This window comes from Microcaecilia unicolor, chromosome 2 (genome assembly GCF_901765095.1).
Source record: "Microcaecilia unicolor chromosome 2, aMicUni1.1, whole genome shotgun sequence".
Taxonomy (NCBI): domain Eukaryota; kingdom Metazoa; phylum Chordata; class Amphibia; order Gymnophiona; family Siphonopidae; genus Microcaecilia; species Microcaecilia unicolor.
The window spans coordinates 121,513,159-121,757,538 of record NC_044032.1 but is presented as its reverse complement, the minus strand read 5'-3'; the positions used below and the strand labels follow the sequence as shown (position 1 = coordinate 121,757,538).

Here is a 244,380-nt window from a genome sequence, read left to right as displayed (position 1 = left end):
GATCAAAACTCGAAATGGCGAAAAACTCGAAGCGCACCGCAAAAATAGGGGGAAGAAAAACTTCGACCGAGGCCTAAATAGGGCCTACCCCGACGACGAAAGAAAACTTACCGGGCAAAGACTGGAAGTAAGGGAAGGGAGAAAACCATAAAGGTCTCCTTCCAACACCTTTTTTTTTTTTTTTTTTTAAGAACGAAGTCGATAAACGACGCACGAGGTCAACTTTGGGGCACGAACGGCGAAACACGACCGTACCGAGCGCAGACAAAAGAAGACTGGCCGGCACGAGCCGGTTTCGGGCGGGAAGACGGCCGCGCATGTGCGGTGCGCTTCGGCGCGCGAGGACTAGCAAAGGACTTTGCTAGGAAGTGTTCCGATTGGAGGGGCTGCCGTGGACGTCACCCATCAGTGAGAACAAGCAGCCTGCTTGTTCTTGGAGAATGTACAATTATGTATATTTTGTCAGCCACCTTGGCTCAAGTAGTATATGAATAAAATGACCATTAAACCATTCAAAAATAGATTCACTTAAACAAGGTTATTGTGGTATGAGATTACAATTATACTTGGGGGTTCACAAACTTTTTCTAAGCACTAGCTGCTAATAAGACACTTCTAAGATGCTTTAAGTAGTACACAGAAAAGATTCCCACTGAAAATCATAGAGATATGTAGAACTCAATGTCATCTGCAGAAGTGGCTTCCTTTTCTGCTGAAATTTAAAAGGTATATAATTTAAAAAAAAATATTCCTAGTGGTAAGTGGGGCTATGTTTTTTCTACATTGACAGTGTAAAATGATGTTTCCAACCTACGAAGGATATCTTTTAATAAGTAATACTAAGACTGAAAACAAAGAACAAGTTGTAATATAATAGAATGCTTTAAAATATATTTTTTGCAAATCATTTGTACCTCTTTAAAGTCACAAATTGCTTTTCTTTAGCTTTACTTAAGAACCACAGAATCAAATGCAGTCATTATTTATATCAGAAGGCAGAAAAAAAAGATTACATTTGAGTGCCATTCTTTGACACATCATTACCTGTGACGGTGCCTCAATGAATGATGAACATTGAGTAAGCTTGATATGAATGCTTAGTTAACCGAGTTTTGAAGGCAGCAAATAGGAGATAGTAAAGGCTACTGTAGTAGGGAGCAGAGTTTTTCCTTGCATTCCCACACTGTACATTGTTGCTTTAACCCCATTCTACAGCTCTAATCTATATGTTCAAATTGCATAAGCTGTTGTCCAGGATCTGTTACACTGATATCTCTGAACAGTAGCTAAACATTCAAAGGATACAAATAAGAATTTTTGTAACAACATAGTAGCATTAGTATGTAATCATTTTGCCTTACATTGCTCTATTTTTTAGGGGGGGGGGGGGAGATAGGAACTAGAGACTGAGGGAAGGCCGACAGTCACTCAAAAGCGCATGGTTTGGAATAAGGTATCTTTCAAAGATATCACCAAAACAGGGAAGATAGGGTATCCAGATACTGAGGTTGCAAAAGAGACCATAGTAGATCAGGTGTCTTTAAATAAAAAATCAGATAAAAGATTGCAAATTAATACTGTCAAGTACTAAGCATGATGATGTAAATAGGAACAACAAACATAGTTTGAAATGTCTATATGCAAATGCCAGAAGCCTAAGAAATAAGATGGGAGCGTTAGAATACACTGCACTAAATGAAAAAATTAGATATAATAGGCTTCTCTGAGACCTGGTGAAAGGATAACCAGTGGGACACTATCATACCGGGGTACAAATTATATTGTAGTGATAGGGTGGATCAAATTGGAGGAGGGGGGTAGCACTGTATGTTAAGGAGGGTGTTGAATCAGACTGAAAATTTTGCAGGAAACAAAACACATCTTGGAATTCTATGTGTAAAGAGGAAAAGGATAGTGATAGAAGTGTACTACCATCTGCCTGGCCAGGATGAACAGACGGCTGTAGAAATTTTAAAGGAAATTAGAGACGCTAAACTGGGCAACACAATAATAATGGGTGAGTTCAATTACCCTGATATTGACTGGATAAATGTAACATCAGGGCATGCTAGGGAGGTAAATTTCCTTGATGAAATCAAGGACTGCTTTATGGAGCAGCTGGTACAGGAGCCGACCAGAGAAGGAAAAATTCTAGACCTAGTCCTTAGTGGAGCGCATGATCTGGTGCAGGAGGTAATGGTGCTGGGGCCGCTTGATAAGTGATCATAATATGATCAGATTTGATATTAGCTTTGGAGTAAGTATACACAGGAAATCCAATATGTTAGCATTTAACTTTCAAAAGTGAGACTATGATAAAATGAGAACGGTGAAAAAAAAAACTAGAGGAGTGACTTACATCACGCGTGGATGCTGTTCAAAATACCATACTGGAAGCCCAGGCCAAATATATTCCACATATTATAAAAGGAGGACGGAAGACCAAACGACAGCCGGCATGGTTAAAAAGTGAGGTGAAGGAAGCTAATAGAGCTAAAAGAAAATCCTTCAGAAAATAATAACAGCATAAGGAATGTCAAGGCTTAATGCCTTTTAGTAAGAGTCCCCCTGACTTTTATCTTGTCCCTCAGCAAGTAGATCGCTGATGTGCATCTGCCAGCAAGTTCTCTAGTGTTCCTACATTTCCATTTTATAAATTCACAAAACGACATGGCAGAATGATTTGTATAACTATTTTACACATGTACATGATTGAATTCATCAAATTTGTGAAATCATGTAGTGGAATAATTTTTCTTTTTGTTAAAGGGACAGTTTTCTATGCATGTCAATATAGTACCATCCTGAACTGGAAACACCCCCCCCCCTAGCGCTACTCTCCCACCCAAAATTCATCAGATGGGAACCTAATTATTTGATATTCCGGAAATACCTTAAAGCCTCTCTGTTTAATCAATTTCTCATGGATCATCATAATTAATTTAAACCCCCAATTGTACAATTATTCCAATTTCTCAGTTCCATTCCAATTGTTATACATGGATGACTATAAATTGTTACCTTTTTGCATCTAGTATTCTTTTCCATATTACATATTGTAATTACTCAAACCTCATTTATTTTTACTCAAACCTCATTTATTACTGCTTAATGTATGCTATCCCACATCACTTTTTGTACTGTTAATCATAATAACTTGTTAGCCACATTGAACCTGACCTATTGGGATAATGTGGGATATAAATGAAATAAATAACCAGGATGATGTAAAAATGGCTCAATTTATTTTCCAAAAATAAAAATCATAAACCCTCTTCTAGGAACAATATAAAGTATCAGTAAATGCAACAGTGGTGTACAAAAGGTACTTCAAGATGAAGAAAACCAAACCCTGCACAGTTTCAGCAATAATTTGCCTTCTGCAGGGGTCCTTATGGAATAAAACATAAATATAAGGTAAAAATGTATATATACCAGGAGATAGAATAAAACAGACAAGTGAGAAGAATAGTGATATAAAAGAAATGCAATAAAAAATTCATGTCATACCAGGTTATAACTTAGCAACTCTAGCTTCAGTATCCTTAAACTTTGAAACAACTTGTTTAGTGAAATCACAGAGCTGAGATACTGGACCCTTCAGGTGATCTTGCACCCCACAATCCAACTTTCAGATATCCACCAAAGCATTTCCTTAGAAGAGAGGTATCAACAGCTTCCCTAATTTCCAAAGTTATCAACTTTGATAGTGAAGCTGACAAACTTTTAGGCAGGAGAGGGATATAAGAGTGCTGAATGACACTCTCCCCCCCCCCCCCCCCCAAACAGTGAGACTGGAGAATCAACTTGGGAAACCTCCAGACACACTGGACTCAAAAATGACAAAAGGGTGGGGATGTCCACACAATGCTCTTAAGGAAAATTTGCTAATTTCAAGACAATGGGGGCTCATTTTCAAAGCACTTAGACAAATAACGTGCAATGGTTCTTTGTATGACTGCTTTGAAAATGAGTCCCAATATATTTATTTAACAAGCCAGACACCACCACAGAGTTATGACTGCCATTTTTAACTTTTAGCCTTGTGTTTGCCCATCTTGTAGTAAACAGCTGAGGTCCAAAGATGGTAATATCCTGTCTCAGGCTCCAAAGGGACTTGATGTACCTTCTTCAGGCATATACCACACACCACAGGAAGGACACATTCTTATGTAGTAAAGCCAGCCTCACTGTGTCCCACTGTTGCACTAAAAAGGTTTCTCTTCCTGAGCTGAGACATTCCTCCAAACAGTCAAAAGACCATAAACTATTCCTTGAGGAAATAAAAGATAATTGGTAATAAACTGCTAGGAAATTAGGTATAAAAAGTGTCATTTCTATTTTAGATGATCAGAAATACAATAACTTTCTGTTATGATAGGTAACATAGAAATAAAACAAGTTCTGAGAGAAGAGGACATTTCTTTGGTAAGTGACCACTATTTTGCTTTGTGCTTTGGGAACTTCAAGATTGGGGATCAAAGAAGGAATTATAGGTACGATTAAGGTATCTTTCAAAGATATCACCAAAAACAGGGAAGATAGGTTATCCTGATAGTGAGGTTGCAAAAGAGACTATACTAGATCAGGTGTCCTTAAATAAAAAAGAGACAAAAGATTGCAAACTAATACTGTCAAGTACTGAGAATGATCTCATTACCTCTCGCCTGGACTACTGCAACTTACTCCTCACCGGCCTCCCACTTAGCCATCTATCCCCCCTTCAATCTGTTCAGAACTCTGCTGCACGTCTCATATTCCGCCAGAACCGATATCACCCCTCTCCTCAGGTCACTTCACTGGCTTCCGATCAGATACCGCATTCAATTCAAGCTTCTCCTTCTTACCTACAAATGCACTCAGTCTGCTGCCCCTCACTATCTTTCTACCCTCATCTCTCCTTACGTTCCCGCCCGTAACCTCCGTTCACAGGATAAATCCCTCCTCTCAGTACCCTTCTCCACCACCGCCAATTCCAGGCTCCGCTCACTCTGCCTCGCCTCACCCTATGCTTGGAACAACCTTCCTGAACCCTTACGCTAAGCCCCCTCCCTGCCCGTCTTCAAGTCTTTGCTTAAAGCCCACCTCTTCAATGCTGCGTTCGGCACCTAACCCTTACCGTTCAGTGAATCCAGACTGCCTCAATTTGACTGCCCCTATCGGACCGACCGTTCACTTGTCTATTAGATTGTAAGCTCTTTGAGCAGGGACTGTCTCTCTTTGTTAAATTGTACAGCGCTGCGTAACCCTAGTAGCGCTCTAGAAATGTTAAGTAGTAGTAGTAGTAAATAGGAACAACAAACATAGTTTGAAATGTCTATATGCGAATGCCAGGAGCCTAAGAAATAAGATGGGAGAGTTAGAATATATTGCACTAAATGAAAAATTAGATATAATAGGCATCTCTGAGATCTGGTGGAAGGAGGATAACCAGTGGGACACTGTTATACCAGGGTACAAATTATATTGTAGCGACAGGGTGGATCGAATTGGTGGAGGGGTAGCATTGTATATTAACAAGAGCATTGAATCAAATAGATTGAAAATTCTGCAGGAAAGAAAACACTTCTTGGAATCACTATGGATTGAAATTCCATGTGTAAAGGGGAAAAGGATAGTGACAGGAGAGTACTACCGTCTGCCTGGTCAGGATGAACAGACGGATACAGAAATGTTAAAGGAAATTAGGGAAGCAAACAAACTGGACAACACAATAATAATGGGTGATTTCAATTACCCTGATATTGACTGGGTAAATGTAACATCGGGGCATGCTAGGAAGGTAAAATTCCTTGATGAAATCAAGGACTGCTTTATGGAGCCGACGAGAGAATGAAAAATTCTAGACCTAGTCCTTAGTGGAGCGCATGATCTGGTGCGGGAGGTAATGGTGCTGGGGCCGCTTGACAACAGTGATCATAATATGATAGGATTTGATATTAGCTTTGAAGTACACATAGGAAATCAAATACGTTAGCGTCTAACTTTAAAAAAGGAGATTATGATAAAATAAGAATGGTGAAAAAAAACTTAGAGGAGCGTATTAAAAAAGGAGGATGGAAGACCAAATGACAGCCGGCATGGTTAAAAAGTGAGGTGAAGGAAGCTATTAGAGCTAAAAGAAAATCCAGAAAATGGAAGAAGGAACCAACTAAAAATAATAAGAAACAGTATAAGGAATGTCAAGTGAAATGCAAAGCGCTGATAAGGAATGCTAAGAGGGACTTTGAAAAAAAGATTGCGTTGGAGGTAAAAACACATAGTAAAAATACTAGGACTAGGGGACATGCGATGAAGCTACAATGTAGTAAATTTAAAATGAATCGGCAAATATTTTTCTTCACTCAACGTGTAATTAAACTCAGGAATTCATTGCCAGAGAATGTGGTAAAGGCGGTTAGCTTAGTGGAGTTTAAAAAAGGTTTGGACGGCTTCCTAAAGAAAAAGTCCATAGACCATTATTAAATGGACTTGGGGAAAATCCACTATTTCTGGGCTAAGCAGTATAGAATGTTTTGTACTTTTTTGGGATCTTGCCAGGTATTTGTGACCTGGATTGGCCACTGTTGGAAACAGGATGCTTGGCTTGATGGACCTTTGGTCTTTCCCAGTATGGCAATACTTATGTAAGATGATACCTTTTTTTATTGAACCAACTTAATACATTGAGTAGATTTCGAAGGTACTTCTTCTTAAGGGTTACCTTCGAAAGCTAATCAAACAATATATTAAGTTAGTCCAATAAAAAAAGTTATCTTATTTTTCTCTCTGTTTGTTTTATTTGTATACGTTATCTTTAAAAGTAGACTAACACAGTTACCACACCATTTGACTATTATGATAGGAAATTGGCTTTATGACTTTCCCAAACTAGAATTTTTTTAAGCTCTTGCTTTAAATACTGCATATTTTTTGTTGACTGTGCTTTGAGAGAGTATCAGTTAGGTTACCAGATAGCCCCACATCATGAGTGTCAGGCTAAGCCAGTCCTAATTTTAAATCCATTAAATGCAATTGAAGTAAAACTAGACCTATCTCAACCTGTCCCTGATGCCCTCGTGCCATCTGATAATGCTAGCATTAGAGCAAAGTTGATTAAAAAAAGGGTGAAATTTCAATTTTATTTGCAATTTGTTAGAAAACAAGGACAGATATCAATGATTCTTAAAAACTGTTATACTTACAATTTTTCACTCATAACTCCACTTTTTTTTTTTTTTATTGTTCATTAAGGTAACTGAAAATAAATGATTTCCTTTCACTTAAAACTTAGCTGCTCACCTACAATATCGGGGTGTGGGGTATTATGCAAATGGCTTAGTTACGAACATACCATGACGTATGACAAGGAATATACTATTAACAGGATACTACAATTTCAGGTGAGAAATTCAAAAGAGACAACTCATTTACAAAAATAAAAAATCCTCAAAAAAGTCACTCTTTATTAGGTTAAAAAAAATCGACCAAAAAATAAAATCTTTAGTAGTTTATCAAAAGTATAATCTGTAGACATTCAAAAGATACTTAAAAAAGTACAAATCTCACAAAATTCTATAAGCACAATACTTTGATGACAATTGGAGTGCAACAAGAAACTAATGAGTTTCTCATTCTTGAATCAAATTTATTTCAGTAATTCTAACTTCTGATAGAGTACACAATGAGAGATTTTCACTGAAAAGCCATCATGCATTTAAAAAAATACAAATAGACAAATGGTAAAATCTTTGTATTTATAAAACTCTTGGTAGAATCTTCTGAGTGAAGAAAGCAAATGTCTAAAATAATAATTTAGTCAACAACTTTTATGGACTGAACACTGTGCACATTTTGACTTCTTCCACTTGGAACCGAAATTCTCCCGTTGACTGATGTTATCATTATAGATCTGGGATATTTTGCTGCAGTTGCTTGTGATATTGTTTGCTGAAAAAAATATACATAAAATTAACACACATTTTTTATGCAAATATATTAAAAATAGTGGGGCAAATATTCAGCTAGCAGCTTTATGCCCAGATAGTTAATGCCAGGCCATGTCTGAGCACCAGTATTAAATAGCTTGGTATGTGCAGCTGGCCGGCACTTAACCTTCCAATCCCAACAATAGCTGAGTTCTAGTACCTCAAGGAATCCTAATCCACCCTGTTAAAATGTCCAGGAATACAAAATACAACCCATTCTGTATGCCCTAGCAGGGGAGAAATATGCCCTATGAAGCATTATGATTTTTTAAAAATCTGTAGATGAATAAGTCAACAATCTCAGGATTCAGTCTAGCTTCTCCTGTCTTCCACAGTGCTTCCTGCAATAGAAGATGTCTTCTTAGAAGATGTGCTGGTAGCTTGAATGTATAGGATCTCCCATGTAAATTTTGCTAGCTATGGCCAGCAAGTTTGCTTGTTTTTCCAAAAAAATCAAAATATTGTTGTCTGCATCACTCAAATATAAATAACAGCCCAGTTCATTAACAGGCTTCAAAGTAGAAAATGACACAGGGACAAAGTTTGTCCCCATCCCCATGGGCTCTGTCCCCACAGTTACTGCGAGTCCTCATCCTGGTGTCATTCTCTATGGGGGAGCTCCTGTAGTTTTAAGTCTCATGAGCCTTGAAACTGCAGGACTAACCCGAACTTCCTGAACAGTGCAGCTTTTACAGAGAGCCAAGTTGCTGCGGGGAAACAGGGCAGATACAGGGGCCCTTTTACTAAGCCGTGTAAACATCTATGTACGCCCGAGTGCCCAAATGGAGTTACCTCATGGCTCTTGCGGTAATTTCATTTTTTATTTTGTGCCGCGTGTATCAGACTCACACCAAGTGGAATTTGGCACGCGTAGGTCATTACTGCCCGGTTACTGAGTGAGACTTTACCACCATGTCAATGGCTGGCAGTAAAGTCTCAGACCCAAAATGGACACACAGCAATTTTCATTTCGCTGCACGTCCATTTTCGTCAAAAATTAAAAAAAGGCATTTTTTTGTAGTTGCGCTGAAAAATAATTCTGTGCACACCCAAAACACGTCTACATTACCGCAGGCCATTTTTCAGCACACCTTAGTAAAAGGGGGGGGGGGGGGGGGGGGGGGGGGGGGAGGGGTACTTATGAGAGAGAGAGCGAGAGAGAGAGAATAAAGGCTAGGTAAAATCTTTTTTGGGGGGGGGGGTGTAACATGAGAGAGACTGGATAAAGGTGGGGAGAGAGAGACACAGAGAAACTAGATAAAGGCTGGGGGGGGGGGGGGGGGAGAGAGAGACTGGATAAAGGCCCCACTTGGAGTATTGTATTCAGTTTTGGAGACCGTATCTTGCTAAAGATGTAAAAAGACTAAGCGGTGCAAAGAAAAGCTACAAAAATTGTATGGGATTTGCGCTGCAAACCTTACAAGGAGAGACTTGCTGACCTAAACATGTATACCTTGGAGGAAAGGAGAAACAGGGGTGACATGATACAGACGTTCAAATATTTGAAAGGTATTAATCTGCAAACAAACCTTTTCCAGAGACGGGAAGGCGGTAGAACTAGAGGACATGAATTGAGGTTGAAGGGGGGCAGACTCAGGAGTAATGTCAGGAAGTATTTTTTCACAGAAATGGTGGTAGATATGTGGAATGTCCTCCCGCGGGAGATGGTGGAGATAAAAACGGTAATGGAATTCAAACAAGTGTGGGAAACACAAAGGAATCCTGTTTAGAAGGAATGGATCTACAGAATCTTAGCAGAGATTGGGTGGAAACGCCCGGAACTGGGAAGCAAAACCAGTGCTGAGCAAACTTCTATGGTCTAAGCAGTGATCATAACTGAATAGATATGGATGGGATGGAGTGTAAATTTTAAGGGGCTTTGACATTAGCTTCAGAACTTTTAGTAGAAGAACAGTGCTGGGCAGACTTCTACAGTCTGTGGCCTGAAAATGGCAAGGCCAAATCAAACTCAGGTATACATATAAAGTATCACATACCATGTAAAATGAGTTTATCTTGTTGGGCAGACTGGATGGACTGTTCAGGTCTATCTGCCGTCATTTACTATGTAAAGGCTGGTGGGGGGCACATGAGACAGGAAGGGACTGGATAAAGGCAGAGGGGTACATGAGGGAGACTGGATAAAGGCTGGGGGGGTACATGAAGGAGAGACTGGATAAAGGCTGGGGGGGGGGGTACATGAAGGAGAGACTGGATAAAGGCTGGGGGGGTACATGAAGGAGAGACTGGATAAAGGTTGGGGGGTACATGAGGGAGGGGGAGAGAATGAGTAAAAGCTGGGGGGGTACATGAGGGGGAAGAGAGAGACTGGATAAAGACTGGGGCGGTACATAAAGGAGGGTGACATTACAGCTGAGGGAGGGTACATGAGTGAGTACCCTATTTCAGTTGGTATTTCTTCAGGAACCAATGGGCACATCCATCAGCTCCTGAAATAGAAACAAACAAAACGGAGGTGCTCTGAACTGCAGATTTCTGCAAACAGGTAAGTTCTTTGAAAAAAACTATTGTGAAATTGGGAGAATTTATTGTTTGTTGCATGAGACTGCTGGTCTAATTAATAATTATATTAATTGTATACTATCCTTGAAGTATCATATGTGAGATTCATAAATTATATATACATTTTGATACTGGATTGATAGTGTGCTTATTTAAATTCACATAGGTGCTTCATTTCAAACACTGGAAAAAGTTTATGATAGTTATTGAGTACTAGTAAAAAAGGCCCGTTTCTGACACAAATGAAACGGGCGCTAGCAATGTTTTCCTCGGAGTGTGTATGTTTGGGAGAGTGTATGTGAGAGTGACTGTTTGAGAGTCAGAGTGAAAGTGTGAGTGTGTGAGAGAGAGAGTGAGTGTGGGTGTGAGTGTGTTTGTGACAGAGTGTGTGTGTGAGAATGAGAGTGTGTGCAAGTGTGTATGTGAGACAGTGTGAGAGAGAGTGTGTGTGTGGGCGAGAGAGAGAGTGTGTGTGAGACACAGATTCTCTGTGAAAGTGAGTGTATGAGACCAAGCGAGTGTGTGAGTGAGTGTGTGGCACATAGAGAGTGAATGTGATACAGTGTGAGATACAGTGTGTGAGAGTGAGAGTCAGAAAGACATTGTATATGAGAGAGAGAGTGTGAGCCCTGCCCTCCCAATCCATGCCCATCTGTGCCCTGCCCCCTCCATTCATCCTTTTCCAGCAATTCCCCTCTCTCCCTGAGCCCTGCCCTCCCAATCCATGCCCATCCATGTTCCTCTGTCACCTGCCCCCTCCATTCATCCCTATCCAGCAATTCCCATCTGTCCCTGAGGCCTGCCCTGCAATCCATATCCATCCATGCCCATCTGTCCCCCTCCATTCATCCCTATCCAGCAATTCCCCTCTCCCTGAGTCCTGCCCTTCCAATCCATGCTCCTCTGTCACCTGGCCCCTCCATTCATCCCTATCCAGCAATTCCCCTCTCTGCCTGAGGCCTGCCTGCAATCCATATGCATCCATGCCCATCTGTGCCCTCCATTCATCCCTATCCAGCAATTCCCCTCTTCCTGAGTCCTGCCCTTCCAATCCATGCTCCTCTGTCACCTGGCCCCTCCATTCATCCCTATCCAAAGCAATTCCCCTCTCTGCCTGAGGCCTGCCCTGCAATCCATATGCATCCATGCCCATCTGTGCCCTCCATTCATCCCTATCCAGCAATTCCCCTCTTCCTGAGTCCTGCCCTTCCAATACATGCCCATCCATGCTCCTTTGTCACCTGGCCCCTCCATTCATCCCTATCCAGCAATTCCCCTCTCTCCTTGAGGCCTGCCCTGCAATCCATATCCATCAATGCCCATCTGTCCCCTCCATTTATCCCTTTCCAGCAATTCCCCTCTCTTCCTGAGTCCTGCCCTTCCAATCCATGCCCATCCATGCTCCTTTGTCACCTGGCCCCTCCATTCATCCCTATCCAGCAATTCCCCTCTCTCCTTGAGGCCTTCCCTGCCATCCATATCCATCCATGCCCATCTGTCCCCTCCATTTATCCCTTTCCAGCAATTCCCCTCTCTCCCTGAGCCCTGCCCTCCCATGCTCCTCTGTCCCCTGCCCCAATCCATTCATCCCTTTCCAGCAATTCCCCTCTCTCCCCTGAGCCCTCCCCCTCCCAATCCATGCCATCCATGCTCCTCTGTCCCCTGCCGCCTGCAATTCATCCTTTTCGAGCAAGTCCCCTCTCTCCCTCCAGACCCCCCCCCTCGCATCCATGCTCTCTCTCTCCCATGTCCCAGCCTGGCCCGCCCTCTTCTCCCCCCCCCTGTCGCATCCATGCTGTCGTTATCTCCCCTGCCCTCCCCGCTCCCATTGTTGTACTTAGTGGCCACCCTCTTCTCTCCCCCCAACATGGGTGTTTTTTTTTTTTTTGTTGTTTTTAAATTTACTCCGTGGCGGTTCGGCAACGAAGCGTCAGGGAAGGAGGCGGCGCTCTCGACGTCTAGGTTTCCCTTCGCTGTGTTCCGCCTTCTTTTTGACGTCATCCTTGACGTAGAAGAAGGCGGAACACAGCGAAGGGAAGGCTAGACGTCGAGAGCGCCGCCTCCTTCCCTGACGCTTCGCTGCCGAGCGATGCGATTGGTTGAGTGTCATTGCTCCACCCTCGACGTCATCACGTTTGACGCGTGGGCGGGGCAGACACAATGCGATCTCACCCCCTTCACTTAGAATATTGGCTAACAGAGGCTTCATTAGAACGTTGGAGGTGCGTTTTATATAGAGAGATTATTATAAGAACGCTGTGTGAGCAGAAAAAGTTCATCAATATGGTTCTGTGAATCAGGGACAAATTATGGTCAAGGTTCTTCATCTGAGACTTTCCAGTTAAAAATATTAGAAATAAAATATAAAACAAAATAAATATATAAAATTGTACCATAGAGAGGTGTGATCCATTCACAGTTCATTTTCATGAACTCCTCCAACATTTTATAATTACTGGTAGATAGTTTTTAACCTTACGTTAGTTGGTGTCAACAGTATGCAATTTTCTACTCTTTTGTTAAACTACTACAAAAATGTAAAACAAAACTTTGAACATAGCAAATATAATTAAAAACAAACTCAAAGGTTAGCACTTTATACTTTAATTATTTTATTTTGAAATATTTTTCTTCTAGGTGAAATGGCCGCTTTAAATAGAAAAGCTAATATCTATATAGAATTACTAATGAATATTTTGGCACATGAATATATTCACATAAGAAATAAGCTCTAATTTTTTTTTGCATTCTTTAAACACATTTTGTGAAAAAGAAAATGCATTTATGTTTTCTGTTTGTCGTGACACTTGTTGTCAAAGGCGAGAATCAATGGTGCCAGTTGTACACTGCAGCTGTGAACAATGGACAGGCAGAAAATGTGGTAATGTAAATGTGTCAGAGCAGGTGGAGCGTGAAGCTGGCAGGGCTTCCAGGGACATTCAAAAGAGCAGGAGGAACTAGAAGCTAGAAAAGCAGACCTGGCAGAGTTTCTAAAGACCTGCTAGATGAAGAATACCTCTTCCCCCCCTCCCCCCCCCCAAATTAATTATTCTGTTTCTGGCTCCAGTGGCCCGATAGAATACATCCTGCTGGGTTGATGAAGCATGGCAACCACCACCAGGGTGTGAGGGACTATTGCTACCCATTATTCCACTCAGGGAGTGAAAGATCAACTACTGTTTGAACTGGCTGGCATGTGGGATTCTGGTCAATGATCTTCATTTACTTCAACCTGCTCTAGTCCAAAACAATGCAGGACAAAGTTCCTCACCTGAAGCAGATGTTCTCAAAGCACTGCAGGAGAAAGCGTTTCTCCAGCAATGTTCGCCTTACATTGCCTGCCCTGCTTCCCCTCACGTTACACATGCTCGATTTTAATAGATCCATTTGTGGCTTCCTGTACTACGCCACAGATCCCCACACCCAAAGCATTGAGGCCTGAAACATTTTCCTCCCAATGGAATCCATTGTCCTGCCTCCCTGCCTCAGCTGAGATACTGCCTCAGCTCCGCAACCAGCCTTGCCGAAGAAACCCCGCTGCGGACACCAGCCCCACTTCTTCCACCTCCCCGGAACACCCCAGGTAAAAAAATTAATGATATAACCTGGCTAGCGCCCATTTCCTTTAAAGAGAAACGGCCTTTTTACGAGTAATAATAAATCGGTCCATTTCTCTTCTGTCTGTGAAGGAGCCTGTATATCCCAATGTAAATACATTTTCCATTCTCTCTTTCCAAAGTGACCCACAGTGCCTCTTCCTTACCCTGCAGGTCATGCAATTGTGTGGCTTTAATATAAGGCTGTCACAAAAGAGAGGGTAATACAGCATACAAGCATACACCACAAACACAAAAAGCAACACTGGGCCATCAAGAAAGAGATAAATGCTGCCCTTTATTGTGAACAAGACCTGACACGGGCCGTGCAGGGGTCAGAGTGTATCTTCACAAGCTAGATGATAAGACATTCAGTCTAGATAAAATACCAAAGACTGCTCATTACCTGTTACGTCAAGATATGAAGCAGTCGGTGGTATTTATCTAGACTGAATGTCTTTATTCATCTAGATTGTGAAGATACACTCTGACCCCTCAAGCCGAAACACGGCCCGTGTCGGGTCTTGTTCACAATAAAAGACAGCATTTATCTCTTTCTTGAAGGCCCAGTGTTGCTTTTTGTGTTTCTTTAATATGAGGCTGCCAACTGGATCCAGTTTCACAGGACAGGGTTCCTGCAGTCCTGGTTTACCCCGTTGCATGCAGGAATTGTAGTTCTGATTTCCCCATTGCATTCCCTAAGAAAAGCAAGACTACAAGTCCCAGCATGCACCGGAGTAAACTCAAGACTGGATCAATCCTGATCAAGTTGGCAGCCTTACTTTAATATTATCTTTAACATATAATGCCACGTCCCCTCCTTTTCTTCCTACCCTGTATTTCCTGAACAGATTATAGCCTAATACAACTATAGAAACATGACAGCAGATAAGGGCCGTATGGCCCAACCATCTGCCCATCCTCAGTAATTACTACTCCTCCTTTGATAAGGCCACATGGCCCATTCAGTCTGCCCATCCTCAATAACCCTAACTCCTCCTTTTCCTGAGAGATCCACGTGTCTATCCCATGCCTTCTTAAACTCTGACACAGTCTTTGTCTTCATGACCTCCACTGGGAGACCATTTCATGCATCACCACCCTTTCCTTGAAAGAGTATTTCCTCACATTCATCCTAAGCCTATTTCTCTTAACTTTATCTTATGCCCTCTCATTCCAGAGGTTCCTTCATTTGAAAAAGGCTCACCTCCTGTATATTAATGCCACCGAGATAGTTAACGTCTATCATATCCCCCCTCTCCTGCCCCTCTCTTCCAGCGTATACATGTTGAGGTTCATGAGCCTGTCACCATATGTTTTATGACAGAGACTATTTACCAATTTTGTAGCCGCCCTCTGTACATCCTATTTATATCTTTCCGTGAGTGTGGTTTCCAGAATTGCACACAGTATTGTAAATGGGGCCTCACCAGAGACTTGTACAAAGGCACTATCACCTGTTTTTTCCTGCTGGTCATCCCTCTCCTTATGCACCCGAGCATCCTTCTGATTGTGAACGTCACCTTTTCTACCTGTTTGGCCACCTTAAGGTCATCAGACACAATCACCTCCAAGTCCCGCTCTTCTTTCGTAAACAGAAACTATTCACCTCATAAACTGTACCTTTCCCTTGGGTTTTTGTGACCCAGTCATGGAGAGGTGACATTCTTCTGGATCACTTAAGTCATATCGAACCTCTGTATGCTTGAAGTCTGTGTAATATCTCAAATCTATGATCTCTATGTGGTTGAAATAACTATTTTCCACTGTGTTGATACTTTTGCCAATTGTTTTTTTTCTTGTTTGCTGGTCTGAGATCTTTTTTCTTGTTTTTGATGTGCAAATTCTGTTGCTTGTTCCCCACATTTCTGAACCAATTAGAACAGCAAGTTCCGCTTAGTAATGAAATAATTTTATAAATAAAAAGAACTAATAGATTCTCACTTATCGTATTTGACCGACTGTTTGTCTAAGTTTAAAAATGGAGACTGCTTATGACTGATTAGTTCCATACTTTAGCATTTTTTTCACATCTCAATCTCCTATACTGTTAAGCATGCCTGAAGGTATAACGCAATAGCATTACATGTTTGATAACATAGATGTTCATTCATTTTTTGGGATCTACATTCTCAGCATATATTAATTCTCATAGAATACCTGGTCGGTATTAATGGTGTTTTCTTGTTCTCAGTCTAGCTGACTGCAACCTTTCTGGGGCCACTCCACATTTCTAAAGCTGTATGAAAGTGAGGGACTTGCAAGTCCTGTTATGGTTACTTCTGCTCATGTGTAGTAGATTTCAGCTTTTTAAACTATTTTTTTTTCACTTTATACTAAAAGCATCACACTTGCCATGAAAAGTAAACATTTGAACTATATCTCCCAACTATTTTGCACATTTTCAGACAGAGCCCTATGTTTCCAAAACATTCTACTCTATTCGTGACCATTACTATTTCTGCATCTTATCATAGTAACGTAGTAGACAATGGCAGATAAAGACCTATATGGTACCATCTAGTTTACCCAACAAGATAAACTCATAGTACAAGGTATGTTGTGCTACTATATACATATACTGATCTTCATTTGTCCTTGCCATTTTCGGGGAACAGACCGTAGAAGTCTGCCCGGCACTGGCCTTGTTCTCCAGTTAGTGAAGCTGAATCTGTCCCAGCCATGATCAGGCACAGACCATAGAAGTCTGCCCAGCACTGGCTTTGCTTCCCAATTACTAGCATTGCCATATAATTACCGATAGTTTGTTTGGTTCCATGCTTTTTATACAGGATTCCTTGTGTTTATCCCACATATTTTGAATTCAGTTATCGTTTTTCATCTCCACCACCTCCTGCAGAAGGGCATTCCAGGTATTTTTTTTATTTATTTGTGGCATTTATATCCAGCTCTTTCCCCGCTCAATAGCAGGTTCAGTGCGGCTTACAAAGTGTGGTACAAAGTATCACAGAGATAATACAGGTATCTACCACCCTCTCAGTGAAAAAGTACTTCCCCTGATATTATTCCCCAGTCAGTCCCCCTGCAACCTCAGTTCACGTCCTCTAGTTCTACCACCTTCCTGTCTCTTGAAAAGGTTTGTTTGTAAATTAATATCTTTCAAATATCTCATAAATATCCCACCATATGAAATAGGAGAAATATCTGTACATTGTATTGCTTAATATCTTTGACCTTAGTAAGTGGTACATGACTAAAATTGTGGTTCCATTTTAGAAACCCGATTATGTATTTAAGATTTTCATACAAATAATAATTTGACTCACCTGAGTGACTGGATGATGCTTTTCTACAACCCACTGAACTCATTGGTGGGAAACTGCCATTGTATTTAAAGTACTACCAATTCTACTAACCTCTTTGCCCCACATCTGATTTTCCTGTGATCCGGGCTGTTATTGTTTTTTCCTGCCTTCTGTTGAGCTGATGTTACAACCCTCGTCAAAGGCTTCACATAAAATAAAAAAAGAAAACAAATTATTTAATTCTAGAAACAGATATAAGTAATGCATATATACAAATAGTTGCTTTTGTTTATTATGTACCTGATTTAATGGAACATACTTGTAAATCTGGAATCCATCTAGCCAATAATTAAAACTATTTAACTGGCCAGGAAGCTAGAGTAGCAAACTTAGAGGAGCTGAGGGAGAGAGGTACATAGAGGTGGCCTACAGGGACGATGTAGAGAAGTCCCACCTCCAGTCTGGCAGACTGTGTGTTACCTTCGAGGAGGGAGGTCTCCTAAAAGGATAGCATCAACCTGATGAAGCTAGAAGTAATTCTGTAGCCAGGACCAGCCCACCAAGGGATGCAATATCCTCTTGCACCGAGAATGTCTTTCTAGGAGTTTCTGCCCAGGAATAAACTTCCTGAGCCCCTACGTCTTGCCCCATCCTTGGCCACCTTTAAATCTAGACTGAAAGCCCACCTCTTTAACATTGCTTTTGACTCGTAACCACTTGTAACCATTCGCCTCCACCTACCCTCCTCTCCTCCTTCCTGTACACATTAATTGATTTACTTTATTTTTTGTCTATTACATTGTAAGCTCTTTGAGCAGGGACTGTCTTTCTTCTATGTTTGTGCAGCGCTGCGTACACCTTGTAGCGCTATAGAAATGCTAAATAGTAGTAGTAGTAGTAGGTTAGGATGCTGTTGTAGTTGGTGATTCGATATTAGGTAATGTATATAGCTGGGTGGCTGGTGGGTGTGAGGATCACCTGCCTGATGCAAAGGTGGCAGATCTCACGCGTCACCAAATAGGATTTTAGATAGTGCTAGGGAGAATCGGCTTTCTTGGTACATGTGGGTACTAATGACATAGGAAATGTGGGAGGGAGGCCTATGAAGCCAAATTTAAGCTTTTAGGTAGAAAGCTAAAATCCAGAACTTCTAGGGTAACATTTTCAGAAGTGCTCCCCATTCACTCGCAGGGCCCAAGAGGACAGGCAGAGCTCTGGAGTTTCAGTGCGTGGATGAGATGATGGTGCAGGGAGGAGGGTTTTAGATTTGTTAGGGAGTGGACAACATTCTGGGGAAGGGGGAGCCTATTTCTGGAAATCTTTTCCTGCTTCTGGAATTTGGCAACCCTATCACACACCCAGATCCTGAACCTGTCCTCCTCTTTAATGGACTCCTAGGGAAATGGAGGGTAGAATAGTGAGTGTGAGTCTCACTCCTACCCTCTCACCTGCCTACCATTCCCACTCCTATGTTTCTATAAGGCTCTCTAAGGGAGTGAAGGGAGAATAGATGGCAGGTGGGTGGTGAGACTGGATAGGCCATATGGTCTTTATCTGCCTACATTTTTCTGTTTCCCTCCTCTCCTACTAATCCCCACCCTACAATCCTCTCTTCACTGATCTCCTTTCCCCCCCGCTCACAGTTCCCTTCCCGACCCCTCTCTTGTCCTCTGCAGCATTCCTTCTCTGTGGTCCAACTGACTACTCTATGGTCTGCTCTTTTGTGGTCTGCCTTTTATGCATCATGCTTTCTGCAGTTTTATAGATAATGCCACTTGGTAAGCACTGCAGTACTGGCTGCAACACAGCATGGGTCTTCCTCATCTGCTGGTGTGGGTTGAGAATCCCACCAGTATAACAGTATTTGCTGCCATATGCGTAACAGGCTATGTGACAAACATTTTACTGTGTGACCATAAATCATGCACAAGCACTGCATGGTCCCTGTCTGATGATGCTGACTACACAGATGCGTGTCTAGGCTGCAGCTGCTTCAAAAAAGAATTTGTCTGTGTGAAATGAATGTGCCCTAATATATATGGCCAGGTGTGTGAGGGTGAGAAAAATGCCCTCCGATGAGTCCGTTTTGGAACCTGAGTCAGTGTTTAGGATCTGAACGAGCTCCAGCAGAAACATGTAGACTTTAATGTCTGAGCTAAATAAATCGTATTTAAAACCTGCTTCCTTAGATATACTGCCAGGTTCTTATTACTCCTCTCTAGAAGCTTACATTTAAAAAAAAAAAAATGTATAAGCCAGACTGTAAAATGGTGACAACATCCCAGCCAACTAAACTTATGGAATGGGGCATTTCAATGGGATTAATACCCAGGTTTCATTAAGAGTATCTGGAATAAAACTGAACATTCTTATTGTAAATTATACACTTTTATTCTTTCCAATTCAATGGAATGTTGGAAAGAAATTATACGTAAGGCGTTGAGAATGTCAGTGGGCTGGGGGACTGTTAGGAGGAGGTGGAGATGAAAACGGTAACAGAATTCAAGGATGTAAGGGATAAGCACACAGGATTCCTAAATGGAAAGAAAATGAAATCAAAACAACTTAGCTGTGCTAAACTGGCAAATCCAGTAGTTTGGGAAGGCTAGTGCTGGGCAGACTTCTATGGTCTGTGCCCCAATTACAGAGAGATAGATCTGACTGGGCTGGAGTGGGGCTTCAAAGGCAACTCCAGTAAGTTGAAAATGAAGCCAGTGCTGGGCAGACTTCTATAGTCTGTGCCCTGGAAATGGCACGGACAGCTCAAGGCTATGTATGCATATGTTGGGCAGACTGGATGAACCATACAGGTCTTTATCTGCCATTATCTACTATGTTACTATGACAAACTAACTCGGGATGGCCGCTGTCGAGATCAGAGTGCTGGGCTTGATGGACCTTTGGTCTTTTCCCAGCGTGGCAATGCTTATGTGCTTAATAGAATGAGACCAAATTTGATGGTGAGAGAAAAACCAGGGAAAAGCATATTGGAGCAAAAAATGGGACAGAAATGACATTGAGTTCCAGAAAAATAAAGCCCTCCATTCCCCCCCTGCCCCCCCAAAAAATAGTCCAACACATTTCGATGGGAGAGGACATTTCCTGCTCTGGAAGATTCTGTGCAACTGCATACTGTAGAATTCCCCTGGGCCATCTCAAGATGGGAGGTGGAGCCCTGGTTAAAACCCATTGGGTACTGCGGCCTTCCTATACAGTGAAGATACTTACTTGTAGCAGTTATTCTCCGACCAGGTTTCATATCCTCACAAGTGGGTAGACGCCGTCCCTGCGTTGCCTGGTTCGACAATATGCCATACAAAAAAACAAGAGCTTTATGTAGCGCGAGCAGCGCTCCAGTGTGCACGTGTGAATACCTTCCCAACGGCAGTGTGAACGCGCTGGCTCAGTTTAATACAAAAGCAAAATACTAAATAAAATAAAAAACAAAAAACAACTCCAAGGGGAGGTGGGTGGGATTGTAAGAATATGAAGCCTGCTGTCCTCGGAGAATACCTGCTAAAGGTAAGTATCTTCTCTTTCTCCGAGGACAAGCAGGCTTACAGTTCTCACAAGTGGGGAATCCCTAGCATCCAGGCTCACCCAAAACAAACATTGGTCAATTGGGCCTCACAATGGTGAGGACTGAATGCACGTTAAACTGAAACTATATACAACTAGTTGAGAGTGCAGCCTGGAACAGAATAAAATGGGCCTAGGAGGGTAGAGTTGGATTCTAGATCTCAAACAGAGTTTGCAGCCCTGACTGCCCAAACCGACTGTCACGTTGGGTATCCTGCTCAAGGCAGCAGTGAGATGTGAATGTGTGGACTGAAGACCATGTTGCAGCCTTGCAAATCTCTTCAATGGAGGCTGACTTCAAGTGGGCTACTGATGCGGCCTTGGCTCTAACATTATGACCCGTGACATGACCCTCCAAAGTCAGCCTAGCCTGGGCATAAGCGAAGGAAATGCATTCTAATAGCCAATTGGAGATTGTGCGTTTTCCGATGGTGACCCCCATCCTGTTGGGATCAAAAGAAACAAACAACTGGGCGGACTGTCTGTGAGGCTTTGGTCCCGCTCCATGTAAAGGCTAATGCTCTCTTGCAGACCTAGGTATGCAAGCTGCTTTTGCCAGGATGGGCATGAGGTCGGGGAAAGAATGCTGCAAGACAATAGACTGGGTCAGAGGAAATCAGACACCACCTTTGGTAGGAACTTAGGGTGAGTGCGGAGGGCTACTCGTTTTATTTGATGAAACTTAGTAAAATGTGCATCCACTACTAGGCCTGAAGCTCACTGACCCTACGAGCTAAAGTAACAGCCCCTGAGAAAATGACCTTCCAGGTCAAGTACTTCAGATGGCAGGAATTCAGTGGCTCAAAAGGAGCTTTCATCAGCTGCGTGAGAACAACGTTGAGATCCCATAACACTTGCAGATGTTTGACAGGGGGCTTTGACAAAAGCAAACTGCTCATGAAGCAAACAACTAGATGCTGTCCAGAGGTAGGCTTACCTTCTACACGTTGATGATAAGCACTAATTGCACTAAGGTGAACCCTACGGAGTTGGTCTTGACACCAGACTCTGATAACTGTATAAGGTATTCAAGTAGAGTCTGTTTAGGACAAGAAAGGGAATCTTTGGCCTTGCAGTCACACCAGATGGCAAGACTCCTCCATTTAAAAGAATAACACCTTAGTGGATCTGTCCTGGAAGCCAGCAAGACTTGGGAGACACCCTCCGAAAGACCCAAGAAAGTGAATTCTAGGCTCTCAACATCCAGGCCGTGAGAGCTAGAGACTGGAGATTGGGATGTAGAAGTGACCCCTCATTCTGAGTGAAGAGGGTCGGAAAACACTCCAATCTCCATGGTTCTTTGGAGGACAATTCCAGAAGAAGAGGGAACCAAATCTGTCACGGCCCAGTAGGGCAAGATCAGAATCATGTTCCGAGGTCTTGCTTGAGTTCGACAAAGTCCTTTCCCACTAGAGGAATCAAAGGATATGCATACAGAAAGCCTGTCCCCCAATGAAGAAAGAAGGCATCTGATGCTAGTCTGTCGTGGGCCTGAAGTCTGGAACTGAGTGGCAAAAAGATCTTGCGGGCTGCGCCCATATTTAGACCATTCATGCGGTTGCATTATCCTGCTCAGCCTGTCGGCCAGGTCATTGTTTATGCCTGCCAGATAAGTGGCTTGGAGAAACATGCTGTGTTGGCGAGCCCAATGCCACATCTGGATGGCTTCCTGACACAGAGGGCGAGATCCGGTGCCCTCCTGCTTGTTAGTGTAATACATTGCACCCTGATTGTCTGTTTGAATTGGAATAATTTGGTGGAACAGCTGATCTCTGAAAGCATTTAGAGCATTCCACATCACTCGGAGTTCCAGGGGATTGATCTGAAGATTCATTTCCTGGAGGGAACATGCTCCTTGAGTGTGAAGCCCATCTACATGAGCTCCCCATCCCAGGAGAGATGCATCCATAGTCAGCACCTTTTGCGGCTGAAGAATTTGGAATGGAAATCCCAAGGTCAATTGGACCGAATTGTCCACCACTGAAGGGAGTGTATCGGCTCTGAGGACACTTTGATGACATCCTCTAGATTCCAAATGGCTTGGTACCACTGAGAAGCTAGGGTCCATTGAGTAGATCTCATCTGAAGGTGTGCCATGGGTGTAGCATGCACTGTGGAAACCATGTGGCCCAACATCCTCAACATCTGCCGAGCTGTGACCTGCTGCAATGTCCGAACCTTTGGTTGCTAGGGAGACAAGATTGTCTGCCCGCATCTCTGGGAGGTAGGCTCAAACAGTCCTCGTATCGAGCAGGGCTCCTATGAACTCCAATTGCTGAACAGGATGGAGATGGGGCTTGGGGTAGTTGATAATGAACCCTAGTAGCTCCAGCACCCGAATAGTCATCTGCATGGACTCCCATGCACCGTCCACGGAAGTGCCCTTCACCAGCCAATCGTCAAGATAAGGGAACGCTAACTCCCAGTCTGCGTAGTGATGATGCGACTACCGCTAGACACTTGGTAAGACCCTGGGAGCTGACGTGAAGCCAAAAGGCAACACACGGTATTGAAAATGATGTGTTCCCAGCCGAAACCGAAGATACTTCCGGTGGGTTGGAAGTATCAGGATGTGTGTATTGTACAGCGCTGCGTAACCCTAGTAGCGCTCTAGAAATGTTAAGTAGTAGTAGTAGTAGTGTGTATATGCATCCTTCAAGTGCAGAGAGCATAACCAATCGTTTTCCTGAATCATGGGAAGAAGGGTTGTCCAGGGAAACCATCCAGAACCTTTCTTGGATTAGGAATTTGTTCAGGACCCTTAGGTCTAGGATGGGATGCATCCCCCCTGTCTTTTTCTATACAAGGAAGTACCTGGAATAGAATCCCTGCCCTTCTTCCCCTGGTGGAACGGGTTCAACCACATGGGCCTTGAGAAAAAGAGTTCCTCTGCAAGTACCTGCTTGCGTTGAAAGCTGAAAGAATGGGCTCTCAGTGGACAATTTGGAGTTTGGAAAGCAAATTGAAGGAGTATCCGGGCCAGACTATTTGAAGAACTCACTGGTCGGAGGTTATAACAGGTCATCTTTGGTGAAAAACCATTAACCTTCCCCCAACCAGCAAGTCGCCTGGGATGGACACCGACTGTGGCTACACTCTGCTGCAGCTAGTCAAAAGCTTGTCCCTTGCTTTTGGCTGGAGAGCAGCTGGGGCCTTGGGTGCACGCTGTTGATGAAAACGAGCACGCTGGGGCCCAGCAGCTGACGAGCCACAGGAGTGTACCTTTGCCTAGAGTAGAAATAGGGAGCACTCCGCGACCTACCAAAATACCTCCTGGATGAGGAGGCAGTTGCAGAAGATGCCCAGCGGGAGAGAGAAGACTAGCATCAGTATGCTTCTTGATTTGGTCAGCGACCTCCTTGACCTTCTCTCCAAAAAGATTATCCCCCTACGCAAGGGGCAATCCACCTACCTCTGCTGAACAGAATGTTTTCCAGGTCACAAACACGTAGCCATGAGAGTCTGCGTATTGCTATAACCTTGGGTAGAGATCCTGGATGTCACATCAAAAGTGTTGTAAGTGCCCCTGGCCAAGACTTGCGACACACCTTCTGCTGGCAAAACAGGCTCAGCCTGCTCCGGAGGGAGTGTATCGACCAAAGTCTGACAGCTGCCGCACCGAGTTCCGCAATGAAGAGCTGGTATGACTGGATATGTGCGATGAGCTTAGAGCCAGATACATCTTTCTCTCAAAAGAGTCCAGGTTCTGGCTTCTCTGCTTGGGGGAGCTGAGGCATAGTCCCTAGTATTCCTGGCTTTTTTGAGAGTGGCATCCACCACTGTGGAGTCGTGGGGTAACTAAGACCTCACCAAACCGGGTTCCCCATGGATCTGATACTGTGGTCGATCTTTTTGGGATCACAGGAACAATAGAGGGGACACCAGTTCCTGATAAAACTGCCTTGAGTACCTCGTGGAGAGGAGCCGTCACTGCCATCCTTAGGAGGGGAGGTTAGGTCCCAGGACCTCTAGCATCTTGGCCCTGGGCACATCCTCCTACGGGGAATGGAATGTCATCAGCCATTTCCCGTACAAAGGAGGTGAAAGAGGTTCTCAGGTGGAGACATTCTCCTCTCAGGTGGTGGGGAGGGCTCAGAAGGAATCCCATAAGACTCATTGGAGGAAAAGTAGTTGGGATCTTCTTCTGATGCCCATGAGCACTCCTCCTCGGTGTCAGATAACAGTTCTCGGTGTCAGATAACAGTTCTCTAAGGGATGTCTGAGACCGGGCCCTGCCTCGATGCCAAGGACCCATGTCCTCAAGAGCGATGTCACGAAACTGGCTCCCGCCTCAACTCCGGTGAAGCTTCCTCCACTGACGTAGAGGGGGTGCCGGCCTAGGTGGCTGTCGACACTGGTGCCGCAAGTGGCGCCAGCTTCGGAGACCGTACCACAGGATAAGGGCCAGGCGGGGCTGCAGCGGGCGGTATGGCAGGTGCAAGCACCCCCGATACCGACGAACATTGCTGCATTAGGCCATCCAGTAGCTCAGGGAGCAAGGCCCAGATGCGCTCATCGAGGGCTGCCATTGGGAAAGACTGTGGTGCCGGCTGAGGCGCAGGCTGCAGAATCACTGGGGCCGGTGCAGGAGCAGGATCTCAGCTGCCTGGAGACACTTGCGTTGGCACCTCCTGGATAGAGGGGGAGTGGCCCTCCCGGCATCATTTCTCGAATGCTGACCCCTCGGGAGTCCTGCAGCTCCTGACACCATGCATTGAAGGAGATTGGTGTTGGTGCTTCTTGGCTTTCACCCGATGCACGTCACCCACGCTCCTCGGTGCCGACGTTGAATACTCCAGTCACCTCGGGGTTGGGTCTGACAATGGATGGTCCTGGGGAGCCTGCATAGCAGGAGGCCTCGAGACAGGTGGAGAACCACTCGATGCCTCACTACTCCCTGTGTCACAGGGCCTCGAAGCAGCCATCCCTACCTTGGCTCTTGATGTCGGTGTGACACTCGACGTCAGTGCCAACGCCTCCGACCTTGATGCAGGCATTGAGGGACTCGACTGGGCTCCAAAACTCTTGGTGCATTGAGCCTCTCAGGAAACCAGAGTCCTCTTTTTCATACGAAGGCAGAGGACACAGTTGGCTGGGGTATGGTCGGGCCCAGGCACTGAAGACACCAAGAATGGGTGTCGTTCCCCAAGATGGTCCGGTTGCACAGAGTACAATGCTTGAAGCCACTTGGAGTCTTTGTGGACTTGGCAGGAAAAACCATAGCGGCCAAATTAAAAGACGTAATGGTGCCTGAAAAGGGGGCCAAAGGCACAAAGAAAACAGCATAAAAGCGGCTCGTGTCGAAAAATAAAGGAAACACATGCAGGCCAAAAGAGAACTAAGAAATAAGGGAAAACCCTTTTTTTAAAACAAAAGAAAACAAAAGAAAAACCGCTAAAGACACTCGAAAAAGCACAAAACGCTCTAACCGGGCTTGTGAGGAGCCACTACCGAAAGCAGCTGCTCCTTACAATATGGCGGTGAATATAGCTGATTAAGGGGTAGAGAAGGTTTAAATAAGGGTCATAGCCCTGAAGCCCCCCAAATGTCAACCCCTTGCAAGGCAAGGGCTCTTCAGTTTGGAGAAAAGAGAGGTAAGGGGAGATATGATAGAGGTCTATAAAATAATGAGTGGAGTGGAAAGGGTAGACGTGAAGCGTCTGTTTACTCATTCCAAAAATACTAGGACTAGGGGGCATTCAATGAAGCTACAAAGTAGTAAATTTAAAACGAATCAGAAAAAAAATCTTTCTTCACTCAACGTGTAATTAGACTCTGGAATTTGTTGCCAGAGAACGTGGTAAAGGCAGTTAGCTTAGCAGGGTTTAAAAAAAGGTTTGGACAGCTTCCTAAAGGAAAAGTCCATAGACCATTATTAAAATGGATTTGGGGAAAATCCACTGCTTATTTCTGGGATAACCAGCATAAAATGTTTTCTACTTTTTTGGGATCTTGCCAGGTATTTGTGAACTGGATTGGCCACTGTTGGAAACAGGATGCTGGGCTTGATGGACCTTTGGTCTGTCCCAGTATGGCAATACTTCTGTAAATTAAAAAAATTCTAATACAAATCCATTACCACCATGTGTTGAGCTGATGTACTACTTGATCCTGCAACTGGAGCAGAGGCTGTAACTGAAGTCATTAGTTCATCTGCTTTGGACTCTGAAGATGTTGTAGGATAAAATGTAGAAGAGAACTGAAAATAAAACAATAAAAAATAATGTGAATTACTTAAGTGAAATGGCAGTGGATGCAATTTTGTGAGGAAGAACTTTGGAAATTAACCCCTGACACAGCATTCGCGAAACGGGGGCTCCCTGTCAGGTCATGAAGTGAGAAGTGTCGCCCAGAGAAGGACACTATAGCGATAATATAGAGCTAAGTGGTTTTGGGTGATACCCTCTTGAAAGACTTGTTAGATTTGCATTCAACAGGATTTGGGTCGCTTTAATAGTTCCACTAAGAGGATACAGTACATTGATAGAAGTTATAGTGGACACACAATAGTAGACAGCAGATCACATAATAGAATTGGTGATTTGTTATTTAACACACAGTTAATAGTGGAGTTTTTTTTTTGAAGCTACATGATGGCACACTGAGCTCATGCCTTATAGTCCGCTGAGGGGGACTGGCTGGGCGGCGATTCTGAGGCTTTTTTTCTCCACGTTTAAAATATTCGATTAAGCTGATTACTGAGTGGGAGTTCCACGATATATTTGCACAAGGAGTATAACCCTGCCAGGATTCAATGTGTGCATCACAGGGCTTAATCTGCCCAAGCCTGAATCACAGGCCAAAGCTATTAAACTCCCTATGTCAGAGACATTCACTGCTGTCAAGCAGCCAAGAATAAAGACTGTTATCCTGAACCTGGAACACTGACTCAGTTACTTGCCACCCAGATAATTCTATACAACCTGGGGAAAAAGGGGAATTCTAACCTATATCGGAATATCTGAGGCCGATGTAATCCAACTTCCTGGCCAATGTCTATCCAGGGAGCTAGTGGGCCATGAAGGACATGACTGAAAGAAATTGCATATAGAGCTGTGGAAGGGTTGTGCTATCTCCATTATCCATCTTTGAGTTTCATCGCCTGCTACAGGACCTGTTCCAGCTGCCATCAAGAAGTGGAGGACTTCAACAACATTTGCCTGTCATATATATTTTAAGTGCTGTGATCACACTGGGTAGCTACCGTATTTTTCAGACTATAAGACGCACTTTTTCCCCCCCCCCCCCCCCAAATTTGGAAGGAAAATGGGGGGTGCGTCTTATAGTCCGAATGTAGTTTTAAAAGCACTGTAATTCCGTTTTGCAAGGTCCCTCCCTCCCTCGCTTCATTTTGCAAGGTCCCCCCTCGTTCCCTCCAAATTTTAAAAGAAGTTTTACCTGGTCGTGGTTGCAGCAGCAGCAGCAAAAAGATGCACGCTGGGCGCGTCAGTCTTCCGTTCTGACGTCTCTCTCAGCTCTGCCTCAAGGGGCGGACCAGAGCAGAGAGAGTACAGAGACGTCAGAACGGAAGACTGACGCACCCAGCGTGCATGCTTTTTGCTGCCTTGCCCACGACCAGGTAAAACTTTTAAAATTGGAGGGAGCGAGGAGGGACCTTGCAAAATGGAGCGAGGGAGGGAGGACCTTGCAAAACGGAGCGAGGGAGGGAGGACCTTGCAAAACGGAGCGAGAGAGGGAGGGGGGACCTTGGAAAACGGAGGGAGGGATGGAGGGAGGGGGGCCCCCTGGAAAACGGAGAGATCGGGGGCCCTGCATTCGGACAAGATGCACCGGACCATAAAACGCACCTAGGTTTTAGAGGAGGGAAAAAGTGTGTCTTATAGTCCGAAAAATTTTTTTTCCCCCATTTCCCTCCTCTAAAACCTAGGTGCGTCTTATGGTCCGGTGCGTCTTATAGTCTGAAAAATACGGTAGTTGGTTATTATAAGAGTTGGAGCGTGTGCTTAAATCAGAAGGCATTGCTTGCTTATGTTAATCATAGGTATTAGTATTAGGAATTGTAAAATAATTATAGGAATTAGTGTTAGGGATTCTTAGAGTTAGGGATTCTTAGAAGCTGTTTTGGAAATTTTTACTTTTTTATTTTTATCTGTTGCTGTGCTGAATACACATTGAGGGGAATAATCGAACGTCGCCAGCGAAATAGGTCGCTGGCGATCTATTTGGCGGCGGCGCAACAGCTGGCCGGAACCGTATTTTCAAAAAACGATGGCCGGCCATCTTTTTTTTCGATAATACGGTGTGGCCCGGCGAAATGCCTTGGATTTCGCCGGGTTTGAGATCGCCACTTTTGTTTTTTCCTGCGATAATGGAAAAAACTGCCGGCGATCTCAAACCCGGCAAAATCCAAAGCATTTGGCCGTGGGAGGAGCCAGCATTTGTAGTGCAATGGTCCCCCTCACATGCCAGGACACCAACCGGGCACCCTAGGGGGCACTTCAAACATCTTTATAAACAACAAATTAGCTTCCAGGTGCATAGCACCCTTCCCTTGTGTGCTGAGTCCCCCCAAATCCCCCTCAAAACCCACTGCCCACAAGTGTGCACCATTACCCTAGCCCTAAGGGCTGAAAGGGGGGCACCTACATGTGGGTACAGTGGGTTTTTGGGGGGTTTGGGAGTGGCTCAACATTACCCCCACAAGTGGAACAGGTAGGGGGGGATGGCCTGGCTCTGCCTTTCTGCAGTCCACTGCAACCAACAACAACTGTTCCAGGGACCTGCATACTGCTGTCAGGGTGCTGGGTATGACATTTGAGGCTGGCATGGAACAGGCTGGCAAAAAAGGTTTGTATTTTAATAATCTAGTGTGGGAGGGGGTTGGCGACCACTGGGGGAATAAGGGGAGGTTCATCCCCATTCCCTCCGGCTGGTCATCTGGTCAGTTGGGGCACCTTTTTGAGGCTTGGTCGTGAAAATAAAGGACCAAGTAAACCCAGCGAAATACTGCTTATCGCTGGGTTTTATTTTTCCATTATCCGCGAAAGCCGGCCATCTGGTAGCCACGCCCAAGCCTGCCCATGTCCCGCCTTCGCTTCGCCGCCAACACGCCCCTTTGAACTTTCGCCGGCGAGGCGAAGGGAAAACGGCGAAGCTATCACAAATGTAGCTTTCGATTATAAGCTGGATTGCCTTTTATATACTTTATGTGGTCAATACTTCCTATCAGTAGATACTGGGGAACTTTGGGCTTGGGACCAATAATTAAATTTGTACTACAGAAAATTGTTTTTTTCTTAATCTTCTACTTTGTTTCTTGTAAACACTTGCTTTTAAGAGTGATTATACAAAGCCCAGTTCACTAATGTTTTTCTGCTATTTGATGAAACTCTTTTGTTGAAGCGGCAATGTCTTCTATACACTGTAAATTTCAAATCTCCATAATGTAGTCTTCTTGAATAATTGCAAGGTCTTCCTGTGAGGGAAACAGTGATGCAACAGCTGTGTGCAAACAGGTATACAAATAACGGTACTAGTTCTAGAGGATAAAACACCTGATTATACTACAAGTGATGCAACAGCTGTGTGCAAACAGGTATACAAATAACAGTACTAGTTCTAGAGGATAAAAACACCTGATTATACTACAATACTTACAAATGGCTCTGAAGTAACAGCTGTCATTTGAGGAGTGGGAGCATCAGAGTTTAAAGGAACAGAGGTAGTTGCTTGTGACTGGAAAGGAACTGAGGAACTAGGACCAGATTCCTTCCTTCTATGTGAATGATCTAAATAAAGAGAGGCACATTGGTTTAAGAAAAAGAACACATCAATCTACTCCAAGAATCAGAAAATATTATTTCCAGAACTTCCCATTTCCCTTGATTTTGGAAGCCACAAACATGACCCATGCCCCAGAATTGGCCAATCCTTGTACAGTAGCTGCAGAACTGCAGGGACCAGGGTGAAGCAGAGGTAACAGCTGGGGAATGTTTCTCTTGTTGAATCATGCTGGTCTCAGCTTGGTGCAAGTGGCAGCATGGTATCTCAAGCTGCATTGTCCTGCTTTGTTGCTTATGGTCAGAGTGTAGCAATATAAACCAATAGAACACTATTGTTGCATGGTTCACACGTCTCCAAGAAACAGAAGAGGACAGGACCTAAGGTACTGTGCTGCCACTGAACCTCCTCCTATCACCAAACCATGATCATAAAGGGATTAAAGTAAGGGGTCATGGCGTGAGAGAAAACAAAATTATTACCCTGGTTTACCTCAGGTGTACAAGATTCACAAATTTAACATTTGATATATCACGTATCGCTCAAATAAATAAGTGGTTTACAAAGTGAAAAGGTCAATAAAACAAAATCTGCCCTCCCATAGGAGGTATTGAAGAAAACAGTAACAAAACATGCGTGGGATAAACACAAAGGATTCCTATACGGAAAGAGAATTGAAGTTAAACATTGCAACTCAAGTCATTTGGAAATAAGGTCGGACTTTTATGGTCTGTGCCCTGATTATACGTAGCTAAATAGATCTGGATGGGCTGGAGTGGGTCTTCCATGGCAACTCCAGTAGTTGGGGAATAGGACACGTCACGGGCAGATTTCTAAGATCTGTGCCTCAAAAATGGCAAGGGCAAAATCGAGATCAAGCATGCATATGTGTATCACATCATACCATATGCTATGAGTTTATCTTGTTACGCAGACTAGATGGACCATGTAGGTCTTTATCTGCTGTCATCTACTACGGAGAAATTAGTATTACCTGATAATTTTCTTTCCTTTAGTCCTTCCTCCTAGTCCATAACCTGTGAGATAGTTGTGTCCATGAGATACAGAACTGAAAACTGAATCTCTTTCTTGGCATCCAGTTCAGCTCCCCATTATTTAAGAATACAAGCAGTATGGATAATACTCAGATTAACATAACAGTGGAAGAGCAGGCAAGCTATTTGAGGAAGGAGAGGCTTCTAGAACCAGAGTGTTCTAGAACAGGTCTTTAGAACAGAACAAGAAATCCTGCAGCAACAGACTGGAACCTACACCAAACTGACTTTAGGATTCGAAAACAAGCAACAAAGCAAGCATCAACCCCTTGCGACCCAATACAAGGAAATGCACACCACAAGAATCCTAGTAGGCCTTTTTATCCTAACCCTGTTAACTAACACAGGAGCCCTCATACCAAGAGACAATAACAAAATACCAATACTTTACACTTCAAATCACACAACAAAACACACCATCCCTCAACAAGACAGAACACCCTCAAACAGACGGATTAACCCAACTACATACACAGCTGAACAGACGACACACCCAACAACCACCCAAGTACAACAAACAGCAAAGAAGGGAATCAACAAAAACCAGAAATCCAACCAAGTGTCAACTACTGAAAATCAATCAAACCACAACAGAGACTTCTATCTTCCAATACCGTGGGATACATCTATGTCAGATCAGCATCAACAAGACTGAATTGATCAAACACTGGAAATCGGATGAAGACCTTGGACTGTATTTCTTAATGAACACTTGGATACATGATAAAGAAGACCTATAATCCTAGACCTTTTTACTCCAGGTACAAATCTACACTGGACCAGAAATTGGAAAAAAAAGGAGGGGGCACTGATTTACAATCCTTCTTCACAGTGGAACCCATTTGAGGAATCCATAACAACGCAGCTGGAAAATCGCCTCGATCAGAATAAGAGACAATACCTTACACAGCCACCTATGCTTTATACTATTATATAGGCCATATATATATAGTAGAAGGAAAGCAGCCCAACCAACTTTATGCACTTCGTCTCAAACACCTGCTTAGCTACACCTAACACATTGATATAGTGACATCAATTTACACCTAAAAGACCAGAGTAAGAAACACTGAAGATAGTGCACTGACTTTCTTAAACTCTGGGAATTCAGAGACCATCAGTGACCTCAACACATGTTAAGACCTTCTAACATATAGATTTTCACCAAAACAAGAATTCACAATACACAATCCAAGATGGACGGAAACCTCCTGGTCAGATCACTTCAGATTAAACATGATCCTCTACTGGAAAGAGTGAGGGACTCACCCAATACAACATGACCACTTACAAATTGTGAGGGAAAATTGATGCAATTAAATTCTGGTCCACAATGTACGAAGATCAACAGTCCCGCATATGGACTCCACAGACTTCTTAAAAGAGTGGAACAACAGATGCACTATCGTACTGGATGAAATAGCTCCCATATCAACCAAACTAACACAAAAAAGAAAAACAATACCATGGTACAATGAGGACCTGAAAGAACTCAAAGCTCAATGCAGAAGGCATGACGAGTATTGAGAAAAACACAAATGAACACACCAAAAATCACATGGACAGAAGCACGGAATAAACACAAGAACAAAATATGACAGGGAAAAAGAATTTCTACAAAAAAAGTAGGGTCAGACTACAAGGACATGAAGAAACTTTACAAGCATACAGACAAACCTCCTAACCACAAAACCTCTGATAATCAGTGAAGATGAACCCCCCACAGCACAAGAGAAGATCCTCAACCTACGAAATAGCCTACCACAGAACGACACAAACTTAGAAACTTTAATAGACGAACTAGACAACCCCCAAGATGAACTACCAGTAGACAGGATATGGACAACTGTAGCCCAACTCACCACCGCAACAGTAGTACAAGCGATAAGAAAATTTTCCACTGCATACTGCACACATGCCCCAATGACATTATGAAAACACCCCCTATCAGCTTCATCGACCAACTCACCGCAAAACTTCATGTTCCGAGAAGGCCGATTCTCAATAGAAAAAGGCAACATATTGTTCACCCCAATGCCAAAAGACATCAAGAAAAACATTAAAGATACATCGAATTACAGACCAATAGCATCCAAACCGCTAACAACCAAAATAATGGAAGACATTGTAGCCAATCAACTAACAGACTTTATAAACAAATTTTCCATACTACATGAACCACAACCAGGATTTAGATCTCATAATAGCACGGAAACAGTACTGACTCTTAGCTAAATTCAAACAACATATCTTGGAAGGCAAAAACATCCTCCTACTACATTTTGACATGTCTAGTGCATTTGACATGGTTGATCACACTATCTTGCAAAGAATAATGGATAAAACAGGAATTGGAGAAAAAGTGCTAGAATGGTTCAGGGGATTTCTGACTTCCAGACCTTACCAAGACAAATTCAATGTGGGAAGCGGAATGTGGAGCCCCCAAAGCTCCCCACTATCACCAATACTCTTCAATCTTATGATGGCTCCACTAGCATGGTCACTATCCAAACAGGGTTTCAACCCCTTCATCTACACCGACGATGTAACAATCTTTATTTCCTTTAAAAACGATCCATCTAAAATCACCACCAAAATCGTGGACAGTTGCATCAGCCTTCAATCTGAAACTGAATAGGGAAAAAACACAATGCCTGACAATACCAAACGATTCACCACTATAAATGCCGGGGGAACAAACCTCCCCATAGCAGAATACTTAAAGTTCCTAGGAATAACGATAAACCGTGAGCTATCACTTGACAAAAGTAGCAACAACCACAAAGATGATGTTCCACACCATGTGGAAACTCAAGAGCATCAAGAAAATAAAAAGCTATTTCCCAGGGGAAATCTTCTGCACACTAGTACAAACCGTGGTCCTAGCCCATGCAGACCATTGCAATGCAATTTATGCAGGATGCAAGGAACAAACCCTCAAAAAACTACAGACACCAGAAAACACAACGGCAAGACTCATCTATGGCAAATATTGCTTCAAAAGTGCAAAACCACAGCTCCAAAACCTACATTGGCTACCCATCAAAGCACGAATATCCTTCAAGATCTGCACACTGACTTACCAAATAATATTCTGACTTTCACTGGAATACATGCATGACCTAACACTGTGAAATGCTTCCAGGAAAGCAATGTCGTATCTTACCTTCCTCTTTCCCAGCTGTCAAGGACTGAAATACAAAACAACACATACAACCTGCTTCACTTACATCTGCACCAAACTCTGGAACAATCTACCTAAAGACCTGAAAACACCTGAAAGCCCACTTTTTTAGTTCGTCCTATCCAGACAAACCTTCGTAGTTCAATCAAATAACCCACTAACACCTCATAAACATGAACTCGACCTAATCAGAACCTGTTCCATTACCACACAAGGCCCTATATCATCTTCTACCACAAATCTCATGGCAGTAATCTGCCTTCAACATAAACCCTGACTTTCCTAAGTAACCTGTAATGCTGACTTAACCCTAATTCTATAACCTGCTTTGCTATATAACCTGTAAGCCACATTGAACCTACTCCAGGTGGAAAAATGTGGGGTACAAATTCAATAAATAAATAACAACCTTAAACAACTCGCTAACCTAACACTAACCAGACGAGCAATCATGTGTGGGACCTCTCATCTTTGGAGTGATATGGAGGCATTATAATATTCTTGGTCTTATTTTCTATTCCTTCCTAATAATTCCTAGCATCCTGTTTGCTTTTTTGGCTGTTGCCACACACTGGGAAGAAGATTTCAGCATATTGTCTACATTGACACCTACATTTTTCCTTGCATGCTGACTCCTAATTTGGACCCTAGCATCAGGTAACTATGATTCGGTTTATTCTTTCCAATGTGCATCACTTTGTATTTGTCCACATTAAATTTCATCTGCCATTTGGATGCCCAGTCTTTCAGTTTCCTAAGGTCTTACTGCAATTTTTCACAGTCCGCATGGATTTTGGTAATTTGGAATACTTTTGTGTCATCTGCAAATTTAATTACCTCACTTGTCGTCCTGATTTCCAGATCATTTATAAGTATGTTAAATAGCATCAGTACCAATACAGATCCCTGCAACATTCCACTATTCACCCTCCTCCATTCAGAAAAATGGTCATTTAACCATACCCTCTGTTTTCTGTCCAATAACCAATTCCTAATCCACAGGAGGACATTGCCTCCTATCCCATGACTTTTTAATGTTCTCAGGAGTAACTTTCTCAAAACCTTTCTGAAAGCTACATTAACCAGCTCACCATTATCCACCTGGATATTCACGTCTTCAAAGAAATGAAGCAAATTGGTGAGGCAAGACTTCCCTTGGTTGAATCCATGCTGACTCTGTCCCATTAAACCATGTTTGTCTATGTGTTCCATGATTTTAATAGTTTCCACTATTTTGTCCGTCACTGATGTCAGGCTTACCGATCTGTAATTTCCCGGATCGTCCCTAGAACCCATTTACATTTAAAAAAAATAATCTATATATCTATATCTATTATATACGTCTGCCACCTTTCAATCTTCCAAACGATTTTAATGACAGGTTAAAGTTCACTAACAGCAGATCAGCAATTTCATGTTTGAGTTCTTTCAGTACCCTGAGGTGTATACCATATGGTCCAGGTGATTTATCACTTTAACTTGTTAATTTGGCTTAGTACATATTTCTGGTTCACTGAGATTTCTTTCAGTTCCTCTGCATCGTCACTCTTAAGAACCATTTCTGGTACATGTAGATCTCTTACATCTTCTTCCGTAAAGACTGAAGCAAAGAACTCATTCAATCTCTCCGCTATTGCCGTATCCTCCTTGAGTGTCCCTTTCTGCTTCTGATATACCTGAAAAAGGTGTTACTATGAGTTTTTGTCTCTGTGGCAAGTTTTTCTTTATATTCTCTTTTCACCTTTATCAGTGCTTTGCATCTAGCTTGACAGTGCTTATGTTGCTTCTTATTTTCTTCATTCGGACCTTTTTTCTGTTCTTTGAAGGATGCTCTTTTGGCACTAATAGCCTCTTTCACTAGTTTTCACATGGTTTCACCGGTTTTGTTTTTTTTGAAACAGAGTTAAGCAAGATCTTCCTTTGTGTTGATCTGTTTCTTACCATAGTGAAAAGTAATCATCCAATAGACCCCATTTAGGAAAGTTTCCACAACTTAATTCAATTTCTAGAAGTTTTTTCTGAGACTCATCACATACTGTATGTACTGCATTACATGGGACCTCCTTAGTTTATATTAAACTTACAGAATGTAACTCTTATTGGAGGTAGGTGAATATGTGATGACTTGTATCCTGCTGTCCATGGAAAACACTAGTTACAGGTTAACTTGCGATATTGCTTGTCCTCCGAGAAATCCAAGTCCTCACATCTGGGACTCCCTAGCTACAGGTTGCCTTTAACACAAAAAGTGAACGTAAGATCCTTTAAACAGGCAGAAAATAAATATTTTTTTGTTAACAGGCTTTTTCTTTTTTGGTACGCATGCCTGCATTAACTAATTAATTAAGCAGCATAAAATGTATTGCACTTTTTTGGGATCTTGCCCTTGCGACCTGGATTGGCCACTGTTAGAAACAGGATACTGGGCTTGATGGACCTTCGGTCTGTCCCAACATGGCAATACTTGTGTAGTAAGGCAACATAGGGAAAAAAATGCACCCTGAAAAGGAATTGGGGAGCTGGATTCTAAACATCAACAAGATTTCAGAGGGTAGATTGAACAAACCTATTGTCATGTCAGGAATCTTTTTTTCAAACAGTAATGAGACATGAATGCAGACAGACATCCATGTTGAAGCTCTGCAGATCTCCCAAGAGGCTGACCTTTGGTAGGCTACTAACACAGTTTGGCCATTATGAACCATATGATCTTCTATCAGACCTGCTTTGGCATACGTGAAAATGCAGTTTGCTAGTCATCTAGATAACAAATGTTTGGCAATGGCAGTCCTAGGCTTACTGGAGTCAAAAACAAGACAAAACACTGGTGGACTTTCTAAGGGCTTCGGTTCACTGCAACTAGAAGGCCAAGATCTGTTTGCAATCCTGTGCAAGACATGTTCACTATTGTGGGCTTAGGGGAAAAAACACTGAAAGGATATTTAATTGGTTAAGGTGGAAATCAGACAGCACCTTAGGAAGGAACTTTGGATGAGTGAATAGAATCACACTGAAAAAGTTTGCACAGGTCAGACTGTATTGATGTTTCCTGATGTTGCCAGGCCTACTCAGTTGAAGCGTAAAGATTCCTGAAACTGAGATCTAGGGTCTTAGCTTGGGGAGGGTTTTTTTCCCCCCCTTAAGTTTCCCTGTAAATGCCTGGTAACACATGGTGGTAATTCCTATATATTTTTGGACCCACTATATTTGGATAATTGTTTTAGTTTCAAAGGAAGGTTTTAGCACTGTTCCTTCTAAGCTAAAGGTGGGTTTATACGCAGTGGAGTTTTTTTCTATGTATTTGCCTCTCCTGTAGTATCTTTAAATTTCCTTTGTTAGATCTGATAATTTTATGTTAGCCTTCATACTGCTCTTACAATTTCCCGTGATGTGGACTTGTATGCTAAGTGCAATTATGTTGGAAGGTTCTTTATTACTATTATAATTTGTTTGCATTTTTCATGATAATTACTTTGTAATTATTAAAAATTTTTGAATAAAAAAAATTGCCCAGGGTGCATCAATCACTAAGGCCTGGAACACAATAGCCATGTGTTGAAGTAACCACCACAAAAATAAAACCTTCTATGTCATCTACTAGGAGCTTTCATTGGCTGGGTTAGAACAATGCTGAGATCCCAAGACATAGTGGGTAGTATGATGGGAAGCTTCAAAAGAAGAAAGCCCCACATATATCAAATTAAAGGCTATAACAGAGATGGGTTTCCCTTTTATATGGTGATAAAACACCAACTGCAATAAGGTAAATTCTGTTAGAGTTGGTCTTTAACCTGATTCAGAAAGATGTAGACAGTACTCAAAGCAGTTCCTGTCACACCACACTGCAACCTTCTCCACTTAAAACCCCTAAGACTGCCTAGTAAAGTTTCTCCTAGAAGATATGATAAAGTGATACACTATCAGGCAGATTCAGGGTGACTACTGTTACCCTCTCAATATCCAGGCTGTCAGGAAGAGGGACCTGATTTTGAGGTGCAAAATTGTCCTCCGAGTTTAGCTGATCACAGTGAACATAGTGATTTATTTGATTCAATGCCCTTGCTAGGACAAATCTTCCATCAACTTAGGCACTAGGTGACATGGGAAAAAAAAGGGAAGGAACCTTTAGTGGAACACTATCTCTATTAACACCAATTCAGTGAGTTGTGATGCATGGTGTTAGATTGCATTCCACTGAATATACGACGTGGGGATGCCAGAAGGCAGTTAAGACTGTGAACAGTACTGGATTTTCAAACTTCAGACCATGAAACAAAGGGGATTAAATATGAACATTGAATGGCATGCATTTTATTAATTATTGAAGAGCTAATGGACATAAGATACATTTACAACAATGAGTTTTCTGACTGGTCTGTTTGAATATGATGGTTATTTAAAATCATATAATTATGTATAGAACCCACACATACACTTCTTATGAAACAGATCTTCAGACGCTGTGCTCAGCACATCAACTTTCACTGGCTTAACATTCACTTCTTCACTGATCCATTTTCTAAATAGTTTTTACTTTTTACATTTGTCCCCAACTGTTAAATTTAACTTTGTTTAAATAACACTCATCTTAATTATGATCACTCTATCACTGCAGGGGCTTGGTTTCCACAGATTGCTGATTAATACCCTTGTTGCTTCCACTGTAGTATAGGAAGTCCACTTTCTGGCTTGGTGTACTTGCAGCACAGCTGGATATTGCAAGGTAAATCTGACTTGCTTAGCAACAAGTTCCACATATAAACAGCTTGCATTTAGCTACTAGTCTAGCAGAAAAATCTTGGAATATATGCACTGGACATCCCTCATAACTGATATCTCTTGTCTCTATTTATATCAGAGCTCATTCTTATGGGCATAATTAAAAAAAAAAAAACAAGAAATGAACACTCAGGGCTTGTTCATGTCAGGTTGTGGCCCCAGCCTATGTGCTCGTTCTATTATGAACTTTCAGCTAAAGTGAATTCCTGTGTGAGCCACTGAGCCAGCACCCCTGCCAGCTTATATTGTGCTATTGCCTCTGGTATGCCCATGAAACGCAAATTGTTGCGATGGGGCCTTTTCTCCAGGTCCTCTAATTTATCATTATGAGCCCAGAGGATTGTGCACAAATCTGCTACTGTAGATGTAACTCTCTGGAGATCTTCCACCATCCCCACATGAATCTCCAGTTCCCCCCACATGTTTGGAATACTCACCAAAAGTTTGTTATATGACATCTAGCCAGTGGTGTGCTGGAGCCGGCTCGCACCGGCTCGCAAGAGCCGTTTGTTAAATTTTCTGGTATCTTGCGAGCCGGTTGTTGGCCCGTGCGAGCCGGCTCGCCTCCGCTCCCCCACCCCGCAAATCCATCTTCCGTCTTCGCATCATGGCTCCGCCCTTGCGCAAACAGGAAATACATCAGGCAAGGGCGGAGCCATGATGCGAAGAAACGGAACGAAGGCAGGAACCGAGTTGAGCCTGCTGCCTTCGCTTCAACGCTGGCGTGCCTCGAGGGAAAATTAATTTTTTAAAGGCAGGACGGCAGCGGCAGCGCAGAAAGGAAACCAGCAGGGCAACTATCGGGGAGCAGAGGGCAGACGGAAGATGGATGACCAGGGGAGCGGAGAGGGCTGGAAGATGGCGGAGAGGAGGGCAGGGGGGAGACGAGGACTGCTGGACATGGGTGGGTGGATGGAGGGCAGGGGAGAGGAGGGTTGCTGGACATGGGTGGGTGGATGGATGGAGAGGAGGGCAGGGGGGAGAGGAGGGTTGCTGGACATTGGTGGATGGAGGGGAGAGGAGGGTTGCTGGACATGGGTGGGTGGATGGAGGGCAGGGAAGAGGAGGGTTGCTGGACATTGGTGGATGGAGGGGAGAGGAGGGTTGCTGGACATGGTTGCATGGAGGGGAGAGGAGGGTTGCTGGACATGGGTGGAGGAGAGGGAAGGGAGAGAGAAGAAATGCTGGATATGGGTAGAGGGGAGGGAAGAGTGAGGAATGAGATGAGAAGAGGGAAAAGGAAGAGAGGAGAATAACTGCAAATGGATGGAGAAAATAGGCAGAAGCTGAGGACCAGAAATGAAGAAGAAAGGAGGAAAGAAATAAATGGAAAGGAAGCCCTGGAAACAGAGTTAAGAGGACAGATTGCAGCAGAATCGGATACTGGGCCAGCATGAGCAGAAAAACAGTCACCAGACAACAAAGGTAGAAAAAAACTCATTTTATTTTCATTATAGTGTTTGGAATATGTTCACCTTGAGAATCAGGTGCTCAACATTAAAAGTTTATATTTATTTACTTATTTATGGCATTTTATCCCACATTAAACATGAATTAGTTTGGAACCTGGGATCATTTAATAGTTTTTTCCTGGAGAGAGTAATGCATTGCCCCCCCCCCCCCGGCTATAGCCAGCTCTGCAATTTGGGGGGGGGGGGGTGCAGAGGTGGATGGGGGGCCGCAGAGGTGGACGGGGGGCACTGAGGTGGACGGGGGGCGCTGAGGTGGACCGGGGAGAGAGCCTGTTGTTAAAAATTTACCAGCACACCACTGCATCTAGCCGTTCAAACATTTTGTCTAATCCAGAGCCCAGGGCTTTTACTACTACTTGTGTCAAGTCTGCCACCAATACTTCTTCTGACAGGTTAAGTAAGTCCAAAGAGACCCTCTCCGCCATCTTGTCATCATGTGGCTTACCCTTTTCCTTCTCATTCTTTGTTTAGATGACATATCCATAGCAGTTCCCTTCACATACTTGTCCATGCATCAAGTATGGATGGACAAGTATGTGAAGGGAACTGCTGACACAGAACTACTTGCTGGGATGTATCTCATTATTTTCCACACAACAAGGATGGCTGGAGCAGTGGGGCCCATGAGCAGTACAGAAACAAGTTGTACCCTGCTCACAGCATCACATGATCTCCCTTACTTATAATGGTAAGAATGAGTAAAGAATTTTTCAAAAACTTTAGGTACGGATATTTTCCTGTAAAAAAAAATTAAATCAGAACAAAGGAGGATTTTAATGACTGATGTACAGTGGGGGAAATAAGTATTTGATCCCTTGCTGATTTTGTAAGTTTGCCCACTGACAAAGACATGAGCAGCCCATAATTGAAGGGTAGGTTATTGGTAACAGTGAGAGATAGCACATCACAAATTAAATCCGGAAAATCACATTGTGGAAAGTATATGAATTTATTTGCATTCTGCAGAGGGAAATAAGTATTTAATCCCTCTGGCAAACAAGACCTAATACTTGGTGGCAAAACCCTTGTTGGCAAGCACAGCGGTCAGACGTCTTCTGTAGTTGATGATGAGGTTTGCACACATGTCAGGAGGAATTTTGGTCCACTCCTCTTTGCAGATCATCTCTAAATCATTAAGAGTTCTGGGCTGTCGCTTGGCAACTCGCATCTTCAGCTCCCTCCATAAGTTTTCAATGGGATTAAGGTCTGGTGACTGGCTAGGCCACTCCATGACCCTAATGTGCTTCTTCCTGAGCCACTCCTTTGTTGCCTTGGCTGTATGTTTTGGGTCATTGTCGTGCTGGAAGACCCAGCCACGACCCATTTTTAAGGCCTTGGCGGAGGGAAGGAGGTTGTCACTCAGAATTGTACGGTACATGGCCCCATCCATTCTCCCATTGATGCGGTGAAGTAGTCCTGTGCCCTTAGCAGAGAAACACCCCCAAAACATAACATTTCCACCTCCATGCTTGACAGTGGGGACGGTGTTTCTTTGGGTCATAGGCAGCATTTCTCTTCCTCCAAACACGGCGAGTTGAGTTTATGCAAAGAGCTCAATTTTTGTCTCATCTGACCACAGCACCTTCTCCCAATCACTCTCGGCATCATCCAGGTGTTCACTGGCAAACTTCAGACGGGCCGTCACATGTGCCCTTCCGGAGCAGGGGGACCTTGCGGGCACTGCAGGATTGCAATCCGTTATGTCGTAATGTGTTACCAATGGTTTTCGTGGTGACAGTGGTCCCAGCTGCCTTGAGATCATTGACAAGTTCCCCCTTGTAGTTGTAGGCTGATTTCTAACCTTCCTCATGATCAAGGATACCCACGAGGTGAGATTTTGCGTGGAGCCCCAGATCTTTGTCGATTGACAGTCATTTTGTACTTCTTCCATTTTCTTACTATGGCACCAACAGTTGTCTCCTTCTCGCCCAGCGTCTTACTGATGGTTTTGTAGCCCATTCCAGCCTTGTGCAGGTGTATGATCTTGTCCTGACATCCTTAGACAGCTCCTTGCTCTTGGCCATTTTGTAGAGGTTAGAGTCTGACTGATTCACTGAGTCTGTGGACAGGTGTCTTTCATACAGGTGACCATTGCCGACAGCTGTCTGTCATGCAGGTAACGAGTTGATTTGGAGCATCTACCTGGTCTGTAGGGGCCAGATCTCTTACTGGTTGGTGGGGGATCAAATACTTATTTCCCTCTGCAGAATGCAAATAAATTCATATACTTTCCACAATGTGATTTTCCGGATTTAATTTGTGATGTGCTATCTCTCACTGTTACCAATAACCTACCCTTCAATTATGGGCTGCTCATGTCTTTGTCAGGTGGGCAAACTTACAAAATCAGCAAGGGATCAAATACTTATTTCCCCCACTGTATTTGTCAACTGAATTGTTTAAGTACATGATGATAACACTGCTACTTTAAATGTAAATTACTACATAAAAGGAACCTATTCAAATCTCTGTATTATGGCGGCACCTTGTGGCAGTTTTCCACAACACATCTGAAAGATCAGAAAACAATGTGACAATCCTTAAAATTTGTAAGCATGATCTGTTACTACTTGAATATAAAAATACGTTTGCATCATTATACTCACCATGATCTGTGCCACTTTCTCTACTTTGAAACACACTCATTGCTTCCATATTTAAAGCACACACACCACGCATAAACGCTTTCTTCATGGAGCCTTCAAACTGCTCTCTCTCACTATGCAATCTCCGAATCTCTGCTCTCATCTCTTCTAAAGCACGGTTTAACTAGAAGACAAAATACAGAATATTTTCTCTAATTGAGAATTTAAAGGAACATCTTCAGGCAGACCTGAAAATTGTCTAGAGTTGAACCATTAATCATAATGATAGAAAATTATTTTCTTGAAAGAGAAATACAGGTTCAGTTTCAGTATATCATCAGACTGGTCAATATGAGTTGGTGGTATCAGTGTTTCTGTAAACTCTGGCTACTGCCATCTTAGACCCAGGCATGGGGTCTTGAATATTTGGCTTTCAGATACAGGCAACGATCAGTGCCATACCTGCACAGCTAACTGGGTATAGTTAGGACTGCCTTTTGTGCGGTCTTACATACCTGGTTAACTATGTCGGTACCGGCAATGAATATTGTCCATGTAATTCCCAGTTCCTCCCTGCACTATCCTGGAACTAACCAGCAGATCTCATGGCAGTCAGAGCATGGTCTGGTTAAGTGCTGCTAAATACTGCTTCCTGGTCCACTCAGAACGATTTAACCAGGTAGGAGTTGTGAAGGAGGCCATATGCTCCCATTAGATGGTCAATTTATTTGTTTTTTTCCCCCCAACAATTCTTTATTGAATTTTACTTAAGTATTGTTATACTGGGACAGACTGAAGGTTCTATCAAGCCCAGCATCCTGTTTCTAACAGTGGCCAATCCAGCTCACAAGTACCTGGCAAGATCCCAAAAAAGTACAATACATTTTAAGCTGGTTATCTTAGAAATAAGCAGTGGATTTTCCCCAAGTCCATTTTAATAATGGTCTATGGACTTTCCCTTTAGGAAGCCATCCAAACCTTATTTAATCCCCGCTAAGCTAACGGCAATGAATTCCAGAGTTTAATTACACGTCGAGTGAAGAAAAATTTTCTCCGATGTTTTAAATTTACTACTTTGTAGCTTCATCGCGGGACCCCTAGTCCTAGCATTTTTGGAAAGAGTAAACAAGTGATTCACATCTACCCGTTCCACTCCACTCAGTATTTTATAGACCTCTATCATATCTTCCCTCAGTCGTCTTTTCTCCAAGCTCAAGAGCCCTAGCCACTTCAGCCTTTCCTCATAGGGAATTCTTCCCATCCCCTTTATCATTTTTGTCGCCCTTCTCCGTACCTTTTCTAATTTACTATAATGTTTTCAGATGAGGCGACCAGAATTTGAGGTGCGGTCGCAACATGGAGCAATACAAAGGCATTAAAACGTCCTCATTTTTATTTTCCATTCCTTTTCTAATAATACCTAACATTCTATTTGCTTTCTTAGACATCGCCGCCGCACACTAAGCAGAGGGTTTCAACGCATCATCAATGACGACGCCTAGATCCCTTTCCAGGTCGGTGACTCTTAATGTGGAACCTTGCATTAATGTAGCTATAATTCAGGTTCCTCTTTCCCACATGCATCACTTTGCAGTTGTTCACATTAAATGTCATCTGTCATTTAGATACCCAGTCTCCCAGTCTCGTAAGGTCCTCTTGTAATTTATCACAATCCTCTCGCGATTTAACAACTTTGAATAACTTTGTGGCATCAGCAAATTTAATTACCTCACTAGTTACTCCCATCTCTAGATCGTTTATAAATACAATAAAAAGCAGCAGTCCCAGCACAGACCCCTGGGGAACCCCACTATCCTTCTCCATTGAGAACACTGACCATAAAAGAATTACAAAAGTTAAAACAGCATACAAGCTTTTATGTAACAGAACGCTAACAAAGAAAAAATACTGCAGTAACTGCTATGCATACAGCTAGTTGGTGACATTGCTGGGGAAAAAGAATTCTCTATTTATGGCTTTTCTTGGAAGGAAATGTATTATATCATTTATTTATGGTGCTAATATTCAGCTATGGTCCTGTCTTATTGAAAAGAATGCAATCTTTATTAGAATAATTTCGTAGTTGAATGAATGCTCAAACTTCAATATACAATGACATGACAAGAGATCTCATTCCTAGATATCCTTGCCAGAAAGGAAAACATATGTCAAGTCCAGAGTGCAATGTTTGCTTAAAAATATTGTTTTCCTTTCTATCTTTAAAGGGTAAATTTTGGAAGAAAATGATTGATTCTTTATTAGCTTAACAAGCTGCTAAATTGGGAAAAGATATTTCTCTTTTAATAATGAAAGCTTCAAGCTATTCATTTTAAACATTTGTTAAAGACATATTTGTGTCAGTTTTACTAAGAATTGATTGTCATAGGTATATTTTGTTATTTGTATAATATTGCATTTCCTGGATTGTTCAGGCTCTTTTCTTTTGTAACCTGCATCGAACCACGAGGTATTGCGGGCTACAAGAACAAATGTTAGTTATAGTATGCTACATTACAATGTCAATACAATATGCAATAAAGCATTTAATAGACAACATAGTGTGTAAGCAAAGATAGAACATATAGATAGATAAATAGATAATAAAGAGACTAATTTAAAGAACGTTGCACATGAGGTCAGAAAGGTGCTTGAATATTATCTTAGCTAGGGTAGGAGTGGATAAACATGTCCTCCTATATAGTATATGCAGCCAGTGTCACTCCTTGTGTGACCAGCAAATTAGTTATTTCTTCCATTAAAGGCTTAGGTAAAGAGCCAAGCTTTCACCTGCTTCATGAAGTAGAGATAGTCTTGTGTTAAATGAAGCCTTTCAGGGGGTGGATTCCAGAGTGCAGGAGGTGTGTAGAGGGAGATCCTGTACTTCAAATACTTTGGGCCATTTCCTTTAAGGGGTTTGAAGATCAAAAAGTATTAAATTTAGCTCTGTATTGTACTTGTAGCCAGGAAAGTTTTCACAAAAATGGTGATGTGGTCACATCACTTACAACCTTCTATTAGCCTTGCTGCAGCATTCTGATTCAACTGGAACTGGTGCAGACCCTTTGTAGTCAGACCAGTGTAGAGTGCTTTACAGTAGTCCAGTCTTAATGTTATCATTGTATGCACAACTGTGACAAGACTCCGCCTTCTCAATGTAAGGAGAGAGGCAGAGTAGCTGTCGTAAATAATAGAAGCAGATCTTGAAGGTTGCTTGGATTTGGGGGAATCAGCGTAAGTGTCGAGTCTAGCTGTATTCCAAGGTTCCCAACTTGTGATTTGAAGGGGAGTTCGTATTACCTAAAAGAGAAATTTTGATGTCAGGTACAGTGGGGGAAATAAGTATTTGATCCCTTGCTGATTTTGTAAGTTTGCCCACTGACAAAGACATGAGCAGCCCATAATTGAAGGGTAGGTTATTGGTAACAGTGAGAGATAGCACATCACAAATTAAATCCGGAAAATCACATTGTGGAAAGTATATGAATTTATTTGCATTCTGCAGAGGGAAATAAGTATTTAATCCCTCTGGCAAACAAGACCTAATACTTGGTGGCAAAACCCTTGTTGGCAAGCACAGCGGTCAGACGTCTTCTGTAGTTGATGATGAGGTTTGCACACATGTCAGGAGGAATTTTGGTCCACTCCTCTTGCAGATCATCTCTAAATCATTAAGAGTTCTGGGCTGTCGCTTGGCAACTCGCAGCTTCAGCTCCCTCCATAAGTTTTCAATGGGATTAAGGTCTGGTGACTGGCTAGGCCACTCCATGACCCTAATGTGCTTCTTCCTGAGCCACTCCTTTGTTGCCTTGGCTGTATGTTTTGGGTCATTGTCGTGCTGGAAGACCCAGCCACGACCCATTTTAAGGCCCTGGCGGAGGGAAGGAGGTTGTCACTCAGAATTGTACGGTACATGGCCCCATCCATTCTCCCATTGATGCGGTGAAGTAGTCCTGTGCCCTTAGCAGAGAAACACCCCCAAAACATAACATTTCCACCTCCATGCTTGACAGTGGGGACGGTGTTCTTTGGGTCATAGGCAGCATTTCTCTTCCTCCAAACACGGCGAGTTGAGTTCATGCCAAAGAGCTCAATTTTTGTCTCATCTGACCACAGCACCTTCTCCCAATCACTCTCGGCATCATCCAGGTGTTCACTGGCAAACTTCAGACGGGCCGTCACATGTGCCTTCCGGAGGCAGGGGGACCTTGCGGGCACTGCAGGATTGCAATCCGTTATGTCGTAATGTGTTACCAATGGTTTTCGTGGTGACAGTGGTCCCAGCTGCCTTGAGATCATTGACAAGTTCCCCCCTTGTAGTTGTAGGCTGATTTCTAACCTTCCTCATGATCAAGGATACCCCACGAGGTGAGATTTTGCGTGGAGCCCCAGATCTTTGTCGATTGACAGTCATTTTGTACTTCTTCCATTTTCTTACTATGGCACCAACAGTTGTCTCCTTCTCGCCCAGCGTCTTACTGATGGTTTTGTAGCCCATTCCAGCCTTGTGCAGGTGTATGATCTTGTCCCTGACATCCTTAGACAGCTCCTTGCTCTTGGCCATTTTGTAGAGGTTAGAGTCTGACTGATTCACTGAGTCTGTGGACAGGTGTCTTTCATACAGGTGACCATTGCCGACAGCTGTCTGTCATGCAGGTAACGAGTTGATTTGGAGCATCTACCTGGTTTGTAGGGGCCAGATCTCTTACTGGTTGGTGGGGGATCAAATACTTATTTCCCTCTGCAGAATGCAAATAAATTCATATACTTTCCACAATGTGATTTTCCGGATTTAATTTGTGATGTGCTATCTCTCACTGTTACCAATAACCTACCCTTCAATTATGGGCTGCTCATGTCTTTGTCAGTGGGCAAACTTACAAAATCAGCAAGGGATCAAATACTTATTTCCCCCACTGTATGTACCTACTTGTATTAGGGACCCACAGGAGCTCTGTTTTATTTGGGTTCAGGCAAAGTCTTTTGTTTTTAGCCCATTCTTGAACTGATAGACAGGTCATCCATTTATTTGGGGCTGTGGTTAAGGCAGGTTCAACGGGTATGAGTAGCTGCACATCATCCACGTAGATGTAGAACTGAGTGTCCATCGACCGAATCAGCTCAGCTAGTGGCTTAAGGTAGACATTGAACAGAATAGGTGACAGTATTGATCCTTGTGCTACCCCACAGGTCACTGCCTATGGTGGCAATAAGGTGCTTCAGAATTGTAAGGACTGTTGCCTGTCTTATAGATAGGATTTGAACCAAGCAAGTATTGTTCCATTGATACTGGTTCTTGTCAAGTCATGCTAGCATGATATCGTGATCCACAGTGTCAAAAGCTGCTGAGAAATCTAGAAGTACTAACACCGAGGCAAATTACGTGTCTCGGTTTCTGTGAAGATCATCTACTAGAGAAACGAGGACCATTTCTGTTCCATAACCAGGTCTGAATTCAGGTTGACATGGATCTAGTTTCTCTTCTAACCAAATCATTGAGTTGAACCCAGACTGTTTTGTTCTATACGTTTTCCTAGAAATGGGATGATAGATATTGACTGGTAACTTTCAAGTTCAAACTACACATAAGCACCGCCATACTGGGAAAAGACCAAGGGTCCATCAAGCCCAGCATCCTGTCTCCGACAGCGGCCAATCCAGGCTTCAAGAACCTGGCAACCCCTCCCCCCCCAAAACAAAAATATATATCTAATATAATAAAACGCACCGTGAACATTCTGAGGACAAAGATTCTGAAGTCACAGCACATGATAAAGGGTTCATGGTTTCATGGTGGTGAAGCCATCCGACATAACACGGACCTATCAGAAGGGACCTAGCAGAAGGGCTTGCCCACTAACAAAGCAGAACTGTTACCAGGCAACGGAATGCAACATAGAACTCACCTATCAGAAGAAAAAAAACGGGAGGAGCATTCAGCTGTAGATTGCCTCATTGTCTGAGCAGCACAGAGAGCAGACGAACGCCGCTGGAAACAGAGAATACCCCAGCACTGGGTATGTACACAAAGCGAATGCTACATACCTGTAGAAGGTATTCTCCGAGGACAGCAGGCTGATTGTTCTCACTGATGGGTGACGTCCTCGGCAGCCCCTCCAATCGGAATCTTCCTAGCAAAGTCCTTTGCTAGCTCTCGCGCGCCCGCGCGCACCGCGCATGCGCGGCCGTCTTCCCGCCCGAAACCGGCACGAGCCGGCCAGTCCAGTATGTAGCAAGACAATACACTTCAAGGGAAGACACAACTCCAAAGGGGAGGCGGGCGGGTTTGTGAGAACAATCAGCCTGCTGTCCTCGGAGAATACCTTCTACAGGTATGTAGCATTCGCTTTCTCCGAGGACAAGCAGGCTGCTTGTTCTCACTGATGGGGTATCCCTAGCCCCCAGGCTCACTCAAACAAACAACCATGGTCAATTGGGCCTCGCAACGGCGAGGACATAACTGAGATTGACCTAAAAAATTTACCAACTAACTGAGAGTGCAGCCTGGAACAGAACAAACAGGGCCCTCGGGGGGTGGAGTTGGATCCTAAAGCCCAAACAGGTTCTGAAGAACTGACTGCCCGAACCGACTGTCGCGTCGGGTATCCTGCTGCAGGCAGTAATGAGATGTGAATGTGTGGACAGATGACCACGTCGCAGCTTTGCAAATTTCTTCAATAGAGGCTGACTTCAAGTGGGCTACCGACGCAGCCATGGCTCTAACATTATGAGCCGTGACATGACCCTCAAGAGCCAGCCCCGCCTGGGCGTAAGTGAAGGAAATGCAATCTGCTAGCCAATTGGATATGGTGCGTTTCCCTACAGCCACTCCCCTCCTATTGGGATCAAAAGAAACAAACAATTGGGCGGACTGTCTGTGGGGCTGTGTCCGCTCCAGATAGAAGGCCAATGCTCTCTTGCAGTCCAATGTGTGCAGCTGACGTTCAGCAGGGCAGGAATGAGGACGGGGAAAGAATGTTGGCAAGACAATTGACTGGTTCAGATGGAACTCCGACACGACCTTTGGCAAGAACTTAGGGTGAGTGCGGAGGACTACTCTGTTATGATGAAATTTGGTGTAAGGGGCCTGGGCTACCAGGGCCTGAAGCTCACTGACTCTACGAGCTGAAGTAACTGCCACCAAGAAAATGACCTTCCAGGTCAAGTACTTCAGATGGCAGGAATTCAGTGGCTCAAAAGGAGGTTTCATCAGCTGGGTGAGAACGACATTGAGATCCCATGACACTGTAGGAGGCTTGACAGGGGGCTTTGACAAAAGCAAACCTCTCATGAAGCGAACAACTAAAGGCTGTCCTGAGATCGGCTTACCTTCCACATGGTAATGGTATGCACTGATTGCGCTAAGGTGAACTCTTACAGAGTTGGTCTTGAGACCAGACTCAGACAAGTGCAGAAGGTATTCAAGCAGGGTCTGTGTAGGACAAGAGCGAGGAGCTAGGGCCTTGCTGTCACACCAGACGGCAAACCTCCTCCACAGAAAGAAGTAACTCCTCTTAGTGGAATCTTTCCTGGAAGCAAGCAAGACGCGGGAGACACCCTCTGACAGACCCAAAGAGGCAAAGTCTACGCTCTCAACATCCAGGCCGTGAGAGCCAGGGACCGGAGGCTGGGATGCAGAAGAGCCCCTTCGTCCTGCGTGATGAGGGTCGGAAAACACTCCAATCTCCACGGTTCTTCGGAGGATAACTCCAGAAGAAGAGGGAACCAGATCTGACGCGGCCAAAAGGAGCAATCAGAATCATGGTGCCTCGGTCTTGCTTGAGTTTCAACAAAGTCTTCCCCACCAGAGGAATGGGAGGATAAGCATACAGCAGGCCCTCCCCCCAGTCCAGGAGGAAGGCATCCGATGCCAGTCTGCCGTGGGCCTGAAGCCTGGAACAGAACTGAGGGACTTTGTGGTTCACTCGAGATGCGAAGAGATCCACCAAGGGGGTGCCCCACGCTTGGAAGATCTGACGCACCACTCTGGAGTTGAGCGACCACTCGTGAGGTTGCATAATCCTGCTCAGTCTGTCGGCCAGACTGTTGTTTACGCCTGCCAGATATGTGGCTTGGAGCACCATGCCGAGACGGCGAGCCCAGAGCCACATGCTGACGGCTTCCTGACACAGGGGGCGGGATCCGGTGCCCCCCTGCTTGTTGACGTAGTACATGGCAACCTGGTTGTCTGTCTGAATTTGGATAATTTGATGGGACAGCCGATCTCTGAAAGCCTTCAGAGCGTTCCAGATCGCTCGCAACTCCAGGAGATTGATCTGTAGACCGCGTTCCTGGAGGGACCAGCTTCCTTGGGTGTGAAGCCCATCGACATGAGCTCCCCATCCCAGGAGAGACGCATCCGTTGTCAGCACTTTTTGTGGCTGAGGAATTTGGAAAGGACGTCCCAGAGTCAAATTGGACCAGATTGTCCACCAATAGAGGGATTCGAGAAAACTCGTGGACAGGTGGATCACGTCTTCTAGACCCCCAGCAGCCTGATACCACTGGGAGGCTAGGGTCCATTGAGCAGATCTCATGTGAAGACGGGCCATGGGAGTCACATGAACTGTGGAGGCCATGTGGCCCAGCAATCTCAACATCTGCCGAGCTGTGATCTGCTGGGACGCTCGCACCCGCGACACGAGGGACAACAAGTTGGTGGCCCTCGCCTCTGGGAGATAGGCGCGAGCCGTCCGAGAATCCAGCAGAGCTCCTATGAATTCGAGTTTCTGCACTGGGAGAAGATGGGACTTTGGATAATTTATCACAAACCCCAGTAGCTCCAGGAGGCGAATAGTCATCTGCATGGACTGCAGGGCTCCTGCCTCGGATGTGTTCTTCACCAGCCAATCGTCGAGATATGGGAACACATGCACTCCCAGCCTGCGAAGTGCCGCTGCTACTACAGCTAGGCACTTTGTGAACACCCTGGGCGCAGAGGCGAGCCCAAAGGGTAGCACACAGTACTGGAAGTGACGTGTGCCCAACTGAAATCGCAGATACTGTCTGTGAGCTGGCAGTATCGGGATGTGTGTGTAGGCATCCTTCAAGTCCAGAGAGCATAGCCAATCGTTTTGCTGAATCATGGGGAGAAGGGTGCCCAGGGAAAGCATCCTGAACTTTTCTTTTACGAGATATTTGTTCAGGGCCCTTAGGTCTAGGATGGGACGCATCCCCCCTGTTTTCTTTTCCACAAGGAAGTACCTGGAATAGAATCCCAGCCCTTCTTGCCCGGATGGCACGGGCTCGACCGCATTGGTGCTGAGAAGGGCGGAGAGTTCCTCTGCAAGTACCTGCTTGTGTTGGAAGCTGTAAGACTGAGCTCCCGGCGGACAATTTGGAGGTTTGGAGGCCAAATTGAGGGTGTATCCTTGCCGGACTATTTGCAGAACCCACTGATCGGAGGTTATGAGAGGCCACCTTTGGTGAAAAGCTTTTAACCTCCCTCCGACTGGCAGGTCGCCCGGCACTGACACTTGGATGTCGGCTATGCTCTGCTGGAGCCAGTCAAAAGCTCGCCCCTTGCTTTTGCTGGGGAGCCGCGGGGCCTTGCTGAGTCGCACGCTGCTGACGAGAGCGAGCGCACTGGGGCTTAGCCTGGGCCGCAGGCTGTCGGGAAGGAGGATTGTACCTACGCTTACCAGAAGTATAGGGAACAGTCTTCCTTCCCCCGAAAAATCGTTTACCTGTAGAGGTAGAAGCTGAAGGCTGCCGGCGGGAGAACTTGTCGAATGCGGTGTCCCGCTGGTGGAGAGACTCTACCACCTGTTCGACTTTCTCTCCAAAAATATTGTCCGCACGGCAAGGCGAGTCCGCAATCCGCTGCTGGAGTCTATTCTCCAGGTCGGCGGCACGCAGCCATGAGAGCCTGCGCATCACCACACCTTGAGCAGCGGCCCTGGACGCAACATCAAAAGTGTCATACACTCCTCTGGCCAGGAATTTTCTGCACGCCTTCAGCTGCCTGACCACCTCCTGAAAAGGCTTGGCTTGCTCGGGGGGAAGAGCATCAACCAAGCCCGCCAACTGCCGCACATTATTCCGCATGTGTATGCTCGTGTAGAGCTGGTAAGACTGAATCTTGGCCACGAGCATAGAAGAATGGTAGGCCTTCCTCCCAAAGGAGTCTAAGGTTCTAGAGTCTTTGCCCGGGGGCGCCGAAGCATGCTCCCTAGAACTCTTAGCCTTCTTTAGGGCCAGATCCACAACTCCAGAGTTGTGAGGCAACTGGGTGCGCATCAGCTCTGGGTCCCCATGGATCCGGTACTGGGACTCGATCTTCTTGGGGATGTGGGGATTACTTAGTGGCTTGGTCCAGTTCGCAAGCAATGTCTTTTTCAGGACATGGTGCAAGGGAACAGTGGACGCTTCCTTAGGTGGAGAAGGATAGTCCAGGAGCTCAAACATTTCAGCCCTGGGCTCGTCCTCCACAACCACCGGGAAGGGGATGGCCGTAGACATCTCCCGGACAAAGGAAGCAAAAGACAGACTCTCGGGAGGAGAAAGCTGTCTTTCAGGAGAGGGAGTGGGATCAGAAGGAAGACCCTCAGACTCCTCGTCAGAGAAATATCTGGGGTCTTCTTCTTCTTCCCACGAGGCCTCACCCTCGGTGTCAGACACAAGTTCACGGACCTGCGTCTGCAACCGCGCCCGGCTCGACTCTGTGGAGCCACGTCCACGATGGGGGCGTCGAGAGGTAGACTCCCTCGCCCGCATCGGCGAAGCTCCCTCCGCCGACGTAGTCGGGGAGCCCTCCTGGGAGGTGGCCGCAGTCGGCACCGCACGCGGTACCGACGTCGGGGACCTCACCCCGGGCGATGGGCCAGCCGGCGCCACGCTCGACGGTACCGGAGGCGCAAGCACCGCCGGTACCGGAGGGGTAGGGCGCAACAGCTCTCCCAGAATCTCTGGGAGAACGGCCCGGAGGCTCTCGTTCAGAGCGGCTGCAGAGAAAGGCATGGAGGTCGATGCAGGCGTCGACGTCAGAACCTGTTCCGGGCGTGGAGGCTGTTCCGGGCTGTCCAGAGTGGAGCGCATCGACACCTCCTGAACAGAGGGTGAGCGGTCCTCTCGGTGCCGATGCCTGCTGGGTGCAGACTCCCTCGGCGACCCAGAGCTCTCGGTGCCGACACGGGGAGGGGACCGGTGTCGATGCTTCTTCGACTTCTTCCGAAGCATGTCACCGGAGCTCCCCGGCACCGACGAGGAGGACGTAGAATCCATCCGTCGCTTCCTCGGGGCCGAGACCGAAGAGGGTCGATCTCGGGGGGGCTGTACCGCAGGAGCCCTCAGGGTAGGGGGAGACCCACCCGAGGGCTCACCGCCACCAGCAGGGGAATGGACAGCCCTCACCTGCACTCCACTCGATGCACCACCATCCGACGACATCAGGAGACGAGGTCCCGGTACCACCGACGTCGATGCAGCTATCCGATGTCTCGGCGCCGATGCAGAGGGCCGATGCCTCGATGCACTCGATGCACTGGCAGCCAAGGATGAAGGTCTGGACGCTGATGACGTCGATGCACACGATGACCCCGGTGCCGATGCCGACGAAGAGCCCGAGAACAAAACGTTCCACTGGGCTAATCTCGCTACTTGAGTCCGCCTTTGTAACAGGGAACAGAGACTGCAGTTCTGGGGACGGTGCTCGGCCCCCAGACACTGAAGACACGAAGAGTGCCTATCAGTGAGCGAGATTACCCGGGCGCACTGGGTGCACTTCTTGAAGCCGCTGGAAGGCTTCGATGTCATGAGCGGAAAAATCGCGCCGGCGAAGTCAAAATCCGAAATGACGAATTTGGAGCACCAAAACTTTAAGGGAGAAAAATCTCGACCGAGGCCGAAAGAAGGCCTACCCCGACGACGAAAGAAAACTTACCGGGGCAAAAACTGGAAATACGGGAAGGGAAAACGAGACCCAAGGGGGTTTTCGGAGCACTTCCCGACAAATTTACAGAACTTTTCCGAAGAAAAACACGTCAATATAAAACGGACGCACGAGGTCGACTCTCCGGGGCTCGACACGACAAAAAACACAGCCGTACCGAGTGCGGACGAAAGAAGACTGGCCGGCTCGTGCCGGTTTCGGGCGGGAAGACGGTCGCGCATGCGCGGTGCGCGCGGGCGCGCAAGAGCTAGCAAAGGACTTTGCTAGGAAGATTCCGATTGGAGGGGCTGCCGAGGACGTCACCCATCAGTGAGAACAAGCAGCCTGCTTGTCCTCGGAGAAATATTGTTGTTGGACCCGGGGAAACAGGAGTACAGCGTGCCCCTCGCCATCTGCAACGTGCGCCGCCACCTGCAAAAATTAAACCCGACCTAACCTGCATCACAGACTGACCCAGGTGGAGGGAGGAGTAGGGAAACTTCCCTACTCCTCCCCAGCCTAGGATTCGGTAGAGACTGGCTGGCAAACTGCTTGAATATACAAAACCACTAATTCCTTCAATATACCAGAGGCAAAAACCGGAGGCAACAAAGAAAAAAAAAAAAAGAAGCGTGCCCCTCGCCATCTGCGACGTGTGCCGCCACCTGCAAAAATTAAACCCGACCTAGCCTGCATTACAGACTGACCCAGGCAGGGGGAGGAGTAGGGAATCACTCGGAGCGTGTTTCCCTACTCCTCTCCAGCCTAGGATTCGGTACAGACTGACTGGCAAACTGCTTGAATATACAAAACCGCTAACTCCTTCAATATACAAAACCGTAGGCAACAAAGAAAAAAAAAACATTATCACGCACATGCACATAACTCCCTCCCCCCCCTTCACCTTCTCACGAACCAAGCAACCCAGGACGGGCAAAACCATCCCCCGCCTCAAAAAACCTGTCACCCACCTCGAGGATGCATACACCGCGCTGCTTCCCGCTGCGCATTCGTCCTGCATTCCTCCTGCATCGTTCCTACGCTGCTGCCCTATAACAAACCGAAAGAGTGGCGTATTCTCCCTTCCGCAAACCACACCACCCAAAACAAGACGCCGCTGCTTGCCACAAGGACCAAAAATACCGTTAAAGCCGACGGCCCCAGACAGTGCTGCTCTCCCGCCAATCAACAAAAAACATCCCTGACATAAGGCAACCCCTAACCCACCTCAAGGATTCCCCGACTTCAATCACCCCGGGAAAAGACAGCGCCGCTTCATACAGTGCTTTTCTCTTCAAAGGAAAAACTAAAAAACTACATGCTAGCGCCCGTTTCATTTGTTTCGGAAACGGGCCTTTTTTACTAGTATTTAATAATGTTCAATGGACTTTTCCTTCAGGAATCTGTCTAAACCCCCCTTAAACTCCGTAAGGCCAGCTGCTGTCACTGGTAAAGGTTGTTGCTCTTTAGCGAAGAATGCATCACTGCCCCCTTTCAATGTTGTTGGTATTTGCCCATTAGAAAGAGAGGAGTTCACAATTTTTGTGGCACCTTCTATGAGGCCCGTTTGCCTGCTGTTTTATCTTTAATGGGCAGGGATAGCGAGAACAGATAGTTGGTCTATCAGGACTCAAGGAAAGGATATTAGCAGGCAAGAACAAATTTCATCTCTATTATCACCCTGCTAGACCAGTCCAGACAATGTTGACGTATTACATCTTTAAGGACCCTGGGAGGAAGAGGAAAACACAAAACCCACTGTCATCAGAAAGTGAAAAATCTCTTTAACCTTCAGAATCCTCCCCAGGACAGTTAAATAAGGAAGCAATGACACTTAAGAAAAAAAATTGCTCCAGTAACTTGCAATGCCACTCAGGGACTCTGCAGAAATGCTCTCACATTACCAACGAGGTAGGCCAAAACCATCAAATCCCTCGAGTGAAACCTGATAGGCCATGGACTTGGAATGACTGTATTCCTCTGCTGGACACCATGCAGGCAACTTCTGGAACTGCCCAGAGATTGAATAAGAACTTGGCTACAACCAAAGGTGAGGCAACTAGAGTTAGGCATAACTTTATTGAAACAGACACAAGGAGCAAGCAAAGCACTGTAAAGAAAGAATCTCAAATTCGAGGAACTTTGGACTGAACCACCGACGCTACCAGATGAAGTATCACAAAAGTTGGGGATATCCTGCGTGCACCAATTGCACCCAGCCATGAACTTACTGTGTGGAAATGTAATAGGGGAGAAGCCATACAGGTTGTCCAACAACATGCTCATGAACGAGGAATCTTCAAAACAGCAGCAACAAGCAACAAAATTCCAGAAGGCAGCATGTCCTGGCCAAGCACTGAGCCAGCTTATTGCAGATTCTTTTCTCCTAAGAGGACAACAGCCTTCAGCGAATGGTAAGACTGAAACCAGTAGAAAAAAAACAAACCTAAGACTTGGCATAGTACCAGACTAAATGCTATTCAAAGCTAGAGAGAAATAGGACCACAAATCTATGAACTCAAGATGGCGACTGCAGCATAGTGTGGTGCTCATCCGCTATTCATTATGGTGAAAAAGAAGGGGAAAGGTGAGGGTCTTTTCCTCAGAACCCCAACCACATCCATATTTGGATCAATGGATACTTACATTTGGCGTGAAGGGCTGATCCCCCCAGGATTTGGAGAGTTGCTGGCTGCTTCAACGCTGCTGCCAGGAGGAACAGTATCAAGCTTTGGCTCGGATATATCTTTGATACCCGACACGTGGACCACCAATCCCACCCCGCCTCAGCCTGCTGAATCCTGTGGTTGATGATCAATGTGTATCACTGGAATTGTCTGCGGCATGGGGGAAAGCCCCTGGAACGATAGAATAAGTGTATCAACTACCCCCGGGTCAACTAACCTTGAATACAGTGCCAAGAGAGACAGACAGACAGACAGTGGAAAGAAAGACTGGCTAAATAAAAATTAGATCTTACCTGCTAATTTTCTTTCCTTTAGTCCCAACACATCAATCCAGAATCCTGCCTAACAGGCCAGTAAGTATTTTGATAACACAGAAGGAACACTAAGAAATTGGAAGGAAAGTCTCCTGCCTCTAACATAAGCATTAACAACGAACAATAGTACAGATCATTTCACACATTTCATTCTTCTTTACTTACTTGATTTTTTTTTTTACGTGCATCTACAAATAAAGAAAATTTAAGAGCATCCTTCATATACATAAGCATAGAGCCAGAAGACAACAACAAATAAGGGCAGGTTTCTGGACTGAACTGCTGGGACTAAAAGAAAGAAAATTAACAGGTTAAGATCTAATTTCTTCTTCCTTATTGTCCGCAGAGACTAATCCAGAACTTGTTGGATGTAGAAAAGCAGTTCTCAAGTTGGGAGGGAGATGCCCCCTCAGAAAGAACCAAAGCCCCAAATGAAACTTCACTCCTGGCTAAAATGTCTAGTTGATAATGCTTCACAAGGTATGACAGGAGGACCAGGTTGCAGATTCCGTCAATGGAAACAGATTATAACTCAGGGAAAGAGGAAGCCAGTGCCCTAGTAGAATGGACCTTAAGATTCAAGGGAGGCCTGTTTCTCTTTAAGAATGTAAGCTGATGAAATGGAATCCTTTAATCAATGAGCAATAGTGGCTTTGGAAGCTTGCATCCCTCTCTTAGGGTCAGAAGAAAAATACATAAATAAAAGAGAACAAAAAGATAGTCAGAGCACCTGAAGTCATTAATGACTTCAAAGTATTGTAAAATAACTCTCTGAACATCAAGAAGTCTTAAAGAATTGTAATCTACTTCATAGTCTTCTCTGTGAAAAGGTAAACTAGCTGGATGAGGTAGAAAGCCAAGACCTCCTTTGGGAGGAACGACAGAACCATCCTGATCGACATTCCTGATTCACAGAAATGAAAAACTGTATCCCTGCAAGACAGGGCTTGGAGATCGGAAACTCTTGTAGCTGAAGTAATTGCTACCAGAAAGACCGTTTAAGAGTGAGATCTTTCAAAGCGGCCTTCTTAAATGGCTCGAAGGGAGCCTTTTGCAAGGCTTGAAGGACAAAGTTCAAATTCCAGTTGGGGCAAACTGTATATCTCAGAGGCTGAAACGGATTGACTCCCTTAAGGAAATGAACAACATCCAATTGTGCCGCTAATAAAGAATTCCAAAGGCGACCCTGAAAACATGGAAGGGCTGCAACTTGCACTTTGAATGCGTTTAAGACTAAACCCTTTTTGAGACCTTACTGCCAAAAGGTGAGAATATGGGTAGAGAGGATTGAAAGGGTTGAATATTCTGTTTTGAATCCCTGAAGGCAAAGGTTCTTCAAACTGTAGCACAAACCACGGAAGTTGACCTTTTCTTGGCCTGTAAAAGGATAGAAACAATTTCAGGATACCTCTTCTTTCTTAACCTCGGCCTTTCAAAAGCCAGGCTGCATGACCAAAGGGAGACTGATCTTTCATTTGAATTGGGCCTTGGATCAACAGACACGAGAGAAGGTAGCCAAATTGGACTGTTGACCTGGAGGCGAGTGAAGTCCACGTACCAAAATCTCCTTAGCTAACTGGGAGCGACGAGGACCACCTACCATAACTTAAAAGCGTAATTGCAGACTTACTATAAGTAAGTTGTAACCTATTATTAAAATCATCTACAATACCTGAAAACTAGAGAAAGGCCTTTGTAAGACAAAATTTTTAAGAGTTTCAGGGATGATCTTGGAAACCACAGACCAGTGAGTCTTATACCAGTATCCCACAAAATGGTATAAATGATTATGATTAAATTACTGAACATATAGTCATGGTGTAGAGTAAAGGAAAGAGATCTGGCATTGTGTGGATACAGATATATTTTGATGTACTACATATTTAGTAGCTTTCTTTAAGATGCATTGATCAGAATTGCAAACTATAGCAGAATTAGAAATAGGTAAAGGATGGGTGAGGGGATGGAATGACACTTCTCTGGGGAAAGGCTAAAGAAGTTAGGGTTCTTCAACTCGGAAAAGAGATGTCTGAAGTGAGATATGGTAGAAGTCTATAAAATGATGACTGGAATGGAATGGGCAAACACAAACTGATTGTTTACTCTTTTCAAAAGTATAAAAGACTAGGGGACACAGCATGAAGTTAAGTGGTACATTAAAAACAATTGCAAAAAAAGATTTCTTTGGTGAACACTCAGTTAAGCTCTGGAATTCATTGCAGGATGAAGAAATATGTTAGCCTTGCTAGCTCTTGCTCTCAGTGAAATACAGGTCAATGGCTCATAATAAGAGCTAGGCTTCTTAAAATCAAAATCACCTCTGATACAAAAGAGAGCTAGGCCTGTAAGAATCAGCGGTTACCTTTGACACAGTTACATTTCACTGTAGCAAGTGCTGAGCTGGCAAGGGAGGGGGTTTTTGCTCTTGGAAACATTCCTGGGACTGGCACCTGTGAGAAGTTATGAGCAAAGCTGTTAGGGCTAATGTACGTCATTAGAAGGTTGGATGCAAGGGGGGTAACCACACCAAGGGAGGAGGTGGAGCGGAAGAGGGCAATATGTCCTGTGAGATCATCTCACAGATGGGCTCTCAAGCGATTTTGTTTATACTTAGGGCTTGAGAAAATGTGAAGTCATTTTAATTAAACTGATAAGGGCTAGGAGCCCTGTTGAGACAGCTGGGGTCCATTGAAATGAATAGGGCCAAAATCGTATATAAGCAGCAGTTTGAGGGGTATTAGATCAGACGAGAGGAGAAGAAGAACAGAGAAGGAAGACTCCAGAAGGCTAGAGAAAGAGAGGACGTACCATGATATGCGGTTCGGGTGGATGTGAAGCGACTGTTCACGCTATCCAAAAATACTAGGACTAGAGGGCATGAGTTGAAGCTACAGTGTGGTAAATTTAAAACGAATCGGAGAAAATTTTTCTTCACCCAACGTGTAATTAGACTCTGGAATTCATTACCGGAGAACGTGGTACGGGCGGTTAGCTTGACGGAGTTTAAAAAGGGGTTAGATAGATTCCTAAAGGACAAGTCCATAGACCGCTATTAAATGGACTTGGAAAAATTCCGCATTTTTAGGTATAACTTGTCTGGAATGTTTTTACGTTTGGGGAGCGTGCCAGGTGCCCTTGACCTGGATTGGCCACTGTCGGTGACAGGATGCTGGGCTAGATGGACCTTTGGTCTTTCCCAGTATGGCACTACTTATGTACTTATTATGTGAATGCCTGACTTGCCTGTACTGCTATTGGTAAGATTATAATAAACTATCTTATTATATCTATTGAATACTGGGTTCCTTTCTAATTGCAGACCTAGCTACAGCCTGGTCTATGCAGACCTGCCATGCGCAGATACAGGATTAGGGTAATTAAGCATCTAGAGGGGATTTGCAGTGCTCTCTAGGATAGTACAGAGAGCCCATGGCTTCCGCTGCCCAAATGGGTGAGGCAGATCTAATTATATACAAGGAGGATGCAGTAAAAACAGTTAGCTTAGCCAACTTAAAAAAAGGGTTGGACAAGCTCCTAGAGGAAAACTGTTACTAAGGCAGACTTGGAGAAAAACATGCTGCTTAAACCAGGAATAAGATCCCAGGGATAAGCAGCATGGTCTATCTACTTTTTGGGATTCTGCCATGTACTTGTGACCTGGATTAGCCAGTGTTGGAAACAGGATACTAGGCTTGATGCACCTTTTGTCTGATCCAGTATGGTAATTCTTATGTTGCATACAACTCCCTTCAATTCCACTCCTTCCTCCTGATGACTCTCCTGGTCAGCCCATCACTGCTGAAGCTCCTCCTTTAACTCGTCCTCACTTTCCTTTTTTTAAATATATTTTATTTTGTATTAATAAACATCACATAACAAATCAAGCTTATGACATACTATGGATACTACAAGCACAATAAGAACCCCAACCTTATCCCCCCCCCAACTCTTGCACCATTTCCACTATTTACTCTGGCTTTTCTCCTGTTGCTCTCCCACTGCTCAAGGCCCTCTCTGCCCTTTGAACCTACACTTGCCTCTGCCCCTACCTAACACACCTTTCTTTCCATTTTTTGTCTCCGCTTCCCCACTCCCATGGACACAGCCTCTGCCGAACCCTCATGTCCTTCTCTATCCTTCGTACCTCATCACCACAAATTTCCTGTTCCCCCTCCAAAAATTGCCCCCACTCTGGAAACTGATTTGATCTACTCCTCTCCCTTTCTCCACTCCTCATCCCATTAAGCCACAGACACTGTACCTCCCCTAATACTTAACCCCCTCCCCCGACTCCTTTCCTGAGACCTCATTCATAGCAGCTGTATCTCCAAAGTAACATTTTCCTAAACTACCCCTTTCAAGCCCCTCAATCTCTTTCAACCTGTCACATTAACCACAACTCACATAGCTCCAAATTGCCTCTTCTGATGCCTCCCAGTCCTGCTGCTTCACAAAGCTCAACTTACATTTCATGCCCTCCCCACCCTCTCATCCACTTATCCTATATTAGCTCTCAGTCCCACTCCTCTCACCTTATCCTTGGCATGTCTATCTCATTCCACCATTTAATATCCCCTCTTCTGTGATCCTTATACAGCCTAACCACCTCCTTGCTTCATCTTTCTCTCCCCAGAGATGTTTCCATAACCTCACTCTGACCGACCTACCCCATGTGGTTCCAACATCGTTATACTATTCACTTTTTCCCACTTAGGTCTTAACTTTTTTGCACTTTCCATTTCACACAGTAGCTCCATTTGCTCCCCTCTCCTTCCTACAACTAACTTAAAAAGAAAACAAAAAAACTTCATCAACTCTCTCTTGGTGTTGATGTTTTTCTTCTCCTTCCCATGCTCATCCCTCATAGTGCGAACAGTTCTCCTCCTACACCCTGCCCCTCCATCCCTTTTCTTGATGCTAACATTCTTCCATACTGCTATTAAATTATTCACCAATTTTTGAAACTGAATTGTGATTCCTCTACTCAGAGAGGTGAACTTGCTACCAATTTGATACAGCATGAAGCTTAAGATCTTAATCCTGGCAAACAGAGCGTATTATACTGGAAATTTATTTACATAGTCTTTTGATCCCTTACACCCCACTAGAGAGCCATGCTCTCATGATTTACCTCATCTTTGCCAGCTACTATGCTGGATTTTTGCCAGGTGTTCAGTCTTTTTTTTAACCTTGCTCCTGCCCTTTGAGATACTCTTCTCTCTTTTCTTCAAACAGAAACCAACTTTGAGAAATTTAAGACCAATTTATTCAGTGGCTTTTCCCGAGAACTAAACTGTGGGGAGGACAGGCAGTGGGTAGCTATCACTGTAAAGTTTAACCTTTGACCTTTAATCTTCCAGTTCTTCTGTTTTATTTTTTGTTCGGTCTATTCTTTTCTTTTTTATGTTTCAACTTTTTTTATTGATATTATATACATATTATCACATCTATAATCCAGGTTCGACAACATATTCTTTTCTTTTTTAAGGTTGTAAACCGCTTTAACTTATTTCAAGAGGAGTGGTATAGCAAGATTTCAAATAAACATACCTTCCTGAAAATTTGCAACACCCAGGGTAAGCACTTTAGTTGCATGTTCATTGCTAGCTAAAAGAAAAAAAAAGTTTTTGAAATTTACCTCTGATGTTCTTGCTTCATAATCATTATAAAGTTGTATGCAGACTTCTTCAGCACGAGCACGACAAGCTTCCTCTGCTCTGCTTTTCCAGCTGGATTTAACAACAGAGTGCCAAACTCTCCAAACTTTCTGCTTCAGAGCCATGGTGTAATGTTTAACTGCCAAGTTATTTATATAGGCCTTGAAAAATGAAATATCACTGTTAGTTATTTTTGTACTGTAATATCTCTCATATGATTGAGACACCTCTGTAAACTGTTCCAAAGTGTTCACAGGAAGACTTGGTATTTACATTTAATATTTAAACTTACATCCCACTTCTTTCAGCCTTCTGATGTGTACAGAACAGAAATAATTAAATAATATCTTAATTGCATCTCAGGAAGCACTAGTTAGCATAATTGTGATCCATATTTAATTTATTTACTAACTAAATGTAGTACATTACATTCCTACTAATGTGTCATTTTAAGTATATTTATTGAACTACAAAAGAAAATCACAACCCAGGAATTATATATGGATTGAACTACAAAAGAAAATCACAACCCAGGAATTATATATGGATGGGGATGGGACTTGATAAATTATATACAAGTACTTATTTTGTACCTGGGGCAATGATAGAAGACAAACTTGCTATTAAGATCACTGGAAAGTTTTAAAAGATAAATACTGAAAAAAAAAAAGAAAACCAGAAATACCTCTTCAGTTAAAGGAAAGGGAGGCCTAAAAAGCACGAGAGATGGCCAAAAAAGCACATTCATTTGTACAACGTTCTTTTCTTTTATTCATTTCTGCATCTATTATGTCAAATTTTACTTTTCAAACCAACCTAACTAGGACTTGAGGTGAGAAACATTTTTTTTTTTTTTTTTTTTTAGTCATATCACAATAACTGTCTTGTTTCTTCTTTTGACTGCTACAATAGCTTTCGTGACTTCCAGAGTTTAAAGTTTATCTGTATCATATCGCCCATTTTCCCCCACATACCTCCTGTCTGGCATCTGCATTCTCCAATCGCCAGTGTGTAAATGTTCTCATCAACTCTGTCCTGTCCTTCTGTCGTTCTAATGCTTGTGTCAAGTTAGTGATTACCTGAGAAAAACAGTTATTTTTATTTTATCCATAGTATGTTCCTGTATTTTTCTTTCCCTATAGAATTTAATCCTCCTTATACCAATCAAAGTTATTTATCTGAAACACAAGTTCCCAGATAAAAAGGTAAATCAGACACACAAGTGGGTAATACTATTTAACTGTATCAACATGAACTAGCTTGCTAGAAACTCAGAGGTTTTTCTGAACATGGGCAGGAGTTCTTTTGCAACTGCTACCTCACAAGTCCCTCAAAGAGCTTAGGATTCAATTTCCAGGTAAGGTGGATGGGTAGGTGTGCCTGATGTATCCTGCTGCCTACGGAGAATTTCCACTACAAGAAATCAATTTTGCTTTTTCCACTTACAAGTGGGACGAATCAGCACAAATGGGATGAACTCCATAGCTGTGGCTAAATTCTTTGAACCTTTGTCACAAGCTTGTTAATGTGTCAGACTTGCATGCATTTGAGATATAAGACTTTTTCCCCTACACATAAACAGGACTACACTGTGCACATTTCATGGAAAAAAATGTTTTATTGGGGGACAAAATGTATACCTAATTTGATAGCTTCAGTGTTGGGAATAGGTCTGCACCAAATCAGATATGTCAATATTTTCTCGGAGTGTGTATGTTTGAGAGAGTGTGTGTGTGAGAGTGACTGTGTGACAGAGAGAGAGAGAGAGAGAGAGAGTTTCACATAGATACAGTGTGGGAGAGAGAGAGTGTGTGTGTTTCACACAGATACAGTGTATGTGAGAGAGAGCATGTTTCACACAGATACAGTGTGTGTGAGAGAGAGTGAGTGAGAGAGTATGTGTGCGATACACAGACTCTGTGAGACTGAGAGAGTATGAGACCGAGAGTTTGCAGAACCCCCTCCCCCTCTTCTTCCCCCTTCACCCGCCCCCTTCTTCCCATCCCCCCTCGCCCTCTCTGTCCGAGTTCCAGGACCCCCTCCCCCTTCTTCCCATCCCCCCCCGCTCCCCCCCTGATCCAGGACCCCCCTCCCCTTCCAGTTCCAGGACCTGCCCCTCCCCTTCCAGTGGAGTTCCAGGAATCCCCTCCCCCCCGTGTCATTTCAGGACCCCCTCCCCCATGTCGTTCAAGACCCCCTCCCCACCCCTGTCGTTTCAGGACCCCCCTCCCCCTCGAAAGAGCCGGCTGTTTAAAAGTTTTTACCTCCTGCACGCAGGGACACCGCTTCAGACAGCCTTTTCTTAAGCTTGTGTTTCAGCTGTTCCAGTGGTCCCGCCATCATTTCCTGTTTGCGGAAGGGCAGGACCACAGCAACAACTGCATCAGAAGCGAAAGAAAAGGCTGTCGGAAGCGGCGTCCCTGCGTGCAGGAGGTAAAAACTTTTAAACAGCCGGCTCTTACGAAGGGGAGGGAGGTCCTGAAATGACAAGGGGGGGGGGGGGGGCCTGTGGAGCAGGAGGGGGGGTGGAGGGAGGGAGCAGTGGCTGCTGCGATCTGGGGTGGGAGGTGGAAGCAAGGAGCAGTGGCTGCAGCGACCTCGGGGGGGGGGGGGGTGGAGGGGTGAGCAGCATCGGCGGCGACCTTGGGGGGGGGCGTGGCGTGGCAGCAGGTGTGTTTGGAGGAAGGGCTGAAGCTGCTCCTGCAACGTTCCAATGTCTCTCACTGCGTTCGTGACGTCAGGAGATGGTTACGGATGCAGGTAGCCTCATTGGAACGTTGGAGGAGTAAATTATTATATTATATATATATACTAGCCGTTAAGCCCGTTAAAACGGGCGAGTTTTTTAAATTTCACCTCCATGTGTAGCAAGTCTGCTCTGTCCCCTGTCCTCCCCCATGTCCAGCAACCCTCCTCTGTCCTCTTCCCTCACCCCATGTCAAGCCACAGTCCTCTGTTCCCTGCCCTCCCAAAGAGACAGTGAGTGTGAGAGTGAGCAGCTAGTGTGTGTGTGCTTGGGTGTCTCTGTGTGTGTGTGTGAGTGAGTGAATGAGAGAGAGTGTGTGAGTGAGTGAGAGAGAGTGCTTGTGAGCTGTTAGTACTCCCTGTCTCAGTGGAGGTTCAGTGTCTCCTTGTAGTCAGTTGTTGGAGCTGTGTGTCAATGGAGGTTCAGTGTCTCCTTGTAGTCAGTTGTTGGAGCTGTGTGGCGGTGGAGGTTCAGTGTCTCCTTGTAGTCAGTTGTTGGAGCTGTGTGGCGGTGGAGGTTCAGTGTCTCCTTGTAGTCAGTTGTTGGAGCTGTGTGGCGGTGGAGGTTCAGTGTCTCCTTGTAGTCAGTTGTTGGAGCTGTGTGGCGGTGGAGGTTCAGTGTCTCCTTGTAGTCAGTTGTTAGAGCTGTGTGGCAGTGGAGGTTCAGTGTCTCCTTGTGGTCAGTTGTTGGAGCTGTGTGGCAGTGGAGGTTCAGTGTCTCCTTGTAGTCAGTTGTTAGAGCTGTGTGGCAGTGGAGGTTCAGTGTCTCCTTGTAGTCAGTTGTTAGAGCTGTGTGGCAGTGGAGGTTCAGTGTCTCCTTGTGGTCAGTTGTTGGAGCTGTGTGGCAGTGGAGGTTCAGTGTCTCCTTGTAGTCAGTTGTTAGAGCTGTGTGGCAGTGGAGGTTCAGTGTCTCCTTGTAGTCAGTTGTTAGAGCTGTGTGGCAGTGGAGGTTCAGTGTCTCCTTGTAGTCAGTTGTTGGAGCTGTGTGTCAGTGGAGGTTCAGTGTCTCCTTGTAGCTGTGTGTCAGTGGAGGTTCAGTGTCTCCTTGTAGTCAGTTGTTGGAGCTTTGTGGCAGTGGAGGTTCAGTGTCTCCTTGTAGTCAGTTGTTGGAGCTGTGTGGCAGTGGAGGTTCAGTGTCTCCTTGTAGCTGTGTGTCAGTGGAGGTTCAGTGTCTCCTTGTAGTCAGTTGTCAGAGCTTTGTGGCAGTGGAGGTTCAGTGTCTCCTTGTAGTCAGTTGTCGGAGCTGTGTGGCAGTGGAGGTTCAGTGTCTCCTTGTAGTCAGTTGTCGGAGCTGTGTGGCAGTGGAGGTTCAGTGTCTCCTTGTAGTCAGTTGTCGGAACTTTGTGGCAGTGGAGGTTCAGTGTCTCCTTGTAGTCAGTTGTTAGAGCTGTGTGGCAGTGGAGGTTCAGTGTCTCCTTGTAGTCAGTTGTTGGAGCTGTGTGGCAGTGGAGGTTCAGTGTCTCCCTGTAGTCAGTTGTTGGAGCTGTGTGGCAGTGGAGGTTCAGTGTCTCCTTGTAGTCAGTTGTTGGAGCTGTGTGGCAGTGGAGGTTCAGTGTCTCCTTGTAGTCAGTTGTTAGAGCTGTGTGGCAGTGGAGGTTCAGTGTCTCCTTGTGGTCAGTTGTTAGAGCTGTGTGGCAGTGGAGGTTCAGTGTCTCCTTGTGGTCAGTTGTTGGAGCTGTGTGGCAGTGGAGGTTCAGTGTCTCCTTGTAGTCAGTTGTTAGAGCTGTGTGGCAGTGGAGGTTCAGTGTCTCCTTGTAGTCAGTTGTTGGAGCTGTGTGTCAGTGGAGGTTCAGTGTCTCCTTGTAGTCAGTTGTTGGAGCTGTGTGGCGGTGGAGGTTCAGTGTCTCCTTGTACTCAGTTGTTGGAGCTGTGTGGCAGTGGAGGTTCAGTGTCTCCTTGTAGTCATTTGTTAGAGCTGTGTGGCAGTGGAGGTTCAGTGTCTCCTTGTAGTCAGTTGTTGGAGCTGTGTGGCAGTGGAGGTTCAGTGTCTCCTTGTAGTCAGTTGTTGGAGCTGTGTGGCAGTGGAGGTTCAGTGTCTCCTTGTAGTCAGTTGTTGGAGCTGTGTGGCAGTGGAGGTTCAGTGTCTCCTGGTAGTCAGTTGTTGGAGCTTTGTGGCAGTGGAGGTTCAGTGTCTCCTTGCAGTCAGTTGTTGGAGCTGTGTGGCAGTGGAGGTTCAGTGTCTCCTTGTAGTCAGTTGTTGGAGCTGTGTGGCAGTGGAGGTTCAGTGTCTCCTTGTAGTCAGTTGTTGGAGCTGTGTGGCAGTGGAGGTTCAGTGTCTCCTTGTAGTCAGTTGTTGGAGCTGTGTGTCAGTGGAGGTTCAGTGTCTCCTTGTAGTCAGTTGTTGGAGCTGTGTGGCAGTGGAGGTTCAGTGTCTCCTTTTAGTCAGTTGTTGGAGCTGTGTGGCAGTGGAGGTTCAGTGTCTCCTTGTAGTCAGTTGTTGGAGCTGTGTGGCAGTGGAGGTTCAGTGTCTCCTGGTAGTCAGTTGTTGGAGCTTTGTGGCAGTGGAGGTTCAGTGTCTCCTTGCAGTCAGTTGTTGGAGCTGTGTGGCAGTGGAGGTTCAGTGTCTCCTTGTAGTCAGTTGTTGGAGCTGTGTGGCAGTGGAGGTTCAGTGTCTCCTGTGTGGCAGTGGAGGTTCAGTGTCTCCTTGTAGTCAGTTGTTGGAGCTGTGTGGCAGTGGAGGTTCAGTGTCTCCTTGTACTCAGTTGTTGGAGCTGTGTGGCAGTGGAGGTTCAGTGTCTCCTTGTACTCAGTTGTTGGAGCTGTGTGGCAGTGGAGGTTCAGTGTCTCCTTGTAGTCATTTGTTAGAGCTGTGTGGCAGTGGAGGTTCAGTGTCTCCTTGTAGTCAGTTGTTGGAGCTGTGTGGCAGTGGAGGTTCAGTGTCTCCTTGTAGTCAGTTGTTGGAGCTGTGTGTCAGTGGAGGTTCAGTGTCTCCTTGTAGTCAGTTGTTAGAGCTGTGTGGCAGTGGAGGTTCAGTGTCTCCTTGTAGTCAGTTGTTGGAGCTGTGTGGCTGTGGAGGTTCAGTGTCTCCTTGTAGTCAGTTGTTAGAGCTGTGTGGCAGTGGAGGTTCAGTGTCTCCTTGTAGTCAGTTGTTGGAGCTGTGTGGCTGTGGAGGTTCAGTGTCTCCTTGTAGTCAGTTGTTGGAGCTTTGTGGCAGTGGAGGTTCAGTGTCTCCTTGTAGTCAGTTGTTGGAGCTGTGTGGCAGTGGAGGTTCAGTGTCTCCTTGTAGTCAGTTGTTAGAGCAGTTTGAAACGCAGGCTCATTTTTCAGTCGTGTGCCGGTCTCCCTCCCCCCTTCCCGCATACATGTTGTTGTTCCGCCCCTTCTGCTGACTCCTGCTGTTGTGTGTGTGTGTGTGTGTGTGTTTAGAGTGTGTGTGTGTGTGTGTGTGTTGTGAGTGAATACACCTGTTTACCTTTTTCTGTTGGCCCCAAAACGTTTTTTGATCCCTGCTTGGTTTCTGCTGTGGGTTTTTTTAGTTGCCTCGGCCACTTCGTCGTTCCTGCTGTGCCCTTGTACATGGTGGTTCTCTTCTCCATCCTCCCTCCCTCCCTCCCCCATTGATGTCCACGCCCCCTCCTTCCCTCCCTATTGGCTGCATTACGTCCTCCTTCAATTTCCACGCCCCCTCCCCTTCATATTGGCTGCATTAGGTCCTCCCCCGATTTCCACGCCCCCTCCCCTCCCTATTGGCTGCATTACGTCCTCCTCCGATTTCCACGCCCCCTCCCTATTGGCTGCATTACATCTTCCTCCGTTTTCCACGCCCCCTCCTTCCCTCCCTATTGGCTGCATTACGTCCTCCTCCAATTTCCACGCCCCCTCCTTCCCTCCCTATTGGCTGCATTACGTCCTCCTTCGTTTTCCACGCCCCCCTCCCCTCCCTATTGGCTGCATTACGTCCTCTTCCGTTTTCCACGCCCCCTCCCCTCCCTATTGGCTGCATTATGTCCTCCTCCGATTTCCACGCCCCCTCCTCCCCTCCCTATTGGCTGCATTACGTCCTCCTCCAATTTCCACGCCCCCTCCTTCCCTCCCTATTGGCTGCATTACATCCTCCTTCATTTTCCACGCCCCCTCCCCTCCCTATTGGCTGCATTATGTCCTCCTCCGATTTCCACGCCCCCTCCTTCCCTCCCTATTGGCTGCATTACGTCCTCTTCCTTTTTCCACGCCCCTCCCCTCCCTATTGGCTGCATTACGTCCTCCTCCAATTTCCACGCCCCCTCCTTCCCTCCCTATTGGCTGCATTACATCCTCCTTCATTTTCCACGCCCCCTCCCCTCCCTATTGGCTGCATTATGTCCTCCTCCGATTTCCACGCCCCCTCCTTCCCTCCCTATTGGCTGCATTACGTCCTCTTCCGTTTTCCACGCCCCTCCCCTCCCTATTGGCTGCATTATGTCCTCCTCCAATTTCCACGCCCCCTCCTTCCCTCCCTATTGGCTGCATTACGTTCGGTACAGGAGCTGCTGGTGGAGGCGGGGTTTGGAGTGTTGCTCCTTGAATGTTGGTCTCTACTGCGCATTTGCGGTGAGTACGGTCACTCGCAATTTATATGTTTGATATATATTTTTTTTTTCACAAAACTGCTCAAGCACGGTCAAGTTCATTAGGGAGCATCAATGGGCAGCAATCTTTAAATCATACCACAGATTTTCAGTTAGATAAAGGTTAGCACTCTGACTGGTTCTCTTATGTATGTTTAAATCATATTTTTATTATTAAACATTCTGTGAAAATAATACAGTTAACATTTGTCTCCAAGTACAACCATTTTCCACAATTTCCATATGCTAATATGTGAGTATTTTTTGTTTTTCTTCCCCCCTCCCCCCCCCCCCCCCCCCCCGTACCTATATCTAGTACATTTATATTCTAGTGATCAACTTGGCAGGTAGTATCATATCATAGGTATCCTATCTTCCCTCCTCAAACCCCACCCTCCCCCTTCCCCCATTTCCACCCTACTCCCTTCCTCTTACAGTGTCCTTCCTATTGGTATCCAAAACATTGCCGTCAGGGGTTCAATATATGACTTCGTGCTACCGGTGTCATTGTACTCCAGAACGGACTCCATCGTTGTTGGAATTTAACGCCCATCTCTGTGTCAAGATCTTTTGTAGCTATACGTTCCATACGTAACATGTGTATCATACGTGTCCGCCATTGTTGTAACGTAGGGGAGTGGTATGACATCCATTCTAATAATATCGTTTGCTTACCAACAAGTATTGCTCTCAGTGCGAAAGCAGTGTAACCTCGCTTAGGTTTCGTCCCTAATTTTGGTTGTCCAAAGAGCAAATTAACTTCATAATGCCATTTTTGTCCCCACATGTTGGTCACCGTTGTTACAATCTGCTTCCAGAATTTCTGGATATTCACACAATGCCAAAACATATGGCCCACCGTTGCACCAGGGGTCCCACATTTTGGGCATTCACCCCAAGATGACAATCCCATATGGAATGCTTGTCTCGGTGGGATGTGTAAGCGAAGGGCCATCTTGTACTGCAACTCCCAGTGCGTGGTAAAATCTGTAGTTCTTCTAATCTGCAATATGTGAGCTTGTAGCATTTGTGCTGTTATTGTAATTTGTAAATCCAGAGTCCAGGAGCTTGCCAATTTATGGTAGTCCAGCTCCAGAGCTGTGTCCCGTATATGTCTATGATGATATGTCATAGGCACTTTCTGCTGTGACTCCATAGAGTATGCTGAAGAGAGTTCTTCCTGTACATCCTCTGTTAGCGAAGTCCATGGTAGAGATGATACATAATGTCGCAACTGTCCATAAAAGAAATTGTCACTGGTAGGTAAGTCATATGTCCTCTGTAGTTCACAAAATGGTCTAATTCGGCCCTCTCTAGTCACCACTTGAAGAAGGTACACTATTCCTTTCTTTTTCCATCTACGAAATACAGAGTACATCTGTCCAGGTGTAAATGAGCAGTTATCACATATAGATAAATATGGTGTCACCTTTGAGGAAAACTGGTGCAAGCGACACACCCACTCCCAAACTGCTTTTGCAGTTATCAAAATCCCGGAGTGCTTCAATGAATATGGCATGGGTGCCCCTGTGCTATGTAAATAATTACTAAAATGTATCCCAGGTATTAGGCCCAACTCCAGGGGTGTGTTAGTATAGTCACTTGTATACCTAAACCAATCGTTTATATGTCTCATTGCGCTAGCTATACTCAGAAAGCGTATGCTCAATAGCCCCAGCCCCCCATATTCCACTGGTATATACAAGGTATTAATTGGTAATCTTGCTTTATTCCCATTCCAGAGGAATTGTTGTAATGGTGGTGTAGTATTCGTTCATCTCCCTTTTTCAAGTACAGGGGTAACGTTTGGAATATGTATGTCCATCTCTGGGCAATGACCATATTAAATAGTGCAATCCTACCCAATAGGGACACGGGGAGTGCACCCCAGGCCCTTAAGGTCTGTTTAGTGTCAGTGAGCAATTTAAGTATGTTTAGGTCATATAGTTGTGAAAAGTCTACCGGTATGCGTACTCCTAGATATTTGATAGAATTCGTCTCCCAAGCAAGTGGGAATTTGTCTGTCCATCCTTCATGTGGGCCTTTTACTATTTCAAGGGCCACTGTTTTAGTTAAATTCAGTTTGAACCCTGAAATTCGGCCAAAATGCTCTATTTCCTTTAATAATGAGTCCATGGATCTAGGGGGATCTGTCAATGTCAGCAACAGATCGTGTGCAAAAGCTAATACTTTAATTGTCTGACCGGCCATTTGCACTCCAGATATAGCTTCCTGCTTCATTAATGTGCACAAGAGTGGTTCTAATGATATCACAAAGAGAGCAGGCAAGAGAGGGCAACCCTGTCTGGTCCCCCTCATTATGCTAAATTCAGCCTCTCTTATACCATTAACCAGGACACTCGCTCCCGGTCTACAATAAAGAGCTTGAACTGCTTGCATAAACCAACCCCCAATCTCCATCGCCTTCATAGTCTGAAAAAGATATTTCCATCCCACCCTGTCGAAAGCCTTTTCGGCGTCTGCACTTACTACTACTGAGGGAATCCCTTGTCCCTGACATGACGCCATGGCCAACAACAGCCGGCGGACATTGTGTGTTGCCTGCCTATTTTTAACAAATCCTACCTGTTCAGGGCATATCAGTCTGGGTAAGCATTTAGCCATCCGCTCTGCCAACATTCCCGCCAGAATCTTGGTATCAACATTTATTAGGGAGATTGGGCGGAAGTCTTCTGCTTTGTTTAATGATTTCCCCGGCTTAGGGATTAGCATAATTAGAGCTGTATTGGCATGTTGTGGGAATGCTCCCGTAGCTATTACCTCTTCGTAGTATTCCAACAATGCCATTTGCGCCTCTAGAGGCAGGGTCTTATAAAATTCCCCAGTGTATCCGTCGGGGCCTGGGGTGGATCGATATTTTAATTTTTTTGATTGCCTGTTGGAGTTCTTTTATTGTTAGGGGGGCATTAAGTATAGCCTGGTCTTCCTGTGTTATTGACGGGAGACCTGCCCGCTTTAGGTATTCCTGTATCTGTTGTTCACTAGTTGGTGTCTCAGCTGAATATAATTGAGCAAAATATTTGGTAAAAATATTTCCAATGCCTTTTTGTGTAACTATCAATTTATCATATTTATCCCTCAGTGCCGCCACTGCCTGGGACCCCCCCCCCCCCCCCCCCCAGTTTTTTATTACTTTAATCAGCAATCGTCCCGTTTTATTCCCATATCGATGGAGCTTATATTTATAGTGTATGGAGGATCTCATTTCATTTTCATGGAGTAGGGTATTAAGGGTAACCTGTATAGTCTTCCAGTGCTCTAGTGTATTTTGGGTAGGCTTATGGATGTGGGCATGTTTGGCTCTTAACAACTGTTTTTCCAATCGTAGTATAGTGGCTGCTCTGCGCTTCTTCCTCATATTACAATAGGCTATAATGTCCCCTCTAAGTACCGCTTTTGAAGCGGACCAAAACAAGACCGGGTCCGCTTGCGCGTGTTCTTTATTATAAAACGCATAATCTCCCCATTTAATCAATAGATGTTCTTGGAATTGGGGGTCCTTGTCTAGGTATGCTGGGTACCTCCATCCTGCCCCTCCTACATGGTCACCTGGGATTTCTAAGTCCAGCCACACTGGGGCATGGTCAGAAATCTCTTCTGGTCCTATATTAGCTCCCCTTACTTGATGGAACATAACTCGATCTAGGAAGATATAGTCCAGTCTTGATAACGTGCCGTGGGCCCTAGATCTATGTGTAAAGTCATGCTCTCCTGGGTGTAACGTCCTCCATACATCTACTAGGTTTAAAGTTTTGATGAACGTTTGCAGTTCTCCTGCTCGTTGCCCTGAGTAATGTGCTGACTGTGGGTTAGTGGTATCTACTTTTGGGTGTAAAACTAAATTGAAGTCCCCCAGAACCAAAGTCCTACTCATTTGATGTTGGAGACACCTACTCCCTAGTGTCCGATAAAACTCCTTGTCATGTTCATTGGGCCCATACACTCCAACCATGAGGAATTCAAAGCCCTGTACCCATACTCGTAATGTTATGGATCGCCCCTGTTTCCCTTTCTCCACCACTGACACCTTACATGCCAATCCCTTGCGGATAAGGACTGCTATTCCTCCCTTTCAACCTTGGGCAGCTACTGAATAACATTCTCCAACCCAGGCTCTTTGTAGTTTAGCGTGCTCTTCATCATTCAATCGTGTTTCTTGAATACAGGCAATATCTGCCCGATGTCTTTTAAGGGCTGTTAGTATTTTGCTTCTTTTTGCTGGGGAGGTTATGCCCCCCACGTTCCAGGTTATAACTCTGAGTGGCATAGTTGCGTTTTTAAGTTTAAATCCCTCTTTTTATCAACCCTGGAGTCCATTATTAAGGAATGTCCTATAAATGTCCCTGTATTTATACCCCTGCGGTTTCTTTGAACAACATTTCTGTTCAAAGAGTCTGATTCTAAATCCCAATATTTTTTATCTGCAGTAGGTCCTACCCTCCCCGTATCCCCGCTCCCCCCTCCCCCCAAAGCCAACACATACCCTTTTTTCAGCCGTCTGGTCATACCAGGCGGGTGAATCGTGACTCCAATGAACGTCTGAGGTCCCGAATTCCCCAAGGTTTTTAACATTATACATTAACTTTCCACAGAAAATATTCAGTATTTCCATTTAACAGCTCGCGTTATCAGTTTATACACAATTCTAAGTTCTTACTTCAGGCTGCCTCCAGGATTTTATTGTCCATTAGATATTTCTGGGCCTCCACCACCGTGGGAAATGACTGCCATTTTTCTTGTGCATATACTTTTAGTTGTGCTGGGTATTGTAAGCAAAATTGGATATTCTTCTGTACCAGAACTGAGCAAAGAGAATGGAATTGTTTTCTTTTTTCTTGTACTGTAGTGGAGTAATCCTGAAATATTAAAACATTCCTGTTGTTATGTTTTAAAGAGCCCCGTTTAAGCTTGAAGCCTTGTAGGATTTCAATTTTATGACGGTAGTTTAGTAATTTTGCTATGACTACACGTGGTCTAGCTCTGTCTTCCATTCTTCTGCCCATGCGGTGCGCCCTTTCGATAACAACTGGGCCCATTGTGTCTGTGAGCGCTAACTCTTTGGACAGCCAAGATTCTAGCCACATTTCGAGGTTGCATTCTGGAAGGGCTTCATCCAACCCAACAATGCGTATATTGTTCCTACACGCTCTATTTTCGTAGTCATCCAAGAGGCTGCGCTGGTCCTCCAACTGCTGTCTTAGATTTAGAATGTCCAGACCGAACCCCCGGGTGTCGTCCTCCGCCGCCGAGACCCTGGTTTCCAGATCTCCGAGCCTGATACCGAAGCCATCCAGCGTCGTTTGGTAAGCCTCTAGTTTGTTGTTTAAGGCTATCCATTTAGGCTCCCAGGCCCTATCGATCGCTTGCGTTAGCTGTATCAATTGAGTCTCTGTGAATGTAGGCCCTGCTGGCGTGATCTCTTCCGACACCTTGGTGTCGCCACTTCCCGCTTTATTTTTGTCTTTTTTCAGCGATTTTTGCGCCATACTTGCGGGCAAGGATACGAGATATTTGTCCATATAGTAGAATCAGGTTTTTTTCATATTTTTGTCCGTGGAAAGTAAGTTTTAAGGGGATTCGCATCGGAGCCTCAGTATCGAGCTGCTTCTCAGCTCATGACGTCACCGGAAGTCGGTTCTCTTATGTATATAATGAACCTTGGTCTTTTCCCAGTGTGGCATTACTTATGTACTTATGAACCTAACTAGGCCCTTTCAAAAACAGGTTCAGAGGCCTGAATCTGTCAGCCAGACCTAAAAATCATGCCCTCTGTGTAACCCAGAGGCTCATGAGCTCTTGTGACAGGCTTGCATTACTAAAGAATGTGGTTAGGGGCTTTTTCAGATATAATAACTGGAACATAGATAAATGGTTGCTTCGAAGGCGGGTCACACTGAGAGGGAAGCGACGCGAGAGGAGACGAACCTGCCTGCGTACCTGCCTCAGTGAGCACTGCTGCCTTCACTTCCGGTTCGCCGCGACTTGGAGAGGGGAGGGCAGGGGAGAGAGGCGACATGTTGGACATGGAGGCAGGGGAGCGGAGAGAGAATTGCTGGACATGGAGGGGAGGGGCAGGGGAGAGAGGAGAATCGTGACTTTGGGTAATGAAAAGATACGCGGGAGCAGGAACGGAAGGGAGCGGGCAAGTGAGCCGGACCTCAGGAAAAAGGTGCTGGTACGCTGTACTGGTGTGTACCGGCACAAAAAAAGCACTGTACAAAACACTGCCGTGAAACTTTTATAACCGTAAGAAATATGATCATGTCACGCCACTTCTCATTGCTGAGAACATGCTTCCTGTCGCATATCGGATTCCCTTTAAACTGAATATCCTATCCCATCAGATTCAATCTTCAGGTCTGCCCTCCTTCTTAGTCACTCTTTTGGTTCCCTATGCCCCTGCAATATCACTCCGGTCAGCTACTCAAGGTCTATATTAGTTGTCCCATCAGGTCTTCTTGACTTAGTAGAAGTTCACGTTTTAGTGTGGCTTCTCCCACCCTGTGGAATGCCCTTCCTTCATATCTACATCTTAAGCTGTCCTTTCAAAACTTTAAGTCTCAGTTATTATTTCTCTCTGGCTTTTCCTTTTATGGACACCTGATTCCAGAACCTTTTTCTATGTATCTGACCTTACCAGGTGAACAGTCAGCACCCAGCTTCCTATTGTTCTTTCCCTCCCTTGTTTTTCCCTCTTTTTCACAATGTAACCTTTCCCTTTCCCGTTTCCCTCTTGTATTCCAACCTGTATTATGTTATTTTTGTGTTACCCCCTTTCATCTCCCCTAGTTAATTTATATATTGTAAACAGCTTAGATTTCCATTTTGAAAATTTGCGGTAATCAGATAAATTGAACTTGCAGTGCTGACTACTAGACATAATACTACACATCCTATATAATAAAAAGCACCTCCAACATTCTGAAGCTGACTCCATGGCACTGTAGGATTCATAAGTCTGTAGTTCAGCATTTCATTGGCTCTCACTGTCCCCGCCCTCGTCGAGGAAACGGAACGCTGCATAGTTGCCAAGCAAACAAACGCGTCGTCACAGGAACGAAGAACCAATCAGACAGAATGGAACTTGGAGGAGGGAAGTGGAGTGGATTGAATCTCTAACAAACAATCATATACAGGGAGGTACGAACATCAGTGGAGGCGTGCACAGAACGGAAGGGAAGACAAACATTTAATCATTTTGTCACACACACATACACACACAATCACTCTGTGTATCTCTCTCTTACACTGTCTGTAAAACACACTGTCACTCTCAGTCTCTCACATGAGCAACTGTATGTTGCATTCTCACGAGTAAGGAGCTCTTCTGATGTGATTGTTAAATTGATTGAAGGGCCTGAACAAGGAAAACTTTTACCACATTGTAACACAGTTTACACAAAAAATATTGTATATAAAGAAATCTTACACATGTAAACAACAATTATATTCAGAATACAACCGTGGAAACATTAATGGCAGGAACTCATTACATTGCTAGCACCCGTTTCATTGCGTTAAGAAACGGGCCTTTTTTTACTAGTCCTTTATATATTTCTTGTTGCCTTACAAGTCCATATTCTTAAAATGAGGAAAAAAACAAAACAAAAAAACCCAAACAACCCCCCCCCCCCCCCCCCAACAAAAAAAATGTACTCTTAAGTCTGAGTAGGTTCTGGACTGGTCTGGAGGGACTAAAGGAAAGCAAATAAGCAGGTAAGATCTAAATTCTCCTTACCTCATGTCCCTTCAGACTGATCCAGAGTGATGGGAAGTACCAGACAGTGACCTTCAAGGTTGGGTCCCCCAGAGTTCTGCCAACAAGACCTGCACTCCAAAGAACGTGTCCTGCTGAGCCTGAACATCCTTCAATAATATTTTAAAAAGGATTCAAAGACAACCAAACAGCAGCCTTGCAAATCTCTCCAGGAGGCACTAAACCTATTTCTGCCCACAAGGCCGCTTGCTCCCTGATAGAATGAGCCTTCAGGGCCTCCAAGACTGACTACCCTTTAAGAATGTACACTGAAGCAATCACTTCCTCTGTACATGTAGCAATAGTTGCTTTGGAATCTGCCTCACCCTTTTTCTGACCATCAAACAAAACAGACAGCAAGTCTGAACAGCAAACGCCTCCATCCTGCGCACATAATCTCACAGCACTCTCTTGGTGTCCTGCTGATACAAAACATGCTGCTCCTCAACTCCTTTGGAGTCCTCCAAAACCAGTAACACATTAGCTTGGTTAACATGTAGAGCTGACATAACCTTTGAGAGAAATGAAGGTACTGGATAGAGTATTGACTTTTCCCTGAAAAACACCAGAAATGGCTCGCTGCACAATAGGGTCTGTAATTCTGAGATCCTTCTGGTTGGAGAAACAGCGACCTGAAACACTGTTTCAAAGTGACCATATTCCTCACTAAAGGCTCAAAAGGAGAAGACACCATGGCTGATAGGACTAGAGTCAAATCTAGATGGGACCAACAGATGGAAAGGGAGTTGCATAAGCTTCTAAGAAAGTTGAACACATCCAGATTCGAAGCCAAGGTCCAGTCCCACAACAGGCCCCCAAAACACTCCAACGCCACAACCTTCAATTTGACGGATACCAAGGCTAGACCCCTGTCTAAACCACCTTGACTCTCTGTGGGACTGCACAGGACAGTTATAAGTTCACTCAGATGTCAGGAATTCTCAGTCTCTGGTTGCTGGTAGGCGTGCATAATCCATCAGTCCGGAGGGACGTGAAGGAAAAAAATAATTGTGCAAAGTCCTTGGATATTCTTCCAAGCACAGTTTGGACAACTAAGTAAAAGGTGTATGGCACCACTAAACAAGCTAACAAACACTAAATATCAGCAGTAACATCAGAATGCTTCAGAACACTATGGAAACTGAGAAGACTAACATTATTTCCCTAGATAATCTTTCCGGAGACTGGCCCAATCAGTGATACTATTGTATCTAGACTACTGCAATGCAGTAAACGTAGATTGCAAGGAAAACACACTAAAATCACTGCAAACAGTCCAAAACATGGCAGCAAGACTGATTTTCAAGAAATCAAAATATGAAAGAGCAACCCCACTACTTGAAACACTACATTGGCTACCAGTTAAGGCAAGAATATTTTTCAAAGCGAGCACCCTAATCTTCAAGATACTATTCGAAATGGCACCCTATGCTTAACATGATTGAACTATCCTCAAGAAATGCCAACCCAGAACACAGAAACTGCCTACTTCTACATCTACCCAACTGCAAAAACACCATCTACACAGCAGGATTTAGCTACCTGGGTTCCAAATGGTGGAACTCGATACCAAAAACCACAAGAAGCATCACAAATCTCCTCCAATTCAGAAAAGAAATAAAAATCTACCTCTTCAAAAAAATGTACAGCTAATCACAGATATTGTCGTCTTTCTTCCAAATGTACCTCTTCAAAAAACTATATGAATATCACCAAAACCCTTTACTCTGAACACAAAAGCTACTACTACCATTTCCACTTCAAATCTCTCTCTTAAACTCTATGAACAACCACACGAACTGTAGATGTCCTCTCCACATTGCACAACACTACTGTAACTCCACCAAAATGTAAATTGTAAGCCACTTTGAACGGAAACTTGTTTTGGATAATAGTGGGATACAAGAATGCTTAAATAAATAAACACTGCCTAGACTAGGTAGTTCCTTTAAACTGAATGACCAAGAAAGGAGACTGAATAGGGAAGCAAAACAAGCCAATGGGAACTTTCGAAAATGTTCATTTTCAATGGTCAAGAGTGATCCAAGTGTGATGGGACAATAACCCAAGCACACAAGTCTGGCCTATATGGTACTGTAACAAGGAAGTTATAACTCAAAAAAGCTTGCCTTGAATCCCACTTGAAGTATGTAGGGGAACACTCAGGAAATACTGTAACTATGTGGCAAAAGGTTTTGTGGTCTGATAAAACTGAAGTCACTTTTTGGCCTAGATGCAAAGCATTACATTTGATAGTTTATAGTTTATTTAGACTTATTAGACCACTCTAAATGTTTATAGTTTATTTAGACTTATTAGACCACTCTAAATGCCGAGGCAGTGCAGAGAGGTTTACAAAACTACAATCACATGAAGACAGGAAAGGAACGCCAATAATTGATAGGAAAGATATACATTCATCCAAAGAGCAGGGGTAGGGAAATCAGAGAGATGGTATAGAGTAAAAACTCTTGCCAGAAATCCCATCACTACAGGTCCGTGAAGCTTGCTTAAAAAGGAAAGTTTTCAAGTTTAATTGAAAGGATTTCAGAGAAAATTCACTGCAAAGCGAAAGCAATAGGGAATTCAGATTGAAGGAGAAAGGGAGAAAGGCACTGCTTCTAGTAGAATCATAATGAGCAGATTTGGGGCTAGGAAAGCCAAGACAGTGGTCATTAATGGAGTGAAGAACCTTTGCGAAACAGTAGGGAATAGTAAGATGTGCAAGGTACTCTGGAAGGCCTATTCTGAGGGCCTTAAATGTTAGAAGTGCTATCTTGTAAATAATATGTTTTTCAACGGGCAACCAGTGATAAAGTTTTAGCAATGGAATAGGATGGTCTGAACGGCGAGCATAACAGAGTATTTTAACAGCAACATTTTGGAGGGATTGCAACTTTTTTTTTTTTTTAAGAGAGGAGTTGGGCAGGCCTGCATAGACGACATTGCAGTAATCCAAGTGGGAGGTAAAGAGTGAAAGGATGAGGGCCTGAAAATGGTTGCAATCAAAAAGATGGCACACCGTACACAATTGTCGGAACAGAAAAAAGGAGATCTTGGACAGGTGAGATATTTGAGGGTGGAAGGAGAGAGGAGTCCCAAATGATCCCAAGATAACGGAAACTGGTAACAGGGGTGACTTGTGTTCCAAAAAGTGCAATAGGGACAGAAGAGGGAGTTTGGGAACCAGAAAACGAACAGGTGACTGTTTTGACTACATTGAGCTCTAACTGATGATCTGTTAACCATTTCACAACTGAATCTAAACAAATCTGGAGAGGATCGAGAGACAGGGTAGAAGATGGATAAACAGGGAAAAATCAAAAGAATATCATCCACATAGAAATAGGCTGAAATGCCCAAGGACTAAATAAAGGTAGAAAGGGGGCTGAGGAACAGGCTAAATAGGAGTGGAGAAAGTATTGATCCCTTAGGAACCCCACAATTGATTGAGGACAACGAGGCGGTGGAAACTTTAAGAGAACGACAGGAATGAAGTAAACCAAGAAATAACTACACCGGAAATACCAAGTGAGGAGAGGTAGGAAAGAAGAAGAGAATGGTTAATAAAAGTCAAACACTGCAGACAGATCCAAGGGAACCACTAAGACACTCTTGTGTTGGTCGAGATAAGAGTGGATTTCCCTGAGCAGAGCTATCATCACTGTCTCAGTACTAAAATGCGCCCGGAAACCTGATCGACAAGGGTAGAGGGTAAAAATGTTGCCTGTAAAAGTGGTCAGTTTTTGGAAGACAACCTTTTCTAAAACTTTTGACATGAACAAGAGATTAGAGACTGGGCAATAGTGGAAAGGAACTGAAAGGTCAAGATTAGTCTTTAAGATAGGATGAACAATTTCCAAGGATTAGGAAACTGACCAGATGTAAGGCTAAGATTAATTATAGATAGTAAGGTTGGAAGAAGGTAAAATTAGGTCTTACCTGATAATTTTCTTTTCTTTAGGTCACAGCAGATGAAACCAGGAACTGGTGGGTAGTATCCGCCTAACAGCAGGTGGAGATAGAGAACACTGAAGAGTAAGCAGTCACCCTGAATGCCCAGCTCCTTGCTCCTCCAGTATAGGTCGCATCCCAAAGCAGAGAGAAAGGAGAAGATAACAGGAATAAACACACTCTCCTCACAACAGAACGGCAACAGCCAAACATTAAAAATGGAAACATGTGAAACGGCACTCAACATCCAAATGAACTGTAAAGATCACTGTGTTGTGACTGTCGAAGACGACTTCTGCTGTTCAACAGTCTGTAAATCCCAAAAATGAAGGCGAGCACAAGGTTAGGGATTCTGGATTCATCTGTTGTGATTAAAGAAAAGAAAATTATCAGGTAAGACATCATTTTACCTGCCTTGGAATCAGCAGCATATGAATCCAGGAACTGGTGGGATGTACCAAAGCAAGCAGTGGGGTGGGAAGCCGTCGCCCCCCCGAGAGAGCACCACCACCCCAAAGCGAGCATCCTCCCTTGCTGCTACATCAAACCTGTAGTGCTTAACAAAAGAATAGCGAGAAGCCCCAGGTAGTCATTTGACAAATCTCCTCGAAGGAAAGAACTCCTGTTTCTGCCCAAGAAGCTGCCTGAGTCGAATGGACCCGGCAAGGCCTCCGGAGGAATGGAGCCCTTCACCAGGTAAGATGAAAAAAATGGCCTCCTTAAGCCAATGTGCGATCGTCGCCTTGGTTGCTGCAAAACCTCGTCTGGGCCCAGAAAACAAAACAGATGATCCGAACAACAGAATTCATTTGTCACCTGCAGATAGTGGAGCAGCACTCGGCGAACATCCAAAAGATGCAGCAACGGAAAGTTGTCTGGAAAATCCGCTCTGCGAAAGGAAGGCAGAAAAAGAGGTTGATTTAAGTGAAAGGCTGACACAACTTTGGGCAAAAAGGAAGGCACCATTCTCAAAAAAACACCAGATTCTGAGAACTGCAAGAAAGGCTCTCGACACAACAAGGCTTGCAATTCTGAAACTTTGCATGCAGAGGAAATTGAAACAATGTCTTCAAAGTAAGATTTTTAAGGGAGGCGGAATGCAATGGTTCAAAAGGAGGGCTCTGTAATGCACTAAGGACCAAAGTCAACTTCCAAGATGGAAAAGGACACCGAAGAGGAGGAAAAGCGCTGGCAATGCACCCATGGAAACAGGCCAAGGCCGCAACCTGCACCCGGAGAGTGTTAAAAGCTAATCTCCGTTGAAGGCTGTCCTGCAGAAAGGCTAACATCTGGGACACAGATGCTTTGAAAGGAGACCAAGCACGCTCAGCACACCACGCCTCAACCTGGCATAAGCGCTAGTCGAAAAGTGTTTGCGAGCTCGAAGCAAAGAGACAATGAATCCTCATAGCCCTTCTTTCTCAATCGTGCCCTCTCAAGAGCCAAGCCATAAGACCAAAGCGGGAGACTTCCTTCCATCTGCACTGGGCCTTGATGGAGCAGCCCGGGAATGATCAGGAGCCTCAGAGGAGGCTACGCAAGAAACTGTACCAATCTGCACACCACGGTCGATGTGGAGAGTCTGGGGCTACAGAAGCATGACCAGGCCTCGTGTAGACTGATCCGATGTAGCAGACGACCTATCAAAGGCCAAGGTGGGAAGACACAGAGAAGACTGTCCCCCGGCCAAGGCTGCAGCAGGGCGTCTAAGCCTGCAGCGTCGACCTCCCATCTTCTGTTGAAGAAATTCTGGACTTTTGCGTTTGGTAGCCATGAGATCCATAACTGGAGAGCCCCACTTCTGACAATTAGAAGGAAGGATTTCGTTGCTAGCTCCCACTCCGCTGGATCCAGGAGATGGCGGCTGAGGAAGTCTGCTTGTACATTGCTCTGGCCAGCAATGTGAGCCACTGAGAGGTGGAGAAGATGGGCTTCCGACCACTGTAACAGGCCGGTCGCTTCCGAGGCCAAGGCTGCGCTCTGAGTGCCTCCCTGGTGATTGATGTCAGCCACCGCCGAGGTGTTGTCCGAGAGAACTCGAACCGCTTGACCTTCCAGCAGCTCCCAAAACATCTGGATAGCCAACATCACTGCTCTCAAATCCAATCGGTTGATGGACTACTTCGCCTCCATCTGAGACCACCGACCTTGAGCCACCTGGTGGAGACAATGAGCTCCCCAACCGACGAGACTGGCATCCATGAACACGACCCAGTGAGGTGACACCAAGGGCATTCCCTTCTGAAGGTTGGTTGGGCACAGCCACCAGGTCATGGTGTCCCTCGTGATCGGAAACCATGGCATAAGACAACGATAATCCTGAGAAACAGGGGACCGACTCAGCATCATGCGTTACAAGGGACACATGTGAGCCTTGGCCCACGGAACCACTTCCAGAGTGGCTGTTATAGATCCCAGGACCTGCATGTAATCCCATGCTTGAGGTTGTGGAGAACGCAACATGTCGCGAACCTGGGCACAAAGCTCAAGTAGTTTGCTTTCTGATAAAAAGACTCGGCCCTGAGCTGTAACAAAGAGAACCCCCAGATATTCCAATGACTGGAGGGAATTAAACGGCTCTTGGAAAAGTTGATCAACTAACCGAGGGACTGAAGGAACTACAGGACTCGAGAGGTGGCAGTCAGACTGTCCTGTTCTGAATCCGCCCGAATCAACCAATCATCGAGATACGGGTGCACTCTGATCCCCTCCTTTCGGAGGAAGGCTACCACAACTACCATAACCTTGGAAAAGTTACGAAGAGCAGTGGCTAGGCCAAAGGGACATGCACAGAACTGAAAGTGCTGACCTAAAACTGCAAAGCGAAGAAACCTCTGGTGAGGCGGCCAAATAGGAATGTGTAGATACACCTCTTTCAGATCCAAAAGCTGTGAGAAACTCCCCTGGCTTAACTTTCAAAATGATCAAATGAATGGTCTCCATGCAAAAATAGCAAACTCTTTGAGGAACCACAAAGTAGATGGAATAACTGCTGGTGCACCATTCGGCCCGAGGACCAGGAACCATGGCTCTGAGATCCAGCAACATCTGCACCGTAGCTTGGACTGCCTGCCTCCTGGTCGCTGTGGCACAATGAGAATCCAAAGATACGTTGGCGACGGGAAGTGCAAATTCTAACTTGTAGCTGTCTCTTATAAGATCTAAGACCCATTGGTCTGACGTAATAGTGGTCCATGCCTCGTAAAAGAGGGATAATCGACCCCCTAAGGGAACCGCCAAGGAGTGGACCTGCGCCTCATCATTGGCCAGCCCAACCTGAAGTTTGAGATCTGTTTGGAGCTCCTGACGTATGCCTGTCATTCCGAAAGGAAGGCTTCTGCTGGAATCTGGAACGCTGGAAGGAGGAAGAACGGCCAGGCCTATAATGCCAGATGTCCCAGAAGAGAGGTCTAGAAGAGCTAAACTTAGCTAGATCTGGGCTTGCTTCTGGCAGATGCTGAGATTTCGAGTTTCCTAAATCCTTGACAATCTTTTCAAGATCCTCACCGAAAAGCAATTTCCCCCAAAAGGGAAGCCTCGTAAGACGCTGTTTGGAAGCCATATCGGCATACCAGTGGTGTAACCGAAGCAAACGGTGGGCTGACACTGCCAGAGCCATCTGCTTGGCTGAAACTCTGACCAAGTCATAGAGGGCATCTACCACAAAGGCAAGAGCTGACTCCATAGAAGCCCCGACAACAGACGCCAAATCCCGCTCATGGTCTTGCTCCAGGCTCTGCTGAAACCAGGAAAGACAAGCTCTAGCTGAATAGGAGCTACAAATGGAAGCCTGCAAGGCCAACGCCGCCACCTCAAAGGAATGCTTGAGTGAGGCTTCAAGACACCTGTCCTGAATGTCCCTAAGTGCAACTCCTCCTTCAACAGGAAGCGTGGTCTTTTTAGTGACAGCCGTCACTAAAGAATCTACCTTAGGTAAAGAAAAGGTGTCTAAGGTAGCTGGAGCCACCGGATAAAGACTGCTCATAGCTCTAGCTACCTTGAAATAACCTTCAGGGTCCGTCCACTGTGCTGAAATTAATTCCTGGATGGACTCTTGCATGGGAAAGGACTTAGATGGCTTCCGCGTACTAGCCATCTTCACATTAACAGAAGCAGCAGCATGATCCTCAGTGTCCGAGATATTCCCCGCCGCTAAAGCCTCAGAAATAAAATCAGATAGCTCTTCACGATGAAAATTCTTACCACAGTGGGATCATCCTGTTTCCCAAGAAAAGTCTTTGAGCTTAGCAGGTCTGGAAGAGTCCCCAGACCCCATCAACACCAAGGGTGGAGGAGAAATAGGGGCTACAGACCCTTTGTCAGGCAAGGAAGACAAGCGCCTGCGTTTGAGAGCAACATCCTCAGGGCCCAGGAGAGAAACAATTTCAGCTGGCCCAGAAAGATTCTCCTTGAGTAGAAGACGACAAATCAGGCAAACCCTTCTTAAGTAAATACGCCTGATGGAGAAGGATAAAATCCAGAGAGAAACCCAAGTCTACAGGAGGAACCACAGCTGAGGAGGAACCTAAAGCCGTCCCAGCACTAGTGCCTGCCCCGCCCAAAGAACCAGAAAGACGGGACTGCTCAGAGGAATCAAAAAGCGCGGGATCTAAAAGCGCTCAGGCGCCGGCACAGAAACACAGGCCACGTTCTCCAGAACGTGGGAAGACTCACCCACCGTCTCAACAGGCCCCTTGATCACAGCAGCACATCAGAACGTGCTGTGCAGGCTCCCGCTACAGAACAGCAAGAGCCGCAGAGGGAGCACCGTTAAACCACCTCCGCCGCCATTACTAAAAATATAGACCGCCGGCACCACCACAGCTAACAAGAAACAAAGGTACTCACCGGCGGCCGAAGAGAACAGAGAAGCGGCCAGAAAGGGAAGGCTTCAGAGAGCCAGGGGTAGGATAGGGACCTGCGGAACAAGTATGTCCTCAAGGAAGGCACCACCAGCCAACCACCCCCCACGCTCAACTGGCTAAACAGCCCAGGAGCCACCCAAGAATCCAGGAGCTGGAGAGATCCGTCCACCATCTGCTGAAGATATACTGAAGGAGCAAGGAGCTGGGCGTCCAGGGTCACTGCTTACTCTTCAGTGTTCTCTATCTCCACCTGCTGGTAGGCAGATACACCCCACCAGTTCCTGGATTCATCTGCTGCTGATGCTAAGGAAGACATAATTCCAAATGTCTTAAGCCAAGAGGGAGGAAGGAGGTACGAAGGGCAGTAGGTGGATTTTATAGAAGACATAATTTTGGTTAAGAAGAAATTGGTCTGCAACTGAAAAGATGACCAAACATCAGTGCCAGACAGAGAGGTGTCAGGCCATCAAGGCACAGTTTGAGGTAAGCAAAGGAGGGAATGGATAAATTATCAATTTTGCCAACTTAAAAAAAAAAAAACGGAAAGAGATTTGGCAGAAGGGGGCTGGATTGCCTTGCTGCATTTAAGTTAATTGCCTAGCGGTAAGTTCCTTAGTGGGGTTGAGTGATTTAAGGAGTCTGTCACATATTCTTTTTTTGCTTTTTTTTCAGCTGAGAATTATACGTACAGTGGAGTTCTCTGCACTTTAGAAGGGACACTGGCGTTTTTGATTTTTTTTCCCCCAAGTCTTTCAGCATGGCAGAGCTGACACTTTAGTACTTGAAAACAGGGAGAATACCATGAGTTAGCCTTTGGAGATTTACTAGAACAGTAGGTTTTAGGAACGATGGTGTCAAGACCCACTTCTAAAAATAGCAAGCCAGATGAGGGTCTGCTCATTTAAAGACCGAGTAGAGAAATCTAAAGGAATGTAAAGCAAGGAGGGTGAAAGGGAACTGAGGAACTCTCGCTTGTGCATTGGGAGGTGGGGTGGGGGTGGGATCCTGCTAGAAAATTCTACATTAATCTTGTTAGTCGGCATCTGTACCGGGATCCATCAGAAGACGTTACCCAGCTGTGAGAATACTTGGCCTGCTGTGCTTGGAGAACACCTACTATAGATGAGTAACTTCACCATTTCTCCATACCCATTCCCTGATCTGAGCATAATTCTCTGGGGTGTAATTAATTATAAGATTCTTTTCTGGTAAGCAATTATTTAATTCTCCTTTGTAGCTAGATGAGACAGTCTATACTAGCATATCTTTTTCTAAGGTTGGTAAATATTTCTGCTGTCAAGGAATAACAAAAAACTGAGGAAAAGATGTTCAATTTTGTACACTAGATGTTTTGAGCATTAAAAACTGGAAGAATGGAAGAAAAAAAAGTTACCTCATCTTTTCTCTGGGCAGAAGTTTCATAGGAACGTAGTAGATCTTTCAGGTTGTCAATCTTTTTGTACAATTGATTCACATATTCTGTGTGCTTTTCTTGATGCTTTTTTATTTCCAATTTATGTTCTTCAATCATAGTAAGTCTCCATTTGCTTAGTTCAGACATAACATTTGTCTGGAAATAAAATCATCATATAAACATTTAATTATATTTTAATGACTTTTCATGAACTTGATCGCATGATGAATGGTTGGACAATAACAGGGCAAGGTACCATAAAGCGAAGTTACTTACCTGTAACAAGTGTTCTCCGTGGATAGCAGGATAAGTATTCTCACATGTGGTTAATGTTACTCGATGGAGCCCCAGTGAGGATGCTACCCAGTGTTCCAAGAAAATTGTAAAAGCCTTTAGTAGGCCCACACCACACATGTGCAAGGGCCTTCCTGAGTAGCACAGGACCCACAGTTGGATAAAAAAAGCATAAAGAACGCAACTCCAAGGGGAGCTGGGAGGGTACATGAGAATACTTGTCCTGCTGTCCTTGGAAAGCACCTGCTATAGGTGAGTAACTTTGCTTTCTCCGAGAACAAATAGGACATAGTACACTCACATGTGGGAAGTCCTAGCTACCAGGCTCATTGAAAACAACAAAACAGCGGTAATGTCAAGGTCAATCAGAACCAGTAAAACTAACATAACATTTCCTGTTGTGAAGGTGCAGCCTGGAACAGAAAAGAATAGGCCTAGGAGGGTGGAGTTGGATTCTTGCCCCCAAACAAATTCTGTAGGACTATCTGATCAAACCGTCTATCATGTTGGGTATTCTGCTTAACACAGTAATGAGATGTGAATGCGTGGACTGAAGATCACATTGCAGCCGTTTTCGCATCCTGTTCAAACTTCTTCTACTAACCTATAAATGTACTCATTCTGCTGCTCCCCAGTATCTCTCCATACTCATCCTTCCCTACACCCCTTCCCGTGCACTCCGTTCCCTGGATAAATCCTTCTTATCTGTTCCCTTCTCCGCTACTGCCAACTCCAGACTTCGCTCCTTCTGTCTTGCTGCATCCTATGCCTGGAATAGACTTCCTGAGCCCCTACGTCTTGCCCCATCCTTGACCATCTTTAAATCTAGATTGAAAGCCCACCTCTTTAACATTGCTTTTGACTCGTAACCACTTGTATCCACTCGCCTCCACCTACCCTCCTCTCCTCTTTCCTCTACACATTAATTGATTTGTTTGCTTTATTTTTTGTCTACTAGATTGTAAGCTCTTTGAGCACGGACTGTCTTTCTTCTATGTTTGTGCAGCGCTGCATACGCTTTGTAGCGCTATAGAAATGCTAAATAGTGGTAGTAGTAGCCTTGCAAACCTCCTCAATGGAGGCCAACTTCAAGAGGGCTACCGAAGCAGCCATGGCTCTGAGTGACTTGACCCTCCAAAGTCAGACCAGACATGACATAAGTAAAAAAAAAGATGCAGCCTGCCAACCAATGGATGAAGTGCATTTACCAATGGCTACCCCACCCTGTTTGGATTAAAGGAAACAAAAAGCTGGGTGGACTGTGTGTGGGTTTTAGTCCGCTCCAGACAGAAGGCTAAGGCTCCCTTGACATCCAAGGTGTGAAATGTACTTTCACCAGGATGGGCATGAGGCTTTCAGAAGAATGTTGGCAGGACAACTGACAGATTAAGATGGAACTCCAACACAACCTTAGGAAGGAACTTAGGTGCAGGAGAATCACTCTGTTATGAATCTTAGTGTAAAAGTGGATCAGCTACTACAGCCTGCAGCTTACTAACTCTGTGAGTTGAAGTGACAGCCAAAAACAAGACCTTCCAGGTCAGGTACTTCAGATGACGGGAATCAACATAGTAACGTAGTAGATGACGACAGACAAAAGACCTGAAGGCCCATCCAGTCTGCCCAACAAGATAAACTCATAGAATAAAGTATGATGTGATACTACATATGTATACTTCATCTTGATTTGTCCTTGCCATTTTCAGGGCACTGTCCTTGTTTTCCAACTTCTGAAGTTGTCATTGAAGCTCCAATCCAGCCCACCTAAGTCTGTCCAGCCACCATCAGGGCACAAATCGTAGAAGCCTGCCCTGCACTGGCCTATCTGTCCAGCCACGATCAGGGCACAGAGCGTAGAAGCCTGCCCAGCACTGGCTTTGCTTCCCAACTACTAATGTTGTCATCTAATCCCACTAAGCTTCTTTGGTTCCATGCCCCTATGCAGCATTCCTTTGTGTTTATCACATGCATTTTGAATTCTGTTACCTTTTTCATCTCCACTACCTTCCAGGTATCTACCTCATTCTCTGTGAAAAAGGAGCTTCCCTCAGCTGGATGAGGATGATGTTGAGGTTCCAAGACACAGCTGGGCGTTTGAAAAGGGGGCTCTGTCAACAGCAAACCTCTCATGAAAGAACTAGAGGATGTATAGAGATGGGCTTAAATCCTACATAGTGATGGGAGGCACCAATTGCACGGAGGTGAACTCTTACAGAGCTGGTTTTAAAACCCAATTCAGAAAGGTGTAGGAGGTATTCAAGCAGTTTGTGTATAGAGCAAGAGAGAATCTAGGGCCTTGCCTTCACACCAGATGGCAAACCAGCTTCACTAAAAAGTGAAACACTTCTTAGTGGCATCTTTCCTGGAAGCCAGCAGGATCCTATAGACATCCTCAGGCAGTTGGAGTGGATTCAAATTCTACACTCTCAACATCCAGGTCATGGGAGCCAAGGACTGGAGGCTGGGATACAGAAGAGATTCCTCGTTCTGCGTGATGAGGGTCTGAAAACAGTCCAAACGCCACAGTTCTTAAGAGGACAGCTCCAGAAGAAGAGGGAATCAGATCTGCCTCAGCCAGTAAGGCTCAATGAGGATTATGGTTCCTCATTTCTGCCCAAGTTTCAGCAAAGTTTTCCCAATTAGAGGGATGGGAGGATACATATGCAGAAGGCCCTTCCCCCACTCAAGGAGAAAGGCATCTGACGTCAGCCTATCGTGTGACCTGAGCCTGCAACAGTACTGAAGGAGCCACACTCTTGGAAGATTTTGCGGCTGATGCCCATGTTGAGAAACCACTTGTGTATTTGCATCACCCTACTCAGTCCACCAGACGGTTGTCGGTCCCTGCCACATATGTGGCTCAGAGCACCATGCCATTGCTGGTGGCTCAATGCCACATCCCAACTGCTTCCTGACACAAGGGTTAGGATACAGTACCCCCTGCTTGTTGACATAATACATGGCAACTTGATTGTATGTTTGAATGAGGACAATTTGGCTTAACAGTTGATCTTTGAAAGCTTTTAGAGGGGTCCAGATTGCCCTGAGCTTCAGGAGATTGATGTGAAGTTTGGGCTCCTAAGCGGACAAGTGCCCCAAGGTGTGAAGCCCATCTACATGAGCCCCCAAGCCCAGACTGGATGCATCTGTGGTCAGAATCTTCTGAGGTTTATGAATTTGGGAATGGGAGTCCCAGAGTCAAATTGGATCAAATCATTCGCAAGAAGTGACTGAGTTAGCTGTAGTATGACATCCGCCAAGGTTCCCCATGGCCTGACACCACTGGGAAGCAAAACTCCATTAGGCAACTATCATACGGAGGTGAGCCAAGGGCGTGACATGCACTTTGGAGGCCATGTGGCATAACAACCTCAACATCTGCCAAACTGTGACCTGCTAGCTGTGCTAGACTTGAGTGACAATGCAAATGAAGGCATCTGCCTGCACCTGAGGCAGGTAGGCCCCAAGCTTGAACTGTGTCTAGCAGGGATGCTATGTACTCCAATTGTTGTACTGGGAGTAGATGAGATTTTGGGTAGTTGATTACAAACAGGGCCGTGCTAACCTGGTAAGCGGGGTAAGCACGGCAGGGGGGCGTCTCATCTTCAAGGGCGCCGCCGCCGGCCGAGTCACCGTTGTGTTTAATAAAATTAAAAAATACAAACCTCTCGAGTCGCGTTGGCGCCTATATGCGCATGCGCTGCTGCCTCTGGCTGCTGCCATCCCGTGCGCTGCAGCCTGCGCTCGTTCATCTGTTTAGTTTAGGCTTAGCACCGTCCCAGCGTGACGCAAGGCGTGACATCATCGCACCTGGAGCCTCGCAGGCAGTCTGACTCCGAAGGACGGGTGTTTGCCGATGCCGACGCCACGTTGGAGACTGGAGTACTGCTGGGAGAGAGAAGAGCTGGCGCCCTTGGATCATTGGATGATCAGCTGCTGCTGCCCGCTCCCGCAGCTCTCCGCAAGTCCGCCAACTGAATCTTGTGCCAAACCGGGGGGGGGGGGGGGGGGCGCCAACTGATAGTCTGCAGGGGGGCACCAGAGACCCTTGGCACGGCCCTGATTACAAAGCCTAGTAGCTCCGGCACACAAATAGATTCCTGAGCACCTTCCTTTAATATGCTCTTGACCAGCCAGTCCAGGTAGGGAAACTCATGATTTCCCAATCTGTGTAGCAATGCTGTGACTACAGCTAGGAATTTTTTGAACATGGCGTGGATATGAGGCCAAATGGCAGGACACGATATCTTTCCCTATCTGAAAGCTGAGATGCTTCCTGTGACTGGGACGTTCTGGATGTGGGTACAAGCCTTATTTAAGTTCAAAGAGCACAGTCAATCGTTTTTCTCAATCATGGGGAGAAGTGTACCTAGGGAAATCATCATAAACTTCTCTTTGAACAAATATTTGTTCAGGCCCCCCTTGGTCTAGGATGGGAGAAAACAGTGTACCTACGTCTTTGAGAGTAGTAGGCACTCTTGCGATTCCTGCCTGAAAACTTCTGAGAAGGGGGAGGTTGTAGAAGGAGTGGGCCGAGGCAGGGTCTTGATGGTATTAGTTCTCTTTATGATGCCTACTACCTCTTCCACCTTGTTCCCAAAAAGATTATCACCTTAGCACAGGACATCCACCAACGTCTCTTGAACCACTGGCTCAAGATGTGAGACACACAAACATAAGAACCTGCACATGCCAATACCAACAAAGGTATCAAAAAGTGGCCTGTGCTATGTGCTTTCTACACTCCTTCTGCTTATTGGCTACCTGGAGAAGGTGTGCGGCCTGCTCAGATGGGAGCATCTGCAATCTCGAGTAAAATAAGTACATAAGTGTTGCCATACTGGGACAGACCAAAGGTCCCTTAAGCCCAGTATTCTGTTTTCAAAAGTGTCCAATCCAGGTCACAAGTACCTGGAAAGATGCTAAAACAGTACAAAACATTTTATGCTGGAGTGGAGGAGTGGCCTAGTGGTTAGGGTGGTGGACTTTGGTCCTGAGGAACTAAGGAACTGAGTTTGATTCCCACTTCAAGCACAGGCAGCTCCTTGTGTCTCTGGGCAAGTCACTTAACCCCTCCATTGCCCCAGGTACAAATAAGTACCTTTATACAATATGTAAGCTGCATTGAGCCTGCCATGAGTGGGAAAGCGCGGGGTACAAATGTAATAAAAATGCTGCTTATCCTAGAAATAAACAGTGGATTTTCCCCAAGTCCCTTTCGATAATAGCTTATGGACTTTTGTTTTAGGAAGATATCCAAACCCCTTTTAAACCCTGCTAAGATAACTGCTTTTACCACATTCTCTGGCAACGAATTCCAGAGTTTAGTTACACACTGAGTGAAGAAATATTTTCCCTGATTTGTTTTAAGTTTACTACTTTGTAGCTTCATTGCATGCCCCCCTAATCCTAGTATTTTTGGAAAGAGTAAAAAAGTGATTCACGTCTACCCGTTCCACTCCACTCACTGTTTTATATACCTTCATCATATCTCCCCATAGCTGTCTTTTCTCCAAGCTGAAGAGCCCTAGCAACTTCAGCCTTTCCTCATAAGGAAGTTGTCCCATCCCCTTCATCATTTGCATCGCCATTCTCTGTACCTTTTCTAATTCCACTATATCTTTTTTGAGATGCGGTGACCAGAATTGCACACAGTATTCAAAGTGCGATCGCACCATGGAACGATACAAAGACATTACAACATCCTTGTTTTTATTTCCTAATAACATTCTATTTGCTTTCTTAGCCACTGCTGCACACTGAGCAGAGGGTTTCAAAGTATCATCAATGATGACTTCTAGATCCTGTTCCTGGTCGGTGACTCCCCCAGTGTGGAACCTTGCAGCCCGTAGCTGTAGCTCGGGTTCCTCTTTCCCACATGCATTACTTTGCACTTGCTCTCATTAATCATCTGCTATTTGGATGCCCAGTCACGTAAGGTCCTCTTGTAATTTTTCACAATCCTCTTGTGGTTTAACAACTTTGAATAACTTTGTGTCATTAGCAAATTTAATTACCTCACTAGGGACTGTCTCTCTTCATGTTTGACTGTACAGCGCTGCGTAAGTCTGGTAGCGCTTTAGAAATGTTGAGTAGTAGTAGTAGTTATTTCCATATCTAGATCATTTATAAATATGTCTTTTCTTTTTCCTACCATTATGTATCACATTACCATGCAACCCAATTCCTTTTGTAACACCAATTGTCTTCTCTCCTCATATTTCCACTATCCATGACTTATTGTAAGCCACATTGAGCCTGCAAAGAGGTGGGAAAATGTGGGATACAAATGCAATAAATAATAATAATAAAAAAAGCAGTGGTGTCAGAACAGACCACTGCAAAACCCCACTATCAACCCTTCTCCAATGAGAACACTGACCATTTAAACCTACTCTGTTTTCTACCTTTTAACCAGTTTTTAATCCACAATAGAACATTACCTGCTATTCCATGACTTTCCAATATCCTCTCTCGTCTTTGATGAGGTATTGTGAAATGCCTTTTCAAAATCCAGATACACAATATTGACTAGCTCACCTTTAGCCATGCTTGTTCACCCCTTCAATGAAATGTAAGATTGTTGAGGCAAGATTTCCCTTCACTAAATCCATGGTTATGTATATGGTCTAATTTTTTTCTTTATAATAGTCTCTACCATTTTGCCTGGCACTGACGTCAAGCTCACGGGTCTGTAATTTCCACCTCTGGAACCCTTTTAAAAATCAGCGTTACACTGGTCATCCTCCAATCTTCTGGGTACCATGCTCGATTTTAAAGATAAATTACATATTACTAACAATAGTTCTGCAAGTTCATTTTTAAATTCGATTTTAAAGATAAATTACATATTACTAACAATAGTTCTGCAAGTTCATTTTTCAATTCAATCAATATTCTGGGATGTATACCATCTGGTCCTGGCAATTTGCTACTCTTCAATTTGTCAAATTGCGCCATTATATCTTCCAGGTTTACAGAGATTTGATTCAGTTTCTCTGACTCATCAGCACAGAATACCATTTCAGGCACCGACATCTCTCCCACATCTTCCTCAGTGAAGACCGAAGAATTCATTTAATCTCTCAGCTATGGCCTTGTCTTCCCTGAGTGCCCCTTTTATCCCTCGGTCACCTAGTGGTCCAACCGAATCTTTTGCCGGCTTCTTGCTTTAATATACCTTAAAAAGATTTTACTATGAGGCATATTTTCAAAGCACTTAGCCTTCCAAAGTTCCATAGGTTTCTATGGAACTTTGGAAGGCTAAGTGCTTTGAAAATATCCCTCTATGTGTTTTTGCATCCAATGCAATCTTCTCTTCAAAGTTTCTTTTTGCCCTCCTTATTTATTTATTTATTACACTTGTACCCCACGCTTTCCCACATACAGCAGGTTCAATGCAGCTTACATAGTAAAGAAAAAGCATTACAGAATCCCGTAAGGAAAATATTACAAACTACAATAACACAATAATAATAAGGTTGGAAGAATATATATATATATATATATATATATATATATATATATATATATATATATATATATATATATATCAGCATTCTGCTTTTGACTTGCCATTCCTTATGCTGTTTCCTATTATATTCAGTCAGATCCTTCTTCCATATTCTGAAAGATTTTCTTTTAGCGCCAATAGCTTCCTTCACTTTTTAACCATGCCGGCTATCGTTTGGTCTTCCTTCCTCATTTTTTAATACATGGAATATAGAAAAATGACTGCAGATAAGGTCCCAATGGCCCATCCAGTCTACCCTTCTTCAATAACCATTAACTCCTCCTTTTACTAAGGGATCCCACATTCTTTCTCAAATTCCGACACAGTCCTCGTCTCCACAACCTCCATCGGAAGGCCATTTCACACATCCACGACCCTTTCTGTGAAAGAGTATTTTCTAAGATTCCTCCTAAGCCTATTTCCTCTTAACTTCATCCTATGCCCTCTCATTCCAGAGTTTGCCATCGTTTGGAAAAGGCTCACCTCCTGTACATTAACGCCACTGAGGTATTTAAACATCTCTATCATATCCCCTCTCTCCCACCTCTCTTCCAGCATATACATGTTGAGGTCCATAAGCCTGTCCCTATATGTTTTATGACAAAGACCATTTACCAATTTGGTAGCCGCCCTATGGACCGACTCCATCCTGTTTATATCTTTCCGTAGGTGCAGTCTCCAGAACTGCACCTAGTTCTCTAAATGGGGCCTCATCAGAGACTTATACAAGGGCACTATCACATCTTTTTTCCTGCTAGTCATCCTTCTCCTTAGGCACCCAAGCATCCTTCTGGCTTTGACTGTCACCTTTTCAACCTGCTTGGCCACCTTAAGGTCTTTGAACACAAAAGAACCCCGTTCCGCTCTTCTTTCGTACACAGAAGCAATTACCCCCTATATTATACTATTCCCTTGGATTATTGTAAACCCCTACAATGTCTTCGCATTAAGTCGTAGTTATATATTTGGCTTGGGCTTCCAGGATGGTATTTTTGGACAGCATCCACGCCTGATATAAATTTTTGACCTTTGCACCTGCTCCTCTAAGTTTTTTTTTCACCGTTCTTCTCATTTTATCATAGTCTCTTTTTTGAAAGTTAAATGCTAATGTATTGGATTTCCCATGTGTACTTACTCCAGAGTTTATAACAAATCTGATCATGTTATGATCACTGTTATCAAGAGGCCCCAGCACCATTACCTCCTGCACCAAATCATTCGCTCTACTAAGGACTACAAGTATATGTTTGTGTAGAGCTGGTAGGAATGAATGCAGGAGAAGAGCACTGAGCCCTGAAAACCTTTCCTCCCAAAAGACTCCAAAATACAAGCATCCCTGCCTGGGGGAATTGAGACAGGGGTTCTTGTGCTGCGGGTTCTTTTGAGAGTGGATTTGATCACTATAGAATCTGGGAGCTTTCTGGGCGATATACATGGAGTCCGCCTTTTTAGGGACAACCTGCACAGAGAAGGGTTTCCCAATTCCTCATCTATACATCTTTTTGCATGTGAATGGGCACTATCACAGCTTCTTTAGATGGGGAGTCATAGTTTAGGACAATGAACATCTCAGCCCTGGGCTCATCCTGAACCTGAAACTTAAATGGAATGGCTCCCACCATTTCCTGCAGAAAGCCTACAAAGGAGCGTTCCTCTGGAGAAGACTTTCTACTTTCCTGTGATGGGGAGGGATCTGAAGGCAGGCTAAAGGACCTCTCCTCCAAGAAGTCTTCTGGGTCATCCTCATATCCCTTGGAGCAGTCCCATCTCAGACTCTGCAAACTACTCCTTGTGAGTAGTCTTTGTATGAGATGCATTTCCAGGCTCTCGGTGAGAGAACCAGTGTGCGGGGCCTCTCCTGGACTCATGGATAGCTTCCTCCCCTGATGGACTGGAGTGGAGTACTGCCTCAGTAGGTGTCTGCTCCAATACCCAGCAAGGCACCGGCATCAACAAGTGCCTGTCGGGAAGGCATGGGTCTCTAAGATGGGCTGGAGCAGCACCATAGGTGGCAAAAGTTCTCTTGTAGCATGACCCAGAATCGCTCTTCGAGGGCAGGCATCAGTCACCGTTGTGGAGACGGCCTGTAAAGATGTCCGAGTTGAACGGAGGTGGGGTCCCAGCTTTGGGGAGATGGGAGCATCAGCACCACTCCGACAGAGGGAGTGGTCCTCTCAGTGCCGACACTTCAAAGGTACCGCTGTTATCAGTGCTTCAAGGAAAACAGATGCTGATGATTATTTGCCTTCTTTCAGTGTGCAGCTTGTAGTCCTTCAGTGTGGATGAGGACGAAGCGGAATCTACGTGGGTCCTTGGAACTGGGTCCAAGGATGCTCGGTCCAGGCGGAGGCAAGGGGAGACCTCCTCAAGGCAGACACCTCTCCAGTGTCTAGTGCCACTCCAGAAACCAAGAGGACTGATACCTTTGATGCCAATGGACTGGGCTTTTACATGCCAAAACGTCTCTCACACACAGCCTCTGTGCTCCTCTGGTTCTTTTCTGCATTTTAGCACAAAGAGAGCAGTTAGAGAACTTGTGATGAGGGCCCAGACACTTTAGGCACATGTCATGTGAATCAGTCACAGACATTGTCCTAAAGCAGGTCCTTACACTGCTTTTTTCATTTACAATTTAAAAAAATTTTTTGTCATTTATATACCGCCCTTATCCAAAGCGGTGCACATAACAAGCATACATAATAAAATATTACAAAAAAGAAGACAGCTACAACAAAACAGATCAGAAGTCAAATCAGCATATATACAAGGTCCATCAGTTGCTTAGATCACTGGCAGGTTTCTGGGACATCATGGGAAAAATAGCCGCAGCAAAATCAAGCAGCTCAATGTCGAAAAGGTTTGGGTTTTTTTTTTTTTTTTTTTTTACCAGCCGGGAGTTCAGGTCTAACATGGCCACAAGTCACAAAAAAGAAATAAAAATCAAAAGGCCTACAAAACTAAGGTAAAAAGAAGGGAAGAGAAAAAATTAAGGAAAAACAATATCACACTACTCACACAAAAGACCAGGTAGGAAGGCAAAACATGTCAGATAAAATAAGTAACTCTTTGCCGCAGCTTAAGTGACGGCCTTCGTGGAAAAATGAAAACTGCAGGTCCCATGCAACTGGGGCAGGTGGGAAGGCACTCGTGCATGTGCAGCACAGGCCAGGGAAGCTGGGTAGTGCCCATGCCAGGGCTCCATCAGATGACATCACCCACATGTGAGTATAGGGTTACCATATGGCTCCAGAAAAAGGAGGACGGATTGAGCCAGCCGGGTTTTACTTCCATTGCTTTCAATGGAAGTAATTGAGCCAGCCGGGTTTTACTTCCATTGCTTTCAATGGAAAGCAATGGAAGTAAAACCCGGCTTGCTCAATCCATCCTCCTTTTTCTGGAGCCATATGGTAACCCTATGTGAGTATACTATGTCCTGCTTGTCCTTGGAGAACATGTTATAAATGTGTCGCTTTTACAGTATGAACTGATAGTGAACAGTTAAGGGGATTTTAAAAAACACACAATTTAAAACAACCCACAACATACATACCTAACATACCAATTTTTAAAGCATACTTATTTCATTTAGCGTTTAATACATGATCTTGGTCTATGTATGGTGTGATCTGCTTTTACCTTGCGGTCTACTGAAACACAACAAAAACAGAAATGTATGGATGTTCTGCTGTTTACTTTTCAATATAATGTAATTTCTTTCTGATATATTTTATTATAAGGAATCCTCTTTGGTTTGACCCTAAGCAGGTAATCAAATAAACAAAACCTTGAAACTTTAAACAAAATGTAATATTAAAGGGAACCCAAGTAAACACAGAACACAGTTTTTAATGTCCAACACCTGTATCACCAAGTGAAAACTTCTTCCTGAGTTACTCTACCAATTGAGCAAATTTAATTGATAATTACATTATTAAGATGATTAAACTCAGATAGGCTTGATTTTAGCCAGCCCTGTTGAATCAAAACCTTATTATACATTGAACCTTACCATGAGAGTGAAAAGTTTCTACAAGAACACCGACATAATCAAAGGAAATTCCAGAAGAGATGAGAAAAACATTTTGTTGAAATATTTCAATCTGCAAATGCTATAACGCCATTTCTAAAGCTCTGGGACTTCACTGAACCACAGTAAGATCCATAATCTCCAAACAGAGAAAATTTGGAACAGTGAGGAACATCCCAGGAGGGGCTTGCCTGCCAAAATTATTCCAAGAGAACAGAAACAACTCATCTGGGAAGTCACAAAATATCCCAGACGAAAATGCAAAGAACTGCAGGCCTCTCTAGCCTCAACTAAGGTTTATGTTCACGACTCCACAATAAGAAAAAAACTGGGCCCCCTCCGAAGGGACACCACCTTGTAGCAGTGGAGGGGCTTCTGTGTTTCAATAACTCAGATGGCTATGCTGAAGGGTTACCCAAATCAGACAGACCTCTGAGGAGAAAACATACAAAGAGTGTCCCAAACTGGGGAGAGTGGAGAGATGGTGACCTAAAGCTCGTACGCTCAACGGCCCAGCTGTCCTCTGAAGCTCTGTTTTGATTAACTGAATTTCCTCTTTGCAATTGCAGTTATTTTTTTTTATTTTTGTTACATTTGTACTCTGCGCTTTCCCACTCATGGCAGGCTCAATGCGGCGGGCAATGGAGGGTTAAGTGACTTGCCCAGAGTCACAAGGAGCTGCCTGTGCCGGGAATCGAACTCAGTTCCTCAGGACCAAAGTCCACCACCCTAACCACTAGGCCACTCCTCCTTCCTTAACTGAGAGGAAGGGGACAATTGGGGATCAGCCGCCGATAACCAGCATTTTGTCCCCTGTGCAGCAAGTGTGGGACTGCTGCGCGATGAGCAGTCCACAGATGATTGGGTTGGCGAGTCCTTTGATTAGCGCCGGCGAAGAAGCGTCGATGCTCTTGGACTTGGGAACAACTTTATCGCTCCCGAATCATTTAACCACCACGTCCAAAGGAGTGGAGGAGTTAGGAGTGTATGCTGAAATGGAGGACGATTACAGCAGAACCCGAGTCGGCAGTACCACTCCTAAACCCGTAAGAGGAATCAGCTTGGAGTTTCTGGCTCCCATGGAGGTTACATTGAATATCATCTAGAAGATGCTTCGGGAGTTAATGGTGGTAGTAAATAACTTTGTTCCAGATATAATCTTACTAGTGAGTTACATGGATAACTTAACTGAATCCTTTTGAGAATGAAAATAGATATAACAAATGAAGTTTTACAGGAGTAGGAAGCGGTTAAGATTTTGAAAATGATAATAGACCAGAAATTTAGAATAAAATGTTCTTTCCCAGAGTTCCGGGTATGACTCCTAAAGATATCCTCAGAAACATTTCCTCAAAAATTTTATAAAGTTTTTCTTCCTCTTTAAATTATTCCTCTTAGTAATATAAATTATGACTTAGTAATATTAATTCAAAAGAAGTGAAGCCTGTGAAAACTAGGATTGCCTTAATCAGTGGGATTTGAATTGAATCTTAAGTGTTTGCATTGTTAAACAATTCCTGGTTTTAAAAGAGAAAGAATGGAATCAGATGTATTATTTTTTACTAACATTGGACAGTAAGTACGTTTTCAACTAAATGAATTGACTATACACCGTTTTGGCTTTGAAGGAGCCAACCAGACGATCAATGTGCAATAATGATTTAGACAAATAATAACTGGGGATAATCAAGTTAATACCACGTTTTTTCTTTGTTTAGTGTTCTTTAATTGATCTCCTTGTCTTGTTTCACTTTACCTATTTAATGGTCTAAGGAAGAATATCGAATTACCCGATTGAAATAATTCTTGGAGGAGTAGCCTAGTGGTTAGTGCAGCGGACTTTGATCCTGGGGAACTGGGTTTGATTCCCACTGCAGCTCCTTGTGACTATGGGCAAGTCACTTAACCCTCCATTGCCTCAGGTACAAAATAAGTACCTGTATATATGTAAACCGCTTTGAATGTAGTTGCAAAATACCACAGAAAGGCGGTATATCAAGTCCCATTCCCCCCCCCCCCCCCTTTCCCCTTATTTCTGGCAAGTTATTTTATTACTTGTAAATTTAAATTGCTATTAAAAAAAAAAAAAGAAAGAAAGAAACATTGTCAAAAATGGGATTCATGGGAGATTACCAAGAAGAATCTGCTGCTATCCAAGAGTAACATCAATGCTTGTCTTACATTAACAAAAAAGAAAAAAAAAACAAAAACCCACCCCTCGATTATACACAAACCTTTAGGGATAATGTTCTATGGACAGATGAGTCAAAAGTGGATCTCTTTGGACAACATAGGTCTTATTATGTCTAGTGTATAGCAAATGCAGCATTTCATGGTAAGAAAATGAAGTTACTCACCTTTAGCAGATGTTCTCCAAGAACAACATAGACATATTCCCACACATAAGCAACATCATCCAACAGAGCCTGGCACACAGAGCTTCCCAGAAACTTTCTCAAAGCTTTTAGAAAACTGCGCCACATGTGCACCTTCCCGCCCACCACCGCTATGCGAGACCAGACAAACAAACTGGGCAACATTCTGGGGAAGGGGGAGCCTATTCCGAAAGGATGGGCTCTACCTTAACCACAGTGGGACCAGGCTGCTGGCATTGGCACTTAAAAAGGAGATGGAGCAGCTTTTAAACTAGAAACTGGGGGAAGGCAGACAATCGCTCAAAAGTGCATGGTTTGGGATAAGGTATCTTTCAAAGATATCAACAAAACAGGGAAGATAGGGTATCCCGATAGTGAGGTTGCAAGAGACCGTAGTAGATCAGGGGGCTCATTTTCAAAGCACTTAGCCTCCCAAAGTTCCATAGAAACCTATGGAACTTAGCCTCCCAAAGTGCTTTGAAAATATGCCTCCATGTGTCCTTAAATAAAGATCAGACAAAAGATTGCAAATTAATATTGTCAAGTACTGAGCATGATATAAATAGGAACAAACAAACATAGTTTGAAATGTCTATATGTGAATGCCAGAAGCCTAAGAAATAAGATGGGAGAATAGTCAGGTTGCAAGAGACTGTAGTAGATCAGGTGTCCTTAAATAAAGATCAGACAAAAGATTGCAAATTAATACTGTCAAGTACTGAGCATGATGTAAATAGGAACAAACAAACATAGTTTGAAATGTCTATATGTGAATGCCAGAAGCCTAAGAAATAAGATGGGAGAGTTAGAATATATTGCACTAAATGAAAAATTAGATATAATAGGCATCTCTGAGATCTGGTGGAAGGAGGATAACCAGTGGGACACTGTCATAACAGGGTACAAATTATATCGTAGTTGATAGGGTGGATTGAATTGGTGGAGTAGTAGCATTGTATGTTAAGGAGAGCCTTGAATCAAATAGATAGAAAATACTGCAGGAAAAAAAAACCACATCTTGGAATCCCTATGGATTGAAACTCCATGTGTAAAGGGGAAAAGGATAGTGATAGGATTGTACTACCGTCCGCCTGGCCAGGATGAACAGACAGATGCAGAAATGTTAAAAGCAAATTAGGGAAGCAAACAAACTGGGCAACACAATAATAATGGGTGATTTCTATTACCCTGATATTGACTGGGTAAATGTAACATCGGGGCATACTAGAGAGGTAAAATTCCTTGACAAAATCAAGGACTGCTTTATGGAGCAGCTGGTAAAGGAGCCGACCAGAGATGGAAACATTCTAGACCTAGTCCTTAGTGGAGCGCATGATCTGGTGTGGGAGGTAATAATGCTGGGGCCGCTTGATAACAGTGATCATAATATGATCAAATTTGATATTAGCTTTGAAGTATAAACAGGAAATCCAATACGTTAGCGTTTAACTTTAAAAAAAGGAGACTATGATAAAATGAGAAGAAAGATGAGGAAAAAAAAAAGAGGAGTGGCTTCGAGGGCAAAACTTTACATCAGGCGTGGATGCTGTTCAAAAACACCATCCTGGAAGCCCAGGCCAAATATATTCCACCTATTAAAAAAGGAGGACAGAAGACCAAACGACAACCACCGGCGTGGTTAAAAAGTGAGGTGAAGGAAGCAATTAGAGCTAAAAGAAAATCCTTCAGAAAATGGAAGAAGGAACCAACTGAAAATAATAAGAAACAGCATAAGGAATGCCAAGTCAAATGCAAAGTGCTGATAAGGAAGGCAAAGAGGGACTTTGAAACAAAGATTGCATTGGAGACAAAAACACATAGTAACAATTATTTTAGGTATATTAAAAGCAGGAAGCTGGCAAAAGAATCGGTTGGACTGCTAGATGATTGACGGGTAAAAGGGCAATCAGGGAAGACAAAGCCATAGCAGTGAGATTAAATGAATTCTTTGCTTCGGTCTTCACCGAGGAAGATTTGGGAAAGATACCGGTGCCAGAAACAGTACTCAAAGCTGAGTTAGAGAAACTGAATGAAATCTTTATAGACCTAGAGGATGTAATGGGGCAATTTGACAAACTGAAGAGTAGCAAATCTCCTGGACCGGATGGTATTCATCCCAGAGTACTGATAAAACTGAAAAATTAACTTGCGGAACTATTGTTAGTAATATTTAATTTATCCTTAAAATCTAGCATGGTACTGGAAGATTGGAGGGTCGCCAATGTAACGCCGATTTTTTAAAACAGGTTCCAGAGGAGAACCGGGAAATTATAGACCGGTGAGTCTGACGTCGGTGTTGGGCAAAATGGTAGAGACTATTATAAAGAACAAAATTACTGAGCATAATCAAAAGCATGGATTAATGAGACAAAGCCAACATGGATTTAGTGAAGGGAAATCTTGCCTCACCACTCTGTTGCATTTCTTTGAGGGGGTGAACAGACATGTGGATAAGGGTGGGCCAGTTGATATTGTGTATCTGGATTTTCAGAAGGCGTTTGACAAAGTACCTCATGAAAGACTCCAGAGGAAATTGGAGTGTCATGGGAGAGAAGCTAGTGTCCTATTGTGGATTAAAAACTGGTTAAAAGATAGAAAACAGAGAGTAGGGTTAAATGGTCAGTATTCTCAATGGAGAAGGGTAGTTAGTGGGGTCCCCAAGGGTCTGTGCTAGGACCGCTGCTTTTTAACATATTTATAAATTACCTAGAGATGGGAGTAACTAGTGAGGTAATTAAATTTGCTGGCGATACAAAGTTATTCAAAATTACAAGAGGACCTTACAATACTGGGAGACTGGGCATCTAAATGGCAAATGACGTTTAATGTGAGCAAGTACAAAGTGAGGCATGTGGGAAAGAGAAACCCAAATTATAGCTACGTCATGCAAGGTTCCATGTTAGGAGTCACAGACCAAGAAAGGGACCTAGGTGTCGTCGTTGATGATACGTTGAAACCTTCTGCTCGGTGTGCTGCTGCGGTGGCTAAGAAAGCAAATAGAATGTTAGGTATTATTAAGATGTATAGAGCTGTTTGGTTTTTCAAATCAGTCAGCTTTGTATAACATTCCATTTTCTCATTTAGTAAGGCAATTAACTTGCTTGTGTCTTGGTTTTCTCACAGACTATAGACAGGCCTTCTTAACCCTTGTAATGGGCTATAAACTTTAAGAAGTGTCTGTTTGTTTCAAACAGGCTTTTAAAGATAACACAGGGATATTTTCAGTGAAGGACCACAATGAGATTTATTTTCCTTATACTGAAATTTGGACTGATATAAATAGTAATTCAATTTTCTGTAATACTGGGATAAAATATTTTTTATTGTAACGATTTACTCTAATATAATTTAGCATTTTTATAAAAGAGAAAAAACTGAACTCTTAAAAGTTTTTTCTTTGTTAGAAGGGCTTGATTTTTTTTAGTTTCTTCTGTTCAGCTTCCTATTAGAGGCAAGAAGGGAGTGCCCTATAAACAAGGAAAGGAAAACAAAAATGAGGACGTTATAATGCCTTTGTATCACTCCATAGTGCGACCGCACTTTGAATACTGTGTTCAATTCTGGTCGCCGCATCTCAAAAAAGATATAGTGGAATTAGAAAAGGTACAGAGAAGGGCGACAAAAATGATAAAGGGGATGGGACGACTTCCCTATGAAGAAAGGCTCAAGCAGCTAGGGCTCTTCAGCTTTTAGAAAAGGCGGTTGAGGGGAGATATGATAGAGGTCTATAAAACAGTGAGTGGAGTGGAACGGGTAGACGTGAATCATTTGTTTACTCGTTCCAAACATACTAGGACTAAGGGGCATGCGATGAAGCTACAATGTAGTAAATTTAAAACGAATCGGAGAAAATGTTTCTTCACTCAATGTGTAATTAAACTCTGGAATTGGTTGCCAGAAAATGTGGTAAAGGCGGTTAGCTTAGCAGAGTTTAAAAAAGGTTTGGACGGCTTCCTAAAGAAAAAGTCCATAGACCATTATTAAATTGGAATTGGGGAAAATCCACTATTTCTGGGATAAGTAGCATAAAATGTTTTGTACTTTTTTGGGGATCTTGCCAGGTATTTGTGACCTGGATAGGCCACTGTTGGAGACAGGACACTGGGCTTGATGGACCTTTGGTGTGTCCCAGTGTGGCAATACTTATGCACTTATATAGAAGAGCTTGGGGATTTCTCAGGTTTTAAGTTAAATCTCGATAAATCAGAGGTGTTATAGCAAGAGGTGGATCAGGGAGTGGCCTGGCAAAGACTCTATCCAGGAAGATGGGCTGGTGAATCTTTTCGTTATCTGGGGGTGTTGACGACTTCAAGAATGTATCATTTGAATGTTGACAGGCTGTTAAACGATACCAAGCTTCATTTTGAGAAATGGAGTCATTTATCTACATCTTTGATGGACAGGATAAATCTTTTTAAAATGATTATTTTTCCGTGATGGCTCTATGTTCTCCAAGTTTTACCATTGTGCATCTTGAGGAAGGATTTACAAGTGTTAAGTATGCTGTGTAGGAATTTGTCTTTTTTTTTGGGGGGGGGGGGGGGGTGAAGGAAATTGAAAATGCATCTATAGTATCTTTATGATTACTGGTCGCAGAGAGGTTTAAGTTACCTTGCCTTAGACGCTATAATCAGGCTTGCCGCCTTCGGAACCTTAGGGATTGGTTGTTTGGAACGGAGCAGTTTACTCCTACAAGGTGGGAAAGGGCTCTGTTTGAACCTTGGCATCTGAATTATCTCTAGCATGCCCAAACCAAAGGTTTGCCTCAATTTTGTCATAGGAGTGTCTTGCTGCAATCATTGAAGGCATTTGGCGGGGGCTATGATCTCTTTAATATTTTTGCTATACATGTTAGCCACAGAGAGCCATTTCTTCCGGAAGCAGTGATGGCCCTCAAGGATATGCCAGTGTTTGCGTAATATCCTTTTGATATCTTTGGAGAGATTGGAAAACTTCAGACTGCATACATCATTGGGATTCTTTCGTTCCTCATGTTGTGTAAGTAATTCTTCTCTGTCTGCAGCCATGGCTCTACTGATGCCCTTGGAAATACACTGTTCTGGGTAACCCCTGTCTCGGAATCTCTTAGCCATGGGTTCTACCTGATGTTCAAAGTCATAATTGCTACATACTCTTCTCAGTTGCAGAAATTGAGATAGGGGTAAGTTCTCCTTAAGATTTCTATTGTGGTAGCTTTGGAAATGGAGATAGTTATTCTTATCCATGGGTTTCTTGTATATCGTTGTCTTGAAATTATAAACATCTTTTTGGATCAGGATATTCAGAAAGGGAATTTCTTGGAGATCATAGTGCATAGTAAACTTCAGGTTATTATGCTGTCTCTTACTCTAAAATCACTCAAATATATTCTCAATGTAAATGAAACGGGACTTTTTTATTGTAACTTAATTAGCTTCTTAAACTAAGCATAAAAACAGAGTTGTTGGTACAGTATCATGGATTCTGTTCTGCCTAATCATTATTATTAACATCGAGGTACAAAAGGTGTTGTGTCTACATCTTTAAATAATATTAAAATTCACCTTCCCTGCTTCAAATTAGGTAATATACATGGATTGCTTGAATATTATTAATATTATTACTGTTGACTGTTATTATTTAACAGATTTTGCATATCTGATATGTATTAATTATTTCTTTATTTCTACCTTTCTTGATATCTAATGTACCTTATTGTAACAATACTTTGTTCTTCTCATACCGTTTATGATGATTGCGGCATAATGTAAGCCACATTGAGCCTGCAAAGAGGTGGGAAAATGTGGGATATAAATGCAGCAAATAAATAAATAAATATCTTCATCTGTCTAGATTTTGAAGACTCATTCTGGTAAGTTTTTGCGCCTCCGGTTGTATAGAGATATATACACATTAAAATTTGTTTACATATACAATTTTTAGAAATAATATAACACTTACGACACTGATTTGTATAAAGAAATTTAACACAACATATTTTTATATTCCTGTATGGCGGCTACTAATATGTTTATAATTTTATATAATGTTTTATGGCAGCTGTTTGTTGGTGAGGTTTCACTATCATCCCTTTGGGTTGATAATAGGGACTTTCTCGTACCATACTTTGGTCTTCATTTGCTCTGTTTTCATTTTTAATTTTATAAAAAAAATTTAATCTTTAACTTGTAACACTTATTATTATTTATTATTTTGTGTTATAGTTGTGTGCATTTATATTTTGATTATAATAATAACAGTGTGAGCAACAGAAATAACAATCTGTCCAATTGGATGATGTTCATCATATTATACTATTTTATGAATGTGGATCTTTTGAAATGTGTGTGCAATGTTTATTTAAGATTATATCTGTGTATTTTTATGTCGGACCCCTGAGGCAGGCGTTTGCACGCCGAAACACGGCCCATGTCGGGTCATTTTTACATTAAAGGACGACATTTATCTCAATCCTGAAGGCCCAGTGTTGCTTTTGTGTTTCTGTTGTATGCTGTTTTACCCTCTCTTTTGTGACTGTGTATACTGGGTTATTGCTGACAGATGTTCTTGCTTGTTTATTGTTCTGTCATGCTTGCTCGTTGTTATGTAACCGCTTGATGTGTTTACTTAGATTTGTTGTTCAGCTGTATGTAGCTTTTCTTGATCCTGAATAAAAACCATTAAAACTTAAAAAAATAATAATAAAAAAATAATAAAAATAAGTAAGTTCAACACTTGTGCCTACGCCTAAAGTGAAGCACTAAAGAGATGAGGTCCACCTTGGTAAAATTTGGCCACTTGCTCAACAGTGATTGGTTTCCTGGGTCAAGTTAAAACTTTTAGGCCAGCATATTGGAACATGGCTTACAATAAAGACTAGTTTGAACTCTTGGAAAAAAGAAAGTCTGTCCTCCTGAGACTGAACTGCTTTTGGAGACACACTAGAGCACATTTCCTAGTCATTGATATCATGATCCTATCCAAAATAGATGTAGCATGCTTAGCGATGGTCCATGATAAGACATCTTTCATGCACAATTAGGGCAGATTTATTTGAAAACATTTATTTATAACAATTTTAAATTAACATCAAAGTAAACAACTTTGAATGAAGAAGAAATACAAGATGAATGCATGTTTTCATGGCTGGTGTTGATGAAAGCGTTTTGGTGTCTTGGACCATAGTGAGTGTCAATTATTTTATCATAAGCCCACTAACAACTGGCATTTAATGGGGGTCAATACTCAAAGAATTTAACTGGGTAGGAAGGCTCCTTAACCAGATAGTGCCACCGAGTATCAGCTGTGACCGCCATTGCACTATCCAGTTACTGCCAGGGCTGTGCGGGGGTAGTCAAGGCAGTACTGTGACTTACTCAATAAGTGGCAATATTCAGTCTGCTCATTAGTACCTGGATAACGTTGGGTCAGCAAAAAGGCTGTCCTAACTTTAACTTGGCACTTACCGGGGTACTAGGCTGAATATCAGCTAGTACCTGGGTCCGGCCAGACATACTCAGATATTCAGCACTGGAATCCATGTAAGGTCTGGAACTGAATATCCATGTATTAAATGCCGACTGTCATGGGCTATATATTGACTCGCATATTAATTACACCCTCTCCCTTCCATAATAATTAACAGCTGGGTTCTGAAAGTACAATTTCCACATGCCTGGGACAAGTAATCTTCTCTGCTTCTGAGCACGTAGAAGCAGCCATTGGCATCTTCACCTCAACTTAGATATAGGAGAAGGAAATGCTTCCATCAGGAGCATAAGAAAGTGGCATTGGTCCCAATTGGAGTCTTTTGGGGGAAGACTTCGAAGGCAATTGAGTTGTGGGGGAGTGAAGGGGAAAGAAGAGGGCAGTGGGAATGATTGGAAGAGACAAGGACTACAACTAGAGAGGGAAGAGGTGCCTTTGTTCCCATCCAGGCCTGGAAGGAGAGTGAGAGGACAGATGAGGAGAGAGTGTGAAGGGGGGCCACGAGAGAAGAGAGAGAGGACTGAACCTGGGTAAGATGTGGTGGAGTGTAGGAAGGAAAGGAGATGCGGTAGGAGGAGAACACCCATCCCCAATACAAATTATTTTTTGAAGAGGTAGACATACATGATGAGGGTAAGCAAGTCTGAATGAATTTTAGAAATCCTGACTTAAAATATTTCTATATGGTAAAATTTACACAGTTTACCTTGAGATTCCCACTCCACATATCAAGCAAGCCTTCCATCTCAGTTATCCTTTCATTTGGAAGAGGTATTTCAGTTACTATAGTTTCTTCCGTCTGTGTTCGAGTAGTTGAGATGTCTTGACCAGAAGTCTCTTCTGATTCAGCAGGGTAAATTAAATCCATAACAGATTGAAAGAGTCTGTTTTGAATTGTTCCTGGTTCTAAATATAAATGCAAAAAATGCACACTGTACATTCAGGTATTGGTTCTAAAAACACTTCCATGCATAGAAGAAAATTGTTTGGTAATAAAAGATTTCCAGCATTTTGTTAAGTAACTCTGCACTATTTACAAGGTGTTTGTAACCTGGATTGGCCATTGTCAGAGACAGGATGCTTGTCCCGATAGATTTCTGGGTTGCCTTTGTGGGCTCATTTAGATATAGATATTAAATATTCACCAGAAAATATCTGGATACTGCTGAGCTATCAAGGCACCAGCTCCAAATATTGGCAGTGCCTGGATAACTTCTGTCTCTGTCTATGCTGTGCCCCTGCACCACCCTCACCCTAATTGGATAGCATCATGATGCTAGGACATGATATTCAGCAGCATTATCTGGTTAAGTGTCACTGAATATTATATCAAGACACAGGTAGGAGCCAATTATTTACATATAGAAATATTATCTAAGGAGAGCAGGATATAAATCTCGTACATGGTTGATGTCATTGGACAGAGCTACACAGCAACTTTTTACCAGCTCTGAAGAACACAGTTTTTGAGACTCTTCCCACTTGCTGCTGTTGTGCAAGACCACAATTGTCCATTATAAGCTTCATTTGAGTACAATTCCTCAGTGAGGTGGGAAAAATATGTTAGAATTTATATCCTGCTTTCCTTAGAGAACACCTGCTACAGGTAACTGTTTTCTCCAAGGACAAGGATACTGAAATCTCAGACATGAGGCTCTCTAGCCATAGTCTACCTTCAACAAGAAAAGGGGGAATACAACTAGTGGCACTGCAACAGGCAGACACCCCAACTGTTTTTGTCAGAAACAAACCTTATGTTTTATGAGCTAACCCCCCCCCCCCCCCCCCCCAGGTAGTCTGGAACTGAAAGAAATGAGCCTACTGGGGGTGGATAATTCTATTCTGGACGACTTTCTAGCCAAACTGATTATCACATCAGAAGTTCCGTTCTAGGCAATAGGGAAGATGAATGCGAGGATGGAGAGAAGCCTATGTTGCAGCTCTACAAATCTCTATGGAGGCTGATGCCACCATAGCTCTGACATGACTCTCTAGGGTTAGGCAGGTGGCTTGATGGGAGGTTTCAAAAGAAATGCTGAGTAAAGCCAACAACTAAAGGTTGCACCAAGATGGGTTTACCTTCTACAAGATGATGGTAAGTACCAGTCACACCAAAGGTGAACCCTTATACAGTTAGTTTTAAGAACCGACTCAGAAGGTATTCAAGCAATTTTTGTGTAGGACAGGAAAAGAGATCTAGAACCTTATTGCCACAGCAGACAGCAAACCTTGTCTATTTAACACTGTATGACATCCTATTAGAATCTCTTCTGGAAGAAGACTTGAGAAACACTGTTAGGCAAGTCTAGAGGAGTCAGTGTTAACCTCTCTACATCCAAGCTGTGAGGGCCAGAGACTCTACGTTGGGATGCAACAACATTCTCTAAACATGCAGGATTAATGTTAGAAAACATTAAAGTTTCAAGGGATTTCAAAAGGAGAGCACCAACAGAAGAAAACAGACTGGTCTTGGCCAATACAGGGCGATGAGAACCATAGTTCCCTGGTCTTGTTTGAGTTCTTGATATTAGAATAAACAGAGGATACACATATAGAAGACCCTCTTCCCCAATGAAGGAGGAAGGCATCTAATGCTAGTTTTCTGTGTGTCCCTAACCTTGAACAGAACTGAGGAATCTTTCATTGAACAGAGTGGCAAAAAGGTCTATCAAGGGGTGCACGACACAACAAAAATCTTACAGGCAACACTGTCATCCAAAGACCACTCATGGGGAAGTAGGACTTGATTCAGTTTGTCTGTCAGCTATGTGGCCCTGAGGGATATCACTTGAAAAATGACCCAGTTCTATATTCTGACAGTCTCTCAACACAGAAGGTATGATCCTTTTCCTCCCTGCTTGTTCATATAGTCTGTCTGAATTGGGATAACTGATCTCTGAAAGCCTTTAAAAAATGTTCCATATTGCCTTGAGCTCCAAGAAATTTATCTAATTAAGCAGTTCCCAAGTGGACCACACCTCCTGGGTATGAAACCTATCTATATGAGCTCCCCAACCCAGTCTGGATGCATCTGTTGTTGAGTATCACTTAAACATGTGGAATCTGAAAGGTCATTTCTCTTGCCAGACTGGAATGATTTACCCACCAGGATACAGCTTCTCATAACAGACTGGTGACAGATACTCCATCACAAAGACTGCTGGTGGCCTTAGTCCACTGCATTGATAAGGTCCAGTGGGCTCGTCTCAAATGGGTGATACATGCACTATGGATGCCATGTGGCTCAACATCCTCAACACTTTTCAACTGAAACCTGCCGACACCTCTGTTTCTTCCATTATGGATACTAGGATGGTGATCCTTTGTTGTGGAAGAAAATCAGATGTTTGAAGTCATGAATTCCAATTGCTGTGTGTTGAGCTTCGATGGGACTAGGGATAATTTATAACCAGGGTTGAGTCAGAATCCTAGTTGATAAAAATGTACCACCTTCAACTTCAAAATAAAAACTTACAACAGTGTTCATTTGAAAGCATTTTTTTTGATTCTGGTTCTTTGATCATATCCAAATAAATATATTTTGTGATCTATTAGTTCTAATTTTGTACATAAAGAAATATCCTATGTTTCTGTAATCAAATTTCTTTTAGATTTACTATATATAATACAAGTTGGAGTCGGGGATCAGAGAGTAGAAAAAAGAGGAGATGGTAGAAGGTTTGGTTTACTGACTCCACAACTTTGTTTATAACAAACCCTACTAACTTCAAACACCCAAATGATTAGGCGCACGGATCCTTGTGACCTCTCTCATGATGTCTGCTTTACCAACCAATCATTCAAACAGCGAAATGTACACCCCTAGTTTGCTTACATATGACAGCTAGGCATTTTGTAGAGCAGTACGCTCTACTAGTAGTGGCACTTTCCTGTGATGAATCTTAAGATACTTCCTGTGCCTTGAATCTACCTGAATATGGAAATAAACATCCTATAAGACCAGAAAACACGTCAGTCCCTTTCTTTGGCATAGAGGTATTATGGAGACTAAAGAAACATCCTGAACTTTTATTTGATGAGATATTTGTTGATGATCCTTGTGTCTAGGATGGGACAGAATCTTCATGTTTTCTTTGTGATCAGGAAATACTTGGAATAAAATCCTGGCCCTCTTTCCCCTGGTGGAACAGGTTCTACCACATTGGCTTCTAAGAAAGAAGAGATTCCTCCTCTTATTTGTTTTTTTTTTTTTTTTTTTTTTTTTTTCACCTGCCATCTTTTTTTTTTTTTAATATCATTTTTATTAATGACCAAAAGATACAGGTGACAATAAAGTGGAAAAAAAAAAAAAAAACATTGCATTACAAGTGTGTTCCAATAATCTAATTACATCCATGGTCAACCTGGTCATTTATAATTTTTGCTTTCATAATGTGCCTATCTAACCTCCCACCCTCCCACCTCCCACCCACCCTCCACCCTGCAAGCTTACCCATTCAGAATTCTACTGCGAGCCATGGGAGTCAAGGTATCCCAGAACAGTAACCAACATTGTAATAGTCGATCTCCTTTTGGGGATGCTAAGTCATTTATTTCCCTACGTTCTAGGGCTCCTAGGGAGATCATAAGGGATCGCCACCGTGGCATGGAAGGGGGTTCCGATGAGATCCAATTCAATAAAATCGTTTTCTTTCCCATAGCAGTCGCCCTGCGTAGGAACGGTAACATACCCCTCCTTCGGTTCCCTCTCACCTTATATTTGTCAAATAAAAGGGTAGGTAAGGGGCACCACTGCAACCCCCAGATACTCGAGACGAATGCACAAAGCTGTGTCCAGAAGACACGGACCTGGGGGCACAACCAGAACATATGTCCCAAATGCGCCCCAGTTCCCGCACACTTAGGGCAGTCATCCAAAGGTCTTAAGGCAGCTCTAAACGCTCTATGTGGCGAAATGTACATTCTCATGTTAAATTTATATTGGGATTCCTGCAGTGTCACCTCTCTAAAGGTCTTATACCCCATTGCCAAATTAGCCTGTACCATCACTCCAGTAATAGAACAGCCCAAGTCTCTAGTCCAGGCCCCAGCAATCTGATCATATGATATCTCCGGGCAAAGCTCTTTGAGTTTAAAATGATAGAATTTTAGAGGAACCGAAAGCTGCGCCTCCAAATCTAGCAAATCTGTAATTTGTCTTCGTCTCTGCGAGGTCAACGACGCTCGGGGGAGGGAGGCAATGTAATGGCTCAATTGCAAGTAGGAAAGGGTAGCCTGTGCTGGAAGTCCAACATTCTCACACAAATCCTTGAAGGACTTACATTTGCCTTCTTTTGTTAATACTTGAAACAGGAATATTATCCCCCCCTCCCTCCATGTCTGAAAAGTCTCAGTATCCGTGCCCACTGAAAAATCTACATTGCCACCAATCGGTAGGAAGGGGGAAGAGTGGCACTCGAACCCTCCAGCTTTGCCCAGCCATCGCCATGCACGTCTCAGCGGCGTGAAAAGAGGAGCATATCCTTTGGCGGTGGGTGCTTTGCCAACTGGTGCATGCAACCAATAGCTAAAGTGATATTTGCTCACTAGTTTAGTTTCAGGAGTGGGAAAGGAAAAAAAGGATGTGCCCCTAAACCAATCCGTAAGATGTCTCATGCAACCCGCCACTGACATACGTGAATGCTGTGTACACCCAATCCTCCCTTTTGTATTGGAAGGTATGTTTGTTGTAGTGTAGCCCTGGGTCTCTTCCCATTCCATAGATATCTAGCTAGTAATCTGTGTAGTTTCCGCTCGTCTTATATAAGAAGAATAGAGATAGCACCTGGACCACATATAGCCATTTCGGAACCAGGACCATATTGTACAGAGCTGCACGCCCCCACAAGGACAGGGGAAGGCGCTGCCACATTTCTAAAGTGTGTTGAGTCTCTTTCCACAAGGGGGCTAAGTTGATTTTATAAAGTTGCTTGAGCGATGCTGGCAATCTGATCCCCAAGTAGACCAAGTAATCAGCGGTCCACTTCAACGGGAACCTTCCCTCCCAGCGCTCCCGCACGGAGAGAGGTATTGGTAGCACCTCGGACTTCTGTGAATTAAGTTGGAACCCCGAGTAATATCCGAATTCTGCTATGTGATCTAAAGCTATTGTCAACGATGTCTGAGGTTGTGTCAGCACTAGGAGAATGTCATCTGCATAAGCCAATACTTTAACATGAAGCTGTGGTAGCTGAACTCCCTCCACCTCTGGGTCTTTTATAATATTGCGCAGCAGGGGCTCCAAGTATATCAAAAACAGAAGTGGAGACAGGGGGGCAACCCTGTCTCGTGCCCCGTCTTACCAAAAACGTGGAGAACACATTCCATTCACTAAGACTCTGGCTCCAGGATCCGTATATAGTGTATCAATTGCATGCAAATACCACCCGGACAACCCTATGTATTTAAGTGTTTGAAAGAGATAGTCCCAATTCACTTGGTCAAATGCTTTAGTAGCGTCCAGGCCTGCCAACATTAAGGGATGACCCGTGGCTTCCGCATACGCCACTGCCATCAGGGCCCTACGGACATTGAGACCTGGGTGTCTCCCCCGCACGAATCCCACCTGATGGTCCCCTACTAAAGCCGGGAGATGTATAGCCAGCCTGTCAGCAAGGACTTTAGCTAAAATTTTTACATCTACATTGAGAAGAGATATTGGCCTGTAAGACCCTGGCAAGTCGGGTGGTTTACCCAGTTTCGGGATGAGAACAATTAAGGCTTCATTCGAATCCCTGGGCAGCCTCCCCACTCCCACAGCTGCTTCAAGGTGAAGTGTCAGGGGAACACTCAGTTGGGTCGACAATAATTTATAGTATTCTGTAGAGAAACCATCCAGGCCCGGAGATTTTCCCAAGGACAAACCCTTGATCGTTTGTTGAATCTCTCGGGCCTGGAGGGGAGCATTCAACTGATCCCGGACCACCTGTGGCAGTACCGGGAGGCCTGCGTCTCTCAAATAATCATCCAATTTTGGTCCCCCCTGCTGCGCCTCCGGTTGGTATACTCGGGAAAAATAATCTCTGAATATGGCCAATATATCCTTAGGACAAGATTTACGGGAACCATCAGGTGCCAACACCGTAGAAATAAATGTCTTCTCTGACCAGGCCTTTGCAACTTTAGCTAGTAATTTCCCAGGTCTATTACCATATTTGAAATAGTGATATTTACGGCCAAAAGCTTGCCTCTTGGCCCGTTCGTGGAGTAGTGAGTCTAGGGCCACCTGTGCCGCAATCACATTGTCATAATTGGTCTGGGTTCTACATCGTATGTGCGCACGTTTAGCTTGTTGGTATTTACGCTCCAGTAAAATTATGCCTTGGGAGATCTTTTTATTTCTTGCGCTTAAGTATCCGATGATTTCCCCTCTCATAACTGCTTTAGAAGTTTCCCAGAACAATGTCGGGTTGTCTTTGTGGGCTACGTTATCAGATTCAAACAATTTCCATTTTTGTACTAGGAAATTGCCAAAGTCTCCATCCCCCGCTAAGTAGGATGGGAACCTCCATGACTTAAATCTGTCTACATTTTGTCCCAGTGCTATATCAGCCCAGACTGGGGTATGATCTGATATCGCCATTGTTGCCATATCTGTCTTAACTACCCGAGAAAAAAGCGATGTGGAAACTAAAATGTAGTCTATACGGGACCAGGTTTTGTGGGCCTTCGACAGATGGGTATAGTCCCGCCTTTGCGGGAATAGTAACCTCCAGGGATCTACTAAGTCCATTAACTTACAGAGATAAGGTAATCCTTTACTGCGGGGTAGTGCGCTCCATGCCCCGACCGTCGAGCGGTCGAGGTCCGGGTCAAGCACTTGGTTAAAATCTCCCGCCACAATCCAAGGGGCCGTATCGTATTTGAGACCCAGATTTATCAATGTCTGGAAAAATTCTGCATCATAACCGTTTGGCCCATAAACAACACATAGGTAGTATTCCTGTCCCATAATATTGAGATGAAGTAGGACGTATCTTCCCTTAGGGTCTTTCCCTATTAATTTAGAAGTGCATGGAGCCCTTTCCTAATCAATATCGCCACTCCTCCCCGTCTAGCCCCGGAGGAGGAGTAATAACACTCCCCCACCCATTGCTGGCGCAGCTTTCGGTGTTCCTCGTCTGAGAGTTTGGTCTCTTGTAGGCATACTATGGAAGCCTTTAGGCGGTTCAAGTGTGTTAAAATTTTTGATCTCTTAATTGGAGAGGTAATCCCCGCCACATTCCAGGTCACTAATCTTAAATGTTCAGTCAAAGCAATCTTCTAACTTCGTCAATTTAACATATAGCAAACCTAACTTAACGCCCCGGTTGCCCAGCCTCAACCAAAGGCTCCTTATATCACCAACACACAATCATACCATGGTTTACCCAAGCCCACAGCTCTTCTTTGTGTCCCTTCATCAATCTGCTCGCTTCTGCTTCCATTCCCTCCCTCTCCCTCCCCCTTCCCCTGTATCTCCCCCCCTTGTCCTCTCCCCCATCTTCCCCCCACTAACTATCTGGCCTGTCTTACCAATCTCACTGCGTTCAGTGAGTGTAGCAGGCAGAGGTCTAGATGCTATAGGAGCCCTACCCTTCTTTCATATCAAAATAAATGTATCATAGTTAGTGTCTCACATAGCCCAGAAAGCCACCAAGATCACACCGTCAGGTATTCGAACAGCTTTCCGCTCCAGTCCATTCCTGAGCCATTCCGCCATATGTCTCTGGTCTACCATCTTGTTCACCCAGCCATTCGGTCTCACTCTATTTCACAGTCAATTTTCGCCGTTAGCAGCCCAACAAGAACTTTCTAGAACTCAAGCAAAGTAGTAATCCAACCGGCAACTGCCAACCAAGAACTCCATCAACATATTGTGTGGTTAAACCATCTGTGGAATATATTGGCAATCCCCCCAATGTCAGGTCTGGTGGTGATTCAACCACTCCGCTACAGCATCTGGTTCAGTATAAGTTGTCCAGGTTCCATTCGCCAAGATTTTCAAGGTTGCTGGATATTGCAGGGTGAATTTGAACTTTTTTTCCACTAGACAGGTGCAAACCGTGGAAAAAGCACGGCGTTGTGCTGCCAAAGCCGCAGAGTAATCCTGAAAGATACGTATTAAGGTTCCATCATACTTTGTAGTTTCCCTGCAGCTTTTATACTGTCGCAATATTGCCGCTTTTTGGGCATAACAGTGAAATTTTGCTATCACCACTCTGGGCCTCGATTCTCTTGTCGGCCTAGGTCCTACACGATGTGCACGTTCAATTCGGATCGTACGGCCTTCTCCAGCCTCCGGGAAATGTGCCTGAAGCCATGTTTCCAATGTGCGTTTTAAGTCTTTATCTGCCAAGGATTCTGCAAATCCCACAAAGCGGAGATTATCGCGGCGCGAGCGATTTTCCAAATCTTCTACTCGCTGCACATTCTCCTGGACCAGGCGTTGTAGTCTTTCTATCTCTCCCGAGTTATTTTGTTGACCATCTTCCACCTCCGCAACCCGGGCCTCCAGCTCCCCAGTCCGACGGGAAAGTTCTGTCGTGAGCGCCGACAGCCCCGTTATCTGGGCAGAAAGCTGATCAAACTGGGGGGCCAATGTGCCCACCACTGCTTCTGTAAGTTCTGGCAGCGTGAAATCAGAGGCCGGGCGGGAGGGTGAATTCGCCGGCGAGGCGGCCGCCATCTTGGATTCGCCAAGTCTCGGTTTCTCCTCTTTTTTCTTCGTGTTTTTTGCGGTTTGCGCCATCGCCGATCGCGTTAAATATTTGTCCATATACTGGGAGAGCGTGTGCGCCTTAGATTCTCTACTTTCTGGGGTCGGAGACGTCTTTAAAGGTTCGAATTTCGGGCAGGGCTCCCAGCAGCCGAAAATTCACTTCCTTCCCAGCTCACAGCATCACGTGACCCCCTCCTCTTATTTGTTTTAAAAGTATTTCCATGTAGCTTCCTTGAGTGTCCCCAAGTCTTTGTATTTTTGGAACAAGTTAAAAAAAAAAAAAAAAAGATTGATTCACTTCTACTTGTTCTACCCTAGAGAATGACACGGGAGCGGTAAACCGCAGTAATCTGTGGTAAAAGCGCAGGAATGGGAAAATATTTCTAAGTTTTACCATGGGTGCAAATACAGGTTATTTCCCCACCCCACGGGAGCAGTGATAACCCCTGCACCCACGGTAAAACTGATGTCTCAAGTCCAGATCCTCTAGGATAGCATTTTCTGAAATGCTACCAGTTCCACATGTAGGGCCCAAGAGACAGGTAGAGCTCCGGAGTCTCAATGCGTGGATGAGACGATGGTGCAGGGAGGAGGGTTTTAGATTTGTTAGGAACTGGGCAACATTCTGGGGAAGGGGGAACCTATTCCGAAAGGATGGGCTCCACCTTAACCAGGGTGGGACCAGACTGCTGGCATCGGCATTTAAAAAAGGAGATAGAGCAGCTTTTAAACTAGACATGGGGGGAAGGCCGACAGTCGCTCAAAAGCACATGGTTCGGGATAAAGTATCTTTCAAAGATACCACCAAAACAGGAAAGATAGGGTATCCTGATCATGAGGTTGCAAAAGAGACCGTAGTAGATCAGGTGTCCCTAAATAAAAATAAAAATCAGACAAAAGATTGCAAATTAGTATTGTCAAGTACTAAGCTTGATGTAAATAGGAGCAACAAGCAGCTTGAAATGTCTACATGCGAATGCCAGAAGCCTAAGAAATAAGATGGGAGAGTTAGAATATATTGCACTAAATGAAAAATTAGATATAATAGGCATCTCTGAGTCCTGGTGGAAGGAGGCTAACCAGTGGGACACTGTCATACCGGGGTACAAATTACATTGTAGTGATAAGGTGGATCAAATTGGTGGAGGGTAGCATTGTATATTAACGAGAGCCTTGAATCAAATAGATTGAAAATTCTGCAGGAAACAAAACACTTCTTGGAATCCCTGTGGATTGAAATTCTATGTGTAAAGGGGAAAAAGGATAATGATAAGAGTGTACTACCATCCGCCTGGCCAGGACGAACAGACGGATGCAGAAATGTTAAAGGACATTAGGGACGCAAACAAACTGGGCAACACAATATTAATGGGTGATTTCAATTACCCTGATATTGACTGGGTAAATGTAACATCGGGACATGCTAGGGAGGTAAAATTCCTTGATGAAATCAAAGACAGCTTTATGGAGCAGCTGGTACAGGAACCGACGAGAGAAGGAAAAATTCTAGACCTAGTCCTTAGTGGAGCGCATGATCTGGTGCGGGAGGTAATGGTGCTGGGGCCGCTTGATAACAGTGATCATAATATGATCGGATTTGATATTAGCTTTGAAATAAGTATACATAGGAAATCAAATACATTAGCGTTTAACTTTAAAAAAAGAGATTATGATAAAATTAGAAGAACGGTGAAAACAAAACAGAGGAGCGACTGCGAGGGTCAAAACTTTACATCAGGTGTGGATGCTGTTCAAAAACACCATCCTGGAAGCCCAGGCCAAATATATTCCGCGCATTAAAAAAGGAGGATGGAATACTAAACAACATCTGGCGTGGTTAAAAAGTGAGGTGAAGGAAGCTATTAGAGCTAAAAGAAAATCCTTCAGAAAATGGAAGAAGGAACCGTCTGAAAATAAGAAACGGCATAAGGAATGTCAAGTCAAATGCAAAGCGCTGATAAGGAAAGCTAAGAGGGACTTCGAAAAAAAAGATTGTGTTGGAGGCAAAAACATATAGTAAAAATTTTTTTTAGGTATATTAAAAGCAGGAAGCCGGCAAGAGAATCAGTTGGACCGTTAGATGACCGAGGAGTAAAAGGGACGATCAGGGAAGACAAAGCCGTAATTCTTTGCTTCAGTCTTCACCTGTCCCCGACCTATCCTTGCGAACGATCCCGGGTCTCCAATCTCGTCTCTATTCCCCTCCTTCCCCCCTCCTCCCTCCCCTTCTCATGCGCCTTGTGGAATGCCCACTCAGTCTGCAACAAACTGTCTCTCACCCACGATCTCTTTATCTCTCGCTCCCTTCAACTGCTCGCCCTAACCGAAACCTGAATCTCCCCGGAAGATTCTGCCTCAGTTGCAGCCCTCTGCCATGGAGGCTCTCTCTTCTCCCACACGCCCCGCCCAGTTGGCCGCGGCGGAGGCGTTGGGCTACTACTCTCACCCTCCTGTAGTTTCCAACCCCTCCACCTACTGCAGTCTCACTGCTTCTCATCCTTTGAAGCCCATTCCATCCGGCTATTCTACCCGCTACCACTCAGAGTGGCAGTCATTTACCTCCCCCCTGATAAATCCTTCCCTTCCTTCCTCACCGACTTTGATGCTTGGCTCTCCGTCTTTCTTGACCCTTCATCTCCGTCCCTCATTCTCGGAGACTTTAACGTATACGCTGATGACCTATCCGACCCCCATGCTTCTAAGTTCCTCACCCTAACATCCTCCTTCAACCTCCAGCTGTGCTCCACCACCCCTACTCACTGTGACGGCCATTGTCTTGACCTCGTCCTCTCCTCCTCCGGCTCACCCTCCAATTTCCACGTCTCAGCTCTTCCTCTCTCCGATCATCACCTGATCACATTCACACTTCTTCACCCCCCCCCTCCACCCCATCCAACTTTAACCACCACCTCCAGGAACCTCCAGGCTATTGACCCCTCCACCTTATCATCTACTATCTCTAATCTCCTCCCCTCCATCACGTCCTCCGAAACTGTCGACAAACCGGTCTCCGCTTACAATACCGCTCTCTCCTCTGCTTTGGACACCCTCGCACCATCCATCTCCCGTCCCACAAAGCGCACCAATCCCCAGCCCTGGCTGACTCCTTGCATCCGTTACCTTCGCTCCTGCACCCGATCCGCTGAGCGCCTCTGGAGGAAATATCGTACCCTTTCAGACTTCCTCCACTACAAATTCATGCTATCCTCCCTCCACTCCTCCCTATTCCGTGCAAAACAGGACTATTACACCCAATTGACCAATTCTCTCAGCTCCAACCCTCGTCGTCTCTTCACCACCCTTAACTCCCTCCTAAAAGTGCCCCCCGCTCCTACTCCCCCTTCTCTCTCTCCTCAATCACTGGCCGACTATTTCCGCGACAAAGTGCAAAAGATCAACCTTGAGTTCACGACCAAGCCACCACCTCCTCTTCACCCTTTAACCCTCTCCCTCAACCAACCTACCCAGGCCTCTTTCTCCTCTTTTCCTGAGATCACCGAGGATGAAACTTCCCGCCTTCTTTCCTCCTCGAAATGCACCACCTGTTCCTCTGATCCCATCCCCACCAACCTACTCAACACCATCTCCCATACTGTCACCCCCTCCATCTGTCGCATCCTCAACCTCTCTCTCTCCACTGCAACTGTCCCTGACACCTTCAAGCACGCCGTTGTCACACCTCTCCTCAAAAAACCTTCACTTGATCCTACCTGCCCCTCCAACTACCGCCCAATCTCTCTTTTACCCTTCCTCTCCAAAATACTTGAGCGCGCCGTTCACAGCCACTGCCTTGATTTTCTCTCCTCTCATGCCATCCTCGATCCACTTCAATCCGGTTTTCGTCCTCTGCACTCGACAGAAACGGCACTCTCTAAAGTTTGCAATGACCTGCTCCTGGCCAAATCCAGAGGTCACTACTCCATCCTCATCCTCCTCGATCTTTCCGCCGCGTTTGACACTGTCAATCATGATTTACTTCTTGCCACGCTGTCCTCTTTTGGGTTCCAAGGCCCTGTCCTCTCCTGGTTCTCCTCTTATCTCTCCCACCGCACCTTCAGGGTACACTCCCATGGATCTTCCTCCACTCCCATCCCACTATCTGTTGGAGATCCCCAGGGATCTGTCCTTGGACCCCTTCTCTTCTCAATCTACACCTCTTCCCTGGGCTCGCTGATCTCGTCTCATGGTTTTCAATATCATCTTTATGCTGATGACACCCAGCTATACCTCTCCACACCTGACATCACCGCGGAGACCCAGGCCAAGGTATCGGCCTGTTTATCCGACATTGCGGCATGAATGTCCAACCGCCACCTGAAGCTGAACATGTCCAAGACCGAGCTCCTCATCTTTCCTCCTAAACCCACTTCTCCTCTTCCTCCACTCTCTATCTCAGCTGATAACACCCTCATCCTCCCCGTCCCATCTGCCCGCAACCTCGGAGTCATCTTCGACTCCTCCCTCTCCTTCTCTGCGCATATCCAACAGACTGCCAAGACCTGTCGCTTCTTCCTCTTCAACATCAGCAAAATTCACCCTTTCCTCTCTGAGCACACCACCAGAACTCTCGTCCACGCTCTCATTACCTCTCGCCTTGATTACTGCAACTTACTCCTCACCGGCCTCCCACTCAGCCATCTATCCCCCCTTCAATCCGTTCAGAACGCTGCTGCATGTCTTATATTCCGCCAAAACCGATATACTCATATCACCCCTCTCCTCAAATCACTTCATTGGCTTCCGATCAGATATCGCATACAATTCAAGCTCCTCCTCCTTACCTACAAATGCACTCAGTCTGCGGCTCCTCACTACCTCTCCACCCTCATCTCCCCTTATGTTCCCGCCCATAACCTGCGCTCACAGGACAAAGCCCTTCTCTCAGTACCCTTCTCCACCACTGCCAACTCCAGGCTCCGCTCATTCTGCCTTGCCTCACCCTATGCCTGGAACAATCTTCCTTTACCCATACGCCATGCCCCCTCCCTACCCATCTTCAAATCTCTGCTTAAAACTCACCTCTTCAATGCTGCCTTCGGCGCCTAACCGCTCGAGAAATATAGAATGCCCCAATCTATCCACCCTATCAGATTAACTGTTCACTCGTCCTCTAGATTGTACACTTGTCTTTAGATTGTTCTCTTGTCTTTTAGATTGTAAGCTCTTTGAGCAGGGACTGTCCTTCTATGTTTAAATTGTACAGCATTGCGTAACCCTAGTAGCGCTTTAGAAATGTCAGTTAGTAGTAGTAGTAGTAGTAAGCTGATGAGTCGGAGAAACAATGAATTCTCTGTAAACCTGGAGGATGTAATGGGGCAGTTCTACAAACTGAAGAGTATTCATCCCAGAGTACTGATAGAACTGAAAAATGAGCTTGCGGAGCTATTGTTAGAAATATGTAATTTATCCTTAAAATCGAGCGTGGTACTGGAAGATTGGAGGGTGGCCAATGTAACACCGATTTTTAAAAAAGGTTCCAGAGGAGATCTGGGAAATTATAGACCGGCGAGTCTGACGTCAGTACCGGGCAAAATGGTAGAGACTATTATTAAGAAGAAAATTACAGAGCATATTCAAAAACATGGATTAATGAGACAAAGTCAACATGGATTTAGTGAAGGGAAATCTTGCCTCACCAACCTACTACATTTCTTTGAAGGGGTGAACAAACATGTGGATTAAGGGGGAACCGGTTGATATTTTGTATCTGGATTTTCAGAAGGCGTTTGACAAAGTACCTCATGAAAGACTCCAGAGGAAATTGGAGAGTCATGGGATAGGAGATAGTGTTCTATTGTGGATTAAAAACTGGCTAAAAGATAGAAAACAGAGAGTAGGGTTAATTGGTCAGTATTCTCAATGGAGAAGGGTAGTTAGTGGGGTTCCCCAGGGCTCTGTGCTGGGACCGCTGCTTTTTAACATATTTATAAATGACCTAGATATGGGAGTAATTAGTGAGGTAATTAAATTTGCTGATGACACAAAGTTATTCAAAGTCGTTAAATCGCGGGAGGATTGTGAAAAATTATAAGAGGACCTTACAAGACTGGGAGACTGGGAGTCTAAATGGCAGATGACGTTTAATGTGAGCAAGTGCAAAGCGATGCATGTGGGGAAAGAGGAGCCCGAATTATAGCTACGTCATGCAAGGTTCCACGTTAGGAGTCACGGACCAAAAAAGGGATCTAGGTGTCGTCGTTGATGATACGCTGAAACCTTTTGCTCAGTGTGTTACTGTGGCTAAGAAAGCAAATAGAATGTTAGGTATTATTAGGAAAGGAATGGAAAACAAAAATGAGGATGTTACAATGCCTTTGTATCGCTCCATGGAGCAACTGCACCTCGAATACTGTGTTCAGTTCTGGTCGCCGCATCTCAAAAAAGATATAGTGGAATTACAAAAGGTGCAGAGAAGGGCGACGAAAATGAAAAAGGGGATGGGACGACTTCCCTATGAGGAAAGGCTAAAGCAGCTAGGGTTCTTCAGCTTGGAGAAAAGGCGGCTGAGGGGAGGTATGATAGAGGTCTATAAAATAATGAGTGGAGTTGAACGGGTAGATGTGAAGCATCTGTTCACGCTTTCCAAAATACTAGGACTAGGGGGCATGCGATGAAGCTACAATGTAGTAAATTTAAATGAATCGGAGAAAATGTTTCTTCACTCAACGTGCAATTAAACTCTGGAATTCGTTGTCCGAGAATGTGGTAAAGGTGGTTAGCTTAGCGGAGTTTTAAAAAGGTTTGGACGGCTTCCTAAAGGAAAAGTCCATAGACCGTTATTAAATGGACTTGGGGAAAATCCACTATTTCTGGGATAAGCAGTATAAAATGTTTTGTACATATTTGGGATATTGCCAGGTATTTATGACCTGGATTGGCCACTGTTGGAAACAGGATGCTGGGCTCGATAGACCTTTGGTCTTTCCCAGTATGGCAATACTTATGTACTTATATGTACCGCAAGTTGATTGGCTCTCAGTTGCTCACTCCTCCTCCTATCTCAGGCTACAGTAGTAGCGAGCATGCACTCAGGCACGCACACAACGCATTGTGCGTAAGAGAGTACCCCTGATTGGTAAAGCCTCTCGAGTCTATCCCATTGGCGCAGGTGTAGGACTTGGGTCTCAGATAGTCAGAAAGGAACGAGGCATATCTCTCAGTGTTTCCTTTGTTGGTATGGTGATTTCGACTGGCAAGAGCACTCAATAACTGCATAACCAGCGGAGGAAGCAGAGTGGTAGTGTCTCCTTTGTTGGCAGTGCTCGGCGCATGAACAGGGAGGGAGGGAGAGAGCAGAGCAGAGCACTGTACCAGCGGAGGAAGTAGTAGGTTCTCTGAAATGTGTTTGCGCGGGGACTTGTACTTCTTCATGAACTTTCAAGGAGCTCTTGCCATATCACCGCCCCTTCTTTGGACGTTAATGGTAATTTTAAGATTCAATAACATTTTGCTGTGGTTGAAAACGCCAGACATGTTGGTACAATGAGAGTTTTGAAAAATGCCTATGTTCTACTTCCAAAGAATCTTAATCCGTGAATGAAATGTCTTGTCTTTTGCTTTACTAAATGATATCTACTAGTACTGAAATATCTGGGTATTTCCCTTTTATTAATGAAAAGCCTTCCTGACGGAAGGGCGACTGAAGAAAAAGGAAGTAGAAAAAGGGATGGAATTTTTAGCTGTTTCTCATCCCATCTTCTTCCCACACATGATCTGTCTCTTCTTATATTTTTGCTATATTAATTCAGAATATTGTTGTTTGTTCATGTTTGTACTGTAAGATATAAATATAAAATCAACTGTTTGCGGCTTCTGTGGATAGGGACAGAGTTTGCGGGGACGGGGCAGGAACAAACTTTGTCCCTGCGTCATTACCTATTCTACACCACTCAGGATTCTGTAGACCTCAATCATATTCCTCCTCATCCATTTCTTGTCCAAGCTGAAGAGCCCTCCCCAACCTCTTTAGCCTTTTCTCATATGAGAGGAGTTCCATCCCCTTAATCATTTTGGTTGCCCTTCTTTGAACGTTTTCTAATTCCACTATATCTTTTTTGAGATACGGCAACCAGAACTGAATGCAGTAATAGTAAGGTCACAACATGGAGCAATACAGTAGCATTATGGTATTTTTGATCTTATTCACCATTCCTTTCTTAATTCCTTGCATCCTGTTTGCTTTTTTGGCTGCCACCGTACACTGAGCAAAAGATTTCAGTGTATTATCTACAACAACACCTAGATCTTTTTCTTGGGTACTGACCTCCAATGTGGACCCTAGCATCAAGTAACTATAATTTGGATTATTCTTTCCAAAGTGCATCAACTTGCATTTGTCCGCATTAAAATTTCATCTGCCATTTGGATGCCCAGTCTTCCAATTTCCTAAAGTCTTCCTGCAATTTTTCACAGTCCGCTTGCATTTTAACAACTTTGAATAGTTTTGTGTCAACTGCAAATTTAATCACCTCACTCGTTGTTCTGATTTCCATATCATTTATAAATATGTTAAATAGCACTGGTCCCAGTACTGATCCCTGTGAACCTCCACTATTCACCCTCCTCCATTGAGAGAAATGACCATTTAACCCTACCCTATGTTTTCTGTCTAATAAACAATTCATAATTCACACCAGAGTATTTCCATCTATCGCATGACTCTAATTTTCTCAGGAGTCTCTCATGAGGAACTTTGTCAAAAGCTTTCTGAAAATCTAGATACACTACATCAACGGGCTCGCTTTTATCCACGTTTATTCAAGCCTTCAAAAAATGAAGCAAATTGGTGAGGCAAGACTATCCTTGGTTAAATCCATGCTGACTGTCTCATTAAACTATGTTTATTTATGTGTTCCGTAATTTTAATTTTTATAATACTGTAGTTTCCACCATTTTACCTAGCACTGACTTCAGGCTTACTGGTCTGTAGCTTCCTGGAAACCCCTAGAACCCTTTTTAAAAATAGGCATTATATTGACCACCCTCCAATCTTTAGGTACTACAGACAATTTTAATGACAGGTTACATGTTACTAACAGCAGGTCAGAAATTTCATGCTTGAGTTCTTTGAGTGCCCTTGGATGTATGCCATCCGATCCAGAAGATTTACTACTCTTTAATTTGTAAATTTGGCTCAGTACATCTTCCAGGTTCACCAAGATCTCTTTCAGTTCTTCCACATCACTGCCCTTGAAAACCATTTCCGGTACAGGTAGATCTCTTACATCTTCTTCCGTGAAGACTGAAGCAAAGAATTTATTATTTCTCCGTTACAAGAAATTCTACCCACTTCTCCAGCAATTAATATGTTGGAAGAAATTATTTATTTTGGGGAAAATAGCTCGAGAGCAACTCGCCACTGCTTATAATTTAAGAGCAGGTGCTGTATTTATAAGTTTTAGGATATTAATTTCTCCACCAATCACCAAAGGTGATAATTGCAATAAATTAAATAAATTAAATATATATAGCTTCAATATACTCAGAACACAAAGAGACCGTATTTTTAGCTTCAAAAAGATTGATTTAATATACAATTGCACACGAGAGGTAGGTTTTAAAGGGATCTTAGAACAGATAATCTGTGCGTAAAATAGAACAAAGTAGCAGGTAGATCAAAAGTTATGTTACTTACAAGTCCTTGTTACACAGTATGAACAGCATTAGGTAAGCACATGTTTTAGGAGCAAGGCATCAGCGGACCCCAAAGAGAGCAGCAGTTTCCAAGAGAGGCAGGTTTCCAGAGGAGGCAGGTCCCAAGAGAGAGAGCTGGGCTGTTTCCAGGCCTTTTATAATGTTAGCAGAGAAGCATGGTGTGTGCATGTCCTGGATATTTTGCAAGGCATTATGGTTAATGTAGTCTGTTCACATGACCACATTATAAGTCCTTCTTTCTGCAGATGTCCTGGCGTCCATTTGTCTGATAGATGATGGGAGGGGCAGGTATACCTCTGATGACAGGCAAATGTTCTGTTTATGCTTTTCCTCTGAGTTCTTTGTTTTCAATGGGGTATTCAGGTGCTCACCTTAGTCCATCTTTTGTTAGGTGGGAGGGCAGAGGAAGCTCTTTTGTGTTTGTTAAGTGTTTGTGATTAACTTATTCCTGCTCTCAGAAGCTCCCAGAAAAAGGAATGGAGAGAGAGGGGCTTGAAATAAAACTATTCTCTCTGCTGCTGTGTCAAATATATATTTTTAAAAGATACACAAATATATTGCTGTATATATATCCAGCAAATATGCTACATATTTCAGTAATAAACTGATACCGTTACATCTCCACTATGGCTTTGTCCTCCCTGAGTGCTCCTTTGTGATCTACTGGTCCCACGGATTAATCTAAAGGTCTCACTGCTCATGACATGCAAAGGTAGCCACAAAAGTGTGTGCTTAAATTTTGAAACGCATATTAAAGTTTTAATGAACTTTGGTTCAGTTTATGTCACGTGTAGTTTCTGACATGTATTATTTATTCTGTAGATTGACCCCTGATGCAGGTGCTGCAACACCGAAACACAGCCCGTGTCAGGTCTTTTAATAAAGAAAATTTGTTCCATTTTTGAGCGCACTTTGTGCTGTTTCTGGGCCCTCTGCTGTCAGGTATAAGAGCAAGATCCTTGTCTAGTTTACAGCAAACAGGACAGTGGGTGATATTTATGCCTTTCAGAGTCATAGAATCTTGGTTGTTCACTGCTGTGGTATCTCCTGTAAGAGGAGAGGGTTTTAAAGGTGTCACTATGTTGTTTGATGAGAGTTGCAGCCTCCTGCACCTTATCTGCAAGGGATTCTTTCCAAAGCATGGCTAGGCAAGGAATGTCAGGGAGTTTTTCTTGCATGCCAAATCTTAGGTATGAGGCCCTCAGTCAGGACAATCTGCAGATGCCAATACCCATTGCAGAAGCTCTCAATGCTGTACTGAAAATATCATAAGCCACATGGATCATGTATTTTCCAAATTCTCTCTCTCTGGCTACTAGGATGTGACATTCCTTGGCCTTCTCCCTGGGGAGAGTGTCCACTACACTGTAAATGTCATGCAAGTATATGCCCACGAAGAGCTGGTAGGATGCTAGGTGGGATGTGAATATAGCACTCTGGAAAATCTTTCTCCCAAAAGACTGCAATGTCTGAGCTTCCCGCCTAGTATCGCCCAGATGTAAGTCTTGGAGCTTTTGTCAATCTTTGAGAGCAGATTCAACCACCATAGAATGGTAAGGAACCTTCTTGGCTCTGTACAGAATTGACCATCTTGTTAATAGAAGAAACAGAGATCTCCCACATTCTCATATGAACTTCCTTCAGAATTTTGTGAACAGGCACTGCTATGTTTCCATGGGTAGGTGGAGGAATTGGAGGATACTCTGTGTTTCTCCCCTGGGCTCCACCTCTATCTCTAATTCAAATGGGATGGCCTGAGCCATCTCCTTGAGAAAACCGATGAAAAGAGCTCCTCTGGTAGGGATTTATGCCTCTTGGGTAGGGACCTCTCTTCAAAGAAGACCTTTTTTCTTCCTCAGACTCCAAGAAGTGCTTTGAATCACTCAAAAATACTTCAAAAGTGATATTTGAGTATCTGCCTGTCTTAATATACTGACCTCAAAGTTCAGGTTTTGGCCAGGGGCGACAAGACTCTGAAGATTCCCAAATGCGCCAGTGGAGCTTCCTTCCCTGATCCAATGGAAATCTACATTGGTGTGGTCAATATGGACTCCAAGCCCCTTCAAAGCCTCGGCACTGAAGTGCCTTCTGTAGGCAGTGCATGGGTATTGAGGATTGGTTAGATCATTCTAGTCTCACTGGAATGTATGGATACTAAGAGGAGGAAGAAACTTGAGGAAGAAACTTAAGGACGGTCTAGAATTTGGCAGTTGAGATTTAATGCTAAAAAAGATAAAATTATACAGATTGAGAAATGACCAGCAGGAAAAAGGTGAAAATGTCTTCTTACAGGTCTCTGGTGAGATTTCATTTGGAATACTTTGTACAGTTCTGGAGACTGCAACTTTGAAAGATATAAACAGAATACAGTTAGCCAACAGAGCAGCTATTAAATAGTTTGTGGTCTTCATCATAAAAGTATATATAGACTGAGATCTGAATATGTATACTTTGAATGAGAATTGGAAGAAGGGAGATATCAGCGAAATTTAAATCTCTCTGTGGTATAAATGCACGGTTGGCAGGCCTCTTTCAATTGAAAGGAAACTCTAATGAGGGGCATAGGGTTAAGGAGAAAATGTACTTTACAGAAAGGGTGGTGGATGCGTGGAAAGGCCTCCTAGCGGAGGTGATGGAGACAAAGATTGTATCTGAAATAAAAAAAAAGCATAGGATAAGCATAGATCTCTGAGGGGGAGGATGGTATTTTAGAGCTTAGTAGTTGATATGGATGGGAAGACAGGCTAGGCCATATGGTCTTTCTTTATCATTTTCTCATCATATTGAGCAAAGAAATACTCCATCCTCTCCCTTAGTCTTCATAAGCTGCTCATTGAAGTCTACCATCAATAAAGGTATGGGTAAAACAGTCAGAACGGCCATGCCCTCCCAAGTTACCTGGAGTATATCAGAACCAGAGTTTCAGGTCCATGCAGGCTGTTTTACCCTCACCTGATGCCATTAAGGATGAGTGTTCCTCACTTCAAAGGCACTTAGAGAACATTTGTGACCTTGGTGCTCTCAGTCCTGTGCTTCAAAGTACAATATCAAGGTGTCCCAGCCTCCTCATAACAGCCAGCATCACAATTTTCGGCACAAATGAAGATGAGGATGAATGCTTCTTCTCTGGGTGGAAATCAGACGATGACTAATCTGAACAGCCTCTAGACACTTGGGAAGAAAAATTCTATAAACTGGGTGTCTCCAATTAGATGCCTAGAGGACACACAATAAGAGCCTGTAACACGGGGCTCTTACACTATTCCGTAAGTTAAGTACATTACGTGAGAGCCCTGCCCATGTTCCACCGTTATGTATGCTACCAGTATAAATACACTGTATGTAAATTAAGTGGGTATTTGCAGAATAGCGCTCAAGCACCATACTAGCATTTACATGTTTATTTGGATTTGACATACTGCCCTTAACCAGCCATGCAGTTAGAGTGATGTACAATATAACAACAAAAATAAGGAAAAGAATGCCATAAAAATCAATAGAAAATTGAACACACACAACAAAGAAAGGTTGAAGGAAGGTAAGAGTCAGTAGGCGCAGTATAATGTAGTCTCTGTGACACGATGGTCCATTATTCTTGAGGTATTACACAGAAATGCTATTATTCTGAATGTTCCTGAACATAACATACATATGAATGTGAGTACTTAAGTTATGGAATTGCTATTTCAATGGCCAGGGTGATTGAGACAAATTTGATGCCGGTGCAGCTCTGGGACCCATAAGGACCAAGGCTTCTGATGCAGACATTGATGGTACCAGTCTTACTGGCACCAAAATCTTCATGAAATTTTTCATGGGCATGAATTTCTCTCTTTGGCATCAGTGAACACAGAATACAATGGAGGTGGGGCCCAGACATTGCAGGCACCAACTATGCGTATCCAGAATGGATATACTCCTATTGCATCAGGAGCGCATTTGGAAGCAGACTGGGGGCCTTCGTTTGGCACATCTTATCCAGAAAAATAGCTGCAGTAAAATCAAACAGCTTGACGATAAAAAATATCTCGAACGGGTGTTAAGACTTAATGAGGTCCGGACCAAGCCAACGAAAAAAAAAAAACTTATTAAAAAAAACAGAAAAAAAATCCCTAACTAGCGACAACTACTGGGACGTGTACCACATGACAATAACAAGACTTATTCAAAATTTTCACTTCCATCCCTAATAATTTGACTCCACAGAAAATGAAAGACTAACCTTGGCCTATGCAACAGCAAAAGGGGGAAAAGGCACATAAGTGCAGTTCGGTGGTCTCAAAAGCTTCATTATATTCTATTCTTCAGTTCTGGAGAACAGTTCCCACAACAGAAAGGATGACGTCACCCCTGTGTGAAGATTTCAATATCCTACTTGTCTTCAAAGAAGTACGCTAACCACATCCTTTGAAAAAACGACCATAATAACGAGTTTTTCCAGGGCAAACATGTCACTCCCTGCAGGCGTTTGCTCTTCAATTCTTTCTATTTCTTCTATATGTATATAATTTATCTACATTATCATCCTCCTCATGTACAGCACTACATTCTATTTATATACATTATATATACTGTGAATGTGTGTATTTATTAACATGTTACGTTAAAACAGAATAAGAAACATGGAAACTCCATACCTCCAATTCTTTCTGTTGCTAAAGAACTGGGTGCAGCTATACAATCTGCTGTTCCAAAGGTCTTCAGATCTCTTGCTGAAGTCTCAAGTAAGTTATCCCCTGGTACTTTACTTAGCCCTGTTATCAGTACAGAACAATAAAAAAAAAACAATCTTAGGATTGGGAAAGATAGCAAAAATGATAGTTACAAGACTAAAATAATGTAATACTAATATCTAAATACCAATATCAGAATTGCCACAAAGCACGGAAATCCATGTAGAGAATCTAGACTTGTGTTCAATTCAGTAGGCAAGGATGAGGTACAGCAGAAGTGTGTATAGGTGGTGAGCAGGTGTAAAGTTGATATGTAAATGTCTGTTTCCTAACTTTTTAGTTGAGACCTTTCTATAATCTGTTTTTCATATTTTAGTGCTTTTGAAATGTGTCAGATTGACAGCACTGGAAACCAAAAAGTTCTTTGTTTATTCAGAGAACAAGGATATCATATGCATTGTTGCTAAACAATTCCCCATCTGTCTTTAGAACACAATTCTACTCTGATCTTTAAGGACAGTCTCAAAGAAGAGAGTAATTCTGTCTCTAGGCCTGTGCCAGTACAGGCATAAGATAGCTACGAGATTGCCAACAATGGTATAATTAATAGGGATGGGCAGCTAGAAAATTTGTGTGTTTTCATTTGGAAAAATATTTTTGTTTCCAATAAATGTTGTTAGTAGGCCCTCTTCTGAAAGAATGCCACTGTGTGCTCATAGTGTGCACTCTTGCCAATAAAGTGCGCATGTGCAATGGGTTTCTCATGTGCCCTAGGGGAAATGAGTGTACACTATCCCCCCAATTCTATAAAAGTCGCCAAAAATTGTGCGTACATATTTGGGTATGTGCCCAATTTGCATGCCAATTTAATTGAATGAGCTAATTAGTATCAATTGTTTTTTTAACAAGCAATTATTGGCACTAATTAGAATTGAAATTTGCACACCAATTTTTTACATGCGAGTAAAGAAAAAAAAAAGGGGGGGGCCAGAAATGGGAGTGTCATGGGCAGAAAGGGGGCATTCGTAGCATTTTATGCATGTTGTTACAGGATACAGGTGACATATACCCAAATTAGGGACGTATATTAGCACCACGTTTCAGTTGTGAGGCCCAGGTGTAAAGGAAGAGTGGGGTTTAAGCCTGTAAAAACTGCATTATTTCTTGAAGTATATTTCTCCTATTGGCCAGCAGGTGGTGCTTTCTGTTGTAAAGCTATTATAGGAAAGTGAATGCTCCCTCTATAGTTTCACTCAGTGAGGAAGAGATCTACAGTACTGTGAACAGTACACTTTTGAATGTTGTTGTTCTGAGCTCTGATTAGCCCAGGAGCTCAATTTCATTTGGAATGTACTGGCTTTTGCCCCTGTCTAAGTTTGGGAGAAGAGAGAGAAAGATCTCTTTGCTGAGGCTCTGTGATCAATTATATTTGATAATCTGTGAGCAGCATATTTCCTGATCTCCCCAGGTACGTCTTAGAAAGTAAACAAATGTTTAGATAGCTGAATAATTGGTCCATATTTCAATTACCTGTTATTGTTTGCTGATTGCACATTTTCTGTTCAAGTTCTGTGACAATAATCTGTTAGTTTGTTGACTCTGCTGTCTGGACTGATTAAGAATCCTGATGGTTTGTGTATTGGGTTTGTGGGTACTTTCTAGGAAATGTGGGACCACTGGGAGAGTGTCCCCAGTAGCCTAGAAATCAATGGGATATTTTGAGAGTGGGAGACTCGCCCAGAGGTGGTTGGGACCCAGTCAGTGGGAAGAGGGTGCTAGTGTACAGCACATGCCCAGGTGCAAGCAGACCTGAGCAGTGTTGAGGGCAGACCCTCTAAGTGGCCACAGTGTTAACCTCAGGTGGGAGACAGGTGTTCCGTGACAGACCAGTCTTCTCTTTTTCTGGCGCCAGCAGTGGGATTGTCAGACTCAGTGTGTGGGTGAGGAACACCATCCACTGAGTGGTTCAGAGTTTTTTTTTTTTTTAATCTGTAACCTCCAGACACAGAGCACAGTGAACAAGTGCAGCAGTAACAGGGTCCCTTCCCGTTCAGTTTTTTTTTTTGGTAATGCTAGATTAGCAGTGTTTTGATGTCAACTGGAAGTGACCATCAGACACTGGAGATGCTTGACCTAACACAAGAGCAACCGGATAACCTCAGTGAGGGGGAGCTGCAGGACAGGCCTGTGCAGAGTTCTCCTGAGGGGGGAGAGCAGACCCCCTTATGGGCAGAGGCCCGTGAGTTGGCAGGGCCAGATGCCACACCAACTGAGATATGGCAGATCTACATGACCAGCAAAAGCGACTAGACCAATAGCAACTGCGCAAGAGGAACTGGAAGAGCAGGAATTCCAGTTGGAAAAATCTCTTTGTTGAGGCCCTGTGATCAGTTATATTTGATAATCTGTGAGCAGCATATTTCCTGATCTCCCCAGGTACTTTTTAGAAAGTAAACAAATGTTCAAACAGTTTTATATTTGGCAAACAATAACAGGTAACGGAAATATGGACCAACTGCACATTTTCTGTTCACTGTTCAAGTTCTGTGATAACAAGCCTGTTAGTTTATTGACTCTGCTGTCTGGACTGATTAAGAATCCTGGTGAAGTGTATTGGGTTTGTAGGTCCACTGGGAGAGTGGCCCCAGTAGCTTAAAAATCACTGGGATATTTTGAGAGCGGGACACTTGCCTAGAGTATATATTATCATCATAGCTCGAGGCCTGAGACTTTGGTTCAGAATCTAAAAAGAGAGAAAATCTTACAGGTCCATGACTTTAATCTGAACTTCAGTGTGACTGCAGAACTCATGATCTGTTGTGACATTCATGCAGCAGAAAGAGGAACGAGCGTAGGTGAAAAAACAGAGTAACATTGTTTAGCAACATGGTGGTCACAGATGTTTTAGTGAAAAACGGAACAAGATAACTCCTCAGGAAGATGACAGTCTTCCAGGAACAGCTAATCTATTAAGCTTTTCCAGTAAATACTGGCCAACTCATTACCATAACCAATCAGTGTTAACCATTTTATTAGCATATATATCCACTAGAAGGAATTGTTGTCAGATTGCCTAAGTATGACCTGTTATGTTAATGAGCATATATAAGTGATTGTACTTCCTACTTCAATGGAGAGACACAGTCACAGCCAATACCTTTATGCAAGCAGGGCTGCTCTCTCTCATGAGAAACCAATCAATTGTATCTGCATTGGCAAATAACCCTATTACTTTCTCATAAGTAGCCTTGAGTTTTTTTTATATCTACTAATTGACTTTGGCTGGTAAATAAAACATTAGAGACTCAGACCCAGAGAACACCTATGTGTACGACTGGTAGCGCTGTACAAATGATTTGTAGTAGTAGTAGTAGTAGTGTAGCTGTGGTACTGTACTCCCATAAACCACTGATTGTACATATATTTGGAAAATAATAAATAAAAGTATTTGATTGCTTATATATTCTTTGGAGTCTCAGATAAAGCAGTACTTTTGTATAGCAATGTTCTGTACTCCCAGTGAGATATCCACTGATCTGCTAACTGTACAAATACTTGATAAGAAATAAGGTATCTAATAAAGAGCAAACTGACGACAGCCTTGGGTGGTTATTTCTTCCTAAGTACTGGTGGGTAAACCACCATACTGGGAAGGATAAATTGACCCTAAAAAAATTCAAGGAGGCAGTTGGGACCAGTCAGTAGAAAAGGGTGCTAGTTGTAGAGCACGTGCCAGGTGCAGGCAGACCTGAGCAGTGCTGAGGGCTGACCCTTTAAGGTGGCCATAGTGTTACCCCAGTTGGGAGATAGGCATTCCATGACAGCAGGCTTCAGCGCTATTCTACAAAACCGTGCCTAGCGCAGCTTATAGAATAGTGCTTTTTTGGCACCATATATAGAATTCACCCTATATGCCCACCTGTAATAATTAGTGCCAATTACTATGGTGGCTTTAGTAACATAGGCATTTGGTCTCATTTCAGTTTCAAATCGGACATGTTCTCTTTCACATAGCCTACTCATTTTCCTCTTCTAAATAGCCAACACAACTTTAAGCTAATTAATTTCTTCAATTCATTGAAAAAAATCATCCAATAGACCAAATATACTGCATCTGATTCCCCCAGCTGAAAGATCGAGGGCCTTTATAATATGTCAGATATAAATTAAGATGTGAAGCTGACCCACTTTGCCATGTAGAAGTAGCTATGCCCTCTCACATACTAGTATGTAGGCCACCTTTTAAAGTTCCTGCCCACCTGAGATAATCTGAAGAAGTGACCTAGACATAAAAGTCTCTGTGGCCCTATGCCTATTGGTTTGAACCAATCTGTATCTCCAACTCAAGGATTTCTTTGAATGAGAAAGTGAGAGACAGATCAGTAAATCAATAGAAAAGCTGAGAATCGATTCAAGACAGGCATACAAGACAAATAAGAGAATAATTGTTACAGGAATAGTTAAAAACATGGGTTTGAACAGGAGAATAAGGGGTTAAGGTTTATGATTTATAATTTTTATTATTTTATATATACTTGTACAGATAAATGCAACTGCAAAGTGTAATACAGCCATAATTATAATAACTTTACAAACTTAGGAAAAGAGAACATTTTTTCGATTATTTTTATAACATTGGCTTCCTTAGACCACAATATAGAGGTTAGGGGGGGTAGGAATTAGTGAAGTGTATTACACAATATAACATATTAAGCAAGAAAAATAATGACACCGTTATTCCCATACTTCTATCTCTAAGCTTGTTTAGTATCTAAGAAGTTCTGAGCTGATCAGGCATATAATATTATATTTTGTTTGATTATCCTGATAACACATTTACAGGGATATGCAAGAAGGAAGGAACCTCCCATTCCAAAACTTTTGACCTCATTGACAAAAACTTTTTCCTTTTTTCCTGTGTTGTTTTTAGTCACGTCAGGATAGAGCCAGATCTTCTGGCCTACAAACATGCGGTTGGTTGATTTAAAAATAAGTCTCATTACTGCATTTAAGTCTTCACTGGAAAACAAAGACACTATCAACGTTCCTCTTTCCATCGCATTTGTTATTGATTGTTCCAAGATGGCTGTGACATTTTGTAAATCCACCGAGTCTTCTCCCTCTACTTTATTCATTGTATTGAAATGTAGTAAATTTTATTCAAAGGAGGAAATATTCTTGGGGAAAATTCAAATTTTCTTCAAAATCTACAAAACATATCATTTGGAGAGACTCCCAGGATTCTAGGAAAATTTAATAGTCGAAGGTTTAACCTCCTGTTATAGTTCTCCATTTGTTCTATTTTTCTTCTGATCTCAATACTATCTTTAATCACAGCTACTTTGAATTCTTCCATTTGCTTAGAGTCTGTCTGCAAGGCCTCAATTTTCTTTGAAAAATCCTGATTAACTACTTCCATAGAGTTCTTCACTTCCTGCACCGATAGATTTAATGTCTTTACCTCATCAGAAGATTGTTTCAGGGTTCTTTCAATTTCTAGTAACTTCAGCCAGGTCCGACTTAGATTCACCTCCGTCTCTCCTGCAACTTCTGATCTCCCTGTCAGGTCGAGCTCCCCTCTGGGCTCTTCAGAATCACCCTTTCTGGGCTCTTGGAGAAACCCCGTTCGACTAGCGAGAGTTGCCGGGCAAGGAGGGGTTGTAGAGCATAGCGGGGAAAGAGATGTTTCTATGTCCAGCGGGAGAGCCGCTTCACCGGTTCCCCCCGCCAAGGACTCCGCTCCGCTAACGCGGGAAACCATGGGGAAGAAGCGCTCCAAGCTTATCCTCGCCGGAGTGGATGTCCCGGAAGGTAGGGGAACTCCCCGGATCGTCCCTTTACGTTTTGTATGCGGCATTCTAAGAGGAATATCTGTTTAATCAGCAGGGAAGGCAGGAGACCGCTCCAAACACAACCGCTTACGGCGCCATCTTGACACGCCCCTCATCAGCCTTCCTGGGGGGTTAAGGTTTAAAAGCAGCCTCAAAAAAAGATGGTCTTTTAGGCTACATTTGAATAAAGCCAGAATAAAAATATGACACATTGACTCAGGAAGTCTATTCCAGACATCTATTGCAGCAAGGTGGAAAGAAAGGAGTCAGGAGTTTGGTAGCAAAGGAGAACGGCACAGATCAGTGTGACTAACCCAGTAAGCAGAATTCCCAAGGAGGAGTACAGAATTAAAAAAGAAAGAATGAGGAGCTGCAAAATGAAAGCACTTATATGTGAGTAACAGAAGGTTAAATTGGAAGCAGAAATGGATAGGGAGGTCAATGAAGTGACTTAAAAAGATAGGCCCATGTGAGGGCAGTGACACTGGCAGAAAGTAAGTCATGCCGCTCTATTTTGAATAGAATGAAGTAGACAAAATTGGTTTCAGAGGGAGACCTGTGAGGAACAGGTTGCAATCGTCTAAGAAAGAAGTAATAGAAGCAAGGATAAGGGTTCGTGATCATGTGTTCAGAAAGAAAAGGGATAGATGATGGTATTATAAAAGAAAAAAAACAACAATATAACAACAACAACAACAGGGTTTCAGCAGTATGCATAGATGTGTAGAAAGCAATGACCCCAAGATTACAGGTTGAGGGGACCGGGAGGTTAACTGTCATCCACAGAAACAGAGAAAGAGATGCACAATCGAAATCAGTTTGAGCTAAAGCTCTGCCTACATATCATGCCTGTCCCTGATTATTTTTTTATAACCCCACCTTGCATTCAAGATTTGGCAATGTATGCCAATTTGTGAAAGAACAACAACCTGATGAGTACTTTTAGGACTTATTACAGATTATTGTACGTAGACTTGGGATGCTAATGAACCTGTAGCAGAGGAAGCTGAGAAAATGGCGCTGACCCAACTGACACCTGAGAGAGAAGGGCCAAATCTGAGTGAGTGCATCTGTGAGAGCTAAAAAGCTATGAAACTGGAAATTGGCAAAGACTTGCTAGTAAAAAAAAAACAAAAACACCTATGACATAAATTGTGAGAAATGCACTATGTCAACGCCTGGGTGGATGAACTCATTGAGAAGACTGGTAGAAGCCTTGGATGAATACAACCTTGGTAGAACTGTGACAAGTTAAAAACAAGCGATGCAGGGTAAATCGACTTGGAGAACTGGTTAAGGAGATGCAATGTGCAGGTTTAGGTATTCCAAATCAGAAGGAGGGAACCAATGCTTTGTGACTAGGAGAAGAAAGAGTTGCTAAAACTGGATTGTTCCTTCCCTAACTTTGGAACTGACCAGGCACAACCAGATCCCTGAAGAGCAGTTGCCTAACAAGGGCAGACTGAAGGCACTGCTGGTCAAGTTTTACACGAAGTGGGTTGCTTTTGTGGATCTAAGAAGTTGTATGGCAAAAATCTGCACTCTGGTTATGGTACCTTGCTAAGCTCTCTGTGCTGCTGCATAAGTTGTGTCTACCTTTAGCTCCCCTATTAAACAAACGGAAGGCTATCTGATCGCGACAAGGCAGGAGAGGAAGCGGTGATTGGACAGAGTATATACTCAGTTGGGTGGGGTGGGGCGTGTTTACATGTGCTTTGTTTCTGGATGATCGGGGGTTGGTGCATAGAAGTAAATTGACTGGAATGGAGCTCATTAACCTGTTATTATGGAACATTCAGGGCTTAACCATTCAGTGAAAAGAAAAAGTGAACCTTCCTTACAGAAGCAGAGTACTGATGTTAATTTGCAGGAGACTCATTGGTCTGAAAATGACTGCAGTTGCTGTTTGAAGGTCAGCTGGATGAGGGACTGTTATTCCTCAGAAGGAGGAGGAAGGGGGCTATTCTGTTTGCAAAAACATTTGTGTATATTTTGCTGTGAGAAACCTTGCAGAGCCAGAGGGATACCTCGATTAATATTTATGGTCCAATGAACCCCTCTAAGGCTTTTTTTGCAAGAGATTATATATTTGGGATGTGTGTAAGGGTGAAGATCCTCCAAGAGATTAATCTTTATTAATTTTAACCAGAGAAGAATGCTACAATGACCAGTTGAGAGAAGCCTCGGAACCGCACTGGACTGAAAACAACTTAAGAATGTTATGGTAAAGGTCAATGCCCAGGGTTCAGTAAACAGGAAAGAGGCAGACATACCTGGGGCCAAATGAACTGAGATGGGATCCAACATATCTGCTTCCATTTGCAGCTGTACTGGCTTATCCTAGGCTCTCACCATTGTTGAGGGATCTCCATTCGTTTTCCTGTTAGGGGTCAGATTTGAACTCAAATTAGCAGGTTTTGTTTTTTAAAAACTTTACAGGGTCAACACTTGAACATATGTCATCTGATCTCTCTACCCAATGTTAGGAGTACTATTAGCTTAAGAGATCATCGAGCTCTAATTTTCTTTGGTTTAAAAATGTGCGTTAAGAGAAGATAATTGGTGTCAGCATTCGTTGTCTAGGGATGGTCCCGGGTCAGTTCACAGAGGCAGTGGGTTCCCAAGAATACACAATCCACACGGTTTGGATATATAGAGAAAGTATATTGTATGTACATATATAGGCTCACAGTACTTAGTACAGGTATTACAATGCTGTATCGGTGTGTTGTGTTAGATGGGAATCAATGAGAGAAAGACCGGATAGTGGTGTCAGAGGAAGAGAAACGCTTTGGGGTTAGAGTGGAGAAGAAGCGGGGTAGCAGAGATAAGTAACAGCAGGAGCAGAGCCATGTGCTCTGGGACTCAAGATTGTGGTGTGCAGAGAAAGAAAGAAAGAAAAGAAGAAAGAATAGAAAGAAAAGAAAGAAAGAAAAAGAAAGAAGAAAGAAAGAAAGAAAGAAAGATAAGAAAGAAGAAAGAAAGAAAAAGCTGAGCTGAGCCAGGTGCTCCTGCTTTTCATACCTCAGGAACAGAAGGGATCAAATAACCTCTTTCCTTCCCAGCCAAATCTAGTTTAATTTCCTTGATGAAAGGAAGGTGACATTTTCACAGGTTTTACCTTTGAAGTCCCTAGTTATGGAGCCTCTCTGTCTGGCTTCCTTTGTTCTCACAGACAGCCCTGCTCCCAGATGCCCAGAGAAGGCAAAAGGTATGTTGAGACAGGCAGCTGAGCAACATTGGCCCAATTTGCCATCCTCAGTGATTCCTGAGGGAGGGGGGAGTTATCAGGAGCTGGTTTCATAGCAATCCCTGACCTCCAGCAATCCTAGTTGGTTTCATAGCAATCCTGACCTCCAGCAATCCTGACACTTGGAAACAGTCAGTTTCTTATTAGGCAACTAAAACATGGAACTCTTACCATCTCAGATTAAGCTACTGTTTCAAAACCTACTTCAGAAATATCTTTTCTAAATTGTCACCGTTATCATAATTACTATTTTGGAGTAGTATGTAAATCGCTTTGAACCATCTTTGGGATCTAGTGATCTATAAGTACCTTGATTAGATTAGGTTAGGTTTGAACCATGCTCAACCTATTTGCAGTGTAAATGCTAGATGGTAATAGTTAATCTGAAAAGTTGACACCGACCCCCTCACCTTGATGGCTTTAGTGGTGAATCACAATTTCTCTTGTTGGGGCCTAGGCAGAATCCAAGGATGGACTTAAGTGTTTACCATTGATGAGAAATGTACTCATTAATTAGATTGCTCGATTAAAATCTTGGGTGTTGTGCTGGACGACATTATCTATGAAGCATCAAATTTAACTCTCTAGTTAGGGGTTCTTTTTATGTCATGAGAAAGTTAAGAAGCATTCGAAAGATTTGTCAAAAGATTTGTTAGACTTGTGGTGCAATCATTGGTTCTTAGTAAATTAGATTACTGCAATATTGTATATTTGGTTTACCTAATCGTATACTGAGAAAAATTCAAATGTCCAGAATGTAGCAGTACGCTTGATCCTCTCTCTCCAAGAATCTGATCGAATTACTCCATATATTATTAAGCTGCATGGCTTCCTATAGAGGCTAGGGTGCTTTTCATGTTAGGATGCTCATTATTCAAGATTGCAGTTGGCTGATTCCTCAATATACGATTTCCCTTGTCATTCAATAACCAGAACAATATTCTAATATTCAAATTCTTTGTCCTTTTCTTTTCCCAGTCCACGGGGTATTACTTTGAAGAAAACTGTTAATTTGTCTATTTGCATATCAGGCAGCTAGTTTATGGAACTCTCTCCCATTTAATCTAAGGAGTTTGCAAGATTCACTGATAATTGTATCTATGGCAATTCTGAATTAACTTTGTTACATCTTACATTTCTTTGATCTAGTATCTTAGTTGTAACCCGCTATGAACTATGTTATTGGTATTAGCAGGCTATAAATGAACTGTAATTGTAAGTATACTAAGAGTATAATTTAATATTAGGGATTAGCATCATCTTAATTGCCTCCAACCGCCTCTGCAATGTTAAAAAAAAAAAAAAAAACAGGGACCAGAAGGAGATAGTCTTTTACTACAGAGTGCATACTCTCCACATTTTTCTTTACCATCTCTTCTATTGTTAGACAGAGTCAGTCTCCCAAATATTTCACTGCCCACTCCACCGAATTGGAAATACTCTACAATACAGTGCTTTTAGTCCGCAAACACCTGACCAGTTCGTTGCAGATTACATAAAGAGGAACTGAATCGTATCTTCCAGGAAAATAAATTTAGTTTTCAAACAAAGAAGAGCAAAATTAAACTCCACAGAATTTCTCAAATAACCAGGTTTTTTAAGGTTTTATGAAAAGCCCAGTAATTTGAACTAACACGAATTATCAAAGGTAAGGAGCTCCACATTGCTGCGGCCTGGAAATATAATGAAGAATTGAATATAGATTTATATCTAAGTTGTCTGATGGAAGGAAATTGTAACAACATTAACATTTTATAAGCAGAGTTTGAATGAAGTAGATCGACCCAGTTAACAAGATAAAAAAGGCACTAATCCATTTAATATCTTGTATACAAAAGAACAGAGCTTAAACTGAGCCCTTGCTTCAACTGGAAGCCAATGTAGCTTCTCCAAAAGTGGACTGACTGATTGAACCTAGAAGCTGAAAAGATCAAACACGCTGCCGTCCTTTGTGACACATTTACAGAAACAGTTGATGTCTCCCAGTTAATTTTATAACCCCAAAACAGAAAGAACTCACTTATCAGCTACAACAGCCTGGGTATGGATGCCACAGATATATAAGCAATATCACCCACACATAAACAGAAAACTTACAGTGGATTGTGAAGTGTTTTAATACCCATGATCTGTATATCCTTTCTGATCGTGATGGCCAGTGATCTATGGCAATATTAAACAGAAAGAATATCACCCTTATCTAATGACTATTTAATGCTATTAACTGGGACACTAATCCATTAACCAAAATTTGTGCAGACAGTATTCGGTTGTGTAACAATCTAATTATCTGCACAAATGATGCACCAAACCCAAACCAGTCTTGTTCTGTACGATCGAATCTCTATTCAGCATCTAAAACTGCTACCATAGAACTATCAAGATGAGCAGCACAAGATATATCACACAACAAGCGAGTACTTGTCCGCAGCAGACCTGCCTGGTATGAAGCCATTCTGGTCTCAATGGATAATAGTAGCCCAAACTATGTTTTAACAGTTTTGGCACAAATTGTACAGTCATATCGATTAAAGAGATGGGTCGATAGTTTTTAGTAAGTGTGAAAGCTCATCCTGGTATCTCACATACAATCATTAGGCATGTAACCAATTTATATTCATATTTAGAAATGTAAGCACTCTAATATTTTAATCCCACCATGTGATCACTATGGGCAAAATAATGGCGCAAACGTTCAATGATTAATTTGCAAAAGGCAACATCCTACATAACAACTCTCAGGGGGTTGAACTGGTTACCAATTGAATATCAAGTACAATTTTACTATTGGTGTTCTAGGTTCTGAATAATTTAGTTACCAGTAGTGACTTCCAGAATTTTGTAGATGGATTTACCGACCAGCAACAGCTTTAAGATCCACCGAGAAAGCATTGTTAGAGGTGCCATCTTTCCTATGTGGTGAGGCTGGAAGAATACCGGGCCTCAATGTTTCAAACTGCAGGACCCAAACTGTGGAATACTCTTCCTTACTTAGGAATCATTTGACAAATGGGATCATTTAAAAAGAATTAAAAACATTTATTTAGGCAAACTTATAGGGCAGCTTGAACTTATTTTAAAAGTTAGCCTAACAGAGATGATATGCTTTGAACGATGGCAGTAAAGATTAGGGTTTAATAGTGACTTGTTATTTTAAGTGTATTAATTGTGATCCGCTGAAAATTTTAGATCAGGTGAAATATAAACAGTGGTGTGCTGGAGCCAGCTCGCTCCAGCTCGCAAGATCCGGTTGTTAAATTTTGGCGGACTTGCGAGCAGTTGTTGGAAAGGGCGAGCCGGCTCTCCCTCCCTCCGCCCTCCGGATCCGGTCCCTCACCGATCCTACCTTGACTATCAAATTCTTCGGGGCAGGCAGTGTTGCCTGCCCGCTGCTATCGCTGACTTTCCTCCACCGCCTGTTTGCGCTTTAAAAATGGCCGCCGAGACTTCCAGAGGCGGCCTCGCGAGACTTCTGTAAGTCTCGGTGGCCATTTTGAAGCGCAAATCGGGCGACGGAGGAAAGTCAGCGATGGCAGCGGGCAGGCAACACTGCCTGCCCTGAAGAATTTGATGGCCAAGGTAGGGTCGGTGAGGGACTGGATCAGGAGGGAGGGAGGAATCAGGAGAATTTGTGGAACAAGTCGGGAGGGGGTGGCAGTGGAGAGAAGGGAGCTGCTGGCCAGGGTGGATGAAGGGCAGGGGAGAGAAGGGTCGCTGGGCATGGGGGCGTGCAGGGCAGGGGAGAGGAGGGGAGCTGCTGGCCATGGGTGGATGGAGGGCAGGGGAGAGAAGGGTCGCTGGCCATGGGTGCATGCAGGGCAGGGGAGAGGAGGGTCACTGCTGGCCATGGGTGGATGGAGGGCAGGGGAGAGGAGGGTCGCTGGCCATGGGTGGATGGAGGGCAGGGGGAGAGGTGGGGAGAGAGAATAAATGCTGGACATGGATGGAGGGGAGGGAAGAGTGAGAAAGGAGATAAGATAAGGGAAAAGGAAGAGAGGAGAGAAACTGCACATGGATGAAGAAAATAGGCAGAAGTTGAGGACCAGAAATGAAGAAGAAAGGAAGTAAGGAAAGAAATAAATGGAAAGGAAGCCCTGGAAACGGAGTTAAGAGGACAGATGGCAGCAGAATCGGATACTGGGCCAGCATGATCAGAAAAACAGTCACCAGACAACAAAGGTAGAAAAAAATCATTTTATTTTCATTATAGTGTTTGGAATATGTTCCCTTTGAGAATCAGGTGCTCAACATTAAAAGTTTATATTTATTTACTTATTTATGGCATTTTATCCCACATTAAACATGAATTAGATTGGAACCTGGGATCATTTAATTTTTTTTTCCTGGAGAGAGTAATGCATTGCCCCCCCCACCCACTGGCTATAGCCAGCTCTGCAATTTTGGGGGGCGCAGAGGTGGACCGGGGAGAGAGCCTGTTGTTAAAAATTTACCAGCACAACACTGAATAAAAATGTTGTAAATGAACAAAATAAGCTCTGGATTTAACACCATTGTAGAGTTGGTTTGGGTATGGAAGCATCAGTGAGGATTAAGCTCACTGCCCCATGATCTGAAATGTGATGCTGTGTATTGCTGAAGTAGCAACTCACAACATCAAGCCCTTAGTGGCCAAAAAGTAATCAACTTGGGAAGAACGATGAGGGACAGAATAAAATGTGCATTCCCTAGCTGTCATGGGTCCACAAGTGGAAAAACTGAATTACAGAATGCTAAACAGCTCACACTTTAGTTGGCCACATACTACAAAAGGATTGCCAATCAAGTGTCAAATCTAGGGCAAGATTAAAATCTTTACATAGAATGAAACCATCTGTGGTTTCCTAAAAATGGCCAAGGTGGCCGGGTCAACAAAAAAAACAGTACAATCCACAATAGGAGCATAGATATTAAAGATATTTTCTGGTTCCCCAATCTTAGTTATCAGTTATCTTGCCCCACCTGTCCTGTGCATCTGACATGGTGATATTACCGAAGGGGCAAAGGTTTTAAGTAACCTTCTGTTTTTTGGGTTTTTTTTAAGAGCTTCTGAAAAGGCTTTTAACTTCATACATGTTGTGTTAGCCAGACCGTTTCGTTGGCATTCAAGTGAGTCTCCTGTAAAAGCATTATGTCCACCCGGTTCCCTCCTACTGGCAGGGACCCCAAGGCAAACTGTAGCAAGAAACAGACTCTCTCTTCTTCAAGGAATACAAAATTACCTATTTCTCCAACTTGTTTCATTCTCAGATCAGAGTCAATACTGACTTTTTGCCTAGATTTGCACCAGCTCTGAACATTTTACAGTAAGATCAGTCTATGTTCCACCAAATCTCCCAAAGCTTGTCACATACACTTTATTTACATATCTCATGCCAAGTTTACATCAACAGTGAAGGTTTGGTTGTAATCCTACTCTCCTCGTTTTAATCACAAAGATCTGCTCTCAACCCAGAACTCTTATTAGCCCGGGTATCATCTACTGGCTGCCCAGATGCAAATAACTACTACTTATGCAGAGACTGCAGAACAAAGGGAAAGGATTTTGAATTTAGTTCATGCTTTTTTCAGTTATACCTCAAGATAAGCTATATTGAAGCACAGTAGGTATCTTCCTGCCCCCAGAAGGCATGCAGTTTAAGTTTGTACTTGAAGCAAAGGAGATTTAAATGACTTGTGCAAAATCAAAAGGAGCTGCTCTAGCTGAACCCCCTCGACTAGCCGACTTAGGCCGTAACTCCGGCAACCGTGAGACCTTGGTATCTCCAAGACCACTCATCAGTTTATCCAAGTCCTCTCCAAACAACATAGAACCATTGAAAGGTAGAGAACACAACTTTGCTTTAGAGGCCGCATCTGCCACCCAGCCCCTAAGCCAAAGAGCCCTGCAAGCCGTCACCGCCAGAGCCATATTCTTAGCCAGAGCCCTTCATAAAGGGTGTCTGTCAAAAACGAAGAACCCCATCTCCAATTTGGCCAGCTCCTGAACCAAACCAGTCCTATCTAACGCAGGCTCATCCAAGAGCTTCTCCGCCCAATGGAAACAAGCTCTGGCTACCAAGCCTCCACACACAGAGGCTTGCAAGGCCAAAGCTGACAAATCAAAGCTGTGCTTCAGAAAGGACTATAGCTTCCTATCCTGAGGATCCCGTAAGGCTGTACCGCCATCCACCAGAATGGCCATAGCCTTAGTAACTGCCGTAACCGCAGTAGGTGGTTTCAGCAGGGCCAAATCTTCCGGAGGCAAGGGATACAGCCGCGCCATAGCCCTAGACTCCTTACAAGCAGCCTCCGGCACAGACCATTCCTGCAAAACCATGTCTCTAATGTCTGAATTCATGGGAAAGGAACGGGAGGCTCTCCGAATCCCCCTAACCAAGGGATCTACCTGGGGTCCCTCCGCAGAGGGAGTGGCCGCCGGAGCAAACTTCAAAGTAGAGATCACCTGATCAATGAGCTATAACAGCTCCTCCTTATGAAAAACGCGAACCACTGAAGAATCTTCCCCAGGCCTTAGCCCATCCTGATCCTCAGACTCATCTAAGAGATCCTCCTCTCCTGGGTCACTCCAAACCTCCAACCCAGGCAGAGAAAGTTATCTTCATAGGCTCTGAAATATCCACCCGCGGGCGCTTAACTCCCACTGAGCTAGCAGCCTCTGGGGAACAAACAGCCTGAGAGAGCCCACCTCTCCAGGCATTATACAGAGACCAAACAACTCAGGAGAGAAACCAGACCCCCCCCCCGACGCTGCTGAAGCCCCAACACTTCCCGCAGTCTCCGCGATGGACCCCCTTTGCTCCGGCGGCAGGTCCATCGCGTGATCCGCAGCTAAACTAGGCGCAGGTCCCCCGGCGCCGGTACGGAACGCGCGGCCAAAAGGGCCGCATTTCCCGCCAAAACCGGCCCCACCGTTGCCGGCCCAGAATGTGCGGTCAAATCGCCGCCCAACACCTCTGCCGACTCTGGGGAAAGCACGGGGGGCAAGAGCGCTGACAACGTAGGCTCCCCACAAATTTACATTGGCCACCTTTCACTTCAACGCCACACCTCACCGGCTTAGACATAACGGCCACGAACACAATAAAAAACAAACAGTTGCTTTGTGCTCTGACAAACTAATAGGCAAAACCGCCTAAGGCAAGAACGCCCTTGAAGACATTTTATCTCTGGACTGCCACAAGAACGGCCAAATAGCCGCCTTTTAAAAACGTTTATTTTTTATTTTTTTAAACCTCATTGCTGATGCCTAAACGCCTCAAGGGTACAGAACGAGGTCTGTAGCCGAGGTCAAGCAGTCCTCCAGAGGAAGAGCACAGGGGGAGGGACCCGGCCACCCGGGTGTGACACCCCACAGGGAATAAGAAGCCCCTTAGGACTTACACCCTGTAATAGAGATCCAAGTGTGGGCTCTGTAACATTTACAACCCAACCTAGAAACCCCAAACGGGCCTACCAGACTGAGTACACTGCACAGTCTGCACACATCTACCCTCTGCTGAGACTGAGAAAATAATGGTTAGTAGAAGGTCTGCACAGGCTACTTGTATAAGAAGTTTTAGTGTTCTCAGTCTCCCTCTGCTGGTAGGAGTGCATAACCCAAGCGTCTTGAACGGTCTGGAAGATTGCTGAGGAAGGGAAAGGATTTTGAATTTAGTTCATGCTTTTTTCAGTTATACCTCAAGATAAGCTACATTGAAGCACAGTATCTTCCTGCCCCCAGAAGGCTTGTAAGCTCCTTTGAGCAGGGACTGTCCTTCTATGTTAAATTGTACAGCGCTGCGTAACCCTAGTAGCGCTTTAGAAATGTCAAGTAGTAGTAAGGCTTGCAGTTTAAGTTTGTACTTGAAGCAAAGGAGATTTAAATGACTTGTGCAAAATCAAAAGGAGCTGCAGAAAGATTTGAACTGGACTTCCTGGACTCTCGCCATTTCTCTAACCATTAGGCTATTCAAATACCAGCGATTTCCTGAAGAATCACAGCAAAACTCTATAGTCTCTAAACATCTTAACAGAACAACAAAAAAAGAGAAGTAAGAGAACAGTGAGAGATTTTTTTCAATGGTTTGGCAATCTGCTGATTTTACTGGAGAATGGAGATTTTCCAGATTCTAACAAAATATCTGCAAAGGCTTTATAAATGCAAGCAGTATAAAAGAAATGATAAAGATGATGAAAGTACCAAAGATAACTCTGAACTTGTATAAGTGAAACTTGTCAGTAATGTGATTTTAGACTTTTTGTGACATTTTTTGATAGGACGTCTAAATCCAACTTCGGATGTTTTGCTGAAAACGTCCAAAAATCAAGTGGCGAAAATGGCCATTTTCAAACATGAAAAATGTCTTTTAGATTTGAAAATGGCCATTTCCTAGAAGTTTTTAGATATTTTGTACTCAGTATTTTTACCTTTTGTGATTAAAAAAAAAAAAAAACAATCCGAGGGAAAAACGTACAAAAAGAAGCCATTGAAACGTACGTGGTGGGCCAGCATTCTTACTAGAATGGCCAAACAGATATCCCAGCACAGCAGTGGGGAACCCCAGTGGGCACTGACGTGGACTTCACATAAAGGCGGCATGTGTACCTGGGACCTGTTACTCTCTTATATTGTACGGCGAGCCTTCCAAAACCCACCAAAAACCTACTGTACCCAACTATACACAACTACAATAGTCCTTATGCCTGCAGGTGTCATCTATATGTGGGTACAGTAGGTTTTGGAGGGTTCTCACTTTCCACAAGTGTACCAGTTAAAGTGGGATATGGGCCTTGGGCCTGGGCTCCCTTCTCTAGGCTACTCCAAGAACCTGCTTGTTCCTCTAATAGGACTTACCGTAACATCTGATACTGTCATACAGGCTGGTATGTACTGTTTCTTTCACATCTGGGGGCAGGGAGGATGTCAGTGATCACTGGGGGAGTAAGGGGGGGGGGGAGTAAGGGGGGGGGGGGGAGTCATGCCTTAATCCCTCCAGTGGTCATCTAGTCATTTAGGGCACTTTTTTATGACTTAGTAATGATTGAAACAGGTCCAGACCAAAACTTCCAACTTTTAGCCCTGGACGTTTTTGCTTTGTTCCGTTTTGGCAGAAAAACCTCCAAGTTGTGGAAAAGCCCAAATCTCACCCCAACACCAGGGGCGTAGCTACAGGTGGGCCTCAATCACAACTCAGGCCCACCAAGTCAGCGCTCGGAAAATCGGGCATTAAAAAAAAAAAATCTGTGAAGCCATTTTGCAGGCAGCGCTTCTTCGCATCTGCCCTGCGTGCATGGCAAAAGAAGGAAATCGCCTCGTCGTCTTCGGGCCTTCCCTCACTGCGTCCCGCCCTCCGAGGGACACAGTGGGGGAAGGCCCGAAGACAACGAGGTGATTTTCTTCTTTTGCCATGCACGAAGGCAGACGCGAAGCGTTGCCTGCGAAATGGCTTCAAAGATTTTTTTTTTAAGGCAGGGTGGTGGCAGGAGAACTAAGAGGGCTGTCGACGGAGCTAGTAGTCGGGTCGGGTCTCAGATAGGAGAAGGGGAGGGAAGGGGTGGGGAGGGGGTCTCAGATAGAAGGGGGCTGGAACTGGGATCTGAGAAGGGGCCAGTAGGGAAAATAGGGGCCATGCCTGTGGCTGGTGGGAAAATGGGGCATGCCTGGGGCAGGTGGGAGAATGGGTCTGGGGCTGAAACTGTGGAGACTGGGGGCTGAAAAGGGGACAGGGAGAAGTGGCTGGGGGCTGAATCTCGGGACCGGTGGGATAGTGGAGCTGAAACTGGGGATTGAAAAGGGGGGGCAGGTGGGAGATGTGGGCTGGAACTGGGGGCTGAAAAAAAGGGGCAGAGAGAGGGGACAGATCCTGGATGGAAGGGGGAGCGAGAGGTAGGGCAAATGGTGGATTGAAAGGGCAGAGAGAAAGGGCAGACAGTGGATGGAAGGGATAGAAAGGGCAGACAGTGAATGGAAGGGGAAGAGAGAGAGGGCAGACAGGGGCAGATGGTGGATGGAAGGGGCAGAGAAAGAGGGCAGTTGTGCATGGAAGGGGCAGGGAGAGAGGGCAGACATTGGATGGAGGGGACAGCAGAGAGGGCAGACACTGGATGGCAGAGAAAGAACGAAGACAGATGCTGGATGGAAGGAAGACAGTGAAAAGAAGATGAGGAAAGCAGAAACCAGAGATAAACTGTAAATAAAATATATATTTTTTATTTTTTTGCTTTAGGATAAAGTAGTATTGTAGCTGTGTTAATAAATGTTTATAATAGAACATGTAAATAAGGTAATCTTTTTATTGGACTAATTTAATACATTTTGACAAACTTTCGGAGAACAAAGCCCCCTTCCTCAGGTCAGGATAGGATACTGTAACAGCACTATACTGTATTGACCTGAGGAAGAAGGTTTTGGCCTCTGACAGCTAAATGTATTAGTCTAATAAAATGGTATTCTTTTATTTTCTATATTTGTTTTATTTCTATTTGTTAATTTGTAAAGTGGTGATTGGTATTTGTTAGTTTTTTCAAATTTACATCTGCTGTCTTTATATTTTGCACAGTACAAGGGGACACTTTCTGTTTCTGTAGTGTTGTATTGTATGCAGAGTCTGGCATCTTGGGGGTTCAGTTTAATTTTCGTCTAAATAGAAAGTTTATGATTACTTATTTTATAGTGGATTAGGGTGTATCTGTGTTTGTGAAAAAGACGTGGCTTTCGGTTGGCATTGACTGTGCAGGATTGATGATCTGTACTATTCTGTCTGGTTTCGTTTTACAATAGTGGAGTGGAGTGGCCTAATGGTTAGGGTAGTGGACTTTGGTCCTGGGGAACTGAGGAACTGAGTTTGATTCTCGGCATAGGCAGCTCCTTGTGACTCTGGGCAAGTCACTTAACCCTCCATTGCCCCATGTAAGCCGCATTGAGCCTGCCATGAGTGGGAAAGTGCGGGTACAAATGTAACAAAAAAAAAAAAATAGGTGAATTGATGTTCTAGTGCTCACTGTAGTGTTTTCCTTGTGTGACTCGTAGAAATGACTGCTTATGGTATGGTAGAATTGCTCTATAGGTCCTCAGTGTTTTGTATTCTCGGTATGGTGGTTTTAAGGTTTGCAACATAGGTTCCGAATATGTATGTGGTTTATGTTGCTGTAGGACAGCTGATGGGCAGACTGTTTATTAAAAATTATTTAGGATCCCAAAAAAAACTACTCATACCTATATATATAGTGCCCACCCATATTAGCTCTGGGCCCACCCAAAATGTCAGGTCTGGCTACGCCACTGCCCAACACGCTTCCTTTGTGATTTGGACGCACTGCAGACAAACTGCATAGGAAAATGTCTTAAAATAGGTTTCAAAAATAGCGATTTGCACGTTTTCCCAAGAAAAACATCCATCTGCCGCTTAGTGCCACTTTCTGCTTCGAAATGAGCCCCTTTATAACATAATTGCAGAAACATTTAAGTTGAAAGATTTTCATTGGCATTTTTCATTACCTGCAGCCTGATGCTGATCATCACTTATTACACCTGAAAGTTTGCCATCCTTTGGCAGTTCCACAGTAATATGAGTTTGCCTCAAGAAACTGTGTTCAAATTTTGGAGTAATTACAGCATAACGAAGCAGCTCTTCATATTCATCCTGTCACAAAAGAACCATAAAAGGGATTACAGAAGAACAGGTATATATTTTAAAGCCTCCATTAAAAGCAGGAAAAGAGATCTACAAATGATACAGTACTTTAGCATTTTTATGGCAGAACAATTAAAAAAAAACCCCAAAAGAAACAAAAACAAAAAAACAAACAAAAGAAATATGCACATTTACCTCCTTGTAGTTTTGTTTCATGCCTTTTCCCCTTCTTTGAGAAAAGATTGTTTCTTTATTTAATATATTTAAATGTCCATCATAAATCCCCTTGTTCCTTCTCTCCTCTAGGTTTTATATGTTCAGGTCTTCAAGTCTTTGTTTTCTCATATGACTTCTGGTGCAGACACCATAGTATTTTGATTGCTATCTTCTGAAATGCTTCAAGTCTTTTTACATCCTTAGTCAGATACACCTCTAAAACTGAACACAGCACCCCAAGTGAGGCCTCATCAAAGATCTGTACTGGGGAATTATCACCTCCTCCTTTCTGCTGATTTTATTCCCCTCTATGCAGACTAGACTTCCTGAGCCAGTACATCAAGCTCCATCTCTGGCTACCTTCAAATCTAGGCTAAAAGTCCATCTTTCTGATGCTGCTTGTAACTCCTAACCTCTATTCACTTGTTCAGTACCCATCTCTGTTTTATCATTCCCACCTTAATACATAAGAACATAAGAGTAGCCATATTTGGTGAGACCAATGGTCCATCTAGCCCAGTATCCCATTTCCAAACAGTGGCCATGCCAGGTCATAAGTACCTGGCAGAAACCCAATTATTAGCAACACTCCATGCAACTGCCTCCCCATGTCTGTCTCAATAGCAAAATATAGACTTTTCCTCCAGGAACATATCAAAACCTTTTTTTAAATCCAGATACGCTAACCACTGTTACCACAGCCTCCAGCAAAGACTTCCAGGGCTTAACTATTCGTTGAGTGAAAAAATATTATTTCCTCTTATTTGTTTTAAAAGTATTTCCATGTACCTTTGAGTGTCCCCTAGACTTCGTACTTTTGAAACATGTTAAAAAAGTATATATTGTAAGGAGTATGAAGGAAGGAAAAGGGTGGAGAGGAACCCCAGCTTCCTACAGGGGAAAAGAGAGCTGGAGGTTAGGAGGGAAGACCCTAGGGGGGCTCCTGTTTTGCCTAAGAGGGACATACCAATAAGAAACTACAACTCCCAGAAAGCCCCAGGAGAACCCCGGGTAAGGAGAAATAGGGTGCAAAACCAAGAAGCTCCAGAAGAGGGCTGCCCGAAAAGGGGAAAAGCTGAGTCACCACCCTGGTGGAGGAGGTGGCTGAACCGGGGGTGGGGGAAGGAAAAGCAGCCTAGCCCGGTTAATGAGGAAAAGAGAGATCAGCTGGAAAAGGGGTGGGGAGAGGAGAAAATGGACTGGGCTCCAGAGAGAGAGGAGGGGGAGGAACAAGAGGCCATGGAGCAAGAGGAGCCAGAGAATGTCTCAGAAGAACCGATGGAACTCTTGGCTCTGAGGCAGCCCGAGCAGGAGGTATAGTGGGAATGCCCGGGTCAAGCGGGAGGAGGTCAGGAGAGTAAGGCTGACCAAGAGGGTGGGACCCGAGGCTTTGAGCCCGCACAAAGCCTGGCTGTAATTGGGACTGGGTTTTGAACAGCCTGGCTATATTGAACTGAATGGAGAAAAGCCTGGCTATATTGAACTGAATGGAGAAAAGCCTGGCTGTATTTTGGACTGTGTTTACCACAGCCTGGCTATATTGAACTGAGTTGAGAAAAGCCTGGCTGTAATTGGGACTGTGGTTTGAACAGCCTGGCTATATTGAACTGAGCTGAGAAAAGCCTGGCTGTAATTGGGACTGTGTTTTGAACAGCCTGGCTATATTGAACTGTGCTGAGAGAAGCCTGGCTGTACTTGGAATGTGGTTAAAACAGCCTGACTTAATTGAACTAGGCTGAGAGAGGCCTGGCTGTACTTGGACTGTGTTTAAAACAGCCTGACTTAATTGAACTGTGCTGAGAGAAGCCTGGCTGTACTTGGACTGTGGTTAAAACAGCCTGACTTAATTGAACTGTGCTGAGAGAAGCCTGGCTGTACTTGGACTGTGGTTAAAACAGCCTGGGAGCTGTTGAAGAAAGGGGGGTCGGGTTGCAAATCCCAAAAACAGGCCCGAGAAAAAAGAAGAACACATAAAGGAGGAAAACAGAGAGCTCCGGGCTGGTGGTGAGGAGGCTGCTCGGACTGAGCCAGTAAAAGCCTTGTTTACAAGTGGTGGCAGTGGTGGGATCTTTCTGCAGGACCTGTCGCTAGAGGAGGCCGTGACCCGACTGGACGAGAAGCCCCACGAGAGGGCCAACGCTGAGAAAGGCGCAGACCCATCTTGGGTTCCGGTAAGCGGGCCTAACTGGGGGGAGGGGGGGGAAGCTGTTAGAGGGATCAGAGAAAGAGTCCAACGTAAGTGAGGTAATCGCACTTGGAGGTGGTTCTCTGTTGTTTTGTCCCTCCCCCAGGTGGCCGTGCCCGTGTCGTGATGGACCCCAAGGAGATCTTCGGGTGGATGACTCTCCAGTTCCAAAAACAGCAGGAGCTGACGGCCAAGATAGTCGAGGACTCTCTGATGGCGGCCCGGGATCAGCAGCAACCAGTACTAAACATGCTACAGGACTTCTTCCAGAGAGGGGCTACTGCCCCTCGAGATGGGGAACCCGGAGCAAATGGGCAAGGGCCCGGAGGAAGCGGTGCGGTAGGACATGTATCCATGAATGCACTTAATTGGGGAAAGTTGTCCGAGCAGGATAATGTGGACGATTTTTTGACTGCATTTGAGAGGGTGGCTGGGGCTGCTGGGTGGCCACAAGAGCAATGGGCCATGCGATTGGTGCCTTCCTTGTCAGGAGAGGCGTTGGCAGCCTTTAGGGATTTGTCTCCTGAGGAGGCTGTCAACTATGGAAGGTTGAGAGAGGCTATTAAGGACAGATATGGACTCAGTACCCAAGCTTACAGACGTAAGTTTAGAGCCACTAAATGGGAAAAGGGGACCCCCCCTAAAGCGGTAGCCCATAAGCTAATGGATTTAGTGAAAAAATGGTTGGAGCCTGAACACCACAACCTGAACGAGATATTGCAAGAACTGGTAGTGGAGCAATTCCTCCAGGGGCTGCCTGAGGAGACTAGGGCCGAGTTGATAAAGAGGGGATGTAAGACGGTAGAGGGGGTGACCGCGGGGTTGGAGTGTTACCTAGAAGCCCAGCAGTGGGGTGGACCCGATAGGGAGGGAGGAAAGGCTCGGATGGTAGAAAAGGGGGCGTCAAAAGTTTCTCTAGTTAAGCCTGAGGCCCCCGTGGGGAGTAAAAAGACCGAGCTGGACGCCGGCCCGAGTAGAAAGGCTACTCCTTTTGGGGGCAAGGTGTGCTTTAAGTGTGGTAAAGCGGGACATTTCAAAAGGGATTGCCAGGGGCGAGAGGGGTGGATCTCTCAGGTGAACCAAGGGTGCAGGCCTAGGTACCTGACGCAGGTTAAGGTGGAGGGAGTCCCCATCACAGCCATGTTAGACTCGGGGGCTGACCAATCCATGATCTCTAAGCGGCTGTGGCAACAGATACGAAAGAGGGGGACCCCGGGAAGGGAGACCTATGATGGAGGCGTGTCCATACAATGTATACATGGGGCCTGGACACGGTATGCGCTCCACAGGGTCAACTTAAAGGGGCCCACCGGGGAGCTAGAGATGGCCGTGGCAGTGCTGCCCAGATTACCCCAGGATATGATTTTAGGGAGGGATTGGCCACCGTTTATAGAGTGTATGGGGGAGAAACAAGTGTTGGTTACTACCAGAGCTCAGTCACGCCGGGGGGCGGACGGGGAAGAGGAAGGCCTAGGGGGTGTTTTTCCTTTTCAGGGGGAGGTTTTGGGAGAGCCGGGCCGGGAGAAAAAAAGAAAGGCCGTGAAAAAAAAAGAACAGAAGGATAGAAGGGAGGCTTTTCAGCGGGTACAGAGGGAGAGTTACCTGCCGGTGGCTCCGGAAGAATTAAGAAAGCAGTTTCCCCAATTTCATAGGGAGCAGGCCAATGACCCCACTTTAGAGTATGCCTGGGAGAGGGCGCGCCAGGGAGAAGGCCAGGTAGCCCCGGGGTTCCTGATAGAAGGGAACATATTATATCGAAGGGTGCCTAGCTGGGAAAACTCGGGAGGAGGGAGACAGCTGGTGGTACCTCGGGCTTTTCGTCCGTTGGTGGTAAGGCTGGCTCATGATCATCCTCTGGGCGGACATAAGGGCTCCCAGGCTACCCTGACTCAAATATTGGCAAGGGTTTATTGGCCCGGTGTTTATGGGGAAGTGGAGAAATACTGTAAGTCCTGCCCCAACTGTCAAAAGGTATCAGACAGATTCCCTCCTAAAGCCCCGTTACAGCCGCTGCCGAGGGTAGAACAACCGGGGAGGAGAATAGCCATGGATATTGTGGGGCCCGTAACTAAATCACAGAGGGGGTTCCTCTATGTGTTAGTGATTATGGACATGGCCACCAGGTATCCCTGGGCCCTGCCCTTAAGGAACATTTCGGCGATGGGTATTGCAAGGGAACTCATAAAAACTTTTTGTGAGATAGGTTTTCCCCAAGAAGTCCTGACAGATAGGGGGTCCAACTTTATGTCACAGACCTTAAGGCAAGTATGGGAGGCATTTGGGATAAAACATGTACGTACGGCAGCTTACCATCCGCAAACCAATGGGATGGTAGAACGCTTTAACAGGACCTTGAAGGGTATGCTAAAAAAAGCCTTAGGGGAGGATAGGACCGGGTGGGACCAACTTTTACCATTTGTGCTATATGCATACCGGGAGAAGGTGCAAGACTCCCTAGGAGTTTCACCTTATGAGTTAATGTTTGGCAGGAGACCCCGGGGTATGTTGGATATCTTACAGGAACACTGGGTACCTCCGGAAACAGCCGATCAGTCTGTAGTTGAATATTTACAGGATCTGAGGGGCAGATTGGATAGGATGCAGGAATATGCCCAGGACCGGCTAGAACAAAGCCAAGAACAACAAAAGGGCTATTATGATCGAGGGACCAGGGAAAGGGAGTTTGCCTCTGGGGATAGGGTTCTTATCTTAATATCGGAGGATCCACATAGGTTCGCCTCTAGGTGGAAAGGACCTTGGGTGGTGAGGAGGAGACTGGGCCCCCTCACGTATGAGGTGGCGAATGAGAGGGGGCGGGTTCAGACTTTTCACGTTAATCTTATGAAACCTTGGGTAGCTAGGGTAGGGTTCCAAACTCGGGAGGAAGAAAAGGAAGGGGAGGAGTTGGGGCCGCAGATACGAGAGATTTTCAAGCCCTGCGAGCCCGGAGTTAACCCACAATTACCCCAGGGACAGAAAAAGGAGATACGAAGGCTCTTGGAGCGCTTCAAAGATGTTTTGACGGCATGCCCAGGGAATACCCATCTAGTCGAGCATGAGATTGTAACCGAACAAGGTAAGGTTGTACGGCAAAAGCCCTATAGACTCTCCCCAATGAAAAGGAGGGAAGTCATTAAGCAAGTGCAGGAAATGTTGAAGTTTGGGGTAATTGAGGAGTCCCATAGCCCCTGGTCTAGCCCCGTGGTATTAGTTCCCAAACCTGAAGGGGAGTGGAGATTTTGTATTGATTTCCGCCAGCTTAATGCTATCTCTCAAACGGATGCATATCCTATGCCGTATATTGAGGAGCTGGTGGACCGGTTGGGATCTGCACAGTATCTTACGACCCTAGATTTAACAAAAGGGTATTGTCAGATTCCCCTTTCCTCGGGAGCCCAAGCTAAGACAGCTTTTAGTACCCCCATAGGCTTGTACCAATTTAAAAGGCTGCCCTTTGGCCTTAATTCGGCGGCAGCAAGCTGCCAGCGATTGCTTGACCGAGTCCTCAGACCACATCAGACATATGCCGCAGCATATATGGATGATGTGGTAATACACAGTGAGGACTGGAATACCCATTTGAAGCAGGTAGGGGCGGTGCTGCAAGCCTTTAGGGAGGCCGGCCTGACCCTGAACCCGAAGAAATGTTACTTTGCACAGTATAGGGTGAAATATTTAGGGTATAACGTAGGAAGGGGGGAGGTGCGACCCTTACTGAATAAAGTTAAAAGCATACAAGAATTTCCCAGGCCCAACAGGAAAAAACAATTGCGTAGTTTTCTGGGTATGGTGGGGTATTACAGGAGGTTCATCCCTCACTTTTCCGAAATGGCCACTCCATTAACGGACATGTTGAAGGGTAAGAGTCCGGATCATCTGAGGTGGGGGGAGGAGGAGTTGAAGGCCTTAGAGCAGATGCAGAAGGCCTTGTGCCAGGAACCGGTGTTGAAAGCCGTAGATTTCGAAAAACCCTTTATTCTGCAAACCGATGCTTCGGGGAGGGGGCTAGGGGCAGTGCTGTCTCAGGAACATGAAGGGGCAGAACATCCGGTACTGTATCTAAGCCGTAAACTCCTACCTCATGAGGACCATTACTCCACCATAGAGAAGGAATGTTTAGCAATAAGATGGGCGGTACAAGAGTGTACGGTCTATCTCGAAGGGAGGCCTTTTAAGCTAGTAACGGACCATGCTCCATTGAAGTGGCTTAATTTAATGAAAAATAATAACGGAAGGCTAATGCGCTGGTACTTGGCATTGCAACCCTTTCAGTACACAGTGGAGCATCGTCCGGGGAGATGTTTGGGAAATGTGGATGCCCTATCCCGGGTAGGAGAAGATAAGGAGGAAAAGGGAAAAGAATTGGGGAGTGAAATCTTAAGGGGGGGGGTATGTAAGGAGTATGAAGGAAGGAAAAGGGTGGAGAGGAACCCCAGCTTCCTACAGGGGAAAAGAGAGCTGGAGGTTAGGAGGGAAGACCCTAGGGGGGCTCCTGTTTTGCCTAAGAGGGACATACCAATAAGAAACTACAACTCCCAGAAAGCCCCAGGAGAACCCCGGGTAAGGAGAAATAGGGTGCAAAACCAAGAAGCTCCAGAAGAGGGCTGCCCGAAAAGGGGAAAAGCTGAGTCACCACCCTGGTGGAGGAGGTGGCTGAACCGGGGGTGGGGGAAGGAAAAGCAGCCTAGCCCGGTTAATGAGGAAAAGAGAGATCAGCTGGAAAAGGGGTGGGGAGAGGAGAAAATGGACTGGGCTCCAGAGAGAGAGGAGGGGGAGGAACAAGAGGCCATGGAGCAAGAGGAGCCAGAGAATGTCTCAGAAGAACCGATGGAACTCTTGGCTCTGAGGCAGCCCGAGCAGGAGGTATAGTGGGAATGCCCGGGTCAAGCGGGAGGAGGTCAGGAGAGTAAGGCTGACCAAGAGGGTGGGACCCGAGGCTTTGAGCCCGCACAAAGCCTGGCTGTAATTGGGACTGGGTTTTGAACAGCCTGGCTACATTGAACTGAATGGAGAAAAGCCTGGCTATATTGAACTGAATGGAGAAAAGCCTGGCTGTAATTGGGACTGTGTTTATCACAGCCTGGCTATATTGAACTGAGTTGAGAAAAGCCTGGCTGTAATTGGGACTGTGTTTATCACAGCCTGGCTATATTGAACTGAGTTGAGAAAAGCCTGGCTGTAATTGGGACTGTGGTTTGAACAGCCTGGCTATATTGAACTGAGCTGAGAAAAGCCTGGCTGTAATTGGGACTGTGTTTTGAACAGCCTGGCTATATTGAACTGTTCTGAGAGAAGCCTGGCTGTACTTGGAATGTGGTTAAAACAGCCTGACTTAATTGAACTAGGCTGAGAGAGGCCTGGCTGTACTTGGACTGTGTTTAAAACAGCCTGACTTAATTGAACTGTGCTGAGAGAGGCCTGGCTGTACTTGGACTGTGTTTAAAACAGCCTGACTTAATTGAACTGTGCTGAGAGAGGCCTGGCTGTACTTGGACTGTGTTTAAAACAGCCTGACTTAATTGAACTGTGCTGAGAGAAGCCTGGCTGTACTTGGACTGTGTTTAAAACAGCCTGACTTAATTGAACTGTGCTGAGAGAAGCCTGGCTGTACTTGGACTGTGTTTAAAACAGCCTGACTTAATTGAACTGTGCTGAGAGAAGCCTGGCTGTACTTGGACTGTGATTAAAACAGCCTGGGAGCTGTTGAAGAAAGGAGGGTCGGGTTGCAAATCCCAAAAACAGGCCCGAGAAAAAAGAAGAACACATAAAGGAGGAAAACAGAGAGCTCCGGGCTGGTGGTGAGGAGGCTGCTCGGACTGAGCCAGTAAAAGCCTTGTTTACAATATATATATATATATATATATATATATATATCTCGATTTACTTCTACTCATTCTACACCACTCAGGATTTTGTAGACCACAAATCATCCGTCTCTTTTCCAAGCTGAAGAGCCCTAAGCTCTTCAGCCTTTCCTCATATGAGAAAAGTTCCGTCCCCTTTATCATTTTGGTCCCACCCATGCTCCTCTCAGACTCCGCCCATATGTACATTTACCTGTAGTTATGCAAGTGTGAGTCCTGTCCATGCTCCTCCCAGACTGAGCCCATGTCTCCACCTACCTATAGTTATGCAAGATTGAGTCCCACCCATGCTCTTTCCAGATTCCACAGTCCTCCCCTGTCTGGTTGGCCAATCAGGAGCACTCTTTTAGGCGCCAGACAGGGCTCTCTGACCAATCACAGCAGCTCAGCCACATGAAGAAACTGTAGCCAAGTCCAAAACTGCAGCAACTGTGTGAATGTATCTTGTGAGTAATCTAGTCCAACTGCTCTCGGGAGTCTCTGGTCACCATATTCCTGCTGCTGTGGTGAACAGCGTTGGCACAGTATGCAGTTTAGTCAGAGATACCCTGAGTCGGTTCTTGCCCAGCTGAAGAGCTGCTCTAAGTTGGGCTACTTTTTTACTGCCCCCCTACAAGGAGCCAGGGAAAATGGAACAGAACACTAGCATGGGTATTTGTGTAAGGTGTCTGGAGGGTTGCGGTGGGCTGGGGATGGCAATGGGTGTCCCGAGCGAAGTTCTACAAGGATGGTCAGAGTCTGGCTGGATTTTGATGGCAGAAGTGGATGAAGTGGGAAATAGACCACAGACTCCAGAAACATGGAAAACAAACTCAATACTTCAAGAGCCTGTTTTGAACAAGTCCCCTTAAATTCAAAACTATATAAGGAGGAAAGGTCCTACTGAACTTTCTTTGTGAAAAGTTCTGAAATAAGAGGACATTTCTCTGGTAAGTAAACACTATTTTGCTTTGTGCTTATGGAACTTAAAGATCGGGGTTTAAAGGAGGAATTGTAGGTTAGTGATAGGCAGAATAAAAATATAAAAAAGCAAACTTTACCAACTAATCTCCATACTATTTCCCCCCTAGTTTTAAAACTTGAACTTTCTACCACAGCATTAACAGATAGCCTTTAGCAGGCACTGCAGGACCTAAGAGAAAGAAGTGTGTGTTTGTGCATAGATAGCACATGTAAAATGAAAAAAACATTTAACCAAGACACAAAAAAATTATTTAAAAATAAATAAAATAAATAAGACAACATGGCCATGCTTTATCCCCCAAGGGCTACAACAGGGTAAAAACTGTAAATTACAAAATGAAAAAACTAGATGCGATGGACTGGACGGACCCGTTCAGGTCTTTATCTGCCGTCACTATGTTCTAAGTTTCATGAGGCATACTCACAGCTACACCTACTAGTTTGCAACCTATAAACTGGTATATATAAATATAACTCAGTTCAGTTTCATTATGAATTACATTTATAATTGATAGCTATTCAGATACAATGTAACATTTTAATTTGTTCATTTACACTTGTATTTTACCTTGGTGGGGGCATGGTCATAGTGGGTCTTTTATTGTTGTTTTTGTGCTGTCATATTAAAATTGTGCATTTAATTTAGATGTTGTATACATATTTCCCCTGTTTGGTTTGCTGTGCGTTTGCGCTTTGATTGTGAAGGCCTTGAATGGTATTGATCCTACTTAAGGAACTTCTCTCTCCAGTTGCTCTCGACATTCTCAGGTACACATATATCGGTGTTTGCCATTGCTGAAGGGGGTATATTTTGATCTTATCTGTTTTTATGGAGGGGTCCATAATTTCAAAAAAAAGTTACACTTCAAAAATGTAATTACAAGAAAAGATGGTAATAAAGTAGCTAAATCAAAATAAAACGCAGGATTGGGTAACTTTTAAATACACAAATGGCTTCTGGAAGGTGTCTTCATGTATGGGTTGTTTGAAAACAGTCCACCTTCCCTGCAGGTAAAAGTCCATAGTGATGGTTTTTTGTGCTTGTAAAACTGTCAAGACATATTGTTATGCTTTAACTGCACCTCCTGTTTGCTGCTCCAGTCTTTGAACCTGCCACCCTAAGTTTGGATTTTAATAATGTATGACAATGCTCTACTAACTAAAATAAGTTAATGATTGTGTCTCAAAAACAATCCTTTGCATTAGTGAACTATATCTCTGGGAGGTTTAGTGAAGACTTTTCATTAGCCTAGATAGGACAATACAAGATCTGATGGGAAGGGGAGGAAAGGGAAATTGATGCCCCAATACCACCAACATGGGTTCTTCCCCCACATTCAAAATAAAAGGGGTCAATTGGTTTGATCCCCTAGTCATTTTTCACATTCAGCAATATTACATCTGTGTAAATGGTAATACAAATGAAAATTAAACCTCAAAGGGATGTGTATCAGGGTAATGCAGGCACTGTGAAAGCCTCATTAGCTCTGATATCCTTTAGATAAGACTTCATCAATGTTGGAAAGGCATTCCTATTAGCAAGTTAACATTAAAGGGCTATTACTGTTTCAATCCTACTCTACAAATGAATACTGTGATGCATCAGCTCATTTTCGGCCAGTCACTCACTGCAGTTGATACCAGGATTAGTCTCTTGCAGAGACTCTGTCATGTCATTAGCTACTAAGCAAAACAAATTAAGTCTTAATATATATTTTGGGTTAATACATTTTAGTTATTAAAAAAAAAAAGCACAATGCAATTCACAATGTACAGAATTGGCTGTCCTTTAAATGAGGGAGGGGGGACAAAAAAAACTTTAATCCTGTGACCCAAGTTTTCTGCAACTCTCAGTTACAGAAAATGTATTTTTTCTAAATTTACCACTCCATAACCTGATTGTACTGCACAACCTAACATTTGAAAATTGTAAGCCATTATAATTGGATATTAATAATGAAGTGAAGGTAAAATTAGTCCTTACCTCATAATTTTCTTTCAATTAGTCCCAACAGATCAATCCAGAGACTTGTGGATTATGTCCCTCTACCAGCAGGTGGAGATAGAGAAAACTTCAGAGGTTTACTACATATGATCATGTGCAGTCACCTTAACTTCAGTATTGTCGATACCAAAGCAGTGGAAGGAGGAAGAGGAAATCTAACAGTAAGTCCTCAAACAGCATTTTTTTTTTAAGGCAGGAGAGGGAGCCAGAGCAAAAGAAACCTCAGACTCTTTTTAAAAGTCAGCAGTGTGAGAAACACAAACACCGGTCAGGCAGAGGGAGGGGGCGATGGGGGAGGGAGGGACCTGGCACTACCAGGTGTGCACTCAAGTCCCAGGACTGAAACACCTCAGACCTCGACTAGACCCAAGGGACCAGGCCAGGAGCCAATCAATCCAAAGCTGCACGATTATGACAATCCACCTGCTAGATAGAGAGAATACAATACTGAAGTTAAGGTGGCTGCACATAGCCATATATAGTAAACCTCTGAAGTTCTCTATCTCCGCCTGCTGGTAGAGGGACAAAGCCCACAAATCTCTGGATTGATCTGTGGGACTCTATGAACAGGTTGTTTCGCTAATCTTCGTCACAAGATGTAATTTCTAATGTTTTAAGAGAATAACCTACAATTCATAGATTTAGCTAACGATAGGGCTTATTTTCAAAACACTTAGAGGTGTATTTTCAAAGCACTTTGGGAGGCTAAGTTCCATATGTTTCTATGGAACTTTGGGAGGCTAAGTGCTTTGAAAATAAGCCTCTTAGAGGCATATTTTCAAAGCACTTTGGAAGGCTAAGTTCCATAGGTTTCTATGAAACTTTGGGAGGCTAAGTGCTTTGAAAATGAGCCTCTTAGTAACCTATAGAACTTTGTAAGTCTTTGAGGCTTATTTTCAAAGCACTTAGACTTATAAAGTTCCATAGTAACCTATGGAACTTTATAAGTGCTTTGAAAATATGCTCTTAGAACATCCGCACAATATATTTTCTACAAATGAACACTGTCTCCAAGATTCAGATGGAGTCTTTCCTACCTGAAGATCTGAAGAGACGGAACTACCTCGATCTGAATCTTTTGGTACAACTGGACTTGTGTTCCTCTCCTCATCTGATGACATCTGCACAAAGACATGAAACTACTTTAACAAATTATTAAAAATTCAATTAAAGTAAACTTGCTTGCCTACAAAAAAAAAAAAAAGAAAAAAAAAAGAAAATTGATGTCTACCAAGGAAGCAGAGGAAATCTGCCACACAAGCATGAGGCTTCTAATATGGCACTAACACAGACTATCAGAGTTCTAGAAAAGCCATGCCAGGCTGGACGTTTGAAAGTTGCATGATCAGAGCTGGGAAACTGACCAATAAACAGTTTCTGAAGGAGGGAAGGTTCTAGAGGAGAGACAGCTGGGATATGATAAAAGGGATGGGATGGGATTTTGGATTTAGCTCTTGCCTTTGAAGTTGGATCAAAGTGAGTTATATTCAGGTACAGCAGGTATTTTCAAGTCATTTGAGGGCTTACAATCTAAGAGGACATTTTCCTAAGGCTGTGTTAGGTGCTAAACAGGAGGCAGTAAGGGCTCCCACATTATTTTTTTAAATGGCTGCATGCTAATGGTAACATTAGTACACAGTCATAAATAAAGCAAATACAAAAAAAATAAAATAAGAAGCTTTTTCACCGCAGTGCAAGAAATGGGCTTAGGGCTATTCTATATATGGCGCCTGAAAAATCCACACGGAATACATTTCTGCTTAAGTGTATTCTTTAAGCACCTAGAACTATGCACATCCATTTAAACCCAGGGAAACATGGAATAAATACCGGCGCATAGATTTAGGTGCAGGGGGCATATTCTATAACAGTGCGCATAAATTTTAGAATGGCTATTTCCATGCCCATAACCATGCCCCTATTTGTTTCCGCGCATTAGAATGTCCCAAATTGTGGGTCGGAATCCCAAATGGGGAAACAAAAACCCTATTTGGGGTCACGACCTGGGTTTAACCATCATATTCTACACCTCCGGGGGGGAGGGGTCACAAATTTGGCCAGGATCATGGGGGGGGGGGGGGGGTCTTATCAAAAAAAGATTGATAAGTACCAACTTATATTCCTTTCATTTGTCTTTAAGCATCACTGTTCCACGTGGCATAAACAAGTTTCAAAAAATGAATGTCTACTACTAATTTCTACAGCGCTACTAAACGTACGCAGGGCTGTACACTGTACATGAAGAGACAGTCCCTGCTCAATAAAGCTTACAATCTAATTAGGGCATACAAACAGGACAAATAAGAGATAAGGGAATTACTAAGGTGGGAATGATAAAACATGGGTACTGAATAAGTGAGTAAGGGTTAGGAGTTAAATGCAGCATCAAAAAGGTGCTTTCAGCCCAGATTTTGAGGACAGACAGAAATGGAGCTTGACGTACTGGCTCAGGAAGTCTATTCCAGGCATATGGTGCAACAAGATAAAAGGAATGGAGTCTGCAGTTAGCAGTGGAGGAGAAGGGTGCAGATAAGAGAGATTTACTCAGTTAACGGAGTTCCTGGGGAGGAGTGTAGTGAGAGATAAGAGTGGACAAGTACTGAGGAGCTGCAGAGTGAATGCACTCGTAAGGCAATAAAAGGAGTTTGAACTGCATGCGGAAACAGGTAGGGAGCCAATGAAGTGACTTGGAGAGGGCAAATATGAGCATAGCAACACTGGCGGAATATAAGTCTTGCAGCAGAATTTTGAACAGAATGAAGGGGAGAGAGATGGCTTAGTGGGAGACCTGTGAAAAGCAAGTTGCAATAGTCTAAGCGAGAGATGATAAAGAGTGTAGATAAGGGTTCTGGTAGCGTGCTCAGAGAGGAAAGGACAAATTTTGGTGATATTATAGAGAAAGAAACGACAGGTTTTAGCAGTCTGTTGAATACCTGCAGAGAAGGAGAGAGTGGAGTCAAAGATGACCCCAAGGTTACGAGCTGATGAGAGAGGACGAAAGTGTTATCCACAGAGATAGAGAATGGAGGAAGACGAGAGGTTGGTTTAGGGGGAAGATAACAAGCTAAGTCTTGGTGATGTTTAGTTTAAGATGGCGACAACACATCCAGGCAGCCAGCAATGTCAGACAGGCAGGCTCATACTTCGGCCTGAATTCCTATATTATATATATATATATATATATATATATATATATATATATATATATATATATATATATATAATACAAAACAGGTAAAACATATTCATAATGATAAACATCCTGATATCAACCTTACTGTAGAGTTTAGGCTATTTGAAAGATATGTAAGTATAAGCCGGTAAACCTAAATATAAGGCAATGCAGTAATCAAACAGTGGATTCATCATGAACCAGCAGCCTTTGCCTGGCTTTAGAACACAGCCAGTGTAATACTATGGCACAGGTAAGTAGGGGGATCAACGAAAATGAAGAATTTGTGTTAAGTGGGGTCCAGTAGGAAAAATGGAATTATAAAGAAGAATTATTAAATTCTTCTTTTGATGAAAGCTGTAACATTGGAGGGAATGAGATGTGAATATTATCTATCATCTACAACCACTGAACCAGAATGTACTATACAGGACCTTGAAAAACAAGGCATAAGGGAGGAAATGTGTATGTAGTCTAGCCAAAGATAAGGTGGGCTAGTGTTCACCAAATTTGTAATCATGTATGGAATATGCTGTCCTGCTTGATTATCTATATAAATAATTCTCACCTCCAATTCTGAAGCTCACTGTGTGGCAGGGAAACACTGAAGCCCTGTACTGTTGCACCCTCTCACACCACTCATTCTTACTCATACACCTGCCCTCAGCCACACCCCATCTGGACATAATTCGCAACCCCAACGTTCAAATGAAACCACCCAAGCTCCACCCACTTTCGTGAAGGGTTCGTGGATTCATGGTGGTGAAGCCTCTCCACTGCCCATACCTGTCTGTCACACCCTCGCGTCGAACGTCATGACGTTGACGCTACGTCACGACGCCCCGCACCACAGAACACAAGTGCCAATTAAACCAGGAATGCCCCGCAGCCGACAACACACATGCGCCTCCGCAGGAAAGGGATCGTGGATTCCTGCTGCTAAAGCCCATCCAACTCCCCATGTCTGTATGCCCCTCCCACGCGTCACAACGCGATGACGTGAAGGGCGGGGCGGTACACAGAGCGGTGCTGATTCAGGACTTCGAGGGAGATCCTGGAGCCCCCCTCCGAATTTCGGCTGACACGACAGAGTAGCGGCGAGCCCAAAACAAAAATAAAACACCGAGAGGGAACTGTAGCTCCGCCCTCACATCAAAACGCTATGACGTAGAGGGCGGGCCGGTACAGACAGCGGCGCCAAAACAGCACTTCTGGGAGATCCCGGTGCCCCCCTCGGTAAGCACCTGGCTAGCGCCCGTTTCATTTTTTCCCGAAGGGCCCTTTTTCAGTAGTTGATAATAAAAAGCCAGAGCTTAGAAGGGAATTCAACAGTTAGTTGAACAAGGTTGCTAGGCTTTGCAGCTGTGACACTGACTTCCCTAAAGCTTTAGCAAACTTGCAAGCACATTTGGAGGCATATTTTCAAAGCACCTAGACTTACAAAGTTACATAGAGGCATATTTTCAAAGCCCCTTGGTGGTGGTGTGTCTTATTCCCTCGTATAGAACTTGGGCTCTGAGACAAGAGCTAGGATACAAATATTTGGTACTCTGACAATACCAGTTGAAAAGTATTATGCTGTTGATGTCAACTTCAGCTGAGACAGAACCAAGTTGGAATTGCCTTCATCATTTCCCTCCTGATCTTCCTACAAAATCTGCACAGCTCGATATAGTGCAGTCGTCTCTGGATTAGCTGATTTGGCCACACTCACAAATGGGCTAACAACTGCCAATTTGAGAGTTGTTGAAGAGGTGTTTTTTTGCAAATTGTAGTTTTTGCACTGATATTCTTTTTGTTTGCTATACTGCCCAAAAATACACAACCTCTGTGCAAACATTTGCAATCTCACTTGGGTGCCCAAACAAGGAGACATTGGGGAACACATAAAATTCATAGGCAGAATTGATGACAACCTTTTCCTACAATATTATGTGCCAAACAGGCCTTTTACTGTGCCTATAACTCCACCCACTGGACCTTTTCCACATGCAGTTGCACAGAAACTTCAGTCCAATGCACAGAGGTTGGGCTGAAGCAGTGATGGTTGTGGCACCTATAAAAACACAATGCTGTTCTTAAACTGCCTCCCTGATCCACCAATAAACAAGTGGTGTTGAAGTTTCTGCCACTTGAGACTGCATCATTTAAGAGTGCATGATTAAAGGGAGTCACTCCAAACTTGTTAGGGTGCATTTAATCACTTAACCCATAAGATGTAGTATCCCCTGCAATGTACAGTACTGCAGTAACCAATGTTGATGTATTTGTAAACCAGTGTATAGAGACTTCATTTTGCTGTTTTAGGTTAAAGTTTACAGAGAAAATCTTCTTGCATCACATCCTCTACAATTAGAGAGTTTCTCCTGTGCTTCTCTGATGCAGATGAAATGGCCAAAGTCCATCTCAGTTATCTGCCCGACCAGCTCATTACTGGCCTTTGCAAAGTTGGTTTCAATCTTTTCCTTTCTATATTCATTTCATCACTTGTTCACTATTGTGATTGGAAAGACCAAGGAGGTTGGAGAAAGGAGATAGCATGATGTCAGAAGGCTGAAGCCATTCCCCCTCCACCCCCCCCCCCCCCCCCCGCAGCCACCATATTGGTGTACTCAAAACAAAGCAAGGAGGCTATCAGCTGCTGTATCCACGTTGTTGTTGTTCACTGTTATTTTATCGCAGTTATATTTAGAAACATACCAGCTTGTGCAGCATACGGATGTACACTGGGGAACTATCACAACAGAATAACCTTTCATCGGTTAGAATAGTAATTCAGATAGGCTGGTTATAGGGACACCCTAGCAGGCGCTGTATTGGTGCTGAGATTTTTTTCCACTTAGTAATGGGCCAACAATATCACTTTATGAGAATCAGGTACTCAACATTCAAAGTTTTTATTTTTAAGTACAAAGGTTTGTTGTTTTTTTTTTAAACGAATTAAGTTGAAATTTGGGAGCATTTAAAATCTTTTTTTTTTTTTTTTTTTTACTGTGCGTAGATCAACAGAGAAAGATGGTACGGGGGAACTTGCTCCTTTTGTTTTGTGGAATGCAGAGGTATATTATAAAAATGCACTTTATATTTTTTTTACTACTATTTAAAAGAAAGGTCTTGAATAATGAGGAAAGAACTACCTTCATGCAGAAGTTCTATCAACATTTTCCAGTTCTGTTGTATATATTTATTTGTTCTTAAAGTCTGTTTGGATATAAATGGCATTTTTTAAAAATCTTTGTCTCCCGGCTGTGTTAATATATAGATCAGTCCTGGGAATAAATTATGGCTATGGGAAAGCAGCAATAGAAGAGATGGTGCAGAATGACATTTCGCTAATGGTGATGCATAGCCTGATGGCATGTCCTTGCTGTCAGACTACAATAAATCATTTCTTAGCTTCTTGTTTAAAATTATCCAATGAGGAACAAATCTGGTGGAGGGGAAATGAGTCAGCAAAAGTTCAGCAAAGAAAATCTTGCCTTAAAACTATCAGTTGGTTGATATTCAGCGGAAGCTAGTCAAGTCGACATCAAGCTTCCTAATATGATTTAACAACATTACTCAATAATTACCCAAATCTGAACACAATTATAATATAAATTATATGACAGTATTTCCCTCCGATAGTTGTTAGGCTAACCCATTTATACAATAATATCAGTTCACAATCTGGTAACTGTCACAAGAAAAATGCTTGTGCATAATGATCTGCAAGATATTATCCAAGGTAACTGCATGCCCCTGGAAACTGTTCTCATTTTAACCATATCAAGCAATTATATAGCTGAAGTAACACCCTCAGCATCAGTCTGTAACAATTCTATCAGGAGACATAGTCATATTGATCCTGATGAAAGAGTAATACCAAACCATGATTACACTTATATCTCAAGACCTGTCCATGTGCTCAGAAAATCTTTTTTGGATATATTGCTTGATTTGTTGTTTTTACGTTGAAAACATCTCTACAAGCTGCGAGTCCTGCATGAACACTTTGAGTTATGATAGTGCCAATATTGGTAAACAGTTTAACAGAAAAGTAAAGGTGGTCTTATTTTTCCCTCAAGTTGTTATTGAAATTTGTATTGTGTGAACATTCTTTTAGATGGTATGCCTCAAATCCACCTAGTCCACCAGCTTCCCTTTCTTGGTTTTCTTGTTTTGAAATAGTGCAGTCTGTGTTAAGAGGCTTTTCAAACAGAACTATCTTCTCCATTTTGTTAATTAAAGCTGTGGCAGGTGCAAGTGCAATTTTATTATACAAGCCAACAATACACCAGCAAAATACAAAACAGCAAACAGCACACCTATTAGACGCCAAGTTCATGCAAAGTTAATTATTTTCAGTGGAAAATAAATCTGTTGGCTGCCTGCTATATGAATATTCCATTACAGTTTCATTATTGCTACAAGTATTACATATTATGGGTATCTGCTTTAAATTTTGATAATTCATTTATCCAGACCTCACATGCACATTATTGCTTTTTAAATCCAAAGGTGAATCCTAAGGGTGGTCGAACAATTAGGTATAAACTGTGTTTCTGACTTTACTTGTTTTGGACCGTTTTGGGTCCTGCTGATCTGTACATCTGTTGTCTAGAATTTTGGAAGATGGAAATGAAGAAATAAAAATGAAGTTTTGGATGTACTCCTTAGAAGTTGATGTTTACTTTCACAATGTGTGTATGGATGTTTTATGCATATGATAATGTTTGAATAACTGTTTATACTTATAGCTCTGATTTCTGAACATGCGACATCAATAAAAGGACAGACCTTTAAATGCCCAGTTGGGTATATATCATAATCTCAACTTTGTTAAATGTTTCAGATATATCCATCGATTTGCTCCCATGATGTTACTGAATTCTATTATTCTGTTTCACTGTATTTTCAAATGCAAACCACACTGAACCCAAATTGGCAAGGGATAATGTGGTTTATAGATGTCAAATAAATAGACCAATAATTAATAAAATCCTTTACAATTCACCTTTTAAGGCACTGCCTATCCAATTGGAACAGCTTTAGACTTTTTACAGATAGACCACACATAGGCAATTCGTTATTTCTAATAAGCATTTGCTCTTGTTTTAATATGCGTTTGCTATTGTTCTGGGTGGCTCAACGTGGTGGCAAGCTCTGCCTACTAGCTTCAGCCCACATAATGGGCCAGAAAGGCTCATGCCGTCTCCTGTTCTTTCTCCAACCTCCTTGGGAAAGACTGACAGCTTTTCCAGCAAAACGTGATTCAACGTCATTGCAGACTGGGCCATCTCCAAGGAAACAATCTAAATTTTTCCCACTCACTGCTTCCTGAATAAAGGTTTCCGCTTTGGACAAATCAAAGTTACTTCTTTACACCATCCAGTAACATCTCAAAGTTCTCACGACACACACAACAAACTGCCTGATTTTTTATCGCTGATGGGAACGATATGCTGTGGATGTAAGCTGGTAAACTTGGATTTTGCAATTTTAGATGTAAGATTTTCTGCCTTAAAATGTTTGAATGCTTCCATAACTGTCAAGATCAACATCTTTTTTTTCTGCATTCTCTTTCTTGCTGTCTCTTTTAGGCACAACAAAGTCTTTCCACCCAGGTAGCTGATGTGAAATAATATCACTCCCACAGTATTCAAGAACTGATTTCTCCAAGGCAGAGGGAATAGGAATTTCTTTTTTAATCATTGCTTTTATTCCAAACCTTATAGCCACCTTCTTTATACAACTACAGTTTTCTTCCATTCCCAGGACTGATCTATATATCTATCTTTCAAACGCAACCTTTGCTTTGTTCAGTGCCTTGTCAAGTGGCTGGGGTGACTTATATGTTTTTGATGGTGCTGGCACAAATAGACCCACAATCACTTGAGCTATTTTATTCATTCTTGACTTCTTCATCCTCAGTTTACTTTATTACATTGTAAGTACTGCATCACTTATACAGTTAGGTTGTGTCAGCTGCACTATTACCAAGCCAGGTTAATATATATATAAAATCACTAAGTAGCTCTTTTACAAAGGCGTGCTGAAAAATGGCCTGCGGTAGTATAGACGCATGTTTTGGCCAAGCGCAAAATTATTTTTCAGCGCACCTGTAAAAAAATGCCTTTTTAAAAAAACATTTTTGCTGAAAATGGACATGAAAAAATTAAAATTGCCGCATGTCCATTTTGGGTCAGAGACCTTACCACCAGCCATTGACCTAGTGGTAAAGTCTCATGCTGTAACCAGGTGGTAATGACCTGCTCGTGTCAAATGCCACTCGGCACATATCCAATACGCGCACCCAAAAATAAAAATCATTTTTTCAGATGTATGTATCGGATGCATGCCAAAAATGAAATTACCACAAGAGCCACCCGGTAGCTAGGCGGTAACTCCATTTTGGTGTGTGTTGGCCATGCATAGACACTTTCGCGGCTTAATAAAAGGGCCCCTAAGTGATACAGTAAGAGAATCAAGAGTTATAATTTTTTTTCTTTTCTTTTGTGAGTTATGTGAAAAGTTTGGCTGAGGTGTAAGTAACACCAACATGTACAATCCAGTAATGTTTGAGAATGACAAGCATGTGGCGCTTCAAAAATTAATCATTTCACCAACTCTCTAGTTATAAATATGTAAGTACTTTTTGTTGTGATAGCTTTGAGGCTCATTTTCAAAGCACTTAGCCTCCCAAAGTTCCATAGAAACCTATGGAACTTAGCCTCCCAAAGTGCTTTGAAAATATGCCTCTTTGTGTTTCTGGACAAAAAAAAAAAATGTAAGCATCCACTTATAGCTAATTTGACAAATAAAACTCTTCTCTCCCTACACTCCTGCCTGGGAACTCCGTTCACTGGTTAACTCTCTCTTATCTGTACCATTCTCCTCCACTGCCAACTCCAGACTCCGTTCCTTTTATCGTGCTGCACCATATGCCTAGAATAGACTTCCTGAGCCAGTACATTAAGCTCTGTCTGTATTCAAATCTAGCCTAAAAGCCCACCTTTTTGAGGCTGCTAGTAACTCCTAACTCCTATTCACTTGTTAAATACTAACATAGTAGATGACCGCAGATAAAGACCTGTATGGTCCATCCAATCTGCCCAACAAGATAAACTCATTACATAAAGGTATGATGTCATACTTCGTTTGTATACCTGATCTCGATTTGTCCATGCCATTTTCAGGACACAGACCGTAGTAGTCTGCCCATCACTGGCCTTGATCTCCAACTTCTGAAGCCGAATCTGTCCAGCCACAATCAGGACACAGAGCGTAGAAGTCTGCCCAGCACTGGCTTTGCTTCTCAATTACCGGTGTTGTCGACTAATCTCCGCTAAGCTTCTTTGGATCCATTCCTTTTAAAACAGGATTCCTTTGTGTTTATCCCATGCATTTTTGAATTCCATTATCATTTTCATCTCCATGTCTATTCATCTCCAGTACCCATGTCTGTTTTCTCAATCCCACCATAAGTAATTCCCTGATCCCTTATTTGTCCTGTTTGCCTTGATCACACTGTAAGCTCTGTTGAGCAGGGGCTGCCTCTTACATGTTTAGTGTACAGCGTTGCATATGTTTAGAAGCACTATAGAAACAATTAGTAGTAGTAGTAAATTATGGGATCCTTCTACTAAGCTGTAGTAAGCACTATTGCAATGTAATGTAAGCTTAAAATGCTTTACCACAGGGTGCGCTTAGGTGTCCCACGGTAATTTTGGCATCTGTGTGCGCTTCCCATGAGCTATAAATACATTTTATCCACTCCTACCCTAGCTGAGATAATATTTAATCATCTCTCTGGCCTCATGTGCAACTTTCTTCAAATCAGTCACCTTACTTTCTAACGTTTCCTACTTTCTTACCCATCTATATGTTACAACTTTGCATTATCTTTCACTGTCAATTATAATGTTCTATTACGTATTGTGTTGACATTGCAAGTAGTATACCATTTAGACTGAATAGGGGATAAACTACCAACCTACCGGAGTGCCAATACTATTTACTACAAAAACTCCAGTACTACTTCTGTTTTATCAAAGACACCTTTTATTACTTCTGCGTGATTTCACACAAAAGCAAAAACCAATATGTTATAAAATATATCTTCACCTCATTCACACACCATTCTCCCATCTAACCTAACACTTTAAATTCAATGTCAGGCAAAGTTTGTTGTGTTTAGCCCATTCTTGAATTGATGTTAGACAGGTATAATCTGTTTATTCAAGGCTGCAGGTAAGTCAGGTTCAGTGGGTATGAGTAGCTGCACATCATCCGCATAGGCCTAATTAGACCTAAACATCTGCTTGCAAAATGGTGGGCCCAAAATTTATGCAACAGAATTAAACTGGAGTACATCATATACATACGGATTTCAAGGAATTAAGGAAAAGGTGGTGTTCTGAAATCAAAACATTTCCCAATAGCTGCTAAAATATGAGCATATATGTAGCTACATAAATTGCATTTCTGTTTTTGTACTTGCCTTTAAAGTTTAAACAGAAAAAAAAGGGGGGTAAGAATCTGCTGCTGTATTAAGCCTCCCATTATTTAAAACATATGGAATCAAATTATGAAAACATGCACAAAACATAGCCCTAAAGGAAAATCAGTATAATCTAATAATTTTAATTGAACATGGTAATGTGTAAAAAATATGTCACATTCTATATTTTAAATAATTGCATATCACCCTCTTATTTATAAACATAAAATTCCCCATTACAATGGATATTACTAAAAGATCATGAGAGAACTCTCCAGAGTTACTGAGGGGAACATTCTGAAGTTGTGGGTGGTAAAGAATCCAAGGGGGTGGTTTCCTGGGTAAGTTGTAGAGAAATGTTTCTGGTTGTTGAATGACAGAGTGGGAGGAGTTAATAAATGTTAGTGTAGGGGAGGGGTTTGCAAGAGGTCTTTGGTTGCCGGGACCCTTGATAATGGATAGGTTCAAGAAACTAAGGCTGATAAAGAGGAATGTTTCTGCCAATAAAGCATTAACTGAAGTGGAGGCATGCCCCAAGAGAGAAATAGGGAATTCCCAACCTGGGAGCAGGAACAGGAAAGAGCCTGTTCAGAGCCAAAGTGTGGACAGACAGGGATGTCTGATTCAAAAGGAATATTCGAGTGCTGCAGATATAATCTCGCTGTTTCACCCAGAAGGGGTGGGTATGGACAGGAGGAGCTGTAAATATGAACATACTGAAGGATTATAAATTGCATTTAAGAAGATATACCATATCCCTAAATATTGCTCTGGATTTATAGTTTGCATCTGTTACGAAGTTGGATCACAAATTGACCGTTTGTTTCAAAGAGGATTTGAACTGCCTATCGCAGAATATTCAGTAAAGTTTGGTTATTTTACATAACTCTCTGGACTGAAGTCTTCATTGAGAGAGACTGAAACTTATTTATTCCCAGAGTGGCTAAGGAAAGAAAACAGAGTTGACAGACTAAAGCCCCAGCTCAAAACCCTACAGCCTTCTGGATTTTTATCTGGCCTGGCCTGTATCCAGCTCAGTATGTGCGACTAGAAAAAGCTGCAGTGCTTTTAGGGACTTGAGATCCCCTCCTTTCTTTGCATAGTAACATAGTAGATGACGGCAGAGAAAGACCTGCACGAGCCATCCAGTCTTTATGGCCTTGCTCTCAGGTACCCCTTACCCGCAAAGAGCTAGCTGGTTCCTGGACTGTGGTGAGGAAAAGGTTACAAACATATTTACACAAAATAGAAAATAAAGCACGTTAGACATGAAATTAAACCGTAGTTTAATAAATATGACACCAGTAATAAAATGTAAACTGATCATTCTAAGTTGAAAAGTTAAATTCCTTGAAGAGAAAGGAACCTCCAGAAGGCCTTTACAATCTGCAATCCACTATGGCAGATTTGCATAAATGCCAAAGATTCCAAGTCACATGAATTCGGCATGCGACACTCTCACATACCGAGCACCCCTTATAACACGTATTTGGGGATTGGTCTCCTCACACACATGATCTGCCATCTCTCCCTCTATCTTCTACTCTCCTCCTTGTCCATGATACGGCACCTCTCCCTCAAATCCTCCCCCCATCAAACTCATACCTGAGGTTGCCCACTCATAATCCGGTGCCCCGTCTCCTATGATACAGAGTGTTGCCAGGTAATTGTGGGAAAACAAGCACATTTTCCCTAAAAAATAAGCCCAATTTTTTTACATACTGTGAAGTTTATTCATATGTTAAAACACTCACCCAGCTACTTCCCTTTCAACTAATGGGCATTAGAGGAACTTGAACCGGTGCCGAACCACTTCTGCACACTGGCTCTGCACTGTTAGCACCTGGTGTCCCAACTCACAGGAAAAAAGCGAGGTTGGCAACACTGGTTTAAGTGACTTGCCCAACATCATAAGGTGAGTGACAGTGGGCTTTGAACCCTGACTTCCAAATGTTGCTGTAACCATCAGTCTACTCTTCCAGTCAGTAAAAGGAGAGTCAAGGAATAAGAGGCCTAGGCAGTGTTACTGGAAGGCTGGATCTTGACTGGTGCTGCAGGTTTCAGGGGACCTGACCCCCTCAGGTAGGTGGAATGAGCGTGCATGTGTGTCTCTTTACTTTATTCCAGGCACCACCAGAAGGCTCAGCCCTAGTCCACACCCCCCCCCCCCCCAGCTGCCATGGCAACTAAGGAAGCCTGGCAGGTTGCAGCGGCTAACAGTCAGCTCTGTTGGAACAGGAAAGCAACGAATGTCTTTGTCTACTTTAGTGCCCGCAGACTGACTGGGAAAGAAACAAAAGGCAGTCAAAGAAGTGGCGTTAGACAAAGTTAGTGAAGAAAGTCGGGCTGGGTTTACAATAGAGGCAAATAAGCAGAAAAATCGATGAAGAAAAACAGAAAACCTGTTTGGCAGCAGGCGTAGCTATTGCATGGGCATCCACCACCCCACCCCACTTCCCGCCGCATACCTTTGCTGGTGGGGACCCCAACCCCCGCCAGCCGAAGTCCTCTTCTTGCCGTACGGTGCAGTGCTGCTTGTCTGCCTTGCTGAATGATCATCTGATCTGACGATCAAGTTTCTGTGCGTGCGTCTGACGTATACGTGCAGGACGTCAGACGCACGCACAGAAACAGATTCAGATCATTCGGCATGAGGGCCTGACAGTGAGAAGGCGCGCGCGAGGCAGATAGGGGAGGGGGGAGGGGAAGAAGGGAAGGGGGCGTGTCCGTTGTTGCGCTGGAACTGGTCTGGAAGGAAGAGAAGTGTGTGTGTTCGGCGGCGCCGGCGCCCCCTTGGCTCGTCGTGGCTGTTTGTTTTGTTGCCTCTGGTCCGTTCCTCGGCGGGAGGTTGAGGTGGCTTGTGAGGGACCAGTGCGGTACAGCCCATACTCTAGCTGAATGGTATATATTTTTTTTAATTTTATTTATTAGGATTTATTTACTGCCTTTTTTGAAGGAATTCACACAAGGCGCTGTACATCAAGAATAAATCAAACATAAACAGTAGACAATTATAGCAGAAAAATTATTCAAGTAAGAATACAAAAAAAGTAATGCGTGGAAGAGCATTTTTGGTATGGCATATGCCTGACTTTGGCTCAAAACGTATAGAATCCAAATAGCAAGGAGAGCCATTTTTTAAAAAAGCAAAACGTCTTTTTCTTTTTTGGGGGGGGAATTTCACCGGACTTTGTCTAGGGAATTTCATTCCCAGAGACAATGCTCTAGGCCTGTTTTTCTATTGAAATTCATTTCAAGATGATTTTTTTTGTCTGAGGTGGCTTTCTCCTCCCATTTTTCTTTATATATTTCTAAGACTAGGAAGGGTAATTGATATTTATGTCGGATTTTCTATATCTATTATTGTTATTTTCATGGTTTTTCTACTTCCGTCATTTTATTATGTGTTAATATTGTAAATGATACTTAAAATAAATAATAAAAAAAGCGTTTTATGACTTATTTAAATAAACTGGAAGGGCTGAAGATAGGACCCGAAGTGGTGAACTGGTTGAGGGACAGAAGCCAGAGGGTGGTGGTGAATGGAATTCGCTCGGAGGAGGGAAAGGTGAGTAGTGGTGTGCCTCAGGGATCGGTGCTGGGACCGATTCTGTTCAATATATTTGTGAGTGACATTGCCGAAGGGTTAGAAGGTAAAGTTTGCCTATTTGCGGATGATACTAAGATCTGCTACAGAGTGGACACCCGGGAGGGAGTGGAAAACATGAAAAAGGATCTGAGGAAGCTAGACGAATGGTCTAAGGTTTGTCAATTAAAATTCAATGCGAAGAAATTCAAAGTGATGCACTTAGGGAATAGAAACCCTCGGGAGATGTATGTGTTAGGCGGGGAGAATCTGATAGGTACGGACGGGGAGAGGGATCTTGGGCAGTGTTGCCAGGTGGAAAAATTTTTTCCCACCCAAACGAACCCAAATCCAGCCCAAAACCCGCCCAAAGTCAAACCCCGCCCCTGACACCCCACCCCCGCGTCATCACCCCGCCGTCACTAACCCCGCCCAGAACGTCACTAACCCCGCCCAAAACGTCACTAACCCCGCCCAAAACGTCACTAACCCCGCCCCCGCGGCCGAAAAAACCGCTTAAAAAACCGCCCAAAAGACCCAAAACAAGCCCAAAAAACCGCAACCCACCGCGGGCAAAAATTTCCCGTGGCGGGTCGCGGAAAACCGCCCACCTGGCAACACTGATCTTGGGGTGATAGTATCTGAGGATCTGAAGGCGACGAAACAGTGTGACAAGGCGGTGGCCGTAGCTAGAAGGTTGTTAGGCTGTATAGAGAGAGGTGTGACCAGCAGAAGAAAGGAGGTGTTGATGCCCCTTTATAAGTCGTTGGTGAGGCCCCACCTAGAGTATTGTGTTCAGTTTTGGAGGCCGTACCTTGCGAAGGATGTAAAAAGAATTGAAGCGGTGCAAAGAAAAGCTACGAGAATGGTAAGGGATTTGCGTTACAAGACGTATGAGGAGAGACTTGATGACCTGAACATGTATACTCTGGAAGAAAGGAGAAACAGGGGTGATATGATACAGACGTTCAAATATTTGAAAAGTATTAATCCACAAACGAACCTTTTCCGGAGGTGCGAAGGCGGTAGAACGAGAGGACATAAAAAGAGATTTGGGGGGCTCAGCACCCAAGGTAAGGGAGCTATGCACCTGGGAGCTATTTGTGTATTTTTTAAACATTTTTAGAAGTGCCCCCTAGGGTGCCCGGTTGCTGTTCTGTGTCGAAAGCAGCAGATAGGTCAAGAAGGATAAGGATAGAATAGAGACCTCTGGATTTAGCCAGTAGCAGGTCATTAGAGACTTTGGTAAGTGCAGTTTCAGTAGAGTGAAGAGAGCGGTAAGTAATATTTTAATCACATTTGGGGGGGGGGGGAGTGTGTGCCCTGATTCGCTCAAGTGGTCATTTAGGGCACCTTTTCTGTGCCTTATTCATTCTGAAAACAGATCTAGACCAAAACGCTGAAGTGTCAGCCCTAGACATTTTCGTTTTGTTCTATTATAGCTGGTGTCACGTACCTGGAACATCAAGTATGGAGTCAAGCCTTCTCCCCTCAACTGAACTTAATACTTCCCTTCTGATTTCTACTTTGGGCTGCCTACACTTTGCATGCGCCTACAATTTGGACGTGCCTACTCTGATGTCAGACGCCTTCAAGACTCTGATTCCAGTCCGGGTTCCAGTCCCGGTTTGACTTCTGATTCCAGTTCGGGGTCCAGTCCCAGTCCAACTCCTGTTCAGAGTTCCAGTTCCAGTCAAGACTCTGATTCCAGTCCCGGTTCAGCTCCTGAAGCCTGTCCAGGTTCCAGTCCCGGTTCAGCTCCTGATGCCAGTCCGGGTCCCAGTCCTGGCCCAGCTCCTGTTCAGAGTCCCAGTCAAGACTGATGCCAGTCCGGGTCCCAGTCCCGGTCCAGCTCCTGATTCCAGTTCGAGTTTCTGTCAAGATACTGATTACAGTCTGAGTTCCAGTTACAGTCAAGCTCCTGATTTCAGTCCGGGTCTCAGTCCCGGTTCAGCTCCTGATGCCAGTCCGGGTCCCAGTCCAGCTCCTGTTCAGAGTTCCAGTTCCAGACAAGACTCTGATTCTAGTCCGGATTCCAGTCCCAGTTCAGCTTCTGATGCCTATCCAGGTTCCAGTCCCGGTTCAGCTCCTGATGCTAGTCCCGGTCCAGCTCCTGATTCCAGTTTGAGTTCCTGTCAAGATGCTGATTACAGTCTGAGTTCCAGTTACAGTCAAGCTCCTGATTCCAGTCCGGGTCCCAGTCCCGGTTCGGCTCCTGATTCCAGCCTGGGTTCCATTCTCGGTTCGGCTCCTGATTCCAGTCCCGGTTCGGCTCCTGATTCCAGTCCGGGATCGTGACACATCCATCTGTTCATCCTGGCCAGGCGGACGGTAGTACACTCCTATCACTATCCTTTTCCCCTTTACACATGGAATTTCAATTTACAGTGATTCCAAGAAGTGTTTTGTTACCTGCAGAATTTTCAATCTATTTGATTCAAGGATCTCGTTAATATACAATGCTACCCTTCCACCAATTCGATCCACCCTATCACTACGATATAATTTGTACCCCGGTATGACAGTGTCCCATTGGTTATCCTCCTTCCACCAGGTTTCAGAGATGCCTATTATATCTAATTTTTCATTTAGTGCAATATATTCTAACTCTGCCATCTTATTTCTTAGGCTCCTGGCATTCGCATATAGACATTTCAAACTAACTTTGTTGTTCCTATTTACATCATGCTCAGTACTTGACAGTATTAATTTGCAATCTTTTGTCTGATTTTTATTTTTATTTAAGGACACCTGCAGGGGGCTCATTTTCAAAGCACTTAGCCTTCCAAAGTTCAGTTCCATAGGTTTCTATGGAACTTTGGAAGGCTAAGTGCTTTGAAAATATGCCTCTTTATCTACTACAGTCTCCTTAGCAACCTCACCATCAGGATACCCTATCTTCCCTGTTTTCGTGATATCTTTGAAATATACCTTATCCTGAACCATGCGCTTTTGAGCGACTGTCAGCCTTCCCCCCGTTTCTAGTTTAAAAGCTGCTCTATCTCCTTTTTAAATGCCGCTGCCAGCAGCCTGGTCCCACCCTGGTTAAGGTGGAGCCCATCCTTTCGGAATAGGCTCCTCCTTCACCAGAATGTTGCCCAGTTTCTAACAAATCTAAAACCCTCCTCCCTGCACCATCGTCTCATCCACGCATTGATACTCCGGAGCTCTGCCTGTTTCTTGGGCCCTGCGCATGGAATGGGTAGCATTTCAGAAAATGTTACCCTAGAGGTTCTGGATTTCAGCTTTCTACCTAAGAGCCTAAATTTGGCTTTCAGAACCTCTCTCCCACATTTTCCTATGTCATTGGTACCCACATGTACCAAGACAGTCGGCTCCTCCCCAGCACTATCTAAAATCAGTACACTGATCCAACATGGGTCCATGTTTTGGTGGACGCAGCAGCCTGTCTCAGGGATCACAAGAAACACTGTGTACAAAAAAAAGTAAATGACTATAGGGCTCATTTTTTAAAGAGAAAAACACCTAAAATGTGGCATAAAGCAAAAACATCCAAATTGGTACTTTCGAAAATTGTTTTTTTATGCTGTTCATCTGCAGCACATCCAAATCTCACGAGGCATGTTGGGGACATGTTAAGGGTGGGATTTGGTTGTTCCTAAGACTTGGATGTTTTTCAGCCATAATGAAACAAGACCATCCAGGACTAAAACAAAGTTGTTTTGAGCTAGGCACAAAAAGGTCCCCTAAATGACCAGATGACTACTGGAGGGAATTGGGGATGGCCTCCCCTTATTGATCCCCTCTCACCCCTGAAAAAAAGTGATTAAAAACATTACTTACCAGCCTCAGATGTTATACTCAGATCCATTACAGCAGACAAGAGGCAGGACTGAAGGCTGCCACGCAGCCACTAAGCAAGAGACACAAACATGAACTAGACAAGGAATACAAACCAGAAACAAGACTAGGAATAAGCAATAAACCTAAGCTAAACTATACACAGACTAACTAGAACCGAATAAGAAACTCAGACAAGAAACCAGACTAGGCAAAAGTGCAACAAAGCACCAACATACCAGGGACCTTAGACGATGCAAAGGCCAACACAGAAGTTCCCAGGTGATTAATAAAGCCCATCAGCTGCTGAAGTTCAGCTGCAGGAATCACAGGGCAGCTACGGGTGCTGTTCAGGCACAAACAAGAAAAGCAAGTCTGGCAGCCCGGAAGATCCGGACTGGCCTGGGCTGAAGTCTGGAACATGACAGTCCATAGCAGCCACCGGTTCTGGCCACCAGAGGGCGCGGTGAGCACAGACATGGAAACAGTCACCATCGTGACACCAGTACAAACACAAAACCTTGTTCGAAATGGTATTTTTGAAAAAAAAAAAAAGATAAGACATTTTTCTTTTTTTGAAAATGACCTTCAGATTCTGGATGTTTTGTGCAAAATGTCCAAAGTTGGACTTAGACATCATATTGAAAATGCCCCTCCGTGTAAACAATAGTACAAAATGTATATACATGTAAAATTGGATACATGTCCATATATAGGATAGCAAAATAGTGGACTGCAATAGGCAAATATAGGACGGGACGGAGTAAGGTTGTGAAACAAAGAAAGTTACCTGTATAAAATAAATGCTAAGGAGATGACCAGTATCCCAAAACTGGACACAAGGGGAAATGTATTATTGATGACAGCTGTGTCCTCTATGAAATCTGTGTGGCTCGGGATTCGATTAAAAGGAGATGTTGAAAACCTTCACTTGTAAAGGGATTGTAATCAAAACACATATATGTATACACTTGTAAAACGAAATCATAAAAAAAGGGTGGGGGCCTCCTACCTCTATATTCATATGATGTTGTTTGAACCTGGTGCATAGGATGAATAAAAACTTTAAAGTAACAAACTGCACTGAATGTATTGTGGAACAAAAGTAGGGATATGGTTCAAAGAAAAGGCTAAAACAAAGTGTAAAACATTAAAACCCTGCTAAAAAAATGCTAGTAATGAATAAATAATAAAATGAAAACCGTCTAAAAATAATGGTTGTTATTTTTGGCGCCTTTATTTTGACTCCCTGCTTAAATACATAACTTTTATCTTTTTATACCGGCTTCTTTTTTCACCAGTTTATTTTAACCGGTTATTTATAACTGGTTATCTTAACCGGTTATGACTAACTGGTTAAAATGAACCCATGAAAAAAGAAGCTGGTATGAAAAGATTATGTGTATAAGCAGGCAGTCAAAAAAAGGCGCCAAAAATAACAAACAAGAACTTCTCAAAGACTGAAAAGAAGTAAAGAGAAAATCAAGTTGCAAGTTTAAAATCATGGGGCCCTGTTTCAATACCTTTCCTTCTCTATGCATGTTTCTACCACTTTCACGCGATGGTCTGTTTCCTATCCTTCTTCCTCTCATGAGTTACTCTTCCACTTCTCATCATCTTTCTCCAGCATTTTTCCCCCACATTTTCACCTTTCCTCCTATGGTTATTTTTATTCCTGTTTACTTACTCTCTCTCTCGCTGTCTCTCCTCAAACCAGCGCTTCTCTCTCCCTTCTGACCCTCCTCCCCTGTGACCCAGTATCTCCGCTTCTCTCTCCTACTCACCTTCTGGCCAAGCCATCTCTGCCTCCCTCTTTCTCCCTTCCAGTTCAGCAATCTCCACATCTGTCTTTTTTAAATGTTGACCGTCTCCACTAAATTAGCCTAGGATATTCATTTGCAGGCCATGTCCAAGCACCGGCACTGAATAGCTGGGCCTAATGACATTTATACTGGCTGCTTAGCCTGGTGGGTGCTGGTACTGAATATTGGCCGGCACCTGCATAACTTCCTGCCCTAAGTATGCTAATCCTCCCTACCTCCTTCCCACCCCACTGAAGGATATGAAGAACCCCCCCCCCCCAAAAGTATACAGCCCTTCTGATCCTCCTCCCTCCCCCCCCCCCCCCAAGCCAGGATCCTCTAGCTCTATACCCACTCCCCACCCTCACCCAGGATATCCACTTCCCCCAGGCATACCTTAAATTCCTGGTGGCCCAATGGGGGTGATGGGTGCAGAAGTGAATCCCACTCACTCTTGCCCCTAGTGGCTGCCTTTAGAAAATGCCTGCCACTACCTCTATCAGCAGCCTCACGGAACTTTGGTAGTTCTGCAGGGCATGTTGTGGCAGCCTGTTATGATCCTACTGGAACAGGTAGGGGAGTGACTGGGTCTCACTCCTGATTGGCCATGTCAGGGATTAGGCTGATGTCTGAGGCAGCAGACTTTAGATGCCAGACCCAATTTAAACATATCTCTGCCTGCATAGGACACACTAGCATTATCTCCTTCAGCTGTGAGCTTACTTTGTTTCTGTGCATGAGGCACAGGGTGTATTCTCTGTAGTTTGGTTGCCTTTTCACCTTTGTCTGTGTTTGTTCTGTGAGTCTGTCAAGCCAGCTTCTGTTCTGTATACTTAGCTGCTGTGCAGCTGGGTTCAGTTTCTCTGTGACTGTTGTTTCACTGCCTGCCTTGCCTTTCTATGCCCTGCTGTGTGTGCTGGCTGTGTCCCTGGTAAGAGCTTACTTCCTTTGTTTGGATTTCCCTATTAAGCCTTTACCTGCTGTATCTATTGCTTAGTTCTTGTGAGCACTGCCTGTTGTCTGACCTGTGTAGTCTGTTTAAACCCTTTACCTACTGCATCTGTTGCTTAGTTCTTGGGAGCACTGCGCCTTCTCTGACCTGTGTACCCAGAAGCACAGGCCTGCTATATCTGTGTGTGTGGTCTGGTGATCTTCCTTTGGTGTCTGTGTGTGACGCTGTGTGCGCAGCCCATGGGCAAGTCCATTCCAGGACTTCTCTCTGTTCTTTTCCCTTCCCTTGTGTGTGATTGGGTTCCAGTTCGGCCTTGTGGCCTGTATACTTGGACTCTGTACGTGTGGGTTGCAGGTCGGCCTTGCTGCCCATATGAATGGTCTATTTCCCTTTCTGGTGGTGCTTGCTGGTCTGCCTGAGTGTGTGGGGTTTCATAGCCCGTTGTTACCGTATAGCGTGAGCTTGGTCTGCCCTAGGCCTCAGCCTAGATCTGTCCTAGGACTTGGCCTAGGCCCAAGGGCTCACGATCAACCTAACACAGCCATTTTCTAGAGACAGCCACCTGGACTGGGAGTAAGTGGGGTTTACTCCTGCCCCCATCAGACCACCAGAGACTTCAGGTAGTCTCAGGAGGGCCTTTCCTGAGTGGGGGTGGGAGGGGTTATAGAGCTAGGGGAATTGACACATTAGGCCAGGCCCCAGAAGGTATGCAGGTGCTGGCCAATATTCAGTGCTTGAAAGCAGGCCTAAATTTGCCCTCTTAGTACCCATATAACTGCTGGCTCCTCCACAACTCCACCCCCATAATGCCCCTGTGTGACTTAGAATAAACATGGCTGTTTTGCGCTGATATTCAGCAGCACTGCCTGGTTAATCGCTACTGAGTATTGACAGCCAGGTCTAAATCAATTTGAATATCTGGCTCCATGCATGTAAACATGTACCCTGCCTATGCTCTGCTGAAACTCCACCCATCTGCATAGTAAGTGCTGCTGAATATTAATGCATACTGTGCATAGCTGGGAAATGGTCATTTAGACATGTATGTGTCCACATCTATATATATAAAACTCACCCTCAATGTTCTATTGTCTGATGATGTCACTGAAGCCAAGGTTCGTAAGTTCGAAGCTCTGAAGCCAAGAAAATCACAGCCTTGGGGCCCTGCCCTCGCGTCAAACGTTATGACGTTGAGGGCGGAGGCAGAGCAATTCACTCACATCGACGACAGCCAGGGCTCCGCAATGGGCCACCCACTGACGACGAAGGTGCGTTGGGTGGGAGGGCCACACTCACACATCGATGGTGGCCACGGCGGCGCAATGCCCTCACTAACAACCAAGGTGCGTTCGGTGGGGGGGGGGGGGGCACAGGAAAACCTTGCTAGCGCCCGTTTCATTGGCTCCAGAAACGGGCCTTTTTTTACTAGTACAGACATAAATGACTAGAAATACTGGCATTTATATGCCACCTAAATCTAGGCATCTCCTATAGAATGTATTATTTATTTATTTAGATTTATTGACCGCCTTTGTGAAGAGATTCACCCAAGGCAGTGTACAGTATTTTACCCCCCAATGAGGACAATTTCAAAAAACACTTTACCTAGATGAATGGTAATGTGGAAATTTACCCACAGTCCCTGTGGGTAGTGATATGCTCTGATAATTCTTTCAGTTTCAATTAGGATCTGTTTGGTTTGTTTTGACTACAGCTGCTTTTTGCCTTTCCCTCCAAAAATCTGTTGCACTGGCCAACTTTAAGCCAGCTCAGGGCACAGCCCAGGCTGAATAAAGGGCTTCTAACTAAGCTGCAGTTAAAAAGAGAGAGAGGACATCAGTTTTAATCCCTCTATTCAAAGAAAAAAACACGGAAGAGCACTCATTTGTTTCAACACTGGCCAGAGGTGCCTGCAGATTATCACAGTCTAATTGAGACTATTGTACCCCAAACTGAATTGAGCTAGAGTCCTGAACAGAGAATTCCATTCTATCCTACACATTCAGGAATAAAAGTGTGAAGAAAAATTCTAATGCTCACCAATTTTTGTTTAAATAAGCAAATGTTGGTTTCTAATATAGTACAAAGCTTGCTTTTTTAAGTGTTTTATTCTTTAGCAATCATTTTAAAAGTCACTAGAAGTGAGATCAATACACGATCAGAAAAGGAAACCTTATACATAATCTGTTAAGTTTCAAAGATTGTAACAAAGGCAGAGTATTGATGTCATTGTTGAGCTTGTATAGGGTCACTTATTTCTGATTTATTCCTGTTGTTTTACAGTCTGATTTACAGTGAGTCATACAGAACCCATTTTCACTGAGATGGGGCGAACAGTAGAGGGGGTGGCTGTGCTTGTTCTGTACAATTAAGTAATTGAATCTTCCCACTAATGATGTCTCTAATCATGCAATACAAAAAAAAGAGTGGGAGTTTTGAAGAAGATTCGTGCGTTACCAAAAGCCACAATTATGTTAAGTAGAGGCTGACTCTGCCAAATGCCATGCCGGTTTCTTGTAGTAGGCTCATTTTTGAAATAGAAAAAATGTTCAAAAAGTGGCACAAAGTAGCAGATGGATTTTCTTTTGTCCAAAACGTCCAAATCGCTATTTTCAAAATCCATTTTTAAGATGTTTTTTCTGTGCAGTTTGTCTGCAGTGTGCCAAAACACAAGGGGGCGTGTTGGGAGCAGGATTTGGACATTCACAAAAAGTCACAACAAGGTGTCCTAAGTGACCAGATGACCACTGGAGAGATTAAGGCATGAACAGTATATAGCAGCCTCTAACAGCTTCATATGTTATGGTAAGTCCTATTAGAGCAGCAAGCAGATCCCTGGAGTAGCCTAGTGGTCGATGCAGTGCACTGTAGAGAAGGGGACCCAGGCCCCATATCCCATTCTAACTGGTACACTTGTGATGGAAAGTGTGAGCCCTCCAAATCCTGCTGTACCACTTATAGGTGACACCTGCAGACATAAAAGCTATTGTAGTGGTTTATAGTTGAGTACAGTAGGTTTTTGGTGGGTTTTCGATAACAGTGAGATGTGTGCAAAAGTATTGCCACACTGGGACAGACCAAAGGTACATCAAGCCCAGCATCCTGTTTCCAACAGTGGCCAATCCAGGTCACAAATACCTGGCAAAATCCCAAAAAAGCTCAATACATTTTATGCTGCTTATCCCAGAAATAAGCAGTGGATTTTCCCCAAGTCAATTTAATAATGGTCTATGGACTTTTCCTTTAGGAAACCGTCCAACCCCTTTTTAAACTCTGCCAAGCTAACCGCCTTCACTACGTTCTCCAGCAACGAATTCCAGAGTTTAATTACGCGTTGAGTAAAGAAACATTTTCTCCTATTTGTTTTAAATTTACTACACTGTAGTTTCATCGCATGCCCCCTAGTCCTAGTATTTTTGGAAAGCGTGAACATAAGTACATAAGTAATGCCATACTGGGAAAAGACCAAGGGTCCATCGAGCCCAGCATCCTGTCCACGACAGCGGCCAATCCAGGCCAAGGGCACCTGGCAAGCTTCCCAAACGTACAAACATTCTATACATGTTATTCCTGGAATTTTGGATTTTTCCAAGTCCGTTTAGTAGCGGTTTATGGACTTGTCCTTTAGGAAACCGTCCAACCCCTTTTTAAACTCTGCTAAGCTAACCGCCTTCACCACTTTCTCCGGCAACGAATTCCAGAGTTTAATTACACGTTGGGTGAAGAAAAATTTTCTCCGATTTGTTTTAAATTTACTACACTGTAGTTTCATCGCATGCCCCCTAGTCCTAGTATTTTTGGAAAGCGTGAACAGACGCTTCACATCCACCTGTTCCACTCCACTCATTATTTTATATACCTCTATCATGTCTCCCCTCAGCCGTCTCTTCTCCAAGCTGTATAGCCCTAGCCTCCTTAGTCTTTCTTCATAGGGAAGTCGTCCCATCCCCGCTATCATTTTAGTCGCCCTTCGCTGCACCTTTTCCAATTCTACTATATCTTTCTTGAGATGCGGCGACCAGAATTGAACACAATACTCAAGGTGCGGTCGCACCATGGAGCGATACAACGGCATTATAACATACTCACACCTGTTTTCCATACCTTTCCTAATAATACCCAACATTCTATTCGCTTTCTTAGCCGCAGCAGCACACTGAGCAGAAGGTTTCAGTGTGTTATCGACGACGACACCCAGATCCCTTTCTTGGTCCGTAACTCCTAACGTGGAACCTTGCATGACGTAGCTATAATTCGGGTTCTTTTTTCCTACATGCATCACCTTGCACTTGCTCACATTAAACATCATCTGCCATTTAGCCGCCCAGTCTCCCAGTCTCGTAAGGTCCTCTTGTAATTTTTCACAATCCTGTCGCGATTTAACGACTTTGAATAACTTTGTGTCATCAGCAAATTTAATTACCTCGCTAGTTACTCCCATCTCTAAATCATTTATAAATATATTAAAAAGCAGCGGTCCTAGCACGGACCCCTGAGGAACCCCACTAACTACCCTTCTCCATTGTGAATACTGCCCATTTAACCCCACTCTCTGTTTCCTATCCTTCAACCAGTTTTTAATCCACAATAGGACATTTCCTCCTATCCCATGACCCTCCAATTTCCTCTGTAGCCTTTCATGAGGTACCTTGTCAAACGCCTTTTGAAAATCCAGATACACAATATCAACCGACTCCCCTTTGTCCACATGTTTGTTCACTCCTTCAAAGAATTGAAGTAAATTGGTCAGGCAAGATTTCCCCACACAAAAGCCATGCTGACTTGGTCTCAGTAATCCATGTCCTCGGATGTGCTCTGTAATTTTGTTTTTAATAATAGCCTCTACCATTTTCCCAGGCACCGACGTCAGACTGACCGGTCTATAATTTCCCGGATCTCCCCTGGAGCCTTTTTTAAAAATGGGCGTTACATTGGCCACCCTCCAATCTTCCGGTACCACGCTCGATTTTAAGGATAAGTTGCATATCACTAGCAGTAGCTCCGCAAGCTCGTTTTTCAGTTCTATCAGTACTCTAGGATGAATACCATCCGGTCCAGGAGATTTGCTACTCTTCAGTTTGCCGAACTGCCCCATTACGTCCTCCAGGTTTACCGTGAAGTCAGTAAGTTTCTCCGACTCGTCCGCTTGAAATACCATTTCCGACACCGGTATCCCACCCAAATCTTCCTCGGTGAAGACCGAAGCAAAGAATTCATTCAGTCTCTCCGCTACGTCTTTGTCTTCCTTGATCACCCCTTTTACCCCTCGGTCATCCAGCGGCCCAACCGATTCTTTTGCCGGCTTCCTGCTTTTAATATACCGAAAAAAATTTTTACTATGTTATTTTGCCTCTAATGCTATCTTTTTTTCATACTCCCTCTTGGCCTTCTTAATCTGCGCCTTGCATTTGTTTTGACACTCCTTATGCTGTTTCTTGTTATTTTCAGACGGTTCCTTCTTCCATTTTCTGAAGGCGTTTCTTTTAGCCCTAATAGCTTCCTTCACCTCACTTTTCAACCAGGCCGGGTGTCTTTTGGACTAACGTCTTTCTTTTCTAATTTCCGGAATATGTATGGCCTGGGCCTCCAGGATGGTATTTTTGAACAGCGTCCACGCCTGTTGTACAGTTTTTACTCTCTCAGTTGCCCCCCTAAGTTTTTTTTTTACCGTTCTTCTCATTTTATCATAGTCTCCTTTTTTAAAGTTAAACGCTAACGTATTTGACTTTCTGTGTACAGTTACTTCAAGGTCGATGTCAAAACTGATCATATTATGGTCACTGTTATCAAGCGGCCCCAGTACCATAACGTCCCTCACCAGATCATGCGCTCCACTAAGGACCAAGTCTAGAATTTTTCCTTCTCTCGTCTGCTCCTGCACCAGTTGCTCCATAAAGCTGTCCTTGATTTCATCAAGGAATTGTATCTCTGTAGCATGTCCCGATGTTACATTTACCCAGTCTATATTTGGATAATTAAAGTCACCCATTATTATCACATTGCCCATTTTGTTCGCGTCTCTGATTTCTTTTATCATTTCTGTGTCTACCTGCTCATCCTGGCGAGGCAGACGGTAGTACACTCCTATCACCATTTTTTTCCCTTTTATACATGGAATTTCAACCCACAGTGATTCAAAGGTGTGATTTGTGTCCTGCTGAATTTGTAATCTATCTGAGTCAAGGCTCTCGTTAATATACAATGCTACCCCTCCACCAGTCCGGTCCACCCTATCATTACGATATACTTTGTACCCCGGTATGACAGTGTCCCACTGGTTATCCTCCTTCCACCAGGTCTCAGTAATGCCTATTATATCCAATTTTTCATTTAGTGCAATATATTCCAACTCTCCCATCTTATTTCTTAGACTCCTAGCATTTGCATATAGACATTTCAGAGTATGTTTGTTCTTATTTGCATGATGCTTAGTACCTGACACTATTGATTTGACATCTTTTGTCTGATCTTTAGTTGTATTTAAGGGCACCTGGCCTACCACGGTCTGTTGTGCAACCTCACTATCCAGAAACCCTATCTTCCCTGTTTGTGAGGTATCTTTGCAAGATACCTTTTCCCGAACCATGCGCTTTTGAGCGACTGTCGGCCTTCCCCCCAACCACCTGTTCCACTCCACTCATTATTTTATACACCTCTATCATGTCTCCCCTCAGCCGTCTCTTCTCCAAGCTGAATAGCCCTAGCCTCCTTAGTCTTTCTTCATAGGGAAGTCGTCCCATCCCCGCTATCATTTTAGTCGCCCTTCGCTGCACCTTTTCCAATTCTACTATATCTTTCTTGAGATGCGGCGACCAGAATTGAACACAATACTCAAGGTGCGGTCGCACCATGGAGCGATACAACGGCATTATAACATCCTCACACCTGTTTTCCATACCTTTCCTAATAATACCCAACATTCTATTCGCTTTCCTAGCCGCAGCAGCACACTGAGCAGAAGGTTTCAGCGTGTTATCGACGACGACACCCAGATCCCTTTCTTGGTCCGTAACTCCTAACGTGGAACCTTGCATTACATGGCTATAGTTTGGGTTCCTCTTTCCCACATGTATCACTTTGCACTTGCTCACGTTAAAGTCATCTGCCATTTAGACGCCCAGTCTCGTAAGGTCCTCTTGTAATTTTTCACAATTCTCTTGCGATTTAACAACTTTGTATAACTTTGTGTCGTCAGCAAATTTAATTACCTCACTAGTTACTCCCATCACTAGATCATTTATAAATATGTTAAAAAGCAGCAGTCCTAGCACAGACCCATGAGGAACCCCACTATCTACCCTTCTCCATTGAGAATAGTGACCATTTAACCCTACTCTCTTTTCTATCCTTTAACCAGTTTTTAATCCACAATAGGACACTACCTCCTATCCCATGACTCTCCAATTTCTTCTGGGGACTTTTATGCAAAGTCCACTGCAGCGCCCCCAGGGTGCCTCACTGCTTTGCTGGGATGTCTGTGTGACCAGTCTACTAGGAATGCTGCCCCCCCCCCCCCCCAATACATCCACATACCTTGTTTTTGTGCGTTTTCCCTTGGCCTTTTTTTTTTTTTTTGAGAATGGTCACAAAATGAAAAATTCACTGAGTTCAAAATGTCTACAAAACATCAAGAAAATCGCTATGTTTGCCACTTTTTGGATGTTTTCAGCAAAACATCCAAAATTTGATTTAGATGTTATAGCGAAAATGCCTCTCTACATGTACCTTGGTTCTAGATACTGCAATTACTATACAGTAGTCATATATCATTGCAGTAGCCTAGTGGTTAGTATCCTGAGCGTGGCCATATAAGTTGTTATGATTCTCTAAACTGGCAGGGGAATGGCTGGAACTCACTTTTCATTGGCCTGTCAGGGATTGAGCTGACATCTGTAGCTGCAAACATCAGAAGCCAAGATCTACTTAACCTTACCTCTCCCTACAACTTTTGCTTTAGCGTTTGATTCCTGTCAGCTGAAGCCTGCTTCCCTTTCAGTCTGTGCTGTGGCACACTGTGTGTTTGTTGGAGGTTGCCTACTCTCCTTGTAGCTTGTAGGTTCTGTATTTGCTGGATGTTCCCAGCATGAGCTTGATTGTTTTACTCCCCCTGCACTTCCGAGTCTGTTCCCTGCTTCGCCTGTGTAGTGTTGTCTGTGGTAAGCTTGTCTGTTATATTGTTCCAGTCTGTTTGTTTAAGTTTCCCTTTCCACTGTGTAACCCTTTATGTGCTGAGCTTAGTATTTGCCTGCTGTTGTCCTGCCTCTGTTGGCAGCCTCCCTGTCCTTGTATTGCTCCTGTTTGTTTGTTTGTTTGCTTTTGTTTGCCTTACCTTTGTCTGCCGTGTAAGCCCTGCTTCTTGCAGTTTGGTGTCTCGGAAGCAACCTTACATAAGTACATAAGTATTGCCATACTGGAAAAGACCAAAGGTCCATCGAGCCCAGCATCCTGTTTCCAACAGTGGCCAATCCAGGTCACAAATACCCGGCAAGATCCCAAATATGTACAAAACATTTTTTACTGCTTATCCCAGAAATAGTGGATTTTCCGCAAGTCCATTTAATAATGGTCTATGGACTTTTCCTTTAGGAAGCCGTCCAAACCTTTTTAAAACTCCGCTAAGCTAACCGCCTTTACCACATTCTCTGACAACAAATTCTAGAGTTTAATTACACGTTGAGTGAAGAAAAACTTTTGCCGATTCGTTTTAAATTTACTACATTGTAGCTTCATCGCATACCCCCTAGTCCTAGTATTTTTGGAAAGCGAGAACAAATGCTTCACATCTAGCTGTTCAACTCCACTCATTATTTTATAGACCGCTATCATATCTCCCCTCAGCCGCCTTTTCTCCAAGCTGAAGAGCCCTTGCCACTTTAGCCTTTCCTCATAGGGAAGTTGTCCTATCCCCTTTATCATTTTCGTCGCCCTTCTCTGCACCTTTTCTAATTCCACTATATCTTTTTTGAGATGCGGCAACCAGAATTGAATGTTTGCTGAGTCTGTCTCCTGATTATGGTGAGCATTGCTCCTTATCTGATCTGTGTATGTTAAGGCAACTTTCTCTGTTAGCTTCCCTTTACCCTTCTGTGTTGTGGGGCCAGCCTTGTGCATTCCTGTGTATGGATTCCCTCTACATTGAGTGCTGTGTGGCACAGCCTTGTGTATTCCTATAAGCAGCTTCCATTTACCCTTGTGTGTTGTGGGGCCAGCATTGTGCATTTTTGTGTGTGGATTCCCTTTACCCTTGTGCGCTATGTGACACAGCCATGTGTATTCCTATAGGTGGTTTTCCCTTACCTTTGAGTGCTGTACAGTACAGCCTAGAGTATGCCCTTGAGGGGCTTCCCTTATCCTTGTCTGCCGGGTGGCACAGCCTTGTGCATTCCTATAGCAACTTCTGTCTGTCGCCCTTTCCCTTGTTTCTCTAGCTAGCGCTGTGTGTGTTGCTTGTGCTCCAGTCCCTTGGGGGCCCCTCGTTGTTCTTTCTCCCTTCCCAGTGTATGGCTCGGTTGCTGTTTGGCCGTGAGGCCTGCATACTTGGACTCTGTTTGAGTGGGTTCCCGTTCGACCATGAGGCCCGCCTGAGTGTTCTATCTTCCTTTTTCTGGTGGTGCTAGTTGTTTGTCCTGTGTTTGCAGGGCTTGGTGGCCAAGATCGTTCCTAGGCCTCAGTCTGGGCTCAAGGGCTCACAAACAGATTAACATAAGTCAAATGCAGTATGAGATGTTCTCCAAGGACAAGCAGACCAGTTGTATTCTCTCAGCTGGGTGATGTCTTATAATGGAGCCCGGTGCGGATGCTGACTATCGAGATTCATGTAGAACCTTCTAGCAGCTTCCCACCACCCATGCACTGGTACCTTTCTGCCCAACCTGTGACCATGGGTCCCTAGGTCTTTGTTTTTCTGCGGAGCAGGGAGAATGCATCACCATGTTCTTCTCTCTGTGTTTTTTTCTCTGATTCCCATGTGGGGATTTCTGTCCCTTTTTACAGTTCATAATTGAGGAGTTTAATTTGTCTGTGATTCTTTTCTCGATGTCCAAGAAGAAATCCAGTGGCTTTAAAAGGTATGCCCCATGTAATCGGGTGATTTCCGTGATGGACCCGCACTCTTGGTGCATCGAGTGCCTTGGGCCTGATCATGAGCCTAATTCTTCTTCTCTCTGTCTGCAAATGCAGTTGACACAGAGAGCATGGCAGGTCCAGCAAGAGAGACTGTTTGGCTCCTTGAAGGCTGATTCATTGATATTGGTTCCAGAAGCATCGACCTCATTGGCTGCTAAGACTTTGACTACCTCGAGGAGTGCCTCTTTCTCGTCATTTGTCTGGGAAATGTCTACGGCCATTCCCTTTCCAGTGGTTACTGAGGATGAGCCCAGGGCTGAGATGTTCGAGGTCCTGGACTATCTTTCGCCACCAAAGGAGTCGTCCACCGTTCCCCTTCATGATGTCCTGAAGCAGACATTGATGGCGAACTGGACGAAACCCTTAAGTAATCCCACTATTCCCAAGAAGATTGAGTCCCAGTATCAGATCCACGTGGACCCAGAGTTGATGAAGACCCAGTTGCCTCATGACTCTGGAGTTGTGGATCTGGCTCTCAAGAAAGTCAAGAGTACTAGGGATTACGCCTCGGCGCCCCCGGGGCGGGAGTCTAGGACTCTGGACTCCTTTGAGAGGAAGGCCTACCATTCTGCTATGCTCATGTCCAAGATTCAGTCCTACCAGCTCTACACGAGCATCCACATGCGGAACAATGTGAGGCAACTGACGGACTTGGTCGATAAGCTCCCGTCAGAGCAGGCCAAGCCTTTTCAGGAGGTGGTCAGGCAGCTGAAGGGGTGTCGCAAATTCCTGTCCAGGGGTGTTTACGACACTTTTGATGTCGCGTCCAGGGCTGCTGCTCAAGGTATAGTGATGTGCAGACTCTCATGGCTGCGTGCCTCTGACCTGGAGAATAGAGTCCAGCAGCGGATTGCGGATGCTCCTTGCCGGGGGGATAACATTTTTGGTGAGCGAGTCGAACAGGTGGTAGAACAGCTCCACCAGCGGGACACCGCATTCGACAAACTCTCCCACCAGACGCCTTCAGCATCTTCCTCTTCAGGTAGACGTTTTTATGGGGGTTGGAAGAATGCTCCCTACGCTTACAGTAAGCGCAGGTACAATCCTCCTTCCTGCCAGCCTGCTCAGGCTAAGCCCCAGCGCGCTTGTTCACGTCAACAGCGTGCGCCTCAACAGGCCCCTGCAGCTCCCCAGCAAAAGCAAGGAACGGGCTTTTGACTGGCTCCAGGAGAGCACAGCCGACATAAAAGTGTCCGTGCCGGACGATGATTGGGGGGAGGTTAAAGTTTTTCACCAAAGGTGGCCTCTTGTAACCTCCGACCGGTGGGTTCTTCAAATAGTCCGGCTGGGATACTCCCTCAATTTGATCTCCAGACCTTCCAGCACAGGCAGGTACTTGCAGAGGAACTCTCCGCCCTTCTCAGCGCCAATGCGGTCGAATCCATGCCACCGGGGCAGGAAGGGCTGGGATTCTATTCCAGGTACTTCCTTGTGGAAAAGAAAACAGGGGGGATGCGTCCCATTCTAGACCTAAGGGCCCTGAACAAATATCTGGTCCGAGAAAAGTTCAGGATGCTTTCCCTGGGCACCCTTCTTCCTATGATTCAGAAAAACGATTGGCTATGCTCTCTGGACTTAAAGGATGCTTATACTCACATCCCGATACTGCCAGCTCACAGACAGTATCTTTGATTTCGTCTGGGAACACAGCATTTTCAGTACTGTATGCTACCATTTGGTCTCGCCTCTGCGTTCAGGGTGTTCACAAAATGCTTGGCAGTTGTGGAGGCGTCTCTATGCAGTCTGGGAGTGCATGTGTTCCCTTATCTCGACGATTGGCTGGTGAAGAACACCTCGGAGGCAGGAGCTCTACAGTCCATGCAGATGACTATTCAACTCCTGGAGCTACTAGGGTTTGTGATAAATTATCCAAAGTCCCACCTTCTTCCAGTGCAAAGACTCGAATTTATAGGAGCTCTGCTGGACTCCCAGACTGCTCATGCCTACCTTCCCGAGGCGAGGACAGGCAATCTTCTGTCCCTTGTTTCCTGGGTACGAGCCTCTCAGCAGATCACAGCTCGGCAGATGTTGAGATTGCTTGGCCACATGGCCTCCACAGTTCATGTGACACCCATGGCCCGTCTTCACATGCGATCAGCTCAATGGAGCCTAGCTTCCCAGTGGTTTCAAGCTGCAGGGGAATCTAGAGGACGTGATTCAACTGTCCACGAGTTTTCTCACCTCCCTACATTGGTGGACAATTTGCTCCAATTTGACCCTGGGACATCCCTTTCAAATTCCTCAGCCGCAAAAAGTGCTGACGACGGACGCGTCTCTCTGTGGGTGGGGAGCTCATGTCGATGGGCTTCACACTCAAGGAAGTTGGTCCCTCCAGGAAACGAGATTTCAGATCAATCTCCTGGAGTTGGTAGATCTTTTTGCCACTCAAGTCAACCACAAGGTCCCTCAGTTCTGTTCCAGACATCAGGCCCACGGCAGACTAGCGTCGGATGCCTTTCTCCTTCATTGGGGGGAAGGGCCTTCTGTACGCGTATCCTCCCATACCCTTGGTAGGGAAGACTTTGCTGAAACTCAAGCAGGATCGTGGAACCATGATTCTGATCGCTCCCTTCTGGCCCTGTCAGATCTGGTTCCCTCTTCTTCTGGAGTTGTCCTCCGAAGAACCGTGGAGATTGGAGTGTTTTCCAACCCTCATCACTCAGAACGAGGGGACGCTTCTGCATCCCAGTCCCTGGCTCTCACGGCCTGGATATTGAGAGCGCAGACTTTGCCTCCTTGGGTCTTTCTGAGGGTGTCTCCCGAGTCTTGCTTGCTTCCAGAAAAGATTCCACGAAGAGGTGTTGTTCTTTTAATGGAAGAAGTTTGCCGTCTGGTGTGACAGCAAGGCCCTAGATCCTCGTTCTTGTCCTACACAGACTCTGCTTGAATACCTTCTGCACTTGTCCGAGTCTGGTCTCAAGACCAACTCTGTAAGGGTTCACCTTAGCACAATTAGTGCTTTTCATTATCGTGTAGAGAGTAAGCCTATCTCGGGACAGCCTTTAGTTGTTCGCTTCATGAGAGGTTTGCTTTTGTCAAAGCCCCCTGTCAAGCCTCCTACAGTGTCATGGGATCTCAATGTCGTTCTCACCCAGCTGATGAAAGCTCCTTTTCAGCCATTGAATTCCTGCCATCTGAAGTACTTGACTTGGAATGTCATTTTCTTGGTGGCAGTCACTTCAGCTCGTAGAGTCAGTGAGCTTCAAGCCTTGGTAGCTCATGCTCCTTATACTAAATTTCATCACAACAGAGTAGTCCTCCGTACTCACCCTAAGTTCTTGCCAAAGGTGGTGTCGGAGTTCCATCTGGACCAGTCAATTGTCTTGCCAACATTATTTCCCCGTCTGCATACCCGCCCTGCTGAACGTCAGTTGCACACATTGGACTGCAAGCGAGCATTGGCCTTCTATCTGGAGCGGACAAGCCCATTCAGACAGTCCGCCCAAATTCTTTTGATCCCAAAAGAAGGAGAGTGTCTGTCGGGAAACGCACCATCTCCAATTGGCTAGCAGATTGCATTTCCTTCACTTACACCCAAGCTGGGCTGACTCTTGAGGGTCATATCACGGCTCATAGTGTTAGAGCCATGATAGCGTCAGTGGCCCAATTGAGGTCAGCCACTATTGAAGAGATTTGCTAGGCTGCGACGTGGTAATCTGTCCACACATTCACATCTCAGTACTGCCTACAGCAGGATACCCGACGCGACAGTCTGTTCGGGCAGTCGGTGCTGCAGAATCTGTTTGGGGTTTAGAATCCAACTTCACCCCCCTAGACCCATTTTTATTCTGTTCCAGGCTGCACTCTCAGTTAGTTGTTTCTATTTAGATCAATCTCAGTTATGTCCTCACCGTTGCGAGGCCCAATTGACCTCTGTTTGTTGTTTTGAGTGTCACATTTTCCAAAAGCAGAAACTAGGTTGTGAGCCCTTGGGCCACTGTCGAGGAGCGGCAATGGCAGGCAAAACCACCCCCAAACTGGAGACAAGGCAGAGCAGGCACACTTAAACTTCACCTGCGCTTGACCGCTTTTCACCAGGAGTTGAGCCCCTGGCTGCAGGCGGCTGGCAGGAGTTACCGGGCAAGGCAGGACTGGATACCAACAGACAACACACAACATGTCAGCACTAAAAGCTGCAAACGCAGCCACTAAACAGAAACACAAACACTGACAAACAAAAAACAGACCTGAAAGCTGCCAGGCAGCCACTAAACAAGAAACACAGAGAACCCAGAACTAGACACAGAAAACAAACAAGAGTCAAGACTAGGACAGTACAAGCTAAGCTACACAAAACTAAACTAGCATCAGACAGGGAACTAGAGCAAGAAACTAGAATAACCAGAAGTGCAACAAGCACCAACATACCAGGGCCTTAGACGATGCAAAGGCAGAGAGTTTCCAAATGGCTAATAAGCCCAGCAGCAACTGAGGCTCAGCTGCAGCAATCACCAGGCCGCTATGGGAGCTGTGCAAGGTCAAACAAGAAAGACAAATCCGGCAGCCTGGAAGATCCGGACTGGACTGGGCTAAAGTCTGGAACGGGTGATAGTCCATAGCATCCACCGGTTCTGGCCACCAGAGGGCGAGGTGAGCACAGACGTAACATTGAGTGAGCCTGGGGGCTAGGGATACCCCATCAGTGAGAACAAGCTGCCTGCTTGTCCTCGGAGAAAGCGAAAGATACATACCTGTAGCAGGTATTCTCCGAGGACAGCAGGCTGATTATTCTCACAAACCCGCCCACCTCCCCTTTGGAGTTGTGTCTTCCCTTGTCTTTGCTTTCTACTTGACTGAGGAGCACACTCGCGTTCGCGCGGGAAGACGGTCGCGCATGTGCGGTTCGTGCATGTGCACGCGAGGGCTAGCAAACTTTGTTGCTAGGAAGATCTTCTGATCCTGGGGCTGCTGTAGGACATCACCCATCAGCCTGCTGTCCTCGGAGAATACCTGCTACAGGTATGTATCTTTCGCTTTACTGTGAGTTTTACTCTCTGTGACAAATTTCTCTAAGAAGAAGAACCTCATTTATACTACTTTTTTCATATGCTACATTTTGTAGGTATGCATTTATGATTATTTTATGTAAGATGTGCTCATTTGATTGTATTTATTTATTTATTGCATTTGTACCCCACATTGTCCCACCTATTTGCAGGCTCAATGTGGCTTACATAGTACCGTCAAAGGCATAACGTTTTTATGTCTTGTCGTTTTTGCTGTCTGTGAAGGTTCTCCTGTAACCCACCCAGAACGCTAGATGGAGTGGGATAGAAATCTGTGAAATAAATAAATACTTCTCAGAGAAGGAGGCTTATGGGATACCTTCGGATCCCTCCCCGCCTCAAAAAAGACTTAAATCTCCACCTGAGTGTCTCTCTTTCACCAGTTTCGTCAAGGAGATGTCTTCTACCATCCCATCTAAGAGACAGAGGAGGAGCCCAGGGCAGAGGTGTTATCTGTTGTGGACTATGAGTCACCTCCTAAGGAAGGGTTCACTGTACCATTGCACTCTATCCTTTAAAGATGTAGTGATGAAGAACTGGGAATCTTCCCTCTCAGTGCAGGTCTCACCTAAGAAGGTGGATACTCAGTATCCTATCCATAAGGCTCACGGATTCGAGAGGGCACATCTGCCTCACCATTCTCTGGTTATCGAAGCACCTCCAAACGAGCAAGGAGCTCCAGGACTCGTGCCTTGGCTCTGCCAGGCAGACAGGCTCAGGCACTAGACTCATTTGGGAGGAAAACATTCCAGGCCTTGATGCTTACTACCTGCATTCAATCTTAACCAGCTCTACACGAGCCTTTACTTAGTGTACTGCATGGCAAAGACGGAGCTCGTTTTCAAAAGAGAAAAAGTCCATAAAGTGGCATAAATCTGCATTTGGACATTTTTCTCACAAAAATTTTCAAAACCAATTTTAGATGCTTTTCTATGAAGTCCGTCAGAAGTGCGTTCAATTCACAAGGGGGTGTGTTAAGGGTTGAATCTGGGCATCCTACTAGATGAGTGTCCATTTGTCAATGCAGAGCATCTGTACAAAACGAGGGATTTTATTTAGCCATAATGGAACAAAACAAAACCATCCAGGACTAAAACAGACATTTTGAGCGAGACATGTTTTCTAACGAATAAGGCACAAAAAGGTTCCCTAAATGACCAGATACCCACTGGAGGGAATGAGGGATGACCTCTCCTCACTCCCCCAGTGGTCACTAACCCCCTCCCACCCCACAATAATGTGATTTCAAACATTACTTGCCAGCATCTATGCCAGCCTCAGATGTTATATTCAGGTCCATTAGAACAGCATGCAGGTCCCTGAAGTATTCTAGTGGTGGGTGCAATTCACTGTAGATAGGTGGAGCCAGGCCCATACCTCCCCCTACCTGTTATACTTATGGAAGAAACTGTGAGCCCTCCAAAACTCAGCAGAAACCCGTTTTACCCACATATAGGTGCCCCCTTCACCCGTAAGGGCTATGGTAGTGGTGTACAGTTGGGGATAGTGAGTTTTGGGGGTTCAGCAGACAAGATAAGGGAGCAATGGTGGGATGTGTACCGGGGAGCATTTTATGAAGTCTACTGCAGTGCCCCCTAGGGTGCCCTGTTGCTTTCCTGTGATGTCTGGGGGACCAGTCTACTAAAAATGCTGATTCCTCCTACTTCCAAATGGCTTGATTTTGTTCGTTTTGCACTTGGACTTTTTTTTCCCCGAAAATGGCCCAAAAAAACAAAATGTCCAACTCACAAACCCTTGTTCAAAACACTATTTTGGAAAAAAATGTTTTTCTTTTTTGAAAATTACCTTCTTTCCTATTCAGATTTTTGATGTTTTTTGCATATCGAAAATGCCCCTCCACATCTTGCTGATTCTCTCCCACAAGAGCAGGCCTCAGAGCTTTGCCAGTTGGCCAGTAAGCAGCTGGAGTGTAGGAAGTATCTGGACAGGGGTGCATATGATTCTTTTGGCATTGCATCTAGACTCTTCTTCATGGGTGTGTGGATATTCAGATTCTCATGGCTGCATGTTTCTGACCTATACCCAGCAGTCTGCCTAATAAAAATATTTTCCAAAAAAAAAGAAGAAGTTGGCTGACATACCTTGCCGAGGGGACAAGGTGGAACAGGTGTTCTCCAAGGGCAGCAGGCCAAGTATTCTCATATAGAGGGGCATAATCGAAAGGGACGCCCAAGTTCTGCTGAAGACATCGTCACAAAACGTCCCAGTGGAGAGGTGGGGAAACCCATATTATTGAAACAAGATGGATGTCCATCTTTTGTTTCGCTAGTACGGTCGGGGACGCCCAAATCTTGACATTTAGGTCATCCCTAGACTTGGTCGTTTCTGATTTTTGGCGATAATGGAAACCAAGGACACCCATCTCAGAAACGACCAAATGCAAGCCCTTTGGTCATGGGAGGAGCCAGCATTCGTAGTGCACTGGTCCCCCTGACATGCCAAGACACCAACCGGGCACCCTAGGGGGCACTGCAGTGGACTTCAGAAATTGCTCCCAGGTACATAGCTCGCTTACCTTGTGTGCTGAGCCCCCAACCCCACCAAACCCACTACCCACAACTGTACACCACTACCATAGCCCTTAGGGGTGAAGGGGGGTACTTAGATGTGGGTACAGTGGGTTTTGGAGAGCTCACATTTACCACCACAAGTGTAACAGGTAAGGGGGGGGGGATGGGCCTGGATCCGCCTGCCTGAAGTGCACTGCACCCACTAAAACTGCTCCAGGGACCTGCATACTGCTGTGATGGACCTGAGTATGACATTTGAGGCTGGCACAAAATATTTTTAAAGATATTTTTTGAGGGTGGGAGGGGGTTAGTGACCACTGGGGGAGTAAGGGGAGGTCATCTCCGATTCTTTCTGGTAGTCATCTGGTCAGTTCGGGCACCTTTTTGTGCCTTGGTCGTAAGAAAAACAGGACCAGGTAAAGTCGTCCCAAGTGCTCGTCAGGGACGCCCTTTTTTTCCCCATTATAGGTCGAGGACATCCATGTGTTAGGCATGCCCAAGTCCCGCTTTCGCTACGCCTCCAACACCCCCCCCCCCCCCCATGAACTTTGGTCATCCCTGCGATGGAAAGCAGTTGGGGATGCCCAAAATGGGCTTTCGATTATACCAATTTGGGCGTCCTCTTTCACAAAAAGAGCCTGATAGCCTCCCACCTACCCTTGGAGTTGCATTCTTTAGTTATTTTATATGGCTGAAGGACTCACACGTGCTTTTGTCAGGCAGAAAGGCACCAGGGCATGCGCTGGGACGCTGCTAGAAAGTTCTACATTAGTCTTGTTAGCATCCGCACCGGGCTCCATCGGATGACATCACTCAGCTATGAGAATACTTGCCTTTGACCTCGGAGAACACCTGCTACAGGTGAGTAATTTCATTTTTCCACTAGATATCCATTTGTCAATGCAGTGTCTGTACAAAACGAGGGAACCAAAGATTCTAGTATAGTATGGAATGAGGGGAAGCGACTCAGAAAGTGACAGTGAAGCGAGACACTTCCATGAACACATGATTAAGTTTGCAGATGACACAAAACTATTCAAAGTTGTTAAAACACGTTCGAACTATGAAATATTGCAGGAAGACTTTGAGGCATATTTTCAAAGCACTTTGGGAGGCTAAGTTCCATAGGTTTCTATGGAACTTTGGGAGGCTAAGTGCTTTGAAAATGAGCCCGTTTATTAAGTTGGAAGACTGGGCATCCAGTTGGCAGATGAAATTTAATGTGGACAAATGCAAGATAATGCACATTGGAAAGATTAATCCAAATCATAGTTACCTGATGCTAGGGTCCACCTTGGGGGTCAGCACTCAAGAAAAAGTCTAGGTGGTGTTGTAGAGATACGCTGAAATCTTCTGCTCAGTGTGTGGTGGCAGCCAAAAAAGCAAACAGGATGCTAGGAATTATTAAGAAAGTGACTAAGACCAAAAATAATATAATACCTCTGTATCACTCCATGGTGCAAATGCACCTTGAGTATTACGTTCAGTTCTGGTTGCTGTATCTCAAAAAAACATATACAGTGGGGGAAATAAGTATTTGATCCCTTGCTGATTTTGTAAGTTTGCCCACTGACAAAGACATGAGCAGCCCATAATTGAAGGGTAGGTTATTGGTAACAGTGAGAGATAGCACATCACAAATTAAATCCGGAAAATCACATTGTGGAAAGTATATGAATTTATTTGCATTCTGCAGAGGGAAATAAGTATTTAATCCCTCTGGCAAACAAGACCTAATACTTGGTGGCTAAACCCTTGTTGGCAAGCACAGCGGTCAGACGTCTTCTGTAGTTGATGATGAGGTTTGCACACATGTCAGGAGGAATTTTGGTCCACTCCTCTTTGCAGATCATCTCTAAATCATTAAGAGTTCTGGGCTGTCGCTTGGCAACTCGCAGCTTCAGCTCCCTCCATAAGTTTTCAATGGGATTAAGGTCTGGTGACTGGCTAGGCCACTCCATGACCCTAATGTGCTTCTTCCTGAGCCACTCCTTTGTTGCCTTGGCTGTATGTTTTGGGTCATTGTCGTGCTGGAAGACCCAGCCACGACCCATTTTTAAGGCCCTGGCGGAGGGAAGGAGGTTGTCACTCAGAATTGTATGGTACATGGCCCCATCCATTCTCCCATTGATGCGGTGAAGTAGTCCTGTGCCCTTAGCAGAGAAACACCCCCAAAACATAACATTTCCACCTCCATGCTTGACAGTGGGGACGGTGTTCTTTGGGTCATAGGCAGCATTTCTCTTCCTCCAAACACGGCGAGTTGAGTTCATGCCAAAGAGCTCAATTTTTGTCTCATCTGACCACAGCACCTTCTCCCAATCACTCTCGGCATCATCCAGGTGTTCACTGGCAAACTTCAGACGGGCCGTCACATGTGCCTTCCGGAGCAGGGGGACCTTGCGGGCACTGCAGGATTGCAATCCGTTATGTCGTAATGTGTTACCAATGGTTTTCGTGGTGACAGTGGTCCCAGCTGCCTTGAGATCATTGACAAGTTCCCCCCTTGTAGTTGTAGGCTGATTTCTAACCTTCCTCATGATCAAGGATACCCCATGAGGTGAGATTTTGCGTGGAGCCCCAGATCTTTGTCGATTGACAGTCATTTTGTACTTCTTCCATTTTCTTACTATGGCACCAACAATTGTCTCCTTCTCGCCCAGCGTCTTACTGATGGTTTTGTAGCCCATTCCAGCCTTGTGCAGGTGTATGATCTTGTCCCTGACATCCTTAGACAGCTCCTTGCTCTTGGCCATTTTGTAGAGGTTAGAGTCTGACTGATTCACTGAGTCTGTGGACAGGTGTCTTTCATACAAGTGACCATTGCCGACAGCTGTCTGTCATGCAGGTAACGAGTTGATTTGGAGCATCTACCTGGTCTGTAGGGGCCAGATCTCTTACTGGTTGGTGGGGGATCAAATACTTATTTCCCTCTGCAGAATGCAAATAAATTCATATACTTTCCACAATGTGATTTTCCGGATTTAATTTGTGATGTGCTATCTCTCACTGTTACCAATAACCTACCCTTCAATTATGGGCTGCTCATGTCTTTGTCAGTGGGCAAACTTACAAAATCAGCAAGGGATCAAATACTTATTTCCCCCACTGTAGCTCAATTAGAAAAGGTTTAAAGAAGAGTGAACAAAATGATAAAGGGAATGGAACTCCTCTTGTATGAGGAAAGGCTAAAGAGGTTATGGCTCTTCAGCTTGGAAAAGAGACAGATGAGGGGATATTTGATTGAGGTCTACAAAATCTTGAGTGGTGTAGAATGAGTAGAAGTAAATTGATTTTTTACTTGTTCCAAAAGTACAAAGACTAGGAGACACTCAAGGAAGTTACAAGGAAATACTTTTAAAACAAATAGGAGGAAATATTTTTTCACTCAACAAATAGTTAAGCTCTGGAACTCTTTGCCAGAGGATGTGGTAACAGCGGTTAGCGTATCTGAGTTTAAAAAAGGTTTGGACAAGTTGCTGGAAGAAAAGTGTAGTCTGCTATTGAGACAGACATGGGGAAGCAACTGCTTGCCCTGGGATTTGTAGCATGGAATGTTGCCACAATTTGGGTTTCTGCCAGGTACTTGTGACCTAGCTTGGAAACAGGATACTGGGCTAGATGGACCATTGGTCTGACCCAGTATGGCTACTCTTATGTTCTTATGTAAATTTTGCTTCTCCCTCTGGTCAGAGGTGTAGCCATGGGTTGGTCTAGGCCCATCTCCTGTATCCCCAAGTCTACCCAGCAGTGAGGTACACCGATTGTTTAGCTGGCGGGCATCCTTAAGCCCCACCAGCTGAACAAATCTCGTGCTGTGCTCAGTCACTAAAATGAGGTACTTTGTGGCAGCTTGTTGCACTACTATGCATGCTCAGGATGCTGGCTTCAGCCGCTCAGTATTCTGTTGGTGAGTGTCACAGTAGTGCCTTAGTGCAGCTCCAAATCTCTTCAGTTGTCAGGACATGGGGATCTTTATCAGCTAATGCATTTTAGTTTAATTGTGGGAGAAAGAGGGCAGGATGGAATAGCAGAAAGGCAGCAGAGGAAATGGAATGCATGTGCCCACCCATGCTAGCTGTTGGGCCCCTCCACGCTACACCAAAGCTCAGTTCTGGTTATATGCCACTGCCCGGAAAAGATCACTTAACCCTTCGTTGCCTCTGTGAGAAATTATTTCCCTACCCAAGTGGGCTTTTAATATAACAACAATGTCTGAATTATAACTGTCTGAGTTTGGATTTGGAACAGGGAGGAAAAGTCATTAGGGGCTCTGTATATTAAAGTGTAAAGTGACTTCACGTGAAAAATAGTACAGAAGGCCTTGCAGTATGGAGTGGAGGAGTGGCCTAATGATTAGTGCAACAGTTGCAGACCTGGGGAACTGGATTTGATTCATGCTACTGCCTGATGGCCAGCAGTGGGTTGAGATCCTTACCAATTCCCTCTGCAGCTCCATGTGACCCTGGGCAAGTCACTTAACCCTCCGTTGCCCTAGGTACAACAGTAGTACAATGTATTATTATGAGCCCACTAGGGACAGACCCATTATCTATAAAATGAAACTATAAACCACTTAGGTCTAAGTGGTATGTAAATACTTAAAAAAAAAATTTTTTAATGCAAAAAAATACCAAAGTTCAGTTTTATGCAATTTTTCACAAGCAGTGCACATTTGCAAAGTCCTCCTTTGTGTGAAAGTTTATGTAAATGTTTTACTTACAAGCTGTTGAGATGAAAAATCACCACTAAAAAGTCTCTTTGAAACTCTCCATTCTGTATAAACTCATAATATATAATGGGCCGGATTCAGTATATGGTGCCAAAAATATCGGTGCTGAATGGTATTCAATGAAGGACGCTCCGGGATGGGTGCCCTTTATAGAATAGCATGTAGCACCGGAATCTGTGCCCAGCTTCATGCGCAAGCATTTACACCGGCTGAAACCAGGTGTTAATCTCGGTGTCCCTCAAATTCTATAACACTGCGTGTATTTTAAGGGAACATCCCTGACCTGCCCATATCACTCCCATCATTACACCCCCTTTTCAGATCCCTGTGGAAACACTTAGGCACTATTCTATAACGGTGTGCGTAAGTGTAGTTCTGTGCTGATCTGCCATTTTTGGCCCATTTGGGTGCCTTGCTTCTGTTATAACGCTTTTTTGTGCCAAAATAATTGGTGTGGAAGGTGCTATATATAGAATTCCCTAGAATATGTGGTGTGGAGGGACCTCGGTGTCAATAAGAGCCACCTCTCCGTTCCTGTGGCTGACTAGAGCATTTATACAAATGAAAATATTGCCCACACAGCAGTCAATCATTTCTTGCTCAAAACATCATCCCAAGTCCTTCCTGTGTGCTAACAAAAATGTGCTATTGTGCAGTGAATAAATTGTCTCTCCAAATTTGATAACTGCAATCGCTACACTGATAGCGTCCAGCAGTTAGAAGTCCATGTCCATATAAGATGTGAAAAAATGGCTACTTAAGCTTTAAGCATTTTGGAAGGCTGCATGAGATAACAGCAAATAGTTACACTAGCCGTCCCCAGTTCAACAAGTACCCTGTTTTGGAGAACTTTGATCCTGGGGAACTGGGTTCGATTCCCACTGCAGCTCCTTGTGACTGTGGGCAAGTCACTTAACCCTCCATTGCCCCAGGTACAAATAAGTACCTGAATATACTATGTAAATCACTTTGAATTGGTTGCAAAAACCACAGAAAGGCGCTATATCAAGTCCCATTCCCTTTCATCAGGAACTGACATCTAGTACTTCCATGTGGCATCTGCCAACTTCACAAAACTGAACACTGCAGGACTTCTTTCTCGCTGACAAACACTGAAAAAAGTGTGAGAACAAAGTGACATCACCACACATACATTTAATAAAGTTTATAAAAAGCGAGAATAAGGAAACAAACACAGAAAACATAATTGCATACATCAAAAAACATTCAAGTGATGTTATTGCATTCAATGATGTCATTTAAGCCTTGTGGCTTTTTCATGTGAAGTGCACATTTGTGAAGTCACTTTGCACTTTAATATAGAGAGCCCCTAGTGACAACTAATCACTGAACGCTGTACTTTGCTACTGGTTGTTATGTGTATGGCCTCCTAGTGGTTTACAAGCACAGCAATAAGTTGCCTTGCTATAGTGGTATCCTGTAGTTTAAATGCAAAATTAACCCTTTGAAAATTGATTTGTTGTGCAGAACAGATTATGGGGCCTATTCACTGAAGGCTATTTGACTACGAGGTAGGATTTGGATTTTAGAAATAATTGCTTCCCTTTTCCAAATCCAAACTCAAGGTCAGTTACAGTTCAGACACTGTTGTTATTTTCCTGCCCAAGTAGCTTCACACTATAAGTTGTATCAGAGGGTTAAGTGACTTGTTCCAGGGCAGTGGCATGGGTAAAAAAATTATGGGGCAGATATTCAGCTGACAGTGGTGACTTTTTTTTTTTTTTTTTTTTTTGAAGCCTCCAGCAGTTATCCCCAGTATTCAATGCCAGGCCATGTCCAGACACCAGCATTGAACATCCCCAATTAAATGCTATATTAGCACAGCTGCCTAAGGGTCCTATTTACCCTCCTGGCCACTTAAATTGTTTTGAATATTGACCCCTTTATCTTTATTTTCAGTCACCTCTAACTGAAATTTTGCTTGTCAGACAATAATGAATGTAAGCAACAAAATAGTTTATGGCCTCTGAACTCCAAAAATGTATGTCAACTTCAATAAAGATCACTTTCTAAAATTATTGTACACTAAAAAAGTGAAACCAGAATCCATTTGGTAGTGTGAAGTACTTTTTTTCCCCCAAAAGCATGTAATTGATAAAGGTGAACACATTTGTAATTTTTAAAAATATTTTGATACCTGTATTTGAGTATAATTGGTTTGCTTTACAATCCAGTCTATGGGCCCTGTTTACTAAGGTGCGCTAGCATTTTTAGTGTGTGCTAAACAGCACACGCTATCCATGTAGAGGTGCTCATAATATTCCTATGGGTGCCTATATGGTTAGTGAGCACTAATATTTAGCACACACTAAAAATGCTAGCATGCCTCTAGCGTGGTTTAGTAAACAGGGCCCTATATGTATTTTATTTAATTTTATGCATTGAAATACATTTTTCTGAAAAGGTGGTCCACAGGTTTCACCAGACTCTCAAAGGGATTTATGGCACAAAAAGAAACCCCTGCAATGGTTCTTTGAGCTTTTGTAGCTGTTCTATCAGCTCACACTTTGTCCCCCCTTCTTGGAGGTACCTTTTCAATAATCTTATTACTCAAAGTTTAATATTTAAATGAATGAGATTTATTTGAAAATATTTGGTGTACTGCCTTTCAAGAACAATCATAGCAGTTTAACAAAATAAAAATAATATTGAAATATACACAATACTACAGCATTCAGAAACAATTGGCGTGCAAGGCCAGGGAGGGTAAGGGTGATTAGCACAACAAAAAGAAATCCCATAGATACAATTATATCATTAGAGGAAGGGAAGGGACAGTTGATCACAACAAATGTCTACAAAGAAAATTATATAAAATAAAAGTGGGAGGACGACCAAGGATACCAAAGACTGAGAAGATGTGTGCTGATAAAAAGTTTATTTGAATAAACTTTTTTTTATCAGCACACATCTTCTCAGTCTTTGGTATCCTTGGTCATCCTTCCACTTTTATTTTATATATTGTTGGTTTCCGTGGGGTGTCTTGAGTTCTCCGTCTTGTGGCGGATTTTCTTCCTACAAAGAAAATTAGTCAGAGGTAGACCAAACTTGTCCATCTAGGGAACAACAACAGGGAAAGGTCAACAGAACAGCCATCTAATGATGGTTCAATACAGATAACCACCAGGAGTTGGTTCCAGAGATTAGGTGCAATACAACAAAAAGCTGAGTCCCTTGAAGAGGCAAGTGTTAATTTCCTAAGGGAAGGAACAACTAGTTTGTAAGTTGAGGAGCACAGAAAGAGATGATTGACAGGAATTCAGGAATGAGAAAAGATAAAGACATAGTCCCATATGGAGAGCTTTGGGCCTAAAAATTTCATGCAGACATTTCCGCCTAAGTATGTTCTATAATCAGCACCTAGATTTAGGTATAGTATATAAATATGGCATAAATCCTGTCTTGTAGATTTAGGCGCAGAGGGCCATATTCTATAACAGTGCACAGAAATTTTGGAACACCCACAAAACGCCCATTTCCACACCTATAACATGCCCCTTTTGGCCTTCATGCATTAAAATTTAGGCGCTCTGCATAACAGAATGTGATTAGCGATTTGAGCACGTAATTTCTAATTATTGTCAATTAGTACTCATTGCTTGTTAAGTGATGTTAAAAATGCTGATTAGCTTGTTAAGCTAATTAAGTTACACACGTTTTTATAGAATCCACTTGGATTTCAGCGTGGAATGCTAAGCTTGCTATATAGAATCCAAGGGTTTATAAGTAATAAGATTTTACTAAGTTGCAGTAAGCGCTAGTGGTATAGAAAAATCTGATTTGATTAGATCTAAAAAAAAATATAGTGGAATTAGAAAAGGTTCAAAGAAGAGTGACTAAAATGATAAAGGGGATGGAACGTCGAGGTTACAGCTCTTCAGCTTGGAAAAGAGATGGATGAGGGGAGATATGATTGAGGTCTACAAAATCCTGAGTGGTATAGAAAAGGTAAAAGTTAATCGATTTTTCACTCTTTCAAAAAGTACAAAGAACAGGGAACACTCAATCAAATTACATGGAATTACTTTTAAAACAAATAGGAGGGTATATTTTTTCACTCAAAGGATAGTTAAGCTCTGGAACTCGTTGCCTGCGGATATGGTAACAGCGGTTAACGTATCTGGGTTTAGAAAAGGTTTGGACAAGCTCCTACTACTACTATTTAGCATTTTTATAGCGCTACAAGGCTTACGCAGCGCTGCACAAACATAGAAGAAAGACAGCCCCTGCTCAAAGAGCTTACAATCTAATAGAAAAAAAATAAAGTAATCAAATCAATTAATGTGTACAGGAAGTAGGAGAGGAGGGTAGGTGGAGGCGAGTGGTTACGAGTCAAAAGCAATGTTAAAGAGGTGGGCTTTCAGTCTAGATTTAAAGGTGGCCAAGGATGGGGCAAGACGTAGGGGCTCAGGAAGTTTATTCCAGGCGTAGGGTGCAGCGAGACAGAAGGCGCGAAGTCTGGAGTTAGCAGTAGTGGAGAAGGGAACAGATAAGAAGGATTTATCCATGGAGCGGAGTGCATGAGAAGGGGTGTGGGGAAGGACAAGTGTGGAGAGATACTGGGGAGCAGCAGAGTGAGTACATTTATAGGTTAGTAGAAGGAGTTTGAACAGGATGCGAAAACGGATAGGGAGCCAGTGAAGCGACTTGAGGAGAGGGGTAGTATGAGTAAAGCGACCCTGGCGGAAGATGAGACGGGCAGCAGAGTTTTGAACCGATTGGAGAGGGGAGAGGTGACTAAGTGGGAGGCCAGCAAGAAGCAGATTGCAGTAGTCTAAACGAGAGGTGACAATGGTGTGGATGAGGGTTTTGGTAGAGTGCTCGGAAAGAAAGGGGCGGATTTTACGGATGTTGTAAAGAAAGAAACGACAGGTCTTGGCGATCTGCTGGATATGAACAGAGAAGGAAAGAGAAGAGTCAAAGATGACCCCAAGGTTTCCAGCTGAGGAGACAGGGAGAATGAGAGAGCCATCAACAGAAATAGAAAATGGGGGGAGCGGGGAGGTGGGTTTGGGGGGGGGAAAATGAGAAGCTCGGTTTTGGTCATATTTAATTTCAGGTGGCGTTGAGACATCCAGACAGCAATGTCAGACAAGCACGCTGAAACTTTGGTTTGGATGCAAGGTGAGATATCAGGGGTAGAAAGGTAGATTTGGGAATCATCAGCATAGAGATGGTAGGAAAAGCCATGGGATGAGATTAATGAACCAAGGGAAGAAGTGTAGATAGAAAAGAGGAGGGGACCAAGAACAGAACCCTGAGGTACGCCGACAGGCAGAGGGATAGAAGTAGAAGAGGATCCACCAGAGTGAACACTAAAGGTGCGGAGGGAGAGGTAGGAAGAGAACCAGGAAAGGACAGAGCCCTGGAATCCAAGTGAGGACAGGGTATCGAGAAGTATGCTGTGATCGACAGTGTCAAAAGCAGCGGAAAGATCAAGAAGAATGAGGATGGAATATTGACCTCTGGATTTAGTAAGTAATAGGTCATTGGAGACTTTAGTAAGCGCAGTTTCGGTTGAGTGGAGAGGGTGAAAACCAGATTGTAGTGGGTCAAGAATAGCATGTGAGGAGAGAAAATCAAGGCAGTGGTGGTGAACAGCACACTCAAGTAATTTGGAGAGAAAAGGGAGGAGGGAGATGGGTTGGTAATTAGAGGGACAAGTAGGGTCAAGTGAAGGCTTCTTAAGGAGAGGTGTGACCACAGCATGTTTAAAGGCAGTAGGGACAGTTGCAGTGGAAAGTGAGAGGTTGAGAATGTGACAGATAAAAGGAATAAGAGCAGGTGAGATGGCATTAAGAAGGTGGGTGGGAATGGGATCAGAGGAACAAGTGGTACATTTTGAGGAAGAAAGGAGAAGTGTAGTTTCCTCTATAGTAACTTCAGGAAAGGAGGAAAAGGATTGAGGGGAAGGAGAGAGAGGGGAACAGACTAGTGGAGGGAGAGGTGGTGAGGTAGAGAATTCAAGGTTTTGAACCTTGTCGTGAAAGAATTCAGCAAGGGTCTGAGGAGATAATAAAGGGGGAGTTGGGGGAGGGGGTACCTTGAGGAGAGAGTTCAATGTGGTGAAGAGAAGTCGAGGGTTAGAGCCAAGAGAGTTGGTCAGTTGGATATAATAATCCTGTTTGGGGCGTAAAAGAGCAGATTGGAAGGAGGTCAGCATGAACTTAAAGTGTAAGAAATCAGCAAGGGCCCGAGATTTCCGCCAGAGGCGTTCGGCGGAGCGGGTACAGGAACGTAGGTAGCGGATATTAGAAGTCAGCCAAGGTTGGGGTTTTGTACGCCTTATAGGGCGGGTCATCAAAGGTGCAAGAGTGTCTGAGGCAGAGGATAGAGTATTGTTGTAAGAAGAAACAGCCTTGTTGATAGACGTGGATGGTGGCACAGTAGAGAGGAGGTTTGAAACATGGGAGGATAGAGATGAAGGGTCAATATCGTGACGATTCCTAGATAAATTAGATAAGATAGGGTGGGACTGGGAGGGAGGAGATTTAAGTGTGAAAGATATAAGATGGTGATCAGAGAGGGGAAGATCAGAGGCAAGGAAACTAGAGGGTGAACAGTTGGAGGAGAAGATGAGATCAAGACAGTGACCATTTTGATGAGTGGGGGAGGTGGAGCATAGTTGGAGATTAAAGGAGAATGTTAAAGCGAGTAACTTGGAAATATAAGAGTTAGAAGGATCATTAGCAGGAATATTAAAGTCACCAAGGATGAGAGAGGGGGAGGAAGGATCGTGGAAGAAGGCAAGCCAGGCATCAAAGTCACTGAGAAAGGATGAAAGGGACATCAGGGGGACGGTAAATGACCGCTATTCGAAGAGGCAGAGGAGAGAAAAGGCGGCTAGAGTGGACTTCAAAGGAGGAAAAACAGTGAGATTGAGGTGGAAGAAGGGGTTGAAATCTGGAGGAGGGAGAGAGAAGTAATCCAACACCGCCCCCGCGGCCAGCAGGGCGAGGAGTATGTGATAAAAGATAACCGCCTTGGCAGAGGGCTGCGACTGAAGCAGAGTCATCAGGGCAGAGCCAGGTTTCTGTTATGGCAAGCAGATGGAGGTGACGTGAGATAAAGAGGTCCTGGATATAGGGGAATTTGTTACAGATAGAGCGGGCATTCCATAGGGCGCAAGAGAAGGGCAGAGAAGAGGAGGGGAGTAGAGGAATAGAAATGAGGTTAGAGAGGTCGCGGTGAGATCTATAGAGTTGGGATAATAGTGGGTGAGGAGGGCCAGGATTGGGATTGATGTCACCAGCTGAGAGTCAGAGAAGGAGTAAAAGAGAGCGGAGGAGAGTAGGAGAGGTATGGCCACGAAGGCGAGAGGTATTTAGGTGGAATGGGGAAGGCAAAATGGAAGGAAGAAAGAGACGGAGATTAAAAGCCAAGAGGGAGGAAGAGGGTAGGAGAGAAGGTGAGGTGATGAAGTCGATGGATGGGCAGTGAGTTCCTGTAGCAGAGAGAGGTAGGGGGTGAGGGAAAAGATTAGGAAGGGACAGGGCTAGCAAGAGAATGTGAATAGGGGCCATAAACGACTGAGGTACTTTAGCAACTGGGAAGAAAATTAGATGGAAAGAGAAGGCACCTAGAGTGGAGGCCCTGAGTGGATCAGAGTGGACCTGGGTGTCACCCCGGAGAAGGCTGTAAGGATATGCAGATGAGCTGCAAGTCCTCCACAGCACCTGAAAGGCAGCCGGTGGTAGAGCTGGGCACCTCTCAGCTGAGGAAAGGCTTACCAGGGGTTAGGCTGAAGCCAGCATTCCTCCCCCTGAGGGTCGCCTGATTCTAACCAAAAAGCACCTAGAAACTCTGTGCACTTGGAGCGAGGGCCCTGGGAAGATCGGGGTGGACCTGGAGTCACCTCGGATACAGCTGTGAGGAAATGCAGAAGGGCTGCAAGTCCTCCACAGCACCTGGTGGGAACGCTGGGCCCCTAGAGCGGAGGCCCTGAGTGGATCGGAGTGGACCTGGGTGTCACCCCGGAGAAGGCTGTAAGGATATGCAGATGAGCTGCAAGTCCTCCACAGCACCTGAAAGGCAGCCGGTGGTAGAGCTGGGCACCTCTCAGCTGAGGAAAGGCTTACCAGGGGTTTTCCTGGAGGAAAAGTTCATAGTCTGTTGAAATAGACATGGGGGAAGCTTTCTTGCCCTGGGATCGGTTTCATGGAATGTTGCTACTGTTTGGTTTTCTGCCAGGTACTTGTGACCTGAATTGGCCACAGTTGGAAGCAGGATACTGTGCTAGATGGACCATTGGTCTGACTCAGTATGGCTATTCTTATGGAATGTATTGAGGCATCCTGTAGTAACATCCCAATGTGTGTGTGCAAACCACAAGCTAAAACATATATTTTAAAAAAGAATTTCTGAGGGGATGTGTCTTAGGGGTGACAGTGCAAATCAGTTGGCACAGCCACATTACCACACACTAACCGATTAACACAGGATTAGTTCATGATCCCTTACTGCCTACAAAAAATGGCTGTGCACTAATGGCAACATTAGCTCATGGCCATTAATTTGGAAAAACAGCTTTAGCGTACAGAAAAAACTTGCATAAGGGCGTGCTAAGGCCACTTTTTACCATGGCAACATTAGCTCATGCCCACTATTGAGTAAGAAGGAATGTGTGATCCATTAATGTGTAATAAATCTTAAATGTTTTCTTTTTTTTCTTTTTATTGTGAATAGTGAATAAAGGAGGAAAAAGCCTCAAAGTACCAAGGTTATTAAATCTCCCTTTCGGTACCAAATGAATCCCTTTTGCCGATACTTCGGTCGTTACATGGGATTAGATATTTATCATCCGCTAAAAAACCTCCTTAAATCTGTATGATATTGTCTATGATGTAAACCAAATTTTAGAGCACTACAGATTTAAATCTTTAAAATCTTGCTCATTACTGTCATCTTATACCTACATAAACTGAAAGCACATTAGTTCACCAAAAATGGACTCAACTTATGTTGTACTTTCATATAGGTCCCCAGTTGCCTCATTTAGATCTCCCCTGACCAACGATGGCCAGCGTTTCACTATGCTGGTTAACAGACACTAGCTGCTTATATCTAATTGCTTATATCTAATTATATCTAATTGAAGATCTCCACCACCACGTGATTGTGTTTTAGAACATTAGCTCATGGCCATTAATTTGGAAAAACAGCTTTAGCGTGCAGAAAAAGCTTGCATAAAGGCAGGCTAGGGCTACTTTTTACCATAGCTTAGTAAAATGATCCCTATATGATTTAAAGGACTGTTTTAGGACTGTTTTAGGAGAGGACATGTTGGAATGATTTGGAATTAGGGCCGGCGTTAGGGAGGGGGGCAAACAGGGCAGTTGCCCTGGGCCCCACAGCTCCAGGGGGCCCTCATTGTCCACCATCTCTTCCCCCTTCTTGCCACCCGGATCTGAGGTCTCCCTCTCTTTCCTGACTACCTTACATCCTGTTCTTGTTGACAGGGGATCATCTTCCCAGCAGCGATTCTGATATGCTGCCTGTGACTGCCCCGGCGCTGTTCCTCTGCCGCGGTCCACCCCCTTCTGATGCAACTTCTTGTTTGGAATGCGGCGGCAGCAGAGGAACAGTGCAGGGGCAGTCTCGGGCAGCGTATCAGAATTGCTGCTGTGGAGACTATCTGTCAACAAGAACAGGATGTAAGGTAGATGGGGAAGGAAAGGAGACCTTGTATTGGGGTGGCAAGAAGGGGGAAGAGACGAGGGACCGTGGAGGGCCTCTGGAGCTATTTTAAATGAGATTGGGGGAGGGGCTGGTGGAGGGATAAATGATGGGCCTGGGAACAGGAGGAGAGAGAGGTGGCAATGGGGCGGAAGGAAGGAAGCGAGAGGGAAAGCGCTGTGCAGCGCTGCGTACGCCTTGTAGCGCTATAGAAATGCTAAATAGTAGTAGTAAAGATATTGGATTCAGGAGTGGTGGGGAGGGAGGGAGAGATGCTAGATGGGAGGGCAGTTGGGAATAAAGAGAAAGATGTTGGACACAGAAGGAAAGGAAGGAGAGGCAGGTATTGAAAATGGGAGGGGGTAGGGAGAGATGTGGGATAGGGTGGGAGGGGAACAACAGCAGCAGAAAAGAGAGAGGGAGCAATGTTGGACCATGGAGGGGAGAGGAAGAGAGATGATTGACTATAGGGGGAGGGAGCAGGAGGGTAGAGAGATGGGACAGGAAGATGATAGGGGTGTGGAGAAAAAGGGACAGGGAGATGGTTAGGTCATGGTGGTGGGGGGAGGGGGATAGGGAGAGGAAATATTGAGTTCCAACAGTGGAGGGAGAGGAAATAGTGTAAATTGTGGAACCATGTGGGACAAGCCAAGAAGAAGGGATGGCAAGATAATTAGTGAGAGGAGGATAGCGAAGACAAAGGTAGAAATGTAGTAATGGAGGGTAGATGAAAGATGCAAGGAAACAGGGGCGTAGCCATGGACGGGCCCGGGCCCAGCCACTTTCCCTTCAGGCCCGCCCACCCAACACAGACCTGCCAAGTCTCCCGCAAAACACGCGGTGTGAGCTCCCATTTCCGGCCGCTGCTGCTTCTCCTGTTGAGCAGCAGCGGCCACTACAAAAAGAAAAAGAGCAATAAATGTTTTTAAAAAGCAAGCGCGGCACCGCAGACAGCCATCAGGCATTGGCTGTCGGCTCTGCAGCCGCTCCTCCTCTCGTCTCTCACATCGCTGCGCTCCTCCAGGGTCCTACTCCAGGGGCAGTGACGTGAGAGGTGAGAGGAGGAGCAGCTGCAGAGCTGACAGCCAATGCCTGATGACTGTCTGCAGTGCCGCGCTTGCTTTTTAAAAACATTTATTGCTCTTTTTCTTTTTGTAGTGGCCGCTGCTGCTCAACAGGAGAAGCAGCAGCGGCCGGAAATGTGAGCTGGCGCCACGTGTTTCGCGGGAGACTTGGCAGGTCTGTGTTGGGTGGGCAGGCCTGGATGGAGAGAAGGGGATAGAGAGAAAGACACTGATGGAAGAATCGTGAAAGGGGGGTAGACGGAAGGATGGGGAGAGAAAGAGGGGAAACAGATGGAAGGATGGGGAGAGAGAGGGGAAACAGATGGAAGGATGGGGAGAGAAAGACACTGGCTGGAAGGTTGTGGAGAGAAAGGGGGAGATGATGAATGGATGCAGAGAGAAAGGGGAGAGACTGGAAGGATGTGGAGAAAGAAGGGACACTGAACAGAAAAGGGTAGAGAGAGAGAGACACTGGATAGAAGGAGGGGGAGAGAGACATTAGATGGAAAGATCAGGAGAGAGGGTAGATGGGTGGAAGGGTAGGGAGAAAGAGGAGACAATGGATGGAAGGATGCAGAAAGAAATAGGGGAGACACTGGAAGGATGGGGAGAGAAAGAGGAGAGCTGCTGGATGGAAAAGGGGAATAGAGAAAGACTGGAGAATAAGAGGAAGGGGCATGAGGAGAACAAGGGTGAGAAAAAGATGAAAAGCCATAGGTAGATGAAAGAAATTAAAGAATGGATAGTAAGAATGAATTAAATCTGGACAGAGAGAGGCTGAAAAATATTGAAGAAAGCAAAGAAAAAGGAGAGAAAATGACAAATAGGGCAGAAGAGTTAAGTGAAAACGAAGGAAAGCAGAATCTAGAGAGTGGGAGCAACACAATAAGAAAAAGTAAATGGCCATACAACATAGGTAAAGAAAATAATTTTATGTTTAATTTAGGATCAAGTAATATGGTACCTATGTTAATAACGTTTCAGAGACCAATACTTCCTTCCTTAGGTCAGGAGAGGATACCATAACAGCATTATACTGACCTGAGGCAGGAGGTTTTGTCCTCTGAAAGCTCATTGAAAAGGGTGTTAGGCTATTAAATAAATTATTTTCTGAAACCTGATGCACTGAGAAGCAGCACTTTACCCCTGTGTGACAAATGCATCTGATTAGTGTGACTAAATTTTGCTGGGGGAGGGAGGGTAGAGAGAAAATTTTGTGCCCACCCACTTTGGGTTCAGGCCCACCCAAAATTGGCAGTCTGGCTACGCCACTGCAAGGGAATAGTAGGCTAGGGAAGAGGTGATGGGAAATGGGACAGCTAAGGAATAAGAGAAGAATATGGAAAGTTAATATGTAGCTGAAAAGTTAAAAGAAGAAGGTTGAGAGAGAAGATGAAGTTTGGATAGAGAGGCTGAAAAGAACAAAGGGAGATAATACAGATAAGGGAAGGATCAATATGTCAGAGACAAAGGAATAGAACAAGACAGGAGAGAGAAGAGAAATCAGACAAAAAGTCGCTGGAAAAAGAATTAGCAGAAGACGGAGAAACTGGGACCAACATGACGGAAAAATAAAATATCCACGCAACAAAGGTAGAAAAAAGTGTTTTATTTTCAATTTATTAACTGGAATATGTTAATTTTGGAATTTGTGTATCACAAATGACTTTGTATTGTGTTCATTGGCATAGCCATATGGTTGATTGAGGGGGAAACAAGGCTGAACTAATGGACACCAAATTCTCTCCCCCCCCCCCCCCCCCCCCCACCTGAATGCAAAATATAAATACCTGAGCTGGCAGGGATCTCCAGACCTCTCCAGGTGAAGACTTCCTCTTCTTTTGTTGCTGCGACAGCCAGAACTCTTCCAAGCTCTGCAGCCAGTGGCAGTGTCCCCGAGCTGTTGCTACTGCTGACCCATGCCCGTGAATGCTGGGGTTTTTTGCAAACATGAAAACTGTGTCTGCATCGGGGGGGGGGGGGGGGGGCAGTAATGGTGGTGGCAGCAACTTGAGGATACAACCACCAGCTGCACAGCTTGGAGAGATCTCGCAGCTGGACCAGAGGAGGTGGTCTTCAGCTGGTACAGCTTGGGGATCTCTGCCAGCCACAGCAAGGGTGATGGCTAATTGTCTTTTTTTTTTGGGGGGGGGGGGACCACAGGCCTCCCGTACTGATGCTACTAATTGTGTTCAATACAAAAAGGAAGTGTATTTCTGTTTTTATTTCTTTACTGTTACAATAGTTGCATATTTCAATTTTGGTGTTCATATTTCCATTTTTCTCATTTCTGATCCCTTGTTCTGTATTTGGTGAAGGACTGTCTGTGTTTTGTGTGTGAAGAAGTCATTTAAAATTGTTTCATATGTGGCAGCAGTCGTGGGTGGGGAGATTGGGAGAGGGGCCCTAGCCTGTCTAAAACCGGCCTGTTTGGAATGCTGAGATTAAGTATCAAAATCATCTTGGAGAGGGGGCTCTAGGGGCCTGAAAGTCACAAGAGGGGAGTGGGAGGGGGGAAGGAGAAGCACATGGCTAAAGTTTTTTCCTAGAGTGCCCAATGTCCTGTATATGACTTTCGTAATGAGTACTAAGGACTGTGAACCTGCTATGCACCAAGCCTATAAAGGAGATGATGTGTTTGTTTACTTTTCAAAGGTGATGCAGCCAGTGCTCTGCTGATCTTGTTAAATAAAACCAGAAAGGAGGTGTGATCATTGTCTCATGACTGTTGCCTGAAAGCTGTTTATCTTCCCTTTCTGATTATTAAAGAATCAGGTAATCTATAGGTTGGGAATTGGAAGAGGAACCGAATGTCATGTTTCATGATTAAAGAATAAATTGCTGATCAATAAATGCATGAAGAAGGGTTCAGAGTTACTTCAGTAAAATCAGATCAAAAGGCTTGGGAAGCTGACCATTGTAAATGAATCCTCGGCAAATAACAATTCTCCAGGATTATGATATGTCTGCCTACTAAAAGAATTGATTGTGTTTTAAAATGAACCGAAAAGAAATGTTTGACTGCAATTCTGTTAGCCACCAGAACACTTCATTAATTGAAAACACACAAACCTAGGATTTAGTTGATAAAAGACTTTTAAAATCCTTCTTTCTTGAGCTATCTTCTATGGTTGTAAATTATAAGATAGTGTCATCTTTTTTTTTTTAATGTCTAGCTTGCAGTAAAATCCATTATCCATCCTTTGTTTGAATTCAGTTCACATCAGCTTCTCATAGCCCATAAAGAGGTTCAATATGTTCCAGAACAGTAATCACAATCCATTAGACTCTATTCCCTGTAGTCTTTGTTCCCAGTTTCACGTGATACTGTAATTTTCTGTGAGGGCTAGAAAAAAAAAGACTGAAGCAATGTTAAAAGTGCATTAACCCCTTTGCCTTCATGTAACCAAACTGCTTCAGTATCACAGGTGATAAAGCTCCAGCAAAAGCTATAAATAATAATATTTTTTGTAGTAGGTCTGTGCAACTTAGGGCCTGTCATAGAAACCATTACACATCTGGTGGTCCCCATAAACCATTTGTGGCTTGGTGCATGTGCACAAGGGAAAGAGAGTAGATATATATACACCCTTTGTTTTCTTTTGTATTATTAAGATGTCAGCAAAAACTGTGTTTTCATAAAGGCTGGTGAAATTTAAATACATTTGAACTAGATATTATATTTTTACAGTGAGTTAAGGATAGCTAAATGCTATGTTCCCTTCTCTGTTATAGAAATTTGGAAGAAACATAAAGAGAAGTTAAACATGAAAGCAAGAGATATTTAGGTTACCTTACCATTCTTGAAAAAGCTGCTGAATGTATGAGATGTGTGTGCCTCAAACTAGCAAGGCAGCGGGGATGGGCTGATCAAACTGTCTTTAAATAATATTTATTACATATTAGCATCAAGATTAAGAATAGTTTGTGTTACGCTGTGTAATACAGTGCAAGTCTGGAAAAACATTTGAATTGTACACCACACCTAACACTCACAGACAGGGGTTGCTCATCTGTTATGAGGTTGAAAGGAGGCTATGGAAAGCCAGACAGAAGTGATTTGGTGTTCACATAGAGGTTGTGCGTGAGGCAGGATGGCAGCAAAAATGAGTGTCTAATAAGGCATTTGGGGGTCAGGCTGGATCTCGGCCATAGAAAGCGCAGTCAACCTACTATCGAGGCAATTCTATACAGTGCCATTGATTGACTGGTGCCAATGTGGACTAGATGCTATTCTATAAGCTAGTGCCCAGGTTCCATAGTGCCTAAATGCAAGGGGACATGTGGATGGAGCATAGGTGTGCCATGGGACTGTCTCCCAGTTACAATGCTACTCTAGAATATTATAAAATACATATATCGCTTGGCTCACCTAGGCATGCCAACATATGCCTGCCATAGAGACCACCACAAATCAAAGGAAAAAAGCTATTGTATGGGCAAACAATCCACAAAAAATACAATTCCCACTTATCAATATGTAATATTCATTCCATGCTTATAAATAATAAGAGTTTTATGTGCTCATAGATTCTCTTAAGGATCAATGATGATAATGATTATAAAGCCACTTTAGCAGTCTAGGGCTTTATAATCATTATTATCATTGGTTCACTTGAAAAAGAGCATGTAATGACACATAAGAAGGAAACAACGTGCAATGATTAGAGATCAGTGGACATATAAGACCTTATTTGGGTCTGTGATGGTCCTTAAGAGAATCTATGAGCATATACAGATTTTTATTATTTATAAGTGTGGAGTGAATATTAAATATCACTATATGGGAACTGTATTTTTTGTGCCATAGAGACCAGACATCTGCAGCTGGAGTGGCAACTGGTGAAAACATAACAAGACATTGAGGGTGTAGTGCTAGCTATGAATGATGTGGTCTCACAATATCCCCTGCCACAGATAATACAGTGGGGGAAATAAGTATTTGATCCCTTGCTGATTTTGTAAGTTTGCCCACTGACAAAGACATGAGCAGCCCATAATTGAAGGGTAGGTTATTGGTAACAGTGAGAGATAGCACATCACAAATTAAATCCGGAAAATCACATTGTGGAAAGTATATGAATTTATTTGCATTCTGCAGAGGGAAATAAGTATTTAATCCCTCTGGCAAACAAGACCTAATACTTGGTGGCAAAACCCTTGTTGGCAAGCACAGCGGTCAGACGTCTTCTGTAGTTGATGATGAGGTTTGCACACATGTCAGGAGGAATTTTGGTCCACTCCTCTTTGCAGATCATCTCTAAATCATTAAGAGTTCTGGGCTGTCGCTTGGCAACTCGCAGCTTCAGCTCCCTCCATAAGTTTTCAATGGGATTAAGGTCTGGTGACTGGCTAGGCCACTCCATGACCCTAATGTGCTTCTTCCTGAGCCACTCCTTTGTTGCCTTGGCTGTATGTTTTGGGTCATTGTCGTGCTGGAAGACCCAGCCACGACCCATTTTTAAGGCCCTGGCGGAGGGAAGGAGGTTGTCACTCAGAATTGTACGGTACATGGCCCCATCCATTCTCCCATTGATGCGGTGAAGTAGTCCTGTGCCCTTAGCAGAGAAACACCCCCAAAACATAACATTTCCACCTCCATGCTTGACAGTGGGGACGGTGTTCTTTGGGTCATAGGCAGCATTTCTCTTCCTCCAAACACGGCGAGTTGAGTTCATGCCAAAGAGCTCAATTTTTGTCTCATCTGACCACAGCACCTTCTCCCAATCACTCTCGGCATCATCCAGGTGTTCACTGGCAAACTTCAGACGGGCCGTCACATGTGCCTTCCGGAGCAGGGGGACCTTGCGGGCACTGCAGGATTGCAATCCGTTATGTCGTAATGTGTTACCAATGGTTTTCGTGGTGACAGTGGTCCCAGCTGCCTTGAGATCATTGACAAGTTCCCCCCTTGTAGTTGTAGGCTGATTTCTAACCTTCCTCATGATCAAGGATACCCCACGAGGTGAGATTTTGCGTGGAGCCCCAGATCTTTGTCGATTGACAGTCATTTTGTACTTCTTCCATTTTCTTACTATGGCACCAACAGTTGTCTCCTTCTCGCCCAGCGTCTTACTGATGGTTTTGTAGCCCATTCCAGCCTTGTGCAGGTGTATGATCTTGTCCCTGACATCCTTAGACAGCTCCTTGCTCTTGGCCATTTTGTAGAGGTTAGAGTCTGACTGATTCACTGAGTCTGTGGACAGGTGTCTTTCATACAGGTGACCATTGCCGACAGCTGTCTGTCATGCAGGTAACGAGTTGATTTGGAGCATCTACCTGGTCTGTAGGGGCCAGATCTCTTACTGGTTGGTGGGGGATCAAATACTTATTTCCCTCTGCAGAATGCAAATAAATTCATATACTTTCCACAATGTGATTTTCCGGATTTAATTTGTGATGTGCTATCTCTCACTGTTACCAATAACCTACCCTTCAATTATGGGCTGCTCATGTCTTTGTCAGTGGGCAAACTTACAAAATCAGCAAGGGATCAAATACTTATTTCCCCCACTGTATATGCTCACTGCAATGTGCCTTCTAAGGACTGAATTGAGCAAAAAACTTTCTTCGTGGACAAAAATGTTCAGCTACTTTACCCTGTGAGTGCTACTCTATGCACCAGGATGGTGCATGGGGTGATGGCATGGGAGAGGGGGAGCCCCCCCCCCCCGGAAATTTTCCACCTTAAAAATGATAAAGGAATATCATTTATTAAATTAGATTATATCTTTAATGTACATTTTAAAGTTGCTTAACACAATACCAGCATTGTCAAGACTCAAAATAGCACCAGCCCCATCTATGAAAAGGCAGCACTGCAAATATTACTACTACTAATGACTTCTATAGCGCTACAAGGCATACACAGCGCTGTACATCATACATGAAAAGACAATCCCTGCTCAAAGAGTTCACAATCTAAATAGGACAGACAAACAGACAGAACAACTAAGAGGTAAGGGATAAAGGGTACAGGGCAAATGAGTAGTGGTTAGGAGTCAAAAGCAGCGCCAAAGAGGTGGACTTTCAGCCTGGATTTGAAAACGGCCAAAGACGGGGCTAGACGTACAAGCTCGGGAAGTCTATTCCAGGCATGAGGTGCAGCGAGATAAAAGGAACGGAATCTGGAATTAGCAGTAGAGGAGAAGGAGACAGACAGGAGAGATTTATCCATAGAACGGAGTACCCGAGGGGGGGCGTAGGGAGAGACAAGCAGAGAGGTACTGGGGAGCGGTAGAGTGAATGCACTTATAGGTCAGTAAGAGAATTTTGAACTGAATGCAGAAACGGATAGGGAGCCAGTGAAATGACTTGAGAGGGTTAAAGTGAGCATAGCGACTCTGGTGAAAAATAAGCTGCACAGCAGAGTTTTGGACTGATTGAAGAGGAGAGAGAGCATGTAAAGGATTCCTTTATGTTGAATATTTTTCCTTTGTGGGGTCCTGTGAAATGTTTTGGCATAGCTTGCAGCTGGATATATTGCAAGGATGTGTGCCATTCTCTTCTTTTTGAGTCTGAGTTGGGAGCTTACTTCTGATTAGCTTGTGTTTTAAGTTGGGTGGCTGTCGTGCCCCACCGTTGAAAACTAGCTCCATCCTGCCCTGGGATAAAACCCAGATTTCCCTGGATCAGAAACTGGGCTGAGCTCTCCAGCTGTCTCCCCAGTAAGGTTACCAGATAACGCCACGTCTGTCTCAGCGATCCAACTATTACGCTGCGACACAACATTGTCAGCAATTCTGCTCTCGAATCATGCAACAACTAATTAACATGCCACAGGTGATAATATGACTCTTCATATGCTCGGGGGGGGGGGGGGGGTATAACTACATTCTTCAAGGACCCAATCTCCGAGGTAGTGGATAAGGCACGCTGAATTGTAAAGGCGAATGTCGGGAAGACCCAGCCCCCCGTATTTGAAGGCTCCCACAAGATACTTAAAGGCCAATTCTCCAAATCATCAATCTTACCCTCTAGCATCTGAAGTTTGGATTTAACACTTAAATTCGACTCGGTGAGCTGCTGAACCCAATCCTCCAGATCAGATACACATTGGCAATATGCTGAGAACGCCCCTCGCATCGCTTCTAATTTGCCATCCACACTGTCTAGTTTGTCCGCAATCGCTTACAAATTTTTCCCCAGCGAGGCATCCATGGCTTGTTTCACCTCCGATATGATCTCTGCCACCCATGCGGAACTAACTCTGGAGGACCCAAAGTCCCCTCCAGCGGCCATCTTGGCGTCACTTTGCTGCGTTTTGTCCTTCTCTCAGCAGAGCAATTTAGCTGCCATTTCCTTCCTCAACCATTCACTCTCGGTCAGATCTTGACTCCTGGGATCCTTAACCTCCCGCACACTTATCGGGATTCAGCAAAAACAACTTTTGGAGGTCAGTTTGGAGGGTGAGTCCCGGGAGCTCTTTCCACCAACACCCGCTCTTTCAGCAAGGCATCATGTGACCCCCAAATGAGATCTTATATACCACTAAAATCCTCTTTCCCTCTCCAGGATTCAGTGTGGTTTACAGCAATTAGATTATATAGTTAGTGCATTGTGTAAGGAAATCAGCCATACATACAAATAAAATAAATAAACACATAATATATTCAACCTATCACCACGTGGCTGTAACCCTCTTGTCTGCACACTTAGGCAGATGCCTGGTGTAAGCCCTGGGGGCCAGGGCAATTGTCCTGGACCCCCATACTATAGTGGGCACCCAAACCTGCCTCAAGCTGAAGAAGACATAGACTGAAGACCAGCTTTGGGGCCCCCTCCTCAGTTTCTGTCCATGGCCCCTGAATGTCTAACATCAGTCCTGCCTGGAAGTTGGGTGGAAGGGGTACATAGGGGCAGCCCAATGCAATCTGCCACCCTTCCTTCCTCAACCCCCTTCCCTAAATCTACCTTTTTTTTCCCCGTTTTCCAAAAGTCGGCAGCAATTCCCATTGGCTGGCTCTTCTCTCTACTACGGCCCGCCTCTGAGGAAACAAGAAGTTATGTCAGAGAGGCAGGGGGAAATGCCAGACCGGTGTGGGGGTGGAAAGGAATGAGATACCACTCTGTGAAGAGTGCCACCTGGAGCCCTCACCTCAACTGGCCAAATGGTAGGGCTGCCACTGGGGGCACACATCAAATTTGTTGGTTTGGGACCAGGGACAGGACCCGGATTTATCCTGGGAAGCTGCAACAAGTAGCACCAGACTTTGAGTTAGTAATCCACTCCACACACAGTCTTTTCTGTCTGAACCAAACTTTACTGTCCTTTAAATGATTTAGGCACAGTACATTTTATCTTTACTGTAGTGACTATTCACAGTTCTTTCCTCCTCCCCTTAGGGGTCCGTTTACAAAGATGCACTAGCATTTTTAGTGCATGCTAAAAATAAGCGTGTGTTAAATGCTAGACATGGATGGAGAGGAGAGCAGGGAAGAGAGGAGAATTGCTGGACATGGATGGATGGAGGGGTGGGCAGGGGAGAGTGGAGAAATGCTGGACTTGGATGGAGAGGAGGAGAGAGAGGAGAAATACTGGACATGGATGGAGGGGGAGGGAGAGGAGAAATGCTGGACATGGATGGAGGGATGTGGAAAATGCTGGACGTGGATGCAAGAGATGTGTGAGAGAGGACAAATGCTGGACATGGATGGAGGGAAGGAAAGAGAGGAGAAAAACTGCACATGGATGGAGAAAATGGGCAAAAACTGGATCCATGCTATACCTCCTCCAGTCAATTCCACGGAGGACCAAGCTTTTACATATAGATGTAGGGCAAGAAATGAAGAAAAGAGGAAAGTAATGAAATAAATGGACAGGAAGCCCTGGAAATGGAGTTAAGAAAACAGATAGAGAGCAGCAGAATCAGAGACTGGGACCAACATGATCAGAAAAACAAAGTCGCCAGACAAGAAAGGTAGAAAAAAAATCATTTTATTTTCATTTTACTGTTTGGAATATGCCCAGTTTGAGAATTTACATCTGCTGTCTTATTTTGCACTTTCTTTCTGTTTTTCTGGTATTGTGCTGCATGTAGACTCTGGCTTCTTAGGATTTCAGGTTAATTTTTGAAGAATTTGAAGAGGGGCTATCTCTGTTCTCCATGTGTGACTGCAAGGCCAAGTGTCTGAATAGGGATCTGTTTGTCAGGTTCTGAGATTTTTATAACGTGTTTCAGATTTGGCAACACTGTTCTAATTCCTGGTCTGTGTGCTAATTTGGTTTGTGTCATTTTTGGTATACTGGAGCTGTGACAGCTTACAGAAATGATTTATAATGGAAAAAAAATCACAAGTTATTTTTTTTCTCCTACACTGGTGTAATATTTGCAATGATGCCTGTTTATATGCGCCATGGCTGGTAAAAGGGGTGTGACTACTGTGGGTGTCGCTACCATAGGGGCAGAGCCATAGATAGTGACCTTGCACCTAAGGTTACCCATAATGAGTACTAGTACCTATTTTCCTACAAAAAAAAGCAGTGGTCCTGACTCCTGAGGCCCTTTCAAAAGAAAATTTTAAAGGGTTGCCTATTGCTTTAAAATGAGGGGAAAAAATAACATGGATCACCAACACAAAATATAAAGCAAGGCTTCCCAAACCTGCCCTGGATACCCCACAGCCAGTCTGATTTTCAGGATATCCACATATACTGCAGTTCAAAGGCCTTGTATCTAATGCTTTCCTCAGTGTTCCTTATTTTCCTGTTATCTTCCTTATCTCTGTATTATTCTCTTATTCAGTTCCAAGATAGTTACTTTTCTCTGCACTCAAACTTCAGCCCTATCAGATAAGAGGCCACATAATGCACCTTAAGATATCACATCTCTCAGCTAGACACTCTCACTGTCAGATGACCCCTTACATCATAATGTCCAGAGCTCTTCCTTTGAGCAGTGATCCAAAATGTTCCTCCTGGTGGTATAGAGAATATGTTTTTGAGGCCTGTGCTATAGCTGTTTAACATAGCAATTAGCATATGCTAACAGTTAATGTGCTACACTGTAAGCATGCTCTGTGTCACTTTAAAAAGCTAATGCAGTTTAATAAATAGGCCTCCTGTTGTGCATTTAATAATTGGCTGTTTTCCAAATGGACTGTGCTGTTTTATTTTTTCTCTACCAGATACCTAGTGAATGAGTCATTCATCCATCATGCGGCACTGATTGTCATTTTGCAAAACTGTAACATAAGACTTATGGTTTATTATGACTATATTGAAAGATCATTGTCTGCAAAGGAATGGAAGTCAGATTGAATATCAAAATCATCTGTCTGAAATTGTATTACAATATGACTAATATTTCAGTAAGTCAGTTATGCTAGTACTGCATAGTTCATGTTTAATGAGAGCCTAAGAAAGCACTCATTTCTTTCTGAATAGGAAAGCCATATCTTGGATGCCAGATGACATGAGATGGAGCAAAGATATTTCCCAGATGAAACCCTGGATGCAGGAATGATAATTAAGACCAACCTTTCTTTTCTTTCTTTAAGTGGTTAACAAAGTTTTGCATATAGAACTAATTCTATATATCACGCCTACAAAATCGATGCAAAAAAAAATATGTGTAGGCGTATTCTATAAAGTGTGCCTAAATTTCCGTGCGGTTTATAGAATACGCCGAGCACCTGTCTGTGCAAATAAATTTAGTTGCAGGCAGTTACGCCAAGTAAAACTTGTAAATGCTGACATCTAAATATTCCCAGATGTTCAATATTATAACACTTGAAATTTATTCTTATTGTCTTTTCCTAGCCCTCGGGGGATTACTTCGAATAAATTGTTTACTTGCTTATTTGCATACCAGGCAGCTAGTTTATGGAACTCCCTTCCACTTAAGTTAAGGCATATATCCAGTTATGTTAGTTTTAAAAAAGGATTAAAAACTTTGCTGTTTTATAAATATGTGGTAAGGAAGTGAGATGTTGTAGTTATCTAATTAAGAGGGTTGTTTTTGTAAGTTTATGGATGCCATAAAATTGTGGCTTGTGGTAATTTTGGATTAATTTTGTTACATCCTAGATTTGTTTGGATCTAGTATCTTAGTTGTAACTTGCTATACTGGTGTTAGCAGGCTATAAGTAAACTAACTGGAACTAGGCGTCGACCAGGTATATTCTATACCAATGCACTTAGATTTTAGAAACGCCCACAACTCACCCATTCATGGCCATGGCCACACCTACTTTTCAACTATGCGACAGATCCTAAGGCCTGGAGAGAAAAGTATGAAAATATAGGATCAACAGATCAGTGAAATATTTTGGTGTCCCAGAATGAAGGGCCTAAAAAGTCAGAATATGAGCATTGATTCTGTAGTGAATAGGCACAGCAGACAGTGGTGGCCAGCAAGTAGAGGAAGTCACATGATCAGATTTAGTGGAATGGGTAGGCAACATGATGGCTGCATTTTGAATAAGCTGTAGCCATTTAATAGAAGTAACTGTCAGGCTATGGCATGGGGTGGGGGGGAGGGGGGCTGCATAATTTAGCGATAAAGCATGTAAGCATGAAGCAAGACCTAATTGTCCTCTGGATCCAAAAAAGGCCAGAGGAGATCCATTTTATGTAAAGAGACCTCTCACCCAAGCCTGAAATTTGACCAAGATTCAAATGCGAGTCCAGTACAATTCACAATGTAATCACCTGTTCCTTAAAGATAATAGGGTTACCTAGAATAGTAGGTGCTAACTGTTGCAGAGACTTCCACTAACTTAATCAAATTGCCTCCAATCTTTGTAGGTTCAGTTTCAGTTTGTTTTCATACAGCAAGCGAGCTTTGGTTTCTAGACAGGAATTCAAATTCTGAAAACTTGACTAAAAGTAATGGTGAAAGGAAAAGATTGAAAAGAACAGGTGACAAGATTCACCCTTGAGGAACCCTGCATAAGAATGGCATAGGAGAAGAGAGGGTGGAATTCCAATCTACCTAGAAAGAGCGACCTGAGAGAAATGGTCTAAACTAGTCCAGGACAGAACTTTTAGGGGGTGGCTATATTTGGCACCAAGTACACATGTAAATGGTTAGAATATTGGCACATATGTGTATAATCGCCAGGTACTTGTAACCTGGATTGGCCACTGTTGAAAACAGAATATTGGGCTTGATGGACCTTCAGTCTGACCCAGTATGGCAACACATGTTCTTATGATGTATTTCTGTTAGGCAGGCCTCTCTCAAAGTCTTTCATACTAATAAGACTGAATGATGACCAAGAGCTTCTAAGGCCAAGGGATCCATCAGATGGAGACATGTTATTGAAGGTGAAAGTGAAGGAGAGAATTCCTCTTCAGTAAGAGATTTTCCCTGAAAAATATGAAGTAAATGGAGATAAGGACAGAGTAATGGTCAAATCTTCAGACTCTGAAGAACTCGTAGATAAGCTAGAAACCAAACTAAAAATGAGTTTTGGCCCTTTTTCACATGCATAATGATAATAAGACCTTCTTTGCAGAGCATACAGCTTGTTTATTTTTAGTACAATGTTCCTTGCAGGTTAACAAAAGAGATTGTGATTTACGCTTCTGCCACATCTGCTCTGCATGGCAGGTTTGTCCTTTGAGTAAATATAAACATGCATGTTTACTTGAATGGTATCAAGGATGCAATCGGTTTTAAGAGGTGCTACAGCATCCAGCACCTTTCTTAGGGGCCCTTTTACCAAACTGTGGGAAAAAGTAGCCATCATGCATGCTTACATGAGTCATTCTTGTGCACTAAGGCCATTTTTACCGCATAGGTAAAATGGCCACTTTTTCTATTTTTTGAATTAATGGTCACCTTCTAATTTTTCCATTAGCGTGAGGCCACGTACTAATCAATTAGCGTGTGGTGATGTAGCTGCACTAACCGATTAGAGCAATACAAGCCTACATGCCACCCCCTGACCGGCCCCCAGTGCTAAAAATAAATTGTATTTTTTAGTGCGTGGGTAGCATGCACATTCAGAAATAACCATGGGATGCCTGAGCGCCCCCTCCCCAAGTAAGCACTTTTTTGCTGCAGTAAACATGTATTAGTGCTTACCGCAGCATAGTAAAAGGGCCCCTTAGACAGCTAGTCCAAAGTTTAGTTTGTTTCTTCAAAGAAACAGATGAGACATTGGGGTAAAAGGGCTGGACTTTGTGGGGCCATTGTGACTGTATCAAAGTTATACAAAAAGAATTTATAGACTGTCAAATGAGAGATGAAATAATGATCAGTCCAAGAAAAGGGGCTACTGCTTATCTGATTGGCACTGTTTTATAGTACCTTTCATCTTCCTGAGGCAGCGAGTTTTTTCGCGAAACAAGGCGCTCTTGTAGAAGTAGAAGTATAGTTGAAGAAGGAAATGATACAACGAATGAGCAAAGTCTGAAGATATTCACAACGACGCTGGATACAAAGATAGATATTCACCGGTGGAGGTAGAACAGCGGCCGTTGTCTACAGCCCTCAGGACCGAACACTGCCATGTGATACGGACACAATAACCCATGATTTGAAAAGATAAGTCAAAAGACATTGTGTTGGGCATTATTTTTGGGCAGAAGGTTGCGGTTATTGAATGCAGGCTTGCTTTAGATTAGTTAACATAATTGTATTACATTTTTTATAAAGAGTTTTGGGCACTTTTTCTCCCAGTAGTTGGAGTTAGTTGTTTAAACGGGTTTTTTTGAGAAAGCAATGATTTTTCTACACAAATGAAGTTTTTCCATTGGTTTGTTTTTTACCCGGTTGAATAAAAATATTGGGACCAGTGATAGGATTTGCTCCATATATAGCAAAGGCGCTCTTTTCAGGAGCAATTATTCTATGCTGAATTGCCTTGCTTGGAAGCTTTGAGGTCCATAGTTGATAGTAGCTCTCTTTTTCACACTGTGAGAGAAACAACCCAAGTTCTAACTGGTTTAGTAAGTTGATAGGTTTGAATTAATTACCGGTTAGTCCCCGTTTGCATTATTTGAGAAACTTTTATAGTAACCATGTAAAATTACTAGTTACTGTATTTAAGTAAAGTTTTTGACACTTTTACTTGTAAAAGAGTACAGGAAACAATTGTTCCATATCATCAAGCTGATCAATCCATAGACTGGTGGGTTGTGTCCATCTACCAGCAGGTGGAGATAGAGAGCAAACTTTTGCCTCCCTATATGTGGTCATGTGCTGCCGGAAACTCCTCAGTATGTTCTCTATCTCAGCAGGTGGTGATCACACACAGCAGCAGCTCTGGCTAGGCCTCCAAGCCTAATCCTTAGGTTTTGTTGAGGCCTGGGGTTGAGGGCTCTTTTGAGCAAGTGCAAACCTGGTGGTGCCAGGTCCCTCCTTTTCTCCCCCCTCCCGCTGGCTCCGTTTAAAAAAAAAAAAAAAAAAAAAATTTTAAACGTCTTTAAAGGCGTTTAATTCGACGTTTCTTTAAACGTTCATTGCAGCTACTCACTGGGACACCAGTTCGTTACAGCTCGGAGCGGCAAGCAGGTAATTTTACCTTTTTATAGCGGGCAGGGGGTTCCCCGATTCTTCTCCTCGTGGCATATGGCGTCGGAGGGCGAGGGCGCAAAGGGTCGCTCCCCGGATCGCTGGAGCGCTTCTAGAGGGGATGCGGGGGTTTTACAACCTGATTCGCCCTTGATGGGTGACAGTTTAGTGACCGATGAATGTCCCGGTCGTTCCTCCGGCGTGGCGGTTTTTTCCCGCCATAAACGCCCATCCCCCGCTCCTCGCCTCCGCCATCTTGGCCGGCCACGCGGCTCGGACGGCTTCTTCGTGGGCCGCCCTTGAGGTTGGAGACATTAATGCCATGAACACCCTTAATTTGGGCGACGGCACAAGCGGCTAAAGTTAAGCGCCGTTCTTCCCGCGCGGCTCCTTCGCGGAGTTTCGCGCCGGACGCCATTTTGGATGCGCAGCATGTCTCTCCCCCGCTATTGCGAGCGCCGGTTGAGAGTGCGTCTAGGGCTGTTGCCCAGGCTGCGGAAGTGCACAGTCTGGGGGGTTTCTCTCCCGAGTTTGTTTTGCTGCTGCATCAGGCCTTCCTCATGCAAAACGCTGCCCCTGCTCCCTCTTCTGATAAAGAGGTTGAGGTTCCCAGAGGTAAACGCCCTCGGGTTGATTTCCAGGCCTTGGAGGACTTTGTCTCCTCCGATGTAGATGAGGGCAGCGTGTCTGAGGTCTCCCACGGTCCTTTGCGGATTCCTTGGAGGAGATAGATCCCCGCTCGGATGGAGCGGATGACCCCTCTGCAGCGCGGCTTTTTAGCCCAGAGGATTTGCCCAACCTGTTTTTACAGGCCATGGACACTTTGAAGATTTCCTCTCCGGAGGACGTCTCTCCCTCAGCCCCTGTTGGCTCTGCCATTATGCTGGGGACGAAGCGCCCGCCTAGATCCTTCCACGTGCATGATGCCATGCACACCTTAATTGCGGCTCAATGGGATGTCCCGGAAACGAGCCTTAAAGTGGCTAGGGCTATGTCCCGCCTCTATCCTTTGGCTGTGAGTGAACGTGAGGCCTATCTGTGGCCTACCGTGGATTCTTTAATCACTGCGGTGACTAAGAAAACGGCGTTGCCGGTGGAAGGTGGCACGGCCCTAAAGGATGCCCGAGACAGAAGATTGGAGGCGGCCTTAAGGTCGTCCTTTGAGGCAGCTGCTTTAAGTTTGCAGGCCTCAGTTTGCGGCTCCTATGTGGCCAGGGCGTGCCTGACTATGGTGCAGCGGGCTTCCCCCTCGGATCTTTCCTTGAGGGCTGATTGGCCGGCCCTGGAATCGGGCTTAGCCTATTTGGCAGACTTGCTGTATGATGTCTTGAGAGCCTCAGCTAAAGGCATGGCTCAGACAGTCTCTGCGCGGCGGTGGCTTTGGCTGAAACTTTGGTCTGCTGACCACGCCTCTAAATCCCGCCTGGCTAGATTGCCTTTTAAAGGCAAGCTGCTCTTTGGGGTCGAGCTGGACAAAATCGTGACCGATCTCGGCACGTCTAAGGGCAAGAAATTACCAGAGGTCAGGGCTCGGGCTAGTACTCGTCCCGGTACCTCCAGAGGACGGTTGCTGGAAGCCCGTCGGTACCGCCCGGGCAAGTCGGGTTCCTCTGCCCCCTCTTCCTTCAAGAGGAATTTCTCCCCCAAGCAGCATTCCTTTCGCAGAGACCGCCGTCCCGGAGGTGCTCCCTCCGGTCCTCCCCCAGGGTCTCGTACCCAATGACGGGGCCTTGGTCCACGCCCCAGTGCAGATTGGAGGACGGCTGTCCTCGTTTCTGGGCGAGTGGACCACTATAACTTCAGACGCGTGGGTGCTGGAAGTCATCAGAGACGGCTACAAGCTAGAGTTCTGCCAACCCTTAAGAGACGGGTTTGTACTCTCTCCCTGAAAGTCTCCGGTCAAGCTGTGGCAGTGCAGCAGACCTTGGACAACCTGATCCGCCTGGGTGCGGTCGTTCCGGTGCCAAAAAATCAGATTGGCAAGGGACGTTACTCCATTTACTTTGTGGTTCCAAAGAAAGGAGGTTCTGTCCGGCCTATCCTCGACCTCAAAGGGGTCAATCAGGCCTGGAAAGTGAGGCACTTTCGCATGGAGACTCTCCGCTCTGTTATAGCGGCAGTGAAGGCAGGAGAGTTCTTGGCTTCCTTGGACATCAAGGAAGCGTACCTGCATATTCCCATCTGGCCTCCTCTCCAACGCTTTCTGCGTTTTACAGTCCTGAGACGACACTTCCAGTTCAGAGCCCTCCCTTTCGGGTTGGCTACTGCTCCGCGGACCTTTTCCAAAGTAATGGGGGTCATAGCGGCCTTCCTGCTAAAGGAAGGAGTACAAGTCCATCCTTATCTGGACGACTGGTTGATCCGAGCCCCCTCTTATGCAGAGTGCGGCAAAGCTGTGGACCGGGTAGTTGCTCTTGTGAGCTCCCTGGGATGGATCATCAACTAGAAGAAGAGCCAGCTGCGCCCGACTCAGTCCCTGGAGTATCTGGGAGTTCGATTCGACACCCAAGTGGGCAGAGTGTTCCTGCCAGACAATCGGATTGTCAAGCTTCAGGCTCAGGTGGACTAGTTCCTAGTAGCCTCTCCTATTCGGGCTTGGGACTACGTGCAGCTGTTGGGCTCTATGACGGCCACGATGGAAGTAGTGCCCTGGGCCAGGGCTCATATGAGACCACTACAGCTATCTCTGCTGCTGCGCTGGACTCCGATGTCGGAGGATTATGCTGTGCGCCTTCCCGTGGACCTAGCAGTGCGCAAGGCGCTGAGCTGGTGGACGCAGACAGACAAGTTGTCTGCAGGATTGCCTCTGGTGACCCCGGAGTGGATTGTCGTCACGACAGACGCCTCTTTGATGGGCTGGGGAGCCCACTGTTTGGGAAGGACAGCGCAGGGGCTCTAGTCTCCTGCAGAGGCAAGTGGTCTATCAACCTCCTGGAACTCAGAGCCATTCGGTTGGTGTTATTGGAGTTCATCCCGGTACTGGTGTTGTAGCCTGTACGGGTCCTGTCGGACAATGCCACAGCTGTGGCCTATATCAACCGCCAGGGAGGTACCAAGAGCGCCCCTCTAGCCAAGGAGGCTATGAGTCTTTGCCAGTGGGCGGAAGCGAACCTGGAGCAGCTTTCAGCGGCCCACATTGCCGGAGTCATGAATGTCAAGGCGGACTTTCTCAGTCGCCATACCTTGGAGCCCGGAGAGTGGCAACTATCTGCTCAGGCGTTCTTGGACATCACAAAGCGCTGGGGCCAGCCGAGCCTAGATCTGATGGCGTCATCGGCCAATTGCCAAGTGCCGCGCTTTTTCAGCAGAGGACGGGACCCTCGATCCCTGGGAGTAGATGCTCTTCTCCAACAGTGGCCGACACAAGAGCTCCTCTATGTGTTCCCGCCCTGGCCCATGTTGGGCAGGGTGCTAGACCGGGTGGCAAAGCATCCCGGCAGGGTAATCCTGGTGGGTCCGGATTGGCCCAGACGTCCCTGGTATGCGGACTTGATCAGGCTCTCAGTCGACGATCCTCTGCGGCTGTCAGTGGAGCAGGGCCGGTTACATCAGGGTCCCGTGGTGATGGAGGATCCCTCTCCCTTTGGTCTTACGGCCTGGCTATTGAGCGGCAGCGTCTGAGGAAGAAGGACTTCTCAGACAAGGTCATCGCCACTATGCTGAGAGCGAGGAAACGCTCTACTTCTGCTGCTTACGCCAGGGTTTGGCGTATCTTTGCAGCATGGTGTGAAGCAGGCTCACTTTCTCCCTTCACTGCTCCAATTTCTTCAGTGTTGGCGTTCCTGCAAGAAGGTCTGGAGAAAGGCCTGTCGCTCAGTTCCCTTAAAGTCCAGGTAGCGGCTCTGGCTTGCTTCAGGGGCCGCCTGAAGGGTGCTTCCCTGGCTTCGCAGCCAGATGTGGTGCGCTTTCTCAAGGGAGTTAATCACCTGCGCCCTCCTCTGCACTCAGTGGTGCCTGCGTGGAATCTCAACCTGGTGCTAAGAGCATTGCAGAAGCCGCCTTTTGAACCCTTGTCGAGGGCATCTCTGAAAGACCTGACGTTGAAAGCAGTCTTTTTGGTGGCTATCACTTCAGCCAGAAGAGTTTCCGAGCTCCAGGCGCTCTCATGTCGAGAGCCTTTTCTGCAGTTCACTGAGGCAGGAGTGACTATTCGCACAGTGCCTTCCTTCCTGCCCAAGATTGTTTCTCGCTTCCATGTGAATCAGCAGCTCTGTCTCCCTTCCTTTCGTAGGGAGGACTACCCAGAGGAGTACTCTGCTCTTAAATATCTGGATGTGAGACGAGTCATCTTCAGATACTTGGAAGTGACCAATGATTTCCGGAAATCGGATCATCTGTTTGTCCTGTTTGCAGGTCCTCGTAAGGGTCTGCAGGCTGCTAAGCCTACAGTGGCAAGATGGGTCAAGGAAGCCATTGCAGCGGCTTATGTGGCCGCGGGGAAGGTGCCGCCTATCCAGCTGAAGGCTCACTCCACGAGAGCTCAGGCGGCCTCGATGGCAGAGGCCGGATCCGTCTCCTTGGAAGAGATATGCAAGGCGGCAACTTGGGCTTCGGCTCATACATTCTCCAAGCATTACCGTTTGACTGTGGCTGCACGGGCGGAGGCCCGGTTTGGAGCTTCAGTGTTGAGGTCAGGGATTTCAATGTCCCGCCCTGGGTGAGTACTGCTTCGGTACATCCCACCAGTCTATGGATTGATCAGCTTGATGATATGGAAGGTAAAATTATGTATAATCATACCTGATAATTTTCTTTCCATTAATCATAGCTGATCAATCCATAGCCCCTCCCAGATATCTGTTCTGTTTTTATTCTGGTTGCATTTCAGGTTCAAGTTTAGTCTTCAGTTATTTCAGAAAGACTTCGTGTTCAAGTTCTTTCACTTGGATTCTTCAAGAGTTGAGACGAGTTTGTGTTACAGTGAGCTGCTGCATTCCTCTCCCCTCCGTTTTACGGGGCTGGATTGAGACATAAATTCTGCCGGCACTCCCTCCCGCTTCGTGCGGCTATAGGGCAGCTTTGTACCCCTCCCGCTTCGGCGGTGTTAGGGTCAGTCAGCTCCTCCCGCGGTTGCGGTTGCAGGGTAAGCCAGATCCCCCCGCATCGGCGGGTGTGGTGTCCCTCCCCCGCTCCGCGGGGATGAGCTGGACGGATTCCCCTCCCCCACTTGTGTGGGGATGAGCTGGGTTAATTCCCCTCCCCCGTTTCGGCGGTGGTGAGCTGGGCAGAGTGTCCCTTCGTGGGTGTAATTCTCTAAGTGCTGAGTCCTGCGGATGGAGCTTTGATATCGACATACTGAGGAGTTTCCGGCAGCACATGACCACATATAGGGAGGCAAAAGTTTGCTCTCTATCTCCACCTGCTGGTAGATGGACACAACCCACCAGTCTATGGATTGATCAGCTATGATTAATGGAAAGAAAATTATCAGGTATGATTATACATAATTTTACCTTACTTTTACTGAATAATTTCTCCAATTTTTACTACTTTTTCTTAGTTACACCCAATGCTTGCAGTTAAAAGTAAAAGTGAAAGTGATGTAAATGATGATTCCTCAGTAAACCAAATGAAGCAGCAAAAACTGGAACAAGATTTTGCTAATGCAAAGCATCTCAAGCAAGCAATGGATCATCTCCTCTTAAATTTTGCTGTTCAGGGAATACAGCCTATGAGAACAGTGCAGTTACTGTGTTTGTTGAACTGGCTACTGGTCTCCAGCCAAACTTTAAAGTGGAAATGAAGATGATGCTGATTGAAAGTTTTGGTGAACAGACATATGTCTCTACCAGAACAGACTACTGGTCATCCCATGGAAAATTTTATATTGGGGCAACTCTTCACTTGACTGATAATCTTTAGAGAGAAATTCTCCTTGTCAACCTTAAGAAGATTGAAGGGTTCCCTCACATTTGACATTTTTGCATCAGTTCTCAAATACATCCATACAGAGTTTGCCATCAGACAAAAAAATTGCTAGAACAACAAAAGACAATGATTCCAACTTTGTAAAAACTTTCTCTGTAATTGGACATGATGATGATGATAATGAAAGATATGAGTAATGAATTACACAGCACTACTTTTAATGCAGATGATAATGATAATATAGTCCTTTGACTCCCACTATATCATCAATATAAACAATCTTATGGTTATTCAAAACACGTATGCAGACAAATCTTCAAAAGGTAGTTTTGAAAAACTAGGTTAACCTCAGCGCTGCCACTTGCCTGTGTCTTCACACTATTGCAAGATAATCTGCACCCACCACATTGGTACACCTGATTTTGCAAACTTGAATTTAATTTAAAACAATTAAGTTATTTAATACTCATCTTAGATGTTGTCAGACGGGGGACACAGCGTCCGACATGCATGTTTCACCTCACAGGCAGTCTCAAGGACTGTCCCCTGAAAACACATAAATCACTGTATGAGAATTATCCCTTACAATTCCCATACCGCAAATATTAAAACTTATAGCCCTTACCTATAGCCATCTTAAGCGCCAGTTAAGCTTCAATTCATGGGAAACCCTCGCTAAGGTGGTGACGGCGTCTTATTAACCAGTTTAAATACCACTTCCTGAAAACTATGTCATTCTCCCCTCCATTTTAAGTGGTGTATAATACCAGTGACCATTATGATTGGTCTATAACAACAATATCCATTCTAGCTCCAAATTTATACCTCCCGGTGTCACTGTTTGAAGCTGAAAAATCAGCTGCTGTTCTTTATAATTCAAAAGTCTATCTATTGAAC

The 244,380-nt window shown here is 44.2% G+C and overlaps 1 protein-coding gene and 1 long non-coding RNA gene across 2 annotated transcripts; both read right to left on the bottom strand.

Annotated features, from left to right (window-relative positions):
• Positions 1-7,034: 7,034 nt before the first annotated feature.
• Positions 7,035-17,420, bottom strand: LOC115463068. The gene is made up of 2 exons (XR_003940990.1): positions 17,374-17,420; positions 7,035-7,929 (listed from the first exon to the last, which is right to left on the bottom strand). It is a non-coding gene; the product is annotated as an uncharacterized LOC115463068 (long non-coding RNA).
• Positions 17,421-17,438: 18 nt separating this feature from the next.
• Positions 17,439-177,559, bottom strand: POC5 (POC5 centriolar protein). Its single transcript, XM_030191944.1, has 12 exons — positions 177,523-177,559; positions 168,240-168,323; positions 155,834-155,978; positions 135,241-135,357; positions 111,956-112,155; positions 89,553-89,729; positions 65,246-65,350; positions 64,253-64,432; positions 43,769-43,931; positions 30,550-30,680; positions 27,011-27,130; positions 17,439-17,555 (listed from the first exon to the last, which is right to left on the bottom strand). The coding sequence occupies exons 1-12, from the start codon at positions 177,544-177,546 to the stop codon at positions 17,439-17,441; spliced, it is 1,563 nt and encodes a 520-aa protein (XP_030047804.1). The 5' UTR covers positions 177,547-177,559.
• Positions 177,560-244,380: the final 66,821 nt, after the last annotated feature.

What these genes read in the sequence shown, in the direction of transcription:
- POC5 (XM_030191944.1), bottom strand. Translation starts at nt 177,546, where the DNA reads ATGGCATGGACAAATCGAGATCAG. An exon ending in AGCAACAGAAAGAATTGGAG is followed by an intron (nt 112,156 to 135,240) that starts GTATGGAGTTTC and finishes ATTTATATTTAG; the next exon opens with AACCAGGAACAATTCAAAAC. An exon ending in ATGAAGCAAGAACATCAGAG is followed by an intron (nt 43,932 to 64,252) that starts GTAAATTTCAAA and finishes TTTGTCTTCTAG; the next exon opens with TTAAACCGTGCTTTAGAAGA.